The sequence below is a fragment of the Lacerta agilis genome, chromosome 3, assembly GCF_009819535.1.
Source record: "Lacerta agilis isolate rLacAgi1 chromosome 3, rLacAgi1.pri, whole genome shotgun sequence".
Lineage (NCBI taxonomy): Eukaryota > Metazoa > Chordata > Lepidosauria > Squamata > Lacertidae > Lacerta > Lacerta agilis.
Window position 1 is genome coordinate 47,257,794 of NC_046314.1, and position 288,358 is coordinate 47,546,151.

A 288,358-nucleotide genomic window follows, 5' to 3' on the forward strand; every position below is an offset into this window, starting at 1 on the left:
AAGAGGAAAACATCATACTGGTATAGGGATATTTTCTGTCTACAGTACCTCAATGTCTAAGATGAATAGGAAAGTAAAATCATCTGCCAGTAAAAATTCATCAAATAGGTTTTCTAAACAAAGATGTTATATACCTTGACATTGAGAGCAATAGTATTACAAAATTACTTATATTCTTCTTCTCAAAAACTGTTTGTATACATATGCAAGGAATAATATCCCAAAGATGCTGTCTGAAAGGAGAGTATTGCTGAGATTTTTGCCAGTGAAGTACTAGGGGGGGAATCTGATTCCTAGGCTCCCCAGGAAAGATGTGCCAGATCTCCCCCGACTCCATTCCCTCTATCTACTTTCCTTGGGTAGAAGTTGCTAACAAAGTCCTTTCTTGGCATACTTTATTGGTTCGCCACCCTTTCCCTATATGACTCAAGATTTCGCTCAGTATTTGTATTAGTACGTTTTGTGGTTAATTTAATTAAAGATAAAAAGGGCATTGCAAAGTTGCTGAACAACAGTTACCTCATTGAGTGTGTCCAGTGGTGCAGAAGATGTTGTTTTATCTAATGCTTTGCTACTTTAGAGAACAAACCAAAATGTGCAGAGGAGAAGATAGAAGGCACATTCTTTTCTTTTTTGTAAATCTTTTTTGTTTTGCTAAGCCCAAAGATACCATGTCGGCATACAAGGTGTAGCAAAGAATACATGTATATTTATAGATATTTATGCCAATATACCATGTATGTGTGTGCATGCGTATATTTTATACCACTTAAGTTTGTGAGACAAACCTTATAATGAAATCTTACTTGCATAGCTTGCTTCACCTTCCAAAGGTATGACTTAACAGCTTCCAGCCCATGCTACTGTGCTAAGGAATTCATCAGTAATTTAATCCCAAGAGCCTAGGGGTTGTTGATCAGAAGGTCGGCGGTTCAAATCCCCGCGACGGGGTGAGCTCCCGTTGCTCGGTCCCAGCTCCTGCCCACCTAGCAGTTCGAAAGCACGTCAAAGTGCAAGTAGATAAATAGGTACCGCTCCAGCGGAAAGGTAAACGGCGTTTCCGTGCGCTGCCCTGGTTCACCAGAAGCGGCTTAGTCATGCTGGCCACATGACCCGGAAGCTGTACACCGGCTCCCTTGGCCAGTAAAGCGAGATGAGCACCGCAACCCCAAAGTCAGCCACGGCTGGACCTAATGGTCAGGGGTCCCTTTACCTTTACCTTAATCCTCCAAACCATTACTCACAAACAATTTGTCCACATATTATAAAATTCTGACAGAATTTTGTGAAGATTATGTGGCTAAGTCTTCTATCCCTCTCATACTGTTGTGGAGGACACTTGTCTGTGGAGGAAAAAAACACATTAAGAAATCGTTGCTGGGAGGGGACAAAATCTCACTCACCTATGTATGGTATAAATATAATACAGAATGGTAATTTGTTTTTATTATGCAGTCTGTTGACTGGATCAATAAATAGATTGATTGAGATAATACAGATTGGTAAAGGGTAGGAAGAGTCGTTTAAAATGTCGAGTGAAGTCTGCCATTGTTTCCTCTGCTTCTTAAAAGGTGATCACGTGATCATATGTATGTAACGGAGGGAAAAAATAACAGCGTTGTTACACCCTTTTCTACTGTGTGTATATACATTCCTGTCTCAACATAGTCTTAAAGAGTTAGACTGTTTCAGAAATGATATCAATCTAATGCCTTCTTATTTAAGATACCAAACATATCTCTGGTCTAAAAGTAGCTCAAGGAAAACTTTAAATATAGCTTTTTTGAAGGAAGGGCTACTTTCATTACATTTCTGCTCCCGTAAATTGTGAGGCAAACATATTTAAATGTAGCAATGTTTCATAAATGTAGGATTTAACTGTAGGATAAACCAAAGTACCACTACTATGACTGGACACACTGTTGCTTTTATTAATTGCCTGTAGTGCTTTCCTGTATTTGATACAAAATTTTACAAAGATTTATATGCATCAGCTTTAAAATTTGCTTCCTTTATGTCCAATCTTCTCTCAGTTTAGGACCTTTACATGTGAATGTAGCAACAATCAGTGTTTTTTTTTTTAAAGAACAGGCTCTGACCAAAGTTAACAGGCTTTTTACTTTGCTAGAACAAACTATCTTATGTTTACGTACTGGTTTACATTGTTATTTATGTGCAAAAATGTCAAAATGTAAATTAAATATAAAATGTTCATTGCTTTACCCAATGACTCAGCTCTATTTCTTAGGTAACTTGTGGTATTTCATTTCCACTTCTCAGTAACATAAGGTATATGACAGGTGCAGAACATTTTTCAGCCAGATGGTCACATTACCTTGTAGAATATTATAATACTTGTTTGTAGACTATGTTTTTTGTTTTTCCGTTATTTGTTAAGATATGGAGATTTTCTGCTTTTCCCACTCTCGAACATCTCCTATTTGTTTTTGTCGTGTGACAGAGTTTCTATGTTTGGACCGTCGTAGTTGTGACGCTGGAAAACGTATTTGTTGTTTTCGCAACCGTTCATTTTCACGTCTGGCTGTACATTGTTCTGCTTCATTGGCACGTTTTTGTGCAATTCTTTGTCTTTCTTGTTCATTTATTGTTGAACGTTCTTCCTGAGATTTGTTTGCAATGAATTGTTTTCTGGTTTTGGCTTTCCGAGTACAACGACCTAAGTTTGCTTTTGAAGACATTATATTGATGTTTTGAGGCAGGTTGATTGCACTGTAGGAAAAATAGAATTTTTTTATTTTTTTGTAATTTCTAAAATGGGAATATATTTTTTCATTGTGTGATTTTTGTATAGAGGTTATTGTGTAGAGCCTGGGCAAAGGCTGCCTCTCACGGCCTTCGCCTTTGACAGAGGCAGCGGTGGCGAAGGGGCCTGGCCTGCCCTTCATGGTGGCGGCGGCAGGTGGGCCAGCCCTGCCTCTGATGGCGGAGGCAGCAGCTGTGGGGATGGTGTCCGGCCTGCCTTTCACGGCAGTGGGGAAGTGGGCAGCAGCGGCGGGTGGGCCGGGCTGCCTCTGATGGTGATGTCATCAGCGGCTGGGGTGAGGGGCCAGGCCTGCCTTTCACGACGGCGGCAGTAGCTAAGGGGCCTGGGTGGCAGTTGGGCCGGGCCTGCATTTGATGGTTATGGTGGCAGCGGCTGTGGTGACAATGGCGGCCTACCCTTCACAGCGGTGGCGACAGCGAGGTCCAGCCTGCCTCATATGGCGGCGGTGGTGCTTGCCTGCCTGTCAGGGAGGGGAAGGGAGCGGAGGCCCAGGCTGCCTTTTGTTGCGGCAGTGGTGGTTGATGGGGTTTTACCTTGCGTAGGTGTGACATTTGTATACCCCATAGCTAGGAACACTCCCATAGTGGCATGTGGTGGTGTCTCCAAATTTCATCATTGTCGCTCAAGCGGTTTTGGTGAAAAGTGGAAACCAACGAACATGGACAGTTTACATTTATATATATATATATATAGATAGATTGAATTTGTATTCCGCCCTTCATCTGAAGATCACTGGGTGGTTCACAACATAAAAATACAAAATGAGAACACAAAATGCATCACAAAACAAAAAGAAAGCAATAACCCTGCTCCCACAAACACATTTTAAAGGCCATAGAATGTTAACCAGCTAAAGGCCTGGTTATAGAGAAATGTTTTTGCCTAGTGCCTAAAGATATGTAATGAAGGCACTAGGCGAGCCTCCCTGAGGAGAGCATTCAACAAACATGGAGCCGCTGCAGAAAAGGCCTATTCTGGTGTTGCCCCCTTCTGGGCCTCTGGACAGAAGCACCCAAAGAAGGGTCTCAGATGATAACCAGGTCGGTTTATAGGGGGTGAGGTAGTCCTTGAGGTATTGAAATTCTGAATAGGCTCCATGAAGTGGGTGAGGGTGTTCAGAGACACTCGTGTCAATGACATGAGCCATTTGCATGTTCCAGAGAATGAGGGCTTTGACAGAAGTGCCAGCCCATATCAACTGGAAAATCCCCCAGAGCCATCTGGAAGCCCACTGGATCCATCAGCCCCCACACAACTGGACAGAAAGCATGAAGAAAGAAAAGAAAATTTCTGTAAACCATAGCAACTCTCCCTCCCCAATCTTCAAGTCTGACAAAGTTCTGAGTACCCAGGTGGGCACAGTCAGGTGATTACTCGGGGGTTGCGCGCTCATCTCGCTCTATAGGCCGAAGAAGCAGGCGTTTGTCCGCAGACAGTTTCCAGGTCATGTGGCCAGCATGACTAAGCTGCTTCTGGCAAACCAGAGCAGCGCACGGAAATGCCATTTACCTTCCCAGATCTATTTATCTACTTGCACTTTGACGTGCTTTCGAACTGCAAAGTTCATAGCAGGGCCCTTTTCCAGGACACTCCATTCCATTCCTCCCACCTTGAGCTATTAGTATATACAAGAGAGAGCCACAACAAAACCTTGCAGTGTGGAATGTGCTTCCACTCAGGCTTCAGTCAGAAAGCTATTTCCTTTGTGAGGATATACAATTCCATGTCCCCTCACTGCTTTTCCATTCTCCCCTGACGCACATAAGACACTCGGGTGTTTTTTTGTTGTGTGTGGCCATTGAACATGTTCTGCTCTTGTTAGGCTGCATTTGGATTCCCTGCCACCCACACCCACCCTTTATGGGCTTTGCTTTTCTAAAGCGTTTTGCATGTTGACAAACCAGTCTTCTGATAACTTTGCTCTTGGTCATGCATTGTGCTTAAGTACTATAGACTCCAATGGGTTTTCAGCATGCCAAGCTTCTCCAGAATTGTATATTTTCCTTTGAGAATGGTACATTTGGAAATTGTTACATTAGATACCTAAAGCCTCTGTGTCTCTCTGTACTGCAGTTTGGTTTCTACCTGGATAGCGATAGTCCAATATTCTGCATGCCAGACAAGTCCTGATACATTTTTAAGAAATTAGATGTGAATAGAAGCTAAGTCTCAGAGAGTCACGAAGCATTCTTACTTCCTTCCCTCTGCACCAGTCTCAACTGCATAATAAACGGGACTTTTCCCACAAAGCTAATTCCACATTTGCTATTTCTATCAGCTAACAGCAGATCTAAAACAGGATAGGCCATGTGGCATCCTTTCCTATCTAAACTGGAATAATGTTCCTTTTCATATTGAGACACTCAACTCTGTATGATGTTTTAAAAGTATTCCTCTGTCCTCTTAAATTCATTTAAACATCTGTCTCAGGAATTTGAAAAACTGCCAACACAAAACTGTGGAGTTAAGAAAACCAGAACACCTTTGTCATAAATGTGCCAAATGGTGCATGTTATACTCCTATATTCTGCAGGTTTTTTTAAAAGAAAAAAAACAACACGCACACATACACAGGTACACATACATACACACACCTTAGATTAACCATTACCACCATAAATCATACTTCATTACTTGGCAAAGAGAGACATTAGTGCTGGAGAGTTATGTCCTGGGGTCACTTGTAAGCTTTAGAAGATGTTTCATAAAACACATTACAGTCAAAAGGCAAAGTGTATTAGAGCCAGCAAATCTCATCAGGCTGCAATGGGCCAGCAGCTGCTGCTTTTGCTGTTCTGTCAAAACTGAAGCCAGTTCCCCCTGAGAATAAAATCCACTGCCCTTTTTAAGATTAAAAGAAAGCAATTAATAGACTGATTGGACTTGAAAGGAAACACCCAGTATAAGTAATAAACACCACTGATAAAAATTAAGCCCTGGCATTATCAATTGCCTCTTAACACTGCTGCAGGTTTCTACAACTCTTGTGGAAGATTCTTTATCACAGTGCTGTAATAAAGATGCTTACTGGTTTTATGGGTGCTCACTCATGCTTTTCCAGTTATTCTTTTTTAGAAACGAGTTTATATACCGAAGATCTGGGTGCTGGGAATATTGTTGAGGATACATGGTGTCCTCAAGCTCCCTTTTGCTGGAAATAAGCTACAGATCATTCCTGACTAGGGAGGAAAATGAACCCACAATCTTGCATGAGTGGGATAGTAGTAGTTTTGTGTGAAAAAGACATGCACAATAGGGATTTGAGGGCAGGTTGGGAACACAGGGTTGCATCCAATGCTGGCTGTAGTTAGCATAGCCATGGAAATGAATGAACATGACTAACTTAAGAACCATTAATTTCAATGGGTCTCTTTAACTAGCAAATTTCTAGCAGGAGGAGTCATCCATATTAGCCACCCTCGGGTTTATTAAAGGGCAGCCTCTAGATTTTTTGGACTACATCAGCTCCAACGAGCATGGCCAAAACATTTAGAGAGCACCAGGTTCAGGAAGGCAGTTATAGAGTAACATTCAGTGTAGCTCCTGAGAAAACGGAAATGAGAACTCTTTTCTACTGAGGTAAAGAGTACCACAGTTGCTTCATTGAGAGTTTGCTCATTGTTTATCCTCTGTGTACTCTTGCCTATCAAATGGTCAATGCAAAATGAAGCCAGGCAGCCACATGAAGCCTCGGTGCTCCTTTAGATATAAATAACTGACAGAATTTGCCTCATTTTTAATCAGCTTCCCCATCACCACCAGTAAAACACACACACACACACACACACACACACACACACAATCATTCAAGGCCCATTTGAGCAATCTTATTTGGCCCACTTAGAAGAAATTTGTTTTCTCAAACTGTCAGCAAATTTGAAAGGTGGAAGGGTACATTTTTTATTATTAAAAAAAGTGAAAACTGGGCTTATGAACAAGCAGTTAAAATGCTGTGTGGTCATGAGGTTTTAAAACACTCTTTGAGTCGAGTCATATGGAGAATTGCTTTTGCAGGACCTTTGAGCTGGAGTGCGAGGCTCGTGTTCTAACCTCCCTTTACAAAAATGAGTGCATGCCGTCTCTGTGGGTGTGAAGTATCTTTGCTCTCCCCTACTGGCAAGTTTCATTTTGATTTGCCTTCAGAAACCCTGAGGACAATCTGTGCTTGACTTATCACCACAGAATATTGACAGCATGACTTCATCACAGATCTGCCCAGCAAAACCTAAAGTGCCTTTCTACAATAAAATTAAGTGAGTCAATAAAGTCAGTCAGTTTGTCAGAAGCAGCCTTGGAAGGTGAATTGTAATATGGAACTAAAGTGCCTTTTTAGTGCTCTGCCAAACTTCCAGCAATATTCTACCTTTTCTCTTAACATTGGTAACAACCAATGGTGAGTAAGGAAACACCCTAGTAAGCATTGTTATCGCACTGGGCCTTAAGACATTAGCAGTAGTTGTGGTGATTGCGGTTGGCATCTGTCCGTCTGTCTCAGGAGACAATTGAAAAGTGTGCCTTCAAGGGTAAACTCAAACTGTTGGAGAGTTACGGTGCCTGTGCATGGGGCAGATGAAGGTATCTGGTTGCTGCTACAGGTGCACCATGGCATTTCTTCTCTCTGCACTCCTCCCAGCAGTCATTCCTTCTCTGATAACTGCTGTAGATAGACAACCTGACTGTCTCCAGGCACTGTAGTCGCCTGCAAGGGATACCCACATAGTGGGGTTAATGTTGCCAGCCTTCAGGTCATGTTTGCAGACATCTTTGTTAGGTAGATTTGGTCTGCCAATGGGCCTAGTGCCTGAGGCCAGCTCCCCACTGAGCTTTCTTGGGAAGCTTGCCATCATCCATTGTGTGTACATGACCAAGCCAGCGTAGACGTTGCTAAGACAAAAGTGCAAACATGCTGGGAATGTGGGCTCAGAAAAGCACATCTTTGAGATGCTGTCTTGCCAGGTGATGCCCAAAATCTTCCTGAAGCAATGCATAAGGCATTGAGGTGTTGCTCCTTGCAGATGTACCGGTAAGTTGCCCACAACTCACTTCCATAAAGCAGTGTGCTCAACACACGAGCCTGGTAGACCTTCATCTAATAATAATAATAATTTCTATCATCAGCTTCTTTTCAAACTGAGGTCCCTACACTAGAATTCATCAATGATTTCTTAATCTGGTTACTCTAAAATAGACTGGAAAGAGAAGTTGCTGAATTGCAACTAATTACCAAACTTAAAACCATGGAGAGACCTGGTCTGAATAGAGACATTGGATTCTTATCTCATGATACATGACAAAGCTATCTTTCGCCATCTCACCCATTGCTTTTTCCTGTAAGACCAATTGCAGTCGTTAACAGCCGTCAACAGGTTTTCCACACCTATCAGCCAATCACCCATTCCCACCACCCTTCTGAGTAATACCCCTCCCCACTCTCTCACTATATATAAGGGTCTGGTGACTTCTGTTTCAGTGTATCTGAAGAAGTGTGCATGCACACAAAAGCTCATACCAAGAACAAACTTAGTTGGTCTCTAAGGTGCTACTGGAAGGAATTCTTTTATTTTTTATTTTGTTTTGACTGGCAGACCAACACGGCTACCTACCTGTAACCACATTCTTCCAGTTCAGGAAACCACCAGTAGGTTCACTTTATCCCAGTTCTGTTGATGGGAACCAGTGGCACTTGAGATGTTTCTTGAGTTCCAGTTCCCATCAGTCCCAGCCAGTGTGGCCAATGGATAGGGAGTTGGAGTTCAACAACATCTGGAGGGTCAGAGGTTCCCCATGACAGATAAGGAGAGAAATAGGAGCATGTAAGTATTGTCTGTTTCAACCTGCAAAGGTTTTGACTCAGTCAGATTGCTCTAGATTCATTCAGTGCAACTCCCATAACCATAGCTGTCAACCTTTCCCATTTTTTGCGGAAAATTCCCTTATTATAAATAATGTGGCAACACTGGGAAAGCATCACATTAGAAACTAAAGCAGAAGGAATCCACCAGCAATGCACCATTATTGTGCCAAGAACATGTTGCAGAAGATACCTGCAAGAAAACACCGTCTGGAGGGAGCCCTGGACTTCTTCCATACAGGACAACTGCTGCTAGACTTCTTGGGGCTCTTAAGCAAACTTTTCAATGCTGATTGAAGTGAATATTAGAGAAGATTTTGACTCTCAGACAGTGAACTGAGAATTTTCATCTTTTTTAGTTCTACATATGGGCTCCAGGCTGAAACAGACACTGTCCTCCCTCCATTCCTCCACCCCTCCACCACTTCTCCAAAATGCATTATCTTCACATCAAAACTACAGCTGGTCCTACAACTCATCCCAGAGAAACTTATCTCTCATCTGTTGCCAGAAATACTCCACGCCATTAGAGGGCTGGAATCTTCAAAAATGTGCTGAAACCAAGTGGCCTATCACTTCATGTAACTTAGGAACAAATGGGTATTGGACTGGACACTCATCTTTGTTCCTGCTTCAGATCTTGAACCACTCAAAGAAATAAAAGTTACATTTTCTTCCCAATCCAGAGATCATAGCACTGTTCTTTGAGAGGATGATGAAAGGGAAGCTTCTTTCTGCATTACTCGATTTTGCCTGACATGATATAACGAAATTGGAGCATCGTTTTTCATTCCTACATATATTTGCCACTCTTTATGATTTCCAAATGCAGACACCTAATGCTAATTTATTCACATGTACATTCGGCATTCTGTGCCTATGAACTTGGATTACTTTTCTGTTGCTTTGCAATCCTTCCACTTCACAAAAACACACAGACAGAACAGAAATCTCACATTCCTGCTAAATTTGAGAGGCGGTATTTTAAACGAGCTCTTGTTGACAATTCTAGAAAGCAGTTCTTTTGACAATTAGAAACTTCCTCTCCAATCGTACACCCTGAACAGCAAATGCAACATCCCAGTCACCACTCATCAGCTTTGGAACTAACTTCCTCCAAGTTTCAAAGAAGCCAGCACAATGCAATGTAATATCCTTTTATTTGAATGCTGGGAAAGTATGTTGTTGATGCATTTGTAAATGCTATGTACCCTGAGCTTTTAGGAATAATGTGTGCAAAAATCCCAAATAAAAAAAATAAATACCGAATAACAAAGAAATGTACTTCATACTGAATGGCAATGGTAACAACAACCATTAATTGCACGTTGTCAAAGCCAGAATAATTGTGTGTCTTACTGGCTCAATAAAACTACCCTCAGCATTTTCAAAACAAAATAAAAAATAAAAATATTCCTTCCAGTAGCACCTTAGAGACCAACTAAGTTTGTTCTTGGTATGAGCTTTCGTGTGCATGCACACTCCTTCGAAAGCTCATACCAAGAACAAACTTAGTTGGTCTCTGAGGTGCTACTGGAAGGAATTTTTTTTGTTTGTTTGTTTTGACTATGGCAGACCAACACAGCTACCTACCTGTAACCTCATCATTTTGTTATCTTCAAACCAAGTATGTGATTGGTGAGGCAAACAGAAGATGAGCACACATTTTGTTGTCTCACATTTGAAGAGCAATAACTATCAACCCTAGTTCTATGCTCAGAATCTCTTAACTTCATTTATAAGCCTGTATTGAAAGTGTGAAGGAAGCTGACCCTTTCCCCCACTCTTGAACAAGCTCACTTTTTGAGGAAGGCAGGGTGGTTAAAGTGGTCTAAGAGCCATCTAATCCAAGTGAAGTGATCTCAAGTAGGTGGCTTCAGAGTTGCCTTTTCCCACTCACTTCAATTCTCTGTTTCCTGGCCTTCTACAAACTGATGTATTAATACAAGTGGTGCAACAGCACCAGTCATTTATCTTCCATTAGTTTATCTTGTAAGTTTGACCCTGAAGTAGGACTCGGGAGTGGAAATATTACACATGGAGATTGCACCCATTTAGCACCATTTGTTTTCTTCAGCCAGCCTCACTTGCTCACTTCACTTCTATGTGTGAGGGAGAGGATAATATAAACAGAGTGGAGCTCTTAAACAGATAGTTGCTGTGTTCACTTCTGCTCCAGGTGTTATTGCAGTGACACACAGTGAGTGTTACTGCATTAACTGTCAGCTGGTTCCCTGTACACCCACACAAACACAAATTACTCCTACCATGATGACCTTGCCAGTATTTAGTAGGCCCTGGTGTTGTTGTTTTTTAAATGCTTCCTGGTTTCTTCCATTATGTCTCTCCTGACTAATTGAATGGGCTCGCCTCTTTCTCTTCCAACACACAATTTGGTAACAATGGAAATTAAACTTTACACATATATTGGCTGCTGTTAAGAAGGGAAGTCCATAGGGGTTTAAGGTGCAAAGTTATTGTTTTAGGGGTGCCTTTATCTTGTTTTGTTTTGTTTTGTTTTGGGTTTTTTTGTGCAATTATATCCTGAACCCCTGGGCCTTGCTACCTGGCAGCAAGTCAGTATGCCAAGCCCAACATTCCAAGTCCAAGGGTCAATCCACACAAGCAAAATCCAACAGTCAGGAAACACAGTTCAGAGTCAAGCCAATTCCAAAGTCCAGCAGTTAGGATGCAGAGTCAGTCCCAAAGCACAGCCCTGTAGAGGTCCAAAAACACCCAAGCAAAGGTACATCCACATGGGCAATTGAGGAGACACAGCCCTTCAGCTCTGCTCCCCTTTTGTACTTTGCTGATTGCTGCATCTGGGCTTGACGAGGCAGGTGACCCTCACCTGTTCCAGTCCTGCTCCAGCTGAGGAATCCCACCCCTCCTCCCAGAACTAGGGAGCTGGGCTGTGGGCCCTTGCTTGCCTCAACCTCCTAGAGCACCACTCCCACTGCTCCTCATACCTCACAGCCCACTGTGTTTGTGGGGACTGGGGCCCCTCTGGCTCTGGTGATAGGTGCTGCTGCTCTGGTTTGTGCACACTGACCTCCATCCCCTCATCATCCTCCGTCACCCTGTGAGTACTTCCTTCCCCATCTCCTGCTTGCCCAGTCTCGACTACACCCCTCTTCATCCTCTGTCATCCTGCCAGTACATGACAAATTACAAAATGCGCACCCTTTGCACATGTGTGCTTTGCAATTACAGTTTTTTTAAAAAGCCAACGTTCATTTTGCACCCAGGGCATTGTTGGGATGTTAGGCCCACGAGGCCTAAGACCCAGGCCTTTTGTGTCAGGCCTCAGATTGCCTTCTCCCTCTTTTTAACTTCATATATATATATATATATATATATATATGGCAATTGGGAGTGCTACAAAGTGAGGTGCACGTGAGACTTAGCTATCACACACCCTAGGCTGTGTACACACATTTAAAGCACATTTAAACCCTATCCTTCTCAATAACTCTGGGCCACTGCAGCTTGGTAGGGGTGCAGGGAGTAGTAGCTCTGTGAGGGGTGAACAATAGTTCACCTAGGATTCTTTTTCTGGAGGGTGGGGATGTATGCTTTAAATGTATGTTGTGTATGCGCCTTAATTTGCCCAGAGGCCAAGGCGAGCTGCAGAGAAACAGTCAAGACATGCCAGGGCAGTTCTCCAACAACGGCCCTGCTCTGCTGCCACTACTGCTGCCCACCTCTGTGTGAGGCAGGTACCATGTGTACTATGTGTATAGAGGTGGGAGGAGGCCTAGGGACAGGGTGGGAGTTTGGGTCAGCTGTAAGGTGCTTGGTGAAGTCTAAGGGGAGTGGCAGGGAGCTGGTGAGGTCTGGAGGGATTGGTGAGAAGTGGTTCAGCTACTAGTAGTTTTAATATGTACATAAGAAGATCTTCTGAATAGGTTATGTGGGGTGGGGGTAGAGGGTCCACTCAACACACAGCATACCTTCCAAATGCCCCAGAAAAAATGGGACATCCCGTATTTTCAGGTGAAATCTAGACAGCCATTATAGGTGCAGCACTCTCACACCCCGAAAAAAGAACGGGGGCGGGGGGAGAACGAGGCCTAGGTCATGTTACTTGCCCAGGAGCAGGGGCGTTCTTAGCCCCTTGGCTGCCAGGGGCGGGAAGCCAAGAGGCACCCCTGGGAGCGGGGCATCGCAGTGTGTGCGTGATGACGTCATGACGCACGCAACGCCCCGGGGGTGCTGGGCGGCGGATTTGGGAGACTCCCGAAGCCTCCGCCTGGCGGCGGCACCACTTCGTGCCGCAGCTGCTCGTGCCTGTGTGAGCAGCCGCTGCACGAAGGGGTGCTGGGCGGCGGATTCGGGAGTCTTTGCGGGCTGCAAAGACTCCCGAATCCGCCACCCGGGCTCCCTTGGCGGAGCGCAAGTCGGGGCAGGGAGAGGGCCCGCCCCTCTCTGTGCCCCGGCTCCGCAAGCCAGCCAGCAGCGGAGCTCGGCAAAGAGGCAAAGGGCGGGCCAGCGAGGAGGGGGTGGCACCCCACCTCGCTGGCCCGCCCCTTGCCTCCATGCCGAGTTGCGCCGCTGGAAGGGGGGCTATTTTCGGCGCTGCTGGGGCGGAGCCGCAGGGACGGCCAGCGAGGGGGGGTGACACCCCTCCTCGCTGGGCGCCCCTGCGGCTCCACCCTGGCAGTGCCGAAAATAGCCTAAAAATAATTTTAAAAAGAAAGTAAAAAAAAACCCAGTGGGCGGGGCCGCCCCCGATGTGTCACCCCCAGCAGGGGCGCTGCCCGGGGCCCCCCGCCCCCTTCGCCCCCCCTGCGATGCCCCTGTCCAGGAGCACATCTTGGAAGGCACATGTCCCAGTTTTGCATTGGAAAATGTTAGATGGTATGACACAGTGCACTCAAACCAGAAAATCTTGTTGTTCGCCATATCTCAGAGTAAGTCCTGAGAGCCAGAGTAACTTTTGCCCTATGACAGTGATCCTAAATGTGCATCTATAAACTAGCACATTCAAGTTTTCATGGGCATTTGTACAGTGGGCCTGTACCCCAAGTGTTTGAAGTAATTTACCACACAATGTCCCTACTTTATACCTTAAAACCAGAATTAACCATATATATTAATGGGGTATATATGCATACTCCACTTGAATACATGCATACAGAACCAACGCTTCAGAGATAGGACTATGGCAAATATTTTTACCTTTTGAACCACAAAAAACAGGATTTTTACAAACCATGATGAAGCAAGGAGTGACAAATCATTCCTTAGAAACGAAACAAAAAACCTGTAAGCTTTCCTTAAGGAAAGGTATTCAAACCAGAGGCAGAGATGTTTACCAAGCACACTTTCATCCATTGGGCTATACAGCACATGTATAGGGGTTAAAGTTGACTAACAGAAAGACCAAAACCTGCTTCATGCTTTAACTGTTTGTGCTTCTTGAAGAATATTTTCATTCCCATTCTACTGGCCTACTTCCAGTATAATGGATGGGCTTGAGATGAATATCTTAAGGCAGTAGACTAAAGGGGTTGGGCTTCACTCCAATACCCAGGTTTAGTACAGTATTAGTTCTGTAATGTACTAGTGTTTGTATATTTTTACATTGCAATGTAGCCAAAGCAAATTCCAAGTATGTTGGAAAATGTACTTGGCCAATAAAATTATTCCTATTCCTATTCCTAGTTCAGGGCTAGGGAACCCATGGTCCTCCAGCTGTTGTTAGACTACAACTTCCATCACCCCAAACAACTGGTCATGCTGGATGGGGATGATGGGAGTTGTAGTCTAACAGCACTGGGTGGGCCAGAGGTTTCCCAAGCCTGTTTTAGTGTTAAAGGAGAATCACCTCACCCTCCACTTTCAACCAAACTGACAACTGCATTAATAGTAAGAACGCTTGTCTGGTTTGTCCTTCCATGAAGTACTCAGGCAGATTACCAATCTACCAGGTAGGTAAATGTGAGAAAGCCTTGACACTTTGATAAGACCACGGATGTTTACCACATATTAGAATGTGTGGCAGGAAAAACACCCACCCGCACTCTTATGTTTGTACTAACACAAGAAAGCAAGTAACCACATGGCAGAAAGCCTGGCCACATGACAGATTAGTTGTCAGTGTGTTCAGCCTTTGTAACATGACAGTGAGGCCTCCCAAGCTGTATATGGGTTCCCCCCCCCTTAAAACTTTAATTAGCCACTGGTAAAAGCAAAGTAAAACTGGTTGTTGCAGTCAACAGTTTCCTCACATGAATTAAGTGTTGGGGCCAAATGGGCTCAGCAGCTGCTCAAAAGGAAGGATGAGTACTTGTCAGTCCCTTAAAATAGAGCTGTCTATCAGGTTCTGCCTCTTAATTAACACGCCCTTCCGACAGGTTAAGCCAAATTTCTGCAATTAGACGTTCGAGAGGAAGGCCACTATATATTATTAACTTTATATGTAGGGTGTGTTCTGCCTCGTGCCTTCAGCCACACTTTGGCATTTAGGCCTTGCACAACAATAATTTAACAAGTCCATCACCACATGACCTGTGCATCCCTTTTACTTTATGCAAGTTGATGTTGTACACAAAACCTACACCTAGAAGGCTTACCTGTCCTGAGATGGAATAAGTCGTACTAGGGATGTCAATCAATTCAAAATTTTGACATTGATCAGCCACAGGAGGTTTCTTTCTGTGCTCAAGACAGTAGAACTGCTTATCTAAGCTTAACTTAGCTTAACTTAACTTGTCTTACAGGCACCTTTTTTGCAGCAGCTAAAAAAGCCAATGCAATTCTGGGCTGTATCAATAGGAGTATAGCATCTAGATCAAGGGAAGTAATAGTACCACTGTATTCCGCTCTGGTCAGACCTCACCTGGAATACTGTGTCCAGTTCTGGGCACCACAGTTCAAGAAGGATACTGACAAGCTGGAATGTGTCCAGAGGAGGGCAACCAAAATGGTCAAAGGCCTGGAAACGATGTCTTATGAGGAACGGTTTAGGGAGCTGTGTATGTTTAGCCTAGAGAAGAGAAGATTAAGGGGTGATATGATAGCCATGTTCAAATATATAAAAGGATGTCATATAGAGGAGGAGAAAGGTTGTTTTCTGCTGCTCCAGAGAAGCGGACACGGAGCAATGGATTCAAACTACAAGAAACAAGATTCCACCTAAACATTAGGAAGAACTTCCTGACAGTAAGAGCTGTTTGACAGTGGAATTTGCTGCCAAGGAGTGTGGTGGAGTCTCCTTCTTTGGAGGTCTTTAAGCAGAGGCTTGACAGCCATCTGTCAGGAATGCTTGGGTGGTGTTTCCTGCTTGGCAGGAGGTTGGACTGGATGGCCCTTGTAGTCTCTTCCAACTCTATGATTCATAAAACTGCAGAATCATAAAATTGTAGAGCTGGAAGGGACCCCAAGTATCATGTAGTCCCAACCCCCTGCAATGCAGGAACCTCAGCAAAAGCATTCATGAGAGATGGCCATCCAGCCTCTGCTTAAGAACCTCCCATGAAGTAGAGTCCACCACCTTCCTTCATGAATTGATTGCTCCTGCTATTTTCGTAAGTCATTTAGAGGTGTTAGTAAGCTCAGAACACAAGAAATGTGAAGGTTTTTGTTGCAGTGGTGCTTTATTGCAGCAGCTTTGGAACATGTTGGATTTGGTTACATCCATGCTGAGTGAAGAATAAGAACAAACAAACCATAACAAGATGGGCCACACAACACAAATAAGCTTGGTCCCCCTGGATTTTTCCAGAGAGTTTTGTATTTTAATACGAAGTTCTTGATTTGCCCAAGGAATGTCTCCAAATGCTATGCAGTTCTTACAACACAATACTTTTTGACTCCTTGTCAACAATGCCAGAGTCTGGCCTGGAGATTCCATAGTCTGGCATTTCTCCAAATAGTTCAATCACCTCTTAACCGAGAACCAAAATAAAGAGCTTGGAGTGAAATGTGTCAGATTTAACAGTGATTGTTTTAAATCTTTTAACCCACACAATTGGCTTATGTTATATTCAGGGTCCAAATAATCTGATTTCTCTGTTGGCCCTATATTAGAAAGCAAGGGCTCTTGACAGTGAAGTTTAATCACCTGCACCCCAAATTTATGGTGACAGATCAAAGGATACACGCCAACATAATTTTCAACTCTTTGGAACAAGACAGAACCAGCATCAGTCCTGCTAATCCTTAAACATGCCCTTAACACCACACTCCCTCTTGGGCTTCTCCATCTCCCTGTGGCATATGTTTGACCCATCTTATTGCTCCTTGTCCTAGATTGGTGCAGTGCAATTCAGTGGTGACAGTCTGATGGCCATCACACCACACCCAAAACACTTCTGGGCTTCAGCTGTAAAGCCCATTAGTTAAGAATCTAGTTGAACACCCTCATTCCTCATTCTCTTCTTTGCTGACACCATTTTGTCATTTACCTTTGTCCCTCGGCATCATGAAGCTTCTCTTCCCATTTTTGTTTTCTAATAACTAATCTACAAAGCAAACACTTAAGAGCATATGCATACATTTAATAAAAATGAGAAGGAATATGAATCGGAAGGGAAAAGGTTGGGAAGGTAAAAAGTGCTGGGCAAGGGAGTGATAGTGAGAGAAACAGAGTGCCTGGTGGAAGGGGACTGCACAACAACTGACAAGGAGGTGGAATTGGCATTCCAGAAAAGCAGGAAAAACTGCAATGCTATACACGAACACTAGGGAAGAAGGATGAAGTCCCATTGCACCCAGTCCTTCTGTGCAAATATGCATAGTGTCACATATGCTGGGGGGGGGGGAGAATATATGCCCACCCACCCCAAGATGTTGAGGAAGTGCAATTCCCCTTAGTCCTAGCAAGCATGGCCAATAGCCAGGGATGGTGAGAGTGGTACTTCAGCAACCTTCAGAGCATCAAAGGTCCCTCACAGCTGATCTATATGCCTCTGAGCACAGGTAAACATGGAATAGCTAACAGGATCAGGATGGAAATGTTGTTAATCTAAACATAAAGGGTAAAGGGACCCCTGACCGTTAAGTCCAGTCACAGACGACTCTGGGGTTGTGGCACTCATCTCGCTCTATAGGCCAAGGGAGCCGGCGTTTGTCTGCAGACACCTTCCAGGTCATATGGCCAGCATGACTAAACCGCTTCTGCGAACCAGAGCAGCGCATGGAAACACCGTTTACCTTCCCGCTGGAGCGGTACCTATTTATCTGCCTGCACTTTGATGTGCTTTTGAACTGCTAGGTTGGCAGGAGCAGGGACCGAGCAACGGGAGCTCACCCCGTCGCGAGGATTAGAACCGCCGACCTTCTGATCACCAAGCCCTAGGCTCTGTGGTTTAGACCACAGCGCCACCCGCGTCCCTTTAATCTAAACATAAAAACCAATAAATGGGCAGAGCTATCCAATGTGTCTCTAGTGGACATAGGAGCCAATTCCTAGGGGTTGAGGTCTCTTTTGCCCCCAATAAAATATTTGAGGGTGCCAGCCCCCCCCCCCGAAGGTGATGGGTATTGCCATTCAAATGTTGGGCATGTGTTGCGTCTTGAGATCAATTATGTGAGGTAGGGCTTACCTGCCCTGCCAATATTTTATTCAAGTTGGCACCCCTGCTAGTGGAGGAACAACTGCTTACTAGACCCTACTGGTCTCATTCTGGACAGGGCAGAAGGTGTTGGTGCTTTCTGTGGCAGATTCTGCAGTCAGACCTAACAATGTATATCTATGCTAGTTGGTAAATGAAGAAGTTAGGGACCACAGAGCCGGAAATTTCTAGAGGTTTGACTAGGTCATGTCCCTCACCTTTGGAGAGGGAGGTTTCCTTCCTTCCTTCCTTCCTTCCTCTCTCTCTCTCTCAGGCTGGGGCTCCAGACTGTGTGTCTAAGAATAACTTTTGTATTTTGTAACAAAGAATACTTTACCTGTGTTGTTTTTGCTGTAGCACTGAACGATGCATGAGTGAGACCTGTGATTACTGTTAAGTGAAGTATTTAAACTTACTTAATGTTGTAGTCAATTCACTGTGAGAGGGGTAGAGGCGGGGGAGCACAATCATGAGTGTTTAATACTCTTAACAACCTATATTTCCCACACTGTGCAAACAATGCACGTATGTCTCCCTTGACTAGACAGTGAGTCAAGTACTGCACACTTTTTTTTTATTCAGGCAATCAGGCAGTCACGCACACACATGGGACGTCAGGATTAACTAGTAGTTCCCAGCAGTTTCCTCCTCCCCTTTCCCAGTTTTTTCTGTTTTATATTTTTACTCCAATTGGTTTAAATGGAAGGGAAAATAACTGCATGAGTTCTAGTGCTGGCATCATTTTTCCTCTCTTGTCAGGGGCATGCCAACGGTACAAGACCATATTTTAATTATCAGGATCCAACTTCTCTTCCGATCTGCCACTCACATACCCGGCACTTTTTCTTCTACCATTGTCACAGAGGGATCAGCAACATCCAACGGTCCTCAGCTGCCTTCCTAAGAAGCTGAGAATTGCTTCCGAAAATATCCAGAACTATTAACTCATCCTCCCTACAATCCCATCACCTGCTCCCTTCACTGGTATCCACAAACTCATCTGTCACTGGCTTCTTTGTGACATCATGTCCTTTCAATCCTGTCTCTCTGCCACACTGCCGCACATGCCTGGAACCACGGCTGCTCATGAAACCCTTTCATAAGAACATCAGAAGAGCCTGCTGGATCAGGCCCAAGGGCCATCTAGTTCCAGCACTCTGTTCTCACCATGGCTAGCCGCATGTACCGGGAAGCCCACAAGCAGAAGCTGAGAGCAGCAGCAGCACTCTCCCCTCCTGTGCTTTCCTGCAACTGATATCAGAAGGATATTGCCTCTCATAGTGAGGGCAGTACATCCTTATCATTTCTCCCACTTCACTGTAATATCCCTACTACTAATTTCTCAAGCTCCCTTATCTCCCATTTTGTTGCCCACTTAACACTGATTGGAATTACCTCTGGGAAGGGACCATGTCACTTCTAGCTTTCTGTACGGCAACTAGCACAACACTGAGCTACAAAAAAATTCCTGAATATGAAACAGTAGCAATAGCTGTTGACTAAATCACACCAGGTTTCAGGGTGCCCATGCGTATCTGCCACAAGGTGTAACTTCCTACTCATTAAAAGTGAAGTTCTTTCAGCATCTGTGGGTGAAGGGTCACTGCTCATTTGAAAGATTGTAATTAAGTAATAGAGTTTCTCTTAGTCATGATTATGATTCGTTTTCCCTCACATCCCACCCCTTTTTCACGCAAACACTTAATGCCAGAGTTGATTCCTGTTCCACCTGCATAAACCTGTAAGCCAAGGAACAAATGGAAGTCTCTATTCTGTAATCACTTCTTTGGAAGAAATGTGTTGTAGTTGATCATTACCTCCCTGACTCCCACCCTTTACAGTTTGGCCACAATTCAACCCAAATTCTTTTTTTTTTTAATTGGAAAATTTAACACATTCACATACTGAATCTTACATACAAACATATACTGTAAGCACATACACTTACATTATCAAATTTACACTAACACATCACACATATCCTGAATACATAAACCCACCACCACCCTCCACCCTACCTCCCTGTTGTGATAGACTTCCAATCACGTAAATTGTAGTATCATTTGGTCTCTGTTAAATTCCCTTGCATATTAATAACCTTATATATTTCTTATTACTCCAAATTCCAATATTATATATATAGAGCGTGATAGCTAAATATCATTACATATTTCATTTTCCATTTCTTCCTTATACTAATCCCGGAACTCGCCTTAGTCTGATATGAGTTCTGGTTTTTCAATTGTTGTTGTTGTTGTTCAGTCGTTCAGTCGTGTCCGACTCTTCGTGACCCCATGGACCAGAGCACGCCAGGCACGCCTATCCTTCACTGCCTCCCGCAGTTTGGCCAAACTCATGTTAGTAGCTTCGAGAATACTGTCCAACCATCTCATCCTTTGTCGTCCCCTTCTCCTTGTGCCCTCCATCTTTCCCAACATCAGGGTCTTTTCCAGGGAGTCTTCTCTTCTCATGAGGTGGCCAAAGTACTGGAGCCTCAACTTCAGGATCTGTCCTTCTAGTGAGCACTCAGGGCCGATTTCCTTGAGAATGGATAGGTTTGATCTTCTTGCAGTCCATGGGACTCTCAAGAGTCTCCTCCAGCACCATAATTCAAAAGCATCAATTCTTCGGCGATCAGCCTTCTTGATTGTCCAGCTCTCACTTCCGTACATTACTACTGGGAAAACCATAGCTTTAACTATACGGACCTTTGTTGGCAAGGTGATGTCTTTGCTTTTTAAGATGCTGTCTAGGTTTGTCATTGCTTTTCTCCCAAGAAGCAGGCGTCTTCTAATTTCGTGACTGCTGTCACCATCTGCAGTGATCATGGAACCCAAGAAAGTGAAATCTCTCACTGCCTCCATTTCTTCCCCTTCTATTTGCCAGGAGGTGATGGGACCAGTGGCCATGATCTTAGTTTTTTTGATGTTAAGCTTCAGACCATATTTTGCGCTTTCCTCTTTCACCCTCATTAAAAGGTTCTTCAATTCCTCCTCACTTTCTGCCATCAAGGTTGTATCATCAGCATATCTGAGGTTGTTGATATTTTTTCCGGCAATCTTAATTCCGGTTTGGGATTCATCCAGCCCAGCCTTTCGCATGATGAATTCTGCATATAAGTTAAATAAGCAGGGAGACAATATACAGCCTTGTCGTACTCCTTTCCCAATTTTGAACCAATCAGTTATTCCATATCCAGTTCTAACTGTAGCTTCTTGTCCCAAATAGAGATTTCTCAGGAGACAGATGAGGTGATCCGGCACTCCCATTTCTTTAAGAACTTTCCATAGTTTGCTGTGGTCGACACAGTCAAATGCTTTTGACTGTGTCAATGAAGCAGAAGTAGATGTTTTTCTGGAACTCTCTAGCTTTCTCCATAATCCAGCGCATGTTTGCAATTTGGTCTCTGGTTCCTCTGCCCCTTCGAAATCCAGCTTGCACTTCTGGGAGTTCTCGGTCCACGTACTGCTTAAGCCTGCCTTGTAGAATTTTAAGCATAACCTTGCTAGCGTGTGAAATGAGTGCAATTGTGCGGTAGTTAGAGCATTCTTTGGCACTGCCCTTCTTTGGGATTGGGATGTAAACTGATCTTCTCCAATCCTCTGGCCACTGCTGAGTTTTCCAAACTTGTTGGCATATTGAGTGTAGCACCTTAACAGCATCATCTTTTAGGATTTTAAATAGTTCAGCTGGAATATCATCACTTCCACTGGCCTTGTTGTTAGCAAGGCTTTCTAAGGCCCATTTGACTTCACTCTCCAGGATGTCTGGCTCAAGGTCAGCAACCACACTACCTGGGGTGGATGAGACCTCTATATCTTTCTGGTATAGTTCCTCTGTGTATTCTTGCCACCTCTTCTTGATGTCTTCTGCTTCTGTTAGGTCCTTTCCACTTTTGTCCTTAATTGTGGTAATCTTTGTACGAAATGTTCCTTTCATATCTCCAATTTTCTTGAACAGATCTCTGGTTTTTCCCATTCTGTTATTTTCCTCTATAGGTTTTTCAATATAGTTTTTTAAATATTCTCTAAATGCCTTCCATTCTTTCTCCATTTTTTCCTTTGGGATCCCTCCAACCTTCTCCATCAATCTTACCATATTGTAATATTCCATTAGTTTCTCTAACCATTCTGTTTTAGTTGGTATCAGGACACTCCTCCAATTCTTTGCTACCAGAAGCCTCGCAGCCACAGTTATATATAAATACAATACTTTATCAACTTCTTTTAGGCTTTCTGGCATTTTTCCTAATAAGAATCCTTCCGGCGTTTTCCTAAATGAATATTTGATTTTTTTTCCCATTTCATTATATATAACATCCCAGAATTGCTTAATATTGGGGCAATCCCACCAAATATGAAACATAGAGCCTGTTGCCAAATTGCATTGCCAGCATACGTCACTGCAACCTTTGTTCATCTTAGCAATTCTTTCTGGCGTAAATACCTGTGCTGCATCTTGAGGAAGTTTTCTTTTAGAATATAGCACAGGGAGAACTTCATATCTTTTTGCCATAACTTCTCCCATTGTTCAAACATATTTTTGCCAAAATCCTGCGCCCATTTAATCATTGAGGCCTTAACTAATTCATCTTTTGTCTCCCATTCTAAAATCAAATTATATAATTTAGCTATACTTTTGGAATTCTCCTGAATTAAATACTTCTCTAATTTAGAAATTTCTTTTTCAAATCCTATCTGTTTATCTTTAACCAATCTATACTTAATTTGGGTATATTGAAACCAATCATTAGTATGAATTTTAATCTCTGAATAATCCTTTAATTTTAATGCCCCATTAGATTCTTGCAATAGAGTTTTATTTGTAGCCCAATTTTCTTTCATATTCAATCTTTTCACTGTTACTATCTCTAATCGAGAGGCCCACCAGGGTATTTTCGGTTCTAGTATTTTTAAATATTTTCCCCAAATTTTATATAATGACTTTCTAATTATATGTTCCAAAAATCTTTTATTATATGTGCTGCCGAAGCGAGCACTCCAAAAATCCTTTATGAACCCTTACTTTGTCATCAACCAGATAGGCGTGCCAACCGAACCTTGTTCAACCCAAATGCAACACTTTTGTTTTAAAAAATCAATCCCTTTTTAATCCCATTCACTTTAATCAATTTCACAACAATTCCATCTGCTTGACCACTGTGAGAACAGGATGCTGGACTAAATGGGCTATTGGCCTGCTCCAGAAGGTTCTTCTTATGTCCATATATATAATTTCAAAATTAAATAATAAAGTAGTGCTATAAACCACCATGGAGCATTTAACTCCCTATGGGTGATCTAATTTGCATAGAACACACACTTCTCAAGCTTGGTTTGGGAAACCACTCTACCCAAAGGCACAGAAACACACCCTTAATGGTGAATTGTTCTTTTGGGAGGGAGGGGACCCAGAAAGTTGCACAAGATCTAAGTGCTTCATTCAGAGTTGCTGCCTGCCATTTAGGGTTAGCTTTCATGTCCATGTAGGTGGAACTACGCATATTGTCTAATACTAAGGTTGCTTAAGCATTTTATTCTGCCTTTAGGAGGAATAAGAATTACTTCACTGAGTACCTTTTCAAAATTAATTAAGTTTTTATTTTTAAAAAACTTTTTTGTAAGTTACAAAATGACCCAGAAAAGACACACCCTTCCAACAGCCCACAGAAGCAAACCAGAAACAACATAGCACACTTTTTCATACAGAATATGAAGATAAGCTGCAGGAAAGAAATTGGAATAGACAGGCCTCATTCGCATGGCATCCACACCACTTGATTTATGCATGTTCATTCAGAAGTACAACTGGTGCTATTTTTCAAGAAATAGAGCTGCCGGAACTCACCATGGCAATGACACCCACCTTAGAGGTGCTGGAACTGAGTTCGTGTTGAGTTCCAGCTGAAAAAATCCCCAATTACAACCCAGTGGTTTCCATGGGGTTTACCCCCAATAAAATGTCTTTAGGATTGCAGGCTTACAATGTGATCCTATGCATGTCTATTCAGATGTAAGTCCCGTTGCATTAAGGATGCTTACTCCCCAAATACTGCAGCCTAAGGTACCTTTTACACTTACAGGGTGGCTTGTAAGACTCCCGTCGGACCACATCATCGAATGTGACAAGGTTGAAGGTGACGGAAGTGGCCTCAAGCACACTTGAACAGGGTTTGAGAGCAGAGTTTTCCCCATGAGATGCTTCCATAGGCAGAAGAGAGGAGCAGCAATTTCTGCCACTTTCTCCTCTACCTAAAGACTCCCTGAAAAGCTGATCTGGAGCATTGTGTGACCCACTGGAACAGGGCGGGAGGTGGTGTAGGGAATGGCAACAGGGGAGGCAATTGACTCAAATCCTCCACCCATCCCCTTCCTCCAGCAGGAAAACGGAAGAGGTGCTTTCTGGAAGGGTATGTCTGGATCCAACCCATTACCTACTGGCAGCTGAACATGTGAACTAACTGTTCAGTTGAAAGCATAGCTTTGAAAGCAGAGTGAGGGATGTGAAAGCTGTGTCCAGTGTTGTATCTATGGAGGTCTATTTGCATAAGGAGCTCCAAGTTGCACTTATCATATGTTCAGTACATGTGTGTGAACCAGCCTGCAGAACAGAGAATCCAAGTGTTATACATGCATGTTTGAACCAGTCTTGGAAAATGGGGGACCAAATTGAAGGGATCCAACTCTCTGATAAAAGCTTTCAGTACTTTTCCACCTTTTTCTGACAAGTGAAACATACATTTCCTCCAGATTCACTTTGAATTCTTAGTTCCATCCCTTTTCATACTGGGTGGCACCAGGTGATAGAAAGAAAAGTGATAAAGAATCATAGCTGAGCAAACCCTTCTCGGTGATTTATAATTACTATGATCTTTTTTAGAACCATAGATGAAAATTAAGAATGACTTTCCATAGCCTTTGACGTTAAGTCATTTCCTCCAACATAAAAGACATGAGCTAAAAGGGAGCCCTTGCTTGAAGTGGCATGACTTGAAAATCAAACTCATTCAACCCGCTGAGTAACAACACTACATCCTTTGCTGCCAACATTAAATTTACATAGGCAACTTTCTATTGTACAAAATGGATGAATCACATTCTTCTATTGTACCTTTTTTTCTTCCATAGTTATTATGCTTTCCTTTTCATCCTCTTTTCAGTTCTTCTGAAATATGATTAAACACTGATTATTGTGAAGACTCCACCCCACGCCCTGGTCACCAGTCTTCCTGATATCCTCTTCTACAGGGTTTGCACTGAAGTAGAAGGCTTGAAAAGCAAGCATGCCTAGACATATGGGTTCCTGAGGGCAAGCAAGCCTTAAGATGCTTCAGAGTGTCAATTAATATAAAATAGAACCTTTATCACCACCGCAAGGCTGTTATCTGCCAAAGGATGGAAAAGTAGCCGTCAACCAGTAAAAGAGGGTATCATTAGAAAAACATGGGACCAACTAAGCTCTATTAAATTGTCAGCAATGTTAAAGAAAAAGGGTAATTACCAAGAAGAAATAAATTAAGTCAGTTAACAGCCTATGCAAAAAGAGAAGCCATTACTTCTTTACATTTTTCCAGTTATAGTTGCAATCGTTACTTTACTTCCCCAAGAGGATGTCCTAGACTTTGTCTTCATATGACAAACAGTGTAGTAAGAGTTATGTCTCCAGCATGAGTCTTCGTGGAATCATCATGCTTGTGAGACTGGCTCCATGCCTTGATGCTCATGCATTAGTTACCCTCCCCTTTTATTTAAGAAAAACCACATGCCAGCCACAACCATTTGCCTACACAGTGGGGGGTACCCCTCAGTTTCCCTAGCTGAAAGCAAATCTCACCACTAGCAACCTCAGCCTTATCGGAATTTGGTCCGATAATCTGGGAACGTGGAGTTACAGGGCTTTGAATTAAAACGCCTTCTTAATATGGTTTCTGAAATCTGCTCTATTTACGAGTTGTGAAAAGTTGCCTCATACTGTCTAGTCATAACATTAAACGCCAGAGACAAAATGCAGAAAAGGGAATTCCTTTCTTCACAAAAACACTCGCTGCGTGCTTCTGACAGGCCAACTGCTTTTGAGTCAGGACATGAGCTGGCATTGCACTTTTTGTTTCAAAGGGAGGCAGAAAATGAAAGGGAATTCAAAATGAAGCAGAGCAAATTTATGTTCTTAAATGGGGATACAGGAATCTGCGCATGTTTAAAGCAGGCTTTAGTGCCACCATCCTTTGCAAACACTGTGCACATTATCTAAATGATACCTAAATCCAGATGCAAGCTCTCAGAAATAGAAAACCAAACTATTTTGGAGAGCGTGGGAAGTTAAGAATCAGTGTTTCCTATTTATTAGTAATTATTTTCAGCTGTGCTGGCAAATGATTAAAATGAATTGCTACCCTTTAATGATACATTGTATTTCCCTCTTTTATAATAGTAATAGTAATAGTAATAATAATAATAATAATAATTTATGTTTGTTTGTTTGTACCCCGCCCATCTGGCTGGGTCTCCCCGGCCACTCTGGGTAGCTTCCAACAAATATTAAAATACATTAAAATATCACAGATTAAAAACTTCCCTAAACAGGGCTGCCTCAGGTATTTTCTAAATGTCAGGTAGTTGTTTATCTCTTTGACCTCTTTTTCTTCCACAATCAAATGGAAATTATTTCATCAGTAGAAAGGTGATATACTGTACCTGATGCCAGAAAATATTGGGAAAGAGAAACAACATGCAAAGTCACCTTTTGGCATTAGGGCAATTTCCATTAAATTCTTGGGGCAGGAGTTCAGCAGCTGATGCAGACATGACTTGCTATTTGGTTATTATATTCTCGTTTACATTCTTCAATCACTACTGTGTTTCAGGGTGGTTTTCTTTTTTAAAAAAAGAAAAGCCGCAGTTATCTGAGCAGGGGAACTCTGTGTAACTAGAAAATTGTGTCTGGCCTTAATTTTGTTAAGGAGATAGGCAAGCTTGTTTCCGTGCTCCATCAGGAATGGCAGACACAAATCAAGAGTGCCTCTGACTGTACAACTGAAGCAGGGTGTTTATTCTAACATTTCTATTATTTTATCCTAAAATGCAACAAACTCAGCCAGATTATGACTATTGGCCTAGGGATAAGAGTATGCTTTTCAAAGTCTTGCTCTGAACCCCTTAGTTCAAATAATGTGTAGCTCAAAGACAACTTTCTCATTACAATTACTTGCAAAAGATGTTAAGGAATCCATAAAATAAATTCATGCAAATAAATTATCAGAATTACTTTCTGAGAAACTATTTCAGTATTTCCATCTAGTGAACAAACCTGTCTTACATTTTAATCAGTTCACAGAAGTAAACATGCTTGGAAGAAACATGGTATTCCATTCATTGTAAATACAGAGGAACAATCACCTTGAGGCCTAGGGGAAGTACTTTTTATTACAATGGCTGCAGAATGGTATTTACATTTTCCTGTTTGTACAATGACTCTAGCTGCTTTGCTTTATCATTATCAATAGCAGTCTTTCATTAATTGCACAAGAAGATAAAGTAATTATTAATTTTCCATTTCCAGACCATATTATTTATAGGACCTTATATTTGTTGTGTTAGGAAACGGCAAGACAGGATTTGTTTGTTTGTTTGCTTGTTTTAAACAAGGCCCTGTCAGAAGGCTTACAATGCAAAGAGTATTGGTCAAACTTAATATAAAAGTCGCCATACATTTGAAGAAAAAACATGCTGTTCAAAACCACCCAGTTTTTATACTCTGTGACTATGATCCTATGCACTACTTTATTGAATTTATATACCGTCCTATACCCGGAGGTCTCAGGGCGGTTCACAGAACAAAAATACTTTAGGATATCTTCTGGACTTGTTCACATTTAGTAGGATTTTTCTCCAAGTCCATTTTAAACAGGAGGCCCTGCCTACAGCTGCATGGCATGTCACAATATTGTTTTGTCAATTTTTCTGAGTTCCACAAGACTTTTTAACAGGCAGCAAAAGTAGGGCTGCTGCTCAAGAACTGTGTTAGGAGGCTGTGCATGTGGACCTGTGGGGAAGTGACTGTGATCCAAGTAACTTTTCCTTATTAGCCACTTTACCAGTGCATCACGTGTGTGTGTGTGTGTGTGTGTGTGTGTGTGTGTGTGTAATTGGCACCTGCTTGAATTTCCCCATCTCTTTTGTTATCTCACATTTGAGATGTCATCACAAGTATATGCGAGTTAGATTTCATTTTGCTGTGTAGGGTGAAAGTGACCACTAGAGACCTGGATGCTGTAATTGAACCACAACACTGGCCTACTTGATTTTTGTCTTGAGCTACTGTATAAAGTGACATCAGTTATGGCTACTCTGGTTTCAAGTATCATGCTGAGGACTCCAAGAACTATGCTCTAGAAGGACTCAGGTTTTGGGATAAAGTTCCATTTATGTTCTGATGAAAAGGCAGTTGCATTTTCTGCTAAGCAAAATGTCAACCTAAAGGAGACAAATTTCACTAGTTCAGTACACCTTAAGGCAAATGATGGAAGTAGACACACACTTTTAATCTCATTAAAACAGATGTTATCCTCCAAAGCATTCTTAAATCATGAGATTGTGCACACGTGAATTCGGCTACCGATCATCCATTGGTTGCGCCATCAGCTACAGAGCATTTTCCTATATGCAGAAGCTAGGAACAGGTCAACTAAATATACGCCATCTCAAGCTTACACTAGACACATAAATATGCAAACAAGACTACATGGGAGAATCTTCCCTGAATGGCTACTGGGAACAAATAAACTGCCCTTGGTATGACACTGAAGCAGAAGGGGTGTAACATCCTTACTTCTAATTTAGTGAATAGCTGGCACTACGACATAGCCAGAAAAAGTGAGCTACTGCTTTTTGCTTTTTTTTTTGCATTCCTGCTTTATTAGAATATTTAGTCTCAGACTATAGTAAACAAAAGCAAGCTTGATTAAATTCAGGCATCACATCCCACCATGGCTGAGGAAGCTGAGCTACATTTCTCAATTGACAAATTAGCATTTGAAATTGGCAAGCAAACCATAAATCAAAAACCACGTTTTAAGTACATTTGCAAACAGTTCTTTGGGGGCTAGCTATAGTTTGGTGTGATGTCTGAATTCACAAACCAAGTCTCATTAATTACCGGTACTGCAACTCCAGAAGATTCTGTAGAATGAAGACAATGCTAAGCAAATAAAAAATTAAGAGCAAATGAACAGCTTATAACCATGGTGTGACCATTGTGTGTTTAATGCTCAAATCATTGTTTAACATCTATGATCAGTAAAAACAGTGGTTTCGTGTGGTGTATTAATTTAGGACTAGAAATGCCTTTCTGGTGCTAACTTATACAGACAAGTTTGGTTTCCAGGAGTAGACACAAAGCTTCTTCAGGCATTCAAAATCTGTGCAAAGTAACTACATGAGAGACTACAGCCATAAGTACACAAGTTCCACACACCCTGCCACTGTTTTAGATGCCCTGCATATGCTGAAGAATAATTTTCTGAAGCAGAGAGCCCACCCTACTCATCAAAGCATTCCACATCAAAGCAGTTGTTTTATGCCCAGCAACTATTTCCTTCAATTATCTTAAATGTTAATTATTATAAATGAGTAAACCAATCCGTAAACCAGCCTATAAACATTTGAATTGGATTCAACAGGCTGCATATTTCCATTCCATTTAATCAATTATGAAGTCGTTTTTGCAGAACTGTTGAACTGAAATTTTATTTGACAAAATACTAATTCTTAATATTTGCCATTGAAAGGGTTAAAAAAGAAGTAACATTGGTACAAAAAGGGGGAAAGTTTAGTTGTCATTATTTCAGTGAAAGCTTTGTACACTCAAGTTACAGCTTAAATGCCTTAGGGAAAAAGACATGTTTAGAAGGCTGGTCCAGAGCAGGGCAAAACAGTTATGTAAGAGCTTAGTATAAAATTTGCATTGCCAAAAATGCAACTTATTGAGTGGAATCCAGCTGGTGTCACTTTGCTGACAAAAGGCATCCGCCAGTAGAACAGGGAGAGAGGCCTTTATTATTGATTCTCAGCTTTGCAGTTCCCTGTCATCACCAAACTTGTCCTGAAGGCTTAGGGGTTCACCAGGACAGACATGGGAGGAGGCACTGCCACAAACTGTCTCCTTCCCCATTCCCGTCAGCAAATCCTTCTCTCAGCAGAGTAACACCAAACTAGCTTTCACTGATTGTTGCTTATTTTACTAAAGGAGATTAGAGACATTAGACCATTATTGACAGAGTTGAGGAACCTGTGGCCCTTTGAGTGTTGTTGGACTAACTCCCATTATACCTGACCATGGGCCATGCTAGATGGGGCTGATGGAAACTGAGATCCATTACTATATGGAGAGCCACAGGTTTCCCAGCCTTGCTTTACACCAAAAATTTCTTCCTATCTACCTAACAGTATCACATCTTTCTTAAGGATGCTGGGACAAGTGCAAGGCAAAACAGTGTGAAGGAAACTCCAGTCTTTTCAGCATTTTGTAAAGATGCTTTACAGGCATACTTTTAAAAATGATTTAGATTGTAAAATAACCCCATATTTCCTGTTAGATTGTTCCAGATTAGTGTTAAGTAGAATCCTCCTTTGTAGTCTTAGTTTTCCTTCTTGTAAAATACATCAGTTCATCTACCCATTTTTCTTTGTATTTTTCTTTTTGATTTTATTTAATTCTATTTTTCCTTCCAAGGCCTTTCCATTTCCCCTCTGCATGGGCTCCAGCTGGAATCCTTGGTGAAGAAACCTTCCTTAGCCAGAGAGAGGGCAGGATTCATGGAGCAAAACATTTCTTATGCTGCTTTCAACCTTAAGAATTAGTCAGCAGCCCTGTCTTGGCAAAAAATGCTAGATCCTTTCATCCTCTAGAGCCAACTCTGTATTATCAACTATTAAGTTATGCAGAGCAAGTCTAGTATCACAGTATCATTTTCTCTTGTTTTATGACAATTTCACAGAACTACTTTGCTGGAGCTGCCACAAAGCAGAAAAGTAGTGCTAGGAAGTGGGACAACACTGCATCCAGCAGTTGAGGTTTTGCTTCAATCATTCTTTGGGAGCTTGAGACAAAATTTAAGACCCATCCCCCTAAATCCTCCAATCTGTGCAGATAATCTGGCATGAGGGAGATCTTCACATGGAGCATGCTGCTGTTCACAAGAGTCAATATATTTGTTTGTCTTTTTAAGAATATATTCTAATAAAGCTATCTTATACTATTTCTGACTTAGGACTTGCTTGAATAAGGCATACATTTCAGTATATTCAGTGGCCATCTCAATATACATTATGCAACAGAGTCCAATCATATATTACTTGAAACTTAGTCATATACTGCAGTCACCAATACTTCATTTCAAGTAATATGATCAGAATGTAATTTGTGAAATACAAAACACACTGTGATTATTTAAAAAAATCAACTTCCTAGTATAAAATTTAAGAGACATTACTCCAAAGTAAGGAGTTTAGCTTAGTTTCATCTTTTTATAATGGGTTCCTGCAAGTAATTATTTATACAACTGTTTGTGTACTTCTCTAGAATAAAACAGTGTTTTCACTGTAAAGACAAGCCATTGCAACATTAGAAAATACCCCTGTTTATTTATTATTAAGAAATACAAAGTGGCACTTATTTCCACTTATTCCCCATGCTTTCAGCTTCAATTTTTTAACAAGAAAACAGAAGTCTTAGAGCAGCCTTATAAAGTTTCTTATGTCACAGCTGAAGTTAAATGACAGCAGTGGAGAAAACACGGGTGATGCAAAATATAGCCTGTCCAATTCCTTTTATCACATGATGGATCTTTCTTCCTGTTTGGCTTGCAGCAGCAAAAGTTTTTGGTCATGTCACCCTCATCAAGCCTGACACAACTTGAAGTTGACTTTGTTGCTCCAATCAAAGGCTGATCCTCATGCATACCAGTTGACACTTCAATCTGCAGGTTGTGGGATAACACTGATGTGAAGAAAATTGTCAGGATAACTCATATGTTCACTTAGCCACTGTACTGGCGTTTCCAACATCGGCTCTATGCCATGAATCACCACTTGGTTCTTCTTTTCACCATCTAATTTTGAAACAGACAGATCACTTATCAAACATTCACAGGCAAACACATGCTTGAAGTAAAGTGCATTTGGTTTCATTACATAGTGAAATTCTGCAGAATCCGTGATTTGTAGTTTTGATTATCATCTTGCTACTTCATATTTAACTGAATGACCCCTCGTGATAAATGTAAAGTTAATTCTAAAAAAAGGAAGTATTCTGCTATATGAATCATAAAATGATTCATGCCCCATTGTCTTTTTTTTGCAATGGTTATGATTTTAATAGGCTATAAAATGGATTTACTGTTCTTCCCACCATGTAAGTTGGGTGAAATCATGTCATATGAGCAGGCTTCTGCTCTCTCACCAGGAATTTTCTTCTCCTCACCCTGCTGCCTTCACACTCCACCTCCAAAATCTGCTGGGGGGTGGGGGTGGGCTACACAGCAGGGGGGGAAAGGAAGCCCCACTGTGCAAACAAGGGTCTCTCCATTCATGCACAGGAACCATTGGATACAACCTACTGCATGTATTCAACTAAGTGTTACTCAAAGTACACAGAGTGAAATGAATTTTTACTTATTTTGTAGTTCCACTCAAACCTAAGTGCACATTAATCACAATTAAATAATAATAATTGACAAGGCACAGTGGGAGGGGGTTATTTAAAAGATTTCTATATAGACCTTCATTTAAAAAGATTCCAGGTAGATAATAAAATAATTAAAACCTAATGCAATGCACTTCTTGGTAGCTGCTCCCAAACTTTGGAACTCCCTCCTTAAAGAAGTTAGAACTGGCTCCCTCCTTGTTGTCCTTCCGCTGGCAGCTGAATACCTTCTTATTCCAGCACTTTTGGGAACTGACTGCTTTTAATGAGAGGGCTGGTGCCATGCTATTTTTATTGTAATGCTCTATATATTTTAATAGATTTTTAATATTTATATATAGTTTTAATTTTATGAATATTTAATTGTTTTTAAATGATGCAACTCCTATGTTTTTAGCTGTTTCTATTTTATTGGTAGGCCACCTTGAGTTCCTGACAGGGAAAAAGGCAGGGTATAAACAAACAAGCAAACTTATAATAATACAGAACAAATAACAAATAAAAGAATTGAAAATTACAAAGCACACTGTGAGATAATTAGAAGAATGAGCAATTATTCAAATTAAAATACGTTGGTAAATAAAAATGTCTTAACCTAGCACAGAAAAGACTAAAGTAGACACTGGGTATACCGTTTTAGTGAGGGCTTTCAAAAGCTGGGGCACCACCACCGAGAAAGCCCTATTCTTTACATTACATACCTCCACTAACAAAAGCAATTAGAATAGGCCTGAGTGGAACATCTTAAGACAGAAACAAAGGTGGGAATCCTAGTGGGCAGAGTCCACTAGTTGGAATGGTTGGGTGTGTGTAAATATAGAGTACAATCCAACTGGTTCCTTTGTGATCATGGAAGAGCCTTGGATCCAGCAGAGCCATCCACTAACAGAAAAGGGGATTGTTGCTGTTCCCCCTCCCAGCCCGTCCCCCCAAAATTATGAAAACATGAAAAGCTCTAACAGCACACTTTTTACTTGTATGTATAAGTAAAAATCCAGCTAATTGAATCCAAGCTGTGAAGAACCACATGCCTGGGGTTTGCACTGCATACATCATGCTGAAGGATTTCTGCCTCAGACACTGTGGTAATAGTCGGTGGGGTCAGGTCAAAGAGGGTTAAACTGAGTCAGGATATAGCCAGCCAAAAGGAATCCATCAAACACTGACTTTAAAAGGGCAATTAATCTTAGGCAAAAAATGCTTCCTGGGGAATGAGATCTCAATCTTAAGAGCACACTACATGATGTAGCAGTAAAAAAGTACATATACAAGCTTAGAGAGCTTTTATCCCATGATCACAAACAGAAGGGGAGTGCTGTTTATAAGAAAAATACAAAGCTTAATACTTTAAACTTCTTCCGGGCTTCTATCTGTGAGAAATGAATAAAATCATAGCACCTACAATGTATGCCTGGTCTACTTAAATATTTAATGAATTTAGGCAGAATAAAATGATTTAAGTTGTGAGCACAAGGCACAGGGAATATTCTGATAGAGAGAAATAGTGGCAATACGTACACAGTAACATTGCTACAGAAAACATTTCAGACTGAAATGATGGCATCATACCCATGCAGTGTCCTATTCTGACAACATGAAGAGTGGGTAGGTGGAAATGAAGCCAACATCACCATCTAGAAGTGCTTCACACTGTATGACACTCTGCAGATATCTATAATCTGATCCAAAAAATTGCCCAACTGATAAATGATAAGTCCAAAGAGAGAGTATTACTGAGGTCTGCCACTGTCACTAGTCGTGGGCAAATTTATCAGAGTAAGTATATTCTTGAAAAATAGGTTTTCTGATGCACCTTTCTTTAAAACCAGACACTAGATATACTTAGCATGCAAATCTTAGACTGCATCGTTTTAGTAGCCACTGGTGGTGCTAACCTATTGTCCTAATTTTCAAAATGTTCAAACTTAATTCTAAATTAACCCAACACTACAAGTTAAGGGTTACCTAGCCAAGATACACAGTACAGTACTGCCCAACATGCCTAGGATTAAGTTCAAGCAACCCTACTCTGTTTCTCACACATGGTGCACTATTGCAGATTCAAAAATGCATGGTTGCTACATCTACATTTTGTAGAATATTTTCAGTATAATCATCTTTCAATTAACTTTTGTAACTCAGTTATATTTCAAGGCTGAGACAACTTTAAACTCTGCTAGTAAAGTATGTTTAAAAAGGACTGTAACTGATTTTCCTACACAGCAATCCAGATAATAATTTAAATAGCAGCTGATCAAAAATAATTTTCCCTGGAGCCATCAGATTTATCATATTTTCAGTTAATACCTTCAGGATTAATTGCAGCAGGGCAAACTTCTTTTAGGAGATCTCCCAGTGTATGAAACTGTCCATCTACAGCGACAGGACGAAACAACTTCTGTATAAAAGGTCGCTCAGTTGTGGTCTGGAAGTAACAGTAAAAAAGTAACGAATAAGCATCTATATGTAACTACCTTACGTCAGCATAATGAATAAAATAGGCTCGCTGTGAAATACTGCAAACAAATTGGCTCTGCAGGTTACAAGAATCTATAAAACTCAATTTATATTACTTTCTTTGATACTTTATACACAGGAATTTTACAGACAGTAGTAGTTGACGTTTTAATGCTGATATATGTTGGACTGGGCAATAGGAAAGGAAGATGAAGGTGGTGATCAGAGGAAAGGTGTCATCTACTCTTAAGTTTACTCTAGTTTGCAAAGAGTAACTGCTGTATATAAGTCTATGGAATGTTTCTCAAGCAATGCTAAACCTTGCTTTAACATTACAAGGATGAGCATAGGGTAACCTCAGGCTTGCACTCTGGCCCCACCAGCAAAGCTGTAAGTAGACTGGAAGCCTTCATTTTCAACTAATCACAGTTCAGCATTATGTCCAAACCCTACACTGTGGTTAGTATCAACTACAGTTTGTTGAAACAAGCCAGCTTCTTAAACCACAGTTTGCTGTGTTTGATAACACAGCTACTGATGGTTAATCAGGAACAGAAGTTAAAGGTTCTAAACTTCTCTTTGTAGTGATCCCAGAGGAGCGAGCAATCACAAGGCCCACCTGTGGCTCATTCTCATAAGACATTTCCATGGTTTAGCATTACATCTGGGTCAGCCATGTACCACATCAAACTTCATGTGTGAGGTGGGGTGATGAATTCATTTTGAACTGAATTTTACCATAAGAATTTTACCTACTTTGTACTTATGTCTCAGCTAGAATTAAAAACTGGGAGAGATGTAGTAGTTAAACATGGCAGAGTTATCTTAAACTAATATGCATAATTATATAATACAGGTCACTCGCAACTTGAACAGGTGTTACATTCTGGGGATGGTGTGTATATGCAAAAAGGTGTGTAGTCAATCCATCCCCTTGGAACAGCTCCCATGTGAGCAATCGTACCTTCCAGAGCTGATGCGCCAAATAGGTCTCACCTCCCAAAGAAGCAAACCACTTTAAAGCGCTCAGCCTTGCTTACTGTGCTCTGGGGTGAAATTTTGCAGGATGATCTGTGGTCTCCTGAGAGCCCCCCAGAGCCTGGTAAGCAAGGCAGGGCGCTTAAAATCTCTTTCTGCGCCTGGAAACCCTGTGCAAAAAGAGCTGTTGAACTCTATGCTTTCTGTACATTTACCGGTAATCTGTGTGATTTCAACCAGCCGGTCTTCAACTATGTAAAGTTGAAACAGCATAAGTTAAACATGCACAAGTTACAAGTTACCTGTAGCTTTGTCCACAGGTATCTTTGACTAAATATTACCAAGTCTTCTGGTAAGGATATTGGCTTACATACACTGTTTAAAATCCAGTTAAGCCAGCAGTTTATACAGGATGTAATCATAACATAAAAAGCACAACCCACAAATTATAATTCAAGAAAGCCAACAGACTTACTAGTCTTTACATCTACATAAAAGAATGGGTTCTCTAATTGTATTTAAACCACTGCAAATTACTTTACATGTTGAACCCACACTGTAACCATATTATGATTTCCATATGTCAACAGCTTAACAGTATAAGAACTATAGTCCTTCTTTGGATAGATCAGCATGCACACACACCCCCAAAAAGACTCGAAATAATAAATTTAACAGAAGTATTTCATAATCCCAAAAAGTTTATTTTTAATTAAAAGAGAAATTAATTTTTATTTTTGCTATGTTAATAAATGTTCTACCCATTCGTACGGTGAATTCCTGCAGTCAGTACCTGCTTGGCATGCTCAAGTTCATGTCATCAAATAGAGGTGTGTATATATGTGTATGGGTGTCTTTCTTCTCTCTCACACACGCTGAAGGGCATCAAGCCCACTGTCACAGTGATGAAGATGAGATTGATATACCCTGACAACTCATTGGGGAGATGATAGATTGGTTGGAGGGCAGCAAGAAGGTACAGAGCTCCATCTTCTCACACCTATCATGCCACCACTGTAGCAATGTCAGCACTATGGTGAAAATGACTGAGGCGATGAAGTGGAACCAGGACATTCCACACCAAATGTGTTGCCTAATCATCTCTCCAACTCCAAAAAGAGCCTATCAAAGTTGATAGGGAAGGATAAGTGTTTTGTTTTGTTTTGTTTGCTTAAAAAAAAAAACATTTAAACATTTTCCACAGTTGCAATGACTGCTAGAGGCTGGCTGCTCAGCTGAGATGTTATAAGCACTTTTGTCAATATACGTTTCTGTAAGACACTACTACATAATCTTTATTGCTACAATTTGAAATACAAGACACAATCACTTTCAAGTGCCACACAGACCCATTACTACAACTAATCCCAAATAACAAAAGCTTCACATCTTAATGCAACCCCTGCCCCTCAAAAAAGAACCCTGCTACCAGAAATCCAGGTAAAGAGGATTTACTGTGCATACACACGGGTTCATACCAAGTCATATTCTGAAAACACATATATCTTGTAACTATACTGTGTCTTTCACCTCCCCTAATCCATTTTCTACTGTATTCAGCACTCTGAGTGCTCAATGTCCAGCTGAGGCATTTAGAAGATTCCTGGAGGTAGAATATAACCATTGATAGACTTTTATCATCTATAAATTTGTCCAATCCCCTTTTAACATCACTAAGTTGGTGGCTATTGACACATCTTGTGGCACTGAATCCTTTAGCTTAACAATGTGCTTATATTTTCAACTATTTCAGCTATAATATTTGCCAACAATTGGAAATAATCAGATTTCATGTCATCTGCAAATACTAAATTGCATACAACACACACACACTTTAAAGTACGATTTGTTGAAAGCTAATAATTATATAGTTCTTAAGGAATTTGAAACAAATATACACGTAGCACACCCATAGCGGAAACCTTTAGTTGTCATGGTCTGTTATTTCCTAAAATGTTATCATTATGTCTACAACAGTATCAAAGTAATGTCAGTGATACTTAACCTAAATAATATGAATGTCTCAAAGACTGTGGTTGAATTAAGGGCAGCCATTAGAATTACACACACATCTGGAATGAAGTTAGGACTTATTTATTTTTATACAGTAATGTTTATTACAATTTTGTCTAGACAATATAATGCTGAAAAGATTTTGGTCACAAATAGTTTAAGGACAATTTTCCTAATCATATGTGGGCAACAACCCATGTCTTCCTCATATCCTTTCATTTGGCAGGATATGCTCTAAGGAGTAAATGTAACTTTCTGATCTCCTACATGATTAAGAGCAGCATTATTTCAAGAATTGTGGATAAATTATGGCAAATGTTTAGACTGAGTATCCCACACAGACTGCTTACAAATCTCTTACCCACCTTCTTCAAGATGCCACCCAAAAAAACCTTAATTTTACTTGCAGTTTATTCAAATTCCTTGTATTCCTTCAATAACTAACACAAATTACAATGGTTGCAGTGTTTATAGAAAACTGCAACTGCCTTGGCATGGCATAGTAAAGCTTATGCAGGCAGCTAAAATGAGGTTTATGAACATAGTTCTGGCTTTTCTTCCTTCTTGAATGGAAAAGCATTAATCAGCATAGGAAAAATTAAGTTAGTTAAAGTACATTAGGCAGCTATAGCTATTAGCTTTTTTGGTATCATATGCTGGTAGAACCAATGATAGCAGAGTGATCACACAGACAAAACTTAGAAAAGACATGGTAAAGTAGGGACCCAGGGTACTTAAATGACTGTAGATGGATTCCAACTTTTAAAACTGTGATTGCTGGAGACTATGGTCTGGGTTGTAAGACAAGTTAACTTAAGGAAGCCCACAGAAGGAAAGTTTCCTGACCCCTCCTCCTCCTGTGATCACTTGCCACCACTCTGGAAAAAGTCTCTCCAGAGGATCAGGAGCCCTATTAAACTTAATTGTGCTGCAGAAGCTGGATTAATTTGGGGAGAGAGGGGAGGTCAATATTAGATTGTTATTGTTATTAAGCTTATTACATTGCATTCCCTAAACAAACACTATTCATGCTACTGTTCTATAACTTTCCAAAACAAGAGGAAAGAAACACAATAAAATTACCTAATTTGAACTAAATCCTGAAGTTGTTATTACATGGTAATAATTCCTTGTATTCAACACTTCTCATCACTGTGGCAAAGGGTAAGGGAAGATTGCTGAATTGCAAGAAAGCAACAGGTATAACACAGGGCTATGTATGCCCAGAGTCTTGTGTGACTGAGATGTGGAACAAGGCACATAAAAGCCAGGTGTCTACTCAGACAGATCAGGCAGGCTAGCTGCACAAGAGAAGAGTGCTGACATGGCACCTCATCAGGTGAGGCAATGGTGATAGCAGGATGCAGCAGCTGTAACAGCTAACTGGGGCAATGGAGTAACCACTTTACACCTGCCATTCCCTCCAATGGGAATGGGCTATCTCTGACCAGGTATAACCCAGGCTTAAGCTTGGGTACCAGGGGCGTATCGCAACTGGCATCTATCTCAGTCTGCCTGAACAGCTCAAAGGTAGGGGTTATAGTTACCCACACCTTCAGATGGTCTTAATAGAAAAGCATGCATGGCAGATCCTTAAACAAAAGTTATGCCCTGTTTAATACCATTTATTCATGTTTGCCTCTTCCTTCTTTCCACAGCAAAAGGTCTCAACAAATATAAGAACTGTTCAGCATTTCTAAAATAGAAAAGACTATGCAACATGTATGTGAAAAATGATTTTTTAAAATTATCCTTTACCTGATATATTCTAAATGGGATGTAGCGAAATCCACTATCTTCTGGAGGGTACTCCATGAGTTTTCGGTTTATAGCCCAAAATTGATCAAATTTGTCTGGGGGAAAAATGAAAACAATATACTTATGCAATTTTTTTTATAGAATAGGGCATAAGAAAATTTCTGTTTATTTTTTACTGTTGCATGTTGCCTACAGAAATACAGAAAAGAAATAAAATGGAAGTATCCAAACACTAGGGTTGCCATTCTTCCAAAAGTGATTTAAAAAATAAATATAACCCCCCTGCTTGCCATATGTCTGTTTTCCTGGATATTTTGCCACTTCAGCAAAAATCCGCCTGGACGCCATTTCCTTTGAGCGATTCCTGGACTCTTGTGTTTTCTTATATGCTTCTTCATTTACAAGCTGAACTGAGCCCTATGGGATAGCTCAATCAGTAGAGCATGAGACTCTTAATCTCAGGGTTGTGGGTTCAAGTCCCACATTGGGTGAAAGATTTAAGAATTGCAGGGAGTTGGACTAGATGACCCCTGTGGTCCCTTCCAACTCTATAAATCTGTGATTTTAATGTTACATGGCACCTCAATCTCAAGCAGTACAAGATTCTGGGGTCCAGGGGCTTACACAGGGCTTGTGTTTCCTTTGGAAATGAGGCACATTGGAGACTGTGGGGCCTTTAGGATAAATGAATTATTTACACATATATACAACTGAGCCTACAATGGAGGGGCTTCCAGCATTATACTTCAAGAGGGTCCTGCTTCTGCCATTATACACAGTCCTGGATTCAAACTGTCAGCCCACATGGTGCTCTGACATCCCACCCCACCCCACCCTGTTTGAACAGTAGCATTTGGCATTGTATTGAATGATACTTGCAGAAGCTTCATTGAATCAAACTATTAAATCAACTATAAGTTAAACCCAAAGTTGTTATTGGTATGATGACAAATGCATGTTTCATAGAAAAAGCAACTTGCAGATGTATCATTAACTATGAGGCAGTTATCACAACTGCTACTCTCTTTTCTTTTTGTGGTCATGAATTTTGTTTCAGAAAGGTTTAAAATCATCCCATCAATAATGAAAGCCATAATGAAAGCAATACTGAAAGATACAGCATGTATTTTAAAAAGTTCTCTTGGTTTCATAAGTTCTTCTTATTTCTCTTTTACTCAGGCCTGAAATATAAAATTAGTATTTGAAAGCTTTCAAAACATTATCTGTTGGGTTCCACAGGTGCAGTTTCCAATGACACACAGTGAAACCTGTACAACCAACATTTCTAAGCAACCTCTTACAGTTATATTGGAATTACCACTGTGTTGTCCCAAACAAGCCAAAATAATCTTAAGATTTGAAGTAGAAGTGTAAGTGAAGAGAATCTTTGATAAACTGATTAAAGAACACAAACAAAACTAAAAGTTCCCATTTCTATTTTTCTGCCTTTAAGTGCTTTGAATACTTCCCACAATAAAGCCCAATCCTATGTGATTATTTAGTCTTCTGCAATGCTATTATTATGTACTCCAAAAACCCTTCCTCAAGACTGCCTGCATGGGTTCCTAATCAACAGGATCAAATGAGGGAAGTTAACTTCTCACATCTAGATTGCCATGTGTGGCTACTGCTGTGATGGAAAGTTTACGATTTTCTTTTACCACCCTCCATGAAATAATCACACATCTGAACACTTGAAGAAAGAGGAACTATGTCAACATCCAATAACATGAAAAAGGTTAGATAGTATTTAAATAACGTACAGCACTAATACTGAAAACAAAGGGGCTAGAAAATAACATTTAGTCATACAACCATCAACTAAGCAGATCCAAAAGGTAAAGCTTCTCAGTTGTATAACACTAGCTATGTCAACACCTCATTTTTTTAAACACTTGACATTTTAAGTATCAGATATGATTCACATTCAGATAAAATTATCTTAAGCATTTATCATTAGCCACTCAAAATTTTTTTTGACAAGCTATCATTTAAAAAAATCCTTGAACTCAGTGTGCTAAAATAAATACTGCGCTTGCACACAATGACAAAGCATGGTTTACTGCTACATGCATGAGCTGGAATGAGTTTCAGAAAACCTTTGGGCTCTCATGCTACATCCTCCTCTCCTCTTTTCCCATGCAATTGGGAAAAGGACCTTTCCTCTGCAGTTGCACTTTTACAGACTCAGGCTTGGCTTACAACTCTGCCTGCTTTAGAACAAGCCAAATTCAAACCATGACTTATTAAAGTGGCCTGTTTTAACTAATCAGTTTGTGATAAAACAATGTTCCCTGGTTTCTAACAAATAAAGATTCTGTGAAAACGAAACTAAATGTTAGAGAAATATTTCTCCATACCACATTATTTCAGCTCAAGCATACAACAACAAATCATAGTGAGTTGTATGCAAGCTGAGCCAAAGACTTAATTGTTTTACTTCGAAATTGTACTTACCATTCTGTAATCCCATCCAAAGTTGCTTATGATCCTTTTTTTGCATCTCATTGATAACTTGACTCTTATGTTTCAAGGCATCTGCTTCTTTTATACAAGCCATGAAGTGGGCTTCAATTGCATCCTTTGAGGGACAGTGTAAAAGATCTTTTTCTGGAAAATTCTAAAAGAAGTACAAAATTATGATCATCCAAAGGTGAGTAGTTTATCAATTCAACTTTTATTCTAGAGCAACAACCAAGACAAACCATGGTGAATAATTCCCAAGGGTTTAAGAGAACTTTAACTGTGCAAGTAAAGCTGCTTTGCACTAGGAAATGTATGATGCTCCAACTCCTGATATAGTTAAAGTAAAGCAATAGTGTATCTTATACAGAAGGCATTTATAAAGAAATAAAAGTAAAGTGTTCTAATACATATAGGTCCCCCCCCCTCCAGAAACCCAAATTCTGAGCTACTGTGGATCATTGTTCTGGCTTGCTTGCTCTATGCAGACACAATGGTCAGCATGTGAGAGGCTGCTTGAAAGGCTTCCAGATTAGAACCCATTCTCCATTTCAGTGAAGCTAAACTAAATTCATGGGGTTGGATCCAGAGTTCCTATAAGCAGCAACTGAGCCGTTCCAGAATGCTGTTGGACGTAATGCTGGGTGTGGGGTGAGATGTAGGGAGAAGTGGCAAAAGCCTTTCTGTAGTGGGGGCCTCTACCGGATTGCAGTCCCTAACCACAAAGGGAAAGAGGCCTTTTGTACATGGAAGAGCAGGTATGGATACAAGCCAAAATGTGAAAGAAAATAGGGACAAAGTGGTAGGCAATTCTTGACAGGCAAACTTGTATACATTTATATACCATCTTTTTGCCATAAAAACAATCTTCAAGGTGGTTTACCACAATCTGATCTTTACATTTAGAACTGTATAGCTGTGCTCCCAGTTGGTGGTCCATGGACCCCAGGGGGGCCACAAAACCCACCTAGGTAGTCTGTGGCACAATTCACATAACAAAAATGATCATAGAGATATCAAAATTTTCAAAAGTAGGGGGTCCATGGCTTGGCTTTTGAAAAACAGGGACCCCACAGTACTTAGCTAATGTAGCCACTGCTGTAGAGCATTAAACCAAGTCAATATAAAACAAACCCTCAAACAGACAGGATTAAAATACAGTAAAAATTGGCAGAGTAAGAATGCAATCACCTAAAGGACAAATGTCAGCGACAGAAAGCAGGTGCAAAACCAGCAACCCTCACTTGCTGTCTGCTAGTGCTTTCCCTTTCCCCTTCACTCAAGCATATAAGAAATTATAATTACATGAGCTGCCTCTGCTTTTGAAGTGTTGAAAAAGATGCACCATAAACATACCTTAAAATGTACTGTTATGCTCCATGGAAGGGCTGTATTTGAAGCATGAAGGTCAAAAAGCAAACCAATAGGATAATGCCTAGTAACAAAAGGGAACATTAAAACCGAATAAATGACCATTTCATACTTGAAAATTTGTATTAAAAAAGATTTCTATAAAAAATTAAAAAGCAAGCACTTTCCCCAAACCTTCAAAAGAAGCCTGTTGAATACAAAAGCCATTTATCAGCAAACCTCTTTACATTCATCACAGAACTTTGTTGAAGCCATTGTGCATGACAATAGCAATAGTACTATAGCAAAGTTTAAGAAAAATACATGCTGATTATGTGTTATATAATTTTATAATCTGTCTATCTGACAAAAGGCACTCTTAAGTGGATAGAGCATTACCTGAAAATTTGATGCAGAATAAAAAAATATGCTGTGAATCAGTCCTACATACAATCGTGGTGCAAAAGATAGAGTGGCATAACATTCTTTGGGTGTTGCCAACCCAACGCACATGAAGGCCTTCACTGGATAGCTCAGCAGTTCAAGACTCAGAGATTGCATTTTTTTTAAAGGTAAGTCTTTAAGCCCTTCTAGGAATAACACCTTGGCAAAATGTGCATGCACCCTTCTAAGCAATTTCCGTGAAATGAGCCAGCCTGGCTGCTCCCACCTGCAAAGTGTTTTCAGCAAACTAGTGAAGTCAAGAGCTGTGACTGATAAGTGAGGATTTTGGTGAGTAGGTAGTAGGAATCCCTGCAGTCCTAAAGAGTTGCTGTTTTCCCTCTCTTTTTAGTGCAGTTTACCCGCTTCTGTCTTAATCTCTGTAGCATGCCCTTCCTATCCCTCTAACAACCAGGATGCATTTTTCCTATGGTGGGGTCTTCTGAAATCAGGTAGTTATTTTCTGCAAATACTATGACACAATAAGTGTGGGTGGATGTTAAAGATTCCCCTCCCCCCCAAAAAAAGCTAATGTGAAGGCTTTGCAAAGAGGCTTCGCCATATCGCCTGCTGCGCAGGTGCTAAAAACCAGACACTCATACAAGTCTACTTAGAAGACTATGTATTTAACAGGGCTTACTCTTACAGCTGGGTACAGGATGGAAACCTAGGCTTTGGGTTGGGGTAGCATTGAAGGCTCTTGTGCCTTTAACAGCTGTATGACAGGCAGAAATTCAACAGGTCCAGTCTTTTCTAGTATGGAAATACACTTAGGGGAAGATGTGAAGGATCCACCAGTTTCCTGCTCTGCTTGTTTCTTTTGCTGACTGAGCAATTTGGAACAGGCAGATACTTGAGTGACTTGGCTGGGGAAAGTTGGCTGGGGAATAATAGCAAGAATTGCCTGTTACTTGTTTTGCTGCCTACCAGTCATGTGGAATAGGCAACTGCTGGGAGAACTTTTTGAAAATGTGACAATGGGAGAAGAAACATGGTAATCCTCCTGTTGCTGCTATGTTTGTTTTGCTTCCTGCAGGCATGTAGAGCAGGCAGCTGCTTAAAAGAGACTTCAGCTGAATATAGGTAGAGGGGTAGCATCTAGCAACTGTTCAGACCTTTAGAAAAACAACACTTGGAGGCTACCACCACCATAAAGGTAAAGGTAAAGGGACCCCTGACCATTAGGTCCAGTTGTGTCTGACTCTGGGGTTGTGGCGCTCATCTCACGTTACTGGCCAAGGGAGCCAGCGTACAGCTTCCAGGTCATGTGGCCAGCATGACTATGCCGCTAACCCACCACCATACACCATCATTAAATAGGTCACAGAAAAACTTTAAAGAAAATTTTCTTAAGGAGTCAAGAACTCCTTGTTATATTATGTCGAAAACTCTTAGCTAATGAACCTTCATCTTTAGGGATGATTCTAACCTGTATGGTCCAAGCAGGGACATATGTAGGGTGAGTGGAAATTAATCCCCAGGCACAAACTTATAAGAAATTTACCTGGTACAAAACTCAGAAACCAGGAAGGAAAAATGTTAATAATTAAGACAATAAACATGAAACTTCTTATACATCTGGTTCTAGCCAGGTGAGCACTAAGATCCTTGTCCTAAATTCATTCCATCTTTCAAAATAATAAAAAAGTCATCAGGCATATCTTGCCTCACCAAGAAGAAAGAAGGGAAACATCAGCCCATAACTTATTAAGTATTCTAGCACCACAAAGAAGTTGTGCTTGTATCTCTGGCATGCAAAGAACTCTACATCATCTAAATACCATTTCAAATCCTCTTAATAGACAAATACCTGTTTTAACTGGAATGAAAGACCAACCAGCCTTGAGCATGAACCACTCCCTATTGGCTAGCTGATGTGGGAATGACATAGGAACAAAGCAATCAGAGTTAATTATGACATCATGCTTACAGGAAACATAAATTAAATACTTTGGAATCACTGAATGATCACCCCTGCTTTCCTAATGTTAGAATAGCAGACATTGAAATTTACTAACAGCATCTACTCAGCAAGATAAAAGGGGGATATGTGAGATAAGAGAGGATTTGAAAGGTGTCCACATGACTCCATTTCACAGAGGGAATTATATATGCAAACGTGTGCACATGGATGCTCTCCTCCACCTCAGAAATAGCCTGTTCTCCATTGAGATTTTAGACAAATGCAGCTAGTTTCCATCACAATAAGGTTCACACCCTTTGCCAGCGAAAAGAAATCTGGCTGGACAGGGGTGCAAGAAAAATCAGTGGAAGCAACAGCCATGGCAGCCTCTAATGTAAAGTTCCATCTAGCCTGTCATAACAACTCCCCTGTAGCAGAGAACTGTCTATATACCACAGTGGGGCCTGTGCCTAAGTAGAAGTTATAGCTGCACCTCTGGCTGGGCCATCTTGCAAGTCCCCTTATGCTACTTGGCTTGTGTGAGCATTTTTTCCCATTTCTATAGCAATGCCAATGTGCCGTATGTATTTTATAGAGATGGTTTCCACTGTAGTGAGCAGCTAGATTAACATATTTTACTACTTACTAGTAATAAAACTTCAGGACTTTTGAAGCAGGAGCATCAAGCTCTCTCAGCTATTATAATCAGGTAAGTGGAATATAGTTATATTTCACTATTAAATTGCCACCAGATACAGAGGAGTGCTGTAATGCCAAATCAGCTATGAATAGATAGGAAAACAGAGTATTACTGCTCCAGCCATGACGGAAACAAACCCACCATTAATTAGCTTTTCAGCATCATTTAGTCAGAAATCACTCCACAAATCTGCTCTGCTGATTTTTGGTAAAACACAACCATTACAAATTTGGTTGTTTCTGTCTTATTGGACTCAGCCTTCCATGAGCCAATGTAAGAGAAAAATAGATCAGCAGTAGGCTGATCAAAGCCACTACCCAGAGTTCTTCTCATTTGTACTCTTCATTTCCTTACTCCTAATCTTCTGAAAATATTGCTACCACTCAAATCCCAGCATGTCCCCTTACAGGTTTTCAGTTATGCATGTGGTAATGCTGGATTTATACAGATTTATAGAAGACAAGCACACATACATTTTTAGCAAAAGCTGGAATCCTCTACATACACGAATTAATAATCCCTCTAATTTTAAGGCCTTGTTGAAACTGGGTCTCTTTCTAAATTAGTCAGTCTTCAGATCAACAACTTTCACCACACCTTCACCTGAGCCTAGAACAATCCATACAGTACATTCACTTTCTGGACACTACTGTGCACTACATGGTGACATGTAAGCACCACTATGTTCCTAAAACCTACAAATATCAACACATATCTACATGCATCTCGCTTTCAGATAGAACACATTACAAAATTCACTATTTATAGCCAGGTCCCTGTGATTCAGCTGTTTCTATTCTGACCTGTTTAAGGATTTTTAGGATACAGTATCCACTCAAAGAACTGAACACCCAAAGAAATGAATACACAGATCAAGACTAGACCAGCATCCAGGAATCATCTACTATAGGGCAGACGTAGAAGAGAAAGTGACAAACCACTTGTCACCACTTCCAGCTCCTAGTTGAAATCACTCTAATGTATCAAAGAACTATAGCTCATGCTGGGCAATAATGCGTCTTCTCAAAGCCTTGAATGGTAGGCCAGTACTTTCTTACAGACAGCCCCTAACCTAAACAGCTCTTCACAAGGAACTCCAGGGAACCCTGAAAGACCATACTCTGCAACAAACCCAGATGCCGAATCTGTTCCCATATCTACTCAAACAACAATATTTCAGGACCTAATAATATCAGCCACAACACCAAGGTGTCATTCACCCATTCATCTTCCAATATGATATGTGCCATCTTCCAGCATCCTGACATCAGCAAAAGGATTCACCAGAAACCAGTAGAACATTTCAATTTAGCAGAGTGCCACAATAACAATAATAATAATAAATTTTTATTTCTACCCCGCCCTTCCCGATCCAGAAACCGGGCTCAGAGCGGCTAACAAGAGATATAAGACAATGATTAAAACAACTTAAAAAACAGCTAAAAAACAGCATTAAAACAAACATCAGGGGGATCACCAGGGCTAACTGGCCAGGTTAGTCATGCTAGGCCAGTAGGGAGACCAGGGAGGAATTTTAATGTGGGGACCCAGAAGGGTTTCTTCAGAAAAAAGGGAAGGGGAAAAAGGAATAAGGGATCAGGCTAGATTAAAAGCCAGGCGGAACAACTCTGTCTTACAGGCCGTGCTGAAGGAGGTCAGGTCCCGCAGGGCCCTAGTCTCGTGGGACAGAGTATTCCACCAAGTTGGAGCCAACACTGAAAAAGCCCTGGCCCTTGTGGAGGATAATCTGGCTTCTTTTGGGCCCGGGACCCTTAAGCTATTGTTATTTGTGGACCTTAAGATCCTCTGTGGGGCATACCAGGAGAGGCGGTCCCTACGAGGGTGCTAGGACTTTAAAGGTCAGAACCAGAACTTTGAACCTGACCTGGTACTCCACCGGGAGCCAGTGCAGCTGGTAAAGCACTAGATGAATATGCTCCCATGGCAAGGTCCCTGTGAGGAGCCTTCCTGCAGCGTTCTGCACCCGCTTGAGTTTCTGGGACAGTTTCAAAGGCAGCCCCGCGTAGAGCGAGTTACAGTAGTCAAGCCTGGAGGTGACCGTCGCACAGATCACTGTGGTCAGCTTGGGGCGGGAAAGGTAGGGGACCAACTGCTTGATATGGCACAGATGGAAAAATGTCGCCTTAACTGTTGCTGTAACCTGCGCCTCCATGGAAAGGGAGGTGTCTACGATTACACTCAAACTCTTAACTGAAGGTGCCAACCTTTAACAAAGGAACTTTAACGAAAACTCAAGTGTGAAACTCTGCTGAATTACAACTTATCAAGAAATTCAATTCTTAACAGAGACAATGGCTTTCTCCTACTACAGTGCTACCTTGGTTTATGAACTTAATCCATTCTGGAAGTCCGTTCTTAAACCAAAGCGTTCTTAAACTAAGGCGTGCTTTCCCATAGCAGTGGGGGACTCAATTTACAAATGGAACACACTCAACAGGAAGCAAAACATGTTCTGCTTCCAAGGCAAAGTTCACAAACCGAAACACCAACTTCTAGGTTTGCAGCGTTCTTAATCCAAGTTCAAGGTGATGTACTATCACTAATTGTTGTTGTGAAAGTTTACCATTCTCATTCTGCATACATTTATGCAGTAAGAGTGTACTGTCTGAATACCATTGCAATTTTACTGCATTTTCACCTTTATACCCATGTGTACAAATAAGTGCTGCCTGAGGATTATACCATGCATTTGATAAAGTCTACAAATCTAGTCTATAAAGGCTTGTGCCCAAATCATTTAGGTCCCACCTGACCTATTTCTCAGGTTACTTCAGCTGCATCACATTAACATGGCCACTCTTCTGAAAAGGCCCACTTTACAGATGATTTATTTTTCCTTAATATATTCAGAAACTGGTCAGATAAAAATCCCAACACAAGTCTAAACTCATGTTCTGACAGTTTGGTAGCTCTTGTCAAATTTCAAGGCTGTTGCTGACAGAAACTGAAAGTAGTAAGTAGTTTCAAAGTGGGGACAGGGGCTCTCTGAAAGTATGAACCACATACTATTTGAAATGCTTTCTATAGTAACAGTCTTCTTTCACCTCTTCAATCATCTAACTTTTATTCTGCTTACAAGTATCTCAGCAAATGTTACAACATAAGTCTGAGCAGCCCATGATGTGTAAATGCCCCCTGCAAAGAAAGGGTAAATAGTTGTACAGTATTATAAGACAATATAATATTTATATGATAGTGGTGAGAAAATTTCACTGACTTGCAACTTTGCAATAATAGAACTCTGTCAGTAAGCATGGGTTTTGTCAGATGTTTCATAGAGATTGTAGAGGATTTTGAGACTATCACAAGAGTACGAACTTCATCTAATCTTTCCAAACACTGTCAGACTCCACACATAGGCCATAAATAGAACCATGATTCTCTCACACAAGCCAGTTACAAGGGGTTAAAGTAAATGTGTAAAGTGGTGGCTGACAGTTAACTGTAACAAAATGCAGGTTAGAATTTGATTCCAATGCTGGGTGTCAATATTAATTTTAGTGCTTAAGTTCCCTTTAATGGCTGCAGGCTAGTAAAACAGTTCATAGTTTTTACTTGTTTTATTATCTACAAATGGATGGACAGGAGAAGCCAATATATGTGCGAAGCTGCAATATGTAGTTACTTAGCGCCATCTGCTGGTTAGGTAAGCTTTATGCAGTAACTTTTAAGTGAACTACTGAGGCCGCTAGATACAGAAATTATACCCATGATTTCTAAGAGTTGCTCTTTCATCACAGTGTTAAACAAAATCTATTAGAGCCCTCTTTTCAGATCCTGGGAAGTAGCATGTCACTTTGGCTGAAATCCTATATTTAATTACAGTAATTTAATTACTCGGGTTACATACTGTAAGGAATTTCAGTGGTTGCTCATGAGAAATCAGGCAGACGCAGAACTTCTAAAAACTAAGTTCTTTATTCTGCAGCTATTTACAGTGGAGCTAAAATAAAGACATCCAGCTCATCCCTCTGCAGAGTCCGGGAATGTCCGTTTCCGGTTCTTTGCCCAACATAAAAGGCGCGGGATCCTGAACCCCCCTCCCCCCTCTACGTCCTTCCTCCCTGCTAAAACGGGGTGACAGAAAGGGTTCCTCTCCCCCTCTTCCCGCTTGGTGCAGAGGCTCTCCATCCCTGCCACAGCCCCTGCTCCCACTTCCTATCCCCATCTCCCCCTTCCCACTGGAAGAGTGATCGCTTCCTCCACTGGGGGAAGATGACGAGCTGCTCAGCGGAGACGGGGTTCCCGATACTGAAAAAGCCCCGGGACCGCTTCCAGCTCCGGCGAGGGCGGTTTCCTGACACATACGCTTCAGGTTACATACTCCGCTAACCCAGAAATAACACTTCAGGTTAAGAACTTTACTTCAGGATAAGAACAGAAATCGTCCTCTGGCGGCGCAGTGGCAGCGGGAGGTCCCATTAGCTAAAGTGGTGCTTCAGGTTAAGAACAGTTTCAGGACCTCCGGAACGAATTAAGTACGTAACCAGAGGTACCACTGTATCTGTAAGCCACATTGAATTCAATAGGAATTACCTTGAGTGGGCAGGCATACATTAGAGGATCTCACTGTACATATTTTCAAATTCCAGAAAAGTAGCAGCATTAATTGAAGTTAGCAAAACAGCATCCAAGCAATCCCTCTTTCAGTTTCTCAAGGAATAACTGATTTTGTACAGCTTAAAGCAAAAATGCCACAATATATGTTAGTCTTTCAAAACATGTTACAAGACCTTTGTGGTTTTTAAACACTGGGATTTTAATTCCCATGTCTTCGGGATACTGAAATTAACACAATTAACACCATTCCTGGCTTTAAATATTGCAGATAAGCCCTTAAGACCTACAATCACACCATTAATTTTAGAGCTAATGAGAAAGGATATCACTCTCCATTTCATATGTTTTATCTAGGGACTCAGCTAGACTGGTAAAGAAAAAGTTGTATGTGTGATATAACATTGTGCCACCAGATGGCGACATGGAGCCCCATTTTTTTCTCTCTCTTTTTTTAAAGAATTTATTAGATTTTCCAATTAAAAACCAATTAAAGCCAATACATTATAATACATGGTTAAACACTCCTGGCTCCCCCCTCTCCCACCGAGGGAAGCAATACGCACCAAACCCCCCTCTCACAGAGGTAGCAAAAATGGAGCCCCATTTTTCTCTACCTGTTTTCTCTGTTTAAATCAACAATGCTTTAAACTGAAACGCTTCTGATACGTCTAGATCAAACCTAGGTGCCAAACAATGCCTCTAAAAGAAGAGTTACAGGTGGGTAGCCATGTTGGTCTGCCATAGTGCATGCACACGAAAGCTCATACCAAGAACAAACTCAGTTGGTCTCTAAGGTGCTACTGGAAAGAATTTTCTATTTTGTTTCTAAAAGAAGATTTTGCATTTTCCAGGGAAAGAGCTTTTCTTAAGGCTCATTTATTATTCAAGTGGTGAGAGTTCTCTTATACTAGATTGGGGGTGGGGATAATCCTAATGGCTCTACTTTGTCCCATGTGGGTGGTTCATTACCAACAGGAATAAATGGCACAGCCAAGGAACACAGTTGCAAACAAAGCCAAACCTGCTCCTCCTTTCCGCACCCTCTCAGATACCAAATGGCCCTCACTGACCATGTCAGTGTTTTATTTTGAAAACTGGGCTTTGGAGAAAATGGTTAAATTGTTTTTATTTTGTACAAGACATATAAAAAACTATTACAGGATCACTGAGCCATCGGTTTTAAATTTTAGCCTTCAAGCCTAAAGGTGGCTGAGACATAGGGAAGGAAGGATAAAGATAAATAAGCCATATCATTGTTGTAAGTTTACAGGCACTTCATGATATTAAATGTAACATGGAACACTGAAGAGTGTCCTTTAGCTTTTAAAGAATGTGCTTTATGAGCCAGATACGCTAACTAGAATTTGAGCCAAGAGGAAGAAAAATGTAAAAAGCTTTCTCCCTAAGGCAAAAGGAAAAGAGGGTGTCAAGCAACCACAAACTCTTCATGAGATGCTGAGAATAACAGTTTGTTATGGAAGATGTTTAATCTTGATTTCCTCAACCACGGAAGTTCCTAATGCAAAAATAAAAATAGGCATCTCTAATATGCATGTGGTATGCAGTTGCAGAACATCTGCTTGAGGATTCAAAAACTTGAAAAGTGACACTTAACTAAAAACACTATCATAATTAATTTTAAAATTTTCCAACTAGTTTAAATAGAAAAACAGATTTATGGACAAATATTAATTTAAGAACATCAGCTTGAATGCTATGCCATTGCTTTGTAAATACCATGTATGATCAAACTTAAAAGAGTTCAAATACCACAGAACTATTGGGTGAAGTTTTGAATTCTTATCAAGAGCTATTAACACACTTGTAGGTTAAGTCTATGTCCATTTTAAAGAGAAACCAATCAAGGATTATTTTAGTTATCAGAATTCTGATGTTTAAACTTATGTTCATGATTTTAGAAGACATCACTAACTAACAATTACATATTCATGAAAGAAACACAACGAACCTCAATCAAAAGTCTGGGCACATTGGAACCCATTATGTGCACCAACTATTATCAGTATCTTCTAGTTTAAAAATCTTAATTTGGGCCAACAAATTGTATTGCTTATTTATAATTGATGTCACTGTATGAAGGCCTCAAATGTAATTAAGGTGGGTAACAGATCTGTACTTGAGAATAATGTAAATTGGGGTGGGATTTAACAAGCTGCTTATGACGATGCAAGCATTTGTGTAACTAGGACAGTTTCAAATCTTAGGTATGCAGGAACCCTTGACTTTGCAGTTAACATCTCCACCAACACTTAACCTAACCCTAATTATTGTATTGTATTATTGAAACCAAATAAGGGCCTGTTGAAGATGGACTTGTCTAGACCTAACCTGTTAATAGTGACTATAAAGTCATACCTTGGATCCCGAACGCCTTGTGAGTCTAACGTTTTGGCTCTCGAACGCCGCAAACCTGTGAGTGTTCCAGTTTCCAAACGTTCTTTGGAACCCGAGTGTCTGACACAGCTTACACGACTTCCGATTGGCTGCAGGAGCTTCCTGCAGCCAATCGGAAGCCGCGCCTTGGTTTCCAAACATTTTGGAATGGATTCTATTTGACTTCCAAGGTACCACTGAACGTTGCTTGCAACTATACGTTGTTTGCAACAGTTATAATAAACAGACTTAAATACATTATCAGTCCTCTCCAGGGAGTGCAGACATATAGCGGACAGAATCTGTTGCCTCTTTAGTATTGTAGACTGTTGTGTCTTCTTATGCTGTATGTTCACTGTATACCCTGGGATTTCTGTAAAGTGGGGTGCCATTAGAAAAACCAATAAAGCTATTTTTAAAATTATATAAAATAAAATTGGGATGAGGATGGGACACAGCATGCAATTCAACTGTTAATACCAACACTTAAGCTCAATTAAGGCAGGTCCATGAAATGTGAGCTCCAAAGGTGACATGAAGTGGAGCTTTTAATCCTCACAGTTCACTCCTGAGTTCTGCAGTGAGTGAATTATGTCTGCACAAGGCCATAGCAGTTCTACACCTGTAAGCAGCAAGTTGATTTAATGGAAAGGAGAACCCTGGTTCTCAAGCTTATGCAATTCACCAAGACCATGTTTCATGTTGGACACATCTGAAACTAAGAGATCACCACAATTTTTGTACTTGCAGAGACAGAATGGCTCACATTTTGAACTCTGTGCATGCACTGAGAAAGCAAGGGGGAAAGCACTTTAATCCTGATTGTGCAAAAGGAGAATGATATTTGGTATATTGACATCACTGAGGAATTAATATCTTTTTTTAAAAGGTTGCCCACAATCTTAGATTTTGATAGGGCAACTCCAATTTGGTTAGGCTTCCCAAGAACAATATGCAGTCAGGAAATATAGATGCTAACACTCTAAAATACTCAAAAAGTTAAATAACTCACCATTTTAGTGGTGTGCCTTCATATTCGAACCATATTTCTACAATATCCTCTTGTCTCATAACCTTCTGAAAATGTTTTTTCACTTTGTCTGTTACCAGTGTCAGGTAACTTATTCTGGGTAAAAGCAGCTGAAAGAAAAGGTCACAACACATCTTTATGAAAAGAATTACATGTAAAAGTTACATTTAAAATCATATTTGCTTTTCAGTCTCATGAGCAGAACTTACAACATAAATAGTATTGGGCTGTTGATATGAAAGTTATGTTCTACCAAGTTCAAAGGGGCTTTTATTCAAGTAAGTATGCTAAGGACTGCAGTTTGAAAAGCGGTCAAGGTATATACCGCAAAACACAGCTTTTTCACAAGTTCCATTTAAATAAGGTTTCAGAGAGAATCTCAGGTTTCATAGAGAAATGGTCATTTAGCATAATAAACATATTCCTCATATGGACAAATGGGAATGTGCCCAAACAGGAGAAAACTACTTGCAGTGACAATTAACCCTCAAGAAAATTAAAGCACACTGTGCTTAAAGAGTGAAGTTTCTTCTAAACAGGATGCTTAGGACTTTGTTTTCCTACTGAGTATTTGGAAGTCTTAGGGGAAATACTGAGTACGACAAGGCTGTATATTGTCTCCCTGGTTATTTAACTTATATCCAGAATTCATCATGCGAAAGGCTGGACTGGATGAATCCCAAGCTGGAATTAAGATTGCCGGAAGAAATATCAACAACCTCAGATATGCTGATGACACTACCTTGATGGCAGAAAGTGAGGAGGAATTAAAGAACCTTTTGATGAGGGTGAAAGAGGAGAGCGCAAAATATGGTCTGAAGCTCAACATCAAAAAAACTAAGATCATGGTCACTGGTCCCATCACCTCCTGGCAAATAGAAGGGGAAGAAATGGAGGCAGTGAGAGATTTTACTTTCTTGGGCTCCATGATCACTGCAGGTGGTGACAGCAGTCACGAAATTAAAAGACGCCTGCTTCTTGGGAGAAAAGCAATGACAAACCTAGACAGCATCTTAAAAAGCAGAGACATCACCTTGCTGACAAAGGTCCGTATAGTTAAAGCTATGGTTTTCCCACTAGTAATGTATGGAAGTGAGAGCTGGACCATAAAGAAGACTGATCGCCGAAGAATTGATGCTTTTGAATTATGGTGCTGGAGGAGACTCTTGAGAGTCCCATGGACTGCAAAAAGATCAAACTTATCCATCCTTAAAGAAATCAGCCCTGAGTGCTCCCTGGAAGGACAGATCCTGAAGTTGAGGCTGCAGTACTTTGGCCACCTCATGAGAAGAGAAGACTCCCTGGAAAAGACCCTGATGTTGGGAAAGATGGAGGGCACAAGGAGAAGGGGACGACAGAGGATGAGATGGTTGGACAGTGTTCTTGAAGGAACTGGCATGAGTTTGGCCAAACTGCAGGAGGCAGTGGAGGATAGGGGTGCCTGGCGTGCTCTGGTCCATGGGGTCACGAAGAGTCGGACACGATTGAACGACTGAACAACAACAACAGGGGAAATACTTCCCCCTTGTGTTTTCAGGCTGCTGCTATTTCTTGGGAACAGAAGTTGAATCAATCTAATGTAGCAGCAGCAGATTATGACACAGCAGCATCTAGGCTAGAATTCCTCAAACACATGGAAAAGCAATATTTTTTTAATGGGCAGGAAGGTTGTAAATTTCAAATGTTAAGATTTCCAAACCATCCAAATAATTTCACAAAGTTAATAACAGCATGGAAATTCATCCAGTCACAAAGAATTTTCTGTAATGGAAAAGCTGGAAGAAGTTCCCTTAACAGTTCTTTGTTTAACAAACATCATCTCCTCTGAAGAAGTGTGCATGCACACGAAAGCTCATACCAAGAACAAACTTAGTTGGTCTCTAAGGTGCTACTGGAAGGATTTTTTTATTTTTTATTTTTTGTTTTGTTTTGACTATGGCAGACCAACACGGCTACCTACCTGTAACTGAATCATCTTTTTCTTTCTATCATTTTTTTCCAGCATCAAGAAGGTCTACATAACGGGGGAAGTATTAGTATGCCATTTATTCAAGGAGATGATGAAACACAGTATGTTCCTCAAGTATAGTCAAATACTAAATATCAAAATATGATGGTTCTACATGCATTTATAATACTTACATAGTAAGGTTCAGCTTCCCTTTCAGTAATCTCATCCTGATATAGGGTAAAACAAGTTGGTATTCGCCCAAACCAAACATCTCTAAGTACATCTTTGTCATCTGTCATTCTTCCAAGAAGTACAAAAGCACATGTAGGCTAAATTATTCCTCCAGAAAAACCACTACAAAATATAAAAATAGTCAGCTTTTATATGCACATGAATCATATTATCCCTTTAGTGTACTTCCACAACACATGATAACAAGGGCATTTCTTCTTTTAATCTACAGAGAAATGGCTGAAGAAAGCTAGACAAAATTTTGTACCCCAGTACATTAAATGCCCGTCCCAAATACAAAAATGCTTAATAAATGTGAGAATTTTTTCTCCTATGTTATTTTGCTATTGTTCAGAAGTAGGAGCTGTGAGGGACTTGATCCAGATTAGGATCATAGTGCACAGGCAGGGATGGGTTTTGACCCTCCACATCACTTTGCTGCTGAAAATTCTGCCCATCGATGCTGATATTTGCCCTCAAAGGTGGTACTACAGCAAATGGCACCTTTCGGGAGAAACAGCAGTTTCAGAAGGGCAATTAAGGTGGGAGAGCCAATTGGGGGAGAGAAACAATTTGCCTCCCTACAAATTCTATTTCTAAACAACAACCAATATAACAAGAGTAGGAGAAACAATCACATGGCAAACGTATTATTTATTTAGGGACTGCCTACTTGTATTTTTTTTAAATCCACATCCATTTTGATAAATTACATCCTTTATACCCTATACTCTATACCAAATCTATACCCACTTACTTGGGAATAAGCTCCACTGAACTCTGTGGGACTTTCTTCTGAATATGATTCTTATGAAATATTAGTTTTGCTTTTAAAATCATGATAGGTTTGTTGTTTTTTACTTGAATCACTGGCACAGGCCATAGTGAATATGTATTAACAATGAGAGGTGTTTTGAAAGTTATTCCTATAGGTGTAATACAATCAAGTCAGTTTTCAGTGGAGAGTGGCTTGCAAGTTACATCAATAAACTTTCAATTACTGATACTGAAGCGTACTCATGAGCCTTTGGTAACAGACTTCATCAAAAACTTTTTGGAAGTTCAGGTATATGGTATTTACTATATAACCCTTATCTATATGGTTACTAATATTCTTGATATCAAAGTTTGCAAAGAACTTCCCTTTGAAGAAGCCATATTGTTTCAACCTTGCTCTGTGTTTAACCACATTAGTCTTAATATCTCTACCAATTTACCTAAGACACATCTCATGTCATAATTCCATTCCTAGAAATTGGTGAGATGTCTGTTCTCCAAAACTCTGGCAAATAGTTGGATTTTAATGATACATATATTCACTGCAATTTCACATCTTAAAGTGAATGCCATCTGCCAGTGACTTGTTAACTTAATTGTAGTTTAGCTCTAAAGCAGGCTTCCTCAACCTCAGCCCTCCAGATGTTTTGAGACTACAATTCCCAGCATCCTTGACCACTGGTCCTGCTAGCCAGGGATCATGGGAGTTGTAGGCCAAAAACATCTGGAGGGCCAAGGTTGAGGAAGACTGCTCTAAAACATTATCCTTTGTTACATCTGTTTGATTACTGTAATGTATTGTATGTGGGATTGTCTTTAACTACTCACAAACTGGTTAGTAGCCTAGCAGCTGTATTTTGAATTAACTAGGGACAGTTATTGAGAAGAAACCTCTCTGATAAAGGATTTCAAATGCTCCATAGTGAGTAGCAAACAGGGAGAGTTCTTAGTGGTGAAATCCAATTCACATAATTACCGTACTTTCCAAGGCTCACCTGACAAATACACTGCTGTCGTTTTGGCACCAGGCAGAAATTTTTTTTATCCTAAGTTTTTAGATTTACAGTATTTTAACAGTTACTTTTATCACCATTTGATTATTTTATATTTTAGTATTATGCATGGGAAACACAGAAGAGCAGAATACCAAATTCTTTAATAAACAAAACTGACAGCTTTTTACAGATATCCTTCCCCAAAACAATGCCTCAGATACAGCCAATTCAACATCCTCTGCAGTGGAGACAGATAAAATAGTGGCTTATGCTTCTTCTGTACACCCTGGTATGCCTAAAGGTCTTATTGCCTGACTGATTTCATGTTCCTGATGTATTTACAGAACAAAGAGGCAGAGTCTGGACATTGGTCCTCCTAGTTCAGTACTGTACATGCTGACTGTACAGGCTTCTCTGGGGGTTCCAGACAGAGGAGTCCTACCTGGGGACTCGACCTGCAACCTTCCGCATACAAACCTTGTGGCAGGACGAAGAACTATCCCCTTGCTTGCCCTGCTGGATCAGGCTAGCGGCCCACCTCGCCCAGCACCTCTTTCTCACAGGGACCAAGGATAAATGCTTATCGGAAACTCGTAAGTAGGACCTGAGGGGAGGCAGCCCTTTCCCGCGCTGTAACGAATATATGGTTTCTGGTGGTGAAATGCATCCTCCCAAGTCTGCCCTCAGCGCTATCGGGTGCCTTGAGAACACTCTACATACACCCAGACTCACGCGTGTACGTGTGAAGAGGTTTACGAGGTGTGTGGAGGAATAAATCTCTGTCCCAGATGATGTCCCCCCCTCCCAGCCTCCTCAGTCAGAGGAAGGGGTCACAAGGGCGGGGAGGGCAGCTTCTCCTGCCCCGTCCAGTCTTCGCTCCCGCGTCGTATCACCCAACATACAAGCTTCCCCAACAGCCAACTCCCTTCTATGCCGCCGCCGCCGCCGCCCCCCTCCTCCCTCCTCCTTGATGGGGGAGGGGACAACGGAAGATGCCGTTACCTGACAGTTTGTTTCTTTCCTTGGCCGGGCCACCCCCTGAGTGCGAAGCTCGCTCGCGAACAAGCCAACACTGCGCAGGCTCGGCTCCACCCACTGAGCAGCTGGCGAACCGGCCTCCTCCTGCTGCTGCTGCGCCCCCTCCCTTCAAAGTGCTCCGCTCGCGCTAAGGCCGGGACTCGCGAGGCTCAGGCACCGCCCACTCCGTCTTCTCTCCTCTGCTCCCTCCGCCTTTCTCTCTTGGTGTTTCTGCGACGAGAGGAAGCAGAGGTTTGGCAGGCAGGAGGAAGGGAGGGCGGAAGAGCATAAAGTTTTAGGGCAGCCCGACGCTCTCGCCGCTTTCAGTTGCTTGGCGAACCGGAAGTGACGACAAATCAACGGCTCCTCTCTTAAGGTTTCGGCAAATGGCGTTTGTCACGCAGAGGCGCGCGTCGGAAGGGCCGCTTGCTTTTGCAGAGTTCTCCCTGCAGGGGGCGGTAGATTCCAGGAGAAAGAAGGGCTCCTCATTGCCAATGAGATGGCGGCTTTTATCTGAAGAAGTGTGCATGCACACGAAAGCTCATACCAACAAGAACAAACTTAGTTGGTCTCTAAGGTGCTACTGGAAAGAATTTTTTATTTTATTTTGTTTTGGCTTTTATGTTGTTGTTGTTCAGTCGTTCAGTCGTGTCCGACTCTTCGTGACCCCATGGACCAGAGCACGCCAGGCACGCCTATCCTTCACTGCCTCTCGCAGTTTGGCCAAACTCATGTTAGTAGCTTCAAGAACACTGTCCAACCATCTCATCCTCTGTCGTCCCCTTCTCCTTGTGCCCTCCATCTTTCCCAACATCAGGGTCTTTTCTAGGGAGTCTTCTCTTCTCATGAGGTGGCCAAAGTACTGGAGCCTCAACTTCAGGATCTGTCCTTCTAGTGAGCACTCAGGGCCGATTTCCTTGAGAATGGATAGGTTTGATCTTCTTGCAGTCCATGGGACTCTCAAGAGTCTCCTCCAGCACCATAATTCAAAAGCATCAATTCTTCGGCGATCAGCCTTCTTGATGGTCCAGCTCTCACTTCCGTACATTACTTTTGGCTTTTATAAAGAACAACAATTTAGCATAAATACAGGGTTGCCTCTGCTAGGCCTGCTGCTAGTGTTGGCGCCAACTCCAAACTCTCCACAGCCTGTGTAACTTTAACACAAAAATGAGGCTACAATCTAAATTAAATTTTATTTTAATCTGTATTTTAATGAATTGTTTTATGTTTTTGTTGTGATTTTATTGGTGTTAGCTGCCCTGAGCCCGGTTTGGCGGGGAAGGGTGGGGTATAAATAAAAAATTATTATTATTATTATTATTATTATTATAAAAGTGGGCAACCGTGTGTGTTGAGAGCCGCATGCACTGAGGGTAATCTACATTTGATGATGGGCTGGATGCATACAAGTGAAAAGTGTTTTTCAAGGGGAAAATCCTTAAACTTCTGCACACAATCATAAAGTCATAGGATTGTAGAATTGGAAGGGACCAATCACAACTCTTTATTATTTGGCCATTCTTAAATTGGGCCAATAGACTCTGTACAAGGTTTCAGTAAGCTGAAACAAATAGTGTTCATTCATATAAAAATAATTGCCTTCCTGCCACAGCTAAAACTTCCCTTCTTCTTGCCTACTTTGGGAGTGTTAAATATCCACTTGTTGAGCACAAGTCAGTTGAGTACCGGTAGGAATACTTTACTTCAATGGATAAAATTAGTTGACACAGCCAGATTCTCTTATTTAATTTAGAATTTTCATTGACATGATTTTTTATTGACTTCTATAGCATGCCAGGCTAACAGTTGTATTAGTATTGTTTGAAAGCATAATTCATGTCCACAGATACTGCAAAGCTTGGAGAGCCAATCTAATAGATCTTCTGAGGAGATAAAAAGACAATTGGAAGAATGTCACCTCCAGCATTTTTGCAGCAACAAGTATGTACTTTTAATTGTTGTAAGAATATCAAGGTGTTATATATATATATAATGTTCATAAGTGTGCCAAGCAAACAAGTCCGTATGTCACAGTATGATGTTTCTGGGGGTGGTCTTGAACTCCAGCAGGAAAAAATTCAAATGTCTATACCGTATAAGGGCAGCCACACCTTTGTTCTGGGTTCCTTCTTTGTTCTCCTGCGTGAGAGGAAGAACCCTGTTGCAACAGTTCAATAAAGACTTTGCTTCTGAGTCTTCTCTGCTTGGCCTCTGTTATATTCTCTTACTGATGGAGGACTCTACATGGGCTCTTGTGTACCCCATAAAGGAATAAGGGCATATTTTTGCTTATTACATACCCATATGTGATTCCAATAGAAGGATATTTGCATTGCTTTGAACATGCCAGATATAATTATAAACTCAAGGTGAGGTTCTGTGAAGCTTGGGTGGAACTAAATTCATTTGAAAACAGGACAGACTGGTTCCAGATACAATAAATGAGGCACAAGCTCATTTATACTATAGCAGGTAATCTGAGTAAATAAAAGGGAGGCATCTAAAAGATGGGAATGCACTGAAAATAACAGTATGCCACAGCAGAGACCAGAAGTTGCTTTAGATCTTCAAACTGAAGATTAGGTAGGATTGCAGCATAGAAGTCAATGTCAAAATGAGGCTGGAAATAATGACCCATTAGTTTATGTATCCAATGTGTCTATATCTGTGGACAGCAGCAACATGAAAATAAGAGCTACGTACTCTGGCTTGGATCCAACAAAAAGTTCAGTGAAAATTTTACATTCCTCCCCCCCCCCCCAAGTGCCTGTCTGGCAGGTTGGGTGGGTGGGTCTCCTGACTTTGCAAAGAGACTTTTCAGGTAGCTTCAGCAGGGAGGATGTGTCAAGAAACTTTCATTCCATGAGGAAAATTAAGTTATCTTGGAATCCAAGCTATTGCATCCCATTGAAATGAATGGATATTTTGACAAGTGCTTGTACAAATTGAACCTTAAGGCAGGCCTATTTTGTATGGCACAATGCTGAAAATCATAGTTGCAAAGTCCTGTGTTCCACCAAAAGAGAGGGCCACCTATCCATCAACACCCAGCTACCACATTCTTCCACCCTCATGCTAAATCAGCCTCCACAATGCATAACACTGCTTATTAGAATACTAGAGGCAGAGATGAGATGCATTGTAGAAAGGTGCTTGAAGAGGAAACAGCTATAAATGGCTCCAGCATTGGTGCTCAGGTGTATTCCAGGTTCAGATCGAGATTGCCTTGATGCCTTTGAGCTACACTCCAACTAGGGCTTGGTCCCAGAGAACTTACTCTCAGTGCTGAGGTTCAGGTCCTAGGTAGCATGTGATTAGAAAGAAAATAGTGTGAGCAGGCACAGATTTCTCTCACCAGTGCATCATCACACCAAGTCGCCACACAAATGGGATGAGATGAAAGGCTCTCAGGGTATGGCTGTGGCTTCCAAAGAAGTCCCATGGCTCCTCATTTTAGAACTTAAGTGTTCCATTTAATAATTGGAGGAAAATCAATTGTGCATATAGATTAGCAATTTGGAGAGAAGGGAAAGAAAAAGAGAGTGCAGAGAAAGGGCCAAGCAGGGGGGAAGTGGGAGAGAGAGTGCCAAAGTGTTGGTACAGGAGGGATCATTCAGTTTGTAGCTTGAACGTTAATTCTTTTAAGTGCTAAAGTCCAATACTTGAAAGCCAAGAGAGAGGTGGGTGGAAGTGTTGCTTAGCAACCAGTCAGAGAGGTGTGATGTTTGATGAGTTATCATATGCCCTAACTGGCTGTGTAGATCTGTATGTTTGCTTGAATGCCTCCCTGATATGTACAAGGCCTGAAGTAAATAAGACAAAATCTTTCTGTTCCTTTCTCCTCAAATTATAGCCTCTATCAGTACGCAGAACACATATTCCTCACCACTGAGCTAATAACACACAAAGTCATATTTTGAAGACAGAACCAATCTAGATTAAAGTGTTCCACACCTCTTTGCTGAATCTTGCCAAATCAAAATTAAAGAGCAAAGCAAATAAACAGAGCAAACTTTGCCACAGCTGACAAGGAGGGCAGCAGCCTGCAAGAGCCCCAAACAGGCCAGAGCCTGTGGCAGATGGTGACAAGCAGCAGCATGTCAGAAAACAGGTGCAGGATTAGCACCCGGTATGGGTGTGCTGAGGCTGACACCAGTCACCAGAGCATCTCTTTTGGTCTTTTTAAATTAGTGTTCAGTCATGCTACAGCAGACTCAGCAAAGCCATGGTTGAGCCAAAACTACCCGGCGCTTCACTTAGCACAACATGAGGAAAGGGGCTCATCCCGAGTGACTATCAGTGCATACCAGGTATTTTAAGCTTGTGCAATTAAAGTGGATCAAACTGTTCTGTCGCCCTAGCACAACAAATCTACTTTTTTAAAAAGAAGCACATTTTATGCAGTTAGGAAAGTGTCAATTGACAAGAGGAGTATAAACACCTAGCAATCAAATCAGAACAAATGCTCATTGTTGTAGAACCTCTCTATAAACCAGAACAAATGCTTAATAAAAAAACCCCCACAGAGATATAATCTAACATCTGTATAAGCATTCCTCAAGCAAAACTGGATGAATGCTCAATAAACAGCTGGTCTGGGGGCGAACCTAAAAGGAAACTTTCCTTACTGTTGCCCGTTAAGCGTATGGTAGCAGGCAGGCACAGAGAGACCAGGTAGGCAGGGGAGGGGGAGAAAATTGGGTGAGGACAGGCTGGCTCAAGGCAGGAGCAAACGAAGGCTAACTGACACCCGGGGTGGGGGAAACCGCCGGCTACCCATGCGGGTGTCGCTACGCAGGGCACATACAGTGTCACTACATACAGCACATGCGTGCCACACCGCTCATGTGTTGTAAGTAGCAGTTTGCCTTTGGTGCCGCCCGAGCACCGTATGGACAGTGGCGGGATCCTCTGCTCGTGGCTGCAGTGGTGGCGGTGGGATCCTCCACATGCGGCGGGACAATGGCTGCTTCTGCCACCGTGCCCGGGGGCGGCAGGGCAAGCACCCCACAGGGTGCCTTCTTGTCACCCCCCAGACATGGCGCCCAGGGCACAACGCCCCCTGCCCCCCTTGCAATGCCACTGGCTGAAGGAGAAAGTGGGGCAGAGGCAATGGCGGAGCTGCCATGGCAGAACGGGGGTCCCTGGAAGGCCCTTTGGGCAGCACACCCTTAAACCTGGCAGCCCCCCTAGTCAACATATTCCCCCTTACTTCTCCAGAACGGCTATAGATTTTATTATTACATTTAAATAAATAAAACGAATCTGGGCCATGTAATGTCCTAACGGCAGCAAACAGCATTTCTAGAATCAGGGCAAAACCCAGTTAAAAGGACTGTATTGCAATTTTTCATAGGGTTGCAAAAGATCATTACAGTACTGAGCTCGCCCCCCCCCCCCAACACTGTCTCTGGAGAACCATATCCATGAAAGTATAAACACAGAAAATAAGTTATAGTTGTAATAACTTAAAACCTTTTATTGTATTGTGTTTACCTTGGCTTAGAGAAACTAATTGTGGCTGGTGTATTATGCTGCATTTTTTTATGCTAGGACGTTAGCTTTAATAATATGATTGTTTTATTGAGCTCTTTTTAAATGTTACCTGTTGCCTTTTATTGTCACATTTGATGGGAAGAATTGTATTCTTGAAAGGCAGTATAGATGTTTATTAAACAAATAAGTGTCACACAGATTGAAGCCACCTTTCATGGCTTTTTGACTTAGCGATATTTCGAGAAAAGCACTGCAATTGCACCGCCATCTTCATCAAAATTCAAACATTCTGCAAATAAATTCAAACTAAAAATAGTGATGGAGGATTTATTTTGCAATAATTGTGCTTTGGTGGTGCTTTTGTTTTTTCTGCAATGCTTCTACATTATTGCTGTTTGGAGTGGCAATAGTGCAACAAAAGCTGGACAAAAATAAATCAGACCATTTGTTGTATGAAAGTTACAGGATTTCAGAAGGAATCATAGAATTGTTGAGTTGGAAGTGACCCCAAGAGTCATCTAGTCTAAACCCCTGCAATGCAGGAATCTCTGCTAAAGCATCCATGACAAATGGCCATCCATTTTGAAGCTATGGTATATGCACAGGTTGGAAATGGAGCAGTCTGAAAACATTTCCAGGCACAAAAGGTAGTGAAAGTAGGATTATGTGTGGCTGCTGCAATACCATCATGAGCACAATGCATCATGAATATCCATTAGAAAGGCCCTTCCAGATTTCCTATCTTAAACTATTACACTGTTGCAACCATACTGTGTCACCACCAGGTGTCAGGGTGTTTCTGTCACTTCCACATGTCCTCCCACATTGTAAAAACTAGTTGACCAAGTTCTATGACTATTACCGTAAAAATAAATGTTACTGTGTGCAATCGAACAGTTCTTTGGTATGTAAAAACATTTTCATATTAAATAACTTGCGCTTTGTATCTCCCTCCTATTTCTCCCCCATCAAAGGTTCATTAATGTAGAATAATGGCCCCCCACTTGCTTAGACATTCAACAGTAACACAGTGTCATGTTCAGATCAGTGGTGGGGAACCAGATGTTGTTGTTTCAATTTATTACCCACCCTTCACTCAGCTCAGATTACAACAATTTAAAATTCAATATCATGTGGGATTACATCTGCCACCATGCCTGACAATTAGCTATGCTGGCCGGGACTGACGGGAGCTGGAGTCTACCAGTATCTGGAGAATCACAGGATCTGCATGCTTAGAATAGATTAATCCACAATTTCTTTGTTGGTGGAAATGAGAATAAAAGTACTAGCCCATGTCTGATTCAGTCGGAAACTGCTAGTGAAAATTTACTATAGATACTCCAGCAAGGTTGCCAACCTGAACACATACTAGAATGTAAGTCCTGTTTAATAATAATAATAATAATTTATTTATACCCCGCCCATCTGGCTGGGTTTGCCCAGCCACTCTGGGCGGCTTCCAAAAGAATGTTAAAATACAATAATCTAGAAATCATACATAGCATTGCTCTCTTGAAGTTTAATGACCATGGTCACTTCCAGATGACCTGTTTATTTAACATCCATTCCAATGATAGTGAGGAAATTGTGACATCAGCTGTTACTGAGCATTCATTCTGAGGGATACACAGCTTTGTGTCAAACTATGGCCCCACAATTTCTAGTGCATTTTCCTGTCACCAATAATGGACAGCATGGCTGGGCAGTGGCACTAACATGACCTCCTGACTTATCGGGAAGGAGAGGAATGAGGTGGTAGAGAGATTGGCATGGTGCAAATGCACTGACGGAGCCAGCCTGGTGCTCCTGTTGGTGTGTTTGCACCACACTGACCTCCCACTGCCTTCCTGGCTAGCAGTGACCTCGGTTGTCAGGAGGTCAAGGGAGTACTGCTGACTAGCTATCAGCTACTGCCTGTCACTTTCCTTACTGCAAAAGTCTGTTGTTATTTTAATGTAACAGGGTTTGTTGAGCCAAAGCACCAAATCCACTTTTAATTGTGTACCCTGAATGCATCAGTATGTTAGACAAACAGTTTGGAAACACCCAATAATAATACTTTGAAAAAACACAGAGATCTATCTTCAAAGAAAAGCCCACACAGAAGTTTCATGTTGTTGTTTTTATTATAAACTATGTTTTAAACTCGTGTTTGAGTTACATATTAAAAGATTTAATGATGAAAGTCTAACTCCAAGTGCATAGAAAGGAGAAAGAGAGAGCCTTGTAAACATGACTGGATCTTAGAAGAACTTAAAAAGTGGTTGCAACTTAAAACACCCACCACTAAAAGCAAGCTTTTGGGGCAAGTTATATTCCCCAAAACCAATGATTTTAGGAGTGGTGTTAGTTTTTCCGAAACTATTTCAAAATAAGTTGCTTGGGAAATGTATTCTGTGTTTTTCGTTTCCTGCCAAGCAGTTCCCTAGGATGAAAGAATGGTATTTTCAGATGGCAAGGTTGATGGACCAGTCCTTGCATGTAGCAAGGCTTGCTTTCCAGTAGAGGGAGGAACATGCAGCAAGTTCTTTTTCCTGTTCCTGGGGATCTCTACTTGGGTGAAGAATCAGCACACTGGGATAGGTGTGAACAGTCAGCCCTCAATGGAGGTTGTTCCTAGGAACCCTTCCCTAGGCTCTAATGCCAAGTGAATCTTATAAAGCAAAATGCATACTTAGATAAACTCACAGACAAAATTCCCAGTTTAAAAAAAAAATTAAGGAGCTTGTGCTTCTGTTGAGAGTCATTTCAAATTATGACACAATTGCAGAAACATTGCAGTGTTGTTGCTTAAGTGCTGCATTTTCTATGAGTTAGGAAAGAATGTTAATATCAACTATTTGAAGCTGGAACTTATCCTACATGTCCATGCTATTTTAAAAGTTATAAACAAACAAATCATCACTGCAGTTGCGAGAAACCTCCTTACTAATGATCTTATATTTCATCTTTGTTCCCACATATTTTTAATTGCATTGAAAACACTACTGAACTAGCTACACAAGAGGGCATTAAGTTAGTAAACAACTTAATGATTTGGAGCAGTCAGGGCTTGCAGTTTCTGGTTAAGAGCAACCACTGCTACTCCAAACAGTTGCTAGAGCCTTGGCAGATATGCGGTTGCAAGCTACCCTGTTTTCAAAGTTTACTACGTGGGATTTGCTGGGGCTCCAATGCCTGCAGTGATAGTGGGGGGTGGGGGGTGGGATGGAACTGCTTATTAGTCCAGTGGCCTCCTTTGGTACTCCTGATCAGTGCAGCGGTTTTGTGTCATATTCTTACACTGCAAATCCTTTACATGCCTACTCAGAAGTAAGTGCCATTAAGTTTAAAGCAATTCATGCCCAGGTAAGTGTGTCTGAAGTACAGTTTTTTGTTTCATTTCGTTTTGTTGTTTTGTTTTGTTTGTTTTGTTTTGTTTTGTTTTGTTTTGTTTTACACATTCTCAGAAATATGCTATACAGAGCAATCTCATACTTAACAACTCAGAAGTCCCAGCAAGTGAAATGCAATTTACTCCCAAATGGATGGATCTGTCAATTTCAGTTCTCTAGGTTTCTCTTTTTTCTAATCTTCAATTCAGCCCTCCACATTTGTGCAACAATTTGCATTTAAAAAATTCTTCAAGAAAATAAACCAGCATTTGTGCACATTTCTCCCAATCCCTTTGTATTCAGGTTTTACATTTATGCAAGCAATTCTCCCTATTGCAATGTAGTTTTGTATGGTATTTCCAGTAATGCATTCACTTTAATAGCCTTTCCCAATACTGTATATTCATTTTTGTAAACAGTGTTTGGTTGGAGAATGCCATTGGAAAATTGAATAATTATGAATTTCAAAGGATGGCTGTGGTTTGGTTCACATATTTGTTCCAAAAAATGTATTATTTAGATTCATCTTTATATATATATCCTGTCATGCTTTCCCCACCACTTCATTTCCACAGCAAAAAAAGTTTTAATATATTGTAGCTTAAACTAAATGTTGATGAAATCCTCATATCTTCACAATTATCAAAGGTGCCAGAGCCCTGCCCTCTTTTTCATCTGGCTATCCTATTCAATATCCATACATATACCCCAAAACTGTAACTCTGTCTCTATGTATTTTAGATTGTCTACACCTACCTTTAGTGTCTCTCTCTATACTGTATATTGGTTCAAATCATTTTGCATGTAGCATTCATGTATTTTCACACATTTTTTCCTCATTTAATATGAATTTGCTGGCTTTTGATAGGTCTCCATTGCAAAATATTGATGATGATTGGCTTGCCCTAAAGAACCCCATTAATTGTTGCCATACTTGGTAATATATGCACAGAACCAGTCACTCCCAAAGGCACCTTGCTGGCTTGCAGGCAGAGAGTGAGATGGGTGAAGGGACAGAAAGGGTTGGGTGAGCAGGTGGGAGAATGGAATGAGGAGCACAACAGGTGCAAACTCACCCACAACCTCGAAGCATTTAAAAGGACAAGTCAGGATCTCTCTGTGAGGGCCTGGCAAACCTCCTCCTGACGCAATCTTAATTACATAGATCCACACATCTATTTATACACTTGCTGATAAACTATAACAGAGCGCTTTCATTTTAAATGATTGACAATCCCAATATTCCCTGTTAAATTTGCTCATATAAGCAAGTGGTACTGAACTCAGAGGGGTTTGCTTCTGAATCAACATATTTATGCTCGTCTGTGATCCAGTTGCAAATGCTAGTTGTGTCTACACAGAAGCAAGTTCTATTGAATTCATGGGCTTTGCTCCCAGATAAGTGGGGTTAGGATTGCAGCCTAGGCCTGTGTACACACTAATCCTTTAAAGCACATTCAAAGCACATTTACTCCCTCAAAGAATTCTGGGTATTGTAGTTTACACCGCATTACAGACAGAGTTACAATTTCCAGGAGCCCTTAACAAATGATGATGTGTTTTGAATGTTTTTTTAAAAGTATAGTGGGTATGCAGGATAAGTCTATCATTTATTAATCCCTTAACAAATGAATGTTATGGATAAGAGCAAGTACCTGGTATTTCCCAAGTCTCACTGAAAAGTATCCCATGTTGCCCCAGCAGTGGTAACTTACTGCTCTAATTTGGGTAACATTTATATGGCCAGATGATTCCATAACAGTCTTCAGTTGAAGCTTGCTTGAGATACAGTAAAACCTGTTTTACTGCAATAGTAAAAACAAAAATTGCTAGTGTTTTTGAACTGACTTTCATTCAGCCACACCTAACACCCTTTGGCCCAAAATATTTGCTGTGTTAGTATGCTTCTTCCCTTTCATGTAATTTTAATGCACTGGTAAAAAACAAAATATTCAATTGACCGTCAGTCTGGTGGAAAGTGTGTATTTCAACACATACTTAATATAGATCTTTCCTAATGACAACTTATTTCCTAATGACAGCAATGAAGAAATCACTATTAAATTGTATGTTGTTTTTCTTTAAAAATTCCAGATTCAGTGGTGGTATGCAGTAAATCACCTATCTTTGACAGATTTGCAACCCCTTTTCTCATAGCTCAATTATAGGTTTTATATGAAAGCATGTAGGAACATTGGAATATAATGAAGCACCTGAGTTTCTGCTGACATATCTAGCTCAGGAGATTCATGTCTGAATCCATTTGTCTTATGGCTCTCCAGGTTGACAAACTGTCTTCACCTCTCTGAGTTAATAGATTGCAAGGCACTGGAAAGAGGGACCATCTGCTAACTTCTGTGGCAGGGATGGGGAACCTCGGGCCTGGGGAGAGGGGGAATTCAGCCCTCCACGCCTCTGTCTTGCCTTCAGGACTCTCTCCAGGCTGAACACCTTCTGAACTACCAGCCCTGCTTTGCACCCTCCTTGAGAAAAGGAGAAATATGAAGAAATAGATGCTGCTGATTAGGCAGCTGGGAGCTGCTGGAGTTGGCTTCTACTACAGCTATCCAGAGTCTTCTGTGCACATGATGACTTGTTTACAGGTGGTGTGAACTGGGCTTAGGATGTCAAACCCACTCACTGCTTCTGAAGTCTGAGTCATAACATGAAGGTACAAGCAGCAAAGGACAGAATGGAGGCTTGTATCCAATGGTCTTTTTTTTTAACTTTTAATTATTATTTTCCTGTTTATTATATTGTTAAGTTGCTTTGATGATGATGATGATGATGATCGAAAGATGCAGTTTCACACACTGGGTAGGCAAATGAGTAGTGGACGGGAAGCAGAATGGGTTCACATTTCCTGTTTTTCCACATCTTTTTCATGCCCCAAATAGTTTTTTCTTAAAAGATACTCCACCCACAACCTTTAAAGAATGACGTCACAATGCCTGCTTTTAGATATTGCATGAGTACCTTGGTTTGATTCATTGAATGTTGCTCAACATACTCCATGCTTGAACTGATTCCAGAAGTATCTGCTGATCCTATGTTGTTAACCCTTGGCTTCCTGTTCTGATCCTCATATTGGCATATCAAAGTATGGAACGCAACAGTGGCTTTTCCCAGGAGTGACTTTCCTTTTAACTCTGGCAGTCAGTACAGTCTGTACTTCAAGGTCTTCTTGTACGTAACTGCAGAAAAACATGAAGGAAATGGTATTATCCGATTCCAGGGTTTGTCACAGATCGTTAATTAGCCAAAATTTGGAACACCATTGGCATCTTCCTAAATATTCTCACTCATAGAATTGTAGATTTGGAAGGGACCTCAAGGGTCATCCAGTCCAACCCCCTGCAATGCAGGAATCTCAACCAGATCACACACGACAGATGGCCACCCACACATATTAAGTTGAACCCAACAACATTCATCATGTAATCCACAAAATAGGCTCACAATGCAATTCAGACAGGAAGTAACCCCCCAAAAAAAGTCTATTTCAGTATACAGTGGTACCTCTGGTTACGTACTTAATTCGTTCTGGAGGTCCGTTCTTAACCTGAAACTGTTCTTAACCTGAAGCACCACTTTAGCTAATGGGACCTCCTGCTGCTGCTGTGCCACCAGAGCACGATTTCTGTTCTTATCGTGAAGCAAAGTTCTTAACCTGAAGCGTTATTTCTGGGTTAGCAGAGTATGTAACCTGAAGCGTATGTAACCTGAAGCGTATGTAACCCGAGGTTCCACTGTAATCATGCTCTGTATTTATGTAGTGCATTTCAGAGGACATTATATGCATTACTACTTCTATTTTTACACCAGCTCTGTGTGGTTGCCCAATACGATTACCCCCATGTTACCGAAGGCAGGCTCAAGCTAAGCAAATAGAAACTTGACTAAGACCAGCTAGTGAACTCATGACAGGTGAAGTTTGAACCACAGACTTTTCTGCTCTTCCACAGACTTATCCACTACAATCTACATCCGCGCTCTTTACAGTAACTGTCATAGATTCTAATGCATGGATTCAGGTCACATCTTGGATTTAATATTCAGCCAGGAAACGGGTCTTCCCCTGGATGTGGGTATTAATATATTTTCCGTATGATGGTCAGATCAGTATGTGGTAAAAAGACAAATCACTATGAGCCACAGCCCGTGTTGACCTGATCTTCTCTCAGAGACTGATGGAATTATGTAGGTTTTTGAGATCTCTGGAGAAAGTGGTGCCAGATTCTAGAAGTATGTTGGAGGTGGAGGCAGAGGCCATGCGCAGAGGTGGAGACCGCAGCTGTGGCTACAGAAACAGCGGTAGCTGTGGTGGTGGCAGCTGCAGAGGCCACAGTGGCAAAGGCAATGGTGGCAGTGGAGGTGGAGGAGGCGGGCAAAGGTGATGGGCAAAAGTGAGAGGAAGGGAGCTGAGCAGGTCGGGCGGTGTCTGTGAGATGGGACAGGGCTAGAGTGAGGGGGAGGTAGCTTCTATTGAAGTTATGTCCTGATTTCCCTCACTCCAGTGTTGGGAGGTATGGCAGTCACAGCAACTGCAGCATTTCTTCCTTGTTCCCATTGCATTCTGAGGAATGTGGCTTAGCAAAGCCATTATAATTTATGGTCAGTTTAGTTAGATGAAGATGCCACAGCCTGGATACTGACTCATCTGTGGCAAGCTTGTAAATATTATAAGACTGCTCAGATTGGTTTGACTTCAAAGCAACTGTCACAGCTTGTCTTGTCTTTTGTCCGCTGTTACCTGGACAGACTTCAAGCAGTGACAACCGAATAGTAAAAAATGTGCTTGAAGGTATGCAGGGAATTTTATTTCTTTCATAAAATTTATATACCACTTGATTGTTTAAAGAAACCCTCAAAGTGGTTTACAACAATATGAGTTGTTTCTTTGTGGCTAGGAAAGCAAGCCAGGAGATGATGGTCATAAGAACAACCTAAGAAGAGTCCTGCTGGACCAGGCTAAAGGCCCATCTAGTCTTGCATCCTGTTTTCACATCCTTTGCTAGTAATGGCTGTCAGGGTATTCTTAATGGTCTTCAATTTTAAAACAGAAATAATCTCACATACCTAATATGCAGGTGTTTTTTCTTTCCAAAACTGCAGATTCAGATCATCAGTACTCTCTACTGTATTTGTGCAAGCACCCCCATGTACTTGTGCACCCTCCATAAAGTGTTATAAAGTGTGTGGGAAAGGGGCAAAGGAGTGGAGAATCTTGAGAGCTTTCTGCACTGTGAAGTAAGACAGGTTCTCAGTTGTTGAGCTAGACAGATTATTGTAGAGGCTGGAGTTAATACGAGGTCTTGGTGATCTTGCACCCCTGGCAAAACTGTCCAGATTGTGCCCCCTAGCCATGGACAAATTAACTCTTCTTTCTGCCTCTCCTCTAACCCCCCAACCCCCAGCATTAAATTCACCCTCCATTAAAAACCTTTTCTTATGAGGGAATAATCAATATTTTTATTTATAGACATATTTATGGATATATTTTTAGCCAATTTTGCACCCACCACTTGCCTGCAACGCTGCCGGGGGCCCACCTCACCACCCCCTAGCTATGGTCCTGTTGGTGACTGGTGTACAGGTACAAAATTTCAGTAGGCGAGTCATTGGAAAAGTTCCATTTCCATTCTAAATGTCATTTTAAAAATATTACAAATGAGGCACTAAGCTTGCTTTCAGAATGTTATCTCACAGTCTGCCCAAGGTCTTAACGAAGTCAACAAATTTTACAACAGATACTTGGATAACATTTTGTAAATAAGCAAGGCGCATGAGAAGTCATTCCATCACAGGTAACTGAACCATAGCAATGAAGCCTATATTTAATGTTTTTGCTCCTCTTTTATACAGCCACACAGCACATTTTGAATTTCTCCTTTCATTACCTAGTGGTTAAGAGCAGTAGACTCGTAATCTGGGGAACCGGGTTCGTGTCTACACTCCTCCACATGCAGCTGCTGGGTGACCTTGGGCTAGTCACACTTCTCTGAAGTCTCTCAGCCCCACTCACCTCACAGAGTGTTTGTTGTGGGGGAGGAAGGGAAAGGAGAATGTTAGCTGCTTTGAGACTCCTTCGGGTAGTGAAAAGCGGGATATCAAATCCAAACTCTTCTTCTTCTTTCTGAGAAGAAATTCAAATGTTGAATGCAGATAATCTCCCTGCATATCATTTCAGTGAATTTACTGGGTGTGGAAAGTTACAAGGGAGCCTGGTAACCACATGAAACTCTTACTATTACTACTATATGTAACTAAATCCAGTATAATTGTACGAACACTGGATTCCAAACATCAAAGTATGACTAATTGAAAGGAAAGATTAATTTGTTCATTTAATAGCTGTCTCTTACTTAATATTAAAAGATAAAACAGCTCTTTGTCACTGAGGCTCCTGGTTCGTACTTTACGACGATGAATGCTTCTTAGATAATGTTTGAACTTAGAGATTGCCTTTCTTTGAATCTCTCCTGACTGGGAACATTAAAAGACCTCAAGGACCGGCTCTCCCCATATAAACCAACCCGGGGCTCTGTGATCATCATCTGAGGCCCTTCTTCGTGTGCCTCCTTCACAAGAGGTCCGGAGGGTAGCAACACGAGAATGGGCCTTTTCTCTCCTCAGGGAGGTTTGTCTGATGCCTACATTATACATCTATATAAATAAGACTTAAAAAATAATGACAATGACATAATATACACAACCAAGCCTAGAGGTTGCAACAAGTGTTCCAGGTCTGTGCACAGTTTAGAACAGGGTGCTGATCAGGTACTGGACAGGTCAGCTACTCAGCAAAGCAAATTGCTCAGACTCAGAGGCTGGCTTGAATGTTATGGATTTATAGAGCACAGTAGGTTCCAGTTGCATGTGGTGCCTGTCAGCTGACAGTCTTCAGGCTGGCACTGAAGCCCATGTGATTTGTTGTAGGAGTATTATGCTGGTGATGTGGGGCAGGGAGCTCCATTGCAGCAGGTCTTATGCAGAATTGGGTGCTGAAGGTCCTTTGCTATGTCAGCACAGGTGGTTTTTAACACAACCCACAGATGATACCAACAAGGCTAAGGAACACTGACTAGCTACAGCATTTGTGCTATACCTTCTGGTTTTTCTTGTGTGGGCAGAGCAATCCTTCCTAACCCTGCCCAGAGGATGATTGGAGAGGCAGAGCCACCACTGCATCTGAAGCCCTGCTAGCTTCTGGTCAGGCTGGAAAGTGGAGTGGTTTTCTTGGAATGTTTTCCCCTTGTCAGCTGCAGGCTGGTGCAGCAGAGGAGCCTGGTTTGGGCTGTTCACCTGACAAATGAGCCAGGAAAAAAATCCAGCAGATCCTGGGTTGGCCCAGACCTGCCCCCACAATGCTCTTATTTGGGCTGCTAGGCCAGCTACTGCCCATAGGAGGGCTGCTGTGAAACCTTCCCACCTGCTTGGCTGGAGGTTTGTTGTTGTTCAGTCGTGTCCGACTCTTCGTGACCCCATGGACCAGAGCACACCAGGCACCCCTATCCTCCACTGCCTCTCGCAGTTGGGCTAAATTCATGCCAGTCGCTTCAAGAACACTGTCCAACCACCTCATCCTCTGTTGTCCCCTTCTCCTTTTGCCCTCCATCTAAAGGGCAGCCTGCAAAAGGGGGAATAAAATTGCTCCCAAAACCATGTACCACATTTAAGTAGTAAAAGCTTTTGTGTCTATGGACGTACTATCTCAACCTCAGTATTTATTAGAAAACAAGATAAAGTAAAACTAAAGTCTGCGGTTTGGGAAGGAAGTATGTGTGCATCTGAAATGTGAAAAGAATTATTTCAGAGTCAGCAGCTTGAAATGAAATGAAATGTGAGTGACATAAATTTTTTTGCAGTATTCTGGTGTTATGAGAGAGGGAGAAAAGCTTTGCTCTATCCACTTTCTCTGCACCATGTACAATATTTTACAGCACTATTGTGCAAATAAATCATGCACCTTTTCTGCACTTGCTTTATCCTTTTTTATCTTTTTATTGTACGAAATTTTTTACATACATTGTATAATCTCCGTCAAGTATTGGATTTCCCATACAGTTTTTTCCTTTTGCCCTCCCCACCCCCCTCCCCACCCTAGGTCCATTGCAAGGATTCAAACAGTAGACCTCAGCCACGGGCACAGAGTCATTAATTTCCACCGAATGTCTTTCCCCCCGGTTGTTATTATCCATTGAAAATAGAGCTTCCATCTGGTCTTGATCATCATGGCCTTGACCTTCCATGATGTTTCCTGTGTCGTGACTGCAATGATATCCGATTGGATAAAATCGAACAGATAATTAGACCAGAACTCTTCTGTCCATTTTTTTCTATCCTTCCACCCCAGAGCTATTGTTGCCTTTCCTGCTAGAATCATGGCTTTGAATGTAAACTGGTCCCCTTTCTCTATGGCTGTATTTCCAAATAATCCCATTGTCATAAGGTTAAAAACTATAGATAACTTCACTTTTAAAACTTCATTAATGATCTTAAGAATTTTATTCCAGTATCTCCTTGCCTCTGGGCAATCCCAGTACATATGGGAAAACCAGCCCCTGGCCCATTCGCAGTACCAGCAGCTTTATCCTCTTTTAGCGCACCTTTGTTTCCAAATGTCCAACTTCTGATTTTAATGATTTTTTAACGATAAATTATTTTTTGGTTGTTGGTCTTTATGTTTTTTAGCAACGTACTTCTCAAATTCTTTTTTAGCATCCCTTATTGTCTACTTGCATGTCTTTGACTAAATTTGTGTTGCTTTTTGTTCTCAGCATTTGGACAAAAACATTTCTTGAAATCAAATGCTACCATGTTGGGTTTTCTTAGGAATCTGTTGGTTTGTGTGGGGACTATACCTTCTTTTTGGTCTGTTTGTTTTTAGTGGATGTATAGGTGTTTTCCCTTTTTATGGGGCAGGAGCTTTTATTCTGTGAAATGGGTATTCTGTGGTGACTGTGACAATTTTCCAGTTTTGTCTATATAACGGTTGCATTGTTCTTTATTCTTAATAAGGTTACACTTTAAAACAGAGCAGGTTGGTCTTCTCCCTGATAGTTAGAAATCCTACAAAACGGATTAATTAGATTTGCTGAAGTAAAGACCTCACATTCAGGATGCCAGGACTCTGGTGGTCCATTTGTGATCTCCCTAGCTCCAGCTTGAAGGATGTCAAAGGCTGCTGTGGCTACATGGACAGCTTCCTTTGACTATATGTGTTCTAGCCATGCCTGTCCCCTGTCCCCTGCATGCATCTTGATATAAAGTGGGATTGCCCTTAATTCTGCTATTCCCTTGACAGGACCAAAACCTGATTTGCCTGTTTCCCATCCCAATGCTTTATCAAGTCATCTGCCAACTTTTGCTGTTGTCGAAGTGAGGTTGTGACTTCCCTTTTGCTTGTCGTAGTTCCCCCTTCTTCACGTTGCCCTAGCAAAAGTCCCTCCTGCAAGATGGATATTGTTCACTTCTTCCAACTTCAGAAGGAGTGCTGGCATGTTTATTATACAGCCCAAATAAGTTGCCTAGGTGTTGCCCCTCCTTCTTTGTGGGTTTGTCATTCAAAAGAGTGGTTACTGACGGTCTGCAGTCACATCCAGACTATACATTTAAAGCACTATGATACCATTTCCCCCCAATGAATCTTGGAACTGTAGTTTGTTAAGGGTGCTGAGAGTGCCATCCTGGGCTTCTTTGGGAAGAAGTGCAGGATATCAATCAAATAAATAAATAAATAAGAGACCCCCCCCCCTACACCCCTCACAGACCTACAATTTTCAGAGTGGTTTAACAATTAATCCCTGAAACGTCTGCATAGAATTTGTCACTGCTCTTCCCTCTTCAAGCCCCTCCTGGTTCAAGGAGACAGTGGGGCAGGAGGTGGTGGGGATTCAGCTGCCCCGTCTCTCACCTGAGCAGCCTCTTCCTCCACTTCTGACAGGTTTTGTGCCCCCACCTGTGTCTTTGACTGCTCTGACCCTTCCTCTCCCCTCTGACTTGGCTCCTGCCTCACAGGTGGCACCAAAACCCATAAACCATTGGCTCCCTCTCCTGTGCCAGCCTGACATTCCTGTGCAGATTGTGTTTTTGCTAACAGAGAGTTAATTCCAACCTGCACCATGTGATTTACTGCTGTCTCGCTCCTGACATAGCTGTGTGTGTTTTGGCTTCATCTATGCATGCCTAATGTGGACAGCTTTGTCATCATGCAACTCAGTGACTGATGTGTGCCATTAATATTGGAAGCGTGGGACAATTCAACTGCAACCAGATTCCCTTTTCCCCAGGATTGTTGACACAAGTCCAGAAGATCTGTGTGGCAGCATCTTACTGATATAATTGCAGTAATATTCAAAGTAGTACTGTGTCACATAAAGAAGATATGGAGATCTTACATGCCATTAAGTCAGGCTGAAATTTGTATTAATCATTGTTTGCAAAGGATCTTAATTACAGTTCTATTAGCAAATTACTCATTATGTATTTCTCTGAAGCCTTTACCAAAAAAGAAAAAAGTTCTAGTTATTTCTATTTTATTGCATAACACTAAGATTGAATTATGGTATATTAGTGGTGTGATAATGCCATAGGCAAAAACATATGCATATGTAAAGGAGCTTGGCAATCTAACATATGTAATTGGCTTGTAAAAGATTTGCATTGCCAATAGTAATTATCATGGCCAGTACTCTAGTGATGGCCCGACACAGTTATTTTGCGTTACTCTGTCATCTGTATGAGTAAATTAAGTGATACATTCTAGTTTATACTAGAATAACAGCTCATTCATTATTTGTGCAAGTTCGTCTTTTTAGTGTCAAGGGGCCAGGGAAAACCCAAACATCAAGAAGTCGAGTCTTTTGACCCAATGTAGATATTTTCCTGCGTTAACCTATTATTATTATTATTATTATTATTATTATTATTATTATTATTATTAATACTATAGAGTGCCACTAGTAGAGAATAGGCAAGGTGCATTGCAGCAAACTGTCTACAGTTCAAATTGACCAAAACTACATGATCCAAACTACATCCTGCAATGGAGTACAAAATTAAGCCAACCAAGCCTATCAAAATGATTAATTTCTGATTCTCAAATACAGGGTTGGGTCCAAAAGGCCTACTTGGGCAAGAGGAAAGTACTTAAACTTTGTAAGGTGTGGAGGGCGTCCGCCTGATTTCTGTGGATTTCTTCTCAGCTGCAAATCACATGTTATTCTGGCTGGAGGGTTTTCCACTTGTCAAAAATGGCTTTTTGAAGGTGGAGAAAATTGCAGCGTAAGGCAATAAAGCCTTATTCTGCCAGTAGATGTTTGATTACAATTGTTTGGATCCAACCTGAATAAATGAGTCATTTCCAGCCAGTAGCAGCACTATCCTATAAGTACTGACTCAGAAGGAAGTCCCACTGAGTTCAATGAAACTTAGTAGGTAAAGGACAGAAACCTAAAGTCTCATCAAGAGCAAATGCCATTGGGAAATTGCCCTCTCTATTCACCATTTTCATTGTTGTAGAAAGAAGGAAGAACTCTTAAGATCTGGGCTGTATATTATTATTTTTACCAGCTCTACCGGTTTAGAATTCTGAAGGCTCCATGTCAACAGCTAAAAAACAAAACTAAAGTGAATTAAAACAAAAAACAAAACTAAAGTCACACACCTGGGGAAGGAGGAACTTGTTGGTTGGCTTTTTCCTTCTATTATTTTTATCTGATTATATTTCTATCATGACTAATTTGTCTCCTCCCCTTCTTCCCAGATAGGGAAGGTAATCTACTTGTCAAGAGAGATTCTGAGATTTTGTGAGGATGAAATGGGATTAGCCCATATATGCTACGCTGAAATCCTTTCAGGAAGGGCAGGTGGAAAATAAGATAAATAAATAAATAAAGCAACTCTTCCTTGTGTGTATGGCTTCAATCCATTCCAAGTTTGCGGTGGGATGGGAGGTTGCGTGTTAGCAGGGAGTCTTCAAAATTCTGAACAGGCAAAGTTGAATTACTTATCTCATAAGAAATGAATAATAAGATCACCCCAGCTGTGAGATCTTCGATCAGGGAATAAAATTCCTGGATTCCTGGATTCATATGAACCACAACTATCTTGCCATATAAAAGTAATGAGATAAACTTTAACAAATTATACTGTGTTCCGATGTCAAAATTGCTAGATATATTTGGCCAATACAGGTTGGAACAGTAATAAGATATAAGTGGAAAAGTAACAGAATCAGATATTGTAGTGCAGGGCTGTTATACTGGTAGGCTGTGACTGGATGTGACCCATGGATACTCCCCACCCTGTCTGCAACATCTTCTCACCCTAACTCCCCTCCCCCCACCGGGTACCAGGAAACCTTTACTGAGTGTATGAGAGATAATCAAAGGTTAGAAGAGGTGGCATAGACATACAGTGGTACCTCTGGTTACGTACTTAAGGAGCTCCGTTCTTAACCTGAAACTGTTCTTAACCTGAAGCACCACTTTAGCTAATGGGACCTGCCGCTGCCGCTGCGCCACCAGAGCACGATTTCTGTTCTTATCCTGAAGCAAAGTTCTTAACCTGAAGCGTTATTTCTGGGTTAGCAGAGTATGTAACCTGAAGCGTATGTAACCTGAGGTACCACTGTACAGAGAGCCAAGGAAGAGGTAGATGTAAGGTAGGAGTGTGTGACAGAGCAATATGGTGTGCTTGCAAACAGTCTTGGAGGAGACTGGCACCTTGGTGGTACAGGGTTTCTCTCTGGGGATCTGACATGGGACAGTGTTTCTGGTGTCTGCTATTGTCCCTGCTGTCAGGTACTTTTAGCACTTGAGGAAATGGCCAGCAGGCAACAATAGAACAAGGGCATTTACAACTCTTGAGAGCCAACCCAAGTTCACCATTTGTACTTGTGCTGAGGCTACACATCCATAAACTTATATTTTAAACTATTTAATCAGTTATGAATTGTTATTAAGGGCTTATCCACACAATTTCCTCTATACATGGTCCATGCTTTAAAGCTCTTTTGCTCCTGGGCTTTCCCTATGATAACCTGCTCTTTACCACTGAATTGGAGCAGAAAACCCAAATTGCTGTTTGTTGCACTTGAGCTTTAAAGAGCGAGTTTTCAAAGGGGAAAGCTCTGGGCCAAGAAAAAAAGAAGTGCTCAGACACAGAGCTTTAAAGTGCAGACGTGTGCCTGGAAAGTACAGGGCAAAAGGTAAGTGTAGATAAGCCCTAAATTGATCTTTTAAACTTTAACCCTCCTTTTCAGTTTTAAAGCCACCCAAAAGTAAAGCTCTTTGCTGAAAAGAAAAATCATTTTATCTAATACAGTAATTCTATTCTTCTTTTTAATTATTCCTGCATTGCAGGGGGTTGTTGGACTAGATGACCCTTTGGGTTCCTTCCAGTTCTACAATTCTATGATCTGTTCCCCATTGGATACAATGTGCCTCACTAAACTTGGAGCCTGTATTCCATAGAAGGGCCTTATGAAAGGTAATTATTAAATTCCTTTTTATTACAGGATATGCCATACCTTACACATCCATGAACTGTTGGTTAGTCATTCCATGATCAATTTGCAAAACTATTTTCTCATCTATTCCAGCTAATAATATCCTTATTCAAAGCAATTTTCTTTATTATTAGGCTTCAAGCTTATTAGCTTAAATTATGAACAATTAAATGTTCATTATATCTAGCACTCTTAAAGTGCCACTTATTTCTACAAAGCTCCTTCCAGTCTTTCAATGCATTAACAATGCATTAATGACATCAACATAGTAAGCGTGTTTTGGATTTGTACACTTTCTTTCTCTAGAAAAAATGGGATGAATTGAAAACTTGGCTACTTTGCTTCTACTACATAGGTTAAATTCACACTCCATATGTTAGTTAGTTAGTTAGTTAGTTAGTTAGTTAATGAAAATTTCACTGGATTTGTACAAGGAATACATTTGTATTAGTATGGCAGATATTTGCCTGGAGAATTTGGACCAGAGACTGTCCCATTCCTTCTGGTATCAGACAGAAGATGCCATTCTATGAGTACTGTAATTGGAAAAAAGCTTCATATGATGGTCATTCCTGCTATGCTGACTAAGGGATGGGAGAGAAACAATACATGGACAGAAATGCAATGATCCACTTCTCCAAATTTTGTGATGCAGTTCTCCAACCTATTAAGGGAAAGTGTGCATTACAAGGCATATGTTTGTGAAAATAACATACAAAACTGTATTGTTGCTTGCAAAATATGTATATTAGGCAAAAGTGCATTAAACATGGCTGTATTTGAAGAAGTGCACAGTAAAATGTTGAGGAATTTTCATGCCAAGTCGCAAACTGTTGCTAAAATGTGGAGAACTTGAGATTTACAGAGAAATCGAAAGAAATCAAAATGAACAAATTTTCCCATTCCTACATGCTGTTGATAAAAAATGGCGGTTAGCAAAATTCACAGCTTGGTTTAAAGGTCTAGTCATATATATTTAAGAGAAACTGAAAATAAGTTGTGTGTGTTTTTAAGGGAACTTTAAATCTGCTATTTGTTTATACCTCACAACAGTGTGAGCAAAATAGGTTAGAGTCACTCCACTCTTTTTAAAAAGCAGGGAGGTGTGTGCCTTTGATAATCATGTCCACAAGGGATAGCTCATTTGGTGGAGAAGGTATACTTTGTACATAAGTCCTTTTAATTATATGACCCAATAGTAATTCACCATGAAGAGCCACTGATTTGGTCAGGATTATAGATGCTTTTTTAGAGCATTGCAATGGTCTTAAAACACAAGGGGCACAAATAATTTCCTCCTTTGCCAAATGGCACCCCAACAGACAACTGCACCCAGTAAATAAATGTGCAGGGCCTAATTCTGTGGTTGAAGAATTCAGGGGAGTGGGGAGGAATGCACGTACTGTATAATAGAGAAGAAATGTTTCAGGTCTAGGAAAAGCCATAGTAGGATTATGTTGGTTTTGAGGTGTCAGAAAAAGAATAATTATGAATGAAGTGTGGGAGGGGTGGATTACACTAATTCTAAGGAGTGAAACAAGTGATCTATGGGTGAAGAGGCAGATGTTTACGGGAAGGCTTCATTTTAATTTTCTTGATCCAATATAATTTTTATGCCAGCACAATGCACAATGCTTCACTTCTCACTACTCTACCCTGGCATTAGCTTAAAAAAACACAGTGCACATGTATGGCTATTGTTCTGAATGTAGCATTGTAAATTATTTGAGGGTGGAATTGAAAGTTTTGCCTGTAAGGACGACAGCATGTATGAGTCCTTTAAAGGGGTGTCTTTGTGGTTTATTTTTTGATTGTAATAAAATGTACTGTACTGTACTTACTTTAATTGTTATATTTTTGTAACCCACCCACCACAAATAATGAAGACATGTGATTTCTGTTTGTAATTTATCCTGCCTCATATCATGTTCCACAACAGAACAAAGTCTTACATCATCAGTATTGTTATTATTTAATTAAATTTGTACATCACCCTTTATCCGAAGATCTCAGGGTGGTTCACGGCATAAAAATACAAAATAAAAACCAAAATTTAGAATTATGCGTTAAGTCTTCGAACCTTATGGTCTCCTTTAAAACATTTATCTGGTTTTATTGGAAGATGCCCATTAATTAAAGCCCAGCAAGGTACAAAAGGTGATTTCCCCAGTTTACATGCCACTATTACCTGCTTCACTTCATTTGCCATTAATTGACACTGGGATAGCTCAGTCAGTAGAGCATGAGACTCTTAATCTCAGGGTCATGGGTTTGAGCCCCATGTTGGGCAAAAGAATACTGAATTGCAGGGATTTGGACTAGATGACTGTTGTGGTCCCTTCCAACTCTAGATAGCAAATCAGAGGTGGGCAACTGCTGGCCCATGAGCCGATTGCAGTCCTGGAGACCTCCCCATCTGCCCCACAGCCATGCCATTCCACTACAATTAGCACTTGATTAGCCACAGCACTTCAAGATGCCTCCCGACCTTCAGCTCTTTGCCTCTTCCTTTTTTCTCTTTCCTTGTGTATCTGTCAGCTCCAAAAGTTTACCACTTACCATTTGTCATCAACCTTCTTATAGTCTAGTTTTTCCAGGTGAATTCCATTACGATTACTTTTAAAGGCATTATAGGAGATGTAATGGTAGTCATAATAGGAAACAATACTATGAATGATGTAAAAAATAATGAGTGATGCATGCTACTGTACATTTAAGTGGCTTAGTTCCTGCAACAGTTCTGGAGCTCTGCATTATTTGTCTAATGATAATGCCTTCTTAATACTCAGGTAATTATTGCTTCATTCATGTGTGCAACTCAAGAAATGTGTCAACAAAAACAGGCAGCAAGGTGATGTTAAAAGCAAGGATATGCCCCCTTGTTTCAGGAGCTGCTTCACTTCAAATCCCTGAAATGAAGTGGAAAACACATAGCTGAACCAAGGAGCACCACTCTCCTTTCACATCAGCCAATGCTGGAGGCGATGGGTTAGTGATTCTCCTTACCATTGGGCAGTGGCGGAGGAAGCCTCTTCGCTGCTCGGGGCAGCAGCGCGGAGGCACCCCTCTGGGGGCGGGGCACGACGCGTGCGTCGTGACATCATGACATATGCATTGTGATGTCACGTCACATGTGGATGGCCGTTGAAAGGGGGAAGCAGAGCAGGCGCTTGAAGTGTCACCCCCCTCCCCTGGAACCCAGGGTGGGCCGCTCCCCCACCCTCTTGCTCCGCCCCTGCCATTGGGTTCAAGCATGTGAGAGGCCTTCCTTTAAGGAGCTCTGGACCAAGCAGGGTAAATCTCCCCTTGCATCAGCCAATTCAGGGTGATCCTCCTTAGTGGTAGGTTTGGGTGCACAAGAGAACTCCCTGCAGGGAATTCTTTCATGCACCCAGACCAAGTAGGATCACTCTTCTTTCACATCAGCTGATGCGAGGGGAGGGGATCCTGCTTGGTCCTTGATTTGTGCAGCACTTCAAAGGCTCCTGACAGTGAGTTGGCTGTTGGACACTTTGGAAGCTGCTCAAGCACACTTGACAAAGTCTCACCCTTTGGGCCAAGCCCCGACATTACCTGTATGTTGTTAGGTATAGGGCAGATGGACATGGTTTGCTCAAAATGGCCTCATGTGCCAAATGGGAAAGCCTGGCAGTCCATGATTCACCCACTGGCTGGTGTTTCCCCACCCTTGCTATATACAGTATGAACAGAATAATGTACCCCTGAATGGGTGCAGAGTACATTTCCCCACCTGTGATAAAAGAATCATGGAATAAAGGAAAGAGCTACACATCAGAAGGTGCTGTTTTGGAATATGTGGCCTCTAGAATATATGTTGTTACACGCCACCCCTAGTTCCAAGCAATGTGAGATTCCAGGGCTTCCAGGTGGTTACCCAGGTTCGGGTTTCCTTTAGAAATCAGGCACAGTGGAGACTATGGTGTCTTTATGATATATGGTTTAATTTACTCATATATACAACCTGCACCTACGGTAGATGGTGAGATTGCAAAGCATTCACATTCTATGAGTGTCTGGCTTCCCCCTTAAGGGCAGCACTGGTTTCAAAGGACAACAAAAAGCCATACAGTTGTACCTTGGAAGCTGAACAGAATCAGTTCCAGAAATCTGTTCCACTTCTGAAACGTTCAGCTTCCAAAAAACGTTCAGCTCCTGCAGCCAATTGGAAACCGCATAAGCCACATTGGACGTTTGGCTTCCAAAAGAACGTTTGAAAACCGGAACACTCACTTCTGGTTTTTGATCGTCTGGGAGCCGAAACATTTGACTCCCAAGGCGTTCGGGAGCTGAGGTACAACTGTACTCTGTGCCCCTTAGTTCCAGCCTGTCATTGCCAGCTCACATTCCCAGTTCTGCCCCTTCTTACTGGAGTCCAAGGACCTCCCCCCCCCAGCCTATGTCATTCAAAGTCGAAACTGTAAACCTGGCCTTTGTCTGCTGCCATTGGCTTTTGTCTATCTGCTACTGGGGGGGGGGAGCTCCTCCCCTCTGCTGGCTGGCAATATTTGCATTGCCAATAATTCTTAATAATTATTCTATTCTCCACAATAGCCTAATAAGGACCGAGCATGCTCAGTGGCCACATGGTGTTATTTATCTGTTGTGGGTGGGGGAAATGGAATGGAATATCCTGAACCATAATGTTGTGTCATTAATAACTTCTATAATGATTTATTGGCAACAAAACTATATAAAGGAGAATACTTCCTGTATTACTGTATCACCAACTCAGTATTGTGAGCTCAGCGGTATTTTCTGTTGGATCTTAGGCCCTGTTAACTATTTGAAGAATGTTCAGAAGTCAGTATATGATTGCACATAACTTGAGTGAAGATATGTCTCTCTTGACTATGCATACATTTTTCTGAATGTATTGCTAGTGCTTTGACAGACATTGCATGCTGATTCTCTTCATAGTTTCTCTGGGTTGAGTACCTTACTTTTGCAACATCCTAATACAAGTTCTGCTGTTATTTTACTACTTCTGTTCCACCCAATTTCCACTGTACACATGAAAGTGATAAACGCTTCACCATGTTTCCATAAGTAAAGCAACATAGGAAATGCATTGCTGCATGTCAAAATGACACTTTGCCAGATTCTGGGTGCATTCATATGTGGGGATTATTGAATTAGTTTTCCAGGTTATAATGAAAGCACTTCTGTCTCAGTTTCCTTTTCACTGCATTACCTTTTGCATTATGAATATCTGTGTTAGATCATTTAAAAAATTTTAAGGTGATGCTGTTAAGGTGCTACACTCAATATGCCAGCAAGTTTGGAAAACTCAGCAATGGCCAGAGGATTGGAGAAGATCAGTCTACGTCCCAATCCCAAAGAAGGGCAGTGCCAAAGAATTCTCCAACTACCGCACAATTGCGCTCATTTCACATGCTAGCAAGGTTATGCTTAAAATTCTACAAGGCAGGCTTAAGCAGTATGTGGACCAAGAAATACCAGAAGTGCAAGCTGGATTTTGATGGGGCAGAGGAACCAGAGACCAAATTGCAAACATGCGCTGGATTATGGCACTAGGGCACTAGGAGAAGGGGACGACAGAGGACGAGATGGTTGAACAGTGTTCTCGAAGCTACCAACATGAGTTTGACCAAACTGCGGGAGGCAGTGGAAGACAGGAGTGCCTGGCATACTCTGGTCCATGAGGTCACCAAGAGTTGGACATGACTAAACGACTAAACAACAACAAAGGGTTTCTTTTAACAGCACAACCCTCAGACCAGTTATGCCTGAATCAGTCTAATCATCACTGATCAAAAGCCAATTTTCTTCATCAGTTTTTCATAATTTTTTCTTAATTTTCTTAGAGACTTCAACAAGATTAAGGCAATTGCTGCTGTCCTAAAACGCAGAAGGGTTTTTTTGGGGGGGGGGGTAAACTTATTTCTCTCCTTTGCTCTGCCTTGCCATGCAAAGAGAGGAAAGGAAGCCTTTCTATTCACAACTGCAGCAGTGGGGAGGTGTAAATAGGGTGGGGTGGCAAAGTGTAAAGGGAGAGAGGAAGGGGTTATGGGGTTTGGTGAGTAGGCAGTGTTGGAGAGCAATGCAAGTAGGAACACAACCCTTAGTTGTGCATGAAACAAAAATGCACCTTGGAATTTTCTTTTCATTGTTTATGACATATGCAAATCTTGCTAATGTAGGGCAGAATGTAGAACAGAAATCCTATGTGGGCTTTACAATAGCATTAAAAGATATCAAAAAACAAGTTTAAGCAACACCTGTGAAAACACCCTGTTTGCTCTTAACCCAAGTAATCTAGTTTAATTCCTCAGTGAACTGTAGACATGGTGTATTAATGCTGTGCACTCTGTCAGTTGTAGGAACAGAAATATATAAGCAGAAAAAATAGTTATTGTAATGAAGAGGAAATTGTCATAATTTTAATTGAGTAAACTCAATTACACTATGTACACTATGGCTTGATCCTGAGTTTCTCTTCTATAAACTGTTCCAGTGGAGGCTCCATTGGGTGGGGCAGGGCAGGAAAGAATGGTAATTTTCACTTAGTATTCTGTTTTCACTTATTCCACGTAAAGGAGTAATTTGTGTGGGAAGAGGGACAAAGGGGTAATTGGAGAATTAACAGTATTTCAGTAATTATTGGTTTAACTAGCTGACCCGGCCATGCGTTGCTGTGGCTTATTGTGTGAAAGTTGGAAACGCGTTTCTTGTGTTTGTAAGCGTGCAGCCTGACGTGTGGTTTCACGTTGATCTGGTGTTTCCTCGGTACACATTTGAGTCATTCTTTGTCTTTGTTGTTCATTTTGTGATGAACGTTGTTCCTGAGTTTGTTTTGTAATTACACGTTGTGTTGCTTTTGTTGCACGAGTATGATGACCTATGTTTCAGGTATTAAAGGAGATTGATGAAGCTGAGAAAGGAGAAGTAAAAATAAAAAAGACATGGAAAAATGGCAAAGAGGGCGATATATTTTTCTTGCATAAAATCACATTTTTACCTGTGAAAGGTGTGGTATCTGTACAATGTAAGTAATTCAAGATGGCGCCCATCATTCTCCCTCAGGCTTCCTTGCCGCCGGCATCTTATCTCCTTGCAGACCATCTACCTCTGACTCGGCCCTGGCCCCACTTGTCCCCTCAGCCCTGCGCCTTAGACCTACTCCCCGAACTTTAGGAAAACATAAAGAACAAAGCAGCAGCTTGTTCTAAATTCTTTTCTTCCCAAATTATATTAGGATGATTGGGCAAAAAAGATGAGCAAGGATCCATTGTCAGAGGGCAGTCAATGTATCCTGGTCTTAAATGATGAGAGATGATGACTATGCCAGTCCCAGGATCCTATTCCACCCTGGAACTTCATGCCTCAGAAGAAGGGTGTCCTAACTGTTTGAGAAACGTTGTAAACCCCATGTTAATCTTGCTTCCATTGCTTTATCCAGTCCACTCTACACAGTATTCTCCTCAGTCCACAATCCTCTTTCTATAGTGTAGTAAAGGTAAAGGGACCCCTGACCATTAGGTCCAGTCGCGGACGACTCTAGAGTTGCGGCGCTCATCTCGCTTTACTGGCCAAGGGAGCCGGCGTATAGCTTCCGGGTCATGTGGCCAGCATGACTAAGCCGCTTCTGGCGAACCAGAGCAGCGCACGCAAACACCGTTTACCTTCCTGCCGGAGCAATACCTATTTATCTACTTGCACTTTGACATGCTTTTGAACTGCTAGGTTGGCAGGAGCTGGGACCAAGCAACGGGAGCTCACCCTGTCGTGGGGATTCATACCGCTGACCTTCCGATCAGCAAGCCCATGTTGACTAATATGTTTGCGCGCGTTAATAATATGTTCTGGATTATAGGGCTGCCATATTTCAAAAAGTAAAAACCAGGACACCCCAAAAGTGAGCTTTTTAAAAAGTAAAACCACACGTATGGCAGCCCTAGTATTGCAGCTTTGCTATCTTTATGGTATTTATTGCTCAGCAGGAAAGTCTGCACAGCCTTCTAGGTGTGGCTGGAAGCTTGAAGCACTAGCTACTGTAGCTTCCTTTCAAAATAAAAATCCAGTTATGCTACTAAAAGTTTAGCATACCAGATTGTTCTGGCTAATTGTCAAGCAAGCTGCTTAATGTAGACATATTGCATAAGTTAAAGTATTTATCATTTTTACAAGGTGAAAAACCTAGCATATTGAGATTCTTACACAAGAGGGACAGTACAGATAGATCCAAATTAATACATAGATTTGACTTAAGAAACTGGTCACACCTTTTCAATGAGTTTTATGAGCCTATATAATCTGTGTGACTGCATTTGTGGGTATGCAGCGGTAATGTCTGTGAGTAACATTTGAATCTGTTGGCTTAGTAATTCATTTCAGGGTTGCACTAGCACTATATACCTTTACCGCTCTGTGATATCCATGATAATCATTGGAAATATTCAGTATTTCAGTTGCTTGTTAATACTAGTTCTGTCCAAAAAAATAGTAAGCGTTATCTGGAGAACCAGGGAATGATTCAATGTCTTCGCCAAATAGAAAACAATTTCAGTCAGATAGCACTTTATTCTCTTTTTCTGATGTTTCCTTACCTGGTGATTTCCATGTTTTAAATGATCTTGTTGTTGTTGTTTAGTCATTTAATCGTGTCCGACTCTTCGTGACCCCATGGACCAGAGCACACCAGGCACTCCTGTCTTCCACTGCCTCCCGCAGTTTGGTCAAACTCTTGTTGGTAGCTTCGAGAACACTGCCCAACCATCTCATCCTCTGTCATCCCCTTCTCCTTGTGCCCTCAATCTTTCCCAGCATCAGGGTCTTTTCAAGGGAGTATTCGCTTCTCATGAGGTGGCCAAAGTATTGGATCCTCAGCTTCAGGATCTGTCCTTCCAGTGAGCACTCAGGACTGATTTCCTTTAAGAATGGATAGGTTTGATCTTCTTGCAGTCTCCTCCAGTACCATAATTCAAAAGCATCAATTCTTCGGCGATCAGCCTTCTTTATGGTCCAGCTCTCACTTCCATACATCACTACTGGGAAAACCATAGCTTTAACTATACGGACCTTTGTCGGCAAGGTGATGTCTCTGCTTTTTAAGATGCTGTCTAGGTTTGTCATTGCTTTTCTCCCAAGAAGCAGGTGTCTTTTAATTTTGTAACTGCTGTCACCATCTGCAGTGATCATGGAACCTAAGAAAGTAAAATCTCTCACTGCCTCCATTTCTTCCCCTTCTATTTGCCAGGAGGTGATGGGACCAGTGGCGATGATCTTAGTTTTTTTTTATGTTGAGCTTCAGACCATATTTTGCGCTCTCCTCTTTCACCTTCATTAAAAGGTTCTTTAATTCCTCCTCACTTTCTGCCATCAAGGTTGTGTCATCTGCATATCTGAGGTTGTTTATGTTTCTTCTTGCAATCTTAATTCAGGTTTGGGATTCATCCAGTCCAGCCTTTCGCATGATGAATTCTGCATATTAGTTAAATAAGCAGGGAGACAATATACAGCCTTGTCATAGTCCTTTCCCAATTTTTAACCAATCAGTTGTTCCATATCCAGTTCTAACTGTAGCTTCTTGTCCCAATAGAGATTTCTCAGGAGACAGATGAGGTGATCAGGCACTTCCATTTCTTTAAGAACTTGCCATAGTTGACTGTGATCAACACAGTCAAATGCTTTTGCGTAGTCAATGAAGCAGAAGTAGATGTTTTTCTGGAACTCTCTAGCTTTCTCCATACTCATCTGCAATACATACCTAAAGCCTTTTCTAATAACAAGATGCTAGTTTGCATCTTTTGTTCTGATGTTTACAGCAATGCAGACTTAGGGAAAGTGGTAGAAGTTGCTCCACTTGAGTCATATGAAACCATGCTGAATAAAGCATTCCTGTACTAGAGAGAACAGCTCTGGACTGATGGTTAAGCAGGCATAACACTCCATTATTAACTTGTGTGGTAAAATTCTGATGATAGTTATTAATTCTACACTATGATAACAGATCACTCTCAGATAAAAAGTGATCTGGTCAGATAAGAGTTATATATAATATGTATTATTTAGAGAGAGAAAGATAATCTTTATTTAATATCTTGGTTGATGATAATTCTAGCATGGCACTGGACTAATTAATTGCCTAAGTATCTGTAAGGTGCATCCTGCAAAACTCTGCTGTCATTTGATATGTCCACGGTCAGCTGGCAATAACTGAAGAACAAAACCATTTGCTTACACTCTGCAGGCTATCTTGAACAATAACGATCTTTTCCTATTCCTTAACTCTAGACTGGATCTATTCCTATAATTTGCATATATTCAAACGTCAGAATCATACCATAATGTCTATATGTGTGTCAGTAGACAGTCTAATTACTCTTCAATGGGTCTTATATACCCAGGGAAAGTGGGTATACAGAATTGCAAACTTAATGATGCAAGAGGTGGGTAATTTCTGAGTCGAGCAATCTGCCCTCCTCACTTATTGTTATCCAAAATAACATTGAGCTTTTAAATATGATTTTGGGAAAATCCTAACAAAAAAAGAACTTGCAGTCGAGAAGACAGTCTGTAGGACTTTCTCCAGGTGCGTTCCGAGCTCTACTTGCAACCCTTGCACAAGGAATCCGGGTCTGTGGGTAATCTCTGCCTCATCAGGAAAAAAAAATGATAATGGCTTATAATTTGCACCCTCGGCGCGGATAAAGTCAGCCTCTCCCTTCCTGCACAATACAGCCCCGGCTAATGCGCTTCTTCCTTTGCGGAGCGAGATAACGATCGTCGGGCTTTGAGACGAAAAAATGCGAGGAAACTTCTCCATGAAGAAGAAGAAGAAGAGGAGGCGGAGGCGGCGGCGGCAGCAGCAGCACGGGGCAAAATAAATAATTAAAGTTCACGCGCAGGAAATCTCCGGGGAGCTCCGCCCTTTTCGAACGCTCAGCCGCGCCGAGGAGGCGGGGAAGGGCGTGGCTTGGCTGAGCTGCAGCTGACGGTTGGAGCTCCCTGGGCTGCCCTTAGGAGGCGCTTCGCCTCTCTAGCCAACCTCTCGGAGCACCTTCTCATTTACCTGGCCAACCTCGATTCGCCTCTGGAACCGAAGGCGGTTGCTGCTACTGCTGCCGCTGCCGCCGCCGCTGCCGCCGCCGCCTCACGAGTTCCTCCGCCCGGGACCGGATCCCGTCGAGGACGCGGGCGGCGCCCAGCATGGAGAAAGGGGGCTTCAAGAAGCTCGGCAGGCTCTTCCACAAGAGCGAGTCCGAGGACTCCGAGCTGGACAGCGGCAGGGACGCGTCGTTCCCGTCGCCCTGCCCTTCCCCGTCCCTGAGTCAGGGGCGGCGGGAGCATCTCCACAGCCACGACGCCGCTGCTGCCGCCGCCTCCGGAGAGCGCAAGAAGCGCTCGGCTTTCGGGAACTGGCGCCTCAAGAAGAAGCGCAAGGAGCGCCCGGCGGCGCTGCCAGGGGAGGGGAGCCTAGGAGGGGCGAGCGAGCCCCCGTCTCCCTCGCTCTCCCACTCGTCCTTCTTCACCACCTCGGAGCCCACGACCCCCACCAACAGGTAACGAAGCGCCAACCGTTGCTCCTCTTCCTCTCTCTTTACCTCTCCCAGTCAGTGCCATAGCTGTCAACTTTTTAAGGGAAATTCCCTTATTCCGAATAGGATTCCTCGCAAGAAAAGGAAAAAGTTGACACCTGACTCAGGGCGCGCCCATTTCCACCTGCGTCCCCCCAACGGTCACCTCGCGGCCGTTGATTTCTCTCTCCCCGCCCCGCCCCCACGGAACATCCTGAGGGGACTCCATGGAACGAGCTGCCCTATATGAACATCAGTGTTTTTCGGGTCCCGCGTAGCTCAAGGGAGCAGTCAGAGGAGCTGCCTCTGGTTTTTAATGTTTGAGGGGGTTTTGTGTGTGTGTGTGTGTGTGTGTGTTTTGTGGGAAGTATAGAGTATAGAGTGGCTGGGGCAACCCAGTAAGATGGGCGGAATAACAATAACAACAATAGACGTCACGTATAATCGTAGAGTAGGAAGGGACCCCAAGGGTCATCTAGTCCAACCCCCTGCAATACAGGCAAAACCACCTCTCCCCTCCACCAGGCAGGTGCCATCAGAGTGGCAGAGCACTCCCATTGCAGAGGTGTGTGGTAGGGCTATATGCCCCGTCTCCCCCCGCCCCCCCCCCGGGGCCAAAGAGAAGCGAAACCAACGAGTAGTGCGAGGGCGCCCCCATCCCCAATCGCCTTAAAGACACAACGCTCCTTTCTGGGGTTGTTGATAATGCGGATCCAGTTGTCGTTGCCTCTCGCGCTCGCGACGGTTGAGAGTTGGAACCTTGGCTTCGCTTTGATTCGTCCTGCACAGCGTCTTCCTTCCTCCTGCAGCCCTTCCTTTGCGCGCTGTCTCCCCACTCCGCCCTGGCTTTTAACCCAGGCTGCCATGGTCTCTGCTTAAAGGTTGTTATCTCTCAGTGCTTTTGATGAAAAGGAAGCTGTTTTGTAGCCTTCCAAACATTATCCCGTATTTTTCCGCATTAGAAATACTGTACAGTAAAATCTGTTCGGGTGCTTAAATGTAAAGCTGCTGGAGGGGGCGCTAAAACAGACTTGGACAGTTCATATTAGTCACCTGAAGAAAGGTGTTATTGGTTTTTTAAGATCAAACCTCACATTCAAGGAGGCATCCCCTTGATTCCCTTTCCACTTCTTCATTGTAGGAATGGTACATTACTTGAATTTTAACTAGTTATTCGTGGGAAAGGAAACAGTGACATATGAATTTGCTTTTACTGGTTGCAAAGGTTTGTATTTTTATCGTGCCACCTTTAACCTAAGATGGAATGAGCTTAAAACCATTTAAACGTATCCACTTCTTGGTTGTCCTTTGCTTGCTCAATGTAAGAAATTGCATTGGTGGATTAGAACAGGAGGGGGGAACCTCTGACCCCCAAATATTGATGGACTTCAATTCTCAACAGCCCCAGCCAGCATTGCCAATGGTTGGAGATTATAGGAATTCAGCAGTATCTGGAAAGCCACAGATTCTCCACCCTTTTACTGTATTAGACAAAGTTCTACCTAGCCTCGTATTGTGTTTCTCACAGGGTCATCCAGATGTCCCTGAGAATCTTAAAAGCATGACATGATGGAGATGGCTCCCTCTTGCTGATCGTATCCAGAATCTGGCACTGAGGGATATATTCCTTCTAAATAGGAATAGGAATATGAAGTTTTTGTTTAGCAGCAATGGCAAATAGAAAATAATTGACTGTCCTCTCATGACTTTTTTGAAACTGTGTAAAACAGTGGCCAACTCTGCATTTTGCAGAGATTAACCCAAATAGGTTAATTATGCATTGCATGAAGTACTTCTTTATTGTTGGTACTGAACAATAGTGCCATTGCTTGCCAACTGAGATTGTAGCATCCTCGTTACTTTTTAAATTATAGCATCCTCGTTACTTCTTAATTTGTACGGCAACAGGCACATACATGATCTCATGTGCTATGGGTGAATACAACTTCTTTGTTTATGTTTAATGTTTATCACTTTTTCAAGTCAAGGTGACATACAAAATAAATTTTAAAACAAGTAAACATTTTAAATGTTGAGGAAACACTGAATAAAAAAAATATTGGTAGCTAAGGCTGCAGTCCCCTATGTCAGTGTTTTTCAACCTTTTTTGGGCAAAGGCACACTTGTTTCATGAAAAAAATCACGAGGCACACCACCATTAGAAAATGTTAAAAAATTTAACTCTGTGCCTATATTGACTATATATAAAGTAATTCTCTTGAATTTTTCAATTTTTCCCATGGCACACCAGGCAACATCTCGCGGCACACTAGTGTGCCGCGGAACAGTGGTTGAAAAACACTGCCCTATGTACATTTGGTTATTAAGGCTGCAATCCAATTCAAAGTGGGGTTGGTTGCAGCCTAAGCATCTGTGAACTCAGGAAAACTTAACATTGAGTTCAGATTTGGCTACATTGTTATTTTTGTTTATTTGTATAGAGTGGTACCTCTGGTTATGAACTTAATTCATTCTGGAGGTCCGTTCTTAACCTAAAACCATTCTTAACCTGAAGTACCACTTTAGCTAATGGGGCCTTCCGCTGCCGCTATGCCGCTGGCGCACGATTTCTGTTATCAGCCTCAGGTAAAGTTCTTAACCCGAGATACTACCGGTACTTCCGGGTTAGCGGAGTCTGTAACCTGAAGTGTTTGTAACCTGAGCTGTTTGTAGCCAGAGGTACCACTGTAATTCCATTGGTTTTACCAGCAAGATGATAATTGAATATCTGTGTGTGGAAGATTTTATCTGAGGGCGTTCAATGCATGGCCCTTTATACTTATAACAAATAATCTGGTGATACAGACAATACTCTCATTAAAAAAAACAATCCTTACTGTCTACCCTGCTTTATTTTGGGTGATTTTTTTTACATAGTAAAGCTTCTTTTGTGTGTCATCTTATCTTGTGGTAAGCATGTATTAAATGTAAAGAAATTAGATAAAATGTGCAAACAAGCATGAAGAGCTAAGAATCAAGGAATTTCGCACCCAAAGTTTCAGTTCAAAAGGGTCATATTTGTCTGTGAAAAAGAACTGAAGGATAATAGTCCATTACAACTGTGTTCCTTATACCTGAACTATTAGTCAAAATCTGTGCAAACTTGTAAATTTATGTTCTTATTAATGAATGTGTATTGCTTAGTAATAATCATTTTCATAGAAACAGTTAAGTTTTTATTATTATGTACATCAGATATTTTCTTAACAGACATAAATCATTTTATGCCTGAGGTAAAATTCCTCAGTAAAAATACAAAAGGCAATCAAAATTCTGTTAAGTTTTTATTTACCTTCCAGATTAAAAAGAATTCTTGCTGTATTCATCACTTTGTGTTCATTCTAATTTAACTCCCACTCATTCCACTGAAAGTTTGAAGTAACTATGCACAGGGCATAGGAGCATCTTGTCGCACTGTGAAGACTAACACATTTATCATGGCATTAACTTTCATACACTATAGAGTCCAAGTGAAGAGAGACTAGTCCATGAAATCTTATGTTGTAAATAAATTTGTCAGGCTTCTGTAGTGCCACAAAATTCTCCTTTTTTGTGGCAACACATTGACATGGCTATCCCACTGGAAAATAAAGCAACGACCCAGTTACATGCATACAGTTGACACACAACCGCACTCATTGCAGGGGCCCAAAAGTGGCCAGAAGGGAGCAGAATGGGGGTTGTAATGGAGTGGAGTGGACTGGGGCAGAACGGGTTTATGCATGCTCTGCCATCACATTTAACCCTGCACAAATCAGGGGTTACCTGTATTGCAGCTGTTCTAGAATTCTGCAAACTGCCTTTTAGTGGAGTGGATCTCAGAGAGCATATATTTTTGCTGAAACAAAATAAAAATAAAAATCCTTCCAGTAGCACCTTAGAGACCAACTAAGTTTGTTCTTGGTATGAGCTTTCGTGTGCATGCACACTTCTTCAGTGCTGGTCTGTCAGTTTAGATTCCACAAATTCTGTGGGTTGGTTTTAACTTTTAACCTTTAAAGCCATACATTCTCAGGGTTCTTGGACTGGCCTGAGAAGGGGTCAGTGAAAGCAGGAGCTTCTCAGACTCTGCAAGCTTCTGTCTGCCTGAGGCTGAGATCAGGGGCGTCGCTAGGGAGGGGCGGTGGGGGCGGTACGCCCCCAGTGACAGGGTGAGCAGCGGCGGGTGGGGGTGACAAGCGGCGGCCCCTCCCGCCACTCCCACGCGCCGCTGCGCCCTCCGTCACCCCAGGAGCAGCAGCACATGGATGGGGTGCTGCCGCCGCTTTTTTCGGCGGGGGGGGGGTCGACCAGCGAGGGGGGGGTGTCACGCTTGTCACCCCCTCATCGCTGGTCACCACCCCCCCGCCGAAAAAAACCGCGGGGGGGGGGGCCGGGAAAGGAAGCAGAGCAGGCGCGTTTAAGCGCCGCTCTGCTTCCTTTTCCCCTTTCCGCTGCTTTTTTTCGGCGGGGGGGGGGGGCCGACCAGCGAGGGGGGGTGTCACGCTTGTCACCCCCTCCTCGCTGGTCACCCCCCCGCCGAAAAAAACCGCGGGGGGGGGGGGCGGGGAAAGCCTGGAAAGGAAGCAGAGCAGCCGCGTTTAAGCGCCGCTCTGCTTCTTTTCCAGGCTTTCCGCCCGCTTTTTTTCGGCGGGGGGGCCCGACCAGCGAGGGGGGGGTCACGCTTGTCACCCCCTCCTTGCTGGTCACCACCCCCCGCCGAAAAAACCGCGGGGGGGGGCGGGGAAAGCCTGGAAAGGAAGCAGAGCAGCCGCGTTTAAGCGCCGCTCTGTTTCTTTTCCAGGCTTTCCGCCCGCTTTTTTTCGGCGGGGGCGGCCCGACCAGTGGGGGGGGGTCACGCTTGTCACCCCCTCCTCGCTGGTCACCACCCCCTGCCAAAAAAAGCCTCAGAAAGGGGGAAGTCCCCCCTTTCTGCATACACGTGCGTCGTGACGTCATGATGACGTCACGACACACGCGTCGTGCCCCTCCCCCAGGGGGGTGCCTCTGCGCTGCCGCCGCCCCCAGCAGCGCAGAGGCTAGCGACGCCACTGGCTGAGATGGAAGCTTCATGTAAACTGTAATGATACAGGGCTGGCCAAGACATTTTGGCACCTGAGGCAAACCACAAAATGGCACCCCACACCCCACTAGGGAGGAAGGAAGTATGTGAAGCTCTATATCAGAACAAGGAGAATAAAGATCTACGTGTGATGCTTTCCTTGGAGGATGAGTCTGCTGCTCCTGTCATTTCACCTTGCCTCATGGGTGGGCTGGCCTTGATTTTTATATTTAGTATTTTTATGACTGAATATTTTGTGACTTGGTGACTATAGATTTTTATATAATGCATCAAGTATTCTGCACAAAAGTTACCTAACTGGAAATAATTTTAGAAATAAATGTTAATAATTATATGGTTATGTGAGTAACAGGCACCATTATATATTATGAGAGGGCAGTAAAGTATTTAGTTGTGCAAATTTTAGTGATGCCACTATCTCCCCTAAAAAATATTGGTCACTTTTTTTTTTTGCTGTTTGAGTGCTGTTTGTTCCCTGCACCATTTTGTTATTGCATAAGGAGGTTTCTTCTTATTGGCTGGGTCAGTGATGGTGAACCTTTTAGAGACTGAGTGCCCAAACTGCAACTCAAAACTCACTTATTTATCGCAAAGTGCCAACACAGCAATTTAACCTGAATACTGAGGTTTTAGTTTAGAAAAAAACAATTCATACATTAACATCTTTTGTCTTAAAAGAAAAACAGAATAACAGAGCTTTCAGTGATACAAACAACTTTTTATTGAAAGGTTAAAGTTTACATTATCCTTGTTTAGGAAATCATGAAAAAGGGAATTACTGCCAGACAACATGGCTGTTTTGATAATTTCCCTTCAAGAAAAGCCACTTCCGCTCATGAGCAGGAGGTGGCGTTGCGGGCGTCACGCCCAAGCACGCCCACAGGGGCTGATACACAGCCCCTGCATGATTGGCCAGATTTCCCGCTGTTCAGCCCCGCAGGCCGACCAATCCGGTCGGCAGAGGGGCGGGACTGGCAGCCCCTTTAAATCGGAGACGGCGGGAATCCTTCCCCCTCTCCTTCTCTGCCCCCCAGCTTCACCGGTTCTCCAGCCCACCCACCCTTTAGGTTAGCTCTTGACCTTGCTATGGACTTCGGTTGGTCGCCCCAGTTGGCTGGGGGTCCTGGTAGGACCTTTTCCCATTTGGGCTAGCCAAATCGGGTTTTTTCACCTACCTCGTAGCAATTCGTCACAACTTTGGTTTGGCGGTTAGGCATTGGACAACATCAAAAGAGGGAAAAGGGGAGGTAGCGCCATCACCTGCCCCTCATTGGAAGGGTATTCCATTAAAGGATTCCGGGGGCGTGGCCCTGTCCGAAGCCTAGGGAGGTTAGGGCCTAAGGCACGCCCCAACAGTGATCACAAGGGGAGTTCCACTTGATAAACATCAGTTGGGCTCCCCTTGGTGATTAACCCTTCACGGACTTCCAACACCCGGGTTGGGGTCAGATATAGTGGTTAGGGTCCAATGCCTAAGCCAATACCGCTCAACGTCCGTAACCAATAAAGTTGTGGCCTTTACGCCCATTTAATTCGATATCAATGTCTCATGTGTCGTTCTTCTTCACGGGAGGGAGGGACATTGCCACGCAGCTCTTCTTTGGGAGATTTCAAAGCAGAAGCTGAATAGCCATCTGCCATGGATGCTGTAGTTGAGTTCCCTGCATTGCATGGGGTTGTACTTAGATGACCCTCGGGTTTCCTTCCAACTCACTACAATCCTATAAAAAAAACCACAGTCTCCTTTGCCCTCTGCTGTGTGTCCCCTAGCAGGGAGGATCTTGCACCCATGGCGATGGGGGAGAGTTCAGCTCGAATGTTTGCTTCTGACTGGAAATCCTGGAGTGAAGCCCAGAGACATGCAGCAGTTCAGCGCGTCACAGCCTGGAAGGGAGGTGCCCCAGCACAGTTTGAAGGGCAGTGCGCACATTGAGTAGAGCCGCGCATGCGCAAGTAGCCGGTTTGCTGGCCGCGGGCTGCAGCTGAAACGTGAACGTTCCATTCTGCTGTCTTAAAGTGCCTCGGTGCAGAATTTCCAGTAAGCCTGGCAGCATTTTGCTCCCTCCCACACAAGTGGGCTTTAGAAATGCAGCCCGGCAGGCTAGCCATCAAATCATTGGATTGTGGGGAGTTGGAATGGGCGATGGCGTGCGTACTCACAGAGAGGACTCTGAGTGCCCCCTCTTGCACGCGTGCCATAGGTTCACACTGCTGGGCTAGGTGATCAGGTAGCCAGTATAATGCAAAGTCCGTTTCAGTTTAAGAACAATGTTCTTTGCTCTCACTTTGAATGGGCAAACACTTTTGGCCCTATTCATGCATTCCCCGAGATTCCAAAAGACTTGTAAAAGGTTTCTTTAAAAAGCCACTCCCCAATTTTACCTCTGGCCTAATCAGTATACTGTATGTAGATTTCAATAAGAAAAGTCAACCTAAAGTGTAAATATTGGTTCTTGAATGTAATGTCAACTGAGTTTGTTGCATTCTCATTTATAATTTATAATATAAATAATAAGTTTATTCAAATGAACAGGAACTTTGGCATGAAATAGAAATATCAGCAACTATTTGAAGGAAGTGTGTGTGTGTGTGTGTGTGTGTTGTATGGTTTGTCTTCCCTCCTTGTTTTGTACTCAAAAAAGCTCATTCCATAAACCATGAAGTAAGCATTTGTTATGACAGCTCACACACAGATTAGTAAGAGCTTTACTCTTTAGAATAGACCATCACATAACATTGAAAATGAAATAAGAACACCTGAGCATTTATATGGCTAGTTCAAAGTCTTCAAAGTGTATTGGCAAGCCAATATTGTACCCATAATTGCAAACTGAGGTGGCGATTTTGGCTAAAAGATAGTAGCTTACCTAAGTCCACCAATTGAACTTATGGATGAGGAGAGTTCCTTTTTAAAAGTATTTTTTATTGAAGAATTTCTTGATTTACAAAGGTGTGTGCAATGTCTCTCTCGTATTTTTTCCATGTAACATTTGTACAAATCAGTTTCGTTTGTTGAGACATTAAGATGAAGAGAGTTCTGAATCTGAAGCTTTCTTGTTTGTGGCTCAAGCTGCAGCACAATCCTTTACTTGCCTATTCAGATGCAAGCCTCATTGATTCCAATAGGGCTTTTCCCCAGGTAAGTCCATATAGGACCAGTTAACAGGTAGGTAGCCGTGTTGGTCTGCCATAGTCAAAACAAAATAAAATATTTAAAAATTCCTTCCAGTAGCACCTTAGAGACCAACTAAGTTTGTTCTTGGTATGAGCTTTCGTGTGCATGCACACTTCTTCAGATATGTATTTTATTTTGTTTTGTCCATATAGGACTGCAGGCTTTGCTATTATGCAACAGTCTGTGTTGAATGAGAGGGGCTGGGGAGTGTGTGTGTGTGTGTGTGTGTATGTAGTGTGCCACTTATTAAGCATCAAAGGTTATAACTCATGCTACTTTTTATTTTTAAATCACTGTAATGATCTGGTAAATTAGATTTAAGATGATTATTGAAGCTATTTGTTCCCAGCTAAATCTGAGGATGCTCTGACATTTTATCTGTACAATTTTAAAGGAGAAGAGTTGCAGCCGAACTATTATGTCTGCCTCTGTTTAAGTTTGCAGGCTTCTAAAATGCATAATACATCTTTTGACCTTATGTAACCCTTTACAGAAGCTGCAAAACCTAACAATGCATGCATATTACATTAAAAAATTAACATACAACATTTCCAATTCTAATGTCCTTTTCCCCAATGCATGGCGACCACCTGGCTGATTCTTCAGTGATTTCATTTTGTATTTTTTGGTATTTTTAGGGTGCAATCCTGTTGCTGTATTTTAACATCAGTTAACATAAATCTCATTACGTTTAATGGAGCAGAGTTGCATCCCCAGTATCTCTCTGCCCCGCCCTTTAAACTTGTGCCACCAAGGCTTCATCTGGGCACTGAAAAACTCTTGTAACAAGACAATCATTTGACCATAGAAAGAAAAGAAAAACACGCTGGTTTGGCATGGAGACAAAGGGTAATTTTATGGGGTGTAGTAAAAGGATGTAAATGAATAAAGAAACATAATTAACCTAGACATGAAGAAATGCTACATGATCTGTGGGAGACACCAAATTAACTCATGATTTATCTGTACTAATATTTCTTTTGCTTATTTTCATGGTGCTGTACTATACTTTCAGTACTAGAAATGTGGGAACAGTGTCCCGGGGCATATGCAAGAAGTAACATTTTGATGATTGAATAATTGAAGCTTACTGAGGGTTGACTTGTCCTCTTATTTTTTTAATTTTTTTTTGGCAAGTTTTATGAAAACAGAACATTTGTAACAGAACATTCCTACCCCACCCCTGGGGCTTTGCAGAGCAGTGGGGCCACTGCCACATCTGCAGCCCATAGTGACAATGGTTGGTCCTTATCCAGGCTACCAGCAGTTGAGTCCATATTGGGCCAATGCCATCACCCCAAAACAGGGTGACCAGCTCAAGATCCAACAGATCTCAGGCCAGCGCAGCCCCATCTCCTCCCTGCTCTGTGTCTTTCCACTGGGTTCTACTGGTGGAAATACCACCAGCAGGCCTCCTGCCTCAATGTTTGGGAGCTGGTTGCTCAGCTGAGACATTGCTGTTAAATCCAAACTCCCTGGTGTAAATGGGATTGGGATTGCCATGCTAATCGTTGTTTTCTGAATTTATTTTTTTGAATTTACAGTACATGTAACAGTGCTATCAGTGTGGCATTTCAGATAAAGCACAGCTTCCCAGTGTGCATGAAATCATTCATGCACATCCCAATGTGCATGAAATCACTCTGGCACCTTTGTGCTGATTTCTACCAAACACATGCAGAATTGTTTTACCAGAATTAAAGATTTCCCCCCTTCCATCTCCAAAAGAGGATCTAAGGGAGCAGGGAAATGCTCCTAAGCATAATCCAATAGTTTGAAATTCAACAGCAGCAGCAACAACATTTTCTGTAGAGTGTTCTCTTTTCAGTCCTCTCAGGCACTAATAAAAGGGTGAGGGTGTTTGTGTCTGATACATACTTTTCGAGACTGGTCGGCAACTTTACTATAATTTAACACTGTTTTTGAGGATAGAGATGCTGAAATATAGGGTACTCATAATTCAGTCTTGGAGTTAATTTGAATACTGTATTATGACAAGAGTGTAAAAGGTAAAGGGACCCCTGACCATTAGGTCCAGTTGCGGATGACTCTGGGGTTGCAGTGCTCATCTCGCTTTACTGGCCGAGGGAGCCGGTGTACAGCTTCCGGGTCATGTGGCCAGCATGACTAAGCCATTCTGGCGAACCAGAGCAGTGCATGGAAATGCCATTTACCTTCCCGCTGGAGTGGTACTTATTTATCTACTTGCACTTTGACATGTTTTCAAACTGCTAGGTTGGCAGGAGCAGGGACCGAGCAACAGGAGCTCACCCCGTCGCTGGGATTCAAACCGCTGACCTTCTGATTGGCAAGCCCTAGGCTCTGTGGTTTAACCCACAGCGCCACCTGCGTCCTTGACAAGAGAGTAGGGTATCGTTAATAAGCATGGTGTTTTTATGAATTTATAATGGCTGCCACCGATTCAGGAAATCGGTAGATTATTTGTTTGTATATGCCAGGTGGGATTCAACTAATGAGTTCTGTCAGCAGAAGTCTTGCTCAAGGACTTCCACTTGTGCAATGGGGCTTCTCTCCCCACCCCTCCCCTTGCATTTCTCCAATTGTCTTGGGTGTGGTTGGGAGAACCCTGGAAACAGTGCATGGGAGAAAGAGAGGGTATTGTTCAGTCTAACACAGATGATGGAATGGTTGCCTTAGCATGGCATTTCTCCCACAAGTATAAGCACACACACAGACACACACACACACACATTGAATTTATTTATTATTTCACTATTGTCATGTAACAAAATATAGGACTAAGCTGAAGTTAGGTCTTCTAAGGTATCATTCAACAGCATCTTACAGAAAACACATTTTAAAAGAATGTCATTGGCAAGCTAGGACAAGTCCTTACTGCCGTAAAATAGTAATTACTATGAATTAATGAAATGTGGAATGTACCCTTTCATGAAATGTTGGAGGACTACTCTACCCATAAAAAATAAAAAAGTAATATTTCAGAGCATAAGGATTATATAGATAAAATACAGCAAATATTTGTTGCAGCGAATGGTTCTGCAACACTTATGCCTAGGAGATAATTGCCCTTGATATTTCATGATAAAATTCTATTCCTGTTATAATTCTTGCTTGTTAAATAAGTAGTGCTACAAATAGCTACATGATCCCACTTTTGGGATAATAGTTTACATAATAAATTATTCTTAGAAGAAATATTCCTTAAGGTGTATGGATACATTAACACTTCATTCACTGTTATGGTATAGTGGATGATTTTAGTTTTTTCACTAACACATATTGTTTGCATGTAAACAAGGTGTTATGTGGGAGCTAGCAGGCTGTGTGTGAGATGTATGGGATATTGGGCTCAAATGGATTAAGCAAGGTGCTTTTTCTTTGAATGGGTCACTGGAGTTGTTGGGTTTATATCCCAATGATTGCTATGCCGAGAACATCTGGGCATTGTATGGGTACTGGACATGTAATAAATGTATGGAATTCACTACAAAATGTTGTGATGGTCATTATCTTAGATGGTTTTGAAAACAATTAGGCTTGGAGTATAGATTATCAAATAAATGGAATTTCAGGGTACAGAGATAGGAAGCCTTTGAGTGCTTGATGCCTGCAGTAAATCAAACCTTCCTGCTTCTGAACCTTCCACAGTTGGCTGGCTGCTGTCAAAAAACAAAATCTTGGACTAGTTGGACCGTGATTTTATTCAGCAGGTTTCCTCTTAAATCCACAATGATAGTCTTGAAGGCATAGGGCTTGTTAAAATATCAGACTGGATACACATCAGATCCGATTTTTCTATGTGTGCTTTGGGGCATATTTGTTCACATCTTAGTGCTTTTCACTTGAACGCCACCTCAGTCTTTCCCACCCACACTAGTGGACTGTGTGTGATGGGATGTATTTGTACTTTGTATTGTTGTCCTCTCCCCTCAATCAGTACATCCCTACCCACTCTGAGTTCCAGAAACTTGAGGTTCATTATGGACATGTGTGCAGGTATTTGTTTACCTGTGCATGTGCCAATTTTAAATTATTTTTGAAATGTTTTCTGATAAAGCACACTTGAACAAAACAGTGCTTACATATATATGTGTGTGTGTGTGTATAATGTAAAATATAATGGGTATGTTTGTGTTATGATTGGACCCAGTGGAGCCCACTGAAGAGCACCTCACCAACAGGAGCAGGGTGTGTGTGGTAATAGATGGCACCCAGCAAAATGCCACCGGTGTGTTAGAAAACAAGCAGCTGCACGATGTACACCCACCATTGCGTAACATGCAATTTTATGTTGGATTTTTAAAATCTGTGGATCAGGTATGTGTAGGCAACCACTTTGATAAAGGCAACATTAAGTGAACTCAAAACATGCACAAATGGGATGCATGAAATCTACTTTAAACTGTACATAGCCTCACAAGCCAAAGGGGAGTCAAGCAGGATTTGCAATGGCCAGATAATAAGCGTAAGTGTTTGTGATTCTTTGCTGTTCCCCAGGACTTTCAGAATACTATCTCATGCAACAGAGGAAAACATACGCAATTTGCTTAATAGTTTATACAAGCTGTACAATTAGGTGTTGTGCAGATTTGGGAGTGTATGGTATATTTTTGTTTGTTTTTAAAATGGCATTTAATATACGTATTTTGGGGCACATCTGATTTCATATTGGAGTTTCTTGGTTTTCTGGTGAAATCAGTTCTTGGAATTGATTAGCTTTTGACCTTCTCTCCCATGCAACTAGGACTTTATCACATTGAATACTAAAACAATGAGAACAGTATTGCACGATAAAGTTTAAAGTATGTCATATGAATATTGCTTATACTCTCTGTGTGGCAAAGTTGTTGCGTGCACTATGTTTCCTAATTATTTACTTTTCACATTTAGCAATACTTCATATCATACCTTGTAATAGTTTCATTGTCATGCTGCATGTTTCAACTGGTTGGCAAGTAAATGCAATCATGTAGTGTAAAATCTTATGTAATTGTGTGTGTACATGCAAATTGTAATAAGGCACAAGAAATCAAGTGATTATCTAATAGAAAGATATATTGACTATCCATTATGGAAGACCTGTTGATATTGGCACAACAGAGTGACAAACTTTGTTTGTAAAATAAAGTTATACTGTATTCATTTGATAAGCCATGACATTCCTTTATTACAGCTCTTTGCTAAATTATTTCATTGAGATCAGAGGCACCAGTCAGGAGGATTCATGATGGAATGAAGCACCCTCACCCTCCTCCAAACATACATGTTTCAGGTGACACACAAACACCTAAAAGTACAAAAAATAAATCCCTTTTGATTTTCACCGATTTCACTAAAAGAGTTACTTGATAGTATAGGGAAGGCTCATCTGTGGACCTTCAGAAGTTGCTAGACTACAGATCCCATCATCCCTGGCCCATTGGTCATGCTGCTTGGGACTGCTAGAGTTGGATTCTAACAGCAGGAGAGATTTAAAGTAACAAAATATGCAGCAAAGTAAAGGATGGAAATACAGGCTGTTTGAAATATGTCGTTCCAAATGAGTTCCAATATTTCCCTCTTTCCCCAGCATAGAAAAATATCACGTTTGATTACTTAAAAATTGGCATACTTACAAACTCTTCAGAGGTCTGGTTCATGTACTTTTTCATACATCATTAAGAAAGTTGCACAGGCAGTTAAACGTAGCTTAATTACAAAGTGTTGAAAATGCCTAAGTTACTGACATAGGAACTCAAGAGTGCCTGGTGAGAGGCATGCTGTTGAACTTGAGCAAGCAGCTCAAACCTCTTCACACACTGAGCTTCTCATGAAGACTAGGTACAACAATAGGTTTGTGAAAGATACTTAAAACAATGTGAAATTATATGTATACAACATAGAGGTGAAATGCCCTGTTTTTATATCCTATTTAGGCTTTGGCAGAATCTCTGTAAATCACATTTCCTTTGTACTGAAAAAGCAGAGGTGGAGAATTGGCATGCCAAGTAATTTGTATGGAAATGAACTACCTGCACAAATATTTGGTGTGCTTTAGTGGAGAAGATCATGCTAGTTAACAAACTATTCTGACCAGAGGCATACCTAGGCACCCTTGTGCCCTTGGCAACGAGTTCTGCCAAGGCACCCAGAGCAGTGGAGGAGCAGCCTGGGGAGTGTGTGGACAGGCAGGCACCTAGCCACTCCAAGCCAGAGTGAAGATGTGCAATTTTTGTGCACTCCTGGGCCTTTGCCCATGGCGTGGACCAACCTAACCAACCCCTAGGTATGCCCCTGATTCTGACTGAAGTTACGTAGAATTATTTTTCCTCACTGCTGCTTTGAAAGCAAGTTCAGTTATGTATTGTGCTTTAGAATCACTTTTATCCTCCAGCATTTCCCTACCCCTATGCCAGTATAACAACATTGGACCCACACTTCAGGGTTGTCATACATTACTCTCACTCACTCCTGCCACAAGCAAACTAAGTGTAAGTACTTACATGGCTAACACATGGTACATATGGTGTGTGGGTGTGGGTGTGTTTTTTGTTTTTCACAGTGAGTGTATGCCACTGAAGGGAAGAGATTCAGATTTAGAAACCTTGCCAATGTAGAAAAAACAATGGCATTGCCAAGCCACTTGCCACCTGACAAGTCTGTTCCTGTGAAGTCAGCCATTTAGTTCCTCCTCAAAAGACCCGACTGAAACTACAGGAGGACGTACACTTTGCATAAATCATTCAACAACTCTCCCAGGCAAGCCCACGTGTGCTCAGTTTTAGAAAAGCACAATTTGAACCTCCAAATCATTTCCTTGTTTTCATTGAAGGAAAATACAGTGTAGCCTAAAGATGTTTAGCAGAAGGAGTTTACATAATTATTTATAAATTAAGAGAAAACCATGTATGTAAATAATTATTTTGTATTCGAAGTATGAAGTTTATATACCTCACTGAAAATAAATAAATATTGGCACTGCAGCATCCTCCCTGCTTGAAATATGGGAGAAGGAAGAGGGTTTTATAGCAGGCATAGGCAAACTCAGCCCTCCAGATGTTTTGGGACTACAACTCCCATCATCCCTGACCACTGGTCCTGTTAGCTAGGGATCATGGGAGTTGTAGTCCCAAAACATCTGGAGGGCCAAGTTTGCCTATGCCTGTTTTATAGGGTTGTATCCAAAGCTGCATGAGCAGAGTTCCACTCATATAATGGGGATTCCCTAACTTCCCTCTTCCTGACCTGTACCCCACCTCCCAAAAAATTGTTTTGAAAGTTTCCCTAATCCGCTGGTGCAGATTCTGAGGGTGCATGAGGGGCTGCAGGAGACACTCCAACATATTATGACAACTTCAACTGTTTACATGTCTTCACCTTACAAGCCTATGCAAACCATGTCATGCCAGTGGTTTTTCACCAGACCACTGCTTGTGTATTAAGTGGCCACCATCCCATGGTTTGAATATATGAACATGTTGAGGAATCAGGTTAACACAGGATTAACTCTGCACAGGAAGTGATGTTCTTACACTGGATGATTGTGTTCCTGTTCTGTATTACTGTTGTAACTGTGTCGCAGTTCAGTTCAGTTGGTTGTTTATGTTCGTGCTGTAAGGCAAGATGGAGAGTGAACGATTTGCTCTCGGCTGATGTACATATTTCTGGAATAAAAGATGACTTAGAATAGAACTGTCGTCTTCAGAAACTACAGGAGTAATTGATTGCCTTCATGGACACCCGTGAGTCCAAATGACTCGCAGGCTGTGCACCTGGTCCTTCAGGGGCACAGTTACCTGCTGTCTCTAGATGTCAAGTATGAGTGTAAGATGCAGCAGAAGTTGGAATACCAGTGCAATGAATTCTGATGCTGTGCATAAGAATTATTTGTAACTGAGTAAACAAATTACTGGTATTTAATTTCAGACAATGGTGAGTGTTATAGGTGCTGCTTGAATGAGAATTAATACTGTATGTTTGTGTGCGGGCAGAGGAGTCAGCTGGCGAATCTGACTGCTAGAAACTGCAGTGATGGAAAGCAGCAGGTCTTTCCAGTACTTTGTGTGTGGCCTTCTGTCAGATTTTACCCAAATGTATGCACATTTCACGAGAGCAAGAAGCAGAGAGCTCTCAAGACTGCTTCACCAGCATTAACTGTAATCTGATGGGGAGGAACTACTTTGAAAGGTGTGTTTAACTTCACCATGTTTTCAATCATTTCAATTACTACACTGGCATCTTTGTAGATTCATGTGTAGTAAATGTGAAAACTATGAAGAGGCATGTAGTTTACCTAAATAAACAGTGAAAGGACCTTCAGCCAGTCAGAGATTCTGGTCACAGTTTAAGAACAAACAACTGCTCTTCTCAGATATGTTTACTGTGGGCAACACTCCTATGCAACAGTAACATTGCTGCTGGTAACACATAGCTGAAAAACTGAAAGCCACCTCCATATTTTTATTCCTTCAGATGTCACCTTGAAGCTAGGAAAATCCATACTGGCCATACTCTATCACAGCTTCAGAGCTTGTACAAATACCCAGGGGCCTTGTTTAAACATGTTTCTGTTTATCCTAGGTGGCCAGGAGTATGTAGACAGCACTGCATGAAATATGATTTGTCCAATTAGTATTTTATTATCATCTTTGTGCTTTCAGATTTTAATATATTTTAACCTAATCATACATTGTCGCCAATATTTCAGACATATAGAAAATACTCGTAGAAACCCAGACAGGAAGGATTATTGCACTAAAGAGGGACCTCTCTAAAGGGTTAGCATGATCAGAACTAGAAAATTTAAGTCAGGATCTGGAGTATGGAAGACCTATGTTAATCGTTATGTTAAAAAGCATGCACTGCACTGTTTGATCAGCCTGGGGCAAATTTCTGCCTGAAGTGACCATGCATCATATATAGCAGCTCATGTTTACAAAAGGACAAATTACAACATTTGTTGTAAATGATCTAAGATTAGAAAAATTAAGTTGTCTACCTCAGAGCATTCAGTGTACAGTATCACTCCATTATTAATTTTCATAATTTTTGTCTGTCGAAGCAAAAAGAAAAAAAGTGTTGGATTTTTTTAAAACCCCCAGGCTGATGCATAACAATCTGATTTTTTAAATAAAAAAATGACATCTGATTCATAAGTGCTTGTGTGCCTGTAGGATTTCTTAATGTTAAATCCTTCTTTCTTGTCTCACATTTATCTCTTCTGACTTGCAAAAACAACTGTGTGTCTTTTCAAATCAAGCTGAGTTGAACCTAGTTTATTATTTATTTATAACTATTCAGATTTTACAAACTCAATCTGAATTCCTGACAGTCAGGTGATAGGACTTCATAAGTGCTTAACACTGTATTTCTGAAGTGCTGGTGATCAGTGGGACTTCAACACACAGTGCTAGAGTCATGTGTGGTGCTTGAGTCAGGCGTTCGTTAAAAGCTCTGCTGTGACACAGGGGCAAAACTAGGCTTTATTTCACTTGGGTCAAAGTCCCAGTTTGGCGACCCCCCAAGCGCATTTGTGCATACACACAGAGAGGGGAGGGAGGCTGGGAGCCTCAATGGCACCCCTCTGGAGGTATCACCCCGGGGCAAAAGACCTGGTTAGCCACCGCTCCCCTGCTCTGCTATGACTTCAAGTGATTGATAGTATGTTTATGCTTCTAAGGCAAATAGGATATTTACCAGGGAGAAGAATTTAAATTAGGAAAAGGGAAAAGCCTCCCTTCCCCAGTGTCACAACCCAGATCCAGTTTAGCCACATGTTGCTACTTTTAAACTTTAAGAAGAAACATAGGAAATCTGATCACACAATCTCTCTCTTTTTTGCAGTTCATCTTTATTGACTTCTTTTAACATACATTCATAAAATCACATTATAACATTTCAAATTTTCCTGTCATTAAACATGATTCTAAAACATAGTAAGGAAAACAAAGCTATATTCTTAATCGTTTGATTCATTTATATTCCATTTACACGTTTGATCACACTAAATCTTTAAGGCAGGTTATCACTTTACAATATATTTTGCATTTTTCTTTCCCCCTTGAAAATTGGTGTGGGGTGTGAAACCTATATTTTAACTTGTAATGTTGAATTGAGCAAGTGTACTAGATTTCATTTTGATATCCCAAAAAGATGCTACAAAAATGTGGTTCATTCTATCTATTTTGCATTCTCCAGAGTCTTCATTTTTGTCACTCAGTAATGTAACTAATAAACCGCATGGCTTCTCATCAGATTTTAGATACCTTATTCTAGAAATATGTTGTCATGCTTAATTCTTGGGTTGTGTAATGTCTTGGCCCATTGGGCTTGCCATAGGTGAATCTTCCTGAGTCACCTCTCAGGCAGTTTGCTTTTTGTTTCAGTTTTGTATTACAAGCACCAGCATGCCTCAAGGGATTTCCCTTCATATACCATGTTGCGTAAAAGTTTACTTTTAAAAAAATCATGTTCGCTGTGTGGCCATGTCGTCATGATATTGTTCAATGTGTGTGTGTACTTGCTGCATCTCAAGGCTCATCAGATTCCACCAAGTAAAGAACCAGATGGGCTTCTGATATTTCTTACAATGCCATTTCATTGACTTTTACACCCTGACTCTCTTTATAAACCTTTATTACCGTACTTGAGATCATAGTTACTTTTGTATGTCACCTAGCATAATGTCTAATGGACCCAAGCTTATAACCCTGAGGCACTGAAAAAAATGCTAATCAAACCATAGCTACCAATAATCTCACACATTATATCCTTTTATGTTACATCTTTATGATAACTTAAGCTGTCTATTTACATGTGGGTAGCCGTGTTGGTCTGCCATAGTCGAAACAAAATAGAAAATTCTTTCCAGTAGCACCTTAGAGACCAACTGAGTTTGTTCTTGGTATGAGCTTTCGTGTGCATGCACACTTCTTGTTCTATGTTTAAATTGTTTTTCTTTCATGATTTTTTCTGAATGTTTTCCAAACCTTTTTTTTTTAACATCACTATAGAGTAAGGCTTAAAAGTTGTAAAAAAAAAAAAAAACAACCCAAAGGTTTAGAAAGCTCTCAAAATCATTGTTCCATAGAGAATTTTTTTCACTAAGTAGGATGATGTTCACAATTATGGTTTTACACAAGTAAAACTTGTGCATTACATTACTTGGCAGGACATTATGCTGAAAAACTTTGGCAGTAGTCCACTGCTGGCCTTTTCCATGCATTTACTGAGAACAAACCTGATTATCCACTGACATTTCTTGGAACATTAATCTTCTTTTGTTTTCCAGCTGTAATTCTTGTAAGTATTGTTCCCTAAATGTATCAGTTTACCAGATGCTGACAGAAATTAAGGAAGAACATTAACTTCATGTCTTGCTTATACATGCCTGGGAGAATCTGTCTGGTGCTGCTGTTGCAAGTTGAAAGCTAGAAATTGGGTAGATCCAGACGGATCAAACAAAGCACTTCCTGTGTTCTCTCTCCCTGATTGTTATGTTGCTGAAGTTGGTTACTCATTCCCAGTTCCTTATTTGCTTGAAGATTCACGACACAAAGGAAAGTCAATATGTTCCTGAACTCCACAGTAAATAGTTTCTTTTCACCTGAACCTCCATATTAGCAGGGCCGTCTCATCATAGGGGCTGGGTGGCGTGGCGCGCCAGTGCTCTGGGCCCCCCAGGGGCGCCCCCGCGAGCCCGCCGGCATACCGGGCGCCCCCTCCCCAACCCGTGGCGGGCGGGCGCTTGCGCGCCGGCGGGCAAGCTGCAAGCCGGCCGCCCTCCGGAGCCCCAGCTGGAGCGCTGGGAAGGGCGCGCAAAGCCCCGCGCTGCTCCAGCAACACGCCCCTCATCCCCCGCTCACCCCCCCTCCCGAGGGGTGGCCAGCGCGGGAGGGAGGGGGCGGAGAGGCGGCACGCCGGGGGCGCCGAGGGATCATCGCGCCACGGCGGCCGATCCCTTTAAGACGGCCCTGCATATTAGCATGACCTGAGGACTCTCCCCTTCGAGGCCAACAATTTTATTCATTCAAAATTATCATGGTTTTGCAACACTCATAAACATCTGATGACATCTAAAGACAATAAATAATAAAGACTTGACCATCACAAAATATGCCTTGGGCCACCACATATAGCCACACAGCTGGAAGAGTGTTTTGTAGGAGATTCCCTTTTTGTATGAGATTCCCTACCCAGCCGAGAGCCTCCTCCAGATGCAAGTCACCATCAAGTGCATCTATGCACACCAAAAATAGCCAAAATATGTAGAAAAACATAAAGGTGCCTACCCCCAAGATATGTTTTGGGCTACAATAAGTTGTGCACCCCACATATGGGAGAGTGTCAGCCACAAGATGTTGGATGGAACCTTGGACAGCACATTTTCTGGGCACAAGGCACCATCACGTGCCAATGTACACCAACAAAAGCAATAACTAGGGTGAGAAATGAGAAAAATGCTTAAACTGTGCAGATTAGAATGGACGAAACAGTGCCATGTTGCTTCCATCAAACTGGAATCAGCTAGACTTGCTATAACCAACTATTGCAAACATTTATAAGAGTGCATTTGGGTGATATTTAATAGCAAAATCAATTTAATCCACCAGTCATTTCCACATTCGGCTGTTCATCCTTTGTGTAATCTTGAGATGTAATTTATGAATCTTTCTACCCAGTCAGATGCACATGCTGTCTCTGCACTGGGAGTTTGCAGTCTGACTGTTATAGGGAAAGATGTGGCAGTTTGCCATTGAGCATAACAAAAAGTGTTGCCAACCAAATGTGGCATTGGATGAATGCTAAGAAAAATTAGTTTATGAGACTTACTTTGTGAAAAATACATCATTTACTCAGAATATTTATAAAACTTTCATATTTGAATATCTTGAGACAGTGTACGAAATATGCCATATATAAACTGTAACAAATATTTTCATTTTTTGTATGGTTTTTATTGTACTATAATTGTTGTAAACCACTTTTATATTATTTATGAAACTGCAATAACCAAACATTTTAATAAATAAAATAAAAGGAAAAGATTATAAAATGTTATCTAATTGCTCTCAGAGTTGATAAGATCAAACTGCGGGTTGGATGCTGACTTAAGCAATGTTTAATGATTCAAAACACATGATTCAAAAGCTATGGAATGTATAAAGTGGGTTATAATGGTCACATATTAATAGAATTGTATCCTTATGACTGTGCCTTTTTCCCTTTGGTTATACTTCTATAAAATTAATGAATAATTTGATGGTACCGGTAATTTCCTTTCTTGATCAAAGAAAGGTTTGAAGAGCAAATATTGTAAAAAAAAGTTATTTGTGTCATTTTAACCTTAATATATACCTTCAGCAGGTATTTGTTAAAAGCAATATGTGTGTACTAACATAACTTGTCCTGGCAATGTAATTTACATGACAACTCCAAAGAGCATTTCAAATTATTCTGTCTGACTCTCTGGGATGAATGGGGTGGGATTTTTTTAACTATACTAAACATTTATTTTGTAATATGCTATAACTTTTTGGAAGATGTACAATTGTTATTGTTGCATATGGCTTCCATTCACAGATACTCATTAATTCACAAGTTTCTGATCCTTTTGCATTACTGTTTTCTTTTGGGTAAGGCTGGTTTCATGCCAAAACTGACTTTCACTATGGTTATGTAATTAGAGTTGAGAATGTGTTGGTTGCTATCAAACCACTCATTTGACTTTCTTACAAAACCACTGTATACTGTATTTTTCCTTGTATAAGATGATGTTTTTTGCTTTAAAAAAATAGGCAAAAATTGGGTGTTATCTTATACACAGATAGTGAATGCAGAGGGGGACAATTAATGGCATCAGCAAGCGGGAGATTGGCAGCGGCAATTGGATGGGTGATTGGTGGCTGTGGCAAGGCGGGCAGGCGATCGGCGGCTATGGCAAGTGGGTGGGTGGGCTGTTGGTGGCTGCGAGTGGGCAGACAGTTGGTGGCTGCGGCAAGGTGTATGATCGGCAGTGGCTGTGGCAAGCGATCAGCAGTGGCGGGCAGGTGGGTGAGCTATTGGCGGAAGTGACCCCCCCCCAAAAAAGCTAAACAACTTAATTTCTTAATTTGGGGTTAAAAAATAGGGGTCGTCTTATACATGGGGGCATCTTATACACAGAAAAATGGGGAAATTTGTCTTATCGGATAATCATTGTTCCGGGAAACAAATTTATGGGAACAGCAAGCTGTATTCCTGAAATCCTGATTTGTCTGCAGTCAGCTTACATCAGAAGCTTGCTCAGCAACTGTGACTTTTTAACAGTATCTATCTATTTTCTCTCATGAATACTTACATTGTTTTCAGAACATTCCCCCCACTCCTCCACTTACCTCTTTAATATTATATCAACATTGAAAGTTGTCTGGCCAAATGCAATTTGTGAAAATAATTGGAAGACCCTATAAAATATAGACTGTGGCAAGATGTTAAATAATGCTAATGAACTTAATATTGTACATGGTGAAAAGCTCTACTCACATTCTACTAGAAGGTACCTTTGCAAGAATAGTCTTGAAGTGAAAAGATCTTTAGATAAATCAGTCAACAGAATCATATCTGGCTAAATACATACAAGTTATTCAAGGACCAGACAATAAAAAACCTCCAATTAGTTCTACTGAAAATCCAATGACAGTATTGAAATATTATGTAAGGAGTCAGCCTTATTGCAAGGGGATGTAGTAGTATACCCCCCCTTTTTTTAATGGAATCTTTATCTTCCTGATAAGGATTAGATGTGTGCACCTTCACTAGACTAGTACAGTGAGCGAAGCACTAATCCTCTGAGGTATTTTTTAAATATCTTAGTCTTTAAGATATCAAAATATTCATTAAATGATTCAGGAATGGCAAATAAATTGTGTCACTCAAGACATAAGAATGAGGGCTGCCATACATTTAAAAAGCAGCTCAACAATTTGGGGGGGGGGGTCTTCCTAAAAAAGCTCAACAATTGAAATACGGCAACCCTTCAAGAAGCCCTCATTACAATTGCACAATTTGCAGCACTCAGTACTCTCAAATTAATTGCTTTTGTTCCCCCGAGACAAAAATCTGAGGGTTTAAGAAATTGTGATAACCCTGCAGCAGAATCTCTAACCAATTGTACAAAACATGCTGTTTATGTTTGTTTTCATTGTCAGCAAAGGCCCTTTATCACTTTGTGGTGATTATAAGTATTAACTTTGCTTTGGAAACAGATGGCTGTGCCACCCAGTGGTCAAACTTTGTCTACACATTATTGAAGCAAAATAGAATATTTTTCAATGTTATCTGCCCCCAAATGTGCTTTTGGCTTTGGCAGATTTTGGTACCTTTGTCTCAAACAGCTGAATAATCAAGTACTGTAGCTTGAAGGATCTTCAGAAATAAAGAAACGTATGAACTTTGAGGCCATTTCATGATGCAAACAAGTAATTAAAAATGCTGCTGCTAAAATTGCCTTCCATAAAAGTTCCAAGGCAATGTATAAAATATAATAAAAGTGGCTAAAACACAGTTAAAAAACAATTACAAAAATAGTGGAAAATGAGTTTAAAAGCAATACAAAATGCACACCTACAGATCCAGCCTCCAAGGAATGCATCGCTTACTGTTGCCACCACAGTGGCATTGACAGCTGTAGCACATTCCTTGGAGGCCAAATTTGCCTCTTTCTAAGCAGTGCCCCCCCCATGATACCACCTCAGGGGTGTGGCTTCTTGGCAAATAGCAGCCGCTGCTGGTCTCCTACCCCAGTTGTTCCTGATGTTGATCTTTACTCCTTGTTGCGCGGGACAGGGACATTTTGTGGTTCTTCTCAGTTGCTAAAATAGCTTGGTCTGGCTCTGGCAAGAGGGCTCTAGATTCGTAGAATCATAGAATTGTAGAGTTGGTAAGGTACCCTCAAGGGTCATCTAGTCCAAACCCCTGCAATGCAGGGCATAGCTAAATCTAGATATATATTTTCTGGGCAGCCGCCTTCACCCAAAATTCATTCATAAAATTTTCATATGAAACAATGATAGCACCTTCAGTTTTAAAGAGCCTGCTGCAGTCTGGCTATCTCTTTAAAATTGGTAGAATATTGAACTGGAGAGCGTGGAAGGGGCTACAGTGCTGGGTACTGATTTAATGAATAGATGTTTATAATATGTGTGTAATTCCATTATCATTTTCCCAGGTACAAAAATGTTGCAATTTGAGTTCTGTGTTACTATAATTTTAAAAGAAGAACTAAACTATGAGGACCATGCACAACAAATACAAAACAAATGTACTTTCATTGCATAGAAACAGATAATGCAGAATAGTCATTTTTATTAGTGACATTCAAAATATTTAGCTGAATCCCAAATCAAGATCTGAAGTGGGACCATTTTGGATAAATTCAGGGCTTTGGTGAGCTGAAGCAGGAACAGACAATGTGCTCAAGACATTAAGGCATTAAAAAATACTGCAAGCAGTGGACTCGTCCACACAACTTCACCATGCGTTTGAGTCTTTTTGAGTTCAGCATTACTGGGTAGTGTTCACATGATATAGCCCTCAACCAGAACCCATTTCACTTTTTTAAAAATACTGAACTAGCTGGGAGTGCTGTGTCATGACTGCCCTTAAGTAGGCAGTTGTAAGGCTGCCCCTGAAAAACCCTCCCTGAATGAAAAAAAACGACTAGTTGCTAATATTCCCATCTGGGGTAAGGTGAGTGAAGGAACAGCTGGTGTAGAGTCTGCATCAAGACACTAGCAGGAGCACCAGATTGACTCTGCTGGTGTACCCACACAGCTCTGAGCTCACTGCTATGTCGCCCTGTCCCTTCATTGCCCAGGTAAGTGGCAACAATTCTGCTATTGGTAGTGTAGTTCTATGGCACCACCCTGTGGTTACTCCTGCTCAAGTGCGTAATTGCTGTGCAACTCCAGGATATCTTTGATTACTCCAGTTATACGAATCCCAATACTCTATTACTATCTTCCTGTTATTTGGGGAAGACCTTTTCATTAAAATGTTCAACCCTGCAATTGATGTGGCTTCATGTTCCTATTTTGTTTTATTTTTCACTGCATTTTATTTATTTATTTATTTATTTACTTATTTAATCACTCTGAAAAAATTATTTGAAGCACTTGAATATAATAAAATAAGTAAGGTATAACCCAATAAAGAATTGCTGTTCCGAATCTTATTTGGTTATAGTTATATGACCAAAACAATACTAGACACGAGGAAGATTTCAGTCGGTAGAGAATGGGACTCTTAATCTCAGGGTCATGGGTTCGAGCCCCACATTGGGTAAAAGATTCCTGCATTGCAGGAATCGAACTCTACTATTCTATGACAAATTTAGATTGAGTGAGTGTAGTTGCAAGTAGCTCTTTAATATACCTCCAATAGTATGAAATATGCTTCTCTAATGAAATTGAATTCTATTGCTCTTATCTCAGGTCAACATAAGATACTCCAGCTAACTTTTACCTTTACAAAATGTGCACATGCAAATTTAAGAAGAGTTTTTTTGTGATTCAAAAATATACATACTGCATTTTGAATATTGGTTTAGCCAGGACTTTTTTTCAGCTGGAACTCACCAGAGCTCAGTTCTGGCACCTCTCAGGTGGGCACCATTGCCATTGTAAGAGAAGTGAGGCATTCATGGTGAGTTCCAGCACTTCTTTTTTCTAGAAAAATAGCACAGAGTTTAGCATTTTTCAAAAGCTTTTTATATTGCAGTACTGATTCATACAATGACTTGCTTGATATAATCAGTCCACTAGGTGGCAGGGTTTCATACACAGTTGTAATATTTCCGACTTTCTCTTATTTGTTTCTATATGTACTACTATGCTGAAATTTCATATCACAATGAAAATGGTGTTTTCAGGCTTCATAGATCTGCAGCCAAATACTCTTCCTCATGCATGCCTTTTTCATCCTTGTTTCAGAGGCTGTTCACAGCCCTGATTGGCTGCTGCTTCAGTGCCTCTGACATTGTGTTGTTCTTGCTGGCAACATGGCGTCAGCTAGGTAGGAGCCATACAGTCAGCATCCTGACACCACTACTCCATGCAGCCAATCCAAATGACTACATGCTGGCATTACAAAGCCAATTCTTAGTGAGGTCTAGAACCTTTGCCTTCATCCAGACAATATGTTGGGTAGGAAGGCAGTTTACAAATACTGTTAATCTCCCTGACCCCAGGGTTTCCTAGAGAGGTACAGTTTTTAGACAAAGGGATGTCCCACACCTTGACTTTGCTATAGTTCTAAATCTGTCTTCATATCTCCTTACTATACTGCGTTGTTAAGTTCAAATCACTGTGTATCAGTTTTGCCTTACATCTTTTGTTAGTCTTTCTAGTGTGCTGCTCTGCTGTCAAAAGTTGCTCTGCATTTTTCTATGTTTCTATGTCTCAGTCAAGAAACCCATGTACCAAGTGTCAAGCCAAACACTTTTGTTACCCAGTATCAGATATTAATCTGGGTTGGTCAGCAATTAATTAATTAGCTTCTCAATCAATTAAATATGACTAAAAAGTTTGTTTTTCTTAGTATTTAATTACAAAAATCCTCAAAACAGCTTATAAATAATCAATAAAGGTAAGATGGCTAAAAGCATAAAAGCAGTAACATAGAACAGTATAATTAAAACAACAGATATACCGTAAATCACAGATAAAATGGAGGGAGGTGTTAGCCAATTCTGCACAACTTGGAGTTGATTAAAGAAAGGCATCCAGACAGAGTTTTGCATGAGCCAGAGACAGCTCCCAATAATCCATGTACACAAGCCTGCCAGGAGCTTCTAAACTGGGTTGGAGAAACAGCTACCGGTACTTCACTTCTGAAGACAAGTAGGAAACCAGGCATTCCACCAGAGGGCACTCAAGTGAGAGCATCTCCAGGAATATTACACCCATAGCAATACCAAGGCCAACCAAGAATAAGATGACTCCTTTGCTGCCTCAAATCAAGGCAGCCTAAGCCAGCTCCAAATAAAACTGGTGCCCAGGTCTCCACCCTGTGATGCCTGCTGTTCCTGGGAAACAGGACAAAAGGCTTTATCTGAGGCTACAACATTTAGGCTGCAATTACATGCCTTTGTGGAATACCACTGAACTCAATGAGACTTACCTCTGAAAAGATGTGTAGGATTGAACTGGTAATAGGATTGAACTGTTCATTGGCGTCGCGGGTGGGCAGTCTGCCCCGGGTTCCAGACGAGGGGGGGTGACACTTGGGCCAGCCTACCCTGCCGGCGGTCCCTGAGCAAGCTGCGGAGCGAAGCCGCTCCACCCTGCGGCCCGTCCGGGGTCCGCCCGCTGGCGCTGCTATGGGGCTGCCCCATCCGTGCTGCTTTAAAGCAGCATGGACAGGGAAGCCCCAGGAGTTGGCGCTCGCTCATCGGGTTGCCGCTGGAGCAGCAGCGGCGGCGGTATGGACTGCGCATGCCCAGTAATCCGGGCATGCGTAGTCCATCTCAGCTGGTCTGCTGCTCCAGCAGTGACCGAGCGACCCGAGCAAGCACCGGCTCGTGGAAGCCCCAGGAGCCGGCGCTCCTGGGACTTAAAGCAGCACGGACGGGGAAGCCCCAGGAGCCGGCGCTCACTTGGCAGGTCGCCACTGGAGCAGCAGCGCTGGCGAAATGGACAGTCTGCCCTGATGCATGCATTGTGACATCACGATGCATGCGTCAGGACGCCCCGCCCCCAGGGGGGTGCCTCTGTGCGGCAACGCCGCCCCGGGCACCCAAGGGGCTTCCTACGCCTCTGGAACTGTTAGTCTGTTTTCATTTATATAAAGATAATGTCTGATTAAAAACACCTTTTGTAATGCAAGTACATATAAAAACTGAGCATGTAAGAGTCCTATGTAAGAAGGAATGAAAGATAATAATAATAATGTTTCTCTCCTATTGCTACGGCAGCATGTATTGACAATTGAGAGCTGTTCTTCTGTATTATGTTTCATAATCTTTGAAAACTTTCTACTGTGTTTTTATGACATCATAATCAGAGATGCAGGTGCTCCTGAGGGGAAAATTGCATGGTTATTCAAAGGAAGAGAAGCAATTGGCACCACCCCTGCACTGCTGTAGCACTTTATATTTTTTGCTATGTCCCAAATAGCAAAAGCTATAAATATTCAAGGCCTAAACTAAATTTATGCAAAAATGAAAAATGCCTTTCAAAACTGGCCATATTTCACCTTCAACAAAACAGCCGTAATTTAAGAATAAAGAGAAATGTGAGACCTTTCTTGATGCCTTTTTGGCATCAAGAAGTCAGGATGAAAGACTCATAAACCAGATCCAAGCATTATTAATTTAAAAGTTAGATACAAAGCTGTTTTTATGTCGTTTTTGGTTGCAGACAGACAATATTTGTCACGTTAAGATCTCTAATACAGCTTCAATTTAACATCCTAATATAATGTTTCTGGTCAATTTCATTAAATGGCAAAAATATTTTGTGTTTTTCAGATATTTTGACATGCCAGATACACAATTTGCTGCTCAGGCCAATCAGCTGCCTCTACTACCCTCACAGGAGACACAGTTTGCTTATGGAATTCCAATGGATTCAGTAACTACATCTACATTGCCAGCATCATTTAAAAAGGTAAGGAGGAGCTAAAAGTATGAGGTGTGACATTGTTTTTACTTTTTTTAAAGTTAATTTTGAAAAATAATACCATACATAGAAATTTCTTACCTGAGGTATAACAGAAATATAAAATTACTGGGGGAAATTTGATGAGAAACAAAGAAGCCAGATTTCTTTTTTCCATTTGGGTCCATGAAATATGTACAAAGTACAGTACAAAGATAAATTATATAATAGTTTAATGACATTGAGCTACACGTGCATTTATCCATAGATGGGATCAATGGGAATTTTTAAAACAAATACATTCCTTGTCTTCCCAATTTTCTCCACAAGTAAATGCTTTTGATAGGCTGACATGAGGAAACTGGAATATTATCAATATTCTATATCAATGCTTATTCCAGTTTCGACCCACTGAAGCCAGTGAACTAAATTGGTTTAAACTGGTGTTCTTTGGCTTAGCAGGAGGTTTGAATGTACTGTACAAATTCATTTAATTTCTCTACTTAAGTTATTCACCTTATTTATATAAGTATTGTATTATGCCAGCAACTTAGCATAGAGGGAGGGTGCTTATTACTTCTGTTGTAGTGTGAGAACTATGCTTAAGTGATTACCTTATAGACAAGGTTGTGCAACGCCTTACTTGTCATAACTTACTTGAAAGGCGTCTGGCTTGGTGAATAGCCTAATTTTCTCATAAACAGTAGTAAATCATAGGCTATAAGCTGAAGAGAACTGGCCAGTTTGCTTTTCTGCTGAAAGACAAGAATGTAAAATAAAATGATATGAAAGGATAGCTTCATGAATTTTGTTTATGTTTATTTTAAATATTTATAGGTTGCTTTTCTCAAGGCAGCAAGCAACAATATAAACATAACTTCATAAATAAAATTACAGTGGCATTACACTATATTAGAAACTTTAGATGATAGGCAGCAAGGTCATACTTGGAGCAGACCCACTGAAAAACCTGATTGAGCATATCTAACATTGGAGATCACCCTTTAAAATAAAAAGTTATGCAGTGCTTTTAAAAGTTGTGTTTGAAAATTTGCAAATATTGCAGCTAGGCAAGGAAGCATAGAATTTTATATCAATTGAACTTTTGCCTTTTACTTCAAAATTGTACTTCATTTAAATATAGCTGATATTATACTTAATTTTGCCCGATTCTTGCTCACACTGCAGCTTCAGTTTCTCCTCTGTTTAATATGCCCATGATGACATCCACAGTCAGTACAGTATGTTCCCATTCTTGCTTGAGTGCTAAGAATTGTGACTTCTGTCCCCAGAGGTCATGTTTCTCTTTCCCAGCGCTACACATCTGGCCATACTGACTATATTACAAGATCATGATAATAGGAGTTCCCCTTTGTCCATAAGGGATTATCATCTGTCCACTGCAGTAATAAACGTAAGCTAAGCCAATGAGCTTCCTGGTGAGACACTTGCCTCAACTGACAAACAATCCTCCCACACCTGGATTTGGTGATGACATACAGTTTTAATTTCATTTGGCATCTTATCAGGCAAGGACAGCAAAATCCAGTCTGCTTAGTACAGTAAATGCTTTTGCAAAATCAATCCATGGGTTGCCATAATAGGCCACTGCTTATCTTGAGCATCATCTGGCATTCTCATTACTCAGTGAATCAATTAATTGTTTTTTCTCTTCTTGTGAAAGTCTGCCTAATTCACCACTAAGGCTCTATTTGTGATTCAGAGTGATTCAACAGTAGTTTCCCAGCCTTTGATATCAGACTAATTCCTCTGTAATGTATTATCTCAGGGGTTCCCAAACTGTGAATGGGCTTCATTCAAGTGCTCCACAGCACGTCTGTGATGAACACTTACAATTTGACTTCTATGGATTTCCAATCATAATACAATATATAAGAAATAAAAGAACAACTAAAAATCATTTATAATCATGCATTATCTAGCACAGTGCATTACAATTGCTGTGGGATGCTAAAATTATTATTACTACCAATTATTATTATTATTATTATTATTATTATTATTAAGACACCCCCAGCAGTTTTCATAAGGTCTGTGGGGGACAGAGGGAGTTTGGGAACCTTTGTATTATCATAAATAGGGGCGAAGCTAGGGGGCAGGGGGTGGGCTGCCCCGGGTACCGCCCTGGAGAGGGTGACACTCTGGGGGCAGGCCCCACCCCTGCGATCGAGCGCGGCAACTTTTAAAAGGCTGCAACGCGCGAAGAGCAGCACAGCGTCTGTGCTGCTGTTCACGCGCTGCAGCCTTAAAGGTTGCCGCACCGCACGGAAGGAGTGCCGACCGATCGCGCCCGCCATCTTGGGTGGACATGCGCAGTCCACCCAAGATGGCGGGCGCGATCGGCCGGCACCCCTTTTGACCGGCGATCGCGCCACGCCGCGTTTTAAGGCTGCAGCGGGCGAACAGCAGCATATACTGAAGGATGGCTTATACATATCCCAAAACAGCCTCAATTGTCATTTACTGTAGGAAATATACACTGGCCATGCCTATAATAATGGTCTCAGGCCTACTTTAATGGCCTACTTTAATGCTCTCCTTTATGAAAGCTATTTTTTTCACTGCTACCAAAGGGGGCTGATTTGAGGAAAGCACTAATTAGAGAATTGTGCAATCTTCAAAAATCCCCTATTATCTTGCTTAAATACATCAAAATGTTAACCAGTTTGCCAACATTCTGTCAGTGTTGTTGAAGATCTCTATTAATTCCTCCCAGTACCATTAAAAAAAATCAAAGTATTTTTGGCCTGGTTTTGGGGGAGATGCCGAATATATACAGTGAAGAATTGCTATAGCTACAACACTGTCATGTCTTTTGTTTTATTTACTTGGTAACAAAATTACTGTTTTGCAAAACTGGACTGCCTCTTTTAATTGGAGCTAAAAACAAGTGTGTGTCCACTCCCTCACTAGTCACTGTGGCGATGAAACTTTTTCTTGAAACTTTATTTGCACTTTAGGACCTTCTATAGGAGGTATGTGAAGATAATATTTTTTCAATCCATGCTTGGGAATGAAGTGATAAAAATCCAAAGTTAAATTTATGGTGTTTTCACAAATAACACTGTCTGCTTTTCAGTCTGAAAGGGGCCTCTTGTGGATATAGAAGTGGTAGAGAGCAGGAGAAAGAATAATTTTAAAATATCTACATTTTAGCTACTGGGTATGCTTATTTTTATTTGAAAAATGGTGCTTGGGGAGGACTGCTTAAACTATTTCAATGCCAACTCACCTGCTCAGGTATCTCTACCTTTCTGTGCTTTGTGAAAATGTGATCTTCCCCTCTGAATTGAAGCTCAGTTAAGAAAAATATCTGATAACATCTTATTCAGCAGGCAAGATCAGATTTTTGCAAGGCGCAGCTGGGAAACTATAAGAAACAGTGCCGTCTTTATCCGGGGGTGCAAGGGGTGTGGGGCATCCGGGTTCCAAATTCTGGGGGGTGCCAGGCTGCCGCTGACTGCACCCTGGTGGCTGTGCTGCTGGACTCCGGCATTGCTCTGAATTTGTGATGGCTGGATCTGGCGGAGAAGGCAGTGCAGGGCCACTCCCTCCCCCAGCACCTTCCCCAGCGCTCAGCCACGGGGCCTGGCAGCGAGTCACCTCGCTCCAGCTTTGCAACGCCCCACCCACCTGGCACAGCCAGTCAGATACTAAGGTGCTGCCGCCACCGTCCATGTGCACTGGGTGCACCGGAGGAGAAGGCCCTGCACCACCCCCAGCATGACCAACCTCAACCCGCTGCTCCAAACAGGCAGCCAGAGAGGAAGAATAAACATAAGGAGCCCCACCACGCGGCCCTGGTCTGGTCTGGTCCGGGCTGCAGAGCCTGGTGCGCAAAGCTGTGCTCCACATGACTTTTCTGCAGCTCCATCCCGCGCGCAACACGGTTTTCGCCCAGGGTGTGCACAGAGGTCGCCTGGTGCTTGCCTTTCCCTGGTGCATATGCTAAAGACAGCCCTAATAAGAAAAGCTCTCAGATACAATACAGTTAAAATATGGGTTAAACAACAGTGTAGATGAGCACTTAGTCTTTAAGGTTCCACAGTACTCTTTGTTGTTTTTGCTGCTATGGACTAACACAACTACTTCTCTAGAAATAGCTTCCAGAGCTTCTTTATGTGCATGCTATCATTGGATCTCATTTTGCTGATGAGCTTAATTTTAATGAATTTTGTTAATGGCTTCTATATTTAGCAGTCAAGTACAATATATTTGAAACCCTTTGACTTTGTGAAAAATTGCTCCCTGACTTCTTTAGCAATTAGCTCCTTTTTATTGTGATATTGCAAGTGTTCTGAATGTTGCAAGACCTGTTTGGATAGTGCATTTTGATGATTGAACTGAAAACATGTTATGGGAAAGGGAGGCAACTAGCTGATGTTGGGGCCTCTTTGGAAATGTTATGCTTATAGTAAATTATAAATAGAATTCTTAGGGAAAATAACTTTTCACAATATATGTAACTAAGAAAAAGTAGGTGGTTCATTCTTATCCTTAATACAATCTAATCTGTTACAAACATGCACACGAAAGCTCATACCAAGAACAAACTTAGTTGGTCTCTAAGGTGCTACTGGAAGGAATTTTTTTATTTTTTGTTTTGTTTTGACACTTCTTTCCTCTTATACAGGGGTAGGCAACCTAAGGTCCGGGGGCCGGATGCGGCCCAATCGCCTTGTAAATCCGGCCCGCGGATGGTCCAGGAATCAGCATTTTTTTACATGAGTAGAATGTGTGTTTTTATTTAAAATGCATTTCTGGGTTATTTGTGGGACATATAAATTCATTCATTTCCCCCCCCCAAAAAAAATAGTCCGGCCCACCACATGGTCTGAGGGATGGTGGACCAGCCCATGGCTAAAAAAGGTTGCTGACCCCTGCTCTTATACAATCTTAACTACCATATTTTTCGCTCCATAGGGCGCGCCGGACCATAGGGCGCACCTCGTTTTTAGAGGAGGAAACAAGAAAAAAAAATCTGGTTTTCCTCTTCTAAAAGCCCTGTTTTTTTGTGGATCAGCTAAAAGTTTTGCAGCTTTTTTGCAAAGGGAAAAGACCTGGTTTTTTGAGGATCAGCTAAAAGTTTTGCAGTTTTTTTGCAAAGGGAAAAACCCTGTTTTTTAGGATCAGCTAAAATTTTTGCAGCTTTTTTTTTGCAAAGCTCCTTTTGCAAAGGGGGAAAAGCAAAGAGGAAAAGCCCCATTTTTATGGGGTTCAACTCACATTTCTGCAGCTTCTGAAGGAAAGGGAGCCTTTTCTACAGTTTCCAGACAGATAATCTAATCAACCAGTCACATGTCGCTGGGGAAACAAACAACCTCCCTCTGCAGCATATTCAACAATGGAGGGTGGGGCTGAAAGTGAGCCGGGACTCTTATCTCTCTCCCGATCTCTTGCTGATCAGCTGCTGAGCGGGTCCTTTCAACACTCCCTTTTCTCTTTGTAAAATAAAAAGCATGATCCACTTTTGGCCCCTGGGCAATTCAGCTCCAGGGACCACCATTCGCTCCATAAGACGCACAGATATTTCCCCTTACTTTTTAGGAGGAAAAAAGTGCGTCTTATGGAGCAAAAAATACGGTACTCACACCATCCAGCATTGCAGATGGTTCTTTGAAAAACACAGGATGCTTTAAAACAGTGGTGTCCAAACTTATTTCAAAGAGGGCCAGTTTGGATGAAGTGAAGGGCCGTGGGTTGGAGTTGTTGACCTTTTTTGGGTTGGAGTTGTTGAGGTTTTTTAGGATTTCACCCCAGGAAATAAACTACCACGGGGGCCGGATTAAACCGGGCCGGCAAGCCAGATTACGCCCCCAAAAACAATGGCTTTGCATCAAGACCTGGAAGTCTGCATTCTCGGGGGGTGGGTGGGTTGTTTTTTGTTTTGCTTCACTGTGAAAGGAGACAAGCAAAACCAATTAATATGATTCTGCTGTTGACAGGGTGGATTTCATTTAAATCATGATTTAAATCACAATTTAATTCACTAGTCAGTAAGACTTGATTTAAATCATTTTTTTTAAACAGAAACTCATTCTTGCTGGTATCATCTTAATATTTACAACCAGAGGAAGGTTTCATTTTTGGAATAATAATTTTCAGAGTAGTTTTTACAGTTATATCAAAAATTACTGATTTGGTTATACTATTAGAAATACATAGACAGATAATTATGAAATTATTGTGAGGTTTAATAAATTAACTGTTTATATTTGGACAACTTTTCTGCTGTACTTTATTGGAAGGAGAAAAATAATAAATCCCTTAATAACAATTTAAACAATTTATTTAACTGAAATAATAACAACATAGCATTTGTATCCATAGCATTTGTATCCATGTTTGTTAAGTGATGTGGTTAAACAATTAAAAAAAACCAGACTGAGTTTTAGCACACATGAAAAACTTAAAACACATCCTTATTTCCTGATGAATAGCCTTTGGACTGTAATGTAACTTAAATAGAAAACTATCTTTAGTAAGATTTTTCCTCCAAAAGCATTTTATTTTAAAAATCCAATTTAAATAAGAAAAAAATCTGATTTAAATTTTAAAAATCTGATTTTTTAAATAAAAAACGTTGAATTTTATCCACCCTGCTTGTTGATGTTTCTTATATTTACACCCCACTTATCCTTCCATCTTTAATTTAGCAGAGGCCCCTTCTGGTATAGGGAGAGAATAGATCCCTGATTGCCCCTGTAATTGCCACATCACCTGTACTGGAGGGCACACCCAGAGTAATTTTTCAGGGTGACAGGACTGTAGTGGGGTGGGGCAATGCAAAAATAGTCTCTACTTCTGTTTCTGTGAATGTCAGGGTCCCAGCTATACTGTACTCAAAAGTGGGAGGTGGGGGACTTAGAGGTGGCTAAAACTCTGCTTTCAGAGTAAATTTAACCATGTGACAAGTGGAGTATTTTTATCCATACACTGAGATAAGATTTTTAATACTAACAATGCTTGAGCATTAATAATTTTATTGTTCACATATTCTAAACTCCAGCAATGTTTGCCATTTCAGTATAGGCATTAAAAAATAACATCAGAAGATAATGTACCTCAAAAATAATACTTTTAAAATAAGTCAGCTTTTTGTGTCAATTATTCTGTGAAAAGCATTTAGTTTTACATTAAAGTGTCTGAAAGTATTTTTCATTACTTTGGAGCTGCGACTTCTAAAATAGAGAATATTTAGATAAGTGAAATTTTAATTCCATCATCAATAAATATATCATTGCAGTCTTGTTAAATTGGACTCCAGAAAAAGCTTTCTTAATAAGCAGTGTGCCGAGTTAATTCAGATTGCCAACATATTTCTTTATAAGGCCCTATTGTTGTCCTCTAAAGGAACTTAGGTTTCATTTTGGAGAGATTTGATTTACAATGTTCAGCTCAGCTTGGTATAAAATACTAATAGTTGAAGTCTGGAAAGACCTCTTCCCTAATACCTTGGAGAACTTCTGTCAATGGCAGTAGACAATTCAGGGGTCAAAAACCCTTCAGTTAAGAGAAGAGCTAATGTACTTGCACTTACTCATCTTGGAGAAGCATGCATTTGCTCAAGGGCAATACAAACCAAGTACTGAACATGACCAGCAAGATGTTACCTTTCTATTTAAAACATTGAGAACTTTGAAAACCTAACCATTTAATGCAAATCCAGTGATTTTCACAAAAATAGGGAAAGACAAACGACACAAATTTTGGATGCATTTGAAAGGGAAAGAAAACAAGCAGACAGTATGGTAAGGAACAGTAGATAATCATTAGACTTGGTTATTTTTCACCATGTCTGTGTTAAATTTGACCATCTTACAGTACTTGTCATATATATACTATAATAATTTTTTTTGAAACATTGTGCAAATTTTCTTCGTCTTATTAACATTTAGACCATTCATGGTTTTTAATGGGGAAATACAGTTTGGCTTGCATGAGCTAGGTTGACAACTTCATATGTTTTATAATTTTTAATTGACTGGAAAGTGGTTTTTAAAACTCAGTAACAGAACTATTACATTGTTCAACCCCAATTCTGAATTACAACCACAGCCTTCTTTTTTAATTATGAGAAGAGATTGTATCAAGATAATTGCAAAATTGCAAAACCTATAGGAATGCAGAAAGTGCAGTCAGTAACATTGACTGCATTTCCAATAACATATGTCTTGATTTGAATCCAGAATAAGGCGAGGCATTTTACTAAAAAATCCCCCCCCCAAAAAAAATCTGTCTTGAAAACAGGGGATTTTAGTCAAGATTGTTCAGCAAAAAAGGTTTTCTTTCAGTTTTTCTGATATTACAACTGCTGGGATTTCATGCCTTTATACACAAACCATCTGTATCGCTATTCTCTTTAGTGGACTATGCAGTTAAAATGTGTGCAATACTTCAATACAGCATTGTGTTAATATCAATATTCTCACAGTATAGTTTTAAAATATTGTTTGTACCTATGAGAGTGTAGTGTAGTGTGGTTGGGAGAAAATTGTCTTCTAAACTCTCATTTCAATTAACTATATCTTGCTGTGGTTTCAAATGTATTGGTATTTTATGTACATTTATGTGAAGCAGCTAAATAACTTGTATCATATATAAACATCCAACGCAGGAACAAACAGGCTGTGCCCCAGGTGCGGGCTGCTTAAATGGGCAAGGGGCGGATCCAAGGGAATCCCACCATTGGCTCCATTGGCTCTGCCCCCTGGCACATCCCACCTCCCAGTTTGCATCCCCATTCGTCAAAGCAGGGTGCAGGCTAAGATTCGGCTCCTGATAGGTGGTGGGGGCTTATGCCCCCTCCGCCTATCAGGAGAGCACTGCCATTTGAATTCCACCATTGGGGCCCCAGTGAAGCTTCTTCCTTCCAGCAGTGCTGCTGTACCAAGAGAGGTGAGCAGACTTGCTGTGGTTTCAAATGTATTATATATATATATATATATATATATATATATATATATATATATATATATATATATATATATATATATATATAGTGAAGCAGCTAAATAACTTGTATCAGTATACAAACATTCTACTGAAACAAGGCAGTAGGAAATGTGACTACTTGCACCCCCCTGTCCATCAACCCTACTTTTAATTGTACACCTGGAATGCTAATGAGAACTAATTTATGTGAAATATTTGTTTACATATTTTAAAAGTGCTTGCAATACCTGCTGTGATAATTAAGGACTTAGGGTATGTATTGAAGTCTCCCTCTCTAATTCTCTGTAATAAGTTTCTATCTTTTGGGGAGTTGCTTTTAGAAAAATACCTGTTTCCTTAATCATTATTTTTCAGGTGTCTCAATCTGTGACTCATGTTCTTAAGTGGATGCTAACTGCGTCTGTGTACTGAATGGAACATATCAGTCAGCTTGGGCAGTTTTTTCTTTATGAGATTCTCTTGGAAGGAATTCAAAAAGGCAGCTAAGCAGTGGGAGGATCAGGGTTAATAGATGTGTATTGCATTAATGCACACATGACTGCAACTTACAAATCCTTCTCTGCTTGCTGTTCTGAAAAAAGCAAAACTGAACTAACATCACAATGGTAAGACAACTACCGGTAATACTTTTAATGTCTATATTGTTTCTGGACTTGATATTATCTTTTTCTGAGTTTAGCCATAAAGCCTATCCTGTGTAACATTTTTTTTGGGGGGGGGGGAATTGTCATTGGTTCTGTTTTATAAAACTACAACAGAAGTAGAATGAAGAATTTGCTTTGGGGAACATGTTTTGCTGTTTTGTGTATAGAAGATGGAAATCAGGCATATCTTCCCAACCTTGCTTACTGTACTGTGTTCTGTAGTGTTTTCTAATCACTTGAATAAACATGAAGAATTTCATTTCACTTTCATAACTTCCTCTTTCCATTGTCTGGATGGCACAACAAATAAACTTGGGCTTCATCTTGGAAATAAGTCACATTGAGCAAAATTTGTCTTTCTTCTGATAGAGGAGGGTTAGTCATTTAGAATATTTTTTATTGATGAAACAATGTGCCTAAATTATTTTGCTTTTTCTGATAAATTATGAGAACTGTAGCTTTGAACTGTGGCTAAATGTAGGAATATGTTCAGTTTTATGGTGGTTAAGCTATGATTTCTGAAGGAAATAACAAGTAGTACTGGCATTCTCATCTAATTTCATTCTGGAGCTCAGTGTTGTCCCTCCTCCTGATTCCTTGCTAAAGCCAGTCTTAACACCAAGGTACATGTTTAAAGCAAAATCAAAACACAGCCATATTTTTAAAAGAAGCCTAAGAAATGGTCATATGCAAGATTTTGCTTTCTTAGCTGAGATTTTGTGGGGAAGTGTTTTATAAGTAAAACCTGAGAAATGTTTAGGTGAGTCTGCAAACACAAACTAGATCAGTATAGCTGTTTAAAAAGTTTGAATACCATGGTGCATTATGGAACATAGTTGGGTTTTTTTGTTGTTGTTTTTTGAAATAAAGACCAATCATTTTTGTTTCTGTGATTTCTCTCTTCTTCCCCAATTAAGCTCTGTCTTGAGAAAGAGAGAGAGAGATGAAGTGAATAAACTCTCTTTGTTGGCTATGTTAGGGAAGAAAAATCAAACTTATTTATGTTTCTCTTCATTAGAACAGTGTTTTTCAACCACTGTTCCGCGGCACACTAGTGTGCCGCGAGATGTTGCCTGGTGTGCCGTGGGAAAAATTGAAAAATTCAAGAGAATTACTTTATATATAGTCAATATAGGCACAGAGTTAAATTTTTTAACATTTTCTAATGGTGGTGTGCCTCGTGATTTTTTTCATGAAACAAGTGTGCCTTTGCCCAAAAAAGGTTGAAAAACACTGCATTAGAATATACTTATGTTAACATGTTTACAATGCAAATACAAGCAAAAATATGACTTTGACCCAATCCAACTTATTTGTCATAGTGCAGACAAAAGGATCCCCAAAAGGCAAAACAGAGCCTGTTGGGGATCCTGTTTTATCTCGTTTGCCTCGCCAACACATACACACACCAGGGGAAGAGAGAATTCTGTTGACCTCAAATATTGATCCCCTCTATCCTCCCTTTCTGACCAAGAAACATATAGAAGCATACTCAAAGAATTTGCTGAGCACTCAGGTTCTTCAGGTACTCTGGTTGCCTCGTTTATGTTCTGTATTCAGCGTATCCTTGAAAACAAGTACAAAAATGTACTAGTTCACACACAAAAATTAGCTTGCCTCCCATTTATATCCTAAAAGAAAACACAATAACCCACTTACGTAATTATTTGCTTCCTTGCTCTTGGGAGGCTATTATTATTCATCACAAGTAACCAGGTAAGTAGCTACCTTATTTTCAAGCCTGAACATATAGCTGATAATGAATTATTGCACATAGTGAAGAAGATTGTGACACTCCTTTAGTCAAAATAAGTGATAATGACTGGTAAGCTTCTTTACAACAGATGATTCCATAAAGCAATTTCTAGAACTGTGGGCAACAGTTGTGCTCTAGAAACCAAGTTAGCATCTTTTCTGCATTTTTAATGCAGTTCCTCATTATTATTAAACTCTGTATATCTGGGATGAGCGGACCTTAGGCTTGTTAGAGCCATTTCATTTTTCATTAGAACCCTAAGATCTGCCAGTCAAGGTATACAGAAGGCAGCTTGAGCACTGAACTTGCTTTGGAAGTGAACTCAATGCATTTCAGAAACACATACTTTCATTTCACCTGTATTTAGCTAAGGAAAATCCTGTTTTTCTGGTTTAGAGGGAAACTGAGTGTTCACAGTACTGATTGGCTGGTCCTTGTGTCATCAATGAAGCAACTGCAACTGTATGTGCAGCACTGATTGGCCAGCACTTGTGTCAGTCACAAAGCCATTCACCTCTCTGTTGGAGCAGTTGTAAAGGACTTGTGCACACCAGAGTTTAATGGAGATTTATCTCTTGCTTTTTGGTGAGGTGGGTTTTCCTCAACTAGATTTGATTTTGCCAGTCAGCAGATACAGTAATATGATAAGAGAAGAAAATCCAACATAAAGTTTCCGTTACTGAACCATATGGGCCTTTTCTTTCTTATTTTCATGCATGGTGTGAGGTTTAACTGGGTGCCATCTATTATCACACCCCCTACTTTAATTTTGTTTCCATCAGCCCTAAGCAAAGAATGTTGCCTGCCCACCAATTGTTGTTGTTGAAGGCATGTTTGTGGTAATTTTGGATTTTATTTTTAAACCATTCTTTTTGCAGATAAAGGCTATTGCATAAAATAGCTATATTTAAAAAATTGCCCTGCTTGCAGCAATACACACAAATTTTTGACTGCTTTTTGAGCAAATCTGAAATATTGGAAACATTCTGTTTAGCTCTGTACTGGCACCTTTAAAAAAAACAAGCCAACACATACATACCCATACTCGTGCCCTCAAGGGACCCCTGGTTTTCAGAACTTATGGTGGGTGAGAAAGCATTAATTGAGGGGAGAAAAACACATTGTATTGCACAAACAATGAGGGAGATTGTAGAAAAACCCAACTGAAGTGGAGCCCAAGAACATTATACATCAGTTCATTCCACTGTAGCTCTGTTGTTAGCTTCTACCATTTCTCCTTATTAAAACTGGTTTCTTTGTCTTACAAAAACAACAACTTTGTCACTCCATCCTTGCTTTACTCAAATCTGTTATTGTTTAAAACCACTTTTTTAACTTCAGAGGCACTCCACTTTACTCAAACATTTGCTATTGTTTTGAGTACAAGCTCTTACTGTATCATTTGAATGATACAGTAACACTATCAATATAGGGCGCATGTGCAAAGGGGATTGCAGAATAGGAGAGGCGCAGTGGAATGGAAATGTGGGGTTGTCTGCATGCAAGGAAGTTGAAAAAATAGGAAGGAGGTAGAAAAAAGGAGCAACAATCATAATTAGGGTGCAAATGGGATTGCAAAAGAATAATAGGAGGCATGGGAATGAGGTTGAAGATTAAAGCAGGGGCATGAAAGGGTTTAGAGTATAGGCTTAGGTGGTGGCTGCATAATTGGACAGTAGGTGAAAATGGTGCTTAGAAGTTGCAGTGTGGGAGGAGAAAGATGCAGGTTACCATGGGGGTTGTGCAAGTGGGATTGCACCAAAGGAGGAGGAGGAGCCATAGACATCGGGTGCAGGTGAAAATGGACGTAAAGAAGGGCTGAAGGATAGAAGAGAGAAATGGCTTCAGAAATGGGGTTTGGAAGGGGCAGTGAGCTCTAGTCATTGCATGGGTTGGGAAAGGGAAGCTTTAGGGCAGCCCTTCTCAACCTTTGGTCCCCAGATGTTGTTGGACTATAGCTCCCATCATCCCTGAGCACTGGTCCCACTAGCTAGGGATGATGGGAGTTGTAGCCCAACAACATCTGGGGATACAAGGTTTAGAAAGGGCAGAATCACAGTGGGATTGATGAGCACAGTAAGCAAGGTGGAACCCTTAGTTTAGAAATACAGTATTTACTTTCTCATACTGTGTAAAAGTTAGGCTTATCTGAAGGCAAATAACCATGTTGCCCTGTGGTTCTGAATGAATCACTCATCTGGATATTTTCCAAATTTGGAACAATGATTCATAAAGATAACCCTTAGCCCCTGCTATGATTTGGATCAGAATCCCTACTTCACCATTTACATTCTGAGAAAAGCTCCCATAGTGAATAGCAGGCATGGGCAATTACAACTGTGACTGTGGTAGAGGCCTCCTCATCCCACACCAAGGTTCTGCTCTGACTCCCCACTTCATTCATTAAAAAAAAATGTTATGCAAGGACAAACTGCATGGCAAGTCATGTGAGTAATTCCTTTGTCTATATCAGGAATGATAAAATGATTTGATTACATGCAATGCAAAAGCATCACAAAATCCACCCCCACTCTCAACAGAGCCTGACTGGAAAGAGAAAAATAAAGATCAGATCAGCACATCTTGCAGAGGTACAACAGGTAATCTTTTCTGCAGAAGACGACTCTGGACTTATAGAAAGCTTTATTTCTCATACCCATACTAGAAGTTTGTGATGCATATACTGTATCTATAAAACATTAATACACAAAGGTCAGGGTTGATATTAGCCAGAGGCATCCACTCTTCCCCTGCCCTGAATAGAACTACTCAGAGTAGAGCTATTGAAATTAATGGACCTAACTTAGTCATGTACTTTTCAGTGGATCTATTCTGATTAACACTTAGAATACCACCCATAGTCTTTTAGGACTCTGTTGCTTTCACTGTGCAGACTAAAACAGAAACACAGAAAGTTTTGTTACTTAATGTTTTAATAGCTGTTTGTTATACATTATTATGTTAGTAACAAAGCTGAGGAATGTGAAAGTGACATAACACAATCTGTCTAAAAAGCTAAGCATTTTTAACTTAAATCAGTGTTTAAATTTGATTGGATTGTGTCGTTTTAAAAAAGTCTGTTTTCATGACATTAATCTGCCCTGCCCTGCAGCTGACAGATTCTCCAAACTATATTTCATCACGTATCAGGAACAACGGCAAATATTCCGTGCCTTTTTTTTTTGCTGTGGCCCTAAGGCTTGTAAATGGCCCTGGCTGACATCGAGTTCACTTGTCATTCATAAGTGAAGGCAATTAGCACTGTCAAGAGATGAGCTGGGGGCAGAATTCATTGACGGGTACCCAGTTAATAAACCATGTTTGTTCCCCAATCCTTCAGAAGGATCTCCTCCTTAATTTTCAAAACAAATTTATAGTCTTTAAAGCTGCAGAAATAAGCACATGGACCTTGCCTAGTGAAATCTGAGAAATGGAAGGAGTTCCTTGCCTCTCCTTATAACAGTAGAATTATAAACAAACTAATTACTCTGCCTCTACACAGGTCACGGAATTTAGCTCCATCTTGCAAAGTACTTAGATTTCTGTTTAAGCTTAAAGTTCATTGCAGATAGCAAGTTACAGAAAGAGAAGAGAAGAGAAGCAGAGTGAAGTGAACTAGGTGAACTATGACTGGAAGTTTGTCTTGTACTGTTGGTCAATAAGAAGTGCTTAGGAAATCCCACTGGGCAAGAGTAGTGAACCTGTGGCCCTTGATACTACAACTTCCATCATTCCTGGCTGCTAGCCATGCTGGCTGGTGTTGATGGGAGACTGAGTCCAACATTATCTGGATGGCCACAGCTTTCATTTACTGAAGGGACAGCCCAAGGGGAACATAATCTAGAGCAGAGCTTTCCAAACTGTGTCATGACATGTTAGTGTGTCAGCTACAGTTTGTAGGAGTGTCATGCGAATGCTCCTCCTTGGGCTGGAAAGGGGTTGGTTTAACTTCCAGTTTGCTAGTAAAACTGAATTACTGTGTCATGTCTAAAAAGTGTGTCACCAACATGAAAAGTTTGGAAAGCTCTGATCTAGAGTATAAACCCATGCAGTGTAATATGAAAACAGACTTAAAGGCACCGTTAACCAGCATCTGTAACAGTACAATCCACCCTACAACTACTGTATATTCCGGCGTATAAGACTACTTTTTAATCCAGGAAAATCTTCTCAAAAGTCGGGGGTCGTTTTATATGCCGGGTGGAGAATCTGCGGTCGACTATATCTCAAACTCTATATTTTAACTGGAAAAGTTGGGGGTCGTCTTATACGCCCAGTTGTCTTATACACCGGAAAATACAAAGGCAAGGTTGGGTTTTAGCTTCCTTTTCTCTGAGCTGATTGTGTGGGGGTTGTCTAATTATTTTAACCAGTTAGGAGGCATGCTGTTTAATCTAGACTTTTGAAAAAAGTACCCTTGGTAGAGCTTCCCACTTATTTTGATTTAGTGGGAGTGGCTCCACCTTTCTGAATTTACATCTCCTACCTGTATCTTAGTTACTGAATAGCAATGACCATTGACTGACATTGTGATCAATTAAGCCAGCAGAACTTGCATTTTGTTTCAAAAGCAATCCAGCAGGTATAAGAACACTGCCTTCCTGTGCTGTTGAGTTTGTTTTGCAATGCTCATTTTGCATTTTAGACAAATGAACCTAAAAGCTTTCTGGTATATACATTTAATGCATATGTACAAATAATTTATTTGCTAGTGGCTCTTCTGTCTTCCCCTGTGTATAAATGAAACAGTAAAGTAAGTAATTTTGGGGACGGAGTGAGGGGAAGTGGAAACGTTTGTTCAATTAGAACATAGCATTCATACCAGACTTCATTTGAAATTGGTGCTTTGAGTCTTGCTTTATAAATAAGGCAACTTCAGACATGGCATGTTGGCACTGATTTTTTGTTTGTTTGTTTTAAATCCAACAAGAGCTCTTGGCTTTTCACATCAAAGTTTGTCGGTTTTGCTTGAGGCAGCTTTTTGTCCTGAATAGATGGAAATAGGCTGGGCAGAAAAGCACTTCAGATTGCTCAGACTTGTGCAGGGCAATCAGCACAGTGGAAATATCTTCGCATTTCATGGGCATTTGTTGTGTTTGTTGGCATCCTTCCCTTTTCACCTCTAGAAAATTCTGCCTGTTTCCTTGGCACCTCTGAGCAATCTGCTTTCTCTGCCTTTACGCTTTCCTCTGCCTTTACTTAGGCTGGAGGCCCTCATGAAATGATGGCGCACCCTTCCTCCTGCTGCCAGTGGTTAATTTTTAAAAGGAGACACGCACTCTCTTATTACACGAGATGCGCTGGAAACAGGTTTTTCGGGGCTGAGTTACCAGGGGATAAAATGTCTTCCACTACACTTAGGTTGATTTCTGAGGGCGTGTGGGTTCTCTTTATCTCCCAAAAGATGCTGGGGCTCAGATGTGCCTGGAAGCCGCGTCCTTTGACTTGGGAGCTTCTCTGTCCTGCTGCCGCTGTTACTTGGTGGTGGCTCATGAGACCTGCGCTCTGATACACGTCCCAGATTCCTCTACCCGCTGTAGGCCTGACCTGGATGAAGGAGACACGAGGGAAACCTCTCTTTTTGACGCCCTTCCTTTCCCGGGCGCCGAGGTCCCACGTGGCTCCTCCTTCCGTGTGCCGTCTTCAGCGTCCTCAGCGCGGACCCTATGGGCGGTGACCGGAACTCCGCCGCCCTACCTGAGGCGCCCGTGCCAGGGAGAGAGCAGCTGCTGTTGGCGCTGCAGGCGGAGGCGGACACCGTTCGGGCGGGCGTGGCAGGCAGGCAGGCTCTGGCATTCAGACAGTTGGCGCCTCCGCAGGAGCCGGCTTTGGCGCTCTCCTCTCGAGAGCTACCCGCGCCGACTAAACGGGAAGCTGCTCTGAGGTGGCCGGCGAGCTCCGGACTGAAGCTGCCGAAGGAGGAGCGCGAGCGAGCGGTCATTGGCTAGTGAGTACAAAGCAGACCCAGCGCGATTTATCGATGGGCCGAGAAGGGCGGGAAATGGACCTCGCCGCGAAATTCCTGCGGGCCAGAGAGGAGCCTTATCTCCCCAGTCTTGCCGGGGGGTGGGGTGGGGGAAACGACAAACGCTTCCTTGCTTCTCAGGCGGCAAGGATGCCCTAGCCGTAGACCTGGAGGGAGCAAGAGCTAGCTGGTTGGAAACCGCGCACCTGGGGCCGAAGTCCGCTTTCGCTCAATCACGGCAGCCCTTGAAGCCGGCCGTTGTTTGGCAGGGACCTCAATTGCGAGCCCAGGGCCCCGCTACCCTCGTGCCATCCAGATGCTTTTTTTAGGTGAGCACGCGGAAAGAACTGGAGATGGACCCTCGTTCTCTCTAAGAAGTTGGCCGCATGGCGTCTTGTTGGGCTGTAGAGTTTTAACGCTTCCATCCTTTCGCAACACAATATTGGATTGTTGCCAAATAGCACAGGATTATCGATGTACGCTGAAAGGATGGGGGAAATAGTTTTGTTTAAAAGAAAGCTAAACTTATCTCCTAACAATGCTTATAGTTCAGGCTAAATGCATTGCAATCTAGAATTTGTTTTATTTTTGTCTTGAATACTAAAAAAAAATGCTTGTTTTTATCCATGCCACAGATTTTAAGGTGACACAAACTGTGGCTGATAAAAGGAATATTTATACAACTTTTAACCTTCATAATTTTTTTAGCAAAACTACTGTAGAAGTTTACTGCTAAAGATGCCCTCTGATTTACCTTTACTGCAGTATGAAAGACACATTCCTGCTTAAGGCAGGTACATACATAAAATGTAAGCAATTATTGTAAGTATTTATATGCTTCATTCATTTGACTATACGAGGAAGTTTGTGAATGTTTGCATTATAAGTCTTAATGTCATAATTGTGCTAATGTGAATCGTTATATTTAACTAAAAATGATGATTATGTTATGTGTAAAGATACCCTTTTCATAGAAAATTCTATGGTTCAGTGAACAATTCAGGTTTTTTTAATTTTTTTCAACATATAAATGTTTAGTAATGAATTATTTGTCTTGAAAGAAACATTTAGTCTAACTTTTTTTCCTTTTCTTGTTCTTCTTTTTCAGTCCAAAACATGCTCTGCAGAGTCTTATAAGGAAGAAAACAAAAAGAAGCCAGTTTTGGGAAAGTTTGGCAATTTTTTTACTACAGGGAGAAAAAAAAATCCCAAAAACATATTAGAAGCTTCTTTAAGACCAAGTATTAAAAGTTTAAGCTCAGAATCACCTCACAAGGGTATAGCTCCACTGGCATCAATAGATATTGAAGACTTTAAAGACCTGTCTAAAAGTGAGGAATCTCTTATTGACCAGGTTTGCAATCAGGACCAGGAAAGGATACAGAGTACTGTTAAAGACACAGAAGAATATCTCTACAATAGGGATCTGACACCATTGTATAATGATATTGTTTCAGAATGGAACACTAAAGGAATTAATTCGGACAGTGAATGGTCATCTGATTGGCGCAGCAGTAGTGAGACAATAAAAAATACATTATTTGATAGCAATCTTACACTTCAGACACTGGAAGCAGAGAATGATCTAGTCACCGACACAAAAAATACTACAACTCCAGATTTCTTTAGAAGTTTAACTAATATATCCAGTGAGGACCTAGAACATAACATATTAAACCACAAGGAATTAGTGGATGTTCATTCATGTTCAGAATCAGAATATGCACCATCAGAGGTGCCATCTATTTTGGAATCCAGTGAACGTGCCCATACTTCTAGAGTGCTGACATTGGATATTTTTCTTCGTAGAGCTGAACAACCATATTCCAATGAACCAGTAACTGTTGTATTAGACGACTGTAGTAACACATACACAATGGATAAAAAATCTGCAGTAAGGAGATCTGGAAAGAGGAGAAAATCTCAGTCCTCCAGTGATATGCCAAATGGGGATAGAAATGTAACTGAGAATACTGCAAAAGAAGAACCTGTTTTTGATGGTATTGCTTCAGATTTGGTTTCAGAAAAAATAACCACACCTGAAAGAAAAGCTAAGACTTCTCAACAGATGAATTCTCCCACAACTAACCATGACACAAGGACTGGAAGTAATCACAAGGGACTTACTAAGACAGAGTTAGAAAAAAGCAAGCAGCAGACCCCTACTTCATCCCCATACAGGAGGAAATCCTTAAAAAAGAATCAACCTGACACAAGTCCTCTTTCACCCACAGGCTTAAAGAGTCATGGGAAAGATTCATCCACCAAACGACAGATTGAAGGTGCAACAGATAGTAGTCCGATATCAAAATGTATTTCAGCAGAGAAGCTGTCTTCTGGTGAAAGCACTGTAGAGACTTCTAAAATTTCTTCTATAGGCATCACAGACAATAGCACCTTGCCACATTCTGAAAGAAGAACAGAGTCTAAGGTACCAGATATTGTCAACAATTCTGATGGCAGTGCTTTGCTGCATGCTGACAAGCAAAGAAATGGCGAGTTGGGAACTACAAATGGAAAGCAAACTACCTCTAGTTTGGATGGTGCAAAGGAGAGAAATCCATGCTTTGGTGTTTCCAGAACTGTCACAACAAAAGTTAGTCTGTAAGTAGTTTCATATTTTAAATTACATTGCTTGTTGCAATAAGATGTTCATTAAATCCCTTGATAAACATGTATTATAATTGCTAAATCTGTATCCTAATGCATGGATTCCATGTCAGTATAATATTTTGACTATCTCACAGGAACTCCAATATGTTCTACCACTGCAAAAGTCTCCTTAGTATTTATGTGATTGAAGTCGGTATAGAATATTTTCTTCTTGTTAGCTTCCATTATAAAGCTGTGTATTGCCACCCTTTGTCTCACTCACTGTTAAACTTTTCCTTACTTGGGAAAAATTATAACTCTTGCTATGGAATATATTTTTTAAAAAAATTAAATGGCATTCATTGTCTATGTGTTCTAACATTTTCTTTGGGGGGAAGACTTCCATTGTGCTTATTGTAATAAATGTTACCTGGGCTAAATGTTACCTAGGGTTCCATATAAATTTCTCTCAGTCGTGGTTTTTTGTTTCATTAAAAAAATGAAAACAACCTCTAGAGGCTACCCTCAGAAGTAGAGGAAGACCAAGTGAGGAAGGGCCACATGACCCTCTCACTGCCTGCTATTTGTCTTCTCATAATTGTCTCCCTCAAGCTGCCTTTTCTTCCATCCAATGCAGTGGCAGGGAAGGTCCAAGCGAAAGCAGCTTGAGAGTGATAGTCAGAGGAAATAAACAGCTGTCGGGGTGGGGAGGGGATCCTCCCCCAACCCTTCATTCTTCTTAGTCTGTGAGTGTTCCAGTGAATGATGATGACTAAGAGAGGAATTGCAATGTGGGGAAGGTTACAGAGTACAGTACAGTACTTAACTGTAGCATGCGGTTTGGACGTTAATACTGAGTGACACTACTGGACTTTCTAACCTAGTAGCAATCCATCTTGACTGGCAGAGGTTTTCTAGTTTCAGACTGTCCTTGTACTGCTATTGAAAGTCTCTTAGCTAGGGATTGAACTGAGTATCGCTGTTATGTTGAGCATAACTGTATGGTTCCTAAGCTATAGTTGATAAATCAATGCCTTTTCAAGAACAGGAACAAATTTGTCTCCAGCTCAGTGGCTGTGAATTTTTTCTTGGTTTACTTGCTTGAGTCATTTAGAGGGAACTGTGCTGTGGAATCATAGGCTCAGACTGCATTTGAAATTAACTGGTCGCCAGTCGCTTTTTGTGAGTAAAAGAGGTTTGGTTTTTACTTTTGCTAGAATGAAACTGCAGCTACGTCTCTTATAGGCTGCTTTTCCGCTTGATTGCTATTTTGGTTTTAAAAACTTGTCTTTTGTACACAACATTTTTCCATTTTCAGCTAAATCACCCATCTTGTCTTCATTTGTTTTGTAATCGTGTAAAAAAATGTCCCTAGACCAGGGGTCCCCAAACTAAGGCCCGGGGCCGGATGCAGCCCAATCGCCTTCTAAATGCGGCCCACAGACAGTCCGGGAACCAGCATGTTTTTACATGAGTAGAATGTGTCCTTTTATTTAAAATTCATCTCTGGGTTATTTGTGGGGCCTGCCTGGTGTTTTTACAGGAGTAGAATGTGCTTTTATTTAAAATGCATCACTAGCAATGCTTCTTATTTACACAATGACCATTCTTGGAAGTTCCCCCCAGCGCCTCCTCAGAAAGCAGCAGCCTGCAAGCCAGATGAACTGGTGAGGGTCTCTCTCGGGCTCCGCAGCAGCAGAATTCCTCCCTTTTGGGAGTTGGCGGCGCAATGTATTTCCCCCCCCCCCCCCTGATCATTTTTGATCACTTTCCTAATATGTAGGACCATCTGGGGGAAAAATCCTGACTTTGTTTTTCAAACAGAGAAGTATGTGGCCCAAATTTGTTTCTGTTATTCTGGAGTTAGAAAAAAGATTTGGCGACTTACAAAAAATTGAATTAATTGTAGAGTACATGTCATTTCCATTCAAATCTGATTTGGACATTTAAAAAATTGCAGTCATTATCAGTACAAATCATCTCTTGAAAATGAGATATTAACTCTGAAAAACGACATTTTGACATTTTTCTGAGGGTCCATGCAGAAGAAGAATGATTTTGGAAGTTTGTGCCTAGACAAAAATTTCTAAATTTGAGAAGATGCAGTGAAATTTTATACTCATGTTTTGGTTGTACTTATTTGTGTGAATCTGCATTTTCATATTTAAAAATGCTGAAGAGTAAGCAATGTTCAAACGTGACAGATGAGCACCTTAAGGATTCCCTGAAGCTGGCCCTGACACAGTACTTTCCTGATATTGAACAGTTGGTTACCGAAATGGTGACGCAGATGTCACACTAACCATCGATGAAGGCATGTTTGAGCCGAACCCCCCCAAAACGGGGGTAGATCACTGCCAGATTTTAATTCTGAAAGTAGATCCCAGTCTCGTGGGAGTTGGCCATCCCTGTGTTATGGCAGCTGAAACCTAGGTTTAAGGTGCCATTTGGCTCCCCCTTTTATATCTCAAACACTGGGCCCAGTTCATAGACGTGCAGGGCATACCCATGTTATGTGAAGTGGCTCCCTCTGCAGTTATGGCAGGTTTAACTATTCCAAAAAGAAACACAAAGTATGGGGGGGGCAATTCATTACCTCTTAGAGCTATGTCCAACTGTATTTCGAGAGGCCACCCTGCAGCCTCTTGAACAGGAACAGGAACTGGATCTTAGTTTTATATACGTTGTTCATACCTCTTCTTTGTGCCATAATCACTAGAATAAGTGACTTAGGGGCTTGCTGTGGGGCAAAGTATTATTTTTAAAGAAGACTGAAATATGTGGCCTTCAGCACTTATTTAAAGGCATGAGTGCACTTTTACAGCTGTGTCAAGAAATGTGAGACTTGCCACACCTTGAATTATCTTAATGAGAAAACTTGGTAAGATAATTGCGTGTATTATAACACAGTACTTCACCCTCATCATTAAACAATCATTTGAAACAAAATTATGGAATCAAAAGTTATATTTCATTTAGATCCCATCTACTAAAGACACTGAGGAGTAGAATATATTGTGTAATTTGATCCTGGGGTGAGGGTTAATTGAATATCCTTTGACTTTTCTTCACCTGTGCACTGATAAAGCTTATATTGGACATTGAATCAGGTTTTTTATGGTTTTTTGAATGGACTTGCCACTCATTAATTTATGTGATTTGGACTGATTTATATAATATTTGGGTCCGATTGTCTAAATACCTGGCGGGGGAACGGGGACTCTCCAATTTTGTATTTTTTAAGGGTGCTGAATAGTTAAACAAGAACTTGAGCTTTTCTCCCACCATAGGGTAATAACAGTTTCTCAATCACTCGATATGATGCCTGTAAGAAACTGAGTCATTAACCATTCCTGATGCTTTTAAAATACCTGTTGAACCCTGTAACATCTTGTAGTACAATCCTATAAAAATATGCTCAGAAATAAATACCACCGAATTCAGTGAGACTTACCGGTACTTTGAATTTTTAGCTTTGATTTTACATGCATCTTATTTGTAAATGCAACAGAAAAAATACAGCTTTAAGGTAGAAGGAAACAATGCAGTGAAAGTCTTAGCTGAGACCTAATCTGGCAAAACATTTATAACTACGGGTGGGAATAACACTATGTTCTCAAGAAGATGACACACTCACCATGTTACTCATTTAAGTAGTTTTTTGTATAAGTTGTAATATAGCATGTTATACAGAAACTTAGAAAGCAGGGCATCTGTGTCTATTCAGAAATTAAAATAAATTCAGTTGCTCTGCCTCTACATGGTATACTGTTACTAATTGATTTTCATATGCAGTGGTGCCCTGCTAGACGAAAAACTCGCTAGACGAACGGCATGCGCTAGCGGAAGGCTGCCCCGCAAGACGAAAATGTCAATGGGGCTGCCTCGCAAGACGGGGAAAAAAAAATTTTTCGTCACGAAAACCTCCGCTCTGCATTGCCGCTTCGCTAGATGAAAAATTCGCTCTACGAAGACACTCGTAGAACGAATTATTTTCGTCTAGCAGGGCACCACTGTATTATCTGACTATGATAGGTTGGTTTACTTAAATATAATGCATTGTGAGCCACTGCTTGTCTGTTTACACAGAATCAAGTTCACTGACAATATCATAAAATGTGGGGTGGATTATAAAAGTGTTAAGTGGAGCTGCTTGAACCATCATACTCAACAATTGTTCATTAATGGCTCTGCATCGTAGCATTGAACAGAGAGCCACAGAGGTACCCTAGGCCAATTGCTTTTTATTGTTTTTATAAATGACTTGGATCGGAGTGTAAAGGGGATGCTTATCAGATCTGCAGATGAACCAAAATTGGGAGGAATATCTAACACCATATAATATATCAAAATTCAAAATCATAGAATTGTAGAGTTGGATGGTTTTTAAATAGCTGGGACATTGGCTAAAACAAACAAATTAAATTCAACAGAAAAGTATTGTATGAAGGTATAAAATAAAAAATAAAAGGATGAGAGAGGCAGACATAACAGTTTTCAAATGTCTAAAGGGCTGTCATGCAGAAGATAGAACAGACTTATTCTCTCTTTCTCCAGAGGGCAACAGAGGTGGAAATTTCAGTGGAGAATATTTTGGGTAAACATGAGGAGAAACATCCTACCAGTAAGAGCTGTAAGTTTTGTTTGACAGTGAAACATACAGGTAAAACTCGAAAAATTAGAATATCATGGAAAAGTCCATTTATGTAAGCAATTGTTTTCATTAGCTACTGGAGTTTAATATATGAGATAGACTCATGACATGCAAAGCGAGATATGTCAAGCCTTTGTTTGTTATAATTGTGATGATTATGACGTACAGCTGATGAATACACCAAAGCTGAAATGGTTGATTTGGGGTTCTCATCAGCTGTACGCCATAATCATCACAATTATAACAAATAAAGGCTTGACATATCTCGCTTTGCATGTCATGAGTCTATCTCATATATTAGTTTCACCTTTTAAATTGAATTACTGAAAGAAATGAACCTTTCCACGATATTCTAATTTTTCGAGTTTCACCTGTACATCTGAGAAGGTGGTGTTCTTTCCTTTGCTGAAGCTACCAGTATTTAAACAGAAGCTTAATGGCTGTTTATTAGGGAGATGAAGTTGCATTATGCATTGCAGATCTTGTACTGAGCAGAAGTATTGGACATGATGACCTCCGAGGTCCCTGCCAACTCTGTAATTGATTTTATGTGTGTTTAGGGCTGAAACCTTAATTTAATATATTGAGCTTCAATCCTAAATACAATTTATCCAAATTAAGATTCATTAATACAATGATTCTTTCTTCTGGGTAAATATGCAATAGGATTGTTCTGTAAAGCCAAAATTGTATGCATGCTTTAATTTTAGATTTACGCCTTGAACAAAGTGGGACAAACATCTAAGTAAATATGCACAGAAATACAGATTTACTTGGACAGAAAAACTTGTCGTTGTACATATACATTAAAATCAAAACCGCTAATATCTGAGGAAGCATTGGGCTGCAAGACTATAGCCTTTCTTTGAATAAATTCAATTGAAATAAACAGAATATACTTGCAGATAAATATGCTTAGCAGTAGGGTGTTAGTGTCATTTTCCATGATATTCAAATTAATAATTCACTAGCACCTTCCCTTGATTTACATTGCTTTTCCTGCCCTGACATATCTGTTAGCATATTTTCCAGTGGAGACTATGACTTATAACTGTAGGCGTTGTATTATGGGAACTATAAATCATTTATAAGTAGATGTTGTTTCCCCTTGTTCCATTTTAAGAGAATGGAGCATAGCTTCAACATCTGTCAAGGGTATGGGTCAGTCTTTTAAGAAGATACAGATCTTTTTCTTAACCACTTGAGTTTGCATTCTCATCAAGTCTTCAGAATAGAAACAGAAACCTACACTACAGTTATCCAACTAGACTATAACTCAAATATTTACTTCAGCTTTTACAATTTTTTAAATGAAAGTATGATGGCCCTCTTCAGGCAATCTTCTTCAGTGTTAAGTTTACAAGGACACGGGGAGTCATGGGGACACTAGCCTTTTCCTTGCATTCCACCCAGAAGCATGTAGAAAGCTGAACTTAATTTTTCAGAATCAGTGCTGTATGCAGTAGCAGTTGGTGTGTTGTCATGGGTGATGTGGCATTGCTCATTGGGCTTCCCAACACCAAACAGTGTTACTGGTTACTATGACAGGAGAGGAGCTTGAAACAGTACAGATGCAGCAGCAGAGCCAACCCAGCACTCCCACCGCTGCCCCCACACTAAGCTCCCCTCCACCGTACCCCTGTCCTTCTTGGTAACTGGCAGCAATGTTCAGTGTTGGAAAGCCAGGTAAGCAGGATAGCTGTGCTGACTGCTACTGAGTATATGATTCCAGCTAACTTTGTCCATTAACAGTCAATTTTTCAGTGTCATATTCAGCACAAACTATAGCCTCTTCAAGGGAAGATCCACATAGAGCACATTTATCCAGTCAGGAAGGTACCAAAGCACACGTCACTGTGGCCAGGCCATCTTCATCCAGGAATGGCCATAGTTGATGAACCAGCTGGAAGTGAGCAAAAGTACTCCACACAACTGAAACCATCTGGGCCTCAAATTGCAATGCCGAATCAAAGAGTTTCCCCAGATTATGCAAGTTTCTTTAGAGAGAGTAAAACCCATCTGGAACAGGCCTGGTTAGAAATATCCACCATTCCATTACTGTTTTTATATTGTAAACCGCCCTGTGATCTTTGGATGAAGGACAGGATAGATACTGAATAAATAATAATAATACTGCCTCCACTCCATTCCTGCCTTCAAGCAATAGTCCAGCATCTTAGATCCTCCCATTCTATTGGCTCACTCTTCATGAGCACATATGAACATTTTTCTTGCTTAACAGGTAAAGTCAGTGTGTGCATGTGTCTACAGGACTGAACTGTTGATGCTAAGAAGGTGGCTTAATACATCACAGCAGCAATCAACTTTTAATTACATATGAAAGTATGTTAATGGAGTGCATCCATGGTGTATGTTTGAGTAAATAGGAAGTGTGAATAGTGTTTGTGAGAGAGAGAATTGCAAGTGATTTGCAGTCTATAATTTATGTAAGAAATAAAATGAGCTCTTGTGAGAGGAAATAATACTTATAAATCTTTCTGATATGTTGTTGTTGTTGCCACTGGTGTAGGAAGAGTGAGGCGTAGGGGGCGGTGCACCCTGGGCAGCGGGATCCCGATAGGGTTCCATTTCGGTGCATCCCGCCCCCAGAATGCGTGCCAGCTCCGCCCCCGCCTGCTTCCCGCCCCAGTCCCAGAGCATGAAGCTCCACCACTGGTTGTTGCTGTTGTTGTTTATTGAATTTATATACCACCCTATGCCTGGGGGTCTCAAGGCGGTTCACAGAATAAAATAGATTGTAAGAAACACTTTAAGTTAACATACAACTTAACAAAGATAAAAGGAAATAATTGTATTAATGTATTGTCAATAAACCCACATTCTAAGGAATGATATATTCTCTGTTAAGTTTTCGGTAAGGCTATTCTTAAAAAACCCCACACAACCCACTGTCCTAACCATATACTGTATACTTTCATTTCATTTCAGGAAACTAACTCCAAATAAGTTTTATTGGGACTGCAGACTTTACACAGCATTATAAAATTCATTTATCTTTTTTGTGCTGAGTTAGATCAGTGGTTTTCAACCAGTGTGCCTTGGCACCCTGGGGTGCCTTGAATGATGGTCAGGGGTGCCACGGGCAACGCTGGACTGTCCCTCTTTCATTCCTTCCCTCCCTCCTTGGATGCCCTCTCATGTCTGCCTCCCAAAGGCTTCCTTAGCTGTTTGGTGCAGCAGCCCTGCCTATGCACTCCCCAGATGAATGGTGCCTCTGGGGCTGGCCAGTGAGGGAGCTCAGCCAGCCAGTCCACCACCCCTTACTGTTGGGAATGGACAGACAAGTGGGAGGCCAGGCAGGCAGGCGCTGAACTGGCCTTTCTCGTGCTTGCTGTGTGCTGAAGGGGGAGTCTTTCCGCCATGCTGGCCTCACATTCACCTTTGGCCATTCTCGGTTGGTCCACTGAGGCTGGGGGCATCTTCTTCCCATGCCCCTGGGGGGCAGTGTGAGGAGGCACTTCTCTCCGGGGCAGGGGAAGAAGCTCAGAGATCAGGGGCAGCAGCAGCAGCGGATGCCTGGAGAACTCCCAAGGAGAGGGGAGAGGAAAGGAAGCATCGTGGCTGAAAAAGGTTGTTGACCCCTGATGTAGTTGGTCTAGGGAGCTGTGGACTCAAAGATGTTGAAAACCTCTGAGTTACACCTATAAGGATGTTTCTTTATCAAAAATTTTGCTAGAATGTTGTGGGTTCAATACAGATTTTCCCTGAGTGAAAAATCATTCCACTGATTGAAGGTGTGTGTGTCAATTTTCACCTCCACAAAATCTGCTTCTGAGAGTTGGGAGCCCCTCTAGATCAGTGTGTATGTATGTTGGGATGCAAAAGAAGGTGGAATTGGCAGATTGGAGTGTGTTCCATGAATGGAAGAAGGCCTTCTGTCAGCAATTTGGCAAGTCTGGAACCACCCACGCATACTTAATTAGTACATAAGAAGAACTGTGCTGGATCAGACAACAGTCTATTTATTTCAACACTGTCCTCAGAGTGGTCAACTAGATGTCCATGTGAAGTCCACAAGCAGAACCTGAGTGCATTTGCACTTTGAGAATAATAACTATACTCATATAACACTTTCTTGGGAGTAAGTCTTATAGAAGTCAATGGGACATACAGCACTAACTTACACATATTTGCAGGGAGGCACTCCTAGTGCCATCGCTATCTATTTTAGGCACCAGGTAAAAACATTTTTCTTTAGCCAGCCCTTTGAGGCGTAACTCTGAATATTTTTAGTTGAAGGTGTGTGTGTCAATTTTCACCTCCACAAAATCTGCTTCTGAGAGTTGGGAGCCCCTCTAGATCAGTGTGTATGTATGTTGGGTTGTACTTGCTCTTTTATGCATATTATTGTATTTTAGGTTACTTTTACTCTGGTTTTTAATGGTTATGTCACTCTGAATTTATATTTTTTGAAAAAAGTGACTAAATGTAATAGTAATAATAATAATTAATAGCAGTAAGCCCCATTATATTGAATGTGGCTTACTCCCTAGCAGGTGTGTTTAGAATTGCAGCCTTATTTTAAAGAGGCATGTAAATAGGGTTGTGCTGTCAATTATGCTAGAAATAAAATACATCTTTGAAAGTATTGTTGACAAGGATTGTAAAGTAATTGTTGTATTATTTTGTTTTTACAGTCCAGCTAAACCAAAGAATGTAGAATTAAACCTTAAGACGTCCAGAACTCTAGAAGATGTGCAAACTGAGCAAGATTCTATGGACAAAGCTGTTAAAATTAACTTCAGTATTGCCAATAAAATATCCATGTTTGAAAACAAACAAACTAATCAGAACCCATCTGCTGAGATCTCTTCTTTAAAAAAAGGTTCTGTATCAAATACATTTGTTGGCAGAGCAAAGCTGAAATTTGGGAAACAGCACCCTGAAAGTGAACAGACCAAAAGAATAACAAATAAGCCAAACAATCGACAGAAAGCATTGCAGAATGGTGCAAAGGTGAAGGATGTCTCTTTAGATATAAAAATCAAGTCTGAAGGAGGGACTCAGTCAAATATTATAACTAATGAAGAAATTGGAAACGCTGCTGAATCTCAGTTTAGTCAGAATGGTAAAGTAGATGATAACCATGCGAGTGTTTTTATTTCTAAAAAAGTGGATACAGAATTAGCCAACGATAATTTGTTACCTAAAACGGCATCTATACTACAAACTGAAGAAATTGAAACAAACCAAAATGATAACAGGAATACAAATGTCAGATCCATATCTCCTGAAAGTGGAGAGGAACTTTTCTTGAAAACAGACACGTATTCTCTAAGTAAAGAAGACCAGTGTCTCTTGCAGCCTGACCCAGTGCCCCCCGAAGTAGAAAACAACATGACTTATCAGACTGAAAATGAAGACACAAAGATGACAAATACATTTTTGGAAAACAAACAGATATTCGAGCAGAATTTCAGTGGACAACCTAGTTCAAACAGTGATTGTAATGTCCCTAAAGCTGGCAATGAGGATACCATTTGTGATTCCCCAGACATGACAAAGTTTACTGAAACTATTAAAAATCTAGATAGCTCTATTTGTGTACCTCAAAAAAAGAAAAAACCCAAAGTTCCAAAATCTCCAGCACCTCCCTTTGCTATGCCTCCAATTCATGAGGACAATTTAGAGAAAATATTTGACCCCAATATATTTACAGTTGGTTTAGGAATCAAGAGAGACAAACCACGAGATTTAGCCCCATCCTTGCAGCTGAAATTGCATAGTCTAGAAACAGAGGCTAGAGTCAGACCCAAACGTGCCTCAGCTGAGAACAGCCTTCTTCTCCAATCTCTGAAATTAACCAACAGACCAGACCTTGCACTTACCCAGGAAATAAGTGGGAAAGAGAGCAAGGATGGTACCGATGGCGACATTAAGAGATCTCGACTTGAAAAGAGTGCCATATTCTCAAGCCTTCTATTACCTGCAACTAAAGAAAATGTGTTTACTCCATCTGTAACATCTATAAACACTATCACAACAACTTTTGCATCTCAGAAGAGTGTTAATTGCCCAGGAATCCCTCCTCTATTTGATGTAGCTCAGAAATCTGAGGTAATAGGACAAAGATCATATAACTACATATAAACTCATATGCTATGTGTATGTTGTATTATACCTTAGCAGTAAACAACCATTGTTATTTTTTATTGTGCTGTTCAGTCTCTTTCAGATTTCAAAAATCCACAATTTATGGAGAAATATTTGCAAACTGAGGATCCAAAAAAAGAGAGAATTTTACAGATGGCAAACTTTGGAAACCCTGACACCAGTTTTTCAAGCTGGTTGAAACCTGGGCAGTATGAACCAAATAGCTTCTTACCAGACATTGAGGTGTGTTTAATGTTGTTTACCTACTTTTAGAAGTCTATCGGCATGCTTTGTGTAATTAGAAAGTCAAATTGATTTTTGCTTTGATTTCTTTTGTTTGATATTGGTTTGATTTATATAAATACATACATACATTTTGTTGTTAGAACAAAGAATAGCTTGAATTGGAAATTACTTGTTGTCGTTCAGTCGTTCAGTCGTGTCCGACTCTTCGTGACCCCATGGACCAGAGCACGCCAGGCACACCTATCCTTCACTGCCTCCCGCAGTTTGGCCAAACTCATGTTAGTAGCTTCGAGAACACTGTCCAACCATCTCATCCTCTGTCGTCCCCTTCTCCTTGTGCCCTCCATCTTTCCCAACATCAGGGTCTTTTCTAGGGAGTCTTCTCTTCTCATGAGGTGGCCAAAGTACTGGAGCCTCAACTTCAGGATCTGTCCTTCTAGTGAGCACTCGGGGCTGATTTCTTTGAGAATGGATAGGTTTGATCTTCTTGCAGTCCATGGGACTCTCAAGAGTCTCCTCCAGCACCATAATTCAAAAGCATCAATTATTATTTTCCAGAAAAAGATTATCTTTTCAATAAAGTGAGATTTCATTAGCATGCTGCATTCCTCTAACCAAATGGTCAAAATGAATCTGGAATGAGAAGATCATGGCTGCATCTAGGCACTACTGATTGCCCAATTTAGCATAAAGGCAGGAAACAGTAGAAGAAAAAAGATACAATCATACTGCAATATGTCAGTTGTTGTTTGGATTCTCCTGCTGACCCTACCAGTCCACACATCTACAGATTGTTCAGCAATCACTTGTACTTGAACTAGCATATGTGTTGGTTGAAAAGCCTTCTAGAATCACTGTAAGAATGCCTTCAGTCTGCAGCTGTTAAGAATGGTAATTTAAGATAGATTTAAGATTTACCAGACAAAAATGAAATGTAAGAGATTCAGCAATTGTTTGACAAACCTACACATCAAAACAATTTTAGACTGTGTTCCCACGTCCCATTCAACTTGTGCGAATTCAGCTTTACATGCATGGCAAAAAATTAAACAAAATGAAAGGGAACAGTGTTCCGGGGGAAAAGACACTGGCGATCACACCTGCCATTGAACACAATAGGTTTTGGCTATGTAGTACATGATTTTGGCTTTAGGCCAATGTAACCCCCATGTAAGTTGCAGGCTTACTGTATGTTCCTTTAGAAATTCTATTCTGAATAATAAAAGGCATATTGGAAATGTATGGATTCATATATATTGCAGGTTACGTGTGTGGTTGGGGGGGGCACATGGTTGCACAGATATGATTCCTGGTGCCCTCCCCACACTGAAATTAGTCTTCCAAACCATTCTGTTGTTGGGGTGAGCCTGGTTGCGGTATGTGTGTCGTCCCATGACAGTTTTTCTGGTTTGCAACTGTGCTCATGGGTGCAAAAAAAATGGTGGCCCCTGCTATATATCATGAGAGGCAGGAAATTGTTATGCTTTTGAAATACTGGTATACTGCTGACATAATTTTAGCATAAAACTTGGTCTATGAAAAATGTAACAGTGCAACAATAATTGGAATAGGGGCAGCAATATTGACTGAAAACTCCTAGAAAGCAACCATCTTGATGATTTACAACACAAATCAGGCTTGATTCAAAAAGTTTCTTCCTACCAACTAAAAGATACAGTATATCCAACTTCTTTAGAATAATCAGCTGTACCACATGGTGCATTGGGTGGTGTGAGCTATTTGCAGGGCTCGGCTACAGTAATAAAATGCATACTCATGCCTTTATTGGCTAAAGGTGTAGTTCAACAAGCACTCCTTCCATACAAAGCCCCTGTTCATTTTAGCGTGCTGTAAAAAGACAGTGATTTGTGGTTACAACTTCAGCATGCTTTTGCATAATATATCTCTGCAAACTAAGGGGCAGCTTTAAGTGGCTTAATGGTTATTCAAGTTTGCATGGGCATCTTGAATGTGTGGTAATGTATCAGTAAGATTTGAAAGCATGCCAAGCACTTGCAGGCCGTATAGCCTTAACCTGACCCCATTTTCATAATACTAAAGTGTGACTTGTAAACTGTTTTAATGGATCTATTTTTTGAAGTTAAATACACTAAATGTATTTCAGCATTTTCCAAGATTAGGTAAGATATATCTCTTTTGCTAATTAATTTCTTATTGTTTGTTCCCTCTGCTTTAACAGGCATTTTCAGGAAACAACCAAAATAAAATTAATCCTAGACCTGGAAAGGTGAGGTAATCCCCACCCCATTGAATACTGTTTTCCTTCATTTTTCCTTGTTGGGTTAAAAAACAACAATTGAAGTCTCCCCCCTCCTTATATATACAGATCGTTATCTGCAGTAAACCAGACACTTTGGAAAATGCTATTGAAGTTTTTCATGATATGGTGGACTGCACCGCTTGGGTACTGTCACCTGTAATTCTAGTTAAAGTCATCAGAGGATGGTAAGAATAAAATGCTCGCCCTACAGCTAGTTCTAAATTCAGTCTGCACGTTTCCATTCTGCTTTAACATACTTTATTCACTCCTTGACTGTATGCTTCTAAACTCAGTTTGGTCTCTTGCCTTTTTTCTTAGCCTAGTTTGAGTAAACTAGTTTTCACTAGTTTATTCTCATGTGTGTTGAGACATGTTTTGAACTGTTCCAGCGTGTCTGATTCTTGATCTGATGCATGTAGAGGCTTATTGTTAAATGTGCTCCTGTGTTCCTATTTTCCTTCTTTGATGTTCTAAAAAGCTTTCCCTGTGACCTTGAGTAACTTCTAATTTTAAACTACGTTGCCTTAATTCTCTTGAAAGACTACAGCTTTTTGCCTTTAAAAAGACCAACAGGAAAACTAGATAAATGTTAGGGATCTTTTAAAAACACTTCCTGAAGCTTTGATTTAAAACATCAAACAAATTTAACGGTACATTGCTGGATTATCAAGTGATAAACTGTTTCACTTGGCAGAATTCCTGCAGCTTCCAGTGTGCTGCTGAAACAAAGGCATACAGAATGAAACTGATAAAGTTTAGGGATTTCATGAGGTCATCAGAGTTTGCTAGTCAAAGTAAAAGGTTGGTTTCAATGCAGGAACACATGTCTGTAATTATATAGTTGTCGTTTAATACTAGCCTTTTACCAAACAGCAAACAAATACGACACTCTATGTAATAAAAGAAACATAGTTCTTTGCACCCATTAGCTATATCTACGACTGTTTTTAAAAATACATTTATTATATCTGCCATTTTTTCACAATATGCCCAAGCAGATGTATAACAAGATGGAAATGTCAAAAAAGCTGTCTGAAAAGCTTGTATTTTAATTATTTGTTGTGATTTGGTTTGTGCAGAGTTGTGGCATAGAGCATGTGACTGAACACCCTAGTATTAATCAATTAGTTTGATATTCCAGCACTGTTTAGTTACTTGCTTTGTTCCATTGTGGTAGGCTGCTTCATTTGCTTTGTTCAGCCATTTTGTTTGATTCATCCGATGTGAAACTTGCAAAACCAGAATTAATTTTTTGTTGTTCAGATTTCAAACTTAAATTGATGTTAATTGCAAATTGCTGGTATGTCTTAGTCATCTTAATACAGTTACATGGCCCCTATCTTACATGCAGAGGCTTCACACATACCATTATCCAACATTTCTTTCCAGAGTCCCAGCACACATAATTCTCATGCTTTTTATGGGATTACTATGCACGCTTAGGTGTTTGGAGAAAAGCAGGCTATTGGATAGCTGTATGGGAGAGCCTAACATTAAAGATGAATCAATGTCTTCTTTTCTCATGCCTTTTAAAGTTCCTGCCTTTCTTCATCCTCCTCCTTGACTTATAATTCTTTACAGCTCCTTACTTTTTTTCACCTCAATGTTTCGTGTCTTCGACTTTCTTTATTAGCTGTTCAGCTTTTGAAATAACTTCAAGTTTTGACTCTACTGTTTTGATCTGCCATTTGGATTTGGCTGAAGCTCTGTACTTTCAACACCTGATATCTGGTTTGGTCTGACTTATAGCTCTGCTAAATTATCTTTGGACCTCTGTTTCCTGGTTTTCCACTTGGCTATTTTCTTGATGTCCATTCTGACTTTGATCTTTTGAGGTAGACACCACCCTCTCCAAAGTCTTGACAACACTTCTCCACTTAGTGACAGGTGCTCCAGGTGAAGTATGTTCATACTCCTTTTGGAAATACTGGGTTATATACCTCTGTGTTCTTTCTTCTGATCTTCTCACTCATCTTGCTCACAGGAAAGTAGATGGTTTGTTACAACAGACCATTCTTTCACCATTGCTGGCATAGTATTTGAAGACACTGCTCTTTCCCTATGGTTAATTCTTTCATTGCATGTTAATCATCTTTCTGTGTTGCACTAGCATTCTTGATTATAAATAAGACATTGCTATTTATTGCATCTAGTTTTCTGCTATATAGTTGTATAGTTAAACCCCTGCTGTGATATCATTATATATTGGCATTTCTTTGTATGGCCAATCCATTACTTGTATTTGTCACCTCTAAATGCTCTACTATTGGTACCCCAGTTTATACTGACCGTAAACCATTCTATTTACATCTGAAGAAGTGTGCATGCACACGAAAGCTCATAGCAATAACAAACTTAGTTGGTCTCTAAGGTGCTACTGGAAGGAATTTTTTATTTTGTTTTGACTATGGCAGACCAACATGGCTACCTAACTGTAACATTCTATTTACAGTTTGTATTAATGTGAGAGTAATAGTAAACTAAATGCTTTAACTCAAAATAAATTTGTAAATAAACTAGTTTGCATGAAAGAAAATGAATGATTCAATGTTTGTTTTGGTGTTTTTATTTATAGTTGGATTCTGTATGAGAAGCCAAACTTTGAAGGGCCCTCTATTCCTCTGGAGGAAGGAGAAATTGAATTTACAAACCTTTGGGGTGAAGAACCACTTGAAAACAAAGATGAATGCAAATGTCCTGAGCCTGCAGTGATTGGTTCAATAAGGCATGTAGTAAAGGCAAGTATGGATATGAGTAGACTATAGATTATGGCTTAGACTTTGTAGACTATGGGTGATTTGTCTGACATGGTAGACCAAACTCTGGCTTACCAAGTCTGCACAGATATGTGGGCTCCGGGAGAGAAGAGGAGCTTGCAGCCACTTTACTCCTTCCTGGTTCTTTTGGGTGGTGCCAATTACATATGCCCATTCCAAGCAGTCATGAAGCCTCTGTGATTGGCCCATCCCAATTTCAACATGGCAGCAGTATAGATTAGCAACTTGCTACAAGGGTGCTCTCCTGTAAATGCTAGAAGGGCACCACAGGTATGTTTTGTCTCTCTTTCCCTTTGCTGCACAGAATAGACAGTACTAATTTTATAATTTATCATTCTAACTTCATAATTTTACCAGGATTATAGCATTTGCCGAATTGACCTGTTTACAGAACCAGAAGGGTTGGGTCTTGTAAATTCATACTTTGACGACACTGAAGAAACTCGATTTGGTTCTGCACAGAAAACATGTTCTATCCAAGTGCATTGGGGCATGTAAGTATATAAATATGCATCCTTAAAAAAAGTACTTTTTTACAGTAGATATCAAATGCCCAGATTTGGAAACGATACATTTATGCATGAGGTTATACATTTTTGTGTGGTTCTGTTGTGTATTGAGTGATGATCATATAAGGCAGTGGTTTTCAACCAGTGTGCCATGGCACCCTGAGGTGCCTTGAATGAGTCAGGGGTGCTGTGGGCAACACTGGCCTCTGTCCCTCTTTCCTTCCCTCCCTCCTTCCTCTGACGCTCTCTTGCATCTCTGCCTCCCAGAGCTTGCACAGCTGTTTGTTGCAGCAACCCTGGCTACAAGCTCCCCAGTCAAATGGTGCCTCTGAGGCTAGCCAGGGGGTGCTTCCCAGTGTGAAGCAGTGTGAGGAGGCCCCTCTCTTTGGGGTGGGGAGCTCAGAGACCAGGGCTGGCGGCAGCAGCTGCCCAGAGAACTCCCAAGGAGAGAGGATGGAGCCTGAGGGAACACTCCACAAGGGAGGGTGTTTGAAAAGGGATGAGAGGCTGCCAGCTCTGCAGGCAAGGGGTGATATAACTGGACTCCTGAGTCCCACAGGGGTGCCACAGAAAGAATGTAGTTGGTCAAGGGAGCCGTGGACTCAAAAAGGTTGGAAACCTCTGATAAGGTATGATTCACTGATAAACATTTAGTGAAGCAAATACAATATAAAAACTAATATACAAATACTTAACATACTACATATTTATACCCTTGTCATCATGTAATACATCATTTGTTCTTCTTGAGAGCAGGAAGATATTCAATTAAACCAGGAATTCTGGGTTGCAACAAATATGGCTGTCTTCTAAATTATTTTTACTCATTTTTGTTGAATAATGGAAAAGATTGCTGTCTGTTAAGTGCATTGGTGATTCAGAATAAATCATTAGTACATATCCCAGAATTGTATTAAATAATTAAACTGAAGATATAGGTGCTGACTATATTCAGCGTATTCTGTCAGCTGAAATATTCTGAACTAGATGGTCTATCAGACAAAATAAAGAATAAACCAAAACAGGATTTTGTTTCAAAATGGGAGGTTTATAAAGAATACTTGAAATATAATTATTGTGGTTTAAATTCTGTTGCAGCATTCGAGGAATTTCAGTAATAATTGTAAGCTAGATATAAAAGTTAAGATATATCAAGAAGTTGTTAAATTATGATAAACATGTGTGAGAATGATATAAAAGTCATACTAAAAGAAGAGAGGGGGTGTGTTAAATGAAAGGATTTCGGTTGAGAATCAGTATCTGTTATAGTTTGATTATTTACCCCCGCCCTACCATGTGGCATTCTGGTAGACTGTAATAGTGAACCTTGGAAGTTGGTTTGTAAGTGTCATACAACTCTGTAAGTGGCTTTATCTTGATAATTAATGGAGTCAGCATTACTGATTTCATTAAGTGTTGTATCATAGCATCATTATAAACACTGAGAATGAATCACAAGCATTGTCAACTGTAGTGGCATACACTGTTATACATCTGTCAACATGTCTGAATTAGAAGTGTGTATTAAGAAAAATAAGTACACTACAGTCATTTTAGGAGATTATTTATGAGCTTTGAAGTTAATGCTGTCTTTCAGTAATGATGATTAATTGTTGCAGAATGCAAATGAAGGTGAACAGAAGTTAAAAGTTGGCTATGTATGTATGTATGTATGTATATGCCACAGTGAATCCCTGAAAATTAGTGGAATGCTAATAGCCACTATATATTTATCCTTTCAGAGTTATATTTTACCCTGATCGGTAATACAAAAATATTTTATTTTACTGTCTATTCTACCCTGTTCTCTTAACAGTGGTTTAAATGGGACTCCTTGTCATCTCCCTTCTGGGAAATAGCTAGGATGAGGTGTCTTTAGCTTTAATAATGTAATAACATCATGCTTTATCATAGCATTGTCTGGACCTTTTTTCCCTTGTCATTTTCTATTTGTAGATGGCTACTTTATGAAGAACCTGGTTTCCAGGGAATCCCTTTAATGCTGGAACCTGGAGAATATCCTAATCTATCCTTTTGGGAAAAGAAAGAAGCATATGTTAGGTCCATGAGGCCCTTGAAAATGGTAAGATAATAATGATATGAAGACTACAGGGGTGGTAAAATAGCTGTAACTTTATAGTGTCCCATAAAAGGGCTTCTTCCATTGGAGGAAAAAAACCTTTGTTACGTTTTTGCATACTTCAGAATGTAAGAAGACCCTACTGCATCAGGCCAATGGCCCATCTAGCCCAGCATTTTGTTGTCACAGTGGCCAACTAGATGCCTATAGGAAGCCTGTGAGCAAGGCAGGTTGCTTCCATCTTGAACTGTTTCTAGTAATTGAAATCTTTAATAGCTGCCTTGTATTTAATCGGGGTTTTTTGTTTTGTTTTTTAAATCTAATTCGACTGAATTTAAAAGGAGCATTTTTATTTTTATTCCAACAGATGGTACATTTAACTTTCAGACTTTAGAAAGTGAATAATAGCTGTTGAAGCATGCTTCTATAACATCTTTAACAAAATTAAAATTCAATAACATTTCAATTATCTTTCTTCCCTGCCCCTTCAATATTTGCAGGGTGGACGCAAAGTTGAATTTCCTGATAGCCCAAAGGTAAAAATATTGTAATGTAAATTTCCTGTATAATAAAGTGTGATGATAAAAGTGTATCCCTTGAGCTATATATACTAATGCTGTTGTACTCTCTTTCTGGTGTAAGTAACAAGCTTACTGCTTTATCAATCATTCTCCCCTTAAAAAAGCTTTCTGGATTCAGTCATGTTTAGAGTACATTTATTAAAATCAATGGGATTTAAGTCACAAGTAACTTTGGTCAGATTGATTTCAGTTGGTTTTCTCTCTTGTACACATGACTTGGCAGGCCAATCCAACTCCTTACAGTTGCTGCCAGGATGCTGTGGAGTGATGAAGCCTCCACCTCATCCTGGTCACTATGTCAATAGTGGAAGGTGGCGGTGGTGGTCAGGCACCCGGCCTGATCCCGGTGCCAGTTCTAGGCTGGACCCAATGTTGCCACCTATGAGATTGGCTCAGATTCCAGCAGATCCCAATCCTCTCAGCTCTGCCTCCTCCCATCTGAAGGAAACCTGTCAGCGTTCTACTGCAAATTTGGCAGCCAGCAGGCACAGGTCAAATGACACTTCTGCTCAGTACAAACCCCCACAGCCCAGCATAAGGGGGTTTGTGTTGCATCCTAAGTCTGAATCTGACTGCTGCTTAAAGGCAAGTAATGGGGTTATCAGTTGAATCTCTTGGGGAAAGGGATTTGCCTGAGCCTAGGAGTGGGCCATGAGAAGCCTCTATCTTATGTGGCAATGGTATTGATTAAAAAAAAATTCCCAATTTAAATAATATATAAAGAATACTAAGGCTGAAATCCTACTTACTTGGAGGTAAGCCTTGTTGTATTCAGTAGGGCTAACTTCTGAATAGGCAATGATTCGGATTGTGGTGTTAGATAATACATGTGAAAGCATATTGAGGTCTTGGAAAAGGCACAATATTAAATATTATTTACTATCTCCCTCCTTTTGCTAAAGGTCATTATTTACGAAAAGCCATTCTTTGAAGGAAAACATGTAGAGCTTGATTCAGAATTAGTAGCTCTTGCTGAAGAAGGAAATGAAAAAGAAGAATCAGCAGAGCTGGAAACAGGAACACTTACATCAATAGGATCCATAAAAGTGAAGGGGGGAATGTAAGTATTGCCTGGAGCAGGTGACTTTTCAGCAGGCAGCTACTATAGTGTAGAGACTGTACTGTGTATCAAGAAGTTGACTGGACTGTCCATGTCCACAGCATATACCTCCTATGAAGGATCATAATGAATGAGTCTAGGGTCCTGCAGCATGTATGCACAATGAGATACAGACAGACAGAGGAAGCAGGGTTGTGGTTCTATTACATTACAGGGAACACAATGGTTACTTCATATATGATACCTTCTAATTTCCAGAGTGTATGAAGCAGCTATAATACTTGTGTGATATGCATGTTTGTGATGAATGTTCTTTTGTCCCCATTAATTTACTCTTAAAAAGTGTTGAAACATTAGCTAGCAATCCTTCTTAATGCTGTGTTGATACTGTGATGTAGAAATGCAACCCTTCTGAGATCCGTAGGTAAGGATTGCAGCATATATGCCACATGATGCTTAATTTTAGAGATGTTGCTTGACTTCCGGAAGATGTATCTGACTTTAGTTTGTTATTGCTGTAACAGCATACCTGCTTATCCTGGGAGTAAGCTCCCTTAACACAAAATGGCTTATTTCTGAATAGGCATGTATAAGACTGCACTGTTGGTAGTTATTTCCCACCTTATTTTGTTAAAATGTGAGGTATTAAATAGGATTAAAAGTGGCTAAGTTGGTCGTGTGCTTAAATATCTCCCATTGAAATTGTGGTCGTATCCCTTATTTCATTTGCAGTTTTTGTAACAATTTGTTTTAATTATCATTTTTGCTGCTCATCTCATTTTATTTTTTACCATTAATGCAATAAGATCACATGTTTTGTACATACATTATTTTGTTCACATGTTACACTACTACATTTTCAAAAGTGTTGTTTACTATTTTTAGTTGGGTTGCTTATGAGAAGCCAGGGTTTGCAGGACATCAGTTTGCTGGAAGAAGGAGAATACCAGGAAGGATGGACTGGGGTGGTTATGATGAGCAGGTGCAGTCGCTGAGGCCTGTTCTAGGGGTAAGTTTAAAAATGATGAAAACAAGTGTAGACTTAGGAAAACATGTAATAACGTTTGCGGTTTGCTCTGTTTTGCTTCATCCCACTGTCTTTGTTTGCATGGAGGGGGGGAATTGAGAGTGGGAAGACATTTTGCCCTTCTTACAAAATTCCATTCATTCCCCCCCCCCATGCTCCCCCATATCCAGTATGTGGGATAGGTGGGTGTGAAAGAGGGAGGGAAAGAGAAACTTGGTGGATCACAAACAGCAGGCCTAATTCGAATGTGCATCCAAATATGGAATGCACAGGCATACATACAAAGACGATGTTGGTTTGAATGTGTTTTTGAGTGTGTATACTATTGAAAGAACTGCTGCTTGACTAGACTGTATAGTAGACAGGAGCTTTCCTGGGGCTGCTGCCTGATAATGTGCAAGTTTGGGCAAACACTGTCAGCCTGCCCAATGCCAGGAAAAAGCTATATAGCTACAGCAGCAGATGCCAGAGAAAAGAGAGAGACAGGGTGGATCAGAGAAGAAGGAGGAGTGCCAGGGATTTCAATCTCTCTTGTTTTCTCTGGAGGAGGAGAAAAGTAGGCAGGCACTCATCCTGGTGGCTAAGGGGAGAAACAAGAGCAAGTCAGCCTCTAATCTGAAGGCCAGGAAGGAATCTGGGAAAGAGCAGCATGGTTATTTGCGGCCTTGCTTGGCCCAGCTTGACCAGTACAGAGTGCTTTTATTTGGACTTCCTTTATTTCTGTTCTCACATTAAAGCTGGCCTGTATTCATCAGCATAACTCTGAACACAGGACAACAGTTCCAGCATAGTGTTGTCAATTGTTCAATGGAACCAGCAGGTTGAAGACAGAAGCAGTGTGATGCTTACAAGAAACTGCATCAGTGTTTTGATACCCACTTCAATGTATACCCATATTACCTAAAGTGCTTTAAAATTTAAGCTGGCATCTGCCCTTGCAATTTAAAGATGTGGGGCACCAATTCTGCAAGGCTACTTCTTTCCCCTGTCACCGCATATTGTTTTAACTATGCAAGGGGGAGGGGAGGAGGGGGGGGGGGGGGGGGGGTTGTTTTTTGCAAGGCATCTTTTCTCCTTCCAATTTAAAAAACCTTTGAGTTTTGGAGTGGACTTCAGAGGAAGTATGTCTTTTACAGTGTAGGACAAGGGTGTATTTCTTTTGCCTTGATGGGTTTCTGTTGTTTTCTTTCTTTCCACAGAGTTTTATGCAACCTCACATGATAATGTATGCCGAGAAAGACTTTGGGACTAAAAGTTCCAATATAAGCGTTTCAGGAATTGTTTCCAATTTAAAGGATACTGGCTATGGACTAAGGACTCAATCCATAAATGTGTTAAGTGGAGTGTAAGTCAGATGTGTAGCTTCATTTTCATTTTAAATGGTTAATTTGCTGTAAGGAGATAAGTACAAGGAAAAGAGGCATGAATCAGTAACTTGGTATTACTTGTTGTCTTTGTGTGTGTTTCCTGTTGTTATAGCTGTTATAGTGTTGTGTTGCAGAAAGGATAATCTGTACTGTTCCTACCATGCAGATTAGTCTTCTAGATTAAGTCTGCATGTATGAAATGAGAGCAACATAGCAACCTTCATCCAGCACCTATGGTTGTGTGTCTGGTGCTCCTAGAAGTTACTGAGTACTACTAAACATTTATTTTCATCAGAACATGCATTGAGGGTGTACTAGCTCAAGACAGCCTTGGGAAGCCATGGTTTATGAAGTTGAGGGTGCATGACACCCATCCTTTCATATACCAGCTTTGGTGCAGGGATCCTGGTTTGTACTGAGCCAGTTACTTACTGTGTCCATACCATGGAACTCTAGTTTGATGTCAGTTAACAAAGCAGGATAATAATCCAATTTTTGAGGAGAGGGCAGGAGTGCACTGTCGTTATGCACATTCCTGAGGGATAAATAATTGAATCCAGCTAGCCTTCCTTGAAGGAACAGAGGAATTTGAGTTCCTTGCTTCCCTTGCATTTTTATCTTTGGCTGCCATATAGTTCTGGGAGTTATGTCTCAAGTGAGACCTGGTATTTTTTACAGTTTGGGGCTTGTTTGCTCAACATGTTGTTTCCTGCTTCCCACAGCAGTTTTTATGAATGTATATACAGGATTCCTTTGGGTGTACAAACCAGGAAAGTTGCATACCAGCACTAACAGGAAGGCAAAACCTAGTTCTGCATTTTCCTTTTCTGAAATAATTGGCACATGGGTAGCACCAATCACTCAATTCATTTTCATGGTGATCCCATTGAGAATGAGTAAACAAGCATAATTTGTGTGGATTTTCAGACCTGAACATATGCAGCATAGCCTGATACATTTATGTGTCCAAGAAACTGGCCAAGCCTGCTTTATTTTCTAAATTTCTATTGCATGTGATGTTCAAGTATAAACATGTCCCATTTCAGTTTGATCTTCATGGTTAACATACTGTTCATCCCTCTGTCACTTTGACTAAGCAAATTACAGAGTATGTTGGGTGTGTGTTTAAGGCATATGCCTCAAATGATTAATCAACAGTGTGTTGATGGATCAGTTAAACATGAGTCAGAATGAAAGGAAATGGTAAACTTTTAAAATGTGACACTTCATTGGGCAAAACATACAGTGCTTTCATGCTAGGCATGCTCCATATACCTGGTATAAATTTACTGAAATGCAACTTTGCTTTACAAGAGTTTATTATCCAGCCATGACTTGAACTAAGAAACCTAAAATCTTGCTTCTTTGGACAGAAACAAACTATGAATAGTGACTCGCTCATATTGCTAAGCCAGCTTCTGCTTTGTTTCCTCCTGGCTTTGGAAAGAGATAAGTGGGCAGGCACCATTTGGGCAGCATGAACCAGCACACTTGCTTGCTCACATTACTAGTCCAGTGTGAAATTAGACAATGATACACATATCTCATGGAGTCACGAAGAGCCGGATAAGACTAAACTAAACAACAACACATATATCTCTAAGTTGTTAGTGAACTATATTTATTCATTGGGCTAAGCTGAATAGTCGTACCTCATGTGTTCGCTGCAGGTTGCGAACGGCGTGGATTACGAATGCGCCAAACCCGGAAGTACCGGAATGGGTTACTTCCGGGTTCGGCGGTTTGCGCATGCGCAGATGCGTCAAATGACGTCATGCGCAGAAGCGGCGCTGCGGGTTGTGGTCTGCTCATGATGCGAACGGGGCTCCGGAACGGATCCCGTTCGCATCCAGAGGTACCTGAACCGGACTTAAGAAAATTGCCTTACTTTCAGAGTAATGATGTCATGCTTTACCATTTTTACCTTTCCCCATCATAATGTTGCTTAATGTATTTTGGATGTTTTGAACTGTAATGTGGGTGTTTTGAGCTGTAATATTAGGGGCAAACAATATAACATTTCATTATGATGACTTTATAAAATCCTTGCTGTGTTTGCAAATATATTATTCCTACATTTTTATATGAAGCTAAGTACATTGAGTACAGCTTACTGAATGTCAGCCATAATTAAACATTTGATTTAATTTTTTAAAAAAATTTTTAAATACAATGCATCAATTAATTAGAGCATAAATCATGACTTTTCCCCCACAGGTGGGTGGCGTATGAAAATCCTGACTTTACAGGAGAGCAGTATATCCTTGATAAAGGACTATATCCCAACTATGGTACATGGGGAGCTAAAAGTTGTAAGATCTCTTCAGTTCAACCCATAATTTTGGTAAGGTTTATTTGGTCTGCTGATTTTTATTTTATTTCTTCCCAAGCTAGCTTGCTCTGTATTTCATTAATAACTACTCTTTCTGTATAATGTATATTTCTGGTGTCATATTTGTCTCTTTTCCCCTCCATTTATTTTAGGACAACATGAGTGATCATACGGGGAAATTTAAGGTAAAACTTCCAAGCTTTTACATAGCAATATAGCAAGCTGAATTGAGATAACAAAAAAGACGAGTAGAGAGGCTGTAGGCAGAGAGATTCACAAAGTGGAAACAGTACCTTGGGAAGAGGCACACTGAGTCCATGTCAAGGTTTCCAGATGCTTGAGAGAAAATGTGTATCTAATGCAAATGTCCTGGTGCTTTTAATGCAAGAACAAATGAATTTGCAGATGATGCTCAGGCTTTCCTAAAATACTCAGGCTTTTTGCAGAAGGACTTTTCAATCTTCCCATGGTGCTTCTCTACATGGTATCATGCAGACCATGGAAGGATAATACTGGTTTTGGCAATGGGGAAGAGCCCACAAATTTTGGATAGCCTTAGCAACTGGGCAGAATGTGCAGTCACTATCAACGCTGCTCATCCCCTGACTCTTGAGAGGGATCTTGCCTGATGTTGGGCTGAGTTCCAAGGCATTTGGAAGCATGGGAGCTCTCTGCTTCAGAAGCTCAATATGACTATAGGAGTGAGTTCCCACCTTTCTCTGAAGTACCGAGCTCAGGAATGGGATCTCATCAAGATTGAAAAATCTCACTGCTTTTCAGTTGAACCAACATTCAGTCTGTTGAAGCTCTAGCATGTCTTTCATTCTTCACTGTGGCAAGAACACATCAGATCAAAAGATACTGTTGCCAGTGGAGCCCTAACAATAAGGGAAAAGACAGCTTGTCTATCTTAGAATAAAGTTTCACTTTCAGGTCAACAAATGGAATCAAGAATTAACTATCAAGACAAATTCTACTACAAAGTCATCTTTGGAAAATAGTTTGGAAATACTTCTTACATAAATATACATTACATACATTTTTATTTTAGTTTTAAAAAAATGTTTTGCTTGTATTCATAGATAATTAAAATGATATCAGAATTACCTGTTTAACAACATGGGGTGATATCCAACTAAGTACATTACTTAAATTCATTTATTTCTGCCAGTCTATTCTGACACTCACTGTGTTGGAATTGTCCTGAGTACAGTGTTTAACATGACCTTCTTTGTCTTTAAAGGTCCTGCTATTTTCGGAACCAGAGTTCCAGGGTAGCTGTCAAATATTTGAGAAAGATACTTCAGAGATTGAGGAGACATTCCATGCTATGTCTTCAAAAGTATTATCTGGCAGGTGAGTACGAAGTTGCGTCATTGAACTCCCAAGCAAGCAAGCTTCTGAGTGTACAACAGATACAAACCATCTGAGTAACACTGAATGGGCTCAGGGTGGATGTATCTTCCCATTTGGGATTAGTGGAATCAAGGTTTTTGTTCTTAATAGTAAAATCTGTCTAAAAAAGTGAGTGACTAAGGATAATGACAAGCATTGTCTATCCAAAAGTGTAGTGGAAGTGATTTGAATGCACACTTCTTGCCTTGATAACGGTTGTTATTTCCCCACCCTTTACAATGCATGTCTCTGCTCATTCTGAATAACTTCACACAAGAACATGTTGATACTGCATTGCATGATACTAAGTCTCTTAAACATATCAATAAGGAAACATGTATTTTTAAAACCCATTAATGGAATATTCTTATTCTTTATTGATGAAGAATAATGCTACATCTGACCGAGCACTCTGGCAGCAGGCTTTCAAGCTACACAGAGCTTGGGTTGAAACGGCAATTAACAAAACTAACAATTAAGAAAATTGGCAATTAACAAAAAAGCAAGAATTTAACATTGCCATTTTCTTCTTTTTTGCAGTTGTATTGCATATGATGAAGAAAATTTCTCTGGAAATCAGTATGTGTTAGAAGAAGGAGCCTATCCTAATCTATCTGCAATGGGTTGCCTACCCAAAACATGCTTGAAGTCCTTAAAAGTTGTAAATATTGTAAGTTTTACAAAGAGTTGGTTAGCCATTGCAAGCTGAAATTGGCTCATTACTGAGCTAAGTTTTTATGACTTAAGTTATAGAAACAAAAATTGACCTGAAAAATATGCTGCTAAATAGTTTATTTGGGGGAGAGGAAGCATATATTGTAGCTCTATGGAGCTGACAGCAATTTAGCATGGAACAACCTGCATGGTTATCCATATTTTTAGATATTGCAAAATCCTACCATTAATTGTTGGTTTATGTAACAAATTTTCTCTTGCTGGCTCTTTTTAAAAGCATCCAAATTAATCCTAAGCAACATAGGGCATTTTGTGCGCAGCCCTTCTCCCCTTTGTATAATTTGAGTCCTTTCTGCTTCCTCTGACCTTCTCTCGATTCTTTAATATTATCTAAATTATATTCCCTCCCACCTTCCCTTATACTTGCACTCCTTTTATCTGTCCTTAAATCCTTAGTCCTTTTTCACTACCAGCCAGCATTAATGCTTTTTTGATTCTAATGGCTGCCTTTTATACAGCCATGGTACACCAGAATGTCTTCCTTCACTCCCCTCCCCTCAGCATTTCCCTTTTAGCCTGCCTATGTTTAAAATCAGGTCAGCTGTCTTGCCCGCCCCTCCCCTTCACATGCATCTGTTGATATAAAGTGGAGGATGAGTTTCTGGAGGAAGGAGGGAGGTAATTTTCATGAAAATAAAATTCTTCAAGGAGCAAATTAATGAGCGAAATGTTCACAGAGGATGCAGTAGGACAAAAGATATTCCTATATTGCCAACTGAGTTTGCTGATTCCTGCTTTCTTGCTGTACTGTGCAGCACAAGAAGACAGGAATGCTCAATTGTCCCAGCTTCCCAGGGTGGTCAATACTGCCTTATTTGCCCTTATTGCTAATGGTACATAATGAAATCTGACTGGCTAAATAATACCACGATGTCATATTGTTACTTTATAATCCCTGATTGGATAGAATTATACAGGGAGTGGGTGTAAACTGCCATGAAATGAATAAGACAAGGTATTTCGGAAAGTTTCAATGGGTATTTCATACTCCAAGCTTGCTTTTCTCAAGATAAAAATTCATAGCAGCACTAGAAAAAATATATACTAGAAGTGCTTGTTCTTGTTCAGTCGTTCAGTCGTGTCCGACTCTTCGTGACCCCATGGACCAGAGCACGCCAGGCACGCCTATCCTTCACTGCCTCTCGCAGTTTGGCCAAACTCATGCTAGTAGCTTCGAGAACACTGTCCAACCATCTCATCCTCTGTCGCCCCCTTCTCCTTGTGCCCTCCATCTTTCCCAACATCAGGGTCTTTTCCAGGGAGTCTTCTCTTCTCATGAGGTGGCCAAAGTACTGGAGCCTCAACTTCAGGATCTGTCCTTCTAGTGAGCACTCAGGCCTGATTTCTTTGAGAATGGATAGGTTTGATCTTCTTGCAGTCCATGGGACTCTCAAGAGTCTCCTCCAGCACCATAATTCAAAAGCATCAATTCTTCGGCGATCAGCCTTCTTTATGGTCCAGCTCTCACTTCCATACATTACTACTGGGGAAACCATAGCTTTAACTATACGGACCTTTGTCGGCAAGGTGATGTCTCTGCTTTTTAAGATGCTGTCTAGGTTTGTCATTGCTTTTCTCCCAAGAAGCAGGCGTCTTCTAATTTCGTGACTGCTGTCACCATCTGCAGTGATCATGGAACCCAAGAAAGCGAAATCTCTCACTGCCTCCATTTCTTCCCCTTCTATTTGCCAGGAGGTGATGGGACCAGTGGCCATGATCTTAGTTTTTTTGATGTTGAGCTTCAGACCATATTTCGCGCTCTCCTCTTTCACCCTCATTAAAAGGTTCTTTAATTCCTCCTCACTTTCTGCCATCAAGGTAGTATCATCAGCATATCTGAGGTTGTTAATATTTTTTCCGGCAATCTTAATTCCGGTTTGGGATTCATCCAGCCCAGCGTTTCGCATGATGAATTCTACATATAAGTTAAATAAGCAGGGAGACAATATACAGCCTTGTCGTACTCCTTTCCCAATTTTGAACCAGTCAGTTGTTCCATATCCAGTTCTGACTGTAGCTTCTTGTCCCACATAGAGATTTCTCAGGAGACAAATGAGGTGATCCGGCACTCCCATTTCTTTAAGAACTTGCCATAGTTTGCTGTGGTCGACACAGTCAAATGCTTTTGCGTAGTCAATGAAGCAGAAGTAGATGTTTTTCTGGAACTCTCTAGCTTTCTCCATAATCCAGCGCATGTTTGCAATTTGGTCTCTGGTTCCTCTGCCCCTTCGAAATCCAGCTTGCACTTCTGGGAGTTCTCGGTCCACATACTGCTTAAGCCTGCCTTGTAGAATTTTAAGCATAACCTTGCTAGCGTGTGAAATGAGTGCAATTGTGCGGTAGTTGGAGCATTCTTTGGCACTGCCCTTCTTTGGGATTGGGATGTAGACTGATCTTCTCCAATCCTCTGGCCACTGCTGAGTTTTCCAAACTTGCTGGCATATTGAGTGTAGCACCTTAACAGCATCATCTTTTAAAATTTTAAATACACAATATTCATTTAATTGACCATGAAGGCCCAAAGCCCATAAATTACCTGCTCGTCTAGTAGTAGTTGTCATATTTAGGCACAACAGATCAACCGCAAAGCAAAGCTTTGTATTTAGCAATTTGGTAGTTGTTAATTTGCACAGAAAGAAAGCTGTTGGCACTAAGCAAATGTTTCTTTGAAAGTTCTGATAACAAAACAAATGGCAAGGCACTTGCCTTTTCACATCAATAAACAGCATGCCTAGAATCTAATTATATCTTGCTTATATATAAACAAGGTAATTCCACAGACTTGGTATTAAGAGAATTGTTTTGAAAGCAAGGCTGTTTTACTCAGATGTTCATTGGCTCTGCTGAGAAGCCAGCTGCCTTTGGCTTTTTTCTCAACTGTCACCTAGTAGCGCCCATTCCATCAAGCTGCACCAGAGACACAGAAGGAAAGCAGGACCATTTCATTGGCTCTGCTGAGAAACCAACTGCCTTTGGCTCTTCCTCTTTCTCATGTCAGCTGCCAAAGGCCTCTTCATCAGGCCAGCTGAATTGTTCTATCTCAGCTGGCCTATATAAGAATTGTATTTCTAAGAATTTGTACCCAAGTTCTCCTACTCAGTTTGAGACTAAATTTGAGTATTTTGTCACACTCCTGTCATTTCACTAGATTTTTTTCTTAAATGCGTATACCGTATTATTTGAATCTAATGTGCCATTGAATCTAATGCCTACCTCAATTTTCAAAACACATGCATACCCTAATTTTTGTGAAGTAATTTGGCCAAAAAGGTGTGCATTACATTCGAGTAATACAGTATTATTTCTCTCATTCAATAATTTTAATGCTGCAAAAGGATTTCTGTGCCTAGCTCCAAATCCTTCCCTACAAACTATATGGTCTTTCACCCAATCTAAGCCTTTGCAGAAATGCCATGAGTACGTTTGAAACATTTGTATGACAGTAAGGCCCATGAATACACCTTGACTTTATCTATACCTTGTTTATAATTATAAATGAGTAACTTATGCATGGAATAAGTGCATAAAATAAGTGTTATGTATAAAATCCTGAGTAGCAGAGTTTAGAGTTCTTACTTTGTAAAGAATTACAGATTTGCAGCACACCTGTTTGTCGATAAGCTGTAGGAAAAGTTCTGCATTCTAGCTGTTGCTGACTCATGAACATGCCAGCCAAGAATGGAAGGTGTGGCTGTAAGTCATCACCTTGCTTCTCTTTCCAGTTTTCATCCCACACTTGGAATAACTTTTTCATGAGTAATGCCTTTTATACAGACTTGCCACCTAGTCAGTTCCAGACCAGAGGACTTGTTTTTCATTTCTCTGAAAAGATAGCTGTGTTAGATAGTTATTTAGCTTGAACTGAGACTTGAAGCCTTTCCAGATGCCATGGTTTACAGTATAGTATTACTGAACTAACCTCCCCAACTATTCCTCTGTGTAATGTAGCATTGAGGTAGGGGATGACCCAGATTTAAGTCGTGCATAGTGCTTGATGAACATCTCGCAACTGTCCAGCACATTAGAAAACATCAGATGTACAAGAAATAAACAACCTTCTCTTTTAAAACAGGAACTTTCTGAGCCAACCATAACCCTTTTTGAAAAGAAAGACTTCAAGGGAAAGAAAATGGAATTTACTACCGAGGTCCTAAATCTCCAGTTCCTTGGCTACAACCCTCATGTGGCTTCAGTAGATGTCCATGGTGGCATGTAAGTTCACTTTCTGAAGCGAGGGATTTGTAGAATGAACTAAGTGAGGCTTACTTTTTTAAGTATACATGTACAGGGTTGCACTGTTAAGTGGCATTTTGTAGATACACTGTCTTTAAAAAAAAAAATTCCTGTCTTCATGAAGTCTCTAAGGCAGGGATAGCGACTATTTTTCAGTCCAAGGACCACATTCCCTTTTGTGGAACCTTCCAGAGACCAGATCTCACCAGCAAGGGGACCAGAGGCACAAGTAAGAAGAGCAATGACTGACTCTTACCTTTGTATACTGGGCTACACACCAAAGTCGGGCGTTGGTGCACTCTTTGTGCAATCAAAAGGCATCATACAGTTCAAGGATGCATTGCAGCCAGACAACACAAGGACAGTGCAAAGCATGGCTAGTGAGAGGTGTGGCCTCTGAAGAATACCAAGGACCAGACAGACAGGCCTGGGGTTCACATTTGGGTCCTGAGCATGAGGCTCCTCACCCAGTGTTAGAAACAGAGATATGAAGGATAGGAGCTAAATGGCACCTTAAACCGAGGTTAAGGGTGCAACAACAGAATGTCTATGCATGCTTTTTTATTAAAAGAATTCAAAGCTGAAAATGAATGAACCGCAGCTAAAATACTATGTTCATTTTTCACATGATCTAGCCTTCCCTTGCCCACCCCCTAATATTTTTTAAGGGTCTGTTCTCCATTCTTCTCAGAGTAACTGGAAGTGGGGAGGCAGAAAAAGTCCTTCCTTCCACTGCAGTTTTAATCTGAAATCTTGGGCGCAGTACTGCACCCACAGCTCAGAAATTGCTCGTGCTCATGGATTTTCCAGTTGCAAAATGTGCCTAGAACAATGGAAGTTTCAAACACTGTCCTCACCCCTGCTGTAAAGAATTTGAACCTGAGCATTTTAGGCTGTCTTAACTGAAGCAAGGATGAAACTCAGGCTTGTTACTCTGTCAGGTTGTCAATAGTGGTTTATGTAGCAGGACATTATCTAAATACGCCATGTTGGTAACAGAATTGCCAGAAAACTCATTCGAAGTGAAAATTCAGGTACCTGCATGTATTCACATATATATATTTTTTAATGGTTAGTTGCCTTGGGCCTACTGGTGACATAACATTTATCCATAATTTGTAAAGATCCCAAACAGTGAACAAAGTCAAGTTTCCATGGTTTCGCTTTCCAAGCTAAGGCCTACTCCCAAGACTGTAGGGTTGGGAGATGTTGGCAAGTCTGCTGTATACCTTGCAAGCAGAGGCTAGAAAAATGTGGGTGAGGGGTGGGTTGGGATAGGGTGCTCAGTTCAGATATAATTCTTAGTACACACACTGAATTTTTAAGCTCACTTCATACCCTGGTTTTTATATCCTAGTTAGCATTGGATGGATTAGTCAAGTGTTACTGCATTTTTTTTTATTAAAACCCTGTAAATAATGTCTATGGATCAGTTTGTTAGTTACTTTACAAGCTTTGGGTGGCTTGAGCAAAGGACAGACTTGAACCCATCTCAGCTTTCACAGTGACCTTTCCTGCTTTTTATTAGGACTTTTAAAAGATATTGGCTATTATGGTGGTTTTATTGTGCTCAAATATACACTACTGTTCTATGCAATACAGTCATAAAGCCACCCACCTAAAACGTATTCACTAGAGGCAACTCTCACGGCATAATAATAGTAGATCTGCTGCTTAAGCAAGATATATATACTATTGTATTAGTTACAGGTAGGTAGCCGTGTTGGTCTGCCGTAGTCGAACAAAATAAAAACATAAAAATTCCTTCCTTAGCACCTTTTTTCCTGTAAGACCAATTGCAGTGTTTAACAGTCAGCAACAAGTTTTCCAACACCTATCAGCCAATCACCCCATTCCCACCACCCTTCTGAGTAATACCCCTCCCCCACCCTCTCACTATATATAAGGGTCTGGTCACTTCTGTTTCAGTGTATCTGAAGAAGTGTGCATGCACATGAAAGCTCATACCAAGAACAACTTAGTTGGTCTCTGAGGTGCTACTGGAAGGAATTTTTGTGTTTTGTTTTTGTTTATACTATTGTATGTAATTGTAAAAATGTCACCATGCTGTGTTTCGCAGCCATGCAAGTGCAGTGTGATAACAGAATAGGCAGGCAAATGAGCAGGCAGCCTTGGCAACTATGCATGGGGGTTGGGAGGCCCAGACGAGCCACAAGGGAATAGCTAGGCTAGGCCAGAGCAGCTCCCCCAGCAACTGCCCTGCCTTTGCTGTCGCTGTAGACCTCAAATCACGATGCTGTTTCAGCATCAGCTGTGTAGGAGGTCAAGATTGGGGGGGGGTGGCAGCAGAGCAGGAGGCTTGGGTCTGTCCTGTCTTCCTCTGGAGAGAAGTAGAGAAAGCAGCTTTCATCCTTCCCCCCATGCAAAGACAGAGAAGGAAGTCTGCATTCTAACATTTTCTCTCTCATTCACATAGCAACTCCCCACAGCAGCAGAAAGAATGACAACAACGGGAGAAAGGACTTTCTCCCTTGGTTCCTCCCCCCAGCTGGCAGAAGGTGTAAACAAAGGGTAAAACGGGGGGGGGGGGCTAACAATGGGGTGGCAGGTAGGCAAAAGTGGTGAGCAGGGTGAGAAGAGACATTAGTATGCAATAAACATTTAAAGGGTTGTTTCTCTTCGGCACTTTTAAAGTACTAGTTAGTAAAATATTGTTTGTTTCAGATGGATTATTTATGAATACAATAATTATAAAGGTCGTCAGATTTTATTATCACCTAAGAAAATACCAAACTGGTATGAGTCAAGTGGCTACCACAAAATAGGTTCTCTACGGCCTTACTGCAGGTAAGACACTACAACCTATTCTGGGATGTTCAGAAGCTTCTGTGAATCCTCTATCTTTTTACTAGTACTATGGCACTGATCCGCTTCCTCCGATTCAGTCCCTTTGTCCTAGTATTGCATAAGAGTACCATGTTAATAACATATTTTATATATTTCCCTAACCCAGGGTTGTGATACTATCATTTGTAAAAAGGGGGAAGCATCTTGAAGTGCTGATGGTAATACTAATTATATTATTAGGTCAAGGTTAGCCAGACAGGGCTTATAATATTTGCAGGTACTGTAGTGTTAAAAGCCATGATTTATTTATTTACAGAAAAAGCATATTTCAGATTGAGAAACAAAGAAACAGAGAAGTTCATGTCAACTGATGGAAATGTAGATGACTTGAATCTTCTTAGGATACAGGTTGTGGAAGATACTAAATCTGATGAACAAGTCTGGATTTATCAAGATGGATTCATCAAATGTAGGGTAAGGTCTGCCTTAATAATTACTTGCTAACAGCACCCATCCTATAGGAAAAATAGGAAATAACTTTTCTATACTGTGACAAGTGAATAGTACGTAACTGAATGGGAACATGAGCTCTTCAGCAGGTTTGATGAAAAACATGGTTCTATTTTGCGTTGGCAGCTTCATAAAAGGGCTGGTGCCAGCCTTAGTGGTCCTTGGCTTTTAACACCAGTGCCTGCCCCCATCTGCCACTGCGCCTGGCTCTGTTGCTGCCCCTGACATGGCTACTACTGCCAGTCATTTAACTCCCCTTCAGATGTATTTACGTGATCGAAGCAGCATTGAAGCCTGGGAAACAGAGCACACCCATGAAGGATTGGGGATGACATGGCTGCCATCCAAAAGGTTACCCACTAGGTAAACATATAAGGAGGAGTAAATAGTTAAAAGCAGCACCTGGGTGAGGAGGCTCTGATGTCAGCCCTGCTGAGCCTGCCAGATGCACTGAGCCCCAACAGCTGCCATGTGTATCAGGGGATGCCACACCTGTCTAAAGTTGGATTTCCTGAGTGCAGCACCACAGTAATTCTTAAGGAAAAGCAAAAAGGACTTTGGCTGTATTCCTCTTGCCCTTCCCTTCATTTGTTGCACTAAGTAGCTGTACCTTGTGTTCGATGCAACTTTTTATGCTTCTTTATGTTCAAGAAATAACAAGATTACTAAAGACATGGAAGTGCTGATATAAAAGCTGCTTTACAGGAGGAAGATACTGGATTTTTCAGAGTTTTTATAGTCTCTTGCTGACTTGACTTCAAGATTTTGAGCCCTTTGACGCAATGAGTCTATATAATTATTATTACTGACCTGGAACCTTGACAAATATAGGAGTAATGTTGAGTTTTGAAAGCAGTCTTTTAGACAATTTATTAATAATTCTATTGCTGTTTGGTTCCAGCTTTATAGTGGAAATATGTGTTGTTCCAAAATCAAATTGTGAACTTCTACATCAAGGATTGCAACAATGGTGCCTGCCAATACTAGCCTAGCAGCTAGACCTAAAAAAAATGCTTGGAAGTAAATCCTACTGATGATCAAAGTAATTTTTTTTTTCAGGCTGTAACATCAAAACAAAGTGAACAGAGCTTGAGTGACAAGCCATGTGTCTTTTTTTAAAGTTGTGTAACATGACCTAAAACATTCTGCCAAAGAAATAGATTTCTCAACTCACAGTGGAATGGGTTTTTTTCTTGCAATAACCAAGAAGATCATGTCTAGACATGGAGCAAATAGAAGCTGTGCACTTACCTGTACAACAGGCAGCAACACTGAACGGGTTGATTTTAATTCCTCATCTTAACACATTGGAAACATTAAAGTTATATTATGCCATGACTTTTCATTTGTCTTCATTTCAGCACTCAGCTGAATTCTTGCAACCAAGTCCGAAGTAGAACTCGGGTTCTACTCGGGTTACGTCCGCTTCAGGTTACGTATTTTCGGGTTACGTACTCTGGTAACCTGGAAGTGTTTTTCGGCGCACGGACACTTACGCACATGCACAGAAGCGTTCTGCGCAGTTCGTGCATGCGCAGAAGCACAATATCGCACTTTAAGGATGTGCAAAATGGACGCTCGGGTCACGTACTTTTCCACCCCGGAACGGATCGGGTACATAACCCGAGGTACCACTGTCCTTGGATATTGCTCAGTAATAAATATATACTTTGTATGATCTCCAGCTGGGAATGGCATTACATCTAGCTTGTTCTGTCTCTCATGGCATCAGTCATCCATTCAACGTAGCAGGGATAAATTCTCTTTAATTCAGACAAGTAGAGTGTTATTAGCAAGCTGCTTTGGTGAACGTATACAATGATAATGAGTTGTGATATTTGTTGTGATACTGCTTATTTATTATGCATTGGGACTGAATTGCTAACTACATTGGGCATTTTTAAATCCTGCTTTTCCATAAAAATGTAACAAATAAATAGTTCACAGGCAGAGGGCCTTCTAGTAGTGGTGCCCACCCTGGGAGAGAAATAAATAATTACACGACACCTGAAGGCCGCCCTGTATTGGGAAGTTTTTAATGTTCTAATGTTTCACTGTGGTTTTGTATTTCTAATATTTTGTTGGAAGCCACCCAGAGTGGCTGAGGCAACCCAGTCTGATGGGCGGGGTACAAATAATAAAGCTATTGTTCAAGGTAGCTTGAATGCCAAATAATTAGTAGGCTTTTGTTTTTCATCTCTAAAAATAGGGAATTCTGCTACTACCTCATATTCTGTATGACAAAAAATAAGCCACAACAAAACTGCAACCAAACAGTTAATGTCTAATAATATGTACTGTACAGTAAGATAGAATATTGTGAAGAGCTTTCAGTATTAAGATAGTATTTTTTAGAGAATGAATGAACAAATATTAAATAATGTTGCAGTAACGGCAGCTATATTGTGGGAATACTACTTGAATGTCCGAATGCTGAAAATCAGTTTATTCAGAGGAAAGTGTCAAGAGAGACATTAAAATATCCACAATCCTATCCATGCATATGCACAAATATACTAGTTTTGGTAGTAATACCACAATTTTTTGACTCATACTTTCTATTTAACTGCACAGCTGGCAGAAGAACTTTGTCTCACAATTGTGGGAAACCTGATTACACCTGGTGCCAAACTGGGCCTGGCACTTCAGCAGAACGAAGAAAAACAAAAATGGAGTATTAATCCAGATGGCAGGATTTACAGCAAGATGAAACCAAACTTAGTATTAGATATTAAAGGTAAGAACTTCCCGGTTGTAAGTTATAAACAACTCTGAATTGGTATTTAGTGAAAATGAATTTCAGTAAGATAAGTGGAAAGAAAGACATGGCTTCGTGTTGTTTGTATTGTGTGTGCAATCTAAATTCCACATTTTTCAGCAATAGCTCATTATCTTCTGAAATCCTTAGGATCTGGTTAATGCAGAGCAATATTTTTTTAAGGCATGCTTTCCATACTGGGGTGGGGTTGGAAGGACACACCTTTTGAGCCCCTTTAGCTAATGTGAATTGGTAGACAGAAATCACTTTTGCCTGGGCCATTTACTGTAAGGAGTCAAGAGCATTGTTTGCATCAATCAACTGCTGAAAACCAAACCACCTTGCATCAATTTGTGATGCTTTTCAAAGAATCTATATAGAACTGCAGTTTAATAATAAAGTTTTTATTATTAGTTTTAATAACTGGATTCAGATTATTGCCTTTTGTCAGTATTTTAATGCCTATTCTAGTTTGTGAGCTGATACTAAGCTTGTACTTTCTAAGTGTGTGTTATGATGCCCTCTTGAGGCTGCAGTTAGAACTGACACCAAAAGATAGATGAACCTTTTTCTTTAGCAAACAAAACTTGATCCACTTGTTCACTACTAGCTACTGCAAAAACCATCTTGAGTAATTTATAAAATAACCAAAACTGTTCCCATAGTTTCTACCACATAACGTTCCCCAGCTCATACTTTTCCAGACTAGTTTCTTGCCAATGGAAATCTACAATACAACATTTGGAGAAAGCAGTATTGTTTTTATTACTGATCTGTAAATTTGGCATTTAAGACTTCTTTTTCTTCCCCCTCCCTCAGCTTTTAAAGCTTACCATATATAAGGGATGTGTAGCATATGATGTCCTGCAGTCTACTTTGAGAATGCCGATTTACATTTTGTTGGCATTCCTTTGCAGGTAACAGAGCTAGTCAAATGATCAAGGGGACTCATAAAAGTCCCCTTGATCATTTGTGAACATGATATATAATTTTGAGTCCATAGAGGTGAGATGCAAGGATTTCAAAGTAGATACTCAAAATATATACAAGCATTAATGATTATCAACGTAGGCAAATGCTTGTTTAAAATTTAGTAACACAAATTATCATATTATATACAGTATACACAGTCTAAACCTTAGTATGATCAGCTACGTTCTCAGGACATGGTCTCACGTTAACGCAATGCAACATTCTAAATAGATGCAACATTGTAACACTAGAAAGGGCCTTTTCTGCAGTGGCTCCCCGTTTGCAGAATGCTCTTCTCTGGGAGGCTTGCCCAGCACCTTTATTACATATCTTTAGGCTCCAAGTGAAAATATTCTGTCTTTGGCTGATAGAACAATCTATGGCCTTTTAAATGTGCCTGGGATTTTTTTGTTTGTGTTGTTGGGTATTTTTTGTTTTTATTGTGTTTTATGTTGTTAGCTGCCCTGTGAACTTTGGATGAAGGGCAGTATATAAATTTAATAAATACCGGTAATTGACAATAGGTAGTTTGGTTGAAAACCATGGGGAATGGCCTGAAAAGTCTGTCTATGCCACCTTGAAGTTGTATCTTAGAAGACAGATAGGATGTAAATGTAGCAAAAAAACAACAACCCTACATTTTCCCATAAAACCTTTTTCTGTGGAATAATAGGGCAAGAATGCTTATAAGAAAAAAAAACTGCAGCAGGATCCACGGGCACAGTCAATGGAAGCCTTGAACAAAAGGGTCCCCCCCTACTGTCCCCTAAAACTGGCTCAGTGGGGTTGGGGAAACCCCTAGAACAGGGAGGAGGGGGGGTCATTCCATCTGGCATGTTGAAATGTTTTCACAGATGCAACATCCATCAAAGTGTGACATTGAATTCCTTGAGATTTACCCCAGTGGACCCAGTCAAACCAAAGTCATGACTCAGCTTCTATGCAACAAGTTAGGACCTTGATCATAGCTATCTCAGACTAAGATCATAGTCCCTGGTTATTAAGGAAATGGAATTATGTGTAAGCCTCTTAGAGTACGGAATATCTGCTAGATGAGTAAACACATAGCATTATACCTCATAGATTGGGCACATCTTAGTCTTAGTTACTGGTTATCAGAATTTCTTATGAATTTGCATGGCAGCTAGGGTGAAGGGAAGCAAATGTTGTCATGAGAGGAGACTGCACAGAAGCAAGAATTCCTGTAGGAAGACAATGAGTAGAGGAATTGGGGGAATTCAGTGATGCATCATAGGTTTGTTTTCAATCACAAATGCTATACTGAAACTAATAATGTTTAATTTTAGGTGGGAAGCACTATGATCAAAACCATCTCATTGTCAGTTCAGTCAGCGAAGAGAAGCCAACACAATGCTGGGAGCCGCTGGTCGTGTAAATGGCACAGGCTAAGAATCAGTTCCATCAACTTAATGAAGAGTAGCAGAAAACAGGACATTGGAGCAGTCTTCCCAGTAATTTTAAAAACAAAGAAATAACAGAATAATCTTCACACTAGGAAAAAGGGTAAGAGTAGTACTTTAAGAGCTATCTTAAGTTTCTATATATAAAACCTATTTCTGTTTTCTCTTGGAAGATTCCTAAGTAGCAGGCATTTATTATAGTTGTCATGAATACAGGCTTCTCCATTACTGCCTCTAACATACGAGTATTCCTGTAGTTGAATACTCAAGGAATTCAAAATGTTCTCACCAGCACAGTGGCGGAGGAAGTAATTTTTAAAAACAATGAACAGAGTTTGAGTGTGTGCTGTTTGTACCCTTGGATTAAGCCCTAGATACCTACCCCCTATAGTTAGTTCCTATTTGTTAAAACATATTGCCCGTAGTTATTATACATCATTGATAAGTTACTCATTCAGAATACATTTTTATCTGGTATTTTAAATTATTTACAAAGACCTGTTTTATTCTCCTGGGCTTCATGCTAAAACAGAATTTATATTTTTGCACTGGAATTTTTTTTACTGAAAATTTGCCTGCAGCTATTCTGTTTGGACCAAATATAATGAACTGTTTACTCATAAAATGAACCCAATCAAATCAGGCAAATTTTTAAATTGAGTTACAGCATTACAGTCAAATGTATTAGAGTACAGTAAATGTCTAAAGCCTGTAATTGTACAGGAGAGGGTGGGGGTGACAAGCAGCGGCCCCTCCCTCCATCACCCCAGGAGCAGTATTCATTTTGCTATTTTTCCTAGTGTGAAGATTATTCTGTTATTTCTTTGTTTTTAAAATTACTGGGAAGACTGCTCCAATGTCCTGTTTTCTGCTACTCTTCATAAAGTTGATGGAACTGATTCTTAGCCTGTGTGAAGATTAAAATGTATTCTGAATGAGTAACTTATAGATTGCCAAATAAAGCGGGTATTATACATCATTGATAAGTTACTCATTCAGAAGACATTTACTTCCTCCGCCACTGTGCTGGTGAGAACATTTTGAATTCCTTGAGTATTCAACTACAGGAATACTCGTATGTTAGAGGCAGTAATGGAGAAGTTTGTATTCATGACAACTATAATAAATGCCTGCTACTTAGGAATCTTCCAAGAGAAAACAGAAATAGGTTTTATATATAGAAACTTAAGATAGCTCTTAAAGTACTACTCTTACCCTTTTTCCTAGTGTGAAGATTATTCTGTTATTTCTATTACTTTGATTTTGAATGTTCTGATGCAAACCACTTAATACTATTGCTACTTGCACCCCTGGGATGCTTTGTCAAGTGTCCTGAAAAGCTGTTAGGATTTTCCAATTATGCACTGACTTGGTTAAGATAACACTAATTTGTTTATTAGGAAATTAGCACACTTCCACTTCAATCTGTACAAATTATTGCTTTTGTTTACAATATTTCTGGTGTTCTTGAAGAACCTGCTGCTTATTTCTTTGAAACTTGGTTTTAAGGTGCGTTACTTAAAAATAAACTTTTTTCTATGCTCCAAACTTGTATACACATATTTTACAAATAAATATTATTCTGATGAATTCTATTTTGTGTGTTTACAAACAGCTCCAAGTTCTGGCAAAAAGGTGCAGGGAGCATAGACAAAGAGCAGGAATAGTAGACTGCTGATAAAAAAGCATGTTACAGCCGTTCTCTACAGGGCCAATAAGTGTTATTCTGAGTCTGTGCGTGGCACAAAATGGAGCACAGAGGGATAATTAAGGGTGCAGGATTAGCAAAAGTCTTTCAGCTATCATGAAGCAGTCAGTATCAGCTTCATGAGATATGGCTACAAAAACTGAAAAGACTTGCCTCTAATGTGGGGGAAAGATACCCCTATCACACTTTTCTCACAGTGATTCTGCACATACACAAGTATTTGACTGTTCATATACACTGTTGATGCCAAGGGTATCTACAGAAGCAAAGCATTAATGTGAATTGTTATCCAAAACAAAAAGCTTTTTAAAGAATTAACTAAGCAGCTAAAACTTTCAACCATACAGAACTGCTGTTTAACCCATCCCCCTTAAGTTCCTGTACAAAGGTACAAAACAAACATTTTAGATCTCCCTTTGCATACACCTTAAGGGTTTTCCAGCCTCTCTTCAATAAGTTTTATGAAAATGTTACATTTTTGCTTCCAAAAGACTGCATTGAATGACCTTGTTTCATGGTGTCATAATAAAATTCTTTCAAAATAAGTATTCTATTGCTGCTGCAGTAACAGAGCATTAACCTCTGGATATTAGCAGCTTACCAAAGTCCCATGTAAGAAAACTGTCACATAGGAACTAAAGAAATTTCACAGAAATCAGAGTACCCAGACAGAAAATATTTATTTATCTGTTATATTAATCACCGTTTTTCCACGTGCATGCCCTTCTTCCATCTTCTGGAAGGCCTTGGGAACATCAGAAAAGGAGAAAACTTGATCAATAACTGGATGTATCTGCAGGGGGGTGGAAATACATCATTATTCTAACCGTTTTTATATGGCACAACAGCACAACAAACATAATAGCATATAGCATTAAAAGATAGTAGCAAACATTTTCAGTTTGCTTGAAACTAGCCTGCTTCCCCTACAGATTGTGCACCACTGTAGCTATGCATCTCAAGAGGACTAAATATTATACCTCTGCAGAAATAAGGCATCATTTCTCAAGAAAGAGAATGCAGGTTTTCCTTTCAATATTGCACCCTTAATGGCACAAAAGCAATCAATTATAGGGAAAGATCATGAAGATCTAGAAAAGGACAAAATACATGATCAGGTGTATCATTTTTAAATAAATGGAAAAAAAATGCAGATATTTTTAGTGATGCCCCACACACTTCAGGTTATTTATCTGGAGCAGATGAAGCCAAACACTTTGTAAAATTGTTTTCAGTTCACAGTATTTCAGAAGCATGAAACAGCAAACACATGCACAATATAAACAGCCTTTTGATTCCAGGTTTATCTGCTCTTCCAATATTTGGAAGAAGAAAATGTTGGGAGGGGAGCAAGAAGGAAGGACCTAACATTTAGAACAGTAATTCCCCCCCAAATAAGTGTATTATCTACGTTTGGTCAAAAAGCGTGTCCTGGCACCATCTTCTAATTACACACATAACTACAAGGTTTTAAAAAACAACAGAAAACTTTTGTGTCACCACCCCAGTAGTTCATTTCTCTCCTACAGGTGGACCTTTTCACCTTTATACAGAGTCATACCATTGGTCTATCTAGCTCAGTATTGTCCACAGTGGCTAGCATCAGCTCTCCTGGAGTTCAGAAACAAGTTTCCCCAGCCCTACCTAGAGATGCTGGGAAAAGAGTGGATTCTTCTGCTGACACAGCAGATGCTCCACAACGAGCTACAACCCTTCCCTTCTATAGGTGGACTTTTTATAAGCATTGGCACTTTTAAAAATACTTTAAGAGTATCTTTTGGGGGGAGTGATATAAATAAATGCCCTAATGCACTACACCACCACCACCACCAGAAGCCAATAAAATGTGCACTGATCACAATTGACCCTGGCAGCCACGGATGCAGTGGCAGAGTGGATGAGCCCAACAGATGCATGGGCCAGTCAGGATTCTCCCTCGTGGAGAAGCCCTAAACATGTAAGCTGATGCACATAGAGGGCTCCATCACACTCTTACCAAATGGGTAGCTGCCATGAATGCCCAGGATTAGCAATACAAAACCCACTGCATTAATGCAAACTACAAACAAAATCTGCAAGTAATCTTCACAATTGAAGCTAATGAGGTCTTCCATTAAAACAAGCCTTGCAGCTCAGGAAAAAGTGAAATATGATAATGAGGAACATACTGTAATTCCACACACGACTCTTAATCTCAGGGTTGTGGGTTAATGCCCCACATTGGGCAAAAGATTTCTGCATTGCAGGGGATTGGACTTGATGACCCTGTGGTCTCTTCCAACTCTGCAGGTCTATGAATTAATATCACACACACAATTTTGGAAAAATAGCTTGTGGTTCAAAGGACTAATCTCTAGGGGGCACAATCTTACTATTCCATGAAGTCTACCACACTTTTTAAAAACAAGACAAGTGAAGTAGTGTATTTAGAGGACCCTTGAATTTAAACTAAGATAATTTTAGAAGGCTGCTGCAAAAGGCTCAGAACTCATACACTACATTGTTGCAGACATCTGGTCTGACGGGCTTGTTGACCCTCAGCAATGCAAAAAAGCGACACGAACACAAACTGATGATCACAGCAATCTGGCGCATTAAACACTTTATCTGGCCGGCTGATCCCGACCCATTGTTTCAATAAACCTGAAAAAGGCTGACCATGTACCCAGCACAATATGTCATTCAGTGTTTACTGCAATCAACCTGACTAAGACAAATATTTCTTCCTGTGCACAGGCGGGCAAGTCAGACAAATGCATTCAGCAAGTGGTGACGTGATAGCAAGTGGAGATTAACTAGGCAATGAAAACACTATCTGTTTACAACTACGCATCAGCCCCCTGGCCACAGAACACTTGTTTGTTCAAAGGAGAGAGATTAAAATCATGAAGTCTGGGGAGGGAAGGGATTACATACACCAATACAGAACTGCCAGCCAGAAAAAAGAAGTAAAATTATTGAGCCTGAGTTCCAGTTACACATATCTTTCGGTTGTCCATTCATGATAACAGTGACCTGTGAAGTATTCTCCCATGTACTAACAGTGCACTCGATCTGCAGAGTGTGAATCTTTATACAGCTAACATGGCACCATTCGTGCACAAGAGAGTGGGAAATGGCAGGCTTGCAGGATCCCAAAGCTTTGCAGAAGGCCAAAAGACAAAACTGAAGACAAAACATGAGGGGAGGAGGTGTGGGTAGGAAAGAAATCCAAATAGTGAGGACTGTCTATGCTCGGTGGGCATGGAATGCTGACTGGCTGTTGGAGAGGGGGAATGGATTGAAGTCTCCTCAGAAGGGGCATAGCTGGCTGGCCAGCTCCCTGAAATTTAACTCAACTAGCTAGGACTATGTGGGGACGTGGGTGGCGCTGTGGTCTAAACCACTGAGCCTAGGGCTTGCCAATCAGAAGGTCAGTGGTTGGAATCCCTGCGATGGGGTGTGCTCCCGTTGTTCGGTCCCAGCTCCTGCCCACCTAGCAGTTCGAAAACACATCAAAGTGCAAGTAGATAAATAGGTACCACTCCAGCGGGAAGGTAAACGGCGTTTCTGTGTGCTGCTCTGGTTCGCCAGAAGCAGCTTAGCCATGCTGGCCACATGACCCGGAAGCTGTCTGCGGACAAACGCCAGCTCCCTCAGCCTATAGAGTGAGATGAGCGCCGTGACCCCAGAGTCGTCCGCAACTGGACCTAATGGTCAGAGGTACCATTACCTTTAGCTAGGACTACACTACCAAGGGATAGATCCAAAGAAGTCATTCCATTAGCAGAAGATGGCTTGGATCCAATGGAGAATTCAGAAAAGGTTAGTGGGGAAAGGCAGTTCTCAAGTCTTGGAAATAACCCCACAAAATAAACTAAGCTGCAAACAAAACTAAACAAAGAGCTGGCTAGGATGTTTCTGCAGAGGAAGAGGCTTCCCTCTTCAATACCTATGTTGGGTAAAGATCAGTGAGAGAGCCCTCTTCCCCTCCTTTGCCAGAAAAGTGTTGCAGTTTCATAGATTTGCAACGTAAATCAGAAACTGAATAAGGCACTTAATCCAAACCAGTGGGGCTAAGGGGTGCATGTAGAATTAGAGATGATAATTATTATTATTATTACTATTATTATTATTTATTTGTACCCCGCCCATCTGGCTGGGTCTCCCCAAACACTCTGGGCGGCTTCCAACAAATATTAAAATACATTAAACTATCACAGATTAAAAACTTCCCTAAACAGGGCTGCCTTCAGGTATTTTCTGAATGTCAAGTAGTTGCTTATCTCTTTGACCTCTGATGGGAGGGCGTTCCACAGGGCGGACGCCATTACCGAGAAGGCCCTCTGCCTGGTTCCCTGTAGCTTTGCTTCTCGCAGTGAGGGAACCGCCAGAAGGCCCTCGGTGCTGGATCTCAGTGTCCGGGCTGAACGATGGGGGTGGAGACGCTCCTTCAGGTATACAGGACCGAGGCCGTTTAGGGCTTTAAAGGTCAGCACCAACACTTTGAATTGTGCTCGGAAACGTACTACATTGGGAGCCAATGTAGATCTCTCAGGACCGGTGTTATGTGGTCCCGGCGGCCACTCCCAGTCACCAGTCTAGCTGCTGCATTCTGGATTAATTGCAGTTTCCGGGTCACCTTCAAAGGTAACCCCATGTAGAGCGCATTGCAGTAGTCCAAGCAGGAGAAAACCAGAGCATGCACCACTCTGGCGAGACAGTCTGCGGGCAGGTAGGGTCTCAGCCTGCATGCCAGATGGAGCTGGTAGACAGCCGCCCTGGACACAGAATTAACCTGCGCCTCCATGGACAGCTGTGAGTCCAAAATGAGAGAGAGCGCTTGTCTATGGCCACCTACTGAGTTCATGCCTGAGGGTATATTTCAACCACAGACTTCCCAGGTTACACCCCTAGCTATTCAGTAAGGTAAGCTGCAGTAGAGATCTACCCCCAGATTTCACAGGACGACAAGAAGCATAAAATCAAGATGACTCACAATTGGCAACGTGAAGGCCCAAGTGTCCTCAGAACAGAACAAGGCTACATATTCATTGATTTTTTTAAATTATTATTAGCATGGGAGCCTGCCCAGACTACTGACTTTAAATTAACGCTCGTCAAAGGAGGCAACCCCATCCAAGTGTGGTAGGAAAGGGGGAGGAAATGCACAAAGGCTCTGCAGCAAGCAAGGTGGGTGTTTTCAAAGCTCTCTTGTACTTGCGAAGGCAGGCCCTGAGGCCTGCTGAAAGAAAGATGTAGCTCAACATTGGCAAGTATGCTGTGAGAAGCTGGCAGGAGGTCCAAGTCAATAACGCAATGGATCAGATGACACAAGCATGGCACAGAAAATCTTTATGAAGTTGGATACAAGCAGTGGCATTCAATGCTAGCCCTACTCAGAGGAAGATAATGGCCAGAACTAACATAGGTTCATTAATTTCAAGGCAACTGCTCCAAGCAGGACTTAGTTAAATGCAACTCAGTGGCACATATTTTACCCTAGTATTTAAAAAATACGCCTATATTCCTACCCATCCAGGCAAATACCACATTCACAGGTTAAATCACTACTTTCTGAAGTCAATGAGCAACCCAAGAAGCAGAAGTCTAGTCTTTCTAATACCCACCACCACCACCACCACCACCACTCATAGTATTTTTTCCATGACAGGGAAAGGCATTCAAACTGGCATCTTGCCCCTCCCAATGGGAAAGGCCTACTTTCCAGGGAAGCAGGAAGGCAGTGGAGATACTTTCCAGGCTCTTCACCATTTGCTTCATTAGCTGTATTTGACCAGATTTAGATCAATGGTGAGCCACATGCAGTCCTCAGCCTAATTTTATGTGAGTAGCAAGAAGGGAGAAAGGGGATGGCAGAGGGAGAGATAAAAGGGGGTGCAAAAGGAGACAGTTATAAAAAGGCTCCCCACTTTCGCCTTCGAGATGAACCAAGTGTGAGAGCAGACCTCTCAGGTGTATCTCATTTTTCTGTCTTCACTACTGCAGAAGAATCTTGCTTTTTATGCAGGACATCCCTTCCTGCCTCACTTTATCTACTTCATAATTATTACTCCTCTGGGATGCAAAATGCAATGTCTGCCCCTTTCCCAGATCCCTAAAGTCAGCACCAAATTCTCACTGAGCTGTTGTTGGGACAAGCTGACTACGGCAGAAAACATACTAAGCGTACATCTGTTTCCAACACTAAATAAAACCACAGCTTATGAAAGTGCATTCATAAGAATACACAACAAGAGATTCCCCAATTCCAGAAAGAAAGCATTATCCACAATGCAACATTTGGAAACGTTCTCTGAACTTTTGTGAGAAGGTAATGGACAGAACCCCAGTTTTAATCAGTCTTGTTCTAGATCCCTTACATGCTTTAACAATCTGCCAATTTAGCTCCACTGACTTCACTGGGCAGGTTTTTAAACAGAATGTGAGATCCAGAAGTAATGCTTAGCCTTTGCAAGCAATTGCCAGTAAGCTTGTAAATTAGAATTTGGAAAATGCTTTGCTTATCTCATTCTTCACCCTGCCCTATTAAGTTTACAGATTCCTGTAAGTACAGCTTTACCAATGTATACAGACAAAACCAGAACAATGAAATAAATGTATGTACATCAAAAATATCGGCTCAGCATTGTTTACAGGGATCTACAGGAAGCTAAAGCAAATGAGGAAAGCATAAACACCCTGAGAAGGAAAACTTTGGCATTAAGGCTTTCTCTCTGAACAGAAAGAATGAGAGGGTAAGCAAACATTTCTCCTTCTTTGTAAACCTTATGACAAAAGAAGCTCCAAGCCATCCACAAACACACAATGGGCATTTTCAATAGCATTAGCCTTCACCTGCTCAGAGACTTATGCAGATGACTTAGCGCTACACCCTTCCTCTCCTCCATACACAGAGTTCTTCCCAAGCATGAAGCAAGGGGTGACCCAGGAGGAATGGGGCATCCCCACTACATCATGTGGCTACGCAGCAGTGCTTGTCAGTTCTGTCTAGGCCAAAGATGTCTTTGCTATCGCTACCTGAAAGAGGCCACCGAATCTTGCTATTATGAGAAGTATCCCTGCGCCAGCTTTTTCCTATTTGCTGTCAAAGAGCAAGTGATATGAACAGAGCAAAAAGGTCACATTTACTCCATGTATGCAGCAAACAAAATTGAATCAATATGAATAATGCTCTAAGCTGGGGTAACCCAGTGGCTAAGAAACTGAGCTTAAGAAGTCCCTGGTTCCAATTTTGCCTCTGCCATGTACTCACTAGGAACAATTAGGCCAGCCACTATCTCTCAGCCTCCCTTCCATAATACAAGGGATAATGATGCCAGATTACCTTACAGCAGCCTTCCCCAACCTGCAGTTGCTAATGGGATCTGCAGTCAAATAACACTGGAAGACGCAAGCTGAAGAAGGGTGTCCTACAGGGTGGTGGTGGTTCTTACAAATTAGTCTCATCTTTTTTTCAGAAAAGAGAACTCAAAGCAGCTTTCCAATAAAAAATAAAAAGCATGCGTAAAAACAACAGAACCATCTAAGACATGGCAGTAATATATATGTAAAATCAGATCCACGCCCTACTAAAAGATAAGGAGAAAACTAAGATCCAAAATCCTAGGAGAGCAGGAATGTTTCTGCCTGGAGCCTAAAAACAGATAGTGATGGTGCCAGGCATGCCTCCCTGGAGAGAGCGTTCCATAAATGGGGAGCCACCACTGAGAAGGCTCCTTCTTGTGTTGCCCCTCCTACACCTCCCTTAGAGGGTTGTTGCATATAATGCATGTGAAGTGCTTTGAACATTTGAACACCTATACAAATTTCAAGCATAAGTATCACCATTAAGCAGCGGTGACTCAAAAAGCTTGAACAATGGAAGATAACATGATAGTTAAAAGACTGGGATATTCACCTGGTCCACTGGTGGGGAAGGCCAACAGGACTGCCAACCCATCAATCATCTGAGGTCATAATGATGCAGATGATTGACAAGTGTGTTGCCCTGCCCACTTATCATAGTTGACCCAAAGGTGAGGGAAGAGATGCTGCCCAAGGAGGATTGAAGTTTCAGGTCATAAACTGATGGGGGGGGGGAGTTCAATCCTTTTTGCAGGGTTCAGGTGCACCAGCCAGTTGCCTAGACAGTTAAGGCTACATGCAGCACATGTATTGTAAACATCTATCTTCACAGATTTAAATGATTATGCTCCAGCAGACTGGAAGGCAGTCCTAACCTCCAGACACACATTTTTTTGTAAGCTGATAAGCTATATAGATAACTCAACAACAACAACAACACCGAAGCCCCTATTAGGACTCTCAACATGGCAGCTCCACAGCCAAGTCCTTGAACTTGATAAAATATTCTTCTTAGTTACAAAAGAAGCATTTGAACCCAAATGGCACGTGGTTTATAGCAGATAACGGGAAGTAAAACTAGCAATTCAGACATACCTTTCCTGCATCAACGAGATCAGCTATTTCATCCAGATAAGGGCCGCTTGGTGCAAAAAATGCCCACCGGTAATGAACCCCTTTACAAAGATGCTGTAACAGACAGCAAGCACAAGTTTAGAGCATGACTGACATCAAAGAGCAGGTGAAAAAACATCAGCACACTGGAAAGCAATTGCTCACATACAGCAAATGGGTAGGAAGCTAAAGCATTTGGTTTTATTAACAGACCTTGAAAGTTTTTGAACCGAACGTCATTCCAGTCCGTAACATGCCATCTGCTACACCAAGCCTGTCCATGTTGACCAAGAAGGGTGTTATCAAGGAGACATAGGTGGCTCCAGACCATTTTTTGAGGAAATCAGGAGCCCATTTTTCAGTGGATCCACCAACATTATCCAAGATAAAATCAAACCTAGGGAGATAAAACAGCAAGAAAATGAATTGGAACAATTTCCTTTCTCTCCCAAAGAACACACCACTTCCAGGCCATGATGGTATCAATAAATCATATAATAACTTGAGGAAAGCTATCTAAGCATGTTTACTCAGAAAGAAGTTCAAAAGGTTTCATGTGCAAATGCTTTACATTACATACACGTCTAGCAACCACTTTATATGTAAGTCATTAATAGTCTGGGCAGGGTAATTCAAGCCCCCATTGTTAGGATGTGGTGGGTTCCCTGTATGTCTCCACCTGCAGGGAAGTTCTCCCACCGTAAGATCCTGCTGTGCTCACAGTGTGGATTTCTGACCGGCTCCTGCTAGTGATCTTGCTGCTGGTGGAAAACCCCCGAACAGGGTGGAATAGGAGAGGGCAGAGCTATGTGTTTGCGGGAGGGGAATTATTAGTTTGTTTTGTTTCTTTTTTTCATTACGTACTTTGTGTTCTTATGTTGTATTTTTATGTTGCGAACCGCCCTGTGATCTTCGGATGAAGGGCAATATACAAATTAAATTAATAATGATAATAACAATAATAATAATGTTGGCCATGGATCCACTGGATCCTAAGTGAGTCCAGCAGTCAGAGGGGGCCAGATCCTGACCCAGCAAAGCAAATACCACCTTCTTGTCCTGGCTGGTGTGAGCAGCAGGGCTTCGGATACAGTGATGGCTCCACCTCTGGATTCGACCCAGTTGCTCCCTGTAAGGATTGCTCACTAAGTTACCAGTGCAGAAGGCTCAGGTGCAGGCGACCTGCTCAAACCACACCCATAAATTGAACAGCCAACTTGGGGTTGTGCACATTCACCATGCACACCCATGATTTAGCCCATACATACAGTGGTAACGTTTTCAGCTGTTCTTCCACACTTCCAGTTTTGTAGTCGATCACATCATCTGCTCCGAGACGTTTCACAAGTTCACTGGCATCTTGGGAACAAACTGCTGTCACATGAGCACCCCAGGCTTTCATTAGCTGAATGAGAAGACACAGTACAAAAAGAACACAGCAGCTGACTAGACTTGCTTTCAGCAGATTGCACACAACTACTGCCCTTCTCTAACTCAAATTTGTGTTTCTTCTCAACAGGGCCAGACTTTAGTCATATGGCACCTTAAGCAAGGGCAAAATTCCCACACCCCTTATTTTTATTTTCACAGTAATTCATTTTGGTACAACTGGGTTTGTATGGATCATCTCAGTAGGTACCTGTATAAATATAAGATGATTAATATTCTTAATATTATTAATCATAATAGAATCATAGAATGATAGAGTTGGAAGGGATCCCAAGGGTCATCTATTCCAACCCCCTATGAATTATTAATTATTATTATTATTATTACCATCATCATCATTTGCATCGCCGCCCCCCAACTCAGCACCCCATGCAGGAGAACTGCCCACACACCCCTAAATCTGGCACTGCTTATCAATGGCAAGCGTGCAAGAAAGGAGGAACTTTCTGACAATAAAATCTATTTGAGAGTGGAGCAGATTCCCTCAGGAGGTGTTAAACTCTCCTTCAATCGAGGTTTTTAAGCAGAGGTTGAATGGCTATCTGACTTAGATACTTTAGTTGAGATTTCTGCATTGCAGGGGGTGGGACTAGATGGCCCTTGGGGTCACTTCCAACTCTACAATTCTATGAAAAAGCCACCCAACCAGCCACTGCTGGGGCTATCTTGTGTCCTCTGCCTGCCCCCTGCCCCTGAATCCGGTTACAGTGGTACCTTGGATTACAAACACTTTGGGTTAAAGACTCTGCTAACTCGGAAGTAGTACCTGGGGTTAAGAACTTTACCTCAGGATGAGAACAGAAATTGCGCACCAGCGGCGCGGCAGCAGCAGGAAGCCCTATTAGCTAAAGTGGTACCTCAGGTTAAGAAGATTTTCAGGTAAGAGCAGACCTCTGGAACAAATTAAGTTCTTAACCAGAGGTACAACTGCTCTGGAGGGTTACTGTCCCCCAGGCCCTCATTTTTCTGCCCAAATAAAAAGCTGTTTGACTTTCAGAATTTAGTTTCATTACAATATACAGACAGATGGTACTCATATTTTATACCTGGATACTTTTAAATCACATTTTTTTAAATGTCAGCTCTAGAAGGAGATTCTATTTGATATTTTAATTACATGTAATTCGATACTGCATAAAAGATTGCTTTTCTGTGATTTCCAAAGAGTGGAATGGGGCCCCTCCAAGACAACACGGAGTAGATCAGCAAAGGGCAACATCTACCGCTGGACTTTCAAGAGATCTTTAGGAACTAGAAAGGACCAATATATACAACAGATTTCAAGCTGAATTCAAAACCTTGGTGGTTTGGGAACAGGGCTGCCTGTCCCCATATGTGCCTGTGATACAGTAAAATTCTCATCAGAGGTCCTTATCTGGCTTCCTCAACCATCCGAGAGATGGCAGGTAGCCTTCTTAGTGGAAGTACTAGGAAGTAAGTTCAGATCCCAATTTGGTGCTTCATGAAACCGTCAGCCTCGCCAAGTCCAGCTGAGACAGAGCAAGGGTTTTGTTTCCCCTTCCATTCACTCCTGGGAAATTAAACATGACAATATTTTTTCCCCATTTTGAGAGAAATGGGTGGGTCTTTCAGGCATAGTATCCAGCAAGAGTCCACTGAGCCTGCAAATAGGTCCTGGGAGATTTTTATTCTCTCGGTACCTTTAACATTTGATTCTTCTTTCTTAGTAATGAAACATCTGTAACTTTTTTAAACATGCAAGTGATGGACCAGGTGCAAAAATGGGTGCAGCAACAAATGCTAATTTACTCACAAATCCATCTCTATCCTTCATCTATGCAAGCAAGAAGCATCGTCACAGTTCAAAAACACATTCTAGATAGGCAAAAAGCTCTCAACTAATCAGTACTGTTATCTCACCATTCCAAGATTATGGGGGTGGGGGGTGATGTTCTTAGTCACTCACTGCAGAGGATTTGAGTCTAAGCTTTCCCAAAATATCAGCCAAGGTAGTTAGTTGTAACATATTTACCTGTATAGCAAAGGTACCTACTCCACCTGCTGCACCAAAGATCAATACTCTGTGAAGCGAAAAGAATTCCAGGTAATGAGGCATTTCTATACTCCAACAATTCAAAGGTGGTAAACTGATGGTCTTTGTTGTGAAAATTTATTTCTAAATAGTTCTGTCTATATAGGGCAAAGCCAAAGGAAAAGAAAGGCAAACTGGAGGGCGATAGATAATAAATAGCATTCTGAGACCACCTGAAGACACCTTACTTTCAGGTGTGTTCTCTTATCATCATAAGATCTACACCAGTTCTGCTCTCACTCTCCTCTAGACTCAATAACCCCAGACCTTCCCCCAAAGTGCCTACTGGCTCCTTGCCTCTTCCCCCTCTGGGCAAAACCCCAGTCCAAGAGCTGGACTGAGAGCCAGTGTGGTGTAGTGGTTAAGAGCGGTAGACTCGTAATCTGGTGAACCGGGTTCACATCTCCGCTCCTCCACATGCCCATTGATCCTGAGGGCTGGGGCTGTTGGAGCTGGGAGTCCAACAGCATTTAAAGAGCCACTGGCTCCCCACCTTTGCTCTACAGTCATACCTCGTGTTGCGTTAGGTTCATGTTGTGTTCATGTTGCGTTAGGTTCATGTTTTCAGCTTGCGAAAGCAGCAAACCCGGAAGTGAATACTTCCGGGCTTCGCACATGCGCAGACGTGCTCTATCACACTCCGTGCTTGTGGACTTTTCAGGGTGCAATCGGCACCCCAAAACGAATCGTGTCCGCAAGTAGAGGTACCACTGTACATGAAACTGCTGTTTACAGAACAACTGGTAACTTACCTCTTATTGCTGCAATTATCCTGATTTAGCCCCCCAGCGTGGCGAATGGCAGACCATGCCGTTAGACCAGCATAAGGCAAGGAAGCTGCTTGAGTGTGGCTGAGACATCTGGGCTTTCTAGAGATCTGCAGAAAGGGAGGAAAACAGATATTTTTCCAAGAACTGGAAAGATTTTGCTATTTAACATTGGGAAAAAAGAAAGGCTTGCCAAGGTTTTGCAGCCCAGATGATGATGATGATTATTATTATTATTAAAAATTCAATACAAATTTCAGGTGCTGAGGGACAGTTTAGGGTTGCTCCTAACACATCATTTGCCCCTACATAAACATATAAAAATGTAAGAAAAGGAAATACTTGTATAATTTTTAAAACAACAAACAAAACAGAACTGTATACATGTGTCAATTTTGCCACATGCACATGGCTGATAGCTGAAATGCTGGGAAAAACAGGCAATCACACATTTTTCACACACAGTACCATGCATCCGTTTCCCCCCCACCAGATGTGTACACATGTGAGAAACATGCCATATCTGAAGTGTTGCTTCTGCATATGGATAATCAAAATTCATAAAGGCTGGATACTATTCAGGCAGGGTAGCTCCAGCCTTTTGAGTAAGAGGTCACCTGGTTGACTGTGGCAAGTAAGCATTACCCACATACAATGGGTCCTTTCTGTCTTCACATTGCAGCAACACACTGCACTATATATTTAGAAATCTGACCCTGAAAACTCATTGCTGCCATACAGCAGCTGCAAGTTCAAGCTCACTGTCCTCCCATCCACCAGCAAAGGGTTGAGATGGTTCAGTGCTTTGTTTTGCAAGCAGGGAAAATAAAGCACTGTGCAATTGTAGCCATCACTCATCTGCCTTCCTCCCTGTTACTTTCCCTCCCGTTCAGTGTTAAATTTAGGGAGGAGACAGGGATCTGCTACAGCATATTTCAGATCACGGTGGAAATTTCTTACTCTTCCTTTAACAGGAAAAAAATATTCTAAGACAAAATGCAAAAACAACTCCACCCGTTTTAGAAGCTGCATAGAAACATTTCATCTCAAATTAAATGCTTTGCTTCATTACCTCATTTCCACTTGCCAGAACAAACTCTGACAAAGTGCCTTGTTTCCAAGGAGGAACTGCTGCCCATACCTGGGGGAAAAGAAGTCCAAAACTCAAACATAGTCCAAAGCTTTTCATGGTTTAGCAGAATTTCTAATCCTTAAAAATATTACGTATCAAACTAAGAACATAATAAGAACCTGCTGGATCAGGAAAATTACCCATCTAGTCCAGCTTCCTGTTCTCACAGTGGCCAACCAGATGCCTATGGGAAGCCTGAAAGAAGGCCAGAGTACAATCACACCTGTAATCCCAAGCAACATGTATTCAGAGGCATACTACCTTGCAGGACATGTTGGGAGAATAAAAGGCTAAGGACTAAACCATACACAAATCCGGAATGAAGTCCCTAAAATGGTTGGGTGGCCTCTTTCCAGCAACTCCTGCAGCCAAGCTGGTGCCAAACATATTGCTCTGCTTTCCTTTGGACCACATTGGTGAGGCTGGGGGGGGGGGTGTCTTGTCGTCTGGGCAGCCCAGGACCTCCGTACACACTGCCCAGGCTCGCACCCTAGAGAGGTCACTCTGGTGCTGCTAACACAGGAGGCAGCAGTTACAAGTTACTGGTCTCTGCAGCCACTGCAGCAGCTGTTGTGATTCTCCAGAGGTTTGACTTCACCCCCAGAGTCGCACACCATCATCTCCTGAGACAGATGGATGCCAGCAAAACAGTGGAATTGCAACATAGCTTCCAACATGGTATTGCTTGAGTTGGCACTTCTGAATGCATCTTATGTACAGGATTATCCAACTTTTCCCTTACTGGAACTCCTAACACCTCCTTTTTGTGCTGGCTCTCATAATCCTTAGAACTGCAGAAGCAGCAAAACAAAGAATAAAAGAAAGATGGACCATTTGTAACTTCTGGTTTGGCAGTGCACAGCTGAAGCAGAAAATGCACACTGAGGTAATCTGTTTCTACTGAGATCGAGGATTTATAAATCCACTTAGAGTAACTCCTTCCGTGCTCATCCTTACCTCATCTCCAGGTTTGAAATATTTCACTTCTAGTCCACACTCCATCACAACTCCAGAAACATCCCGACCAAGTGTGAGAGGGAATTCACTGCCTGTGCTTGTGATGTGCAACGGATCCCGCTTCATCTTTATAGCAGCAGCTCCATAACCACCTGCCAAGCAAACAGAGAACAGTTGTCGCTGGTTACACACAGTTCAATTTCCTATGCTCAAAGAAGCCCTACTCTGCTTAAACAGCAGTGTTGGACTGGAACTTGGAAGACCAGAGTTCAAATTCCCACTTGGTCAGTAAGTTCAATGGATGACATTGGGCCGGTTGCTATCTCTCGGCCTAACCTACCTCACAGGGTTGTTGTGAGGATAAGGTGGAGGGGGGGATAACAGCGTACACAACCTAAGCTCCTTGGAGGAAAGGTAGAGTTTGAACACCTCATTTTGCAACCTTCCTGCTGGCTACTCACTAATGGCCCTCCTGCCTTCCTGCTGGGAGGCCAGTTCAGCCAGGTGAGCTTGATACAGGGACTCCTTAACCTAATCCAACCCTCTCCCTCCAGCCCAGCATACAGAGGAGCGAAGTGCTGGATTGCTATGCTGGTCTTCATTTTTGTTGCAGCAGAGTAACAAACTGAAACATGATTAATACAAAGCATTGTATCCAATGGTAGTCAAACTCACAGAAGACCCATTGACATTAATGAGCAGGACTAATCTATGCCCTGTAATTTCAATGGGTCTGCTCTGAGTTAAGCTTAGGTGGATATAGCCCAGAGTAAGACACTGATTTCAGTGGATTTAGGCACTACAGTAATAATTCTGCATATGATAGAAACGTTTGTAGGCCTAAAAGAAATCATGCCTCAATATATGTGTTAATCTTTATGGTACCATTTTAACAAGACTTATTTGGGTGGTTTTTGTTTGTTTTTTTGGCCTGTTTCTTCTACAAGACAGTCATACCCAACCAGAATAGGGCCAATGAAATCAAACTGCATAAGTCTAAAAAGGCTATTAGGAGCATTGAATATGAAATGCAGTATTTCACACAACTAATGCACACTTTACAAAGACCATATAATATTTAACATCATACCAAACACCAAGGTATGAAAATATAAGTAATTATAAATAACATTCATACAACTCATTTCATGAGTTCAAATCAATTTACAGTTTAAACCAAATCATTAATCCTTACTACCAACCTGCAGAGTAGGTAAATATTAATGGTATTAACTGACCATGCAATGTATATAGGCACTTACTTCGCATGTTAACATCTATGGGATTTAAGCTTGCAGCATGGACTTTAATAATCACTTCATTAGGGAAGTTGATTAAAGGGAACATCATGTTATTTGTGAATCGCAGCACATCATTCTTCCCGTAACGGTCAATCACCCAGGATGGCATTGTCGTACATCTTTGGCAGGAGACATGGAAGTTTCTACACGGAAGCTGCTGGATTAAACTTTTTCCCATCCCAAGGCAGGTAACACCCAAACCAGGGCAGTGCAACAAGCTACTAAACACTTTCCTACTAAACTTGTGTACTTTTAGCAACATGACTGCAAAAACAAAATGAATATATATGGCTTTAATGCTTTGCTCTTTAATGGTTATGCCTCGAATACACACTTTCTTACAAAGCAGGCCAGTCAATTCTGATCTGAAATGCACATTTATAAACTTTGTATTTTCTTAAAAAAACAAACAAACACAAAAACCAATTCTGATGTTTCTCTTTTCTTCCCCAAAATAAAAGACAGGGAGAGAGAGTGGAAAAACCTCACTTTTCCTGTTACACCTTCATTCCTCACTGTTTCGCAAGAATTTGTGGTATACAGGAAGTAAAACACAGCAGGGTTCTTTTTCGTTTGGAAATACAGTACCAATTATGCGCCAGCCCCTAGTGAGACTATCAAACCCTGAGGCTGGCGACCCCTTCCCCCTAGATATAAGCAATCCTTAATGTCCTAACTTCCAGGACTTCTCTCCTTCCCACCCGCCTCTGTCGCCTTTCCTCCAGGTAGACCTGGCCGCGCGAGCAAAACAAGGCTGCCCTGCCTTTCCCCGCGTCTCCTTCAGGCGGGCGCCCCGGTGTTCCCGGTCACCCAATTGACACGGCTTCCCGCGGCCTGACCACCCCCCCAACCAATAGGAACATAACATCATTTCAACCCCGAAGAGTCTGAGCCAATCAGAGGCCCCAATGTTAGAACGCGTTCTTCAAAATGGCAGCGCCCATGAACTCGTTCGCAAACTACCGGTAACAGGGACTACTAATACGGGTGAAGTTTCGCGAGATCGCTAGATTATTTTTATTCCGGATCGGTAGAGAAAATGCTGCGAGCTTCTCTCCGAGAGGTGAGGCGACGCTGGGATTGGCTGCTTCCCCCCGCCCCGCTGCCGTGGACGTAGCAAGCTATTCGCCCCTCTTTCCCAGGCTTCATCTTCCTCCTGGGTTCTCTCTTTAGGCGGGCAGAGTTCCCTCTTAGAGGGTGGGTATTGCTTGCTTTCCGACAGAAATTCAGTTCCTGTTAACAGCTGCAGGAAAGACAGATAGTCAACCCACGAAGCGCTTCCATTTATTGCATTTTTATGCTATGGAAAGCTTCACCTGTCGGATTTCTGCCTGCTGCGTACATGAAACATAAGCAAAACGTGATTAAAAGCAAGGCAATCATGAATGTGATTTTGTTTATATACCAAGGTCAGTTCGCAGGTGGAAATACAAGTGACAGATATTTCCGACCCTGAAACACTTAATAATGCCTGCTAAAGGAGAGCTGTTTTCTCCAGCTTTCCATAAGTGAATCCTATATTCTACCACCTCCAGTCCTACGGCAGCAATGGGGCAGGGGCACTCTAGCAAAATTTCCCTAAGAAATCTCTGCAGAGAGAGCATGAATTTTCTGCCCAACAAAACTCAATCATTTGCATTTCAAGCTTTCAAAAATCTTATTTTGACAATAAAGAACTTTTTTTTACTGGCTGTACAGTCTATCTAGCATCTTTTCCCTTTCTTTAATTTTATTTATAGCTGCTGGTAAACATACATGTTCATAATTGTATTTTAAAAATACAATTATATATTTTTAAAATTCCAAGCATGTCAAAACAATAACAGCACACATTGGTTACCTATTTATGATCAGTGCAATCCGATGCATACTTAGAAGAAATAAGTCTGCACAATGGGGCACTTCTCAGTAAACATGCATAGGATTGCACTGTTCAAGTATACATAATTTCTTTCTGATTTTTTTTAATTAGTGAACTAACCACCAGTGTATTGATAGTGCACCACCCTCAGCAAATATAGAGGTATCTAGTAACAAGATACCCCATATGCTAGCCTGTTTGGCCGCTATGTGGGTTGCCATGCAAGACCTAATCAACTGTAATCATAAAACCAGAATTTGCCAGTCTGTAATTGAATCCCACCGAAAACTACTGGCAATGTGGAAGAACCCTAATTGAGGAAATTATGCATGACACCTCCAGGCTGGTATAGGTGATGAGCCTAAACGTGGGAACTTGCAAAGGAATAGAAAGCATTTGGAATCGCTGCCAGAGGGAGCACAACCAGTGGTAGATCTTTCCATGGGCATAGCTGGGGGTGCTGTGGTAGATGTAGGCCCACTATTGGGCAGGGAGACTAACTCTTTCTTCAGGCATCTGATTTGCCCCTTGCAAGCATTTTTTTTGGCCTGCAAGATCTGGGACCAATTTTGGTGGTGGCAAAAAGAAAATTAAAAATAAAGTAGACTAACTGCTGGGGTGGCTATAATGTAAAATATGAAGTGATTACCTAACAAAGTATCTACAGATAATAGTATTGAGAAATCATTTGTGACCTCATTAGTCACCTGTTTGGTAAACTAACTCCAATATTACTCCACATTTAGTTCACATCTTGAGGCCATTGTATACAATTGCACATTTAATAGTTATATTTCACATAATATTCTCGTGATGTTGCTTGTTCAAAGGCAGACGTAGTTCTTTAAAGCTTACTATTGAAATTCTGCTAAAAATAGAAAATTTTGATGTTTCAGATATCTGTAGCACTAAAGGAAGGCCAAGTGAGTCCAACAGAGCTGTGTCAGAAATGCCTCTCCTTAATAAAAGCTACCAGATTTCTTAATGCTTATATCACTGTAGCAGAAGACACAGCATTAAAACAGGCTGAGGCATCGGAGAAGAGATACAGGCAAGGTAATTTCTGCTGAACAATTGTTCTTCTTTAAAGTATGTTGGCTGTGATCCTAACACTTTCTGCTCAGAATATTTGTTTACTCATATTGTAAAAAAAAAAAAGTACAGCTAACTTCACTGTATTTCTGTGATATTAGATAGGCCTTATTCGCACATTACATTAAACTATAGTTAAAATAAACTATGGTTTAATATGAACAAGCACTCAGGGCCATCCCACCCATGAGGCAAAGTGAGGTTACGACCTTGGGCAGCTGGATCCACAGGGGGAACAGATCCTGATGTAGATCTTTATTTCCCCCTTGTTCCCGATATAGATTTCCACTTACCCCTTCTTCCTAGGTGGAGACAGAGGTGCTCAGGTGCCAGAATGTCTTGGGCCGGTCCTGCTTGCACTGTTTCAGACCAGGTTTGGATCTAGCAGCTCTTGGGCCAGCTCAATCCCACCCGCTACCTGTCCTTGGAATGCCCATTAAAGCACTACTCAGGCCACAGACCTAGTTAGACTTGTAGGCAAAACAATAGTAGGCATTTCATTAAAAGTGCCCCAAGCAGAAAAAATGATGTTGGTAGGTTCTATTAATCTGAAACCTAGTACAGCATTTGGATTTCTGCATCCTCTGTTGTTAAAAAAGAAAAAAGTCTAGCCATTATGGTTTTTAAAAGTAGCTCATAACTTACCTCATTTACAAAATGCCTTTCTCGTTGTGACGGGAGGAAAATGTAGAGCAAATTAGAACTGAGGGAAATTTCTAATGGTAAACCAAAAAGTGAGAATTGGTGCACCCAATCCTACACTCTGTTGACCATAGCAGCAGATCACCTTACTGAAAAGAAGACCTATAATGCATGTTATTTTGCTCTGGTATTGGCACTGATGCATTGGCATGTGAGGACAGCCCCACTGCTGCTTCCGTGCTCACATTCCTAAGTGCTACACCATAGCTGCAGCACTACTGACCTAGCACTATCCACAGTTGTGCTGGGGGAAAGGGGTAGCAAGAACAAAAGGTTTCGGAGATTGCGAGAGACAACTGTGTGGTTTTTTCACACCTTTTCCAAATCTGCTCACACAGCAGGTCTAGAAGTTCAGACAACATGTCAAAAATTATTTAGAACAACCTCAATGTTTAAATAATGCTGTGTGCATGATGCGCTGATTGAAATAATCTTCACACTGTCATCCGTAATATAGGTCAGATACTGGGGGATTTGGATGGAATTCCTTTTGCAGTGAAAGACAACTTCAGCACAACTGGAATCGAAACAACATGTGCATCCAAGATGCTAAAAGGTAAAGTAGCATTTTTAAGATAAGCCAACACCTTTGAGCTCTGCTCCTCAATCTATTAAGGATATAGATAGGAGTACTGTGGTTCTGTCTTAAATGGATTCATTCTTTTGTAGTAGATAACTATGTTGATGAGTAGATACATTGGATCAGAGGTTTTCAACCTTTTTGAGTCCACAGCTCCCTTGACCAGTGACATTCTTTCTGCAGCACCCTTGTGGGGCTCAGAAGCCCAGTTATGTCACTCTTTGCCTGCAGAGCTGGCAGCTTCTCGCCCCTTTTCAAACACCCTCCCTTGTGGTGTGTTCCCCTAGGCCGGGGGTCAGCAACCTGCGGCTCCGGAGCCGCATGCGGCTCTTTTACACGGCTGCCGCGGCTCTGGGGCTCCGGGGCAGATACGCCCGCCCACTTCTCCAGCTGGCCAGCGGAAGCGACTGCCCTCCAGCTGGCCGGCGGCCCGCCCTCCGGAGGCTGAGGGCGCTGCTCAGGGGCGTACCCAGGATCACCTGGCCTTGAACAGCGGGGCAGCGGGGCTCGGAGGCGGAGGGGACGTAGTAGAGGTGGCGCAGCTCAGCTGAGGGCTCTGGCGGGGAGCGCACCTGAGGTGCGCGCACTCCTTCGGGAAGAGATGGAGCTGGGCGAGCGGGAGGGGGAACTTTGAAGACCCCGCCTCCACCTCCGAAGCAGGCGTCCATGGGAGAGGCCGCCCCCCCCAAGCCTGCCTGGCGGGACCAACCCTGCCCAGCTCCGGGAGTCTTCCTAGCGTGGGAGGCGGCCTTGGGGCGGACAGGGGAGCTCCGGGGTCGGCAGCTATGTGGGACCCCGCAGCATCCAGAGGCACCTGGGAGGCGGGACAGGATGGGGGCAGGAAGGGGGCCTTCAGACGCATGCCCGCACGGGCACTGGAGGCCAGGACTCCTCGGCTGGGTCGTAGGACCGTGGGGGCGGGCTGGCCGCGGTTCCTCTTGGAAGGCTGCTGGCTGCTGCATTGAGGCAACGACGAGGTAGGCAGCTGTGGGCTGGGCCAGGGGCGGCGGGTGGCAGGCGAGGGCGAGGGGGGAAGCCCTCTTTTTAAAAATGGTCGAGGAAGCGGCGCCTGTTTCCCTGCCGCTGCCTCCTTCGCTCCTGGTTCCGCTCGCAGCATCAGACCGCGCTCTTGCGGGCGCGCGTCTCTCTCCGCCCCGGAGCAAGGCCGGGACGTTTTGCAGTTTTTCCTCTGTCCTGAGTGTGTGTTAGGGGAGCCTTGACAAAGCACCTGTTGGCGTGGAAGACAGGAGTCCTAACTTGGATCTGTGTTCATGTGCAAAATCTATCGCCATTGTCATTAAGGGGGCAGGGAACTCCCCTAAAAAGGTTTGAACACTGCGAACTACTACAGCCACCTGTATGCAAGTCAGCACAAACATCACAGGCTTCTCTGGTGCAATTCTGTGCTTTATTAAGCAAGAGAGGAGGTTGGAAGAGGTGAACATAGCCTCTGGTCTGAAATATTAAGAGTAAAAGACACTAAGATTATTGTAAAAGCCAGCAGTCTTCAATTAGACATGGGACAAACATTTAACACAAGTGTGCAGTTGAGGACTCATTTTAAAAAAAACACCAACAAATCAAATATTTGTATGCTGTTGCAACCCACCTTGGATCAGGCTGTGACCTGGTAGTGGTCCCCAGGGTGGATAAAAATGAATGATTTTTTTTAATGGATTTTTTTTATTTAAATCAGATTTTTTTTTATTTAAATAGGATTTTTTTATTTAAATCGGATTTTTTTTATTTAAATAGGATTTTTAAAAATAAAATGCAGTGTTATATTTGTTTTAAATGTCGCAATGGTTTTGCGGCTCCCAGGTTTTTTCCCCCCTTCGGAAACGGGTCCAAGTGGCTCTTTTGGTCTTAAAGGTTGCAGACCCCTGCCCTAGGCTCCTCTCCTTTCCCCTGTCCTTGGGAGTCCTCCAGGCAGCAGCTGCCACTGCCCCTGGTCTCTGAGCCACCAGGTATAAACCTCTTCAGATACCAATGTTGAACAGACACCAAAACAAAGACTCTAATCTTCAAGTCCACAGGCACTGACTAGTTCCATTGATTTCATTGATTCACTTGAATATTTTTAGAGCCTTCGTACCTCCCCGTCTTCACTTGTATAGGCTTTGAAAGGGGTACTAGAATCCTGCTGTATTATTCGTTGGGCAGCTGAACTCAGTATTTGTGGAACAAGTAATAGAGGGGAGATGTCAGGGTTGCCAAGACACACTGCAGTTTTGAGAAGAGAATCTTCTCTCAGGCAGCTATGAAAGCAAACTTCTAATCTTATTGAGGTAGTGTCCTGAAACAAGTTCAAATTGCATCCCCATAATACAAAACAATGAAATACCTGTGGTTGTCATATTCTCAGTAGGAATCCATGTAAACAGGGACTAACGGTAATATGCATGGCATACTCATTAAAAAACAACAACACAAAACCTCACTAATATAAAACAATTCAGCCAATCCAGTCTTTTTGTTTTTCAGGTTATATCCCCCCTTACAATGCAACTGTAGTTCAAAAATTGCTGGATCAAGGAGCTGTGCTTCTTGGAAAAACAAACCTAGATGAATTTGCCATGGGGTAAGCCAAGTTAAATATTTTTATGCTGTTGGATGCCTAATGTGTTGCTTCACTTCTGTTTAACTACAGATGCAAGACTGCCTATCTTGATGCTGGGCTGGGAACATCATATGGTGCTAAAGCTCTGGCTGCTCAGTTCTCTTCCTGCTTCAGAGATTTTAGCAGACATTGGCCACATGGTTTCAAGCCTATCTTTGCAACCATACAAATTGGGTCACATGCTGCAGGGATGAAATTTCTTACACACTGCAAATACATAGGAACATGGAAAATTGCCTTATACCAAGTCAGACCATTGGTTCATCTAACTCAATATTTTCACATCAGTCTTCCCTTAACAGGCACCCTCTAGATTTTTGGACTACAGCTCCCATCATTCCTGATCATTGGTCATACTGGCTGAGGCTGATGGGATATAATGTTCCAAAACCTCTGGTGGGTAGCAGACTGGAGAAGGTTAGCCTATTGCAGCTCTCCAACTTTTCAAAGAGTCTATAGGAGAGCTTTGGGTTGCTCACCCTTGACTGTGTGAACCAATCAAATTTAGGAGTGTCAACTGATTTATTTTTTGGTCCTGTTTCAGAGCAAAGGATTTCATATGTACTTGGAAAGAGAGACAAAAAAGTTTTTAATCTGTAGCTGAACTGATAAGCTTCAAGGGGCATTCAACTAAGTTTTACTCAGAGCCATTAAAATAATGGACCTAGCTTGGGGGGGCTATTGGGTTGATTATGGTGTACAGCTGATGAAAACTCCAAAGCTGAAATTGTTAATTTGGGGTTCTCATCAGCTGTACGCCATAATCATCACAATTATAACAAATAAAGGCTTGACATATCTCGCTTTGCATGCCATGAGTCTATCTCATATATTAGTTTCACCTTTTAAGTTGAATTACTGAAAGAAATGAACCTTTCCACGATATTCTAATTTTTTGAGTTTCACCTGTATAAATTCAATGAATAATAATGATGTTCATTAATTTCAGTGAGTCTACTCTGAGTAAAACTTAGTAGGCTACTCATCGCAGTGTCTATTTGTACACAAAAGCCATTATTATTTCCATAGCACATTTCCTGTGAATTAAGCACTTGATGGTCCTTATCTAAATTTTCTGTGTCCTTAACCTTGACTAGTAATTTAGCCTGAGAGGCCAGTGAAGGCATAATACAGGCATAGGCAACCTTGGCCCTCCAGATGTTTTGGGACTACAGCTCCTATCATCCCTGACCATTGGTCCTGTTAGCTAGGGATGATAGGAGTTGTAGTCCCAAAACATCTGGAGGGCCAAGGTTGCCTATGCCTGGCATAATACAATGTGACCTTTACCTAGTTAAGGAAATAGCCTATTGGACTGTCTTGTTTCGTCTCCAAGATCACCCCAATGTCCCTCTTTCTTTTGAATACTACCCAAAATGTATTCTTTCTCCATGATTTTCTCATCTTAGCTCTGGAAGTACAGATGGGGCATTTGGACCGGTTAGAAATCCCTGGAGTTACTCACGACAGTACAGAGAAAAGTGTGTGCAGAAACCCAGTTCTCAAAATGAAGACACCAGCTGGTTGATAACAGGAGGAAGCTCTGGAGGCAGTGCTGCTGCTGTATCATCTTTCACATGCTTCACGTAAGAGGCTTTTTTAGAACGGTTTAATTAAAAGCATCTTAATGCAACTTCATATTATTTGCTTAGTGCCAATGAGGCCCTAAGTGCTGTTCATATTCTAGGGCCTAGGAGCAACATGGTCCCTGATTAGATCACTTACTGTATATTCTATATAGATAAGGCAGGACTTGGTAGAGGAGTACTGAGGACAGTGTAAATCCCCCTTTTATGTCCAAAAGGTTGACTTAAGCCATGTCATTCTAAACAAATTCCCATCCTCTCATTGTGGGCATTTTGTATTGCTTGGAAAGGATTTATTGTGGCAATAAAGAAGGAGAGATGTTGCCAATATCCTCTGAACCTCTTCTCTTTGACAACTGCTGTGGGATCTTTCCAGCAACTCAGGCACACACGCACAAAAAGAGAAGGAATTTCGATTCAATGAAATCTGCAGCATCTCATCCCTTACAATAAAATACCTTTTCATCCCAGGCTTTTGTGTTGACATCACTGTGGGATAATAATTCAGATAGAGGGGGATTTTCAGACTAACATTCTTCAGATCCTCGATTTATTCTACATTGCATAGCTGTGCTGATACCAATACTTTATGTTTTTGTTTCTGTTTTTTAAATACTTTGTGAATAAATCCAGTTTTGAAAAAGTTTTAAAACGCAAGCCAGTTTTGAAGTCCTATTTGTCTTCATGAGAAAAATCTAAGTGCATTTTTAACTCTCCAATTTTTATAGAAGCATAGAAGAGTTTTGAAGGGACCATGAGGTTCATCTAGTCCAACCCCCTGCAATGCAGGAATCTTTCTCCCGACGTGGGGCTCAAACCCACAACCCTGATATTAAGAATCTCATACTCTACTGGCTAAGCTATCCCTCAGGGTGAAAGAATAGTTTTTCAGATTGCTTAATTTTAGCTGAATAGATCCACTGTGTCTTTATTTTAAAATGTAGAGTGTTTATTTGAATAATAATATTTTAATATTTAATTTATGCAACAATACACTTTTTAGTCAGGAAAACACCTTTCTAAGGCTTGTTGCTATATATCCGTGGTTCCCAATTTGAGGCAATTGATTTTTAAGGGGGGCAATTAGAGAATGAGTTATTAACAGTGAATGGCCTTTTAGGCTTCCTCCACATGAATAGGAGAACACGTTTTGAATAAGAATTATATGTCATGGTGGGGATGGCATCAGGATTTTAGAGATACTTATTGTGGGGCATGGCCAAAAAAAGGTTGGGAACCACTGCTATATCTCTATAGCTCACTCTTCTCCCAAGGAAGTCAGCACCATATGGATCCCAAGTGATCTCCCATCACTTCTGAGAACTAAATCCCCTTGAGCCATATAATATACCTTCAGATGACTTTGGTCTGCTCCTGATCTGGAAATGGTTTCTGTACTTAAACTGCACGAGAGAGGAAAGTCTGCTGAAGCTCCATGAAGGAACACAATGCAAAAACTGCACACTTTGAATTTCTTCCTGGCAAGCATATATTCCAGATAAAACAGAACCCTTTCAGACTAGGCACTTCACAGGCTGACAGCATTAATAGTAATCTGTGTGTTGCTCTTACACAAAGCAGTTTACATATTGCAGTTAACTGCATGTGCATTTCTTAATGGAAAAGTGTTAGAAATAATTGGTAGGTCATGATGCCTTGTTTCTGTAAAAAACAAAGACAGCCTGGGGAAGACATGCAATGGCTTTCCGGATTCCCACAGGCATCTGCTTGGCCCCCGTGAGAACAGGATGGTAGATTGGATGGGCCTTTGGTCTGATCCAACCAAGCTCTTATGTTCTTGCAGAGCAAACTGGGATGTGATGTAGAGTTTGCTCCTGACTGCTGTTATTATTATTTTTTCAACCATAGGGCCCTGGGATCTGATACAGGAGGATCCACCAGAAACCCAGCCTCTCACTGTGGAGTGGTTGGCTTGAAGCCAACGTATGGCCTGGTTTCCCGTCACGGTCTTATTCCGCTGGTGAACTCTATGGATGTGCCAGGCATCTTCGCCAGATGTGTGGACGATGCAGCCACCGTGTTGGGTATAATGTTTACACCTGTCTCCCATGGGAATTCTCTCAAAGCTAGTTTGGTTCAAGGATTCTCTTTTCTTTCCTGTATAGCTCATGAGTCTTTCTGCTTTGTTTCAGGGGCACTGAGTGGCCATGATCCAAAAGATTCAACCACAGTGCAGGACCCCGTCCACCCATTTCAGCTGCCCAATTTGACAGATGTGAAGGATCTTTGCATAGGCATACCAAAGGTAACTGGTATGTAAATAGTCACTTGGAGGGGGGAAATAAACACCTAAATTAAATGTTAGTGGATTCCTATTGCCTATGACTGACATAGGTCATTAAAACATTTCTCTTTAACCAGGCCTTTGGCTGATGAACATTCTTTTTCGCTTAAATGTGTTTGTGGGAGGGGGGTTGGTTACTGGTTTGTTTTGTCTTGTTTTTGCATAATTTTTTTATTGGAACTTTTCAACATACAATAAAAAACAGACTACAGTGCTACCTTGGGTTACAAAAGCTTCGGGTTACAAACTCCGCTAACCTGGTAGTAGTTGCTCCGGGTTGTGAACTTTGCCCCAGGATGAGAACGGAAATCATGGCGGCAGCAGGAGGCGCAATTAGTGAAAGCGCTCATCAGGTTAAGAACAGTTTTGGGTTAAGAACAGACCTCTGGAATGAATTAAATTCATAATCTGAGGTACCACTGTAATCTAATTAAAAATAAAAAATGAAACCAAAAAGAGAAAAAGGGAAGCATAATGTTTTCATTATGTATTTAGTGTTCTCATTTTCTATTTTTATGTTGTGAACCGCCCAGCGATTTTCAGATGAAGGGCAGTATAAAAATTTAAATAATAATAATAGTCAACCTGCAGAACACAATCAGTGTTGAAGAACAATGGTACTGTATGTCTTATTCGGCATTCATTAATCAGAATGAATATATGCTTTAGGAAATGCTCTGTTTGGGCTTCCTCGGAACTGTGAGGAACAAGAAGTACTCACTGAATGCCTGTCGCACATAAACTTTGAAAGAATCATTATATTTAATTATCCAACCAAAGTCTTCAAGGTGCTCTTCTAAGTTGACATGTGCACTTGCATTTTGGGGTGCTTGAGGAATTTGGAATATGTGAATTCCAAAAGTGGACTCCCCTGAGCTGCCCCTCCAGGACTAGTGTAAAGACTAGTGGAACATTCACTTCAAAATTGACACACAATTCCATGAGGTGTTGGAAAAATAGGCACAGATCACCAGGAACAGCTAGAAAGCATGGCTCCTGCCACACTTGTTGTAAATGGATATGCAAGTGCCCCTGAAAGCAATGATAGGAGTTGATATGCCACACCCTTCAGAAAGATTATATATATTTTTAAAAAGGCAGCTGCTCTTAGCGGGGCAGGGAGGGAATGACACCCCACTGCAGCTCATCACTCCCAAAGAAATTACCGTATGTATCCACTTTTAAAATAATATTAATTTGGCTTTTCGTCTTCTGAAGTTATTTACACATGTTCCTCATTTTGGGTTATACACACGATTCCCCACCCTTCCTTTTGTGGATGTACTTCGATTTTTTTTCCCAGTGAGATGGACAATGATATTGAAAACCCATTGGTTTTTTTAGGGAACTAAATTCATAACATCCAGACCAAAACTCATAGTTGACCATTCTGACTTACTGCAAAAGACTGCACTAAAAATAAGAGAGAAAGAACTATGCACACTGTGAAAGAAAGAAGTGTTGAATTACAATGTGATCTTTGCCATATCTGCTCATAAACAGGTTCTGCTAAATTCAAAGAGGCTTCCTCTCAGGTAACGGGGGTTAAGACTGCAGCCTTAATGGTATAGCCCAGTGTTTTTCAACCTTTTTTGGGCAAAGGCACACTTGTTTCATGCAAAAAATCACGAGGCACACCACCATTAGAAAATGTTAAAAAATTTAACTCTGTGCCTATATTGACTATATATAAAGTAATTCTCTTGAATAGGAATCAAATAAACACAATTTTTCCCACGGCACACCAGGCAACATCTCGCGGCACACTAGTGTGCCACGGAACAGTGGTTGAAAAACACTGGTATAGCCTGCTTGTTAACTCATTGCCTGGAAATAGTGAAAACTTACAGCTCCTTCTGTTGAAAAAGAGCTTAGCTAAATCAAGGGGGAAAGGTGAAATGACAAAGATTACTCACTATATACCAGCTGTTATTAGTATTATAGATGGTTATGTTTTTCACAGTTATTTAAAATGGTTACAACACTATAAGAATTTTGTTCTGATTTGCAGGAACATTTTCACAATAGTTGCAGTTACAGGTGGGTAGCCGTGTTGGTCTGCCATAGTCAAAACAAAATCGAAAATTCTTTCTAGTAGCACCTTAGAGACCAACTGAGTTTGTTCCTGGTATGAGCTTTTGTGTGCATGCACACTTCTTCAGATACATTGAAACAGAAGTCACCAGATCCTTAAATATAGTGAGGGAGTGGGGAGGGGTATTGCTTAGAAGGGTGGTGGGAATGGGTGATCAGCTGATAGGTGTGGAAAACCTGTTGACGACTCTTAACGGCTGTAATTCAGTGTATCTGAAGAAGTGTGCATGCACACGAAAGCTCATACCAGGAACAAACTCAGTTGGTCTCTAAGGTGCTACTAGAAAGAATTTTCGATTTTATTTTCACAATAGCCATTAATGGAAACTGCTGGAACCAGGTCATCACTGAATGCAGAACTGGGCCTTATTTGCAACCATTGCCCACCATTCAGTTTAATATGTCGTGTTGTTTTGAAATCTACCTATATTATTTATATTAGCCTAAAGTCCTCCATCTGCATTGGGGCTTGTGGAAAATCCTGGCAGGTCTTGGCTCTCCTTTTGCCAATGAGCTCCCTGTCAGTCGTTCTATCCTAGCTCATCAGTTTGGTTCCCTGGGCTTTATGACTCAGCTCATTCCAGTCATTCCCAATTACCTTAGAAAGACAGGCTGGCCTCTGAAGCAAGCTGCAGTTTGGCACTAAATCTATAACTAAAACCAAGCACATGCCATCCTAGCTGCCTGCCAAAGGAAGTATTCAATAATATTTTTTTTGAAACGGACAAATTTTCACTTTGGAGTTTAACATGCTACAAAGCACTTGATAATTCTGGCTCAGCTAAGAACTGAGAAGATGCACATAAAGTTGTTGGTGCAGAGGGTTATGCTTTTCACCCTCCCCCTTCTCTAGGAATACAACGCACCAGGATTGTCTAGTCAAACTCTGGCCGTGTGGTCTAAGGCAGCTGACCTCTTTGAGAAAGCTGGCGCCAAAGTGATTGACGTCAGACTCCCGCACACCTGTTACTCCATTGTCTGCTACCATGTGCTTTGTGCAGCAGAAGTAGCATCGAACATGGCCCGATTTGATGGCCTGGAGTACGGTAAGGCTTCTTTCCAACAAGTGTCATGTAAATTAGATAAATCCATTGCCCTCTAGCGCTTATGCCAAAAAAGGCCTTACTAACAAGGACAACTAGGGTATATTATAAATTATTCCTGTTCTTTAATGGGCAGCCTATGAGCTGTGCAAGACCTGCTGTCAGATCTGTTTCTAGTCCGCTTCTTCCAGTCATTATTGCTCCCGCACCTTTCTCTGTCGCGTACTGTGGCTGCAAGCCTCCACAGCGCTGACCTGCATCTTTCTGTATGATCTACATCATTTGTAGAATCGTAATACAGTGCACAGAACTGGAACACTAGCAGCTACTACAAACATCCAGTGTGCAAATCAGGTGGGAGTCCTTAATGTGGTGAAGAGGTGTTTTGTCTGTGTGTGTGTGTGTGTGTGTGTGTGAGAGAGAGAGAGAGAGAGAGAGAGAGAGAGAGAGAGAGAGAGATGAGGGGGTGGGACTATTCCTCCCCACAATACGATTGAGCAGTGTCGGTCCACTTTATACATTTGCCACAACCCACTAATGACTACACATTTCTTTAACTAGAAATAAGTTCAATCCGAATGCATTTTGAATGGGAGTGTGTTTCTGTGGTTAAAGTCACACCTTTCAAAAGAGGAGTGGTCTTTTCTGCAAAAACATTACCTAGGACAATCATGCATGCTTTCCTCTGCTTTCCCCAACCCCTTCCTCTCTTCTCTTTGTCCATTCTGCTCAAACAGAGTAGTGGAATTTCCAACTTTGAAGGTAGGTGTTGGCTGACTCATGGCTAGGACTCACACACCCAGCAAGGTCAGGCAGCTGCCTATAGCGCATGTTCCACCCAACCAAGCATCAACCATAGTATACCTCCTCCTGAAGTTTGAGATACCAACAAAAAATAATAATAAAAAAATGGACTGATTACTGTGGATGTGTGTGAATGGTGTGCTACTTCTGGGAGAAAGGCAAGCACTGCAGCAGAAGGACTGACACACAAACCCAGCAGCAGATTGTGGGCTTGCTGATTATTTGGTTTGCGGAGTGGCAAAGTATATGAAAATCACTAGTCTCTAGATTTGGCAGGCAAACAATGTCTCCACAGAACAAGGTTAGGGAAGGAAGCAACAGATCAGTTCTCAGGGGCAACCTTTTTTTGGACCGAATGCCCTGTTCCAGCGTAAACACAGGGATAATTTATTTGTAACTGGGAAGCAGTTCAAAGAGTGATGACATGAAAGGAAGTTGGTTGAGCCCTGCTAACCTGCCCCCGACAAGTTTCAGCCATAGTAAGCTGCAAGGCAGACTCTCCTGCATTAAAAACCAGAGCCAACTTAAAACAAAAATTATCTTTAAGGCATTTGTCTGCTTACGTACACCTGCTTGTGAGTCTCAGTTCACAGCATGTCCCTAGTTGATTAAATGCAGATCCATTAATTATGTCAGAAATGTGCAGCCTGCCACAATATAGCATATCTGATGTGCTTTTTAATTACAGACAGATTATGTCTCTGCCAAAGCCTTTTTAGCACTGAGGAAAGTCTCTTATTAGTTGCAGTGAGGTCTGCTGGTGGCCAAACTTTCTGTATTATTTCTTTGAGCATGTTTTTATTATGACAGAAGTGTTGTCTCAGCTGTGTCCTTGGACGAGTGTGCTCTGCAGGACAAAGTACATGTATTGTTCAGCTCAATTGTTCTTCTGCACTCAAGGTCAACTGATGAGGGAATACAATGTTATTGAAATACCTCTGCACTTCCTGGTCAAAGACAATGGCTCCTGTTCGGTATCACCCTCCCTGTACTTTCCAGTGTACTTTTTAAGTGCCAAGTCAGTTGAAATATTGTACTTCAACACATTGACTCTCAAATGCCTGTTCCCAGCATTTTTATCAGGAAAAGAATAACAAAGCTGAACAAGTCCTGGCCCTTTTTCAAAACGTTTGTGTCAAAATATATTGTGAAACATATAAGCCTGCTGAAATCTGCAGCCACTTCATTGTGTCCTTTCCAAATCTTAGATAATATATTCTAAATCAATATGAATTATTGGATATTATCAGAGGAACCCCCTGGCAGGGCATAAGTACCCTTGACGTACTCTGTATTATTCTTGCTAGATTGAAAATGTCTCTGCTTTAGGGCTGAGTTGAAACAGAACTTCACAGTCCCATTCACCAACCTGAAAAGAGGTTTCCACTTTCAGGAGTTTTGAAGGAGGTTCCAAAGAGGAAGTAAACTGCTCACTCAGATTAACAATAGTAGGAGCTCTAAGCTGCAGGAAAAGAAGCACCTGTATGGTCCAGGTCGGAAAAGGAGAACCTTCAAAGTTGTAGAACTCCAGTTCCTATCAGCCCCAGCCAGCATGACTGCTGAGCAGGGATGATGGGAATTGTAGTCCAGCAACATCTGGCAATCCTCACGGTCCACATTCCTGGCTTAGGCTTTGGGCAAGCCGTGGCTGCAATAGCAGCTCCACGCCCTTTGCTTTCCTGCCATGTGCTCAAGCACAGCCCCATTGCACACACCCTTCCAGAATGGGGACAATTTTATAAAGGAAAGTTTATAAAATAAATCTCCGAATCAGCTTTATTGGCCCTCTTTGACAGTGCAAAATCTAACTGGCTGTTTTGTGGCATAATGCTGTCGTGTTCGCAACACGATCCCTGATACCTGTATTCAGGGAACATGTGAGGAAGAAAAGGAGTGGGGAGGAGTGAACAAAAACCTGGCACTAAAGCAGCTGCTCCGAGGGGCAGCGGGCAGCAAGAAAATGGGTACAAACAATGTAAAATTTTGGAAGTTTTTTTGGGGTGAGCGAGCATTTAAGGCCTCCCAGTTATCCCTCTTCATGCTAAAAATGTTCAACCAAGACCATTCAACTTGTCCCAAGTCAAATAGCTACTTGTGGTGGGCTGCTGCTGCTGCAGAAACCCACGTGATTCGTTTAGCTTCCTGTCCCATGAATAAACAGCATCTGACATTTAGCTGTATGCAACAGCAGCAAATAAACCTCGGATATATTTGTACAGCACAGTAATTTCTATTGTTTATTCATGAGGTGACTTTGAATGGTTTAAGATGCATTTCCAAATCACTGGTGACTTTTAATTTTAGGGCACCGCAGCAGCGCTGACAAGTCCACCGAAGCCTTGTATGCAGCCACGCGCCGGGAAGGCTTTAATGATGTCGTAAGGGGAAGAATTCTATCAGGAAACTACTTCTTGCTAAAACAGTAAGTTCAGCACATTTGAAAGCTCAAATTTACAAAGCTAGCATTTTATTTGTTGTTCAGTTAAGGGTGAAATTACTCATGCTGGACAGATTTTTCCATGCAGTTAAGACAATATTATTATTGCTGATACTGTTATAGCTGTAATATACAGCAAAACACTATTTCCTAAAATTATGCGCAATCTACTAGGCGACTCTCTCATTTTCTATTCTCTCCTATGTACCCTCTTGACCAGGAGCTTATTTTAAATAATCAGAAGTGAAAACATCAACTTTTTGTGCAAGTGTTAACTATAAAGCTTTTTTCCCCTTGGTCTCGTGTTTTGTTTTGTTTGGAATTAGAGAAACCTGTGTTCAAATGTCAGCTAAGGTGGGAACTATCATACGTGACTCATCCTCTTGCAGGCCCATTTGAATGACTTCATGGAAGCAACCCAGACAGTTGAGTTAAATTCCCAAGAAAGCTATTTTGTTCTTACAATATATAAAACAGTAACCTGGCCAACTGGGGTAAAAGAGCTGACCAAAGAAGCAGATGTGAACAGTGGGCGACCAGAAGCCCAGAGAAGGAAACAGATTCAAGTCTAATACCTTCAGATGGGTAAATGTTCTAGATGTTTCTTAAGATCATGGGGCATTTGCAAAGCAGGCCTTATAAGCACAATTTGTGCTACCCTCTGCTGGTGTGATGCACTGGATAGATTGGCGAGACCTGGTCAGATTCCTGTTCAGCCATGATGGTCCCTGGATGGCTTTGGGCTAGTGGCTGCTTGTCAGCTTAGCTTACTTCATGGGACATTTACAAGGATAAAATGAGATAACCCTATGCACATTGCACCGAGATGTTTGGAGGAGATTGGTGATGACAATAAATGTGCAAGCTCTGAGCAACCAGGTGGAATTAAAGGCAGCTGTGAGTTAGGTGGAAGTAAGGACCAAAGAGAAATCCCAATTTGAGTTGAGATGCCCAATGTGTGCTTAGATGGAAGGAAGAAACTCAAAGCAATAGCTAAAGCTTCTCCCATTCAGACTGGGGCCCATGATAGCTCAACATACCATACCAATCTTTTTTTGAAAACCTTCAAGAAAAAAAGAAATTACAACTTTTCTGCATAGCCTGTTGCCAAACTGCTCTGCAGTAAAAAGGGGGCATTTTGCCAAATATTTTAACCCTAGTTCAACTCTTCCATCCTTTTGTGTCTTTCTCTTAGAGTGTACCACATGCTATTACTGTATAATATCACAACACTTCGGCAACTGTTACTGCCATACACCTTGGAGTTAATGATAGGCACTTAAAGGTAAAGGGACCCCTGACCATTAGGTCCAGTCGTGTCCGACTCTGGGGTTGCGGCGCTCATCTCGCATTACTGGCCGAGGGAGCCAGCGTACAGCTTCCAGGTCATGTGGCCAGCATGACAAAGCCGCTTGTGGTGAACCAGAGCAGCACACGGAAACGCCATTTACCTTCCTGTTGGAGCGGTACCTATTTATCTACTTGCACTTTGACGTGCTTTCGAACTGCTAGGTGGGCAGGAGCTGGGACTGAGCAATGGGAGCTCACCCCGTCATGGGGATTTGAACCGCCGACCTTCTGATCAGCAAGCCCTAGGCTCTGTGGTTTAACCCACAGTGCCACCCGCATCCCAATGATAGGCACTTAAGATTATGCAATTTAGGATTGTGTGAGCTGCTGATCTAAATGAATGATGCTGTGTTCCTAACTATGCAGGCATACTTAGAAGCAAGTCCTGATGGACTGAGACTTAACATGTCTCATACGTCTTAAGACTGTAACATGCTGGCCACATGACCCGGAAAGCTGTCTGTGTACAAAGGCTGGCTCCCTCGGCCTGAAAGCAAGATGAGCACTGCAACCCCATAGTCACCTTTGACTGGACTTAACTGTCCTTTACCTCTTACCTTTTATATGCCAGTAAAATCTGTTGCACTCTCTTGCTTAATAAACTGGTCATCATTTCTACCCTAGTCTCGTTGAAATGCAATAGGGCAGAAAAGCATCCTACAAGGCCTACTGTAAGACCAGAATCAGCAAAATGAATGGCTCTCTCTAGCTATGTAAAGATTGGTATGTTGAGGCAGATGGCTTTAATCCAACCTTCTGATAATCCAGAAGGTGAGGGAGAAAAAAGCCACAAGCAATAGCTGCACAGCAAATCTGAAAAGACAGCTAATAAACACCCAATACTTGAATTTGAGGTCTAGTATTGCACTACCCCATGTTCACTAAACTTACTATGCATCTGCTCTTGTTTGGTTAAATTATCATTTTCTCATTTGGCAAGATTTTAAATATTAGCAGTACAGTCGTACCTCGGAAGTCAAATGGAATCCGTTCCAGAAATCCGTTTGACTTCCAAAATATTCAGAAACCAAGGCACGGCTTTCAGTTGGACGCAGGAAGTTCCTGCAGCCAATCGGAAGCTGCAGAAACTGCGCTGGACGTTCGGGTTCCAAAGAACGTTCGCAAATCGGAACACTCACTTCCGGGTTTGCGGCGTTTGGGAGCTGAAACGTTTGACTTGCAAGTTGTTTGTTAACCAAGGTACGACTATACTCTTCATTTCTAAGAGTAGCTAAGCATTGAAGTCAGATAGTCTTCTTATGTAAACAACTGAGGCCAGTGTCACAATGCTTTGACTTAATTGGTTTTCTTTAGCTGTAGACCCAGGGGGGAAATAACATCTTGTTTGCAATTTTTGCACACAAATCCAAATGCTGCAATTGGCTAAAAGACTCAATGCCCTGTTGCTAGTTCTCACAAAATTTGTTTTCCCCTCTAGGAACTATGAGAATTACTTCATCAAAGCCCAGAAAGTGAGAAGACTCATTGCCACTGATTTTGCAAAAGTCTTCCATTCTGGTGTCGATATTTTGCTCACTCCAACAACTATGAGCCACACTGTACCATATGTGGAATTCATCAAAGAGGACAACAGAACCCGCAGCACCCAGGATGATATTTTTACTCAGGCTGCCAACATGGCTGGTGAGAAAATCTGAATGGTTCAAATACTTCATCTAATCTTAGTTGTTGCTTCTTGAATTTGCCATTCCCAGACAGACATCTTCTTTGTGCAGCATTCCTAAGGCTTCCCAGCAGTATGGAAAAATGATTGGGGGAAACCCCTGTACTGATCACCACTATTATAGGAAAGGTTTCTCCCCCCACATCATTTTTAAATAAAAAAAATAGTATTATGTTATAGCATAATAATGTGCTTTCATGGCATTTCACTATTTTGTTTTTTAAAAAGTAGCAGCTTTCAATTACTGCAGAAACTTTTCTTGCTATTTAAAATAATATATAGGGTAATAAAAGCACCTGTTACAAAGGTTATGGTAAATGTGTGCTGAGCTATGGTGGAGTGAGCTGCCCTGGTATGTCACTGCATATAGCAAAACCACTCTCTTAAAAGAAGAATAGCTACATAGGTGAAGATTGTGCTGCTCCTAAAAAAAAGTCAGACTGTATTGTTTGGGGAAAGGCAGAAGGACTACAGAGAAAAGACAATGACTGAATGACAGCATTGTGTGGATGCCCCAATAAAAACAACAACAACAAACAAAGGGGAGGCAATTCTACTCATTGGGGGTTTTTAAGCAGAGGTTGGATGGGTATATGCCATGAGTGTTGAGATTCCTGCATTGCAGGGGGGTCAGACTAGATGAGCCTTGGGGTCCCTTCCAACAATTCTATGATTCTACCACACTCCTAAAGTGCAGGCAAAAAAGGTTCATTATCTTGCTGCCTGGATAACGGCTCAAGAAGCCCAATCCATGTGGCTGAGGCTATATTGGATACTTTTGGAAGTAGTCTGGAAGAAAGGGCCTATTGGAAATGGAAGATGTGTGTGCCTTGTCCTTAGTTACAGCATGGGACAGTGAAAATGTGCTTTCTCCTGTTATACCTGTGCATTCTCCCCACTGAAGGTGGATGAGAAAGAAATATGTTTAGCATGTTGCAGCTAGGAGAAGCAATAATGCCAAATTAATGCCTTGTGTATTGGTTTCTGTTTTACCATTGAATAATGTGTGATTCTATCAAACAATGTAAATAATGATCTATTTTGTCTTTCAGGGCTACCAGCTGTAAATGTTCCTTCTGCACTTTCAGAGTCAGGCTTACCAATTGGGCTGCAGTTTATTGGCCGCGCATTCCACGAGGAACAGCTTCTCACAGTTGCCAAATGGTTTGAAAAGCAAGTGCAGTTCCCTGTCTTAGAGCTACAAGGGATGATGAATAATCTTGACACTGTCTCTCACCAGGAGAAGTCAGCATTTTTTTCATGATGGGTTCAACTATGCAGTGGGGGGGAAAGACTATGAAGAAGCTTTTAATATAGACCTGGTTTATAATCAGCTTCCAATTGCCATTTGATTTAGTCCAAGCTCAGTTCAGGCCAAATATAATGTGATAAAATTACTAACATGCTAGCATGTTGAAAAATTTGTTTCTTCTTCTAGGAATCTTGATCACACTCAAGGAAAAACAAGTTATTACAGTGTGATAAAATGGTGTTTGCTTCCCATCTGAAAATTAATCGCCCTGAATAGTACTGTCACAGTGTAAGAACTATGTATACGAAGCCCAGCCATTAATAAGGAAAACTTTAGGTCTTCATAATTTCATCTTACTGAAGAGGAGTTAACACCAATTACGAAGTTTAGCAAATAAAGATGGAACAAAGCAATCTCTCTGTGCCGCAGGTCTGAAACAAGATGAATTTTAACAGGGAAAAATGTAAAGTACTACACTTGGGCAAAAAAAATGAAAGGCACAGATACAGGATGGGTGACACCTAGCTTGAGAGCAGTACATGTGAAAAGGATCTAGGAGTCTTAGTAGACCATAAACTTGACATGAGTCAACAGTGTGATGCAGCTGCTAAAAAGCCAATGCAATTCTGGGCTGCATCAATAGGAGTATAGCATCTAGATCAAGGGAAGAAATAGTACCACTGTATTCCGCTCTGGTCAGACCTCACCTGGAATACTGTGTCCAGTTCTGGGCACCCACAGTTCAAGAAGGATACTGTCAAGCTGGAACGTGTCCAGAGGAGGGCAACCAAAATGGTCAAAGGCCTGGAAACAATGCCTTATGAGGAATGGCTTAGGGAGCTGGGTATGTTTAGCCTGGAGAAGAGAAGGTTAAGGGGTGATATGATAGCCATGTTCAAATATATAAAAGGATGTCATATAGAGGAGGGAGAAAGGTTGTTTTCTGCTGCTCCAGAAGCGGACACGGAGCAATGGATTCAAACTACAAGAAAGAAGATTCCACCTAAACATTAGGAAGAACATCCTGACAGTAAGAGCTGTTTGACAGTGGAATTTGCTGCCAAGGAGTGTGGTGGAGTCTCCTTCTTTGGAGGTCTTTAAGCGGAGGCTTGACAGCCATCTGTCAGGAATGCTTGGGTGGTGTTTCCTGCTTGGCAGGGGGTTGGACTGGATGGCCCTTGTGGTCTCTTCCAACTCTATAATTCTATGAAACACTGCAGATGCACACCCCATTGATTTCTGTTAAATTTATTTCAAAGTATAAATGCTTAAGACCAGGCTGTAATTTTCTTACGAAGTATCTGTAGCTATCCAATCTGATAAAGGAATCCCAATACCTGATAAGGAATCCTGTTAGTTGTTTACGGAATCAGTTTTGTCTCTTCCATCTGACTTAAGTTTTATGGCAGGGGTGGAATTGCAGCAGAGACAGTTGCCCCTTTCTTTGAGACTGTTGTAAACCAGCAAAACTCCTGGAAGGAAAGAGAACCACATGCTCCCTATTCAATTTTGTGCAAGAACTTTCTAACCAGCTAGCACAGCATCACTGCATGCAAAGTTTGTGTCTTCCAGATTGGCATGAAAGTCAAAGAGTGGGCTCCCAATTTTGGGGGGGAAATTGGTTGATGGGAAAGATTAATGCAGAAAGTATGGAGGCTGCTGCAGCTGCTGTATGTAGTAACTGCAGGTGAACCTACTCAAGACACAGAGTTTATTGGGTTGGTTCATGAATAAAGGATTATGATGAACCCATTATCATATCTACCTATTGAGCTAGCAGTCTTCATAAAGACAGCATCCCATTTTGTACTAGTTGTCAGTTCAACTCTGGGAACAGATAAGCTCAGAGGGCCTTTTCAGATATTTCATTTTGTAATGAAAAACGAATTGTCAAGAACAGGACAGGAGTCATTTATTAATTGTCTTACATGTAAATTAGGGCGTTCACCCACAAAATATACACAAGTGGTTGGCTGGCAACTGGATTACCGATAAGAAAAGGATATGATTTAAACATGCATGCTTTGTAAGACAGCACTGTATTACATTTTGTTCACAGTGGTTGTTTCCTAAGCACAACGTATGATGTGAAGCAGCCTCCTAAATGCTATTTATGCTTGTATTATTCCAAAAAGAGATTTGGTTGAATATGAGCCCAGAATTCTTCATGCACCATGAAATTCCCTAGAATGGTGCTCTTGAGAAGATGGGCTAATCTGGTCATAGCATAATACACTCGGCAGGTAAGGAAGCTGCTCCCAGAACTATACCTTCCAACCGACCTCCTTTACATTAATGTAGCCATTCATCCCTTCTGCACCTGATCAATATTAACACAAACCTTGTTAACACCCACACAAAGGCATTCTGAACAGTTTTTGAAACCTGGGAACTATGGTTTCCAAAGCCAAGTTCAGAAAGTCTCCCAGTTTGTGTTAAGTGGGGTTGCAGTCATTCAACTGTAATTCCATACTATCATGGAGAAAATAGGAGGAATTGCTCTACAACAAGGGAGGTTAATTTGGGAGAGGAAGTAGTATGGGCCACTTCCTTAACTCCAGGTAAATGTCAACATTGTGTTACACCTTTACTAGCCTCTCTGCCTAAAGTATTTTACAAGGTTAAGGACACAGAAGAATTAGATAAGGACCATCAAGTGCCTAATGCACTGAAGAGTCTACTCTGAGTAGGACTTAGTGAACACCACCCTGTATTTTGTAAAAGTTCACTGACCATGGGTCAGCTGTAGTTAATCATACGATCACAGAAATTATTCCATCCATGCAATATTCAGGATGGCTTGCAAGAATGTAAATGCCATCCAATAAAAATGTATTCAGATGCAAAGAATACAACAATAAAAGTGCACAAAATATAAATAAAATGTGCAACATTAATATCTGTCAGAAAGTCTGGACTTTAGGAATAAAATATCCTAAAATATAAAAAAAATTCAAGGAGCTGCATCCAAGTATAACATTTTGCAATTCTATGGAGGTTCCTGGAAATTTTAAATAGTACTATGAAGTTCCAAAGTCTTTGGAGCATGGGTTTTTAAATTTTATTTTAAGGCAAGCCTTTCAAGCAGACATTTTGAGGTAAGCAATTGTTCGGTTTGCATTCTGTGAAGAAGGATGAATATTTTCGTTTAGCCAAGTGAGAATATCAAAACAGGAAAGCTGCATTTGATCTAGTACTTTTCTATTTTGTCACTATAAAAATGGAGTGTTTTCCTTCCTTCTCCCACTCCTCCCCCCTTTTCATTTTATTTCCTGCCCTAAATGAGCAAACTTGTTTTTCAAAGGCAAGATTCACCAATAGGCCATGAATACTTTAGATGCCTTTCAGAAACAGGAAGAAAAATGGCTCTGGCTGCTGTAAACAGATATGCTGCTGTCAGGGAATGGAGATTTAGATGTCTGTAACCATAGCAATCTACAAGCTTATCTCACAGAGGTGTGCAGAATTCCCTTTTTTCTGCCACTCTCCCATAGTTCATTAAACAGTCACCTGTGGGTTTCACTGAGCAAACTTATTAAGCAAATGTCACATTTCCATGCAGCCCAGCACTTTTCAGAGTAAATGTGCTAATGAAATACTATACATATTTCAATTTCGTTTTACAAAAGCATGGGGGAGATTGCCCTTCAAACACTATTTCTCATCATGAAACAGGCCAATATTTTTACCATTTCTGGATAAATTAACATTACAATAATGTAGTGGGGCTCTTTTGCTTACTTTCATAATGACCCGGACAATCTGTTTTGTTGTTATTCTGACATAGTTATTCTTTGCTAGGTTCTCGGCAATATAATTTTCAATTGCCAAGACACACTGGCAGGTTGCCAAACAATTTAGAGCCTTTTATTTTCATACAGTATTTGGAAAAAAAATTCCCATGGCCTCTTCCATGTAAGCATTTGTGTTTTCCTCTCCCACCTGCCTTTAATTTATAGGTGTGAAGTAGACTTTGTGCATGAATAAAGAGCCCAAGTCCCTGTCCGCAGCCCTGACCACAGCCAATGACCCACCTAATACAGCCTCCTGTTCTCACAGTGGCCACCTGGATGCCGGGGAAAACCTGCAAGCAGGACCCAAGCACGAGAGCCCCTCCTGTGGTATTCAGAAGCATACTGCTGCTGACTTGAGGCAAAGCACAACCATCATGGCTAGTAGATACGCAATATAAAGTTGCACATTGCTGGTCTCTGAATTAATACTCATCAGCCTGCAATCCACAACCACCAAAGTAGCACAGTTGTTCTACTTACAGCAACATCAGTTACCAAACTCCGAACATACCAATGTGTTTTATTTCCATGTGCTGCCGCTGCTGCCGTTTAGCATTTATTCAGGGGACTTAGAAGAGATGGATAAATAGGCCATGAACAGAGAAGTTAGTAAGAATGATCCGACCACAGATATACAGTTCTCTCTTATCTCCTCGTGCATGGGTACGCAAACAGCCCGGGGGCCGGATGCTGCCCAATCGCCTTCTAAATCCAGCCCGCGGACAGTCCTGGAATCAGCGTGTTTTTACATGAGTAGAATGTGTCCTTTTATTTAAACTGCATATCTGGGATATTTGTGGGGCCTGCCTGGTGTTTTCACATGAGTAGAATGTGTGATTTTTATTTAAAAAAATAAAAGGGTTATTTGTGGCAGAGGAATTTGTTCATTATTATTTTTCCCAAAATATAGTCTGGCCCCCCACAAAGTCTGAGGGACAATGGACGGCGCCCTGCTGAAAACGTTTGCTTACCCTTGTCCTAGTGCATTAAGCTGGATGGAAGCCCTTTAGGAACACTTGAACAGAGTTGGCCTTGCTTAATGTTTGCATTAGGTCCTGGTGTGCTACCGTACATTTTGTCACAGAGGTTCCATAGTTGCTTAGCAGCCTTTGACAAACCCCCCCTCCCCCCCAGCTAAATAAGTCATTGAGAAGATAGTGGTTGCTAGAAAATGTTGATTGAGAAGACCTCTGGGAAACCTTGGATAGAGATCAAAACAACTGCCACTCTTTTACACATTTCCCCCAGAGCCAAGGTCAAGGTACTGGTGGTTCTCTAGATGTGCTGCAGGACTACAGCTCCAATCATTCATGGCCCATTGGCAATGCTGGCTGGACCAGGTGGCAAATGAGAGCCAGCAATACCTTAAGGACCACTGTTTCCCCATCTGTGTCTTAGAGTAAAAGACGCTTGAGAGGCACTTTCAGTCATGAGGGAGGGGAATGGCATGAGGAGAAGGGGATATAAAATGGGGGTGGGCAGATTTCAGACCTGCAGGATCTACTGTTATCCCAACTCCTGAGATCCATCAACAAGAGCCAGGTGAAAAAGAATCACAGAATGGATCAGCAGAGGTGGATTTAGGGGAGCGCAACCAACTGGTTCGGTCACACTGGGTGCAAAGACTCAAGGGCACCACAGGGGACACTGCAACTATGATTCGGAAAGGAGCAAGAGAGGCGGGGAGCACTGAATTTTGGCATCGCAAAGGGCACCAGTGAAATTTGAGACCCCAAGGTCCGCCACTGGGTTCTGGTAGGCAAGCATACACTCAGAACTGAGAAACATGGTGCCTCTGAGCACATCTACAGCCCAGGATTTGAGTCCGATTCAAGTTCACAAGTCTTTCCACAAAAAAACCCACTCCTGGTTGTCGACCCCCTTCCCCAATTATTCGTTTCAAATCACCCAGAGATCTACCTCCCAGCTACCTCTTATATAAAGCCCCTCTTTTTCTCTCCCATTTATATTCTGCTTCAATTACAGCTTAAGTTTCTCTTTAATTTTTTTTTTTAAAAAAATTAAAAGAAAAGCAAAATATCACTAAACTACAGATACTGGATGGTATGCAACTTAGTTTTACTCAGACACACTGGAATTAAGGGCATTATCAAGGTAGGTCTGTTAATTTCAATGGGTCTACTCTGAGCAAAACTGTTGAATACCACATTTTTTAAAAGCTCCACCCTTGCTCGTTTGACCTTAGAAATTCCATTAATGGATTGCCATTTGTAGGAACACTTAGTGCTTAGTGAAATCTGATGGATTATAATAATAATAATAATAATATTTAGCCATAAACAAAGTACAGGATGCGTAGAGCAGGAGAACATATTCCAACCTTGACCTGAAAGTAACTGCATGGGTCACACACTTTGCCTTCCTTGCTCCCTTCTTCCTGCCTGCCTGTTCTTCCTGGTATTACTATTGTATATCCTGTTTTTCTATGAATGGAAATAAAAATATAATTAAGGAAAAGAAATAAAAGGAAATACTTTGCCTTGCTGGATCAAAAAAAAAAAGTCCATCCCCCCCCCCCTACACTCTCTCCTACAGTGGCCAGCCAGGTAGGACTTAATTATTATCAAACCAGAACAAGAAAGGACTTCATCATCGCACAGTAGGAAGCCATTCATGAAGCAATACAGCCTCTCTCTCTCATTTCTTCTCCACCAAACATTAATTTTGGTATTTTAAGGACTATAGTCACAGGTAAAGGTAAAGGGACCCCTGACCGTTAGGTCCAGTCGCAGATGACTCTGGGGTTGTGGCACTCATCTCGCTTTACTGGCCAAGGGAGCTGGCATTTGTCTGCAGACAGTTTTTCCAGGTCATGTGGCCAGCATGACTAAGCCGCTTCTGGCAAAACCAGAGCAGCACACAGAAACACCTTTTACCTTCCTGCCGGAGTGGTACCTATTTATCTACTTGCACTTTGACATACTTTCGAACTGCTAGGTGGGCAGGAGCTAGGACCAAACAATGGGAGCTCACCCCGTTGCGGGGATTCAAACCGCCGACCTGATTGGCAAGCCCTAGGCTATGTGGTTTAGACCACAGCGCCACTTGTGTCCCTATATTGTCACTTGTAACCCCAGTCAATTCTACTGCCAATGAGTTTCATTGGATGATCCTGAGTTGTGTTTCAGTGTATGCAATAGAAAAATCTCTAGATTCATGGCATTGACATCAGACACCATTTTACAAACTTCTATTACCGGTAAGTCCCTCAGCAGTCCTTCCCCCCCAATAAATGGAAGGATTTCACACCATTCCTTGTTTCTCCTGCTCTTTGCTCTTTTTCACTACTTCTGCAACTTCTCCCTATTATTTCTCTTTTCAAGATGCAGTGACTATCTCAGGTGAAGGAGTGCAGCAAAATTCTCCCCATTATTACTTGCAAGTCTGGAGTTCATGGTGACTTCATCTCCCTGTGGACTGACTGGCACAAATCTACTGCATCTCTCTCTACCAACTTCCCTTAGATTTCCAGCTCCGCTTGCCTTCCATTTTCTGAGGGGTATTCCTCCCACCCACCCATGCCCCGTTTACCTTACTTGAAAGGGCTAGAACAGAGCTTTCAAAACTTTTCACGCTGGTGACACACTTTTTAGACATGCATCTTTTTGAGACACAGTAATTCAGTTTTAATACCAAACCGGAGGTTAAACTAACTCCTTTCCAGATCCAGGAGGAGCATGGGGAGTGTTTGCGTGTCACACCTACACACTGCAGCCGACACACTATTGTGTTGCAACACACAGTTTGGAAAGCTCTGGGCTAGACAGTGGTGGGAGGGGGTTTCAGTGAATATCTAACAACATTCTAAAACAAGACTCCAACATAATTTTAGTAATGAGGTGATATTTTCCCCAGGAACTTAGGGACATGATTTAGGTTGGTGAAATGGTAAATGGGGGGGGGGAGGAGTTAAAGTCCTGAACTCATTTTCCAGAATGCACACAAACATGCAAACACACCTGGTTGGTTTGTTTTTAAAGAGAATGTCACAAGATCAATTCACTGATCTCCCACATCTTATCTACTATTAAGGCTTCAGAGACTGTTTCCTCAAAGTTAACCAGCTGGACAATTTTAGTTAAGTTCCAGTTCTCTTAAAAACAACATTTCCAAGAACCAAAGCAGCACATAGTCCAGCTCAAACTGGCCCTTGACTGTTTACTCATGGGTACCACATGTACTTCATTGTGTGCTTACAGAAGCGTACCTGGGCGCCCTTGGCAAGGAGCTGTACCAGCACCGCCCCCCTCTCTGTCCCTTGCACCGTTGGCAAGGAGATGTATTGGTATGGAGAGGCATGATTTTTGCCCCACCCCAAGGCCTGTGCCCTTGGCGGAGGCCAACCTAACCAACTCTAGGTAAGCTCCTGTGTGCTTACAGACTTCTTAAATCTATGTACAGCTAGCAGACTGGACAATCTCTATTAGTCAATAAATAAAATGCAATCTAAATAAATAATAGTAATTGCTATGCTCAGAAGGAACCTTTATTACAAACCAATCTCATAGTAGTTGGCAGTTTTCCTTTGTTATTTTACAGACTTGAGAGAGCACCACTGAACAAGCTATGCCATAAGTGGTGCTACAAACACAGTGCTATGCATTTAACTGAGAAGTGAGCAGAGGACTGAAACCGCCTCGGTGCCAGCAGCGGGACTTCCCAGGTGCCCCACAAGGTCTAGGTTCCACCAGCCTCCACTGACATTTCAGCAGAATGTGAGGATGAGAATGAGACACTAAGGTGCTAAATGCTCTCCCAACCCAAATTAATGATTTGCTGTGGAATTCAGCAGAGACCGGTCCATTTGGTGGAATGGGGCATGGCCCCACCAACCTCTGCCTCACCTCTGCCAGCCCCCACTGGCTTATTTACTTACAACCTGTCCACTCTCTGGTTGAAACAAAATAAAATAATTCCTTCCAGTAGCTATTGGAAGGAATTATTTTATTTTGTTTCGACTACGGCAGACCAACACGGCTACCTACCTGTAAACAGTCTGTGGTTGTCAGCTTTCTCCTTCTTAGCCTCAGTGTTGCCCTTGTAGAACTCAGCAGGGAAGATGGGGACAAAACCAAATTACCTGGCTTCCCCCCTCATTGGCTCTGGCTCCACCTACTGTTGGCCTCCCTGCTTTCCACCCTACCAGTCCCAATGCTGAGGACTACTGACACACACACACCCCGGCAATCTGCCCCATTGCTACTTGCATTATTAGAATAATGGAGTTAGATAAGGAGTTTCCTAGGCTGATACTGGGAGGCTAACGGGACAGACAGAAAATAATGGCTGGAGTGTTGCATTTTATCAAGGAACATTACATTGTGGGTGGATGCCAGTGATCCTTTGCAGACCAGCCACTTGTCTGTTCCCATGTCTGCCTCTGTCAGTACTGATGTAACATGCAGAAGTCCTGTATTTCCTCATACACTAGAGGGCAATGAGCACATGAAATAGCAAAGCCCCAATAGTGAGATGTTGATTCCAAGGTAGGAAGAAAGTTGAAGGCAGTATGCCCAGGTCCTTTCCCATTTTTTTAACCACATGTGTTTCTTTCACCTTTGGCCCTTGAGAGATAACCCCATGACGCACACAAATGCAGCTGAGTCCCAACGCCATTTTTTTTTAGTTTACAAGATGAAACCAACTTCAGGATAGAAGAGATTAGAGCAGGGAATGGTGGGAAGGATACTTAACCCCCTCTCCCCTTCCTTATTGCTTATTTGCTCTAAATCCCACCCCCTGCCTTGCAGGAGGAATGGAATGGAGAAATGCTGAAGAAAGGATTACGCCCCACCAATATCCCTGGCCCAAGTATTTTGCTGTGTGAAGGACAAGGTTGCACCCCTTCATATCATGAATAGAAGCTGATTAGATTGGCATGGGATCTTATTACAACGCTGGTGACAGAACAGCACCCCTCCACTGGACCCGAGGGCTGCAGGGGGCACATGGCAGAGCATGTGGCACCTCCAGCACCTCATGTCTCACACACACCCCAAATCTGCTACCTGATATAGCAACTTCACTCTGCCTAATAGTAGGACTTGCCACACCTATAGCTTATTTCTTTTAATCTCTTTTCAAGCTGATTTTTTTTGATGGCACTAAGGCTAAATTTCAAATATTTGCACAAAATATGCACTAAGGCCCTTAGACTTTCTGTTCTTAATTATCTTAGATAATTGACCATATAATGCAGCTGTTATTCACTTACTTAATTAGTTTGTTTTTTTACATTTATATTCCACCTTTTCTTCAAGGAGCTCAAGGTAGCATACTTAGTTCTCCTCACTCCACTTTATCCTCACAACAACCCTTTGAGGTAGGTCAGGCTGAGAGGCAGCAACTGGCCCAAGGTCACTCAGTGAGCTTCATGATCGAGTCAGGAACAGAACCCTGGTCTCCCAGGTGCTAGTCTGACACTCTTAACCACTACACCACACTGGCCCCTGTATGCTCACTCTGTTGCTTAAAAGGCTATAGTATTACACCTTATATTACATTACCAGGGTATCCTTTTATCATGAATATTACCTAAGCAGTTTCAAAAGCCTGGGCACAATCCACTACCAATTCCTTGCCCATGAACCTGTTAAGACAACAGGGTGTCACAACCTCTTTGCATGCTTTCCTGGAGGAAAAGCAGTTTTTAAATATGGAAGTTAAAAGCAACTGTCCACAATAGTTCCAAAAACCCATTAAACACCAGTCCAGATAAGCACTTGACTTTCTGATGTTGATTTCATTTTCCTGAAACACTCGCCTCTATTGCTTCATTTTGCTTATTCTAAGATAAAATCTGAGCCACCAGAAGTCAACGTCACAAGCAGCTTTGACCTGGGATGGGTTGTAGAAGCCCATTTTTCCTTTTTGAATGGCAGCCACCAGAGCTGTTTATAGCAGACTGTTGCTCAAGGGAGATTCTCCTTTCCTGGGAGTGTGAACAGGTTTTTCATGCTTAAGGGGCTCAATAAGCCTCTTTTCAGAAGCTCTTATACCTCAACTGTCCTAAGACAGATATGTTAGAGAAACAAGCACATCCTTTGATCCTGGAGCAGAATATTTTACCCAAAAGAATGGAAATGAGATGCCAAACCTGCCTCTGAGATCCGGTTTAATGAGATGCCTTTGACATTACTCAGGTCTGCTTGGAATGCTACCAAATTACACCCCCTCTCTGCACATAACCGTCTTTGTCTTTCGAATGAACATCTTTTGCTTCACCCAGGATAAGGAAATGCGTCTAGTACAACACTGGCAACTGCTCCGGGAACAAATTCAAAAATTTCCTCTACTGACAGTCAAATTTGCAATTATGCTCAGTCCAACAGCTTGGATTTTAAAGACGCTTCAAAAAGATAAGCAGTCTGATCTCGAGCTATCATGATAATACTTAGCAGAGAAGTTTCCACAGTGCTGCAATAAACCTGGAAAAAAATAGTAGCCTATTTATTCCCATACTGGGGAAGCAAGAGGAGACTTGCGGATGAGAGATACTGGTTTGCCTAAACGTGCAACAAAGCACTTGGAAAAGACTGAGCTTTCTCAGCTCTGCCAACAACGGCATCTGAAGCTGCTGAATGCAGCCAGGTTCTTAAAACCCTCAGATGCCCTGAAAATACCATGAAAAGCAGTGCGGCTGTGAGTGTGTACCGGAGCCTACAGAAAGGGGTGGGGAACTGACTGCAAAGGAGAAAATACCGGAATGCCTGGGCAACATGCTCCAGACAGAACGGAACCATTCAAGATGTGCATTAGGCATGCTTGATTGACAAGATCATGATGAGCGAGTTTCCCAAAACCACTCCACTTCTTTTCTAAGTTTGTTTGCATTGCTAGTGACTTCATGGCAGGCAGCAGGAAGGATGCCTTCTGAACCATGACCTTCCTGATTCACAGCTTAGCCTTATAGCCAGCCACACCATCATGTTTATTTTGTAAGGTACTGTTACACTTGCCCTGTTTCTATGAGTGGGAAGAACTTCCGGGGGCCCCACACTTACCCATGCTTGGTTCCTTTTCAAAGTCACAGGAGACTTGCTGAGTTTTGTAATCCTAAATATAGAAATTCCTGTTTTGCAGGGGGTTGAACTAGATGACCCTTGAGTCCCTTCCAACTGTAAGATTCTATGATTTTGTGTTGAGCATAGGTGAAGGCAAACAGCTTAAAGCAGTGATGGGGAAACCTATGTCCCTCTGGATGTTGTGGGACTAAAACTTCCATTGTGGTGACCAGGGGCCATGCTGGCCGGAGCTGATGGGAGGTGAAGTTTCACAACATCTGGAGGGCCAGTTTCCTCATCACTGGTTTAAGCACTCTAAGAGCAGAATGACCTTTATTCATATCAGATCTTCAGATATAGGTGGCCACCTTGAAGCCATTTTCCAGAGCTAAAAGTAAACCTTCTGTCCCTTCCTGAATTCTCTCTCTCCCACAACTCTCACCTTGTTTCCTTGGCTTCCCTTAGAGGCACACATGGAGACCTAGATAACATGAGCTGGGAGTCTGGTTGGGGGAGAGGCTTTTTCCGTTTGTGTCAAAATGGCCCTCACTATCCAGAGGTGTAATTCCCCTAACAAAAGGGAACTTTAATGCTGCCTATTAAGGAAGTCTCTCCAGCAGCCCATCTGACTCCATTAACCCTCTCCTGTCCAAACTCACAAATTTATCGCAATACGTTTTAAAGTTGCATAGTGTTCACCCATGAAGTTCACTAGGAGTGTGTACACACCATACATTTGAAGTACATGAAAAACATATCCCTCCCCCCAAGAATCCTGGAAAAATTTGTTAAGAGTGCTGGGGATTGTAGCTCTGTGTACTATAATTTCCAAAATTATTGGATGGGGGAATAGGGATAATTACTCTTTGGTGAGAGAACCCCAGCAGAGATTTCAAGTCACAAAACATGCAAAACAAGTACAGTATGGAAATATAGGCTATTAGATATTTAAAATATGCCATTTAAAGCGAGTTCCAAAACGTTCCCTTGAAAGGTTTCTTTCTAAAGTTTCTCTTTCCCAGCATAGGAAAATACAACAATTTGGTAAGTTAAAAAATGGTTTACTTACAAACTCTTCGAAGGTCAGATTCCTGTGTTTCAGGGAAGTTGCATGGGCAGTAAAACTTAGCTGGCTTACAGTGTCCAAAGTTTTGGTATAGCAAGAATTGCTAACAAAGGCACCAGCTTCTCTGGAGGATTGAGGGAACCCACACATGACATCACATCCTGACACCATGCACAGGGGGCCCTCTGAACATTCAGGGGGCCCAGTCCCTTCCAAAAAAAAAGATCCAGGAGCCCACAGTGCCTCAGCCCCTGGTCAGTGCCTTGGATGGCTGGTGAAAGCCATGTTGAACAACCAGCTCAAACCTAGTTCCTCCCAAGGTGAGAGGAAGTGGATTTAGCTAAGCTTGGCAGTACACCTTACTCCATGGTATTAACCCCTTCATGCATTAATTAGACAAGTATGTTGGTTATAAAATATGAGGCAGGTTATCTCACACTAAGTTGCTTGGATAAAGAATGGAATGCAAATGCAGTTATAGTACTTTTTCTAACATTATCAATATACACTTATTTTGTACCTGTATGTAGCAAAACATGTTAAGTTTAGAGTGGCTTGACAAAACAGTTACCTAAGTTATGTTGGCAAAGTTTCAGATTCAAAAATCTTCTCTTTTTACAGGTCCAGTTAATAGATTTGTTATCAGGTGTTGCTATTGCTACAGCTCACCCCCATGGAAGAGTGAACCAATCTGGCTTCCCTTCCCCTGTCACACTTGAGTTGCAGGAACCAGGGAAAAGCAAGAGGCAATAACTCTGCCAAGACCTCCCAAGTGAAACTGGAAAAACACCTGACAGGAATGAGGAACATAACAAGCTTTGCAAAGCCAGCTCACAGGCAGGTGAAACTAAGTATTCTCAGCAGTAACCAGATTGAAATTATTTGTGATCTTCAGGCAGGACTGTCAACTCCAAGTAATGGGTGGGATGTTCCACCAAAAGTCTTGCGGCTGCTTCACCTGTTACAAATGGATAATATACACCGATATATTAATTCTACACAGAGTTGAGAACACCAATACTTCTTGAAATCAACAGTCACACTTATGTCTGCATAGGATTGGACCACATGTGTGTGCATGATGCTTATGCAATTGTATTTGAAGAAACAGCAAACATCTTTCACAATATATACAGAAGATGTAATAGGCACAAGTCATTTGAAATATCCCAATGGAAATACGATAGTATAAATTTTGTGGGTAGTATCCTACAAAGTCATACCTAGAGTAGACCCAATGAAATAAATTGACTTGTAATGTAAGGATCTCAATGGTTCTACTCTGAGTACTGTATTACTTAGTCTACTTTCACACTATACGTTTAAAGCACTATGATACCACTTTGAACAGCCAGCCCCCCTCCCAGTGAATTAATTGGGAGGGAACTCAGGAAATTAACAGCCTTGTTTACTATTGTTGATGCCCCCCACCCCTTATGAAGAAGTGCCTTTCCAGATTATTCATAACTCCCTGGGGTTGAATTATCAATACATATGTAGAATAGATTAAGGGAAAGCTGTCTAACCAGCTCCTCAATCTCCATGGCAGAATACTTTTTGACTCAAGTGAAAAAGGCCCTTATAGTTTGCTGAACACAGTTAGTGACCTAACAGGACTAAAATCAGTCTGACTACAACTGGTATGCCATGTTCTTGTTCCGGTTGTAAAGCCACATTTAATGCAATATGCAGTTGTAACTAAAGCATGGCATCACTAACTGAGGCTATAAACGTTGCTGTTCACAACAGAGAGGGGGCAGAGGTGCCCTTCACTCTATGCTCATTGCCTGGTTTGCTCCCCCCCCCCGAAGCTGTCATCTGCGCATGCGCAATGGCTGTCTCAAACATGCGCGCCTCAACAAAACCACGGCTTACATATCTGAATCAAATGGAAGCTGGTTCAAGGGAAAGAACAAAGAACATCCAACAGGAGTATTTCTCAAGAAGCTACAGGATACTTATGGATTGTGGGTAATGCCACATGTATTCAGTTTCAGACTCCAGCAGTGGGAGCGCATTGGAATGGTCATGTGTAGACAATCTGAATGTCAAGCAGCATATGACTATAAAGCAGCCATTAAAAATATTAGGGAAACAAACGTCCAGCTGCTTCTGTGTTTTGATTGCAAAAGGCACCTGTGACTGAACTTTGAGTTGACTTTCACTTTTTTCTGGAAGTAATGGAGCATTCAAATGAGTCTCGTTTTTTTTCCGGTGGTGGGGAATGAAATTGGAATATTACTGAAGCTCCAGGAGCATCGCAGCTTTCAGTCCAAGTATGTTCACTGTTTCTGTTTTGCCTATTAGTACTTGGCAGCAGCCCAAGGAATGCAGTTGATCTGTGAACAGGGGAGAAGCATTTATATGGTGTAAAAGTGTAAACAGATTTAGCTGAAAAATAATGCACTTCTGCAAAATTATTTAAAATTAATGTTATTACCATCTCAGGTACCTACCACAGTCTGCATGGAAGCAAGAATGTGACAAGATTTTAGGCATGGCCAAACTTGGCCCTCCAGATGTTTTGGGACTACAACTCCCCTCATTCCTAGCTAACAGGAGCAGTGGTCAGGGATGATGGGAATTGTAGTCCCAAAACATCTGGAGGGCTGAGTTTGGCCATGCCTGGATTAAGGCCTTTTACCATTATGAAAGTGACAGGAAAGTGTGGAACACCTCTGGCTTGACACAATGTTCTCTAACCTCACCCACAGTTAAATCGGAGTGAATGCTCAACAAACAGGTCATCTGGGAGCAGCCACAACCTACCTCAGAGATGGGGGACTTGTGGCCCATCAGGATGCTGGTTGGCTCCATCAGCCCCAGCCCGCATGGTCAATGGTCATAGAGGGTAGGAGTTGCAGTCTAGCAACATCTAGAGGTCACCCATCTCTGACATACAGCATTTGCACTGATCACACATGGGAATGGATACAGGCACAGCACAATACTACTGGCCACAAAAAATAACATTTTGCTGTTTAACTTACCATCCTTAAGAATATATGAAAAGAACAGAACACTCACTGAAACCAAGCACTTAGATTGTGAAGCTTTTATGTAGATCTAGCAATACACACACAACTTTTTCTCTTATTACCATTAAATTCTGGTTGAGTACAATGTACCCAGTTTGGAATCCTGGAGAGCTGCTGCCAGTCAGTGCAAACAATAGTGATATAGATGGACCAATAGTCTGACTCAGGGTAAGGCAGCTTCCTATGTTCCTACATGTGTCATTCCCATCAGAGATTATGCGAACTGAAAAAGCAACTGTATATAGCAAGCAAAAGTCCCAATGGCCCAGAATAACCCAGTGTATATGTACATCGTGTGCATTTACAATATACCAAACATGGGAGAACCGTTTTTGCATTCAACAGATGTAAATAAATGCACTAAAGAAGCATTGCTGTCTGACCGGAAGCAATTCCAAAGTTCCTGCAAGATCCACCTCTCTCTCTCTCTCTCTCTCTCTCTCTCTCTCTCTCTCTCTCTCTCTCTCCAGGTGCATCAATGCAAAATCTGCCATCATCACTCTACAAAGTTTTGGTACACTGTACAAACTTTCAAGCAGCTTTTAGATTCCTGACACTTTCCTTGCTCACCAAGCAAAAGATATGAACTTTGTTCAATTACCTGATCAATATCAGGCAACAGAGACATGATTGTAAATACAAAACAGAAAAGCTATAACATAAGCAGCTCCCTGACTAGAATAAATGCATGGCAAGGCACTGGGCTTGAATCTGGTCTTTGCTGCATTAACCTAATGATTGTTTTCCATTGTGTGACAATTCATCAAGGTCACTTAGCAACTAGCATTAGCAAAATGAACTGTTAACTTGCGCATCTCTTTCCCTTCCCCCAGTTTGTTCCAGCTGAAATGTGTGCTGCTTACTCTCTATCCTGAACTAGTTAGATCATGTATTGTTCAAGGCCCAAACAAATGTGATAGTGGAGATGTGTGAATGCACCTCCACTCCTTTAAAAGTGTTGCTAGTAACAGCCACTGGAGGAGGGTTCAGATCAGGACTGTGCCCCAAAGGTTTAGCTCTGTTTTCTCTGTGCCATTTTCTCAATGAAAAGTTGTGCCATGAGGAAAAATAGGTGTGCAAATTTGTCACTCACCCAACCATTTTTCTGACCTGGATTACTTTTCCACCTAGCTAGGGCTAGACCTTGACCTTAGGGCCAAGTCCAGAGTCCCAAACCATGGCTCCTCTTCAGAGAGTGGCAGATTATTGGGAAAGCAGCAAGCAGGCTCCCACATTCTGTGCACTGACTGACCTGGTCATGCAAAGGCCCACTGAGGCTGACACTCATCACTACAGCATCTTTTTTCACTCATTTTTAAAAACTCTAGCCACAGGGGAACCAGCCAGGTATGCACACGTTTACAGGTGCTCATTTTATTATTTATACTTCCAACAACAAACATGCTGCATATTGCAAAGTAAATGTACTTAGCATCAGGGTAGCAGAAGCAAACTCCATTTTATTCATGTACTCACAATGGTGCTATGAGTTAAGTGAGTTTAAAATGACAAACTGCACATACTCAGAATTTCATTAAAACAAAAAGCAGGGTTAGCAAACTGCTTGTTCATTTGCTCCTAACATATCAGGAATGTAGGAGCATGAAATGGCATTGAAAGACATGGTAGGCTAATTACATCCTTCATAACAAAAATCCTTCATAATAAAAGGGACGCGGGTGGTGCTGTGGGTTAAGCCACAGAGCCTAGGGCTTGTCGATCAGAAAGTTGGCGGTTCAAATCCCCGCAACAGGGTAAGCTCCCGTTGCTCGGTCCCTGCTCCTGCCAACCTAGCAGTTTGAAAGCACGTCAAAGTGCAAGTAGATAAATAGGTACCGCTCTGACGGAAAGGTAAACGACGTTTCCATGCCCTGCTCTGGTTCGTCAGAAGCGGCTTTGTCATGCTGGCCACATGACCCGGAAGCTGTCTGCGGACAAATGCTGGCTCCCTTGGCCAGTAAAGTGAGATGAGTGCCGCAACCCCAGAGTCATCCACGACTGGACCTAATGATCAGGGGTCCCTTTACCTTTAGCACAAGACAACATCAGCTAGGAAGGAATACATCTAGCTATCTAAAGGGGGTGCCATGTCAGGCATTGCATCCAGGGTTGAAAATTGCCATGTTGCATCACTACCTCCACCTCTGCATGTTATGTGCAAAAGTTAAAAGAAAGCAGATGATGTGACTCCATCATCTCTGGCTCTCAGTCTCTCCTGATCAGATATATTCCTATGCAATTAGAGGAGGTTCTATTGAGGTTACATTGGCAAGAATATACATTGCTTCCCACCATTTTCAGTACATAAATAAAACTGCTTGCATGTTTACAAAGATTAATCTTCTTGTAATGGTATGCCTGTATTCACAATCTTCAGTGCAATGCAAGCAAGATTTGCCCGCTACAAATTCACTGATCAGAAGCTGATATGCATAACAGCAACCCATTACATTAACCAGAAGCTGGAAAACAGCGTTTCATTCTCCAAACATTACAAGCTATCCATGCTTGGTTGGTTTGTTTTTGTGTCTTCATGCAGGAAGTTGTAATATTCAGAGCAGCCTCTCCTTCGGGTTGGTGTTGATGGTGCTTGGCGTTTGGTTTGATGTTGGTGGCAAAGGAAGAACGGGGGTTTCTTTTTTTCAAGACAGGAATTGTTTAATACTGTACACTGGTCACAAAGTCCCAAACCCCAACAGTATTCAAGACAAGGAGGGGGAGAGAGGGGGCAACCATAACAATGTATTCTCAAGAGGAACCCTGACCCCGTCATGTCCTGAGCAAACAGATGTAACTCTTTCCAAAGTTGTTACACTGATACCTTTGTGCACTATCAATTATTCACATAACAGGTCAATAATTAAAATATCCCAGAATGGGCTTGTAACAAAACAGCTTTTAGTGCAGTTTTAAATCTGGAAAGATATGCCACTGGTACCCAATTTAAAAACTACAGTGGTACCTCTGGTTACATACTTAATTCGTTCCGGAGGTCCATTCTTAACCTGAAACTGTTCTTAACCTGAAGCACCACTTTAGCTAATGGGGCCTCCTGCTGCCGCTGTGCCGCCAGAACACGAAGCGTATGTAACCCGAAGTACCACTGTAATCCAATGAAGGAAAACATGAAGAATTATATGATGCAGAAGGATGGACGCTTTGAATGAGTTCTATTTAAACAGTGGATGGATATACTGCAGTTGTGTTATTGCACACTTCCCTAAATAAGTGCTGTATAAGTCCTATTAAGGATGAAAGCAGCAAGGTTAAAAATTGCAGCCCTGCCAAGTCAAAATGTTACCAGCCACTACCAACCTCGGCAGACTAGCCTCCACTGTGTGGAACTACTGAACACAATGGGACATACAACTGTGAAGACACGTATAGTATTTATTCCACTGTCAGTCTCCTAATACCTCCCCCTAAGCTAAGCTAAACTGATAATATGGCAGAACCAACTTTAAATTTGAAGCCATCTGGAACAATCTCTCTTTCCAGCCAGATGTATAAGCAATCTATATTTTACGTTAATTCCTAGCGTGGCGGATAATTGCAATTTATAGGAGCAGAGCAAAGGGCTTGACTTAGTGACATATAACAAAAGGAAATTAATTATAGATAATTCCATAGCTTTCATTTCCATATATATTGAAGTGCTTTTGATCTTTTAGATGGAGGAAGTTCTCTGTTGTGGGAAGCTAAAGAATCACATTGCTCCTAGTGTGTGATAACACATTTTAGCACTCTTAATTATTAACATGAAATCCATTAATAGTTAGTTAAGCCCAGACAGTATGTTGGCTGAACGAGTCACCAGAGAGTTAAAAACAAAGAAAGCTTTACAATACTTCTCACAGGTATTCCCCACCCCCAGCAGAATAATAAGAATAAAATAAAGGAAATGATCTGAAGAAAGGGTGGAGAGAAAAAATAATATGATGCATATACACAACCAGGTTGAGAGAGAATCTTGTTATTTTCCCGGCCTAGATGGGTAAAGCTTGATGTGAAAATGTGGGGGACAGGACTTTTATTATGACAACTATTTTATTATTAGGCTGTCTGTTAGTATGCTTTTATTATGTTTATATTATTTTTATCATTGATGCTACGTAATGTGTTTTTAATGTTGTACACTGCTCTGGGATCCTTTGATAAAGGGTGGTATATAAATTGAAACAACAACAACAACATGGCCACTGATTCCCACACTTGCCTTTGTGTGAGTAATACCTACCGGGTATTTGCTGAAGTGGGATCAAACTAGTTTTGGCATGGTGTGTGCATGCATGGAAAACTGGGTAGAAGCATCTTGGATCTGGTTGGAGTGAATAATTTGGAGAATTTCAAGGCACTGTTTTGAAATCAGTAGGACTAGTCCCAGAAGCCACAACTGCACAGTACTACACAGATTTTGAGGTCTCTTAGAATTCCCAAGCAACACTGGCTATGAGGCTGCTAGTAAATAATAAATTATAGTTTTATTGCCATCCATGTGTGTTCCATCAACTACCAGCCCAGGAATGCTTAGTGTTTCCTTACTAGTTGCATCCAGCAGCTAGCAGAGACCCACTAATGTTTCACAAAATATGCATAGTCTAATGCCCCTGGAGGAATGCATACCTTTGCCTCCAAAGGAATTACTCCAAAGCACTCTTTAATCCATCTCCTTCTTGAACTGGAGCACAAAAAGCAGGGTGCTTTCAAATTACGGTATACTGGGGGATGAAAATGCTTGGGAAATGTTATGTATTGTAATGGAGGAAAAATGCCTTTTCAGAATTGACCGTAGGGATATTGGACTGAGCAGATAACTTGACACTAGCCAAACAGTCCTGAATGGATGAAAAGGAGAAATTCCATCCTACTGGGCCTGTTTTAGAACAGTTCCAAATATCTCAGGAAACTTAACTTCATATTGCTCACTCGGCTTCAGTCATCACTAACCATCATCCCTTGGGATCACCTGCCAAGAATAAGTTGAAGTGTTTGAGAGTGATCCCAGAAATACATGTAGTTGCAGCAGTAGTACCTCTGCCAAATGGACTCTATACAATTTTCCCTAGGCAAAGCCCATTGGCCAAATCCAAAAGCAAAGTCACAAGCCATACTGGGGTCAAAAGCAAGGATCCAGGAAGCCAAGAGAACATAAAGTTTGCCAGATGATGCAGAACAATCACTGGTTCTGCTAATTTATCTGAAAGCGAAAGCTGGGGTATAAGCAGTTATTTATTGGTTACTGACTCAGCATCTCCATTTGCAGGGTGAGGGACAGGAGTGTAGTGGTTTGTTCTAGAGCAGAACATCTCAGCCCATTAGACTGAGGCAAGAAGCAATTTACTCAAACATGTTTGTAAGCTACCTTGAAGATCTTAATGGAGGAAAAGTGGAAAATAAATCTATTACAGTTAGTAAATTGATTGTATATAGTACTAAAATGAATGGATATTTTTATAAAATATAATCTGCCACCTCCAGTAAACAAAGTGTCATATTTATATCAACTGACTGATTGACCAAACCATTTAAAATGTCAAGTAGTTAAGCAAATAACAGCTTCGATCCTATGCATTGCTTGAAAGTAAGACTCAATTGAGTTCAAGGGGATTTACCCCAGTAAATATGCAAATTACAGTCTAACACCCTTTAATAGATCAATGGCCCTTTTACTAAAAGGTAAAGGTAAAGGCCCCTGGACGGTTAAGTCCAGTCAAAGGCAACTATGGAGTTGCGGCGCTCATCTCGCTTTCAGGCCAAAGGAGCTGGCATTTGTCCACACACAGCTTTCCAGGTCACGTGGCCAGCATGACTAAACCACTTTTGGCGCAATGGAACACCAAGACGGAAACCAGAGCACACGGAAACGCTGTTTACCTTCCCACCACAGCAGTACCTATTTATCTACTTGCACTGGCGTGCTTTCAAACTGCTAGGTAGGCAGGAGCTGGGACAGAGCAACAGGAGCTCACTCCGTTTTGCAGATTCGAACCACCAACCTTCTGATCAGCAAGCACAACAGCATGGGTAGGCAAACTAAGGCCCAGGGACCAGATCCGGCCCAAAAGCCTCCTAAATCTGGCCTGCAGACTGTCCGGGAATCAGCGTGTTTTTTCATGAGTAGAATGTGTGCTTTTATTTAAAATGCATCTCTGGGTTATTTGTGGGGCATAGGAATTCGTTCTTTTTTCCCTCTCTTCCAAAATATAGTCTGCCCCCCCCCACAAGGTCTGAGGGACAGTGGACAGGCCCCCTGCTGAAAACGTTTGCTGACCCCTGCCCAAGAGGCTCAGTGGTTTAGACCACAGCACCACTCACATCCCTTGGCCCTTCTACTATTACAGCATGAACAACAGCAAACAAAGCACCAATGGTAGCCTATGTTGCAGCTACAAGAATACTGTGCCTATTTAATGCCAAAAGGAACTTGAATCACTGGACAGAATTTTGAATGAGAAGAATTAGCCAGGCTGAACTGTTTGTTTGTTTGTTTTTAATTTTTTATTCAATTTCAACAACAACAAAAATACAGGCTGAACTGTTTTATTTACTTTCAGTGTCTCTGGAAATGGTGCGTTAGCTGTCTTAAGTCATGTGTTAGTACCAATATCACTTTGTTCAGAACAGGATGTGGAACTGGAAAGACTGACTCCAGAAGACCTGTTTACTGAGCATTCATCCTTATTTGTCTACACAAAGCTTGCAGGAAAGTTAGACGATGCCAGCTATTTACTGGAGCACTCATTCTAATTTGTTTGCAAGGAGGTTATATGATGTTGTTTCAAGTGTATTAGCTCACTATTTCCAGCACATTCTGTGGTTCATTATCATAAATAGTCTTATTTCATTACCATAAATAGTGGTGGTGAGACAGGTTGTGCAGGAACACCAAATCAACTTTAACCATGAACCTGAATTTGCTGGTGTGCGGTTGAATTCCTCCCACTCAAATATAGTGATTGTCTAGATTCTAAGAAGCACCCTTTGATACATTATGCACATTTAAAGCTAAAAGCGAACATTTAGACATCTAGGGGCAATGTTTTCCAAATAATTGCAAATATAAATAGTAAAGAAGAAGACTAATTTAGCATAGTTTAATAAAGATGAAACTGTAGAAAAGACACTTAATGACATGTACTGGAAGATGTTTAATTTAATGATAGCAAAATATATTACCCTTAAATTATTCTCACGGGAGCAGTAACAGACAATAGATTGCTTAGGTCCTAAACCCCAGGATAGGAAGCCTACAAAAATGAATTGCCCTTTTTATTTAAATAGTGCATGGTCTAGACAAAAGTGCAATGTAAGCATCCATCTCTAGCATAATTCTGCACTCAATTATTCAAGGTAACACTTTGTTTCCATTAAGCCAATTATCACCAGTGAAGAAATTAGGAGTGAACACTTGCTGACAGTACGATCCGTTTACTGTTATTATGAAGTGATAAATACCCTGTGGTTTGTCTACCTTCATCTGTCTTTTAAAAGGGAGGGGGTTCTGGCATTTCAGAAATGCAGTCATGCTACCTTACATTTGGCATTTAAGCTGTGAGTGAGTGCCCAAACTGCACTAAACATCAAGGGGGAGAAATTAAGTTACATCTTAATAGTTAATAACATTTGATTCATCACAACAAATGTGTTACATATCTTTTCCCCCTTTCCTATAATAAACCAGAAAATGTTAGGTGAGAATTTCCTTATTAAGGGAGCCATCCTGGGAGCTCCCTGGGGAGCATTTGAGGGGGCTCCAGAGGCTGGAGATTTTCCACCAGCAAAGCAAAGCTCTGCTACTGCTAGAGTGCCATCAGTTGTACCAGGAGAGGCCATGGATCCCTGGGATTTCAAGTCCACTCTTTCCCCCCAACATGCCCCCCAAAATGGGCCTGGAGCTAGATCTGGAGTTCAGTGGGAGTTGGTGGGAGGAAGAAAAGGAAAAAGAGGCACCAGCACTACTAGTCCCTTTCTTCCTGGCCTTAGTGGGCTCACAGGGCTTATAAGTGGTGGTTCCTCTGACATGTTACTTCCAACCATCACCACCTCCACTTTAGGAATGCTCAGTTAGACTGCAGTGCAGTCCTGCCTACCTATGCACACTTACTTGAAGAAAGTCCCACTAAAATCAATGGATCATTACTTCTGAGCAGACAAGCATAGGATTTGTGAATTCATGGTTAACAGACCCATCCAAGGCACATTGATATGGGAGTAAGTATAGCCATGGTCAATGGTTCTTCCTCCATAGAAGTGAGCATCATTCTGCAGCCCAAGCTTGGAATATGTGCACTCATGTGACAGGCTTATACTGAGACTTATTTTTGAATCAACATGAATAGGATTGTTCTGTAAGACTGTAACCCTAAATACACTTACATGGGGGTAAATCCCATTGAACACAGAGGAACTCACTTCTGAACAAACATATTTAGGATTGCATACTCCCTTGGAAGTAAACTCCATTGTACACAGTTGAGCTTAATTCTGAGTAAACGAACACAGGATTGTGCTGCAAGTGTCTTCACAACAGATCAAAAACAACAGATCTGGGTAATCATGAGAGCTTGGAATGAGAACATCTGCTGACATCTCACCAAGAGTATTTTCTTAAGGATGCTAAAAATGCTTCATCATAGTCTGGAATGCAACACTTATGAAAGTTGTTAATGCATGGTAGAAAGCAGAATTGAATCATTTATAAATTGAATGTATATCCTAGCCAAAGTTTCTTTTTGCAGACCCAGGACATGGGTAACTTTTCAACTTGACCTAAGGACTGTTCCACACATGCATGTTCTCCCCTCAATGTTTCTATCACTGAACAACTTGCAATCTGATCTATTAACTGCCTCCAGTAAAAAATGGTGTGTTTGAAATCAAGTCAAATGGGATGCAAGCTCATCTCTGCTTCATCTGTGACAGGTGCTTCCAACACAGAGAAGCCACCATCCCATGCTGCATTCAAGGAACATGTGTCACCTAAGAGCTTCTGAAGGTAGTTTGCATACTGCACAGTACTATCCACATCGTATCACATTGTAGGTCTTCTGCTGGGAAAAGGATACCCCTGGTGTAGGCAACACAAGTTGTACAAATGGTATGATTTGGCACAATGCATATTCCTATGTTTTTCTGTCTGTTTCAAAATGCTAGAGTGCAACTTGGTTTAACTCAAAGTGAAGAGCGCTGATGGATCACCCCTGGTTGCTTCCATCAGAGCAGTGGCACACCCCTCCATTTCTTGCAGGTGGGCTGGTAAGTGGTGGCATCATGGATACAGAAGGCAGGCAGGTGGGTGGTACAGGTAAGACGCATTATGATGCCAGTGTCACAAGGCAGCCTCATGGGTGACATATGGGGAGATGTAATCTGCCACTTGAGGTGCATACCACATTCTGCCTGAACCTGCTTGCAGCTTATCCATAGTGGAGCTGTGCCTCTCAAAAGTAATATGTCTTTTAGTCTACAAAGGTAATCTGTTGAAGAACAGAAGTGTCTGGACTTTCATAAATGCTTGGCGTGGTATAAGCCCCCCCCCCCCCCGTTTCACAGCTTCCGCTTTAGAGTTCTCAAATTACGACTCTTCAGAATTCAAAAAGGTGCTGAGTAACTGGGTTGGGCAAAAAGCGAAATGAGAGTTGTGTATGCTGCCAAGTGTTTTCAGGAACTGGTCCAAAAGATGCAGAGTCGTGCCAGTCTCACTCTTGTGTCAGAAGATGCTTCCATTTTGTATATTTCCCTGTGCTGCAGTTGATTAGCATGCCAAGATGTTAATCAGGCTATTGCTGATTTAAGCCTTTTGACTCTGGTGCCTTCTGTCACCTAACGGCAACCTTCCATCAGGCCACTGATCAGAGGGAGGAAGGGAGAGGGGAAACAGGGCTGTTTCATCACCTCTGTTGAGAGGACCAGCTTCCTTTGACTCTCTCCAACTGTCACCCACTGGCAGCTCCTTCATGAGCCTACTTGAACCTGTTTCCATCCCAACTGGTAATCACAAGTACTTTAACTTGAAGAACTGGTGCATGAAGTTGCTTTTCTCTCTCTCCTCCCCATCCCCTTTTCCTTGTGTACCATGTCTTTTAGACTGCGATAGCAGCAAGACTATCTAACATGAGGTTGCTGCTTAACAAAGCAAGACTATCTAAATGAGAGTGCAGCCAATGGTACCAAATAGTATGGGAAACAGCTCTACTAGAAAAATTAACCAATAAACTGAAACTGACACAGGGACAAATAGAAGATACCTTCACCCTAGTATGGCTCCCCTTTATCACATACACAGCTCAACAAGACAACGACAAGAATCCACCAACAGCATATGAATCAATATGACTAACCTGATTCAAAAACACCCAACCACCCCTCTCACACACAAAAACAAAGTTCACCACAGCCAATCACAAACAACCGCACCCTAGGCCAACCCCAATTTCTCTCACCACCAAAGGAACACATGCGAATAGCAAAGAGAACCTGCACAAACGACGCTGACACAAAAACCCACACATACATTAAGCAAAATAGAAATATCGCCTCCTGACCTACCCCCACCCACCATGGTCACCTCCACCTCTTCCCCCCTTTTTCTTCCTAATGTAACCCTAATGTCTCAACAAATGAAACTGACCTATGGAGAATGTAACTTGAAAAAAAGAGACATTGCGCATACCTTTGTAAACCAAGAAAATTTTAATAAAATATTTTTTTAAAATAAAAAATAAAAATAAATGAAAGTGCAGAAGGAGGAGTTGGCAGCCACCTGGCACTAGAGGTGCCAAAGCGAGATAGCACAATGTATTGTGCTGGTGCTGGTTGTAAGCAACAGAATGAATATGAGAACTTATCAGTGTGATGCTGTAGGTCTGTCAGGTGGTAATGTAGTAAGATGTTTGCTAAAAGAGAAAGAAAAAAAAGGAAACCAGTGAGTGCCTGTGAAAATCTACAACCAAAGTTTTCTATTTCCATGGCACAAGCAAACACATAATTAAATGTGGTATTTATTAACTATAAATATCACATTTGTTTATAGTGGCTTGGGAAGTCCCCTTCACACTAGTTTTAAGTGTCCTGGAAGTGCTGCTTCTTACTTGCAACACTCCTGTTTCAAATGGACTTAATTTCTTCTGTTTGCATTATATCAAAGAACCAATTGTGCAGCAGGTGGAATAATTTAAAAAAGGAGCATCCATGTCAGCACCCAAGCATAGAAGTTGCTTTGGGCAACCCATTCTAAGGCAGCCATGGTGTCCAAAGTGAGACTGGCAATACATGCTTTTTGGGGAGCAAGTCCTATTGAAAACAATGGGGCCTCCTTGTTAGGAGACGTGGATAAGATTGCACTGTTAGTGGTTCTGCTGCCACTGAATTTCAGCCTAGTTCCACCACAGCAGCCAGAGAGTTTCTAACTCAAATGTTTTGCTCTTCAAGACCTTTTTAAAAATTAGAATAGGTAGAGTGCACGGCTTCTGCTGAAAAGCTGGTTTACTATGCCAAGACGCAGGATACAAAGTCCTTTTGTCTAAACGCCTGCGATTCGGCACTTTCACTGCTATTACAGCCATTGCCTTCAGGGTCAAACAAGGAAGGAAACAGTTGTACTCTCAGATAAATGAAAAGGTTTCACAGAAACTCGTTACAGCAAATTTGATGATTATCATAGATTGTTCAAAGCAAGAGTTGGGTTGTTTCTCCCTCTTGTAGTTTCAATGGTCAGAATACCAAAAGGGCTTTCATGGATGGAAAACATGTACCAAAGGAAATAAAAGCTGAAGTCCATACAACTTTGGGGGATTATACAATGATGTAGTAGGGGCAGTTGAAAGTGTCCTCCCCATGCTCAGAACAAATCTAACCTTTTCTGTTTGTCTCAGGCGAAACCAGTTTTGAAGTCTCCAGTTTGAATAAGGAAAAAACTGACTACTGAAGGTACCTATTGGCTAACATGTGTAACATCACCAACTCTCCTCCCCACAATTCCTGGAGCATTCTGGTTGTTTTTAAAATATCTGGGTATTGTTGTTTTCAGTAAAGTGAAAAATGGAGGTATAAATTAATAAATGTGCAGAAAGAAAGATAGATGAAGAGCTTATCAGTCATTTTTTAAAAAATGGAAATACAAGTTTTCCAGTATACCAGATACGCACAATAGTTGCTTTAAAAAATAATAATGTATGTGCCAACAGCAGCTCACTGAGGAGTGCATGTAGGAGTGTGGTGATAAAGGGCCACACCTGGCAAAATAACACCACACTAAAAAAAACCCCGAAACAACCCCAGTCACATAATGTTCTTCAGTTGGGTAATGTCCAATTCCATGTAGAATTTTTTTTTCTCTTACCACATTATCTGCACATCAAGAAAACCAAATTAATTGGGGGGGGGGAGTGTGAGCTGCCACTTGGATGATGATGATAACAACATCATATAAGGTCCAGCAGTAAAAGCAAGTTTAACATACCCTGCTATTTACTGATGGGGGGGGGCATAAAAAGGAAAACAATGTGTATTCAGGCACATTAAAGCCCAAGAAATGTACATATTATATCAGGGACACCCCCCCCCCCCAAATCAAGCAGAATATAAATGGTATGAAATAAATAAACAAATAAGCAAGCAAGCAAGCTTTTGTTGACTAAGGTCCACTTCATTACATGCCTGATCCAACAAGTCAAATGAAAAGTACAAACAATTATAATTACGTATTTGTCAGTGGCTATGCTCACGCACACACAAAAACCCCAGCTGTATTGATGACACAGGCTATCCTGGCATTGGCTGGTCAGTGTGTACAGGTAGCGTGATAAAAATCCATTGTACCAAATCAATTCAGAAGTGACAGCACTAAACCTCATGATGTATTATATTGTGATGCAATCACTGCACATAGCACTCTCCCTTTGAAGTTCCTTTGTTCCAATTTCGCCACTTTAAAGTCAATTACAGAATGTCCTGGGAAGTTGAAATTTCCCTCACTGTGGGGCTGGGTGTTTGTTTGTTTGTTTTGTACGCATTGCCATTTCTAATGTATTTATGTCATATTTCTAGCAAAACAAAGTTGAATTGATTTTGGATGGAGAAAATCACCCCAAACTATTTAATTTGCATTTCCCAGCAATGTCAAATAATACAGTGCAAATTTTGCTTCTCTTTCTATGGTCCAGTTGCGACAATTTCACAGCTTTGTGACTTCTTTTACACAATTCATACTGACACATGTGATATTAATTTCCAGAAAGCGATGTCAAAAATAAGTAGCATGTTTCCAAGCCAAATGAAAAAATGGGTTTAATTTCAGAAAGCCTGATTTCGTTTTACATTAAACTGCATGACTTAATTTGTCATCTTTTTCACTATTAATATTCCATCAGAACTCTGCATTTATGTGTTACGTTTGGTAGAAATATGAACCTTGTATTCCACTATGGGATATATTTTACACCATTCATTCTTTTTAAGCTTTCTGTGATTATTTTATTTTACTGTAATTTTCATTTGTCCAGTTTTTATGACTGCCTCTAAGTACAGATAGGGTGAACCTACAGAATCAGCAGCCTCCTGCAATCAGAACTTTGGAACATTCTTCTTTATTAGGGCCACTTACTTTTAAGGAAAGAGCTGGTGCTGTGATGTTTTTATTGTTAATCCGTAAGTGATCTTTTATATGTATATATTGTATATGTGTATATGTACATGTATATGTATATATTTAAAGAAGAAGAAGCTTATATGGCTCTGCTCATCACATAAATAAAGTTTGTACATAATTATTTTTAAAAATCCACATAGGTTTCTCCCCCCCCCCCATCTCCATGTGCAGTGATATCCTAAATGGATTTTCATATACAGGAAGCAGGGTGGTAAATCTGCTATTTGGAACCCAGCATGAACAAATGTTGTGGGGGACGATACACGGATTGGCCAAAGTTCAAGTATCAGGTTTAACATTCGTCATAAAAATACCTATAGCTTCTATACAGGAGTGAAGTCTTGACTCTGATTCTGTAAGGTAAGGTCTTCTGAATATTTTCATGCAAGAAATAGGTTATGATGGAGCAATATGAAGGGGGTGGGATATTTCCATACTCTAGGTACTGTAGGCAAAAGTGCCTCTGCTGATGTTTATGATAATGGCACAATTCCTTTATGATCAGTTCCTTCATTTAGAATTGGATGAGCCTCCTTATAGAATAAAGATTATCTCTCTTACCATCATTTTTCTGCCAGGACAACACCTGCTTATCAATCAAAATAATATGTGCTATTTTGCAAAAGAAAATTATTTGCCATGGAGGCTGATCTGATTAGAGCCAGAGCTGTCAACAAGATTGCAAAGAAATTTGCTTTGGTGTGATATGTGCGCTGTGGAGTAAGTGTTGCATTTCCATATTCCATATTTCCTTTTCAAAAGCACACTTCACTTTGGGAGTAGATATCAAAACTCTCACAACAGATGGTTCATTGGAAGAGTTCATATACCATCATGCAGTTAGTTAAAAATCTCAGGCTTTTCTCTCCTAATTCTTCATTCAACTAAAACCCAGTTTTGTGACCAAAGGACATTACTGTCAACAAAATGAAAGAGTTTCATTTCAGATTCCTCACTAATGACACTTCCCACTGAGTCGGTTTCTGCTTTATTCTTGCCTTTACCAAAATCATCAATTGATGGAAAGTGGGAGGCAGACTGAATTATCTGCACATTTTAGAATAATTATGCTTCACCGTATGAGGTGATGATTATAAGGGATATTTTACTTTAATTATAATGTTTCCCACGCTTCCTCCAACCAGCTCCAAGCTGTGTTTTAACTTTTTCAGTGATTCACTGAGGCAGGTTAGATTAGTTAGTGCTTTGCCCTAGACTGGCCTGAAGCTTCATCTGTTTTTCCCATGTCAATGTCATGCCATGATATTGTTGGACTCCAACTCCCATCATCCCCAACCAGCTTGGAAAATAGTTCAGAATGGGAACTGTAGTCCTGGATCCCAGTCCTAGTCCAACTCATTCATGGCTGTTTCACACAGCTTCTTAAATGCTTTATATTCCTCACTTTGTTTTTTCCTCAGCACTGAATTTATCACTGCTTGGGCTTAAGCATTCTATATTCAAATCCAGCTACACAACGACATAATACAAAATATCCAGATAAAGCTCTGTGACTCCAACAATCAAACTCAAAGCAGTTATCACAGTAGCAATTAGACTGACTGTTGTTGAGCGATTTCTCAGTTTACTTCTGAAGATCCGGGATAAACAGTCACCTTCCGAAAAATTCCCCCTGGACGTCACTTCTGCCTTTCAAAATCCCAGTAATGTCCAGATGTATGGTAGCCCTAGGTTAGTTTAACCTCCGGTTTGCTAGTAAAACTAAATTACTGTGTTGCGAAATCATGTATGTCTAAAAAGTACGTCACCAACATGAAAAGTTTGAAAAGCTCGGATGTAGCTGTTACATATTACAAGGCAACTTTTCTTCTTCACTGTTGTGGGGAAATTGCATTGTCCTAAGCCCAGCTTGCATTTTTGTCCCTGGGAAAATGTCCTGGATCTTCAGAAGTAAACTGAGAAATCGTTCAACAACATTGGGGGGGGGGGTGTGTGTCCTGGTTTCTACCTTTTGAAATATGGCAGCCCTAACCCTTTTCAGTCCTGGGAGGAGTGCAAGGAGCGTTTGTGTGACACACCTCCACACTGCAGCCAACACACTAATGTGTCGCGACACACGGTTTGGAAAGCTCTAAGCTACATATTGGTTTGGAAAGATCCAAACAGATGCTGGAAATGCCATAAAAATACAATAAACATTGGGAAATGCTATCATAGTTGGTGTTGGGATTATCATCAAAGAAATATTGAGGAAATTTTAAAATGTAATAGTATAAATTGTGGGATATGAGATACTATTAGACACAGTTCCCTCTCCCCAATGCATTGTTTATATGGTTCAGTGAAAACAAAAACACACTACTTATTTCATATATACCAATAGCAGCACATATATTTATGGCATATTGCACATGCAAATACAACACAACCATTGCTCTCATTTGTGTTATGTGATTAGGGTAGGCTTCAAATATTTCAAATGTTTAGGGAAGCTTTTAATGTTTGAAGGAATATTGTTTTTTTTAATATTCTGTTGGAAGCTGCCCAGAGTGGCTGGGGAAACCCAGTCAGATGGGCGGGGTATAAATAAATTATTATTATTATTATTATTATTATTATTATTATTATTATTATTATTATTATTATTATTATTAAAATAGAAATAGTTTCATAAGATGGAGCCTGTAAGCGCTGGTCTGGTATTTTCCTGTTTATTATATCCCAAGCTTGCTTGATATGTTCTGACATTGTCCTGATTACAGTTTGTGTGACTTCCTCCTATAAAGTCAGCTCAGCATACAAGTAGAATTCTCTTTCCAAGTGTTCCAGGTACACAAAGCTAAAACTAATGAGGAAATTTGAGAAGCTGAAAATCAACTTTGCTGAGAATCTATACTTGACTGGTAGCATGTGGGTGGGTCAGAGACGAAACTAGATTTAATCCACACAACAGCTGCTTAAATTCTGGGGCCTCTATGGAGATTATAGGCCACCGAAGGGGAAAAACAACTACCATATATACCCGAATATAAGCTGACCCGAATATAAACCGAGGCACCTAATTTTCCCACAAAAACCTGGGAAAGCTTATTGACTCAAGTATAAGCCGGTTCACCTTTGCTGCTGTGGAGGAGGAGGAGGAACGAGCAGCCCGAAAGCAGCCCTTTGGGCTGCTCCTTCCTCTTCCTCCTTTGCCAAGTTTGCATTTATGCGAGCAGTTCAGGAATGGAACAAGCTGCCTGGGGAGAGTAAAGAACCGCTGTTCTTGTACGCTTCTTAAGGAATGGTTGACTGGGGAGAGCGGGTGGCGGCACGAGCGGAGAGAAAGGGCTTCTTTCTCGCCACCCCCTACTGCCCGCCTCACTCAAGTATAAGCCGAGGGCAGCTTTTTCATCACAAAAAATGTGCTGAAAAACTAGGCTTATACTCAAGTATATACAATGTTTCTGCTTAGGCAGGCTCTGCTACTTTTCTATGTGCCAGGAAGTTTAAGTGGGTCAGGCTTACTCTTGAAGTTGCATGTTAAGAAAAATAAGAAGGCCAAATGACATTGATTCCTTGCTCTGTTTTTCCTTTTAGTTTTTTAATATTATATGCTGTGAAGGAAATGAGATTCAGGTGCTGCTCCTGAAAATTGGATATCCATAATGACCTTATTATCATCCTGGTCAGACCACCAGTGCTGGCTGTATATAGGATTGAAACTATGGTCTGGGCCGTAATGAAGGCTGCAATTCCTGACACATTTACTAGGTGGTAAGCCCCACTGAACACAGCATGACTTATAACACAAGCCTGGCCATGGCTACTGAGAAGCAACTCCTATTTAATTCACTTCAATGGGGGCTTGCTCCCAAGTAGGTGAAGTTAGGATTACAGCCTTACATCTGAGAAGGTAAGCATAGGATTGAATTGTCAAGTTCTGATTTCAATACGCCTTAAGTACAAGTCGCTTTCCCACAATCAAGTCATAGTCTTCATATTGCTTCTGTTTACTTTGGGGTAGCTCCACAGCATAGAACAGGCATAGGCAAGCTTGGCCCTCCAGATGTTTTGGGACTACAACTCCCACCATCCCTGTTAGCTAGGGATGATGGGAGTTGTAGTCCCAAAACATCTGGAGGGCCGAGTTTGCCTATGCGTGGCATAGAATGTATTGATTCATTCTGCTGCATTGGATAACAAAGACCAGAGTTATGGATGTTTGATGCTTTCCTTCCTCTTACTGAGTTTCCCTATTGACCAGGGTAAAAGTGGCCTGTTGTGCCTGTCACAATAGTTTGGCTGCAGAAATCAGCAGGTGATGTTTTTGCACAGGCTGCAATGCCATGTAGGTCAGATGGAGGGATGGAGAATCTTCAAAGGAAGCATAGAAAGAGCAGCAAAAGATGAAGGAAAGGAACAAGAAGAGGTAAGTATCATAGAAGCAATAATTAAGGGAATAATTAAGATATTATAATTGACAGCAGCAATATAGCACTCCTCTCAAGTCATGTGAGTGGGCTCCAGGAGCAGATGCAGTTGTCACAGGGAGACAGCATAGCAGTCAATGAGGAATAGATTGAGAAATGCACTTAGATATGGCTAGACCTTGGTTGGTGTCATTTCAATAGATGAGAAAAATAAGAACGTGAAGATCAAGAAAAGTTAGGCATAGGCCAAGAAGAAAGAAGAACTCGGAAGATTTGAGGGGGCTGGAAAGCACAGGCAAAGAAGAAAAAGAAGTTTGAGGAGTCAACAAAACTTTTGGACAAATGCCCAATGACTCTTTGGTTATACTGCTAGTGAGCAATGAAGCACATTAAGCCAACTATGTAATGCAGAGAAGAAGCACCTTGCTAGTAGGGAGTTCTCAGTGTCTCAGGACATCAGCATCCCTCTTCAGTTACAGGCTAATTCTGAACAGAGCAGAATAACTTGCCCAAGTCTATTCACAGGGCAGGTAACCTGAGCACCTGTGGAAAGTTGAGAAGCCAAACCACAGTCCTTCTCAGAAACATTACATCCCAGATTAATTGGTGCAAGGAGTTAGAAGCCAGAAGGCCAGATTCATTCTGACATTACAGTAACTTTCTATTATTTACATTTCATTTCAGTCATCCATTGCTTATATCCTGCTTTTCCTTCCCAATGGAAGCCCAGAGCAGCTAACAATTAAACCAGGAGGAGAGGGTATAGGGGTGGGAATTAATACAAAATATCAAAATGATAATATATATCAACATATAAAAGAAGCCAAAAACCAAAGTTCATATTAAGACACTTAACAATGCATCAGTCTGTCTGTTCAATCCATAATAATTAATTGCAATAACTGTCATAGGAGAACACCAAAAACAAGATGAGAGAATACTACTCTCAAACTATTTGCACTAGCTCAGAGATGTTTGCAGTTAGACAGAATCAGGGGTAGCAGAGCCAAAGACACAAACTAGTCAACATCAAAATTGGCCAGGCTCCTACACCAGCTCATCGTTCTCATAGAGCTGGGGCGGATAAACCTTTTCATCCCAAGGGCCACCTTTCCTTCTGGACAACTTCCTGGGGGTTCATATGACTGTGGTGTGTGGAGCTAGAAGCAAAGTGGGCAAAGCAATATTTGTGAACTTTATTTTTGCACAGTAGGCTAGTTTTCTCACACATTCCTCTCTGTCCTCCCAGTGGGCAAGCAAGAAGCATAATCAGAGTTTGAGGACAGATTCCAGTCAGGCAAAAACAATCAAGGAGGGCAGAAAGCAGGTGAGGCTCCTGTGGATCAGGAGAGTGTGTGTCCTGGGGAGAGTCCTGAGAGTCAGATACAGAGGACTGGAGGGTCACATTTAGCCTCTAAGCTTGAGATTTCCAGCCTGAGAAACGTAGCCCACACTTTCAAAGACTAGGCAGAGAGGCAGCTGATTGTCTTGATAAATATCCCCTGCATTTCAGGAGACCTTACTGAGAGCCATCTAATATCCAGGCATAGACACAGCTGTACGGGAAGGAAGGAAGGAAGAAGTGATAAAAAGGGGGATGAGAACAGAATATCCTGTTAACTTCTGATAATATGTGCTATTATAAGACTGCTCACCCTATAAACAATGCACAAGGATGGGGCATAACAATTTCAATCCATCCAGCTCAGGGCAGCAACTTTAATTCAACCCAAATACAGACTTGAGAATAGTGGGAGATTCAAGCCCTCTTCAAGTGTTCATAATCAGGCAAAGTGACCACTGGGGTGGGGAATGGGGAACAAGCACATTTGCCACACCTCCTCCTTTTCTAAACATGGAGGCTCAAACACATTGTTGAAAACCAGCTTTTATCAGCTTTGATTTATCAATGTGCTACTAGCCCTAAAAATAATAATTAATAAATAAAGGACCCCTGACAGTTAAGTCCAGTAATTGTTCCTTTATAATTTGTCACACACACACCCATGATGGCACCTGGGGTGGTCTGCCCCACCCCCTTCCTACGCCCCTCCCTTTGGTGAGTTCCAAAATGCCCCCCTTTCAAAATCTCTTTCCAATTTCCCTAGCACAAAGATAGACCAGTTAGTAAGTTACAAAATGGTTTATTTACAAAACTCTTCAAAGGTCAAATTCGTGTACTTTTCCATACTGCAGTCAGAAAAAGTTGCACAAGCAGTAAAATGTTGCTTGTTTACAAAATGGTTCCTCAACTATTTGTATGGGAAAAACAGTAGCTACAGACTCCATTATTGTCTGAAACAAAAGAGGCTACTTAAAGCCATGCTGCTGGAGGGAGCGGCTCAGAGCTCCTCACACACCAAATTCACATGTAAACTGGGTAGAACAAATGGCAAGGTTGCTCATTTCCTCCCAAGATAAGGGGAATTGACATAGGCTTTGCCTGGGAAAGGAGTACGACAAGGCTGTATATTGTCTCCCTGCTTATTTAACTTATATGCAGAATTCATCATGCGAAAGGCTGGGCTGGATGAATCCCAAACCGGAATTAAGGTTGTCGGAAAAATATCAACAACCTCAGATATGCTGATGATACAACCTTGATGACAGAAAGTGAGGAGGAATTAAAGAACCTTTAAATGAGGGTGAAAGAGGAGAGCGCAAAATATGGTCTGAAGCTCAACATAAAAAAAAATCAGATCATGGCCACTGGTCCCATCACCTCCTGGCAAATAGAAGGGGAAGAAATGGAGGCAGTGAGAGATTTCACTTTCTTGGGTTCCATGATCACTGCAGATGGTGACAGCAGTCACGAAATTAGAAGACGCCTGCTTCTTGGGAGAAAAGCAATGACAAACCCAGACAAGCATCTTAAAAAGCAAAGACATCACCTTGCCGACAAAGGTCCGTATAGTTAAAGCTATGGTTTTCCCAGTAGTGATGTACGGAAGTGAGAGCTGGACCATCAAGAAGGCTGGTCGCCGAAGAATTGATGCCTTTGAATTATGGTGCTGGAGGAGACTATTGAGAGTCCCATGGACCTATCCATTCTTAAAGAAATCAGCCTGAGTGCTCACTGGGAGGACAGATCCTGAAGTTGAGGCTCCAGTACTTTGGCCACCTCATGAAAAGAGAAGACTCCCTGGAAAAGACCCTGATGTTGGGAAAGATGGAGGGCACAAGGAGAAGGGGACGACAGAGGATGAGATGGTTGGACAGTATTCTCGAAGCTACTAACATGAGTTTGGCCAAACTGCGAAAGGCAGTGAAGGATAGACGTGCCTGCCGTGCTCTGGTCCATGGGGTCACGAAGAGTCGGACACGACTGAACGACTGAACAACAACAACAATGCCTGGAAAGACAGCTTACTCTGTGGCATTAAGGCCATATGGATTAATTAGACTCAAGCATGTGGATTATATGAGGCTTGTACTGTATTTCAAAACCAAATGCCTTGATTCCCAAACACCTGAGAGAATGCCATCTCCCATATAAAGACCACCACCACTGACTGTGTTTTAGATCTTCTGAACTGGTCCAGCTCCATATTCCAATGCAGAGAGACTAGGCTACTCTCTACAAAGAACAAGGGCTTCTCTGAGGAACCCCAATGTTCTAGAACTCTCTTCTGAGACATGTTTGCTAACTCTTTTCCTGCTGGCTTTTTTGGAAGTGGCTGAATGCATACGTTTTTCAGAAAGCCTTTGAAAAACTCTTCAAAGGTCAGCTTCATGTACTTTTCCATACAGCAGTCAGAAAAAGTTGCACAAGCAGTAAAGCATTGCTTGTTTACAAAATGGTTCCTAAACTATTTGCTTTAGTGTCATTTTATTGCTGCCATATGAGATTGTTTATGACTAAAATAAATTTGTTTTATTTGTTAGGCAATTTTTCTTTTGCATTGTTTAATTATTTCATGACTAGGGATATATAAATCTATTTTATATATTATATTTTTATATTTTATTTAATATTTAGAAGGAGACAAAAGAGGGAGGAAACTTTGCAAATAAATGGGGCTTAGGTGGGTTCTCTCAGGAAACAGGAGTTACTTCTCTGAGCGCCTTTCAGGCAGATACTGTGGAGCCAGACCTATTTGTGGTTTAGGAAGTATGATAACTAAAATATTTCAATGACTTGTATTCATTTGTTAATAAACCTTCCCTGTTAGATTATGGAAGGAAATTTTCATACAGTTTAAAATTCAATTTAAGGCAAAATATTGCCACCTTGTTTATTTTTTAATTATTGAATCAATGTATATCTAATGCAAAGAAAGCAAGAAAGAGGATAACTAAAAAAATAATGCATTCATCTATATGCAGCATGAATGTTACAGTAGAGTTATGAGTCTCTGTAGGACATAAATGGTCATTTCTGGATAGGGAAAACAGAAAATTAGCCAAACAGTATAGAATCAATCCTATTCCCTCTGCAGCCTTGGGTCATTCATTAGACTAAAGCAGACCAATTATGCATTCATGAGCAGGAAGCTCAGAGTTTCACTTGGCTAATCAGAAGCTGATAACTGAATGCAAGATCCAGTTACTTTTCAAGGCCTCAGCATAATAATACAACCAGTAAGTCTTCAAACACCAAAAATTTCTAAGTGTTTAATGCTGCTCTTTAAATTACTGAATTCAGTAACTACCATCTATATACAGTAATATCAAAACATAGCAGGCCAATATAATTGTGTAAAAGGCTTGTTGTTGTTCAGTCGTTCAGTCGTGTCCGACTCTTCGTGACCCCATGGACCAGAGCACGCCAGGCACGCCTATCCTCCACTGCCTCCCGCAGCTTGGCCAAACTCATGTTAGTAGCTTCGAGAATACTGTCCAACCATCTCATCCTCTGTCGTCCCCTTCTCCTTGTGCCCTCAATCTTTCCCAACATCAGGGTCTTTTCCAGGGAGTCTTCTCTTCTCATGAGGTGGCCAAAGTACTGGAGCCTCAACTTCAGGATCTGTCCTTCTAGTGAGCACTCAGGGCTGATTTCTTTGAGAATGGATAGGTTTGATCTTCTTGCAGTCCATGGGACTCTCAAGAGTCTCCTCCAGCACCATAATTCAAAAGCATCAATTCTTCGGCGATCAGCCTTCTTGATGGTCCAGCTCTCACTTCCGTACATTACTACTGGAAAAACCATAGCTTTAACTATACGGACCTTTGTCGGCAAGGTGATGTCTTTGCTTTTTAAGATGCTGTCTAGGTTTGTCATTGCTTTTCTCCCAAGAAGCAGGCGTCTTCTAATTTCGTGACTGCTGTCACCATCTGCAGTGATCATGGAACCCAAGAAAGTGAAATCTCTCACTGCCTCCATTTCTTCCCCTTCTATTTGCCAGGAGGTGATGGGACCAGTGGCCATGATCTTAGTTTTTTTGATGTTGAGCTTCAGACCATATTTTGCGCTTTCCTCTTTCACCCTCACTACAGGCTACAGTACCATAAAAAGGCTACAGTACCATAAAAAATATTCTGCACGTACAAGTGGCGATCCGATTTCAAATCTACCTTTCATCGTACAAAAGAAAAGAAAGTGCAAAATGTTGGCAATTGTTCCTATCACAATATAGTAACTGAATGGTGTCTATTGCAGTAACCATTTCAGCCATATATGGAAATTCGAACATTCAGATGTCTGAAAGGAAGCAAAGAGCAGACGGTGGCAGAAATGACTTAAAAGGTATGCATGTTTGAATATGTGCAGAAGTTCTTGGACACAAACGTTCCATTGTTAGGTTTGCTAGGGGGCCTGATGTAACCTGAACTGAGGAATGAGGTGACTGATAAATGCATGACAAATAAAGAACCTCAATCAATGGGCTTATAAGCAAGAGTCAAATCCACTCTCATGAGAAAGTGCCAGGCCTAGGGGTGAGGGAGAGTATGAAGACTGGGGAAGTCTGTTCAAATTACTAAAATGCACTTTTACACCAGAAGCATTCCATCTAAGTTCAGAGAACCTAAAATTTGGGCTGTGAGAATAAGTTTAGTGCAGTATCGTACCCAAGCACTCTTGTTACAGAATGCTGTTCAGCAGTTGCTAAGGCAGTTGGTCAATTAATGCTACTGCTGATCATGCTGCTCTTTTTAATTACTGATTTTTAATAGCACGTTCAATTTGTATCATTACTGGTCACTTTTAGGGCCTGCTCACAGTCCAATGATGAAGAAAATGTAAAACACACAAGACATTTAAGGCTACAGAACTATGCCCCTTTATCTGGGAGCAAGTCCCATTGCAATCCATGTGGAATGTCCAATGCTAGTCATATGTGTTGGATGGACTGGATGACTTGTGGCAGAGATTACTCAGTGGGACTTACCTCTAAGTAGGCATGCATGGGATTGTATTGTAGAACTCCTTGCTTGATTGCTTGGGATATGTCCATGCCAGCAAAAATAAATATGCTTAAGACTGGGGAAATACATTAATGTTGACTGTTCCCACTTACCCCTAAGATTATACCCTCAATCTTCATGTCACGATTATTATTTCAGCAGCTTATGGCACATTCAATGTATTTATAGTAATTTTTTAGCTACATAAACCTAAAAACTGAAGTGGGGAAAAACAACAGAATTCTATTCACTTCACCATTATTTTGTCCAAGGAAGGATCACTAAAATGTTGTCTAGAGTTTCCAAATATGAGTTGATAGTGACATTAAACTGTATTATTTGTTTGCATTGCTGTAGTAAATAAACCTTGACTGCCACTGAAAAGAAGCAGGATCTTTAAAGACAATCCCTTCAATATACAATATATTATCCAGATTAACTCCGTAAAATCCAGAGTATAGTGAGTGCTGCTGTGTTTTCCAGCGCTCTGATTAAACATAGATGTGGGTATTAAAAGTTGGCCCTGCCACTTCCCCTCTAGCTTAATAAAGACATATTGTTCTCTCTGGCATGCTTTGCTGCTTCCTCAATGATTTCATTGTCCTGTGACTAAATTATACTAGCAGTCTTTCTTAGGTTACCTGATTATTATTATTATTATTTTCCCAAATCAGTGATCAGGTTAGATAGAACCCATTGAGTTTTAGTATGGCTAGAAAGACCAAGAAGAAAACGAGCAGTACCTCTGCTATGCTCCAGAACCCTGAAGCAGTCTCTTTTCCAACTCTTCATGTTTACACTGCATTGATTTTCAGACACTGGATATGTAAGTAAGAAAATTTGATTGACCTATATCCAGTATAACTTAGGACTGCCATATTTCAAAAAGTAAAAACCAATACATGCCGAAAGTTGTTCGGCTTTTTTTTAGGAAGACCCCAAAATTGTTGACTGGGTTTTTTTAGTAAAAGCTACAAGAATTTTTGAGTTTTGGATATTTTTTGGCACTTTCAGCATGATTTAACTGTTGCCAGTTTCCCAGGACATTTGCCCAATTTCTGAAATATATGCCATGATGCCATTTTTGGAGGTGAATTCCAGGACATGTCCTGGAAAATCAGGATTTATGGCAGCCCTCTCTGCTTCATTTAAAATAAAAGGAAAAAAAGCCCTTGTTTGGGTCATGCTTAGGCTTCTGCCACTGGGAGTGTGCAGCCAACTGAGTTTCTCACTCAGAATGTCCCTGCCAGCAGGGAAAAACAATTTTAACCAGTCTCCCCGCACCCTAAAAAGCTGCTCTGAATGGTTGGTTGGGCAGAGAGATGAGGAAAATGTGTCTTCTGCCAGCAGGTTCTTCTGCTGGATCTTGGTCCTCCCTATGAACAGAAAGAGATGCCTAGCTATAACCCAAGCTACTGTATCTAGGTTGATGTCATCTTATTTTTGTGTTGGTGTGTTCCAGTAGATAAGTCAAACAGAAATATGAACTAACCTAGCTCCATGACACAGAAAAACTGTGACTTTTCAGTACCACACTACTCTTTTCAAAGATGTGGCAGACACTTTGATCCCAGAGAGCTACGCCATGTACTCACAAGAGCAGTGAAAGTGAACACTCCCTTTCAACCACCAGAGCATCATCTCAAACCCAATACTATGTTAAAATAAACTGTTCCTCCTAGCTTCCACCATTTCTGTCTGACATCCTGCTAGTTTCATTCCTTAGAAAGTGGAACAAGAACCTCTGCTAAGTCTTCCCTGCTTCCCCACCCTGGCAATCTTTCTGTAAGGGGAAGGGGCTACACATACAGATATTTGAGTAAGTGCTTGTTCTTCCATGTACTAAGACGACTCCAGAGATGCTCTGGGCACCAGGTGTGGTGATTGTCACATGTAGGAGTCAAGCAGTCTCTAAAAGAAACCCAGCATTTGCTACATTTTCAAGGCACTGGGGTCTTAACCTTTTACATCTGATCACCCTAACTTAAATCAGGATTTATTTATTTTTTAAAAAGCATCCTTCCTCTGGAGGAGCAAGCTACCAAGTATCACCAGCACGTATACCATGCAATTCATGCAACTGCTTGAATATAAAATGTATGCATTAAGTGTGCTTCTCCAGAACTGTGTCCCTGAGAAGAGAAGGCTGCATGCAAGAGTGCAGAAATACTGCAAGTCATGTCTGAAGAAGTGTGCGTGCACACAAAAGCTTATACCCAGAACAAACTTAGTTGGTCTTCAAGGTGCTACTGGACAATTTATTTATTTATTTCGTGCAAGTCATGTGTCATACAATCAAGTTTTCTTTATGATTGTGTTGGGGAGCTACATACATAGACAACCTGACAGTATTCCTGTGCCATTGACAATCCTTGAGAGGGGCAAGGAGAATTCCAGGAGGTGGATTCAAGAATCTAAGGAGCCTTTGTGGAGTTTCTAGCCATTTATGTAAGTGGTCAGAGGTACAGAAGAAAAATGCTAACATTAGCAACTAGCAATCTATCAGCCAGTCAATGAGTCATCTTCCATTTGCCTGGCTTTTAATTGATCAGCTGCAACATTACATACTGCAGGGCTTTCATGAGTATACCTTTCAAAACATACTAAAGAAAATGTGCAGTTTATCCCATGTGTGATGTCACCAACATACAAGAGGGCCAGAAAGAGCTATCAACATTTTCTGCTGGAACGCAAAAAAGCCTTCCTTCTTTTGCATCTGTTTGCTCTAATTTAGTTATGGTAAAGTGCTGAAGAGATGCTAGAATACACAAATCTTAGATCAGGGGGTTTTTTTATTTACAATTTGCCCAATTAAATTTAAAGCATAATCACATAGTCACAAAATCAAAACAGTGTACTTGATACAAAAAAGGAAGAAGTGCACATATACTCTACCATAGTATTTTATGGAGTTTACCACACAGTTACTCAACAATGCAAAATGTTAGATTTTGGGTAAACTGTCCAAGTCAAAGGATGGGTTCTCTTTAAAACTATGATTCCATAGGAACAGGACAAGACTCTACATGGACATAGTACTGTCAACAAGCCTCTCCATATTTCTGAAAATCCAAGCACTTAGTTCAACCTGCAACTTAGTGCCAGCTTTAGTTCAAATTATTCGTTATCTAGTACATTTAATTACCTAGAATGTGTCTGTACAAGTGTTATTTGGTTTCAATCATTGAGACATGTTCTTAAATTCTTGATGATTGAAGACTTCATCCCTTCCCACTTTTGTTTGAAAAAGCTACTCTCCATTCTTCTGCCCCAATATTACATTTCAAGCATAAAATAGAGTAAGATACAAATTGCACCAAATCAAAACGGACATCTGGAAATGACTCTAGAGGCTTTATTTTAGAAGGTGACTACTATGATAATGAAAAATTAATAGCATTTCAAGTTTAACAGTGGAGATTTGATCCCTTGTTCAGTTTTATTCAAGCAGTTTTTGCTACTGCTTTGCCAAATAACTTGTTTTGCTGGCACATATGGTTCACTTATAGCTTTAGTAAAAAGGGGGGGGGGGCTGAAATACCACAGTAAAAGTAATCTTCCAATATATTTTAAAACTACACAGGCTTAGTTAGAACAGCCACACAATAACAGAGGCTTAAAATAAGATCTGCCCAACTGAAGCTGTAAATTCCAAAGCAAAATGTTGGATGGAACTCTTGTGTCTGCTGGATACATCCTTATATACGAAACTGAGTGAACTGAACCAGCGCCATTTGTATTTTCTAGTGGTTTTCGAAGCTTCATTTTCATTCAAATTAAAGAGTCCTTATTTTGCATATCTTCATGATCTCTCTCCTATGTGTTTCATGGTAGTCAATATCCATGGCTAGTCAAGTTGTACTTCTTTGTCTTGTATTTCCAATTCCAGCTGTTGAAGACTGGAGCCCACCCCACTGCCTTCCAAATCTTGAATGGTCATAGGGTTGATTTTCAGGGGAAACGGCTTTGGATCATCAGGTGCTCTTATAAGACTCTCAGTCCAATTGGTACCAATAACTGAACTGTAGCATAAACTGCACTGACTTGATGCAGGTATTCTGTGGTTCTTTTTCATGCTGGGATAGGAAGGTCTAGCCATCTCAGATGGTTCAGGGCACTGGGTAGGGAATGGTGGAGGTTTCCCAGCCAGGGTTCCTTAACAAACGTATAGAAGAGAGATTGTGAGAATGAAGAGGCCAGTAGTTGATTGAAGAGAACTTCCATGTCCCTTGGTGGTGGTATTGTTCAGTGTGCTAAGTGGTGCGGACGTTGGACTTGAATTATTGTTTGCAGCCGATGTTGTTGTTCCATTACCGCCACTTGTCTAAATATAAAGAAAGAAAAGACTGTAAAGCCACAATTAATGCCTTTTCCAACTTGCATTTTGCCTTCAGGGGCATATCCGCATGTATTTTCATGTCAGTTCAGGAAAGCTACTACTTTTAAATGGGTGTGATGCGAAGAGCGACAACACCTGTCCAAGAAGATGCATCTCTAATATAATTGTTTGCCTGCTCAGAAGCAAGTCCTGATGTTAGCTTCCTTGGACATTTTGTGCAAATGGAAATACAGATTTATTTATTTTAATGAATAAATCAGAGCCTAAAGCAGGACTAACAAGGTGTCATGCAACTGGAAGCAAGGCTGACTGAATGAGGTGTCAGCTCTTAAGACTAGGGACAATACTAAGCAATTTTAAGTGCTTGAAAATCACTTTACTTTCTGTGGCACACACAGGTTGCTTTTGTTTTGGTCACTATTTGTCACACAGCTTTTAAAAAAAGGATCTAGCAAAACCATAAAGACTAGTTTTGCCAATAGTTCAAGTGAGATGAATACATACACGACTACTATCTTATCTCTGAACAGCCATCTTCTTTCTGTATCTAGCTTAATAGCTTTTAAGTCACAAAGAGACAGAAGGAACACACAGAAAGATCTGTCTTTCTAGTCAAGTTCCAGTCTTTCATGTAGTATTTTGCACTGCCTAGCTGGTAATTTTGTGCTCAGAGTTTCAGTGTGGCACTATTTATACTGAAGAGCTATTCCAGAATCAAAGTGTCAGTCTCCAGGAGTTACAAGAAGAGTGTTTTGTATGTCTGAAAGCTGGGAAGATGTATGGACTAGCTTTGGATCGCAAGATACAGGGAAATTGAGGTTTTCCACTATAATAAGCATGCATTACAATTTGAAATGTGCCTTTCAAACCACACTTACTAATACAAGTTCAAGTCAATGTAACCTTGCCAACCTGTTTTGGAAATCAGTGGCTTTCAAGCAAGCTCCACCAGTGAAGCTCACATCCAAGAAGCATGTAGATCACAAAGTTACAAAAGAGACAGCAAGGTGGACTTGCTGTATGGCCACAATGGAGTCTGTAACACAAACTAGCATGGATGCTTTAGCAGAGATTCCTGCATTGCAGGGGGTTGGGCCAGATGACCCTTGGGATCCCTTCCAACTCTACAATTCTATGAAGGGGGAAAGGCTGCAGTCCTACAGTTAGCCTGTTTTGTCTTTAAAATTCAATGTGCTTTAAGCAGCTTGCAGTGTAGATCTGAGGCAATGTTAACTCACATGTCACTTATTGTATAAAATTTTATCATTAGAATGCAACAAGAACATATGGCATCTGTTAGCATATGACTTTCATCCCCAGAGGTACTATGCTGACAGAGAGTCTATGTGGCATAAGTGGAGAGTACAGTGGCACCTCGGGTTACATACGCTTCAGGTTACATACACCGCTAACCCAGAAATAACGCTTCAGGTTAAGAACTTTGCTTCAGGATAAGAACAGAAATCGTGCTCTGGCAGCGCAGCGGCAGCAGGAGGTCCCATTAGCTAAAGTGGTGCTTCAGGTTAATAACAGTTTCAGGTTAAGAACAGACCTCCAGAACGAATTAAGTACGTAACCAGAGATACCACTGTACTGTACTTAGGAGACCAGCATTTTGCTGCACACCTTCATATCAAACATTGCTTTCAAAAGTTCTTTTATGGGAGAAACCTCAAAGAGTTGAGATGCTCAGTATTTGGATGCTGCTGCTGCTACTAGTTCCTAGTGTTTTCCTAACAGAGCAGCACACCTACCTGCAAATTTTGTTTGCTTTCTAAAAGCAGCTTCAAAAAGCAGATCTACAGTTCCAAAAGTTGTTTCTTGGATGGCAGTCAAGCCTTGCCTATTATTTTTGCTGCCTTATACTAGCTAACCCATCTCTCCTGGCCAAAGTTGCTTCAAGCTCTGTCCTATTCCTTCAACTTTTTGTTTGTTTGGGGCAAATGACTGAGCTAGGGAAAAGGGTGACTCATCCTTCTTTCTGTCGCTGGCTGCATGAAGTACTAACTCACTGCAGCTTTTGTCATTTTATAGCGAGCAGCCAATTGTTTCACCTCCAGCAAAACTCTGGAGCAGAATGTGCGACGAAACTAACACTGAAAGCCAACAGGCATTCCAAATTCCTTAAGTGGTAAAACTGTGTGCCGCTATCTTTTATTACAGAAACAGCCTGCCTTGAAACACAGGCTGAGTACACACCATATATTTGAAGCACAATCCCTACCCACCAATTCTGGGACTGTAGTTTATCTTTCACAAAGCTACTATTCTCAGCACCTTTAATAACTACAGTTCCCAGGACTGGCGGGGGTGGGGGGGGGGGAAGAAGAGATGTGCTTTAAATGTATAGTGTGTACACAGCTTTCTTTTATTCTAGCTGTGGCATATTTGACATCCTCTTTTTTTTAAAATGTCTCCATTTACATCCTTAGGCTCCATTATATCTTAGGTATTTGATTACTAAACAAAGACACAAGAAAGGTGCCTTTATGGTTCCAAAGCAGTGGCTAGAAGCAGATTACTAAATTGCAAAGTGGGATACTAATGGGTCTGCAACCTAACATGCTTACTAAGGGTAGGTTGCACTGAACATAGTAGGACTTACTTCTGAGTAGACGTGTATAGGATTACAGAGAGAGTATTTTAAACAGCCACTTGTCTGTACCTAACTGAAGAAAAGCAGACAGAAGCTAGGTAAATGAAGAGGAGAGAAATCAATACTGGGTGTCTGCAGGAATTTTCCCAGGGAAGGGAAGAGTAAAACACTGAAAAGGGAAGCAGGCTAGCATCTCACACACAAAACAATAAAAGTCATATCTGTACAGTCTGCCTCATATCCCAGATTCTAAAAACTTACATAAAACGAGAAAACTGGGAATTATGGTTGCCTCCTCCTGTGGAAGCCCATCATGAAAAAGACCAATTTTCTGCCACTTGCCACAATTTAAGATCTTTCTACAGTATATTCATCCTTGGATAATCTAAATGAGGTTCCTATTCCAACAAGATGTCCTACCTTCCCCCATTGTCTACACAGTGCAGATTCTACATTGAACAGCTCAACTATGTAGAACTGAGGATTTACATTGAAAGCTACCCAAGGGAGGGTGTTCTGAACCCTCACTGATACGGTGGCACTCATTTGTATTTTGTTTGAGGTGTGGCAGAATATTGCAAGTCTAGTGCCCCAAGCCTCCTAACATGATCTCATATCCAGAAGAATAGGAGGAGGTAATAATAATAATAATACTTTTATTATTTGTACTCTGCCAATCTGACTGGGTTGCCCCAGCCATTCTGGGTGGCAGAGATAAGAGAGAGAAGTGCCATTTAACAGGATTTCAAAGAAAACGAGTCAAGTCAATTCACCCTAGTTGGCAAAAGAACAGGTGGTAGGCAATGGCAGAGTTAACATTGTTGGCATCCGTCTGTCTCGAGAGACAACAAGCCTCCCTAAAAAAATCGCGATCTGGAAAGGACAGGGAGAAAAGCGTTGATATTTAGGGCTCGACAGAAGCGCCCTGAAACATCGCACAACTTTAGGACCTTTTGTGGGAAGCCAGCACTGTAGAATCCGCCCTGGCTTGCCACAATTACGCGCGCATTGCAGGAGAAGGCAGCGGGTTGCTCTAAACTCGGACGTGACTGGGTCCGGAATCACCAAGGCGACTTTGTCCGGGGGCCAGCTAGTCTTCGGGATGAGACTTCATCCATCCCTTTCACACATGCACAATCAAGAGGAATTAATGGAAAGCGCAAAGCGTTGGGGGGCGGGGCGGGTCGAGAACCCAACAGTAACCTAGAATAAGGATGGGGGGGGGAGGAAGGAAAAAACAGGACCCCCTCGGCCCTTTAGAGTGTGGGGTCATGAGAACGATGCCACGCCAAGATGCCACGCTGCCAACGCTCACCTGAGTGGGTAAAAGCAGTGCCAGGAGCAAAAGCCCCAAGCCGAGCCGCGTAGCAAGTGCCATGCCCATGTCGAATCGCGCTGCGAGCCCCCGACTCCCTCCGAAGCTGCTCCTGAGATGCAACGTGGAGGCGCCTGCGGAGGGTTTTTATGAGAGCGCCGAGCGCCAGCCGGGGCGGGGCGAAGCCCCTGTAGACCTCCTCCGCCTTCCCACCCGTCGCGTCGCCTCCTGCCCCACCTCTTTGGGACTTTTAAAAACCCGTATCAGCTTCGTTCCCGCCCTCTGCCTTGTTGTCAGCCCTTCCACTGATCCCGATTCCCTGCAACTCCGTTTGACAATTTAAGGGTCTATCCCCCCCCCCCAACGCGGTACAATAGGAAGCGGACGCCTTTCGAAGGCTCGCTTATTTTAAAACAAAAGGTGCCTGGGCTCAGCACGGCCTGGAATTCACGCCGTCCGACCTGTAAGCTTTAACACCCCTATTTTAGATACATTTTGTTGTTGTTGTTGTTGTTGTTGTTTAGTCGTGTCCGACTCTTCGTGACCCCATAGATCAGAGCACGCCAGGCACTCCTGTCTTCCACTGCCTCCCGCAGTTTCGTCAAGTTCATGTTGGTAGTTTCGATAATATTGTCCAACCATCTCGTCCTCTGTCGTCCCCTTCTCCTTGTGCTCTCAATATTTCCCAACATCTGGGTCTTTTCCAGGGAGTCTTCTCTGCTCATGATGTGGCCAAAGTATTGGAGCCTCAGCTTTTACACACACCACGTGGGGTAAATTCAGTGGTAAAAGAAACAACTCTGGATATGCTCAGAGGTCTCTCTCATTTTACGGTGACATCACCTGGTGCACTAGTGTACAATGGTGTACAATGAATGATCAGAACTTAATTTGAGTGATGATGGCTTTCAAAGCTAAGCCCCTCTCCTTAACCAGAAATAACACTGAAAAAGGAAGAATGTGTTGGTCATAACTCACTACAGTCATAGCTCGTGTTGCAAACGCTGCGTGTTGCGTTCATCACGGGATACGAACACGCTGAACCCAGAAGTACCAGAATGGGTTATTTCCAGGTTTGGCAGTTCGCACATGCACAGACATGCAAAATGACATCACACGCATGTGCAGAAGTGCTGAATCGCGCAGTGAGCATGTGCAGATACGACGCTTCAGGATACGGACCTTTCAGGTTGCGAACTGGGCTCTGGAACGGATCCCGTTCGTAACCAGAGGTACCACTGTACTAAGTTAACCCAATAAGCTAATGCATATTTGGATTTAGGGGGGAAGCTTTTGAAGTCAGTCAACACAGCTTCATAAGATCCTAAAACCCCTGCACCTGTTGTTTTAGAAATGCATGACTGTACTGTATACTCCCTTCTAGGAACTGACAGAGTGGCTGACTCTGTAGGTGATTGCTCTTTTCTGAATACTTGATGCATCCGAGAACTGACCTCTAATCCTGCAAATAAGCTCATAGTTGTTAAAACTATGTTTTTTATATACTCACCAAGGTTATGGCATCTGCTAAAATGCCCACCTAAAGGAGACCAATCTTTCACTGGGTGTCCCCTGGCCCCAGATCAATAGTAGGTGGCGACACATTACGATGATAATTCCCTTCCATTAGATAATTAGTAAAACTTCTCATCATCTCTTTACGGGACTGTCTTGTTAATGTTTGCAATAAGTATTCTCTGTGTTTTTGCACTTCCTGTATATTGAACTCTGTCTTGAGACAATGCTCAAGGGCCACAGAGGAAAGTCCCACAGAAATTCAGGGAACTTTCTTCGTAGAGTGTTCAGGTCAAATAGAGGACGAGTTCATGTACCTTTAACACTGGAGTATGTAAGAGGAAGTTTATGCAAGTGTGGTCAGTTGTGTGGAAGAGAGAATTTTATTAAGTGCGTAACATATAGGCTCCTTGGTAAGTATGTTCAGTACTGCAACCTTAATACAGCATGAGAGGAGCTTTTGTTGGCAATAGCCCACCTCAGATTTAACATACAATTTCCGCCTCTTTCTTTCCCAACACACAAATATTGTTTTTTTCAGGCTTCATATTAATATTTTAAATGAGCTATTCCCTAGTAGTTGCATTACCATTACAATCTTCACCATTTTTTGGAAGTCGTGCCAAAATCATCGTGTAGTTTGTTCGTTAAAACTCTGGAAAATTAATTGCAACTCAATGGAAAACAGCTCCAAATCTTACACTAGACACTTGGTACTGCTCACTCTGGAATATAACTACCGGTATAATGAAAATCACACATAATTTGAGATTTTGACAAGGACTAGAACCTCCAGATATATGTTTTATATGATTTGGCATTCCTTTATGACATACAGAGTGGAACCATTATTTTCAAGACAACCCTTGTTACAAGCCTGGCAAATCTGGAACTATACTTGATGATCTGATAAAGTTGATAGTCTTTACTTGGATTTCATTATGTTAACTCATGTGCAACTACTCATTCTACGTGCCTATTTTATAGTTTTGTTTTTCACCTTTTAATTTTGGCCTGTTGTTATAATTGTTATCTCTGTTTTATATACATTATAAAATGAAATAATAATACTGTAACAACAAACAAATTTATTTTGGTGTAAGCTTCAACAGACTACAGTACTCCACGAAAGCTTATAATATTTTTCTTTGCCTTTAAGGTGCCGCAATACCTTTCATTGCTTTTCCTGCAAAAGGCTAATATGACTACTCTTCAGGGACTGATTTTAACTCTTTCATAAACTGAAATGTAAAAAAAGCAGGGTATTGCTGGCTTGTAAGTTTATAAATATTTTTCTAGTTTAAAAAATCATTCAAAGAAACTATATAATTTCCAGTTTAAATGGTATGGCAATAGTGAGTGACTCTGGAAGCTAATGCACAGACCCTTAAGAGCAAGACAGCAAGAGCTGTTAGATCTGCAAAGGCATTTTTTGGCTAAGCCAATTGCCAGGGAGGAAATCTTGAAGGGATTTTTCTAGGATTGTCTTGTGCCTAATTGCTCCTTGGCTGCCAGTTCCCTGTGAAAGGAGACTCATCTAGTAAATGGAGGATAAGGTAAAAATGCTTTTGGATATTTTATGTTTTTATTGGAACGCGTAATCATTTAAAGGTGATGCCCATTCTGAGGGGAGCAGTGAACATGACAACAATATACTTTCTCTAGTTAATTTCACTTGTGACCAGTTCTCTAGTAGTGATGTTTCAACTAGCTGCATTTTACCTACGTTCCATAAGTCTGTGGGAGTTAATTATAGAGGAAAATTGAAAATTCTCCTTGACCCAACTGGAGCTATGAGTGTGTGTTTGGGCTGAAAAAAATAGTGGCTTCTACTGAAAACCAGTTAAGAGGATCTCATCCCATTTCCAAATCGTAAATAATTAAAGCCCACACTGCCTAGGCATTCTCCTGAATTCAGCCTTGCTTTTTAATTACCAGGGGAGAGCCAGAGCCAGGAACATTTTTAAATAGATAGATGATGATAGATAGATAGATAGATAGATAGATAGATAGATAGATAGATGATAGCACTAGCACTTATTATGTATTCTGTGACTCAGTGGAATTTGCTACCAAGGAGTGTGGTGGAGTCTCCTTCTTTGGAGGTCTTTAAGCAGAGGCTTGACAGCCATCTGTCAGGAATGCTTTGATGGTGTTTCCTGCTTGGCAGGGGGTTGGACTGGATGGCCCTTGTGGTCTCTTCCAACTCTGTGATTCTATGATTCTACTTGAGGAACATTATTTATGTATTTATTATTCCATTCCTATTCCACCTTTCATCCAAGGAGCTCAAGGTGATTCTCCCCATGGCCATTTCATCCTCACAGCAACTTGTGACAAAGGTGGAGAGGCATAGACTGGTTCAAGGTCACCCAAGTTCTTGGCTGAGTTGGGGTTTGAACCCTGATCTCTCAGTTCCAAGTCCAGTGCTGTAACTGCTTTAACACACTGAACATTGATTAAGCAAGCATCAGCTATGCTTTTTCAAACTTTACGGTTGACTACTACAACACTTTTTACATGGGAATGCCCCTGAAGAGTATTCAGAAACATTGAGAACTTCAAGATGTGTTCTGGCTGCCCTTTAGTTTTGGAACCCAAGTCAAAGTGCTGGCTTTTTAAAAAAGCTATGAAGAATTTACCCAGAGTAGTTCACAGGCTGAATTTCCATCTCAAGGTTAGTCGGGGGTGCAGACCTATTGAGCATGAGCAGTGTGCTAGTGTATCCTGCCTGATTACTCTGGTTTTGCTCTGCTCTGAGTACAAGAGGGGAAACAAGCCAGGAAGCTGCAGTTAAGTTGCTCTTCCCCAACAACCAAACCAGGGGTCATGGTTTGTGGCTCCCCAACATGCCTGGTTTGCTAGCCAACCTCAAATCAGTTTGCTGTCATCTTACAAATTATGGCTTTTTAGGGAGCAATAAACTACAATCCCTGGGAAGCCAGGGCTATTTATTATTACTACTACTAGTTGTTGTTGTTGTTCAGTCGTGTCCGACTCTTCCTGACCCCATGGACCCATGGATTAAATTTAATTTAATCATTAAATTCAATAATCATTTTTTCTTGCTGAGCAAGAAAAGCAACTCCCCCCCCCCAAAAAAAAATTCTGCAAACATACACTAAAACCAAGAATAAAAAAATCTGTTTCCTCTTTCATTTCTCCTACTTGCAACAGGGATGTGTGAAGCCAGAGCTGTCAGGCTTTGTGTACTAGCATGCTGCTCATACACAATAAACAACAGGGTAGAAACCTTTTCAAATTCTCATGGTCACAGGGAGCTGTATCCCAGGAGTGAGGAATTTTTTCCAGCCCTATGACCAGAGGCCAGAGACAGGGCCGGCCCAAACCATTTTGGCGCCTGAGGCAAACAAAAAACCCATCAGGGAAGAAAGCATGAATGAAGATCTGCATCAAGAACGGGGGGGGGGGGGGAATATCTGCATTGGGATCTACTGCCCCTGTGGATGTTGCCACCCGAGGCAATCACCTCACTTTGCCTCATGAGTGGGCCAGCCCTGACCAGAGACAAAAGTGGGAAGAGCAGTGGATGTAAAATGTACCTTGGTACAAAAGGCTAGTTTCTACACATTCACACACTCCTCTCTATCCATCTTCCAGGCAAGAATGAGGCATTGTCAAGAGTTCAAGGATTACATTCCAGCCAGGCAACAACACTCAAGGAAGATGTGAAGCAGAACGAGCAAGTGAGAGAGTGTGTTCTGTTGGGTATAAGCAACTTTGCATGCTTCCAGTCAGTAGAAGGCAGAGTTGAGACTAACAGACAGAAAATACACTTTGTTGTTTCCCACCAAACATCTAGGTTCCACTCCTTTCTCCTGTTCCTTTCCTCTCTCCCTTCCTCCCTTAGCAGGAGGCAGTCATGCTTCAGGGTTCAATGTATTGCCATTATCTACCACAGCAGGCTTTTTGAATTAGTACAAACAACAATCCATTTGTTCCCAATGGAGGAAGAAGGATTGGGGAAATGTGAATATGCTTCCAAATGTTTCTGTCATATCCTTTTCCTTCAATGCAGCTGATCAGGCATTGAGAAAGGGGAAGAAGTTTCCCTCTTAAGGGAAATAACTTTATATACTACAATTTCCTGTGCTACAGTGTTCACAATGCAATGGGGAATTTTTATTGCCATGAACACAGATCATCTGTCTGATAAGTGTTCCTCTGGCAAAAGAAAAGCAAAGAAGACCCAAAATCATTTGATAAGTGGTTGTTGGGCCATCATCATCCTATGTATGCTCACTTGGAAGTAAGGAGATCTGGACCTTCCTCTCCTGCACTGGAGGCCTGATCCAAAAACTCTCCTCGCCCCCTTTGCAGCTGCTTATACAAAAAGAAAATTGCATTGGCAGTGACAAACACAGGATTTCAGTAAGTATAGCATACAGTTTGGTCCTAAGTCTCACTGAATTCACCAGATGTTAACCAAGAACATAGCATTTTATCCATGTAATCTGATCCTATGCATGTTTACAGAGACGTTAGTCCCATTCACTTCAATGGAATTTACTCCCTTACATCACATTGCAGCTTCAGAGTCAAATGTTGTGTAATGGCTAAAATGGTGGTTTCGGATCAATGGGATCCCATACCTCAACCATTGGCCCAACTGGCAGCCTTGGCTGTTAATCTGGTGGTGTTTTCACACACAATGTTACTATACTACAAAGCCTCACTGGTGCCATTTGTGTTTGTGTCTGAATATTGTGTATCTGGGACAGAAAGTGGATGGGAGACATTAAAATGTTTTTGTTGTTTTTTACAATCTTGCTAATGTGGGTTTGACATTCTGAATTGCAGACATGGGAAATTCAAAGGACACTTTCAAGGGCACAGGGAAACACCCTACATTTCTGACTGTAAACTTATATCAAAGTTTATATTTACCTTATATAAAACTTATATCAAAGTTTTTCATGGAAATACTCATTATCATAATAGACAATTGGACATTATAATAACAACCTTCCTTGCTGTGTTGGTGAGGAGGACAAATGAGATAAAGCATAGTAAAACATTGATATAAGGATTTAAAGCTCAATGTCACTGAATAAAGGATATGCCCTGTTTAGGGAAGCTTTTAATGTTTGATGTTTTATTCTGTTTTTAATCTGTTGGGAGCCACCCAGAGTGGCTGGGGAAACCCAGCCAGATGGGTGGGGTATAAAGATGAAGAAGGAGGAGGAGGAGGAGGAGGAGGAGGAGGAAGGGCCTTTTCACAAAGAGATTCTGTAGCACACGGGTCTCCAACCTTTTGGGGCCTGTGCTCACATTGGTAAACTGGACAAACTGCTCTGGGCACCACACACGAGGAACATGCAAGTTGTGTTATCCCACAGTATTGTTCTCCACCACCATTGTTATGTGCCACCCCAATCTCCAAGTATTGAGAGACTCCAGGGTTTCCAGGTGCTTTTTGGTTTCCTTGGACTGAAGGTCAGTGGAGACTGTGGTGTATTTAGGATATATTGTTTTATTTTCATATATATGCAGCCTGAGCATAGGATGGAGGGCTTTACACTGTAAACACCCCAAAAGATATCGCTTCTCCATTAGATTTCCAAATAAGACCCCAAATCCAGCTTCCGCTCAGCACAGAGCAAGATATGCCTCTGTCATCAGCTTCCAGCATTTCTCAGCTCCCACCTCCCATTAAGAACTCAGGCTATTGTTCTTCTACCTACCAGCCAGGTGAGGGGGATGGGGGAAAGGCCCACCCATTTTCTCACTCTCTTTAGATGCAAATGTTGGGTACTTGGCTGAGCAGCCAAGGTCTTTACTCTGACAAAGGGACTAGTTTAACCTGTTCATTAAGTTCCCTCTTAACACATTCTAACCTCACAGAAAGGTTTGGAAGGGGACCCAGGGTTTCATCCAGACCTACACCCACTTAACATCATAAAACTATGCTTCCTTAAAGCAAGCCTAATTTCAGTAGGGGAGGGGGAAGGCCTCTGTTGGCACATGTACGCCTGTAGGCACAGTGTTGACTCCTACTATTGCACATTCATGTATCTATCCTACTTCTTTACTAGCCTGGGGGTAGGTGGAAAATAAAAGGGCATTCTCCAACAGCCAGCAAGGAATATCGCCAAAACGTATTGGGTGCTGCCAATCGAATCTGAGAGTTTGCAGTGTGGATGGATGGCTTTGAAACCCTGCACAACCGTATTGGAATATGCAGCCCTGGCTCCCGTGATAAACTCCCATGCTCCAGGAGGTTGCTGCACACTGAACCACAGCAGATGAAAAGAATAATTCCAACAACCACCTGCTTTCTACTCTAGACCGCCCCCCCCACCTCACATTCCTTGGTAATATGAAGCAAAGTAGTTCACACAACCTTCAAGAGATTACCGGTACTCGAAAGAAACGGGAGAGAGAAAGGTGGACAAGGCAGATAGGGCTCCATTTGTAAAATGAGAGGTGCTGAGATGGGATTTTGGCTCTGATCTATGGTACCCCCCTTCCAGTTCTGACCGTGTGGAGGATAGGTGTGGTTCAGTTTTGAGGGCAGGAAAATGCAATTATAGGGATTTAAAAATGTATTGTTGCATTGAATATTTACCCTGAAAACTAGTTTTGGAGCTAGGGTCCTCTCAAGACTATTTGCTGCCTGAAGCAAAGGACAAGATGGCAGTCGTCACCACCACCACCACCCAAATTCAATGTACAGAAGTGACAGTTGACTTACTTCAATGCAGGCAATGGGATAGATTCCTCTGCTGCACTTGAAGGCAGTTATGGGGGTACAGGACATGCCACATGACATATACTTTCTGTTCTCCAACAAAAGGTTCTTGTCAGGGGGCTCAGGAGAAACAGCTGGGGCAGAGGCAGTTTTAGGGTAGCATGACTGGTTCGGCCACAGGGGGTACCATAACAAAGTTGTAGCTCAAGAGGTGGGGGGGGACACACACCAAATTTTAGCATTGCACAGGGTGCTGCTGAAATCTGAGAGTCCAAAGACTGCCACGGGCCGGGGGTGCTGCTTCCACTGCCTGCTGCCTCCCAAGCATTTGCCACCTAGGGCAGTTGCCTCACTCTGCAGGTCAGCCTTTGCTTAAATTAATCATGGGAGAAGAACCAGGCAATGGAGTAACTGAGCAGATAATAATGGACCTTATAATTTTACACATCATTTGGGAAGAAAGGCAAACTAATACCAGTGTACTGGAAGAAGCAATGATTCTTCAACATTAACTTCATTGGACTGGTCACGTTGTGCAGATGCCTGATTATCGTCTTCCAAAGCAACTACTCTATTCTGAACTTAAAAATGGAAAGCGTAATGTTGGTGGTCAACAAAAGAGGTTTAAAGACTGTCTCAGGGCAAATCTTAAAAAATGTAGTATAAACACCAGCAATTGGCAAACACTTGCCTGCGAGTGCTCCAATTGGAGAACAGCCTTTACCAAAGGTGTCATGGGCTTTGAAGACACGACGACGCAAGGGAGAAACGTGCTAAGAGGAAGGCACGCTTGACAAATCCACACTGATCAACTCCCGCCCGGAAACCAATGTCCCCACTGTGGAAGGACATGTGGATCCAGAATTGGCCTCCACAGTCACTTACGGACTCATTGTTAAAACCGTGTTTATGGAAGACAATCTTACTCAGCTACAAGTGATTGCCAAAAAGAAGAAGAATTTAAACTTTCAGACTAGTTATAAGGTTTCTGTGCTCTTAAGAAGAGCCATCTCTCATTCAGTGTTTCGTGCTTTAACCACGGAGCAGTGTTGATTAATGTTACCCACAGGCAGTTTGAAATTTCCTAATGTTTTACAGTGACCACTCAGAGTGCTCAAATATTTCTCCTTTTGCTACTTCAGACTCTTCCCAGGGGTAGAACCAGCTTGTAAGATCCAGCATCCTGAGAATGAAATACATGAAAGGAAGGGAATTGTCCTCTTCTATTCTCTCCCCCTTCCTTTTCAGGATGTCTCTCTCAACAATACTTTATGTATTTTTCTAGCACATGCATTATGTTTAAAGTGTTTTTGTTTGCTCCACTCCCATTGCCATCCTGCCTTTTACTGCTTCCATTAGTTCCTAGCCGGTGTATGATATCACTCTTCCTCACTATACTCTCTGGGGTTGTGCTTCCCATTAAGAGTGACGACAACTGCGGGTGGCCTCAGAAGAGCAAGTATGACACATGATGCTGATTCTACTTGTTTTCCCACAGCTGCTGGAGGATATTGTAAGATGAGAAGGACAGGTTCAGTGAAGAAAACAGGGAAGTCACTTGCTCACTTATTCATGTCCCTGTGAGCTTATCCATGCAATCTCCACACTACCCTAGTCTATTATCCACGGAATCTTGCTGCAGTCGACAGTATCATTCAAATTCAAAAGCAGATAATCTGACAAAGCTTTTTATAACATCCAATATATTATTAGCATTTTTACAAAGTGTGTGAAGGGAATGTTGTGTCATATATGGAGTTGCACTGTTGTGAAGTATTCTGTTTGCAGTACTCAGCAGCCTTCAAGAGCTCACAAGCAGGGTATCAGGGTAAAGGACACTTTCCCTATATACATAAAAATGTAAGGCTGTTGTAATGCTGCAGTTCATGTGGCCACCAACAGGGCATCACACCAACTGCAGCATGACAGAATGGCAGGCAGGCAGTGCAGATGGCAGGTGGCCCAGGCAAGCTGTTTAACAAAAGGGGAAGGCATTCACAGAGCGGTTTGGCAAACTGTTCTGTGAAGTGTCCCCCTGCACCATTAAAGATGGAGGGGCTTCAGAAAATTGGTCTCTGAAATGCCTCCACCTCCTTTAAAAGGGGGTTAGGGTGAGCTGTGGGGGGAGATGATGTGAGGTTTAGGCAAGCTATGAGGGGCTGAAAAGGGGGTGAGTGAGATGTAAAGAGAGGTAAGTTGGACAGGTGTGGGGGAAGGAGGGTTGGAGGAAAGGCAGAGTTGGTAAGCAGAGTGAGCAGGGCAGCAGTTCTTAGACTTATGTATTTTATTAAAAAAAAAAACCTCTAGTCTTTCATCTACTTTCTAAACCTGCTACCAATCAGAGGCACTATCAACAGGAGCAACTGAAATAAGCAGCAAACTGCTAGCTGTGAGTGACTGACATTATACCTACAATTCTTCCCACCATGATTTGCCAAACAAAAAACAAACAAACAAACAAACAAACAAACAAACAAACAAACAAACAAACTGCAAGAGGAGTTCTTTGCTTGAGAAAAGAACCTGCAATTGCTGAGCGCCCCTCCAGACTAGAATTTTATTGTGATGCCACCACATTATTGCTGTCCAGAAGGGCTATAGCAAACAAAAATAAATGAAAAAAATTGTGCTACAAAAAGTTCTAGGCTTTTAGCAGCAGGAAGTTATGGGATATGCACTGATTGGAAATGAAACAGTGTGACCACCTCAAAATGTTTCCAGGCACAAACAGTATTGAAGGCAGGATTGCATGTGACTATCCCCATAGCATCAAGAGTGCTCATCATCATGGATATGCAATAAAAAGGATGTCTGGAGAGACTCTATGTTAACAACTGCACTACTTTGAGGGTAGGTGTTTGGCTGCCCTTCAACACTTGAGTAATGGTTGAAGATTTTTTGTTCCCCAAGAATACTGTAATCTGGAAAGGCCTTCTTGACATGGCTTCAGACTAATTGTGGAGCTGTGACAAAATAGAAAATTCTTTCCAGTAGCACCTTAGAGACCAACTGAGTTTGTTCTTGGTATGAGCTTTCGTGTGCATGCACACTTCTTCAGATACACAGAGCTGTGCTTTCTGTTTAGAGAGTTTCAGCGTCTCCAAGAATGCTAATTTCCTTTTGTGTGTCTTGCTTTCTCTAGTGGGTTTCTGCAAAGCATGATTTTTGTAATGAAAGCAACGTATGCACAGAGGCGTAGGAAAGTCAGGTGGTACCTGGTGTGGAAAATTTATTGTCACACCCCCCCATTGATTCCCCCCATGCAAAAATGGTTTTACATTATTTCATATTTTCTTACAAAGGAATAATAACAAGTAATAATTAAAAAAAACTTTTATTTATATCCCACCCTCCCCGGCCAAAGTTGGGCTCAGAGTGGCTAACATCAGATACATAACATTCGTATAAAATCAAACAATAATTAAATTACCTCCTAAAAACATCTCAAAATCAAATTAAAGTCTAATTAGATGGCTTTCCACAGGGTTAGGGTTGGGAACAGTAAGTGCTCCACTGAACTGAAATTTCAGCCCTCACGACATAGGAAAACAGCCCAATAAACAGCTATTTTGGTGGAGGAGGGTCAAGATATTAACCGATATGCATGAAATTTCATATATAGCTATATAATCCCTAGTATGGTAAGATAAGATATTTGGAGCAGGCATTTTTTTTTTTAAAAAAAGTTGTTTATGAACCACCCTAGTAGGGCAGTAATTGTTCCTTGATAATTTGTCACCCCTCCATTATGGAACATGGGGTGGCCCACCCCCCTACACCCCCTTGCTACACCCCTGCATATGTAAATACTTCGCTGCAAGTGAGATTTGTAAGGCTGGGCATTGCATCTGGAGTGACCAGTCTTCAAGCACATTCTTGGTCAGTGTAAAATTTTTGCTGCACTTACATACTGCAACACAGCTGTGACTTGGCTGATGTTGAGCATGCACTTTGCATCTCAAATTTTGTGGCTAGATACACCATGCCAAAGGTGTATTTTTCCTAAAAATGGAGGGACATTTTTAGCCATCCAACTCCATATGCCATATTTAGATTTTGGTGTCAGTAACCACCATGATGTAATTATAATGTGTTGCTACTATTTTGCTTAGCACTCTAAATAGCAAAACATTCCTTTGTACTCTGAAAATGTACACTGGTGTTGCCAATTTCCCCTTAGCTGGTCTTCTGATGTTCTTTTTCTGTATTCAGGGTGCACTGGGATAAAAAGGGGGGATTTAAAGCCTGTGATTCCTACATATGTAACATGAAATGTATGCACAGCACAGTCCTATGCAAATTTACTTTTAACTAAATCCAACTGGGTTGAATGGGTCTTATTCCCTAATATACATGCTTATCAGGACTTGCAACATGCTATTCTTCTCATTATGTGAGTTTTAATTCTAATGGGATTTCAGTAGCAAGGCAAAGCATGCTTACTAGATCTATTAACATCAGCTTCTGAAGGAAAACTAACATCTGAAAAAGAAATAAATAAATATTTAAAATTGCTGCTAGTCTGTATTGTGCCTAGCATATTTTAAGAGTGGCTCTGATCTCAGAGCATTTGTTACATGTAACTGAAACCAGCTATTGGACTAAGGGCTACCACATTTCTGAAATAGCTCACTAAATAGAATACTCTAAAATCTCAGTCTATATTCAGGTCAATATAATAACAAATTAAAATAATTCAGTATAATTAGAAATCAGTATAGCTGAATCCAAGATTCATTGCCAGTATCCACATCTCAAGCTCAGGGGCTGAATGCAACCATTTGGGTCTCTCTACCTGGCCCTTGGACAGACTCTCTCTGAGCTGCACATCATTCCTAGCAACACGCCCCTCACCAGCTCTGATTTTAAGTGCTTCGGCCTGGCTGATAATTCCTCTTACTTGCCTGGAAGTAGGTGTGTGTGTGTGTGTGTGTGTGTGTGTGTGTGTGTGTAGGAACTAACCCACTGTACAAAAGGTGGGGAAATTGCTTCATCCACTTTTGCCTCTAGCCTCACCCACAAGTAGCTCCTGAAAGGTTTCCCAGAAGGAAATGCAGCCTTTTAGCTCAGAACGGTTCACCAGCTCAGTCTGACATTAACTATGTCACCACAGCATAATTTGTACACATACTCGTGCAGCTGCTCAAGTTCTTCCCATCTTTGTCCCCAAGTGGCCATGTGTACCTAGCCCATTCTCTCTGGCAGGTCAGTACATTGGACCAGGGAGAACTTGTCCCTGTGCTCAAGGGAGGCAGCTACAGTCAAGAACAATCCCTCACTTGGAAGGCCTTGTGTAGGCATTTTGCAGCAGGTGGAAACAAGAAAGAATTAGCATGGTTCACACGGTTTCCCAAACTAACACTATGGCAAGGCTATTTGAGATTAGTGCCCACCTTTGGCAAAAAATATCAGAGGCAAAAGAGTTCTGCAGCAGGGCTGGGGAACCTTTGGCCTTCCAGATGCTGTTGGATTACAGCTCCCATCATCCCTCAACAATGCCCATGCTAGTTAGGCCTGATAAGAGTTGGGAGTCCAAAAACATCTGGAGGGTCACAGGTTCCCCAGCACCTGTTTTAGAAGTCCCAGCTTCTCAAGCAGAATTAGGAATGAAATTTGCTGACAGTTGATTATTGAAGAAAAGTGGGTGCATTATTGACCTGTCTAGTGCTATTTTTCTAAAATAAAAAATAAAAAAGAGGTGACAGAACTCCCCATGAATGCCTCTCTTGTTCTCTTATAATGGCAATGGTGCACACCTGAGAGGAGCTGGGACTGAGTTCCGGTGAGTTCCAGCTGAAAAAAAGCCCTGGACCTGTCGCACTTTCATTGTGCAAGTTCATGTAATTTATCATTCTAACAAAGTCTGACTCTTTGTGGTGAGGTGCTGCTATCTGGTGGCCAAATAGGTGCCTGACATTTTATTTATCAAAAAATGAGGCACATATGCAAAAAAGAGAGAAAAGAACAAACCTTGTTGTCTGATCGGTTATAATTAAACAAAAAGGGGTAGAACACACACACAGTTTCAAGTCAAATCTTTTTTAAAATTTCTGCACCAAATAATCTCTCACAATTCTCATCTTAATAAGACTGCTTAAATGTGGCTCCTAGCCACAAAATGGAGGACCAGGCAAGGTACGGAAGCGAGATTTGTGACCTTGTGGGGCGGATAAGCCTTGTAACTTGAAGATTGGCTCCAGGTTTGAAGGGGCCCTCAGTGGGCTTACTTAAGAGTGTATTCAAGGCCTAATGGAGAGGGTCCATTGTCTGAGGCTGGGTGGTTAAGCTCAGGGGTCAGCAACCTTTCTCAGCTGGACCAGTCCACCGTCCTCAGACCATGTGGTGGGCCGGACTATACTTTGAAAAAAAAAAATGAACACATTCCTATGCCCCACAAATTACCGAGAGATGCATTTTAAATAAAAGCACACATTCTACTCATGTAAAAACACTAGGAAGGCCCCACAAATAACCCAGAGATGCATTTAAAATAAAAGGACACATTCTACTCATATAAAAACACGCTGATTCCCGGACTGTCCGCGGGCTGGATTGAGAAGGCAAATAGGCCGCATCTGGCCCACGGGCCTTAGGTTGCCTACCCCTGGTTAAGATCCTTTGTGTGTTGTGCTGAGTACAGGCTAAGATGAAACAGCAGCTTTGTACCAAGCTTTTCCTTTTGAATCATTGCCTGTTGATGAAATTTATGGATACTAGGGGATGGGGAACTTTGAGTTGCTCTCCCTCCAAGGAAGAGAAGGGAGGGGACTCAACTTTGCATGCTGAGAAGGACCAATTTCCCCTTAGCTCATTATACAGATTTTCACCAAACTTCACACTGAAGATTTTGACCTTCAGTTAATACAGCCAATCTTTGTTTAACTTTTCAAAACATTTTATTTTAATAATTTTTACCAGTATCTCCAATAGTTTTCCCAAAAAGAAAAGACAGCGATGCAGAACTGTCGTTTTGAAAAAAGTTTTGTTGTCAGGGGAAGCTTTCATATGCTTTAGCATGAAGTTTTTCCAAAACAGATTTTACAAAGCCAGATGGACATTCTGAAGCTTTTTTAAAAAAAAACAGCACCACCACCACCACCACCACCACCAAGGAGTATATATATTTTCCCTCTATAAAAATACATTTCTTGAAACATTGGAAATGTGTGCCACTGTCTCCCAACTTTGTGTGTTAGAGCTGAATCTCTCTCCGCCCCCCATGCCATTTTTCGGGGGCTTTTTAATAGCACTACAATAGATTAAGAATCTACAAGAAAATTTTTAGATTTTTCTAAAATTCTGGATTGTGCCTTTTGCCTTTCAAAGCCATATTTTTAAAAAGTTTAAACATGTCTTACCAGTTTGCTAGTATTTTTATTTATTTATATTTATAAAACCACTCATATGCTACTAAGCAACAATAAATCAGTAAAAGAAAAAGACAAAAAACCAATGGCAGCATCCAGAAATGCTAGAGACTGACATTAAGGGCCTGAGCAAATGCATTTTTAAAAGGCACCCAATAGTTTGTGTCTGCCTAATTTCTGAGAGGGTTGTTGCACAGGCAGGTGCCACCACAGAGAAAGCCCTTTTCTGTACCCAGTAAGATGCTTTTGCAAGCTATAATATGTTAACACAGTTGTTCTCAAACTTTTTTCCTCTGGGCCACACTTTCAGAATAAAAATTCGCCTCACATATTTTTTTTAAAAAAATAAAAAATAAAAAATACATTGGAAAACAAAAAGAAACAACTCCTAGCAAACAACTCCTTGATTTGTAACACAGAACACAATTACTTTATAATATGATAATGAAACATGCAGGAAGTATAAACAATGCAGCTACATAAGAACAGAATTATAAATGAGCTTCTTACATGTGTACCTTAAGAAGCGCCATTTCTCTAGAAAAAGAGGTGCCGGAACTCACCATGAACGCCTCCCTTGTTCGCTTATAATAAGACGATGGTGTCCACCTGAGACGTGATGAGTTCTGGCGAGTTCTGGCTGAAAAAAGCCCTGACTTTATGTATACAAACTCAACGAGAGGTATGAGCTTGCTTTTGCTGGGTACCCGGTAATCTCATTTATATTAAGTCTCATTTGAGACAAACAAACTCTCATCAACACAAATGAAATGTTTAAATGTTTCTTTGTCCTTGAATCTTCCTGCCATACTTCCTGTCATGAATAAAGTATTTGAGGGCAGAAACTGCAAAGTGCTGGAAGATTCTAGAAGGTTCACTTCTGAGGCAAATATTGTTTTGACTATCTCAAGGTCACACTGAGCCAGGAAAGATAAATTCCTGTGCTCAGGAAGCTGCTCTCTCTCTTTCTTACTTTTGTTTGTACCTCGTGTGCCTAAATTTTTTTGTAACAAGCCTTTGCCTTTTAGTAAAGGTTTTTCCTATTGGACTTCTGCGTGGTCTACTGCAAGACACTGTCCGACACTTCCTTGCCATCTTCTCCTGCCCCACCAGCGTGGACACCTTTTGAGAACCATTGTGAGAACAGGATGTTGGATTAGATAGGCCTTTGGCCTGACTCAGATGGTCTAACTATGACTTCACTTTTCAGGAGAGAACCCTTCTCCAAAGTCCAAACCCTCCAAGTGTCCCTATTTTCCGGGGACGTTCCTGATTTAGAGAAGCCGCCTTGGTTTCTGATTTGATCCGGAATGTCCCAATTTTCCTTAGGATGTCCCTATTTTCATTGGAGAAATATCAGAGGGTATAGAATTATCTGATCCCTGAGCCGTCTGAAGGCAATCCTGTATAGGGAAGGTTTTTTAAAAAAAAGAATGTTCAATGTTTTTATGTTGGAGGCTGCCCAGAGTGGCTGGGGCAACCCAGTCAGTAAGATGTGTGGGGTATTGTTATGTACTGAAATAGTAAAATTTTCATTATGGAACAGGACATCCCTATTTTAATCAGAGAAATGTTGGAGGATATACTTCTTCACCCTAGTGCTGAATTTCAAAGACCCACCCCACTAATCATTCCTTTCACATGTTCTCAACTGTTGTGGTCTACAAGATCAATTCAGCTGGTCCTAGAAACGTTGTAGGACAGTTGAGGATATCTGTACTTGGCCCTGGGCTGGATTTATTTCTGATGACAGCGACTGAAGCCATTTTAACCAGGGCTGAATTATTCATCAGGCAAACATATGAACTTCCTAGTCTGGAGTACCTGATTTTCATAATACAGCACTGTATTATGTCTACTAATTTCCCCCCAAAACTTAAGTATTTACCAGATAAAGAGGTCATTCTCTGAAGCCTGGCCAAAGGCCAATGGCTTTTATAACACACCACTGGTTTGATGATGGGAGGGGGGTGTTATTTTTACTACTATATGTTTAATCAAAAAGAAAAACGAATGTGTTCTTACAATGTTAGAATGTAAGTGGTTCGCTGTGACCTCCAGCAAGGTTTGAGAGCTGCTGATCTATTTGATGGATGCCTCTGTGAACGCACTGAATGAATTCTGCACTATGCTGAATAAATATGATTTTTAAACTATTATAAAATATACTTTCACTTGAAATTAACACACATTTGCAAGCCAGAGACTATGCATGCTTGTTTAGGAATAACCCTCCTTGTGATCAGTCAGCCTAATTCCCTGGAGATTACTGGTATGTATTGCACTGCAATCCAAATAATATTTCTTGAGCACACAAATGTGGGGAAACCTACATCCCCCCCACTGAAAACTAACCATATTAGTCTAGCACAGGGGTCTGCAACCTTTAAGACCAAAAGAGCCACTTGGACCCGTTTCCGAAGGAAAAAAAAACCTGGGAGCCGCAAAACCATTGCAACATTTAAAACAAATATAACACT

At 41.3% G+C, this 288,358-nt stretch overlaps 5 protein-coding genes across 8 annotated transcripts; 2 read left to right on the forward strand and 3 right to left on the reverse strand.

Annotated features, from left to right (window-relative positions):
* Positions 1–31,812: 31,812 nt before the first annotated feature.
* Positions 31,813–60,240, reverse strand: ATG5 (autophagy related 5). Of its 2 annotated transcripts, none has more exons than XM_033143522.1 (8): positions 59,921–60,240; positions 57,107–57,269; positions 54,947–55,074; positions 43,922–44,000; positions 42,560–42,722; positions 40,103–40,197; positions 35,204–35,321; positions 31,813–32,303 (listed from the first exon to the last, which is right to left on the reverse strand). In XM_033143522.1, exons 2-8 carry the CDS (start codon positions 57,212–57,214, stop codon positions 32,167–32,169), a joined length of 828 nt encoding a protein of 275 aa, XP_032999413.1. In that variant the 5' UTR covers positions 57,215–57,269; positions 59,921–60,240; the 3' UTR covers positions 31,813–32,166. The 2 variants fall into 2 exon arrangements, with proteins under 2 accessions (XP_032999413.1, XP_032999415.1); XM_033143524.1 differs by lacking the exon at positions 59,921–60,240 and adding an exon at positions 59,651–59,669.
* Positions 60,241–93,468: 33,228 nt separating this feature from the next.
* Positions 93,469–182,590, forward strand: CRYBG1 (crystallin beta-gamma domain containing 1). The gene is given in 25 exon segments (XM_033143529.1): positions 93,469–93,867; positions 122,587–122,725; positions 141,166–142,661; positions 151,962–153,381; positions 153,490–153,660; positions 155,864–155,911; positions 156,011–156,129; positions 158,520–158,682; positions 159,079–159,215; positions 161,187–161,313; positions 161,811–161,846; positions 162,794–162,951; positions 163,837–163,875; positions 163,877–163,902; positions 163,905–163,960; positions 165,178–165,323; positions 167,563–167,689; positions 167,830–167,862; positions 168,921–169,033; positions 169,613–169,742; positions 173,880–174,019; positions 176,726–176,839; positions 177,154–177,322; positions 179,933–180,095; positions 182,396–182,590. Coding segments are annotated over 25 exon segments (5,712 nt in total). The 5' UTR covers positions 93,469–93,514; the 3' UTR covers positions 182,485–182,590.
* Positions 140,455–200,752, reverse strand: RTN4IP1 (reticulon 4 interacting protein 1). 3 transcript variants are annotated; one of them, XM_033143526.1, is made up of 10 exons: positions 200,298–200,752; positions 199,036–199,187; positions 198,019–198,087; positions 196,932–197,056; positions 196,120–196,168; positions 193,946–194,082; positions 192,891–193,074; positions 192,660–192,752; positions 184,921–185,010; positions 140,455–140,538 (listed from the first exon to the last, which is right to left on the reverse strand). In XM_033143526.1, the coding sequence occupies exons 1-10, from the start codon at positions 200,596–200,598 to the stop codon at positions 140,470–140,472; spliced, it is 1,269 nt and encodes a 422-aa protein (XP_032999417.1). In that variant the 5' UTR covers positions 200,599–200,752; the 3' UTR covers positions 140,455–140,469. The 3 variants fall into 3 exon arrangements, with proteins under 3 accessions (XP_032999417.1, XP_032999419.1, XP_032999418.1); XM_033143528.1 differs by lacking the exon at positions 140,455–140,538 and adding an exon at positions 177,334–177,363 and having other exon boundaries at positions 200,298–200,751; XM_033143527.1 differs by lacking the exon at positions 140,455–140,538 and having other exon boundaries at positions 184,879–185,010.
* A 492-nt stretch (positions 200,753–201,244) lies between these two features.
* QRSL1 (glutaminyl-tRNA amidotransferase subunit QRSL1) lies at positions 201,245–221,779 on the forward strand. The gene is made up of 11 exons (XM_033143525.1): positions 201,245–201,399; positions 203,094–203,253; positions 204,449–204,547; positions 207,056–207,152; positions 208,601–208,777; positions 210,647–210,822; positions 210,931–211,043; positions 214,030–214,222; positions 217,328–217,445; positions 220,249–220,454; positions 221,547–221,779. Exons 1-11 carry the CDS (start codon positions 201,376–201,378, stop codon positions 221,756–221,758), a joined length of 1,575 nt encoding a protein of 524 aa, XP_032999416.1. The 5' UTR covers positions 201,245–201,375; the 3' UTR covers positions 221,759–221,779.
* A 43,029-nt stretch (positions 221,780–264,808) lies between these two features.
* On the reverse strand, positions 264,809–270,455 carry CD24 (CD24 molecule). Its single transcript, XM_033143530.1, has 2 exons — positions 270,285–270,455; positions 264,809–266,358 (listed from the first exon to the last, which is right to left on the reverse strand). The coding sequence occupies exons 1-2, from the start codon at positions 270,351–270,353 to the stop codon at positions 266,191–266,193; spliced, it is 237 nt and encodes a 78-aa protein (XP_032999421.1). The 5' UTR covers positions 270,354–270,455; the 3' UTR covers positions 264,809–266,190.
* Positions 270,456–288,358: the final 17,903 nt, after the last annotated feature.

Excerpts from the sequence above, each read along its gene's own strand:
- QRSL1 (XM_033143525.1), top strand. The coding sequence starts at position 201,376 with ATGCTGCGAGCTTCTCTCCGAGAG. Across the intron at positions 204,548-207,055 it reads TGCATCCAAGATGCTAAAAG|GTTATATCCCCCCTTACAAT; the intron begins GTAAAGTAGCAT and ends TTTGTTTTTCAG. Across the intron at positions 211,044-214,029 it reads TTTGCATAGGCATACCAAAG|GAATACAACGCACCAGGATT; the intron begins GTAACTGGTATG and ends CCCCTTCTCTAG.
- CD24 (XM_033143530.1), bottom strand. The coding sequence starts at position 270,353 with ATGGGCATGGCACTTGCTACGCGGCTCGGCTTGGGGCTTTTGCTCCTG. Across the intron at positions 266,359-270,284 it reads CACTGCTTTTACCCACTCAG|ACAAGTGGCGGTAATGGAAC; the intron begins GTGAGCGTTGGC and ends CTTTATATTTAG.
- ATG5 (XM_033143522.1), bottom strand. The coding sequence starts at position 57,214 with ATGACAGATGACAAAGATGTACTTAGAGATGTTTGGTTTGGGCGAATA. Across the intron at positions 44,001-54,946 it reads GAAGGCACACCACTAAAATG|GCATTATCCTATTGGTTTGC; the intron begins GTGAGTTATTTA and ends TTTTGTTACTAG. Across the intron at positions 35,322-40,102 it reads TCCCATTTAGAATATATCAG|ACCACAACTGAGCGACCTTT; the intron begins GTAAAGGATAAT and ends TGTTACTTCCAG.
- RTN4IP1 (XM_033143526.1), bottom strand. The coding sequence starts at position 200,598 with ATGTTGCTAAAAGTACACAAGTTTAGTAGGAAAGTGTTTAGTAGCTTG. Across the intron at positions 185,011-192,659 it reads ATCTCGTTGATGCAGGAAAG|ATACATCCAGTTATTGATCA; the intron begins GTATGTCTGAAT and ends ACCCCCCTGCAG. Across the intron at positions 140,539-184,920 it reads GGCATGCACGTGGAAAAACG|CGTACATCGATAATCCTGTG; the intron begins GTGATTAATATA and ends CCATCCTTTCAG.